Below are 288358 nucleotides of genomic sequence, written 5' to 3' on the forward strand. Positions count from 1 at the left end.
CACAGCCATTGTTGGTATTTGTTTCACTCTCTCATGTGTATTTGTTCCATGGATTTTGTTTTTCTTTTTAATTGGGAAGGGAAGGAAGAGACAGCATAGTGATAAAGATATTGAAGTATCTTTAATGTATAAAAGAGAACAAGAGGAAAAGGAAAAAAAACCAGATGGAACAGTTCTGAAAGTTACAAATTGAATTATTTTATACTTAAAGGAAAAATAAGCTATAGATAATTAAGTTCACAGCTTCATGTACAATCCTTTTTCTCTGTTCTACTTTATAAATAGAAGTTATCATTTTATTTTGATGTTAAGTTGAGAAAAAATTAAGAATGTAAGCTTCTTGAGGGAAAGTGAGGTATTTTTTTTTCTTTTCCTATACCCAGGAAGGGTTTAATAAATCTGTCTGTCCTTGGATGATTGACCAAGATGAGCTCACTCCAGGACTCATCCCCAAAAAGGCTGACCACCAGGTGATGGGATTTGGTTTGGTTTTTTAACATGGAAACTCAAGTCATGGAAGTGAGCGCATCAGTGTTGGGAGCACTCTCACTCATAATGTGGAATGTGTGTAGAGATGAATACTGTTTCACATGGGTGGGGAGGCAGCTGGGAACAGTGGGAAGATCCTTGGAGTCTAAGATGGCGATGGCTGTTCATTTTAATTGTGTCCAACCCTGTAAGACACCATTTGGGGTTTTCTTGGTAAAGATATTGGAAACGGGGGCAGCAAGGTGGTACAGTGGATAGAACACCAGCCCTGAAGTCAGGAGGACCTGAATTCAGATCTGGTCTCAGACACTTTCTGGCTGTGTGACCCTGGGCAAGTCACTTAACCCCACTTGCCTCAGGGGGAAAAGATATTGGAAAGGTTTGTCATTTCCTTCTCCACCTCATTTTGCAAATGGAGAAACTGAGGCAGACAGCATAAAGTGACTTGCCCAAAGTCAAACAGATAGAAAATCTCTGAAGCTGCATTTGAACTCAGGTCTTCCTGTCTTTGGGCCCAGAAATCTATCCACTGAGTTGCCTAACTGTCCTCGGATTCAGCCATCCTGTGATCTTGGACATGTAACCTCTTGGGACCCCAGAGAACTCTGTAAACCTGAAGCTGAGGAGATCCACCTCCAGTTAGAGAGATGATGCACAGAAGGAAACAGTTGGCTGAGGGCTGTCTACACACATTTGTGGGTTGGTTTTTTAATAGCTTTTTATTTTACCAAATACAGGCAAAGATAGTTTTCAGTATTCACCTTTGCAAAACCTTGTGTTCCAAATTTTTTCTCCCTCTCTTCCCCCATTCCCTCTCTTAGACAGCAAGCAATCCAATATAGATTAAACATGTGTCTACACCATATTTGTAATGGTTTTCAATGTCATTGCTTTTCTTGCTTTTTCAATGGATAGAGAAGGAGAAAGGCGGGGAAGAAGGAGAGAATAGGGAGCTAAAATAACAGAAATTTTTTTTAATTTACTTGTATTCATTCATTTATTGGGAAAGTGAAATATTATGAAAGATGGCTCTGTCCATCACAAGTCTGTTGGAATTAGCCTGAATCATCTCATTGTTGAAAAGAGCCAAGTCCATCACAGTTGAACATCATATATTTTTTAAATAATAGCTATTTTATTTTTCAAACTACACCCCAATATAATTTTCAACATTCACCCTTGCCAAACCTTGCATGCCATATTTTTCTCCCTCCCTTCCTCCTCCCCTCCCCTAAACAGCAAGTAATTCAATATAGATTAAACATGTGCAATTCTTCTAAACATATTTCCACATTTATGCTGCACAAGAAAAATCAGATCAAAAAGGGAAAAAAATGAGAGAAAAAACAAGCAAGCAAACAACTACTACAATAACAACAAAACAACATAATCTTGTTTTTGCTGTGTACTGTGTTCTCTTGGTTCTATTTACTTTGCTTAGCATCAGTTCTCTCCAGTCTCTCCAGGGCCAGAAAGTGGTGTTTTTGTTTGTTTGTTTGTTTTGGGGTTTTGTGTTTTTTTTCTTTTTAAAGAAAGACCAGAGCTTGAATAGCAGTTGTTGATCTCTATTGGTACAAAGAGTTTCCTCTCTGAGAGTCTCCCACACTGCTGAAATCAAATGTCTAGGCCAAAAACAAACAAACAAGCAAAAAACCAAAGCCCTTCTCATTTTTATCCTTCTACTTTTATAATGATTTTGATCTTTGTTTTAAAAATCATTCATGATTTTTTTGATTTAGAAATGGCTTCCATATTAGTAATTCGTCTTTTTCTATCTATTAAGATATTACCAATTTTTTTTGGGGGGGGGAGAAATAGGAGGAAGAGGTTATTCATCAGTCTCCATGTCCAGAGCTTTCCAGCTTTCTTAATGAATAAAGTGTTCATCACATATAGTCACAAAATTTCTGGATCTTCCCCAAGCCTTTATTTTCTTTCAGTTTTCTAAACCATAACCATCTTTTCAACAGATTTCCCCCATCCTTTCTGTTCCTCTGATTTTCTGGATCCAGAATTTCTTGGGACAGGCTGTCTCCCTTCTCGACACACCCTGCCCTTTCTCTGGAACCTGGGACATCTGGAATCTGCACACTGGGAATTGCTGGTTTCCCAGTATAATGGATGTTGTTCTTCCCTGCCTCCTTCCATCCCTGCTTTGGAGTGCTAAGTGGCCATTTCTAGTGACCCTTGGGTAGGGGCAGCTTCTGGACATGGATGATTCATGGATGAGCTAGCCACTCATGTGGCCACCATTCCTGGATGGTTCTTTGGCTCAGTGTCTTCAACTGTAAAATGGGGTAATAATGGACTCTATTTCCTGGGTCTACTGGGAAGATCAAATGAGGCAATATTTATAAAATGTTTATCATAATGCCTGGCACACAGTAAGGGCTTAATAAATGCTTGTTCCTTTCCCTGTTCCTTCCACACTAGAGAACCAAACTGATAACTATAGTGTGGGAGTCAGAACTGGGTTGGGCTGGTAGAGGGTCACGGTTCTTCCAACCTTCCGTCACTAAAGTTTGGGATTGCTTTGGGAAACCGGATGTCAGTGTCCTTGTGATTAATGCATTTTCCTGATTTCTTCCTCCATTTCTATTTTAAGTAAGGGGTCTTTTTTTTTTTAACTACTGCAATGTGAAGTCATATGACTATGGCAGCTGGTCATGGGAAAGAAATTGAGAGGGAATAAAAGTAGGAAGTATTAACTTGAGAAGGTGTGAATCCATGTCTGGCTTAATAAAAACAGCAACAACAATGACAAGTAACATACATAAGTCCAAAGTACATTGTACTTTGTATATATTTATTTAATCTATTTTTTCATATGCTTGTATGTATTTATTTAATTAGCTCCTCAGAACAAGAAGTAAAGTTCATACTGCATATATTATTATCCCATTATACAGGTAAATAAATTGAGGCTTAAGAGGTTAAATCACTTGTCTTGTCCAAGATGATACAGTTAGTAAGCAATTGAGATAAGATTTTGAACCCCATATTCATGATTCCAAATCCGACCTGGAATACAGGGATTTGTTATAGTCACAATTGCAGAGTGGATCAAGGATTAGACTTTAAGATATGGAGAACTGAATTCAAATGCAGCTTTAGGCACTTACTAGCAGAATGATTCTAGATGAGTCACTTTAACCTTACCTCAGTTTTCTTATCTACAAAATGGGAATAATAGCACATGTGAAAAGATCAAATGAGATGATTACATATACACATCTATCTATTTATCTATCTATGTATCCACACACACATATATTTCTTTCCAAATCTTAAAGAGCCAAACAGAAACTAGCCATTATTATTATGACAATGATTTTTTTTTTTACTGAATTCTACTTATTTTCAGTAGCTACTTGTACCTTTCCTCTATACTTATACTTACCCTTACTTAAATTAAACTCTCTCTCTAGATTGTAATCTCCTTGAGGACCCGGTCTGAGTTTTATTTCACCCTCATGTCCACAGTGCCTAGTAATGTGTTCATAGTGAAAGCATAAGAAATATGTATTAATGAAAAATATTATTAATATAATATATTTATACATATTAATAATATTCAAATCAAATTCAAGTCTTTTATCTGAGTATATTCTTGCTCCAGAAACATAACCAGGAATTCTCAAGCCAGAGTAACTTCATTTGGGAGACGGTGGGCTGTCAGAGAGACTCTATGGTACTTCTGCTTGCAAACAGAGAACTGAAGAACAGAGTGGAAATGTGGGAAGTGTGTTGTGTGTGTATGTATGTGTGTGTGTGTGTATGTGTGTGTATGTATGAGTGTGAATGTGTGTCAGTGAGTGTGTGTGTTGGGGAGGGAGGGAGGAGCGTTCCACTAGACCTGAACACAAAGGGAGCAACATCCAGCAGTGACCAATTCTGTTCTCCCAGAAGCCACTTGACTCCATTAACTCAATTGCCCAAGGTTGAGATTTCGTTAAGGTCTAACCCCCGGGGGAATCAGCATCAAAGATGGAGTCAGAAAGTGATAGATAGAGGAATACACGGAAAAAGGGCTGACATTACAAAAAATTTCAGGAGGAAAAAAACGCAAAGACTTTGAGCACTTACAGATAGAAAACGCCAAGATATTAATAAAGGAAGGGAATCTGGCCCCCAGATCACTTAAACACACCCAGACATCTTTGAATAAATATTGTACAGCAAAGGAAAATGAATCAACACTTGATGAGCCAGAGGCCCTATGGATTCCCAAGAGAAACACAGTAAGATGCTTCTGAAAGATTTAACAGAGAAATAACCGTGAAAGCAGAATTCATAGTCTGCATAAAAGATAATTAGTAGAATAGGAAAACTTGGCACATAATTCTCAAACCTATTTATCTATCTCTAACCTCGTCTCATATCTCCAAATGAACATCTTGAACCGTATGTCTCATTTTAAACTCACCATGGCCAAGTCCCCAAGCCTTCCCCTTGTCTGAACTTTCCTGTACCCATCAAAGGCCTCACCATCTTCCCAATCACTCTGGCTCACAATTTAGGAGTCATCCATAGGTCTCGTCTCTTCTCTCTCTCTCTCTCTCTCTCTCTCTCTCTCTCTCTCTTTCTCTTTCTCCCCCTATATCCACCAGATTCCAACTCCTGTCATGTCTAACATATCTCATCCACACTGTTTGCTTTCTCCTCCCCCTTGTACAGGCTCCTTGCACCTCACATCTGTATTACTGTCCTGAGGGCAGTCTCTCTACCTCAAGAGTCTATCATCAACTCAGTTATCCAACTAATCTGCCTTATGCAGAGATCTGACTCTCTCACCCTGACCCTACCTTCTTTTATAACTCCAGGAGCTCCCACCATCTCTAGGACCAAATATAAAATCCTCTGCTGGGCTTTTGAAGTCCCACAGAAGCTGGCCAACTGCCCAGGCTTTCTTATACCTTCCTCCTTTCCCTGCACTTTGAGATCCAATGACAATGACTGCTCTTTAGATTTCCTGACTCCAGGGATTTTTCATCGACTGTGCCCCCCATTTAGAATGCTCTCCCTCCCAGTTCCTAGCTCCTCTCTTTCCTGACTTCCTTCAGTTCTCAAAAAGCCTCACTTTTTGCAAGAAGTCTTTCCTGGTCTTCCTTGATCTTAATGTCTGCTGTATGAGAGTATCTCCAATTTCCATATATATGTGTGTGTATATGTTTATGTATATGTGTATGTATACACACATGTGTATATATGAGTGTGTATCTTATTTGTTCATTGCTGTTTCATGTCATGTCCCTTATTAGACTCCGAATTACTTAAAAGCAAAAATACTACTACTACTGATGATAATAATAATAATTATTATTAGCCTTTTTTGTATGCTCAGGACTTAGGACAGTTCCTGGCATATGGTAAATAATTAATAAATATTTTGCAGCTGATTAACTAATTGACTTTAATGCCATGAGGAATGTAGAGATGAAAAAAGGAATAAATGAGTAGCTGGAACAGAAAGAAAAAGGAAATAATGAGAATGATGGAAGGAAATCTTTTTTCTTTCTTTCTTTTTTTCCTTAGGAAAAAGGTACAAAAAAATAAAAATAGCAAACAAGTTGAAGGAAAGATGATGGGCAATTTTACTTTATTTAACCAAGAGGAGAGCTAAATGGTACAGTGGCTAGAGCACTGGGCCTGGAGTCAGGAAGACCTGAGGTCAATCAAACTTAGTTTCAGACACTTCCTAGCTGTGTGTTCTGGGACAAGTCATATTATATTACCCTCTCTGCCTCAGTCTCCTCATCTGTAAAATGAGCTGGAGAAGGAAATGGCAAACTGTTCTGATAACTCTGACAAGAAAATTCCAAATGGGGTCACAAAGAGTTAGGCACAACCCAAACCTGAAACTACCGAACAACAACAACTCTTAACTAAAAGAAAAAGAGTGAAATCATTAGCTAACAAGGTAAAAGGAAGAGAGAAAAAAGAATTTGTAAATGAAGCAAAATCCAAAAACTGGGAAAAGAAGTGACAAATGAGAAACAAGCTTGTGGGTGAGAAGAACAGAGCAACTGGGAACAGGGTTGCTTTAAAATGGATTAAGTTTATAACTTTACAGAGGAAGAAGGGGGGAAACAATAGTAGGGGCAATTGGAAGGAATGGCAGTTCAAGGCCAAGTAAGGGGCAGTTGTTCAAGCACTTTCCTATGTCAACTCCCTGAGGAAAAGATCCATTCATCCTGTCCTCCCTGTGTCCCTGTCCTCTCTGGTGTTTCCCTCAATTCAACATTCTTTGGTTTATAAAAATGGCAAATAAGAGAAGCGGAGGAGAAAGAGGAGAAGAACATGAACAAGAGTAAGAACAAGAGGAGAGGAAGGAAGGAAGAAAGGGGAGGGAAGGAGGGAAGGAAGGAAGAAAGAAAAAGAAAGAGAAAAAAGGGGAGGGAGGGAAGGAAGGAAGGAGGGGAGGGAGGAAATGAAGGAAAGGAAGGAAGGAAGGAAGGAAGGAAGAAGAAAAGATTACAATTTTTCAGCTAGTAAGAAAAAAGTTTCCAGGAAGGAAGGAAGGAAAGAGTACAGTTTTTCAGTTAATAATAGAAAAGTTTCCCTTAAATGGTTATGGTTTCCTCTTTGAAAGCATCCCCGAATATCTTAAACATTAGGAAGCAGGTTTGTCCTATTTTCCATGACTTTGATGTTTTGGTTTGAAATGTTTTCACTTGTGGGAATAAATTAATCTATCAAAACTGCAGTTTTAAAAAAAAACAAGCAGGCTTAATAAAAAATGAACTCTGTGATGTTGTCTGAATATTCTACATAGATTACTCAAGGGGGTCTAGGCCTCTTCATCATGGATCAGAGAGAGATTATTATCCTATGGTGTAATTTTCATGCTTTTAACATCAAATGCATCACTTCGCAACCACAGGGAAGTCATCCTCTTTAAATAATTCTGTCTATTCAACACAGTGTCATTGTAAAGTTGAAAAGGCCTGAACAATTTCTGACTCTGGACCAGTTGTATTTTATAAATTACTTTTCCTCAGTCCTGGATTTCATGTAAAGTTTTTTTTTTAATTAAAGTTTTATTGATTTCTGGCTTTTACACCATACTCATTCCCCAGTGGAATGCCTTCTCACCTTCCCTCTGCCCTTCGAGTCCTCAGCTTCTTCACATCTTGGCTCGATCTCTTTCTTCTTGAGGTCTTTCCAGGTTCTCCCACCAGGCTGAAGAGCCTTCCTTTGCAAAACTACTTTGCAATTATTCTGTATCTATTTTGATACCTTTAAGTTGTCTCCCTTGATAGAATGCTTTTTGAAGGCAGGGATTGCTTTATTTTTATATCCATCGACTCCTTCGTAAAATATTGAAACAAAATTGTTGACCAAATGACCACATTGAACATACAACATTCCTATGCAATATGATCTGACATGAATTTGTCACATGCCTACTATGCGCAGATCACATCGTTAGAGCTAGAGATTCAAAGACAAAATGAAAAACTATCCTTATGCTCGAAGAGCTACAGGAGGATCTGACGTGGAAACAGATGAGCAAATATAAGGTAATTTGAGGTAGGGGGACTAGAAAAATTTAGAAGGTTTCCCATCAGAGGTGTATATATATATATATATAGCAATAGTTGGGGGCTGTAGTCCCTTACCTTCTCAGTTGAGGGGACCCAGATCTCTCCTTGAGGACCACAGGATCCTAGAGGCCATCTTTGATACAAAAAAAGGAATAAGGCAGCCATTGCCTCAAGGAGCTCACAATCTAATGGGGGATTTCTTCCTGTTATTGAAAATAACCAGATTCATACAAGATGTATATAGAGGAGACAAGAGACAATGGGGAAGGGAGTTGGGGGAGGTATGGGGATGCTGGCTCCTGAACTGGATGGGATTTCAACTGAGGCTTGAAAGAAGTCAGCAAACTAAGGCAAGAGGGACAGCCAGGAGGAAGTCATAAAGTCTGGCTGGATTGTAGGCTATGTGAAAAGGAGTAACAGGTAAGAGCTCAGGAAAGGTAATAAGAGACCAGTATGTGAAGAGCTCTTGGAGGCACTAGGGAGCCTTTGGCTCTTACTGAGGAGGTGGGAATATGTGACTTGTGGTCAGCCTTAGGCTTTAGAAAATTCCGTTGGGCAGCCCATTAGAGAAGGGCATAGATGACGTGGAGGTTGTGACTCTGGGGACAAAGGAGGAAGGTGGTATCTTTGAGAGTAATAGAGAAGGTAAGGATAAGGGAGGGTTTGGCGGGGGGGGGGGGAAATAAGGAGTTCCATTTTGTACACATTGAGGTTGACTATGAGTCATCCAGTTTGGGGCTTCCAAAAGACAAATGACAATGTGACTTAGGCTAGGTATATGGATCTGGGAATCATGGATCTTCATGGAGATGTTCACTGCCTAAAAACCTTTTCTCATAATTGTCTTATTAAATGAAAAATAAAACAAAACATTGTTGAATTAAATTTGTAATTTCCCCATCTACTTTCTAAAACCTCCTGAAATTTATTCAAGGACCCAAAGTGACCCGTGGACCAAAGTACATAAAATAGGGCAAAAAGATAAAAGAACCCAAGATAAAAGTTTTGGGGGATATCTTAGGTTGGTGGACATGTTATGGAACAAAATCCAGCAAAGGAGAGTTCAAAGAAGAAACAGGAGAAAGTAGTATAATGAAAACCAGAAGAAAAATCATTCTACTCTGCCTTAACTGACTCTCTCCTCTCCACTGCTTCTTGTCTCTCCTCAAGATTCCCCCCAACTTCTCTGCTAAAGAGCATCTCACTCCATTGTTGTTGTTCGTCCTTCATTTCTGATATCACAGGTGATGACTTGCTTATGAGTTAGATTTAAGCAAAGCAAAGTTGTAGAGAAGTCAACCTCACTCTCACTTCCAAAGTCATTGAAACCCAGTGGCAAGAAGAAAGTCAGGATGGGATGCAGGGGATGACCAGGGTGTCTTTGGCCAAACTCCATGTGCTCCATAGTTCCTGTTTCATGACCATGGGAATAAATTGTTTTCACCTTCCCATTTTGCTGGGGAAAGTCTTCTGAGAAAAAAAAAGGAGCCATTTGCTGAGAACTTTCTCTCCTCCTTCTCTCCTCTCATCAGTCAGGTACCTTTCCCCACTCCCTTCTTTATTCCCATATCATGTGAAGAGGTGGCCCTTCTCACCAAGGCCAGCATGCACCCCCTACCCTTCCAACAGATTGTCCGGCTCATAGTAAAAACTTTATAACTGAATGAACAACTCTGAAAAATGTCAGCTATTATTATTATCTCATTTTTCTCATTTTTTTGATTTTGACTGGACCAATGGTCCTGGTGCTACTCTAATATAAATGTTTGATGCATATATGCTATGTATATACATGTATATATATATATATATATATATACATATATATAAAACATACATACATCCACATGTCAGTATATATATATATATATATACATACATGCAATGTTCCTGAGTCTGTTGCCCAGATGGATAAAATAATTGGTTGGTAATTGAATAAGTATTGGATAATCATATATAATATATATACATATATAAATACATTTGAGATTACTAAATAGCATGTTACATAAATATATAAATTACTAAATAGGAATTACATAAATAGCAGCTATCATTCATATGATATTTTTGAAATTGCAAAGCACTTTACAAATAATGTCTCATTTGATCTTGACAACAATCCTGGAAATCTGTGCTTATTATTATCCCCATTGACAGATAAGAGAACTGACAGCAATGATGTGACTTGTTCAGGACTACACGGCTAGTGTCTGAAGCCAGATTTTAAGACAAACCTCCTGACTCAAGATCTAGCCCTACATTCATTCATCACTTCTCCACTATTCCATGTCCAAATCTTAGCACAGGGCCTGATGTGTAGTAGGTGCTTCTCAAATGTTTGTTGACTTGACTTGCTTGTGCATGGAACGTTGCAACATCAGAAGAATCAGGACTCACACTCTTTTAAGATGAAGATACTTGAGGTGGGTAAGAAGGTCGCAGCCTATTACCAAAGATAATTTGGTATCAAAGACACCATCAGGTCCTCAGATGGTTGGATCATGAAGGGGGGGGGGGGTGATCATGTCCCAAGAGCAGGAGAAATAAGGTGAATAGCTTGGGTGCTTCATTCATACCCACAGAATATTTTGAAAGATGTCCAGAACAATGGCTAGATCCTCTACCCCAGGCTATGGAAGGAGATGGAAGTGGATTACCCAGAATGGGGAGGCAGGATTGGATTCTAGTTATACCCAATGGAAGGAGTGTCTACATTTTGAGATCCAGGATTGAGTGAAAGAAGGCAGCAGACACCTAGAGGAAGAACACTGGGAAAGGAGTGTGGACAACATAACATTTCCACTCTTTCTGTTACTGTTTGCTTGCATTTTTGTTTTTTCTTCTCAGGTTATTTTTATCTTCTTTCTAAATCCGATCTTTCCTGTGCAACAAGATAACTGTATATATATACACATATACTTTAACATATTTAACATGTATTGTCTACCTGCCATCTAGGGGAGGGGGTGGAGGGAAGGAGGGGAAAAGTTGGAACAGAAGTTTTTGCAAGGCTCAATGTTGAAAAATTACCCATGAGTATGTTTTGTATATAAAAAGCTATAATTAAAAAAAAGGAAAAGAAAGAAGGCAGCAGCCCATTTCCAACCTAAAAGCAAGTTGCTTTCTGAGGCAGATTGATGGACTCCTAGGGTCTAGAAGTGTTACACCTGCCTATAAATAATTCATAGTTAGGTCTTTCATAGCCAACTGTTTGCTGGTAAACTGAATGGGGTCAGGCTTTGTATACAGAGACATTCAGGGGCAATCTCTCGGGACCAAGGTCTTGTTTACTCTAGAAATACTTGTCCACCCCAGGAACCAGAAGCACGCTGTCTCAGGATTTCTCTACCAGAGCTTTGGAACAGCAGAATCATGGAATCATTGGATTTTAGAATTGGAACAAGCCTATTTCTCCACGAACATAAGGCAGAATTTGAACAAGATGACCTCAGAGATTGACTCTGACTCTGAGTCAGAGCACACATCCTTAAATAAACATGGCCACCAGGACGCTGGTTCATAGTGAAAAGCTGTCTCCTTGATAAATGTCCCATGGGGCCTGATGTGTGACATGGATTGTAGAATCAGGAAAAGATAGGGCTTCTCTCACCTGGGAAACCCACTGGCTGCAGAGCCCTGGGCCCACTCCTCCATTTCTCAATGTCCCCAACCCCTCTCCCAGAAATAAACTGTAGGTTCTGATCTGCCTTGGTAAAGGGACTTTTCTCACTGGGAGGTCTTGATAGCAATAAAATCCCAAGCCCCATCCCATATGTATTTATGTAAACACATATGTAAATGTGAATGTGGGTATATATGTGTGTAGAAGGGCATGTGGAGGCAGCTTGTTTAACTGCAAGTGTGAGCATTTATGTCTCAGAAATAGACAAACTATAAATCAGAGCTTGATTTACTTACTAAGAAAGTGATACGAAATATTAAAAATATAGAGAATATGAATAATTGATCACAGAGAAATATTAATAATGCTGAATGTTGGTTACACTTAAAAGTGTGTCTTGCATTCATAACTTTGGGGGAACAGGGGAGTCAGTTATCCAATATTTATCAGCATATCCTTGTTATGTATGTAGAGATATGCATATCTAAATGTGTGTAGATACATTATGCATTATATGAGCAGGAAGGGACCTTGGAGATCATGTAGTTTAATGCATTCACTTTATAGTTAAGGAAACTGAAGCTCAGAGAAATTAAGTCATGGTTTCATAGCTAACTAGAAGGATAGCTAAAATTAGCATTCAGTCTCCTGCCCCTCTCTCTCTCTTTTTTTAAATACTCATTAGGAAGAATCATTATGGTCTGCTACTTATTATTTTTTAAAAGAAATCTAAATATCATCAGGACTGCAGAGAGCTAGTCCAACCTTTCCTGAATCAGAAATTTCCCTCTCTCTAGCATTTATTATGGACCTACTATGTGCTAAGCACTTTCTGATGATCATCTCAATTGATCCTCCCAACAACCCTGAGAAGTAGATGCTGTTATGATCTCCATTTTATGGATGAGGAAACTGAGGTAAACAGGATTAAGTGACATGGTCACTTAGTTAGTAAACATTTGAGACTGGATTTGAACTCAAGTTTTCCTGACTCAATATCTAGCATTTTCTATATTCTACAAGCTGGCTGCCTTCAGAAAACTGTACATAGAATCAGAGGATCTAACCTGGCATCAGCTCCCAGGTTTGTCACTTATTCCTACTGATGTGGCTCTTTCAAGCCCCTTTTTTCCTCAGAGCCTCAGTTTCCTTATTTGACAGGAGATGATCTCCAAAGTTTCTTTCAACTTTGGATGCATATAATGCTCTCCTGACCAAGTATCTGATGCACTTCAAGTCATGATCTTTGTGCAGTCCAGCCATTACTGGCAGGTAGTATAGAGATCACAGCATGAAGGAGAGCACTGTGGGAAAAACTGGGATTCGTATGACCTGTGCCCTCTTGGCGTTTGCTAAATGTTATTCTAGGGTATTGTTCTGCATCAGTAGAGGAAGTTTCCACACTGGGAGGTTCCTACTTTGATGAAATCTCTGGGTCCTCACCCTGCCCCTCCATGCTCCACCTTTCAGGCTTATCAGGAGGGTAAAATCAGCAAAATTTTATTTTAAAAAATCAGTTTTTATAGTTCGCATTATCAATAAAGAAAGGGAAAATCTCTTTCTTATTTCCATTTTAAGAGGCAGAGTTGGTTCAAAGTTAAGATAAACAGAGAGCTTGTTATCTGATCCAGTTATAGAGTCACAGAGGCCATTGGACCCATCCCATCACCCTCTTGGGATCCAGCTCCAATTTGGGATCTCAACTTCTTTTTTCAAATTTATCTGTTTGATATAAGTATGATTTAAAATAAGAAGCAAATGAATCAAGCTTATGTAAAAAAACGAACAAAAAACAAAACAAAACAAAATCTCATTCCATTAAATAAAAAAAACAAAAATGAACTTTTGTTTGGATAGTCCCAAGGTTAGCCCTACTCAAAGGCTTGCCGCCTTAATTTATAACAAAAATAACTGCCCTGTCCTTCCAGTAGAGGTCAGCTATATTTGGTTCTCAGTATCCAAAAACAGCCTTTATTTGTGTTTCCAATCTGAGATAACAGAGTATTAGACCTAGAAGAGACCTTAGACATTATTCCGTTATAAGATCATAGAGTTAAAACTTGCTTTAGAGGTCATTTAATCCCACCTCCCACTTTACAAATGAGGAAATTGAGACCAAGTGGGTCATTGGCTCTCGGGATCATAGCTTTGAAACTGAAAGAGACCTCAGAATTCATCCAAGAATAGCCCCTAAAGGAATTCAAGGTCACTTAGGTGGTTAGTGGCAGAGCTGGGGCTTAATCTCAATTCTCTATAGTTTAGTTCAGACTTGGAGGGTCCATCCAGTGTGCCCCTGGTTGCTTTTTAAGGATCCCCTTATTCTTATTATGCCTAAAAGAAATGGAATCATTTAGAAAAAACACGAAGGCTGTTCCCAGAGACCCCAAGAAAACCAAAGGAGAACATTACACACAGACACATGAATAAATGCTCTAAATCATTAATAATAAGAGAAATGAAAATCAAAACAATCCTGAGGTTTCACTTCACTTCACTTCAATCCAGATATTACAGAATACAGGAATAATTAGTACACTAATACATTTATAGAACTAAGAATTGTTTCAACCATTTTGAAAAGCAATTTGGAATTATGCAAATAAAATGTCTAAAATGTTCATTCCCTTTGAACCAGAGATTCCGTCACTGAACTTATATCCTAAGGAAGTCATTAATAAGAAAATGTCCCTGTGATACCCCAAAATATTTATAATGGCATTTTTTGTTTTAGCCAAAAATTGAAAACAAAGCAGATGCCTATCGGGGAAAAGTTAAACAAATTGTGATACATAAATATCGGTTTGCTGTAAGAAATTATGTGTATCCCAGCAAAAGAACTATGGGAAATGAGTGTGGACCACAGCATAGCATTTCCTTATGTTATTGTCTGCTTGCATTTTTGTTTTCCATCTCAGGTTATTTTTTTACCTTCTTTCTAAATCTGATTTTTCTTGTGCAGCAAGATAACTGTATAAATATGAATACATATATTGTATTTAACATATACTTTAATATATTTAACATGTATTGGACTACCTGCTATCTAGGGAAGGGGGTAAGGGGAAGGAGGGGAAAAGTTGGAACAGAAGGTTTTGTAAGGGTCAGTGTCGAAAAATTATCCATGCATATGTCTTGTAAATAAAAAGCTATAATAAAAAAAAGTATGTGTATGATGAATACAGAAAAGCAAGGAAAGTTCTTTATTAACTGATGTAAAGTGAAATCAACAGAGTCAAGACATCAGCATATAGTAACTTATATTTAGGTATTCCAAATGAGCAGAATTACATACCAAAAAATAAAAATAATAAATGTCACAAAATTATAAAGTGGGACTCAAATGAAGAAATATGAGGAGACATCATTCCACTTACCCCTTCATGGGATGTCCATAAGGATTACACTTTGCACATAGTTTTGTACGTTTTCAATGTATTTGTCAGTTATTTCGATATTTTTTCTTAACTTAAAATATTATTTCTTTATGAAATGGTTATCTAGGAGGTCAAGATACATGGGTTCCAGATAACTGAAAGAGACAGAAAATATCAACAAAAACTTATTTGCAAAATGCTTAAAGTACTTCAGTTGGGGACAGCTAGGTGGCTCCAGCGGATAAAACACCAGCCCTGAAGTCAGTTCAAATCTGACCTCAGATACCTGATACTTCCTGGCTGTGTGACCCTGGGCAAGTCACTTAACCCTAATTGCCTCAGCAAAAAATAAATTTAAAAAAAGTACTTCACTTCCTAACACATCTGTATATGCTCTTTATTTAAAGCAATAATATTTCCATGTTTAGGAGCTGTTTATTCACAGCTCAAAGAATGAACAAGGCCTTTGACCAAGTCTTTCATGGGGAACTTGATCACAAGAGGAGATAGATACTAGACTATAGTACAACCACAACAATAATTATGTCATTGAACAGTAATTAAGAGTGATAATCCATATTAACTTATAGATATACTGGCAAGTTGAACACTTTAAGACCTTGTTCTTTTCTCTCTTCTATTGTATATTTTTATCTACAATTTGACTGAGGACTTATCGGAGGTTGACAAAGTCAAGAGGATGACAATATAGTAAATGGAAGAATCTGGGGCTGAAAACTACATCTTTGTCTAAAACAATATCTAAAATAATTCAACAATATAAGTTGAAATTGAATAGAGATAAATGTAAAATCCCATACTTGGGTCCAAAAAGTCAACCATGCTAGTGCTAGATGAAAGAAATATTGAATAGAAAACAATAAAAAGACTTTGGAATTTGAGTGGACCATAAGTTCACCAGCTGGTAGCACAACAGGAAAGCCAAAACAATTTTATCTTAGGGTGCAGGAACAGAGTCGTATTGAAATATAGTTGTACCCTTCCTTTATTTAGAGTTTTGTATCCAGCTCTGGATATCACATTTTAGGAAAATCCTTCACAAACTGGGGCCAGTTTAAGGCTGGAGGACCAGGATAATTAAAGGCCTTTAAATCATACTATTTCAGGACCGATTGAAGGAAATGGGATTGATTAATCAAGAAAAGAGAAAGATCTGGAAGGTAAGGGAGAGAGGGGAAGAGAAGGAAAATGGACAGGACACTGGTCTTTAAGACACATGAAAAATAGACTAGATCTATTTTGTTTGACCCCCAAGAACTAGGAACAATATGTAAAAGCTGTAGAGAGGCATATTTGGACTTAATATCAGGAAAACTATCTAAAAATAAGAGCGGCTTCAAAATAGGAAAGGCAGCTACTGGGAGGTAGAGAATTGCTTCTCCATGGGGTTCTTCAAGTTAAGGCTTGAAGGTCATTTGTTGGGGATGTTATAGAGGGGTTTTATGCTTCAGATCTAGAGTTTAGATGACCCAAAGCTTTTTTCTCAGTTTAGGGTGCTCGAATTCAGAGTGTAACCACCTTCTGGAAGCTCCCCTGAAAAACAAAAATTCAATATTGAATGGGACCTCAAAGGCTATATAGTCCATCCTATGACTGAACAGCAACTTCCACAATCATCAAGATTTTGCTTGATGATATTCAATGAGGAAAGAATGGCTTCCTCCCAAGGTTTTCCCTTCTACTTTGGGATAACTCTACTTCTTGGGAAGTTATTCCTTATACTAAGTTTCAACTCTTTGCAGCTTCCATATTGCTCTTAGCGTTTGAGACCAAGTAGAATGAATGTTCCAAATAACAAGACTTCAAATACTAAAACAATCATCATGTCCCTCCTGAGTCTTCCCTTCGGGTTAACATCCATCCACCAAGGAACAAGCAATTACTAAGTATACCTTACTGTGTTCCTGGCACTGTGTTAGGCACTTAGGGCACAAAACACATTCAATAGATGACAGATAAAAAGGTAGGTAGATAGATGATAAGGAGATAGATTCATAGATTGATAGATGGAAAAGATGGATGAATAGATGTTTCTCATGAAATCTAAGTTCCATGAGATCAAGGACCATTTCATTTTTGTCTTTGTATCTCCAGATAAATTCTCAGTGTTGAACAAATGGTAAGCACTTAATAAATGCTTGCTAGTTGGTTAATGATGATGATGAGAGTTAGCATTTACATTAGAACAGGAGAGCATTTTAAGATTTGAAGAATGTCTTATAATATCTTATTTCATCTTTAAGACAGCTCTAGGAGGTAGATGCTATTATGATCCCTATTTTACAGATGAAGAAACTGAGAGAATTTAAGTGACTCTCCCAGATCACACAGTCATTAAGTATCTGTATTTGAACTCAGGGCTTCCTGACTCCAGGCTTAGCACTCTCTGCACAATAGTGCCCCTAACCACCTAACAGCAAACATAGTTATTTTGAGGTCTGAAAAGCACTTTGCACACATTAGTTCATTTGAGCCTCAGAACCATCCACAACAGGGCAACTACAGTTATCATTATTTCCATTTTATCAGTGAGGAAACTGAGGCTCACAGAGAGCACTCCGCTAACAAGTCTTCAAAGAAGTGTTCAAAATCAAATTCAGTCCTTTGTCCATTATCCAGAATCTACTGTGAGTCCATATTATCACAAATGAAACTAAAATGTTATATATTATATTATGTATTATATATAGTATATAAGGTCATTATATTTAATGACTACATTCCTTCATTTTAGTGATCAGAAAAATCCCCTAGCTCAGTGAGAGATAATCACCTAGTAAATGATTCACCCGAGGTTCAGGAAGGAGCCATCAGGTGTATCCCAGGTTCGGCCTCATTAATTCTCTCAACCAGTCCTATGAGAGGGAAGGTGGGGATAGAAACAGAAAGGATACACTCTGAGCATCTCTGCATGGTCATGAAGTCATCAGCATTCTGGTCAATGATCCTTCCCACATGCAATCTCTTGTAAAGGACGCAGGGGAAGGAGGAGGAAGAGAGTAGTGGGAGGCTTCAGGTACTAGACACCTTCTATACTCTAGAGTAAACTCTGCTGTAAATATGATCTCTGATCTTAACCTAGTCCCAGGAAGGGACTCAGTTTTCTCATTAATTGAGACGTTTAAAAAGTTCAGGAGACATAGTTTGGGAGTAATTTAATGATTAATAAATTTATTAATAAAAAGAGGCCAGAGGCCAATGGCGATGCCCAAGACTCTTCAAAGTAGTGGGACTAGTTGACTTATCTTTGGAAGAATAGTTTTCCAGAGAGTAATAATCAACTCTGATTGGCTAACAAATAATGAGAGAATGAATATAACAATGAGGCTAGGCTATATTTCAATGAAGTACGTGACTTACATTACCCAAATCTTAGATAAAGAGACTTAGTAATTTCCATATCACCTTTTTAACAAAAGGGAAAATCGTCATTTTCCCAGACCTGTCTGAATAAACACAAAGATCAGGAATCATCCCAGTAGCCCAAACTTAGAATTTCTTTTACTGTCTTTGCTTAGATTTTAGCCTGGGTAAGTCTTTGAATAAGATTTCCCATATTAGTTGATTACTGGATAAGGAAACAGAAAAAGGGAAGAACTTTGCTCCCAAAGTAATTATTAAATCCAAGAGAGAAATAGTCATTTTTCTCACTGTCTAATGAAGAGATTGGACAAGATGGTCTAAGATCCTTCCCAGCTTGACATTGCATGGGATATCTATAACATTCTTAACCCCTTTTGTACAAATCAAGTCAACAAGTACTTCTTAAATCTTACTTTATGCCGGGCACTGTATTAATTGGAATTAAAGGGGTAAGGGAAAACTTACTGGAGAAGGTGGGATACTAGTTGAGAAAGGAAGTCAGAAAGTGGAGATGAGGAGAAAGAGAATTCCAGGCATGAGAGAGAGAGAAAATGATGATCCAAAGGAGATCCAAAGATGGAGGTCTTGGTCATAGATTGATAGACTGAGAAGATGAAGGCCACACAGATAAGGTGTTATATTAGAGAAAAATATAAATACATAACTTTTTGGTACAAATGACAAAAAGGAAGAGAAGTAGATACTTCTTCATGACAAAGGCTGTCTCTAAATGGACTGGACTCCCTTGAGTAGGAAATTCTCCCTCATTGGAATCACTAAGGGTCTTCAAGTAAAGACTCTTGCTTTTGACTTCCCTGTTGGGTAAAAAATAAAGAATGCTCTTATCCAACTCTAGGTTGGGTTAGATGCCCTAAAGTCCCTTCCAATGTAATCTCCCCTAACTAAGATGCAAAGGATACTTTCCACATTTTCCTTCACAAACTTGACTGACTCATTAAAAAAGTTGTGTTGATATCTTTTTTAAAAATTATGATCAATTCCAAATATCCTACCTCCTCTTTCATGCAATGACCCTTCTCTCCTAACAAAGAAACTGCTACTTTTCTGACATCTCATACAACATTCTGTTCCCATCATCCCTAAACTTCCAAAGGAAATGGTTGAGATGTCCTCCTCATTTCTTCTCCAGGGCCAAGATTGGCTACCATATATTTTAGCTGAACAAAAGGGGTCATGGAAAAGGTTACTAACATACCATTCTTCTTCCCAGCATCCTTCCCACCATCCGAGCTCAAGACCAAATAGCGCCACTCCTATGCCAGGACTCCTCAGTTGAAAGGAATCTTTTGCTCCTCAGAATCATAAAGTAGCATGTTTATACCTGGATTGTGTGTTGTGGGAGTCTTTTTGTGAGCATGTCATTTCTCCAATAAGTTTCTTGAAAACAAGGACCATTTTATTTATTTTTGTACAATCTCCTGTGACTAGCCCCAATACCTTGTAACAACAATCATAATAAGAGTGGGAGGTTTTTTGAATGAAGGAATAAATATGGGTCTTAAAGAGCATTAGGAGTAACTGGAAGAGGAGGCCAGCAGAATTGAATGATCTGAGGGCCAAGTATACTCTATTTCTCATAAATATCTGATCCCTGAAATTTCTACCTTCACATGTACATTTCTTTATGACTTTAGACCTTCCCCCTTGTAAGTAATCAGCATTTATTACTTCAGTTTGACTGGAATGTGGAGTGTGAAAGGATAATATATAACTAGACCAGAAAGATAGGCTGGAGCCGACTGATTGCTTGTGGATTGCTTCAAGAGCTACTTGTTAAAGTGCCAACCTTTGAAGTCATTAGCAGAGCCAAGATTTGATAATCTGTCAACATTTTCTGGGGATTAATTGATAACCAACTGAGAAGAGGGCCCTGATAGGAAGGAGAAGAAAGATTGGTAGATTGAAGTGAAGGAGCTCCTAGGACTGGGGAAAATATTGGTGAAAGGGATAGCTCAAAAGCCCAATTTGGTCTCCTTTCCCATTTTTCTTGGGTTAACTCTTGTGGATCATAAAATATGCTTTTTGACCCCAAATAAGATCATGTGCTCCTATATCTGCAAGCTCAGGCCAAGATTACAGCTGTAAGAAGCTGCAAGAAGCAATACTTGTTTAACTTTGAAATATTTAAGAACACACATTAACAAAATGATCACAAATTCCAGGGTACAGATGCTGAAGGATGCTGCCCACCTTCTAACACAGAGGTGATGAGTTCAGGGTGAGGAATGAGATAGAATTTTTTGGTCGTGATCAATATGGGAATTAGTTTTGTTTGATGATGCATATTTGTCACAAGAGGTTTTCTTTTTCTTGTTCTTTCCCAATGGAGGGAAGAGGAAGGGAGAAGAAAGAAGACAAAGCATTTGATAACTCGTTATATTGGGACCAACTTTTTTCCCTTTTTCTATTTTCTTATCCAGAAATAAATCAGTGAGGGAAATCTTGCTTACAGACATGCTCAGGTTGGGGTAGCTAGGTGGTGCAGTGGATAGAGCACTAGCTCTGAGGTCAGGAGGACCCGACTTCAAATCCAATCTCAGACATTTAACACTTCCTGTCTGTGTCACCCAGGGCAAGTCATTTAACCCCAATTGCCTCAGGAAAAAAAAAAGTCTCTTTCTGGGCTTATATCTCCAAGAGATCTTAAAGGAGGGATTTTGTTTTCTTTCCCAGTTTTTTCTTCTTGATCCGATTATTCCTGTGCAGCAAGAGAACTATAAAAATATGTATACATCTATTGGATTTAACATATATTTTAACATATTTAACATGTATTGGACTACCTGCCATCTGGGGAAGGGGGGGAAGGAGGGAAAAATTTGGAACAGAAGGCTTTGCAGGGGTCAATGTTGAAAAATTATCCATGCATTATGTTTTGTAAATAAAAAGCTTTAATAAAATTTTTTTTTTTAAAAAAAAGGCTTACCCAGGTGAAGGTCTAATCAAAGACAATAAAATAAATTCTAAGTTTGGGCTAGCAAGACGATTCCTGTTCATTGTGCTTACTCAGATAGGTCTGGAGAAATGTTTTTGTTCATTAGAAAGAAAAATGTATATATTTTAAAAAGAGTTTTTCTCCCCAAGGCAGTTAGGATTAAGTGACTTGCTTAGGAGCACACAGCAAGTAAATTTCAAACGTCTAAGGGCACATTTGAACTTAGGTCCCTCAATTCCAGGGCTGGTACTCAATTTACTGCGTTGCCTAGATGCCTCCAAAGAAAATATATTTTTAAAAAGGATTACAGCGGGAAGGCAGAGCCAAGATGGCAGAGTAAAGGCAGGAACTCCCCCAACTTTTCCCTCAAACTGCTTCAAATTCCATGAATTAATGACTCTAAATAAATTTTACAGGATCAGAACATCCCAAAAGACCCAGTAGAACATTTTCTAGCTGAAGGCAATTTAGAAGATCAGCAGAAAAGGCCTGTGATAAATAAAGTTTAGCTTCCATTGCTGATATTGGGCCTGACCCCAGCCCCAGCCCTAGCCCAGACCCCAGCATCAACAAGGCAGGACCTCTGAAACATCTGCAGTGCTGGAGGCTTCTGGACCTCTCAGACCAGGAACATCAGAGAGGACTCAGAAGGTCATTGGAGAGGGTCTGTGCCAATAGGATGGGAGTCCAGTGTACAGTTCCAGCGCAGGCTAGCCCAGTTCCTATCTCAACTCCATGGTCCCAGCATCATCAAAGCAAGACTGTTGCTTTAGCACACTACATCTTATAGTTACAGTAAGGCAGGGACACTCTTAACAGCTCCAGGACAGAAAAGAGTGCTTGGATCAGATTCTTAGAAGGATCTCTGAATACAGCTGCACAAACCCCTGAAGCTTGGGACAATGCACCCTCCACCCTGGAAACAGAGCCCTACCTTAACAAAGACTTAAAAGCCAAATAATGGGCTAGGAAAATGAGCAGACAACAGAAAAAGTTTCTGACCATTGAGAGTTATTATGGTGACAAGGAAGATCAAATCACACACTCAGAAGGAGATAACAAAGTCAAAACTCCTACATCCAAAGCCTCCAAGAAAAATAAGAATTGGCCTCAGGCCATGGAAGAGGATTTTTAAAATCACATTAGAGAGATAGAGGGAAATTTAGGAAAAGAATTGAGAATGGTGCAAAAGGAAATACAAAAAGCTAATGAAAAAAGAAATGCCTTAAAAAGCAAATTTGGCCAATTGGGAAAGGATGTATTAAAAAGCTCACTGAGGAAAATAATTCCTTAAAAAAATAGAATTGAGCAAATGGAAGCTCATGATTTTATGAGAAATCAAGGTACAATAAGACAAAACCAAATAAATGAAAACAATAAAAAAAGTGAAATATCTCATTGGAAAAACAACTGACCTGAAAAATCCAGGAGAGATAATTTTAAAATTATTGGACTACCTGAAAGTCATGATCAAAAAAAGAGTGTGAATATCATCTTTCAAGAAATTATCAAAGAAAATTGTCCTGATACACTAGCACCAGAGGATAAAATTGAAAGAATCCATCGATCACTTCCTGAAAGAAATCCCAAAATGAAAACTCCCAGGAATATTATAGCCACATTCTGGAACCCCCAGGTTAAGAAGAAAATATTGCAAGCATCCAGAAAAAAAACAATACAATTATAGTGAAGTCATAGCCAGGATAATATAAGATGAAGTAGCTACTACATTAAAAGACTACAGGGCTTGAAATTAGGAGGACTTGAGTTCAAATCTGGCCTCAGAACTTAATACTTACCAGCTGTGTGAACCTGGGCAAGTCATTTAATCCCAATCATCTCAGGAAAAAAAAGACCACAGGGCTTAGAATATGATATTCTGGAGAGCAATGGAGCTAGAATTACAACCAAGAATCACCTACTCAATTTAGGGGAGGGGGTGGGGGGGGGGAAGAGGGGAAAAATTGGAAAAAGAGGTTTGGCAATTGTTAATGCTGTAAAGTTACCCATGTATATATCCTGTAAATAAAAGGCTATTAAAAAAAAAAAAAAAAAAAAGAATCACCTACTCAGAAAAACTGAATATAATTCTTCAGCAGAAAAGGAGGCAACAAAAAGCTTTTATAGTGAAGGGGAAGAGAGGGAGGAAAGGGTAAGTGAATTCTCATCAGAATTTTCTCAAAGAGGAAATAACATATATGCTCAATATGGATATAGAAATCTATCTTACTCTGCAGGAAAATAGGAGGAGGATGGGATGTGAGAAGGAGGGAGAGTGATTTAAAGAGAAAGCATATTGGAGGGAGGGAGTAGTCAATAGCAAAACACTTTTGAGGAGGGGCAAGGTAAAAGAGAAAAGAATAAATTGGGGGGAATACAGTAAACAATAGTAACTGCAAAGAGAATTTTGAAGCAAGTTTCTTTGATAAGGCCTCATTTCTCAAACATAAAGAAAACTGAGTCAAACTAATAAAAATAAGAGCCATACCCCAATTGATAAATGATCAAAGCATATGATCTATACTCAAAAGGCTATAAATTTATGCATACCCTTTGACCTAAAATGCCATTACTAGACATGAATACTAAAAGAGATTCCAAAAAAAGTGTGTGTGTGTGTGGGGGGGGGGAAATGACCTATATATACAAAAAATATTCATAGCAATTCTCTTCTCAGGGGAAAAATGGAAATTGAAGGGATGCCCATTAATTGGGGAATGGCTTAATAAGTGTGGTATGTGTTTGTGATGGAATATTATTGTTCTATGGGAAATGAAGAGCAGAATGCTCTCAGAAAAAAAGAAAAACCTGGAAAACCCTCCATGAACTCAAGCAAAGTGACTTATACTGTGTATAAAATAATAGCGATGTTCTGAGATGACCAGCTGTGAATTACTTTGCTATTCCCAGTAGTGCCATCATTCAAATCCTATCTATACTCAGAGAAGGAACTGATTGTCTCTGAATACAGATTGAAGCATTCTCTCTCTGTCTCTGTCTCTCTCTCTCTCTCTGTCTCTTTCTCTCTCTGTCTCTGGCTCTCTCTCTCTGTGTCTCTCTCTTTTTCTCTCTGTGTGTGTGTCTCTCTCTCTGTCTTAATTTCTTAATTTTTGAGGATTTTTATTTTTATTGTGGTGGGAAATCTGTTTTCTTTCACACTCTGACTTTTATGGAAATGTTTTGCATAACTTCACATGTGGTTTCTTAATTGTGAGTGGGGATGAGGGAGAGAATGCAGAACTCAAAATTTTTTTTAAAATGTAAATTTTTGTTTGTTTTGAATGTAACCAGGAAGAAACCATTAAATAAATAAAGTTACAAACTAAAAGACAAAAAAGAATTACAGTTGCTCATGCCAGAAACTTAGGAGACTACAAGGTCAAAATGTTGTATATACAGTGAGATGTGGTCACTGAACCAGGTGTTTTAACTGTATTACTTTGTCACAAGAAGGGTTCAGGCTAAAGGAGAAAGGGATTTCCTCCCCCCAGAAATGACTGTTGTACTGGCAAAAGGCATCCATAAAACACATTTTTAAAACCAAAAAGTGAAAAAGAAAATAGTGGCTAAGGACCTTTGAATAATAGTGACAAATTCAAGCAGAAAATAGATTCACTAAAGCAATATAAGGCTCTCTGATCACCTTATATTGACTTAGAAAATACATACTAATATTATCTATGTTCTATTATATATTTTAAACTTTCGTTAAGTATTTGCCAATTACATTTTAATCTGGCTCTGGCTGCATTCAAGAGGTTGTGGGAGGCACAGACCCCGTGTTAGAAGCTTGGCTTTAGGGTATTGCTCACATTAGCCAGGAGCAGGGAACTGAGAGCTCAGACGTGCAGCTTCTTCCCCCAAAGTCCTCCTCCAGGATCACTCTAGCATGGGAGGTGAATGAACGTCTTAAAGACTGCATCATCAAAGCATCATCTCTCCCAGGTCTTACCTGGCTGGAAGGGAGAACCAGTTTGTTTCTCTTTTCATGGAACCAAACTAGCAATATTCAGAGAGCTTCACCTGCAGGCTGGCCAGCACAAGAAGCACTTTTTGTCCCAAATCACAAAGACCTTCTCTATAAGGTATGGGGAGGCAGCTAGGTGGCACAGTGGATAGAATATCTTTCTTATCTTCTTGAGTTCAACTCTGGCCTCTGACCCTTATTAGCTGTTTTACCCTGCACAAGTCTCTTAGTCCTGCTTGCCTCAGTTTCCTTATATGTCAAATGAGCTGGAGAAGGAAATGGCAAACCACTCACATATCTCTGCTGAGAAAATCCAAATGGGATTATAAAGAGTCAACATGACTAAAAATAACTGAACTCAACTAAGGCGTGTTCTTCCATGGAGGAGGGACCCAGTCCTAGAGCAGTAACCAGTGGCTTTTGTTCCCAGTGTAAGTGACACAAACATATTCCTGACTGCTACCCAGGAAAGGGTGGGTATTAAGCTAAATAATTTCTGTGCTACTTCAGAACTGCTAGGTAGCTGAATATTATGGAGGGTAGGATATCAAACCTGGAGGCAGGAATTTATGTAGTTGTTGTTGAATTGGTCTTTTTAGTCATGTCTAACTCTTCATAATCTCATTTGGGAGTCAAGGTCTTCCTTGACTATCTTATTTCAGATCTTGTCTCTCATACTAACTAGCTTGTGACACTGGGCAGCCTCAGTCTGCCTCATTTCCTTCATCTGTAAAATGGGAATGATTAAAGCACCTATCTTCCAGGGTTGATGTCAGAACAAAATGAGACATCTTTGTAAAGTGCTTTGCAATCTTCAGAGTATTATAGAAATATTAGCTATTGTTTTTTTTTAAATTTCCAATTTTTAATGTAACAATTGGGAGAAAACTCCCATCACTCTTTAGTTAACAGCTCTGCCCCATAGTGGCAATTCTTCAATCATAGTCAGGAAGATTTGAGTTTAAATCTTCCCTTAAATTCTTATCCTAGATAGGTCATATAACTTCTCTGAACCTCAATTTCCTCTTCTGTAAAAATGGGGATAATAACAGCATCTGCCTCATAGTGTAGCATATGAGATTAAGGTTCTTTTCTTACATTAAAATGCTATATGAATGTTATCAAATATTACTATCATCGAGGTAGCAAAATAAGCTATAATTCATGGAGCCAAAGATTTGTTTCTTTGGCTGACATTGTCATCAGCCCCAGGAAAATTGAGGTATCTTTTATATTGAATTTTTGGTTAATGACCATGGGAAATTCCTTGCCATCCACACTGGGTTTTGGCATCCACTCAGATCTCTCAGTATCTTTATAGACATCTAAGTCCCTGGGCATCAAAGAGCAGTGAAAACAGGGAGGGAAGAAGGTGAAATATTTCCAGTTTGACTGGGGGCTCCCTCTCAGGTTGTTGCAGTGAGATCTTAGGGGGTTTGATTTCCCTAAAGTCTTTTGTCTTTGCCTGAGTTTTATTTCAACAGTTTGTGGTTCCTGGAAGCCCGATTCCCTTCCCTCAGAACTAAATTCCCTGATCTGTGCTTTCGACATCTGTCGGCCTATTTCATGAAACTCTATTCATTCCCAAGGAAGGAAAGAGAAGGTGGTGGGAAGGGGTCAGGAAGATGGAGTGTGTGTGTATGTGTGTGTGTGTTTCTGTGTGTTGGGGAAGCCAGGGCTGGCACTGCCAAGCCTAGAACAGAAGGGATGACTGACATCCTTCTAGAGAAGTTAATTTTGAAGATAATTTAAGCAAGAAAAGGGATGCCTTTCCCCTCAGCTGGCTGCCTGCAATAAAAGGACCATTGTTCCAGAAGCAGCTTTCAATTATCCTCCTCTGATGGTATCTGCCAGAAAGAAAGAAAACATCAGCCAGGTGGACGGCTCTCTGGGGCGCTGCTGAACAGAACAGAGGCAGAGAACGAAGAAAAGATGGGCCAGACTAAGCCCTCCAGCGAGACAGGAAGCACCTGACTGCGGAGAGAGCAAACCGATTAAAAATTAAACAAGAGATGTCCTGCAATGTGGGCAGAGAGCACTGAACTTCCTCTGGTCTGTGACCCATGAGTAGCCCAGGCAGAAACAGGTGTGACAGAATAGACTGTTATAAGTAGGTGCTTAATAAATGCTCACTGATTAACTGAGTGCGTTTGAGAAAGCGCTCCATGCTGACCAGTAGGGGTAGAGTCTCCAAGGATGAGGAGCTTCCTATCATTTGTAATTAACAAGCATCTACTATGTGGCAGACACTGGGTTAGACCCTGAGGCTACAGAGACCGATGGGAAATAGTATTTGTTTTTCTAAAAGAGCTTATAGGCTACATTGTATTCTCTCTGTGTCTCTCTGTGTCTATGTCTGTATCTGTGTCTCTGTCTCTTTCTCTCTCTCTGTGTCTCTGTCTCTCTCTGTGTGTCTCTCTCTGTCTCTGTCTCTCTCTGTCTCCCTCCCTCTCTTTTTTATCTCTTATCTCTTTATCTCTCAAATGTTATATGTTATAGTGAATAGAACATGCCCAGTGAAGATTTGAGTCCACTTCTGCTTCTCCTTGTGTGACTTTGGACCAATTGCAGTTTCCTCATCTACACAATAAGATGCGTGGCCAACTCCAAGACCCCTTCCAGTCAGAATCGATGATCCTTTGTTTTGATCATGACTCTGCCTCCGGCTTCAGCTGAATTAGTCCCGACACTTCTTGTATTATTTTTACACAATGAATTACAATGTGGCCTCAAGTGCTTTCCGTGCTACTTGCCCAGTTGTAGGGTTGCTCCAAGCCCCAGAATCCTTGCTTATAGTTCTGCTCATCCCTCAGGATGGGATCCTTCCTCAGCCTTTAGGTGGTGCTATAGGGCATAAAGCACTGGCCCTAGAGTCAGGAACACTGGGGGCAGCTCTTATAATTAAGTTTAACAAATTAACATTAATAGACATTTAACACTTCCTAGCTGTGTGACCTGGACAAGTCACTTAACCCCAATTGCCTCAGGAAAAGAAGAAGAAAGAAGAAGAAGAACCAGCAGAAGAAGAAGAAGAAGAAGAAGAAGAAGAAGAAGAAGAAGAAGAAGAAGAAGAAGAAGAAGAAGAAGAAGAAGAAGAACCACCACCAGCAGCAGCAGCAGCAGCAGCAGCAGCAGCAGCAGAAGAAGAAGAAGAAGAAGACAGAAAGACCTTCAGCACCTTCCTGAGCAGACCCTCTAGGAAGGATTCCCAGGAATACTTGGAGAAGGATCCCACAACATAAAGATGTTAGAAAAAGTTAGGATGTAGTTGAGTAATAGATTTACCTGAATGAGTCCCTTTAATTTGGAGGGGTAGCTAAGTGGCACCGGAGTGCTAGGCCTGAAGCCCAATCTGGCCTTCGAGACTTACTAACCCTAGGCAAGTCACTTACCCCCGTTTGCCTCAGTTTCCTCATCTGTAAAATGAGCTCAAGAGGGAAATGGCCAACCCCTCCAGTATCTCTGCCAAGAAAACCCCAGGTGGGATCACGGAGAGTTGGACATGACAGAACACCTCAACAACATTTTTTTAAAAAACCTTTTCATTGTGTTATGTTAATTTCTATTCCTTCTTTTCACAAGCTTCTGTTCCAGCCATAGCCTTGATACTCCACCTCCTACATCCCGTTGGTACAGGTTGCTCCTTTAACACATGGCCTTCTCTATCTCTCAGAAAGTCATAGCTTCCTTTAAGCCTCGGGTACCACCCTTTGTTTGAAGCCTTCCCCAGTTGACCCAATTTTAGAGTTCTTTCTCCTTCAATTTTCACTTGAACTAAAGCTAGAAAGGACCTCATCGGCTGTAGAGTTTAATCTGGTCGTTTTACAGAAACATAAACCAAGGCTCAAGAAAGTTTTGACTCATCCAAGCTCACACAGGCAGTGGCTTAAGAAGAAGCAATATTGGAACCCAGATTCTCTAGCTGCAGAGCCTTTGTTCCTTACACAATACCATGATGGAGCACGAGATTTAGATTTCAAAAGGACCTCTTAGCTCACCTTATTCAAACCCCTCATTTTACAGCTTAGGAAACTGAGACTCTGGGAGCCTAAGTAACATCTTAACATCATCCATGTAACATCAGAGGCAAATCCATGCCAAGGACTATTTTCTGAAGGCAGAGCCAGGGTGCTTTCCACTCTGTGATAATTCCTTATAGAAACAATCTGAGAATCAGAAGGCACTTTAGTAGACATGTAGTCAACCCATTATATAAAAAGAAATTTCCCATGACAATATTACCAATGAGCAGTCATTTTCACTTCCATTCTATTCCAGAGCATAAACATTCATTAATCACTTTTTATGTGCCAGGTACTGTCCTAGGCTCTAGGATCACAAAGCCCCAAATGAAACATTTCTTGCCTTCAAGGAGTTTATGTTCTACAGGTAGGGGTGGATATAATATGTTCTTTTTTATTTATTTATTTTATTTAATAGCCTTTTATTTACAGGTTATATGCATGGGTAACTTTACAGCATTAACAATTGCCAAACCTCTTGTTCCAATTTTTCACCTCTTACCCCCCCACCCCCTCCCCTAGATGGCAGGATGACCAGTAGATGTTAAATATATTAAAATATAAATTAGATACACAATAAGTATACATGACCAAAACGTTATTTTGCTGTACAAAAAGAATCAGACTCTGAAATATTGTACAATTAGCTTGTGAAGGAAATCAAAAATGCAGGTGTGCATAAATATAGGGATTGGGAATTCAATGTAATGGTTTTTAGTCATCTCCCAGAGTTCTTTTTCTGGGTATAGCTAGTTCAGTTCATTACTGCTCCATTAGAAATGATTTGGTTGATCTCGTTGCTGAGGATGGCCTGGTCCATCAGAACTGGTCATCATATAGTATTGTTGTTGAAGTATATAATGATCTCCTGGTCCTGCTCATTTCACTCAGCATCAGTTCGTGTAAGTCTCTCCAGGCCTTTCTGAAATCATCCTGTTGGTCATTTCTTACAGAACAGTAATATTCCATAATTTTCATATACCACAATTTATTCAGCCATTCTCCAACTGATGGACATCCATTCAGTTTCCAGTTTCTAGCCACTACAAAAAGGGCTGCCACAAACATTCGTGCACATACAGGTCCCTTTCCCTTCTTTATAATCTCTTTGGGATATAATCCCAGTAGTAACACTGCTGGATCAAAGGGTATGCACAGTTTGATAACTTTTTGAGCATAGTTCCAAACTACTCTCCAAAATGGTTGGATTCGTTCACAACTCCACCAACAATGCATCAATGTCCCAGTTTTCCCGCATCCCCTCCAACAATCATCATTATTTTTTCCTGTCATCTTAGCCAATCTGACAGGTGTGTAGTGGTATCTTAGAGTTGTCTTAATTTGCATTTCTCTGATTAATAATGACTTGGAGCATCTTTTCATATGACTAGAAATAGTTTCAATTTCTTCATCTGAGAATTGTCTGTTCATATCCTTTGACCATTTTTCAATTGGAGAATGGCTTGATTTTTTATAAATTAGAGTTAATTCTCTATATATTTTGGAAATGAGGCCTTTATCAGAACCTTTGACTGTAAAAATATTTTCCCAGTTTATTGCTTCCCTTCTAATCTTGTCTGCATTAGTTTTGTTTGTACAAAAACTTTTCAGTTTGGTATAATCGAAATTTTCTATTTTGTGATCAGTAATGATCTCTAGTTCTTCTTTGGTCATAAAGTCCTTCCCCTTCCACAGGTCTGAGAGGTAAACTATCCTGTGTTCCTCTAATTTATTAATAATTTCATTCTTTATGCCTAGGTCATGAACCCATTTTGACCTTATCTTGGTGTACGGTGTTAAGTGTGGATCAATGCCTAGTTTCTGCCATATTAGTTTCTAATTTTCCCAGCAATTTTTATCAAACAGTAAGTTCTTATCCCAAAAGCTGGGGTCTTTGGGTTTGTCAAAGACTAGGTTGCTATATTTGTTGATTGTTTTATCCCTTGAACCTAACCTATTCCACTGACCAACTAATCTATTCCTTAGCCAATACCAAATGGTTTTGGTAACTGCTGCTCTATAATATAATTTTAGATCTGGTACAGCTAAGCCACCTTCATTTGATTTTTTTTTCATTAATTCCCTTGAAATTCCTGACCTTTTGTTTTTCCAATATAATATGTTCTTGAACAAATATACTTCCAGGAAAATTGAGAAGAGAAATAATAATAAGGAAGTGCCTGAAGTGAGATGGGAGATTACCAGCATTTACATCGAGATTTACATATATTATGTCATTTAGTTCTCCTAATGAAGGTGTCTGAAGCTGAATTTAAATTCAGTTCTTGCTGACTCCAAAGTTGTGACATTTAAAAAGTTCAAGAGACATCATTTAAGGGTAATTTAATCATTTTATTAATAAGACTAACAGGTTTACTAATAAAAAGAGCTCCAGCTGAATTTGTCCCGACAAATGACTCCTCATGGTGGTGGGCTTATAGTTTATATGGCCTTGAAAGAGTAGATGTTCCTGAGGGTAGCAATCAACTCTGATTGGTTAACAATTAATGAGAGATCCAATATTATAAGATGTAGGCTCCTTCTAGTGAAGGTTTTCGGGATACTTGGATCACCCAAGATTTGGTCAAAGAGACTTATCAATATATATATATATATATATATATATATATATATCAAAGAGGAGATCCACTTCTACCCCAGATCTCTCTGATGAACACAATGAACAGGAATTCACCAATTTTTTCATCTTTACCCAAGATTTCCCACACTGGTTGACTTCTGGATGAGGCAGGAGAAAAGGAGAAAAAAAAATCTTAGTCCTACTAATTAATTATTAAATATAAGAGAGAAATAATTATTTCTCTCAAAATTTAGCCCTCTATCCATTGGAAATGGCTAATAGTCCAATTTGACTGACCCAGAGTATAAAGAGGAACGGTATAAAACAAGACTAGAAAAGGTAGATGAGAATAAAATTGTGCAGAGCTGACAATGCTAAGCAGAGTTTGTGTCTGAGTATCTGGGAAATGGGGAGCCATTGAAGATTGTTTGAGCACATTCATACTCATAAGACAGGGAGAAAAAAATTTTTTCAGCTGTGGGGAAGATGTGTGTAGAAGGAAACAAGAAGGGCCAATTTGGAGGCTATGAGCTCTATCAAAACTGGAAGTGATGAGGGTCTGAATTAAGAGATAGAGAAAGGGATGCAAAAGATGCAAAGGGTAATTTACAACACTTGGTGATATTTCTGCATGATTCTTTCAATGCTAGCTGTTTCTTGTCCCAGAACATTCTCTGCCTAGTGAGAGGAGGTTCCATTCTCACTTAATTAAGTCTAAGTAAAAATGTCTTTTTGTCACCTATCCTTGGTTTCCAAGCTCTTATGGTCTGGTTTATGAAAAAGTCCTATGTTTATGAGTCCTAAAAACAATAGGGCATCTAAGCCCAGTTTTTTGTTTTGTAAGACCACCTTATGCCCACCAGATTTTTTTGTTTCTACCAAGAGTCCAATAATCTATCATAGCCACTGTAGATTTCCTGTCATCAAACAGGGTGATTCTGGGTTGACTCTACACTGATCTTGTCACTAAAATTATATTCTTCTGGACTGGAGTCAAATTCTAAAGACATAATTCATCAGAACTTTGTTTTGTTTTTTCCTCCTCTCCAATATCATGATTTATATTGTTTATTTCTGTGTTTGAACATAACTTATTAGTCTTCCAAAATATTTCTTTAAGAAAACTAAAAATATATCAGTTTGTCATAGGTCACTGAGAGGAAAGAGTATGAATCGACGGCCTGGAGACCAGGGTTATTTTAGGCATAGAGGTGAACTGGAATGGCATTAGAGAAGGGCTCTGAGCAATAAGTGAATCTGTACCCTAACCTCCTCAGTCAGCCAATAAACATTTCTTAAGCACCCATTATTACCAGCCACATTCTAGGTGTTGGGGATACAGAAGAAAAAATTAGCAAAGACAAGCCTTGCTTTTAAGGAGCTTAAGGGTTAATGGTGGGAGGAGGAGGAGAAGGAGAAAGGTACCTTCAATGGACACATAATGGAGAATGCAGCTGGGTGGGAAATGAGGAAATGGCTGATCTGGGCTCCTCTGGTTTAGAATCATGGAATACCAGAGCTGAAAGGACCTCAGAGACTAACTGGTCCACAGGTTGGCAGCCTTTGAGGGGAGAGGCAACATGGCAGAGTCACATGATTATACACAATTCCCTTAAGCCTCAGTATCTTCATTTGCAAAATATGGAAATAATATTTACACTTTCTTTCTCACAGGGCTGATACCTTAAAGAGTCACTACCATTTGAGTAACCTTGGGTGACTTTGGGCAACTCATCACTGAGACTCCTAATTTCCTTTTCTGTAAAATTATCTCTAAGGTCCCTTCCAAACTCTTGATCTCTAAAGTTTTTCTGGCTCAGAAGTGCTTTCCTTAGTGAGGTATCCACTTGGCCTTTGGGTGAACCATTCCAAGTCCATCAGTTATTTCCAATACTACTTTTGGGATTTTATGCAGAGGAGCTGCTGGAGAAGTAAGAAGCAGCCTGTTCTCTGGAGGCAAGTACATTGCTTGCTCCCTTCCTTCCCTTTTCCCTTCCTTCCTTCCTTTTTCTTTTTTTCTCCCTTCCTTTGTTCACTCCTTCTTTCTTTTTTATTTCTTTTTCTTCCTCCCTTCCCTTTTCCCTTCCTTCCTCCATTCTTGTCTTCCTTCCTTCTTTTGTTCCTCCCTTCTTTTCTTTATTCCTTCCTTCCTTCCTTTTCTTTATTCCTTCCTTCCTTTCTTTTTTCTTTTTCTCTTTCTGTCTTTCCTTCTTCCTTTCTTTTCCTCAATTACATATAAAAACTATTTTTACATTTTAAAATAATTTCTGAGTTCCAAATCTTTTCCCTTTTCTTCCTGCCCCTTGAATAGGCAAGAACTTTGATAATCATTCTTCATGATTCTCTGATTCTTTCTGTTTTGCATTTGAAGGCTTTCTCCTTGGTTTTTCACTTTTCTGTCTTTTATTCTCTGCAGACTTCCAGCTTTAGATGAATCTCAATTAGGCATCCCCTCTTACACATTAAAGGGGGGAATCACAAGTTCAGAGTAGGAAGAGAGCTTCGAGTTCACCTAGTCCAATCCCTTGATGTTGCAGATATGGAAATGAAAGCCCACAGAGTTGAAATGAATTACCCAAAGTCGAATAAACAGGAAATGGATTAGGTCCTCTTGATTCTGAAAGCAGCACCTTAGAAGAGACCAATTCCTTCGTTTCTACTTTGTTAGAGGCAGAATTACTTTGGGAGCAAGAAAATGAATTTTGTTCAGAATATGTTAAATTTGAGATATTAATAAGACATTAATGTAATGATGTTCAGTGGATAGTTGATAATGCGGAGCTAACCACTTAGGAAAAAGATTTAAGCCTGGGGTTGTAGACTTGGGAACTCCCCCATATAATGCTGCTAATAGAACTGATTGGGATTGGATGAAATTGGCAAAGACTAGAGAAAAAGAAGTTAAGAAAGGTTCATTGGGAAGTAAGACATCAAATTAGTTTCTTGTTATTCTAGAAGGCTAGAGGCAGTACTGGACAAAAGAAGTACAGGCCAAAAGAGAGAGAAGGGAGGAATAAGGAAGGATCAATGAGCCACCATTCATTAAAAACCCACTGGCTATCAGACACTGTGCTCAAGCTAGAAATACAGAAGCAAATATGAAATTATCACTGTTCAGTAGATCACGAACCTCCTTTGAGAGCAGGAATTGTCTTTATCTTTCTTTTTATTCCCAACCCTCACCACAGTGGCTGGCATATAGTAAGTGCTTAATAAATGCTTGTTATCATGGACTCATCCTGTGAAGAATCATCATTATTGATATAGCATTTTCAGGTTTGCAAAGTGCTTTACAGATATCTCATTTGATCCCCACAATCCTAGGAGATAAGTGCTATTATCATCTCCATTTTCAAATCGGGAAACTGAGGCCAAAAGACTATCAAGTGTCTGAGGCCAGATTTGAACTCTTTTTCTCCTGAATCCAGGGCTTGTGCTCTATCCATTGAGCCACCTGCCTGCCCTAAAGAACACATTTTTGGAAAAAGATCAGCGTGGAATATCATATGGACTGATGGATGGATGTATATTTATTATGAGGATTTTCTTTTTGTTATTCATTTAGGGATGAAGAAAAAATGGAAGGAACAGATAAACAAATCTTGTCAGAATATTAAATTAATGAATTTTAAAATTTTTAAAAGAGAAAGCACTGCATTGGGAGTCGGGAAACCTGTCTGGTCCTGAGACTGCCGCAGTCGGGAGGCAGCGCGAATTTTACAAGTCTATTCTCTTTTCTGAACCTTACCTTCCAAAAAAAAAAAAAAAAAAAAAAGATTCCCCCCCCCCCTCCAGCCAAGTAGATTTATTCAAAGCAAACACTGGAGAGTCTTTCAGCCATTGTGTATTGTACGTGCTCTGTTGACTCATTTCATTAAGTACACTTGAGAAATAAAGGATTGCTCACCTAGGAGAACCTGACTTGAACTCTCACATTCCCTCTTCCCCCACACTCCTCCACAAGTCTGAGCCCCAAGTGGAAGGCGGGCATCTGAGCCTCTTTTCCTCAGTCAATATCCCACCCCCTCAGCTTGTCAATATCCCACCCCCTCAGCTTGCTGCTACCAATGCTTTTCTAGGTGTCTACACCTTCCTCAACACTAACCCACTCCCAGCTACTACTCCCTTCCCTACAAAATTACCCCTTGAAAATGTACTTCTCAGTGTGTTATTTATTATTTTATTATACTTATTTTATATATATTTATGTAATTTATTACTATATTTATTAGAATAAATAATTTATGTTTCATTCTCTTTTTCCCCCTCTCTGATAGGAAATGATGGCATGTTATCTTCAGTCCTCTGGATTCATGGTTTGTCATTGCATTGAATAAAAGTTCTCAAAGTTGTTTTTCTTTATAATGTTGTGATTATGTAATGGTCTTTCTGGTTCTGCTCCCTTCCCTCTGTATCGGTTCACAGAAGTCTTCCCAGCTTCCTCTATATCAGTCCTTTTCATCAAAGTTCTTATGAAACAATAACATTCCCTCCCACTAATATTAGCACAATTTGTTTAGCCATCCCCTGATAAGTGGGCATCCTTTAGTTTCTAGTTTTGCGATATCGCCTTAAATGTTTTTGTTTTCATCTTTCTTTGACCTCTTTAAGGCTATAGCTTAAAAGGAGACATTCATGGCTCAAAAGATATGCATAATTTTGTGATGTTGGGAGCATCATCTGAACATTCTCTCCTACCTGAAGCTGCTCCATACCATGGAGTTTGCAAGTAATATGAAAAAAAAACCAGATAAGTAGGGGTACTAGTGATTAGGGTGCTAATTTGGAATTAGGGAGACCTTGAAAATAGGGAGACCATGAAAATTCTGCCTTGGATATTGAGTAAGGTATGACTTGAACTCTCTGTGTCTCAAGTAACTTCCAAATCTGAAGGGATCCATTTTCATCAGTGTTTAAATCACTAACTCCCTGTGAGATGCATCTCTTTATGAACAAGTTCTAGAATCTGATCCCGAATGGAAGTCAAGAATCCAGTCACTGACCTGGATAGTTTCAAGCTCCCCCCTTTCTTCTTGGAAATCTGTCTTAACATTTGTCCTTCCCCAAACCTGGGGAAGGTTCTGCAAGATCTTTCTTTTTTATTGAAGCTTTTTATTTTCAAAATATATGCAAGGATAATTTTTCCCCATTGACCCTTGCAAAACCTTATATTCCAATTTTCCTCTTCCCCTCATCCCCTCTCCCAGATGACAAGTAATCCAATATATGTTAAATATTGTTTAAAAATATGTAAATCCAATATAGAAATACATACTCATACAATTATCTTGCTGCACAAGGAGAATCAGATCAAAAAGGGAAAAATGAGAAAGAAAATAAAATTCAAGCAAACAACAGCAAAAGAAGTGAAAATGCTATATTGTGATCCACATTCAGTTCCTATAGTCCTTTCTCTAGGTGTAGATGGCCCTCATCATCACAGGATCATTGGAAATGCCCTGAATCACCTCATTGTTGAAGAGAGCCACGTCCATCAGAATTGATCATCATATTATCTTCTTGTTGCTATGTACAGTGATCTCCTCATTCTGCCCATTTCACTCAGCATCAATTCATATAATTCTCCCCAGGCCTCTCTAAAATCATCCTGCTGATTGTTTCTTACAGAACAATAGTATTCCATAACATTCATATACCATAACTTATTCACCCATTCTCTGATTGATGGACATTCATTCAGTTTTCAGTTCCTTGCCACTACCAAAGGGGCTGCCACAAACATTCTTGCACATACAGGTCCCTTTCCCTCCTTTAAGATCTCTTTGAGATATAATCTCAGTAAAACACTGCTGGGTCAAAGGGTATGCACAGTTTGGTAATTTTTTGAGCATAGTTGTATTCACAATGTGAATTGTTTCTAGTAGTCTCCTAATTCTAGTAGTTTGGCTTATTCTCCTAGGTTCTCTAAGTATGCCATCATATCATCTGCAAAGAGTGATAATTTGCTTTCCTCCTTATCCGCTCTAATTCCTTTCATCTCTTTTTCTTCTCTTATTGCCAAAGCTAGCATTTCTAATACAATATTGAATAGTAATGGTGATAGTGGGCCACCTTGTTTCACCCCTGATCTTATTGGGAATGGTTCTAGTTTGTTCCCATTCCATATGACACTTGCTGATGATTTTAAATAGATGCTACTGATCATTTTAAGGAAAAGTCCATTTATTCCAAAAGTTTTTTTTTTAATAGGAATGGGTGTTGGATTTTATCAAATTCTGCAAGATCTTTCAAGGATTTTTGACAGTGACTCAATTGGTGCTTTCAATACCCTGGAAAGCAATTTCTCTGGCCTTCCATGACTGTCTCCAGCTGTCATCTTCCAACTCCGATTGCGTTTGCTCCAGCTGCAGGGGAGATGTCTCACCCTGTTTACTCAGTTTGTTTCCGGCCCCTCCTGCAGCATTTCCTTCAATGCCTCTGTTCTCTGACATCCTTGCCGGTGTCCTCACATGTCCTTGGATGTTCTTAAGTCTTCTCTACGAAAAAGGGGGGGAATAGGCTTAAGTACCTTCCAGGTCACTTGCCAGGTTGGATGGCCTTTTTATTCCATTAAGAAAATACCCAAAGTCAGCCTGAGATTGGGGGAATTCTCTCTTATTTTTAATTTTCTTTCTTCTCACAAACTCCTTGTGCCTCTATCTCTGCATGTATCTATCTCTCTTTTGCTCTTTATTGCTACCTCTGTATGTATATGTTTATAGGTTCATAGATTAGAGCAAGAAGTGACTTTGGAAGACAAAGTCCCTTACATTCATCTTACAGAGGAGGAAACTGAGTCAGAGTGGAGTTGACTCGTCAGAAGGCCTACAAGTAGTATTAGACTGAGCCTGTCTTTGGATGCTAGAATCAATGCTCTTTCCATAACACCAGGTGTTCTTAACCTTTTTTTTTTTTTTTTTTTAGCATTTTAATCACTATCTTTCATTCTAATTGGTTTACTTTGTAATCCTTCTGAAAAGAAGTCCATGGGCTTCCTTCTCTAGGAGGACACAAGACACTAAATGGGATGAGGACCCAGGCTCCCATTGTCATTCTCTCCCACTCCCATTATTGACTCTGATCAAATCACCAACACAAACATTTGAAAAGACAAAAGGGGGCACTAGGTGGCGCCATAATGCATAAACACAGCCCCAGAGTCAGGAGGACCTGAATTCAAATGTAGCCTCAGGCACTTACTAGCTGTGTGACCCTGGGTAAGTCACTTCACCCATATTGCCTCACCTGTCCCCTTCCCCCCCCCTCAAAAAAAACACACATAAAAGCAAAGACTAAAAAAAGGATTGTAGATAAACTTGTTACACATACATTAGGATTTTTAAATAATAAATTTAAGAAAGTAGTAACAACATCACCCTGTTTATATCCTCTTATAATCTTTTTTCCTTCTATGTATTTTTAAAAATTCTTTTGGCAACCCAAAGCTTGGCCAGCCCAAGCAAGGAGTTTCTCAATAACCCTCCCAGAGTTCATGCGATTTCTTCAGTCAATAGCAGTGAGACTGGAGTTCTATTCCTTTAGTAAGGTATTAAAAGACCTTGTAGTGGGAGTTATTTCTCTCCAAATTTTTCTTTAAAAAAAGGAAGGAAGGAGAGGGGGAGTTCCAAATCTGCATCTTCTCCAAAGCATTAGGTGGGCCACATGAATCTCTAGGAGGCCTTATTAAAATCGGTTCAGAATAATTGGGTTTTCTCTCTCTCTCCTGGTTAGTGAACATTTAACCCACTAAAGAACAGACTTCTGACCACAGCAGGTCTGTTTGCCTCAGTGAGGAACTCTTCCTCTGTCTGCAGGCAAGCAGCTGAAAGCATTGGCTTAAAATGAATTATTTGGATATTTTCAAAAGCATGCAAGGCTTCCCACCTTTGGAGGCGTCCTTTGAGCTGGAAATTGTCTTCTAGCAGGGGAGCAGCTAATTGGAGCCAGCTGGAATTTCAAGTCGGTAGGCGAAGATGTGGGGAGCCCAGAAGGTGCTGCCATCCCCCTAGAGCTGGATGCTGAGGAGCTCGCAAGGGAGAGAGGGAGTGGCCATTTGGGAGCAGATAATCAGAGTCTCAACTTGGATGGGACCTCAAAGGTCATCTGATTCAATCTCTATCTGACCCAGGAACCCTTCTAAGACGGAACGTTATTCATCCAGCTTTTGTTTGAAGCCGTCCAATGGAAGGAAAACTATTACCTCCCTAGAAGTTTCCAAGCAGAGGCTGTATGACTCCTTGACAACCCATCAGTCAACAGACATTTGTTGTTAATCACCAAGCTTCCAAGGAAAGGCAAAAACAGCCTCTGTGCTCACGTTCTATTGAGAAAGAGAACATATTAACAACTATGTATTATAAGAGAGAGGCAGGGTAAATGGAAGAGTGGAAGGTAATCTCAAAGGGAAAACACTTGGAGAGTGGAAATTGAGGGGGGGAAACTAGAAAGTGCTCCCCACATACAGTAGGATTTAGCTGAGTCTTGAAGGAAACCAGGGGGCACTTTCCAGATGTGAGAGATAGGAAATGTAAAGGCATGGAGATGGGAGATGGTGTGCCCTTTTTTAGGAAAGGTAAGTGGGTCTGTGTTGTCAGATCTGAGTCAGATAGAAGGTGGAAAGGAAGGAAGGATCTGGATATCAAAAAATCACACGAGAACATGGATGTCAACCTGGGAAGGACCTCAGGTCGTGTAGTCCAACTCCTCTCATTTTACAGATGAACTTGAAAGTGAGGAAGATCAAGTCACTTGGCCAAATTCACACAAGCAGTAAGTAGCCAAAAAAAAAAAAATTGGCTTCAAATCCAGAGTTTTTGCCCTGCCCAATCCTGCCTCTCTCCTCATTTTCTATTTAGATATGGCTTTACAGAACCACAAATTCTTCAAGCTGGAAGGAATACCAGGTGACCATCAAGTCCCAACCAATCCTGAGTGAGAGTTCTTTTTACAATAGTCTAATAAGTGGTTGTCCAACCTATGCTTAAAGATCTCCAGGAAGGAAAGTCATATCCCACCTGGGGAGAGTTCTAAGGGTTAGACATTCCCTTTTACATCAGCCCCCCAACCTGGCTCTATGTGACTTATGCCTGAATAGAAATTCCCAGGATCCTCTGGACCCACCACTTTACTCCTCTGCCTTTGCTAAAGGGCACCTAGATAAAGATCCTAAGGGTAGGCAAATGGAGCTCAAACCCATTGGCCCTAGTCCACATATTCCTTTTATGATCCCAGTAAATAAAGTGGAGGAAGAAGAGAAAAAAGGAACAGACATTCTGAATTAATGAACCTTGGAAAGATTTTTTTGGGGGGATCCTTCACAGGAGAAGAGATGAGGAAAAATTTCATCCAATAAATTGGAAAGATTGAAAAGGCCATGAAAATAAGGGCATCCTCTTCCATGTCCCTGGATTCATTCATTTATTCAACAAGCATTTATTACACACCTACTATATGCCCAACACCGTGCGAGGCACTGGGAATAGAAAGACAAAACCCCCTTTCTGAGAGACGTATTCTCTCAGAGAGCTTTGATTCCATTAGGGGAACACAAAAAAGTTTAGAGATTTGTATAGAGTAAATGTACAATAAAGAACAAGTAAATAGCAAGTAATTTAGAAATGCATTAATTACTAGTTGGTGGTTGTCCTTTGTTCTCAAAGAGAACCAAAGTGACATCGCTTTGTTAAAGCTGATTTGCAGTGGGTTTGACTGTGACTGATGAAACTAATATGAGCTCAAAATGCTCTGCCACAGATTGGACACAAATAGTCCACATGTATTGGGCCGGACTCTCTAACTTTGAGCATCTCGAGTTTCCAAGTCTGTTTTGTTCATAGAACACAGCACCTTCTCTGAAGAGGGACTGCTGGGCGGTCCCTTGCCTGTGTCTCCCATATTATACAATCAATTCTGAAGTTCTTAAGCGAGACCATGAGGGTGTCTTTTTCTGACCACCTTGTGAATGCGTGGTATTCCTTATCAATGGAGTCACTCCAGAAAAGCACGTATGCAGTTGTGACTCATTTGTCAGCTTTGTTTTACTTAGGGCTGTTTTTTGGATGTAATGCCTACTCAGTTCTTTTGCAACAAGAGCTATTTGTCTTTTGGGTTTACTGAATTTTTTGTTGTCCACCAGTGTGTGTGTGTGCATTCCATGTACCAATAGTGAGCGGAATAATCTTTGCACAAGTTTTTATATATTGTTTTGTGTTTTGACTGCGAGGCAGGTGGTGAGCAAACCAGCGTTGAATGAAGCAGACAATTTTTAGGGCACCTTTTCTAGCCTCTTCCTCATGCCGGGAGGTAAGTAGTATGGTCCTTAAAAGGCTGCTCAGACACCCAAAGGGCTTCTTTTTTTAAATTAAAGCTTTTTATTTTCAAACCATATACAGAGATAATTTTCAATACTCACCCTTGCAAAACCTTGTATTCCAAATTTTCCTTTCCCCTAGATGGCAAGTAATCCAATACATGTTAAACGTGCAATTCTTCTATACATATTTCCATATTTATCATGCTGTACAAGAAAAATCAGATTAAAAAGGAAAAAAAGAGAAAGAAAAAATGTAAGTAAACAACAACAAAAAGAGTGAAAATGCTATGTTGTGATCCAAACTCAGTCCCCATGGGCCCTTTCTCTCCAGAATCCCATTCTGCTTCCAATGAGAAGATGACCCGTGGCCTGGACTGCCTGTGTTCAGAGTTGGGACTACAGCTCTCAGTACATCCACACCTGCTGCTTCATTACTTGCCTATCATGGGACTTTGAGGCAGGTTCAAATTGTAGAGTGGTATGGGTGATGGTTTTTTGATTCAAGCAAAAATTCAATTTAAATAAAGTAAAACTGGGGGGAGTTTTCAGCCTTATTCCCTCTTCCAGACTCTTCAGTGTCCAGTGGCAAGATCAAGTCAAGATGACTGGTGATGGCTCCAGATGCCTTGGATGACCTTGACGTTTCCCACATCTGACCAAGTTCAGAGTCCTCCACAGCAGCTGCTTCGGTCACCTCCATGGCCATTGAGACAAATTGTTCTCTTGAGCCCACTCTGCTAAGGGAAGTCTTCACATTCTTGGGATAGGCGCCCCCTACACTCACTGATGGGTTTGAGACCCCTTGGTTACCTTCAGTCCATCTGCAGAAACAGTTTACCAAGTTGCTATTTCACATTTCCCCATTATCCTGAAGGTCAAATACTTTTTTAAAAGAAATGATTGCTCTTTTGGATTTTTTTCAAGTAATTTTTAAGTTTATTTAGAAGAAAAACACAGACCCTGAAGTCAGAGGATCTACCTAAGCTCAGTTATGGCTGCTGGGCCTCCTATAGCTTCTTGGAGCCACAGGTGAGAGTTGGGTGAATCAGGTGGACATCAAAGGTATGGGCTGTCCTCCTACTGGAGGGGCTTGTCCTTCTTGAACACATCCTCCCCATCCTTCCTTAATAATTAGGAGAACCAGGGGAGGCTTGATGTGAACCTTGAAAGCAACAAAGCACTCTTAGAGGCAGAATGAGGGCATTCTAAGCATGAAGATTTCTAGGTTTTCCCTCTTGCTCATCTCCCAGCCTGGAATATCCTCCTACGGTTTTATCCATTCACATGAATTACATCCTTCCTTCAGGATTTGGGCCAAATCTTCTCTCATCATGAAATCATCTCTGTCTTTTTTTTTTCTTTGAATGAAGAAAGATTAGTAAAAATAAAAAGCATTTAAGCAACCATGTACAGAGGGCTGAATTTGAAATTGGAGGACACAGAGAAACAGAGGAAAAACAGGGACAGAGATACGGGGTCAAAGAGAGAAAGGGAGGTAGAGACTGAGAGGCCGGGAGAAGGGAGAGGGAAGGAGTGGGGAGAGAGAGGCAGGCAGACAGAGATGGAGAAAGACAGAGAGACCAAGAGGGAAGAAAACCAATGGAATAAATCAAGGGAGATACTACTAGTAATTTACTAAGACTCCTCACCCAGTTGGAGCTCATGGGCAGTGAAGTAGAAGCCAAGAAATTCTGCTTCAAATTCTCATTGCCCACATGCGTTTGAGTAAGTCTGTTACTATCTCTAGGTCTCAGTTTGTTCATCTGTAAAATGGGGATGAGGTGGGCCCCATTGTTTCTAAGATCTCTTTCAACTCTAAATCTATTATCCTCGATGCTTCTTGAATTGAGTTGTTTTACTTTGTGTTATAATAAATGTGAAGCTCTGGCTCTGGAGGCAGAAGATCCCGGTCTAGTTCTCAGTAGCCTTGGAAATGTCATTCAATTTGCTCGTTTTTCCTCTGAAAAAATGATCTTTATCTCACTTCCCATGAGCCCTAGCTGGGTGAGGAATCTTACTAATTACCAGGCGTGTTTCCCTCGACTTAATCCATTGGTTTTCTTTGCACTCTGGCTCTCAGTCTCTGTGTCCCCGTCTCTGGCTCTCTCTTCTTTCCTTCCCCATCTCTACCTCCTTTTCTCTCTTTCTTGTCCCTGTATCTCTCTACCTCTCTCTGTCTCTTTTTTAATTTCTTTCTCTTTCTCCCTTCCCTCAACTCTCTCCCTCCCCCCTTTTCATTTCCCCTCTCTCTCCCTGTGGCACCTTCCATATTCCTCCCCCCTTCCTCTCTCCCTCTCTCTTTCACTCCCTCTTCAGTTTTCCTCTCCCCTCTCTTCTTTGTCCTTGTCTCTCTCCTCTCAGTTCAGGGTCACTTTGGGAGAGCAGCCAGACCTCTTCAACCCATTTTATTGTTGGTGGGGGATTATTTCCCTCCTACTTGCTAGAGTTTCTTGCTAAAATGTGACCCCCCTGTGTGTGCACTCATTAGCATGGAACAAAACTAGGGAAGGGAAGGGAAGCCCTCAAAAGAGTCTGGTGAAAAATTAAGATCCCAGATCTCCAGCTGAAAGGGACCTCAAAGACCACTGAGTGCAAAATGCCTTCATTTTACAGATGAGGAAACTGAGGCCCAAGGATAACATGATTGACACAAGGCCACACAAGTAGTGACTGAGTTGGGGTTTAGATTTAGGTAGGTCTTCTGACTTCAGGGTCTGTATTTTTTCTTCTAAACAAAGTTTTTTAAAACTCAAAACTTGAAAAAAAATCCAAAAGAGCAATGTTTTCTTTTTAAAAGTATTTTACCTTTAGGATAATGGGGAAATGTGAAATAATAATATCTTATATCAATATATATCAAGAAGCATTGTAACATAGTGGATAAAACAGCCTTGAAGCCAGTCAGACCTGGGTTAGAGACTTGCCTGTAACACACCCTATGTGGCTGGGTGGCCATATCATCCAATCAGTGTTCAAAGTAACTCTGTAAGATATTAGTCACAGAGTCCCTGCCCCATTCCTTCAAATAATACAAATAGAAAGGACGCTGAATTTGGAGCCAAAGAACTTGAGTTCAGATCCTGGCTCGGAGAGAAAAGAAAAATCAATAACATAAAAAATAAACAGAGTGAAAATGACAAAACCAGAAAAAATTTAAAAAGTTAGCACTTGTCATGTACTAACAAAAAAGAGAACACAAAAAGAAATAGGACAAAAAAAAAAAAAAAAAAAAAAAAAAAAAAACCAAACTAATAGAACCCCAACTAGAGGATGCAAGTAACTCAATGTCAGAAAACAGAGTAGAACTAGATTTGGAGAAACCATCAAAAGAAAACTCCAGGTTCTGGTGGATTGGGTGGGAAATTCTATCAACTTTTAAAGACAATTCATACAAAGGTTACAGAAATTATTCTAAAAAATTAGGAAAGAGCATCCCAACAGACATCTTTGATGAGTCAAAGAGACCTAATACCCAAACCAGGGAAGGATAAAACACAGAAGGAGAACTATTGGGCATTATCATTAATGAATGTTGATTAAAATTGTAAATAAAATTGAGCCAAACAGAACACAGCAATTTATTGAAGATAACATGTGTTACACTAGATAACGTGATTTATATACTAGGAAGACAAGAATGGTTCAACATTTGGGAAACTAATCCTGCCTCTGCCACATACTGTATTATCCAGGGCAAATTGCTTAACCTCTCTGAGCTTGCTTAGTCAGCTGTATAATTGGGGGAGAGGTAGATTAGATGACCTCTGGCACTCCTGCAAATTCTCAGTCTGAGATCCTAAATCTACAGTGACCTCCTCATTTGCAGAACATTTTTATCTCATTAGTTCCTTAAAGTAACCCAATGAATTCTCTAGGCAAGGAACCTGAGCTGAGAGATTAGGACTTACTCATAGCATCAAATCTAGTAATTATCAGCCTGAAAACTGGAAGCTGGGAATTTTGACCTCAAGTTCAGTGAACTTTCAACGACCCATACCTAACAAAAAAAATAGCCTGTTATAACTCTGTGTCTCAGAGCCATCAGGAGAGACTATGGAGTAGAAGAAAGCGCTTGGAATTCTTGAGGTTGGAAAATCTGACTTAGAATTTTGGCTCTGACATAGATTAACTAGTGTGACCTGAGGAAAATAACAATAGTAGTACTATTACTATTAATAATAATAAACAAACCAGAACTGGCATTTATAAGACATTTTTATTCATCTTGAGCCTTGATTTCCTCATCTGAAGAATGGGAATAATAATGTGACCAATTCTACACAGGGTTGCTGCCAGTTTTAAATGCAACCATATATCTATGTTTTGTAAACTTTAAAGCTAATAATAGTAGACTTTTATGACAGGGTTTAGCAGAATGACCGGGAGGGCAACAAAGACATCTCTTGGAAGTCCATTGCTGCCAGAGGAAAGAGATTAAATAAGTTCCTTATATTGTTTCTAACAGGAGGGGCAGGAAATGATGGGGCTGACCAATGGGAGTGGGGGTGGGGCTGCCAATGAGAACCCAGACGATCTCTCTTTGTAGGCATACACCTGCCTCTCAGGCCAGAACAGAGAAACCAGCTAATTAGTGAGCTACAAGGAGTTACTATTGCTTAGTCTGGTGATTGGAAGTTTGGGGGTCCTCCTGTTAGCCTCTTTTCCCCCATTGGAGCCCTAGGGGTCACAGCTCCAGAGTCTATTTGATCTGATCTGATCTGATATTCTTTGACTTATGCCTCCTGTGCCCACTTTGTGCCTTATTATCTAAAATGGACTCTTGGTGCCTCTTACCCGTGTGACCTTAGAAAAGTCATTTCATTTTAATGGACCTGAATTCCTAATCTGTAAAAGAGACTAATCTAGATGGCCTCTAAAGTCGCTTCCCACTTCAAATCTATGATTCTTTGCCCCTTGACCCAATACCCATCAGACACCTGAGTTCGAATTCCAACTTTAAAGGCTGAATAAACAGCTGATAGCCCACTCTAAGATCCGCAAAGCGCTTCACAAACTGACTCATTGGCTCCTAACAACTCCTCCCATCCAACAAATAGGAGCCAGCATGTCTCCTTTACAGACGAAGAAACTGAGACTCAGCTAAGGGACAGTGACGGAACTGGCAGGTGGCTCTCTCTAGATTTCTTCCAGTCCCAGGACTCTTGGCCTTGTGGTCTTGTAATCCTAAATCGCTCCCCCTTATTGAGCCTCAGTTTCCCCTGATATAAGATGAAAAATGAATGTGCCTGTGCCTCTAAATTCTGTTATGAGTTCTAGTTCCGTCATAGTCCTTTTGTGTTGTTTCTGCCCGAGCCTTGGTTTCCCCAGATGTAAAAATAATCTCTAAATTCCCTTATAACTTTTATTATGACTTAGCAGATGCCGTGTGATATCATGGAAAGCGTCTCTGAAGTCAGAAGATCTGGGTTTAAATGCGACTTCTGTTACTTACCACAGGGGGAACAAGCAAACCCCCCTCACTTTCTATCTGTAAAATGGGGGGGGGAGGTTTTTAGTGACAATAAGAACAATCCTGAATCTCAGAGCGGCAGATCCTCCCAGCCCCAGATGGAAATGAGCGCAGGTAGCTTGAAGCCCCGAGAAAGTTTGGGGAGCCCTCGGGTGGGGGCCAGCCCCCCCGCGGCGTGCGGCCTGCCGCCGCGGGCGGTCCGTCCGTCGGTCGGTCCGTCCGTGCGTCCAGCTGCCGCAGGCTCCGCACCCTCCCCCACCGGGGCCTCCCCAGAACAGGTGACAGGCGGCGCCGGGCCGCCGCCGGTCCGGGGGGGCCGGGCGCCCTTCCCTCCCCGCCCTCCTCCCCGCCCCTTTAGCCGGGGGCTGGCGGCGGGGCCCCTCCCCGGGCCCCCTACCTCCCGGTGGGGCTCTGTTCCTCCTCCCCCCCCCTCCTCCCTCCTCCTCCTCCTCCTCCTCCTTCTTGCACTTCTGCCGCTGCCGCTGCCGCTGCCGCCCTTCCCCGCCGCAGCCACCTCCAGGCCCCCGGTGCCGGTCCCCGGGGCGCCGGGCCGCGCGCCCACCCTCCCGGTGCGCAGAGCGAGGGGGCGGCCGAGGCCAGGGCCGGGGGCGGCCGAGCGGCCGAAGATGGAGGAGCCGCAGCGCTCGCGCTCGCACACGGTCACCACCACCGCCAGCTCCTTCACCGAAAACTTCTCCACCAGCAGCAGCAGCTTCGCCTACGACAAGGAGTTCCTGCGCACCCTGCCCGGGATCCCTCGGGCCGGATGTGATGCTCTCCCGCGGGGGAGGGGCGGGGGCCGGGGAGGAAGCCCGGCCCCCGGGCGGAGAAAGGGCGGGCGAGCGCCTGCTTGCCGGGGGGAGGGGGGTCCCCGCGCATAAGTGTGTGTGTGGGGGGGAGGGGGGTCCCCGCGCATAAGTGTGTGTGTGGGGAGGGGGGTCCCCGCGCATAAGTGTGTGTGTGTGAGGGGAGGGGGTCCCCGCGCATAAGTGTGTGTGTGGGGAGGGGAGGGGGGTCCGCGCGCATAAGTGTGTGTGTGGGGGAGGGGGCCGCGCATAAGTGTGTGTGTGGGGGGGGGGGTCCCCGCGCATAAGTGTGTTTGTGGGGGGAGGGGGGTCCCCGCGCATAAGTGTGTGTGTATAAGGGGAGGGAGGGGGTCCCCGCGCATAAGTGTGTGTGTGGGGAGGGGAGGGGGGTCCGCGCGCATAAGTGTGTGTGGGGGAGGGGTCCCTGCGCATAAGTGTGTTTTGTGGGGAGGGGGTCCCGCGCATAAGTGTGGTGGGGGAGGGGGTCCCGCGCATAAGTGTGTTTGTGGGGGGAGGGGTCCCTGCATAAGTGTGTGTATAAGGGGAGGGAGGGGTCCCCGCGCAAGTGTGTGTGTGGGAGGGAGGGGGTCCGCGCATAAGTGTGTGTGTGTGGGGGAGGGAGGTCCCCGCGCATAAGTGTGTGTGTGTGAGGGGAGGGGGGTCCGCGCGCATAAGTGTGTGTGTGGGGGGAGGGGGGTCCCCGCGCATAAGTGCGTGTGGGGGGGAGGGGGGTCCCCGCGCATAAGTGTGTGTGTGTGGGGGTCCGCGCGTGGGGGGAGGAGGGCTTTCCAGGATCCTGCTCACCTTCTGTCCACCCCCTCCCCGAAAGAGGAGCGACTTGGGAGGTGTGAAGGGAGAGCTGCTCTGGAGCTTCGGCGCCCGCGCCGGGTGGGCTAAAGCCGGGGAGGAGCCCGGGATTCGGGTTCCAGGCTTGGCACCCGGGTGACCCCGGCCAGGTCCGGCGCCCTCTTGGGACCCGCTTTGTGGAGCTGGAATTGAGCCAGACGAGACGCCGGACGTGGAGCGTTCGGAGCCCTGAAGTCCCCAGGTGCAGGAACGTTCCCTGACGCGCCGTCTGACCGGCGGCTTCTCTGCCTGCGAGAGTGGGGGAGGGAGGGGAGGAGCCGCTCTCGGATTCGGGAGCACTTCCTACCCCAGAGCCGGCCAGGGAGCTGCCGCGGGGGTGACAGGGACCATCCTCGGACAAGTGGGCAGGAGCGACTCCCGGATCCCAGGGGAGGATGCCGTGATTGGGATTCATAAAAGGGCTCCCTGGGTACCTCGCCGACTTTATGCCAGAATCATGGAAATGGCACCGAGGAGGGGAGGAGGCCCTCTTTGCTTGGCCGGGGGGTTCATGGTGAGGGGGATTGAGCTTCTGTTCCAGTCCTGCTTCTTTAGGAGAAGTCACCTAGTCTCCCGGCCTCAGTTTCCTCATCTGAAAAACATCCGAGGATTGTCCTAGACGATTTCCAACGGCCCTTCCAGGTCTCCCCCCACGATTTTGACTTGAGTTTTGCTTTGTTTACTTAACAGACCTTATGGTGTCCAGAGTCGAGGGGTCTGGGAATCCGGATTTTTTTTTTTTTTTTTTTAAGGCAGGTGTTAAAAGTGTTGTCTGCTAGTCAAACCTCCTTAGGAGTCTGCTTTGTGTAGGGGATTGTGAGAGATGGCAGATGCCAAAGAAATTGGGAAAACTCACCCAGGGAGGGGCAGAAAAATAAACAGGAGCAAAACCACAGTGACTTAATTCATACAGAGTAATGTCAACAAGGGCAAATGGCTCACAGTGCATATACTGTATAGTATATGAAGGTGGTCAGAGCTGGGAAAAGCTAATCAGGAATGACTTTCTGGTGGAGCCTTCTTGTTTCGTCATAAATATGGTAGAAAGATAAGGAAATGTCAAACTTCCTCTTGGGAATTTTCTTGTATGGACTGAGTCATTAGTAAATATAGGATAATAAATAAAATGGCTGCCAACATTGGCCCTTAGCCTCTCCTCTGCTACTTCTTGGATGATGGCTATTAGCGTTAAAAATAAAACCTCTCCCAGTTCTCTTAGAGAGTCCAACTGCTTCTCCTCTGCTGGATCATAAGGTCCCGCAGTCAGTCAACAAGCCTCTATTAAACACCGTGAAGACAAAGCCTTCTGTATCTTGGTCCTTTCCCCAGTGTCCAGTGTGACTTTTAACAAGTCACCGGAGCTGCCTTTTCCTTATCTGTAAACTACCCATAGAACTAACTGCCTGGCTAACCTCCATATGGGGCCATTCGACAAACCTGCTCCATGTTCAACAAATATTATGTGTTGCTTAACGTATATTGGATTACTTGTTGTCTAGGGGAGGGGTGGGGGAAAGGGAGAGAGAAACTTGGAACATGAGGTTTTGCAAAGGTGGATGTTGAAAACTATCTTTGCATGTATTTTGAAAAAAAAGCTATTAAAAAAAAAACAAATATTATGCGCCATCTATGTACCAAGCGCTGACTGTATTAGGTAGGAAATAGGAATATAAAGTCAGACTTGGAGTACCCTCAAGGAGTTTACCCCCTGTTGGAGAGCTATAGCTTGTGCACAGGAAAGTACCTAATAAAAATAATTAAGAATAATATAATAATATAATAAAATAATAAGAATAATGAAGAATATATCTGCTGGCTCTGGTCTGGGCTTTTGTGGAAATTAGGACTTCTCTTGGGGTGGGAGGTTCAAAAGGGAGGGCTCCTAATAGACACAGAGCGCAGTGTCGTGAGAGTCTGTGATTGCATTTGTGTGTGACCATTCCCCTCACTCCAGTGATAATTCTTTAATCTAAGGAGATTCATAAGAGACAGAAAAACTTCTCTTCCTAAAGCCCCTGCTAAGGAGCTTCTCCTTGGTCCTTGGATGACAGACACTGGCCGTCTCTGTGTTGTCACTGAGCACATACTAGCTATTTTGCCAAGCAGATAAAACCTGCAAAAGTTTACAGTCCTTTGGGGCAAATCCTGAGAAACCTGTCATCATCTCCGTGTGGTGCTGGGGGTAGACTGCATAGGACTTTACAGATGATTTAGTGCAAGCATCTTACTTTTTGCAGAACAGGAAACTGAGACCAATTTGTGGTGATGATGATGATGATGATGAGACTTAGGATCCTAGATTTCTAACTAGCAGGACAATAGAATAAACATTTATATAGTACCTACTGCATACCAGGCACTAAACACTTTACAAATATTATCTCATTTGATCTTCACAACCTTGTGAGATAGGTGTGGTTATTATCCCTATTTTACAGTTGAGAAACCTGAGGCAGACAGAGATTACGTGACTTCTCCAAGGTGATTTAGCTAGTAAGTGTCTAAACACAAATATGTGTTCATATACAGGTTTTCCTGACTCTAGAGAAAGGTTTTAGAAACTGTCTAGTCTGATTCCCTCATTTTAGAGAAACTGAGACTGAATAAAGTAACAAGAGACATAGGATCAAGTTCTGAAGCCCAAGAAGCTTGGTACAGGACTTGAGAAAGCAGTGTGATGAGGTAAATGGACTCCTAGACCCTGGAGTGAGGAAGAGCTGGATTCAAATTTCACACTAACGCTTAGGAGCTGTGTGATCTTGGCCAAATCACAACTTCCCTGAGAATCGATTTCCTTCTCTTGGTGTCCCTTTATGGGGATGCTGACCACTCAAATTTGAAACCTCCCAGAGTGGTTTTTTTTGGCCCAAACAAGATGATATAAAGACTTTTGTGGGCCTTAAAGCACGATCTAAATGTTAATTGTTGTGGTTAATTCGACAAAATGCTTAAGAATCTTGCCAGTAATCGGCCAGGAACCTGTTCTCTGGGCTGGTGTGGGAGGGCACAGGCTGGCCGCCGAGGTGCTGTAATTCTAGAAGAGGCTCCTGCAGTCTTTGTATTCACAATAGCACTTGGGGCTTCGATGGTGCATGTCATTGGCTGAGAGGAAGCCCTGCCTCCCTTTCCCTCTTTTGTTCCTGGGATCTCGGCTGCCTCCCTGTTTGATCCTGGATCTCCTGCTTAGTAGGTGTGGGATCCTAAGCAAAGCAGCTGGGCTTTCTAAGCCATTCTGAAATGAATGTTTTAGAGTCAGTAACCCCCAACTTGAAATCTGTGATATTGTGATCTCTTTGGGTCTCAGTTTCTCATTCTGTGAAATGAAAGGGGAAGGGGGCTCTGTGGAGTGAAACTTAAATAAAAAATGGGGCCCTGAATCTTCTGACATCTTTCACCTGGATGGTTTCTTTCCACTCAGACCTATGCTCCTTCTCTGAACCGAAAATGAGACAATTGGATCAAGGCTCTTGTTTGGGTCCCACTCTCTGCTGCCCCATTTGGGGTTTTCTTGACAAAAATCCTGAAACAATTTGTCATTTCCTCCTCCAGCTCATTTTGCAGATGAGGAAACCAAGTCAAATTTGTTCAGGGTCACACCGCTAATAAGTGTCTATGGCCAGACTTGAACTCAGGTTTTCTTCCCTCAGGCCCAGAGCTCTATCCATTGTACCACTCAGCTGCTGGACTAGATCCTATCCTGCTCTAAATCTGTGACTCTCTCTCCTAAGATCTACCTCCTATGGTCAGGGCTTCCTTTATTCTTTATTTAAATGTGATTTCACCTACCTGTAAATGCTGGTGGTGAGAGGTCACAAGATTGACTCGCCACGAGCCCTGAATTGCTCTGTGCTGGTCCTGCCTATGTCAGTATATTCTTGGGGGATCTCCGGGATCACAAATGAGATTGGGTTGGCAGAGCTCACCCCAGGAACACAAGGTTCTGCTGTCTCATGCTGTTTACTTTCTGCCTCCCAGTGATGGAAGCAAGTATGGCCTTTAGTAGCTAAACATGGGTCTTTCAAGGAGGCACAGCAAAAGCATACTAATGATAACTTCTTGAGTGGGAGCAATTTCTTTACAGTAACTCCATGAGGTAAATAATTCAGGTATTGTTCCCATTTCACAGCTGAGGAAATTGGCTCAAGTGATTCTATCCTAGAAACTGATATGTTTTTAGTAGTAGAAATGGCATTAACAATGATGTATTTACCTGCTTTGCCCCTGCTCCCTAAGGACCATGGGACCTTGCATCTAATTTGCAACTCAGACCTTTCATAGAATGGGAACAAGAACGTTTTTTTTGTTTTTTTGCCTTTCTTTATATCCCCAGCAATTATTAGCACAGTGCCTGTGGATAGTTCATCACTTACTGGTGGGCACCCACCCTGCTCCCAGTTATTGGCTTCAAATCCTACCTTAGGCCTAGGTGGTCCTGAACAGGATGAGCGAACTTTCCTAGCTGGTCTCCTCATCGGTGAAATGGGGGTATTGATATCTGAAGCACTGTACCTGGCAGTGAGGATTAAATGAGATAACCTATGTAAAAAAATTTTGAAGAACTTAAAACTTTGCACAATCTCTCTTGGGATACATTGCTAGTAGATTACCCCCCCCCCCCAAAAAAAAAAAGTATTTGATTCAGGGGAATAAATTGAGCGTACAACAGATATGGCATTAACACTTGATTTACACCTCTGCTGGGACCATTGGGTTCTTTTTTTTCCCCTGAGGCAATTGGGGTTAAGTGACTTGCCCAGGGTCACACAGCTAGAAAGTATCTGAGGCCATATTTGAAGTTTGGTCCTCCTTCTGACTTCAGGGCTGGTGCTCTGTCCACTGTACTAATTAGTTGCCCTCACTGGGTTCTTTTTAAGAGATGGTAAGGATGACTGTTACTAAGACCACCTTGGTGGCTTGACTTCTCCACTTGCAGTCTCTTCCTCTGGGACAGTTCTTCTTTTACCTTGACCTCTTGGATCTGAGTTTCATGCAGGAGTCAAGACATCACCCCATGATGTTAGTGGTCCTCTTTGAAAAGAACAACCTTGACCTCTCCCATTCCATCCCCATCAGGGTTTTGTGGTTGTTTTCCGAGAGTGGTTTCCGTTATTCCTTTCTAGGAGAAGGAAATGATTTTAGGACTCCAGATCTGCACTAGCAAGAAATATAGGGATCCAGTGATGGTGCTCACAACCTGATAGAAAAATCTTCTGGATCCATACTCCCAGGCAGGGACTAGCAGGTCATGAATTTTCCACCAATAACTAGGACAGTGAAATTTAAAAATGACACATCAGTAACTTCCCAACAAACAACTCTTCATAATAATGCCTTCCTATAGAACTAGTTAAGCAAAGCCACAGGAAACAGGACTGATAGTACAAGCTAACTTACAAATTTGTAGTTTACCATTTGCTAACAGAAGGGAAGGACGTATGCTATATTTTTATTTTTTAAATATGTATTGCTATCTTTTATTTTTATGTCACATTTGTTTGTGCCAACTACATTCTCTCTTTCTCTCCTATTTGGGAAGCCATCTTTTAAAATAAAGAATTTAAAAAAGGGAAAAGAGAACATTGTGGCAAAATTAACATATTAGCAGAATCTGACAGTGTATGCGGGTTCCAAAATCCATAGTCTTCCATCTCTGCAAAAAAAAGAATGAATTGTAGTCAAGGTATTAATATCACTTACATGAATGTTATGGAATATTATTGTTCTATAAGGAATGATCAGGAGGATGATTTTAGAGAACCCTGGAGAGACTTGGAGGAACTGATGCTAAGTGAAATGAGCAGAATCAGGAGAGCATTGTACATGTCAACATCAATATTATACAACCATCAATTCTGATGAAGGTGACTCTTTCCAACAATGACATGACTGAGGCCATCTTTGGCCTTGTGATGAAGAGAGCCATCTACACCCAGAGAGAGGCCTGTGGAAACTGAGTGTGGACCACAACTTAGCATTTCCACTCTTTTTTATGCTGTTGGCTTGCATTTTGTTTTCTTATTCATTTACTTTCTTTTTTTGATCTGATTTCTCTTGTGCAACAAGAGAATTATATAAATATGTTTATACATATTGGATTTAACATATATTTTAATATGTTTAACATATATTGCATTGCTTGGCATCTAGGGGAAGGGGTGGGGGGAAGGAGGAGAAAATCTGAAGCACAAGGCTATGCAAGGGTCAGTGTCAAATTATTGGTGCACATGTTTTAAAAATAAAAAGCTTTATAAAAAAGATATTAATACCACTGAATATTTGATACAAAGATTTCCCCTATCCTTAACTTTGTTGTTATTCTATATACATTTCTCTATTTTGACTTTTATAACCTCTATCTCATGCTTGCTTATTTATTTTCTTCTATGGTTTTAAAAGATATAAATCTCTATTCTCCTGTATTTTGGAGGGAAGAGTTCTTTTTATGTTTTTATATTGAATGAATGAGTAATTGAATGAAAGAAAATGTATTTATTTTAGGTGTTTACTCTGTCAGGCGTGAAGAAGGTGGGGTTGTGTGGTAGGTCTGGGTTAGGCTAGATTTGGCAAATTCTCACCAATCAAAAGTCCAGGATGGAAACTGGGATATATTGGATTATACAATAAAAGAAGCCATCCTAAATCTCTGTTTTGACCAACTGCTTTCCAGTTTTCCTGGAAAGCCTTTTTTCTGAGTTTCCACCAAATTCTTTCCTGAATGTGGTGTAGCCACAAACACTCAGCCCCTTGAGAATTGAACCTGCTTCTCCAGTTGCAGCTTCTTCCTATGAGAGATTTCTTCCACCTTGACCTCTTGGGTTTGGATTTAGTTGAAGTAGCTTCAGGCAGGAATTGAGAGGCCATCCTGTGATGTCATTAGTCCTCTTTGAAAATGAAGGATAAAAAAAAGCCATCTTGACCTCTCCTATCCCATTTCCATCAGGATTCTGTTGTTGTTTTCTGTCTGAGAGCAGTTTCCATCATTCCTTTTTAGAAGAAAATTATTTTAGGATCCAGAGCCACACTAGCAAAAAATAAAAGCGGCCAACAAATGATAGTGCTCACAGTACCAAATATCATGATTGAAAAATCTTTTGGCGCTAAGAAATCTGTTAAATTAAGGTATAGAAGAATTGCAGTGATTCATGGTTCTGACTAGGATGGTTCTAGCTATAGGATAGACTATAGTGTCCTATTGTTCTGTCTTCAATGACCTGGGTTTTAGAAACACCTCTTTTGGACAGGTAAATACAATCAAAGCAAGCTTCTTGCACCACACTTGAAAGCATTTCTCCATTTTATAGCTTCTCAGCATAGAGACAATGGGACTGATCTGGATTTGGAGTCAAGAGTTGGAAGACATTTTTGAGGCTGTCTAGGACACAGTCTCTTCGTTTTACAGATGAGGACATTGGAGGTCAAGTGACTTCTGGGATCCTAGATATAGAGTTAGGAGTGACTGGAGAAGCTGTCTCAGGCAGACTCCTTGTGTTACAAATGAAATAACTGAGCACTAGGTTCGAATATTCTCATTTTGTAAATGGCTCATCATAAGTGCTTATTGAGGATTTATCAGTTTGTAATTTTCCTTCTCTGAACCTTAATTTCCTTATCTAAATTTATGGCCTTGTGGTTTATAAACAAGGGAGAAAAGTAGGTGCGGTGGTTAGAGTGCCAGACCTTAAATCCAGTCTCAGGCACTAATTCTGTGAACCTGGGCAAGTGACTTCACCTTGTCTGCCTCAGTCTCCTTATCTCTAAAATGAGCTGGAGAAGGAAATGGCCAACCGCTCCAGTATCTCTGCCTAATGGAGTCACAAAGAGCGGGACACAATTAAACAACAATGAAAAATTTTTCTTAAACAGTTAATATTTTATTATTTTAATGCTGAATTTTACAAGAAAAATAGTAATAATGATTAATAATTTTTTTACTTTTCATTTCCAAATATACATTGTCCAGGATGAAGGTAATAGAAACAGATTTTAAAATAGACCTTAGTAAAGTTATGGTTTTTTTTTTTTTTTATTATTATAGGCTATCTAGAGCTTAGAACAAGACTTTCACTATAAAAAAATTTAAGTCACTTTGAAATAATTTTCCAAAATCTGGTCAAACTATTTTACTACCAGCATGATGCAGTGGCCATAGCTTGGGGTTTGAAATCAAAGGAACAGGATTCAAATCCTAGTACTTATAGCAAATGATTTCCCCTTCTGGATCTATTTGCTCATCTGTAAAATGAAGTGTGTGTGTGTGTGTGTGTGTGTGTGTGTGTGTGTGTGTGTGTGAAGTTCCAGAATTATAAGTCTGTGTCCTTTTGTTTAAAGGAACAACTTTCCAAATTTGCTGCCATAGTTTCTGGAATAACAAAGACTCATGGTTCCATACTATTTTCAGATTTACAAAGCCCTCTTCCCCCAGTGGCCATTTGCCCTAGAGATTTCCTTGACTATAGCAGGTTACATATATATACACACACATATATATATATATGTATAAAATATATATAATTTGGTCGTAGTCAAGTCTTGACCATTGACAGTAGAAAGGAATATCAACTTGATTATAGCATGTAATAAGCACCAGAGCCTTGGCCTTGGTAGAGCCTTTCTCAGAGTTTCATGGCTGACCATTAAATTGCCCTGGCTCTTCAGAGGAAGACACGGGGGTTCCTAGCCTTGTATGTTATCTCTGGGAAGGATCTTAGGGAACACCTCATCTAAACCCCCTCCTTGTATGAAGAGAGATTAGGTCACTAGACCTAGGTCATGGGGTTCTAGTTTTTCAGAGGGGAGAGATCTCAGAGACAAATTTCTTGGAGGACAATACTGAGACCCTGAGAGGAAAAATGACTGACCCAAGGAAGGTCTCCTTCAACTAAAATTCTTCTTCCAAGTCATCCTGGAAGAATCCCTGCAGCAGCTCAGCCCCTCGGGGTTCTGTCTTACAGTTATAATTCTCTTGCCTCAGTTGCCCAGGGATTTACTTTGTTTCTGTCTCTCATATATATACATACACACACATTCCACATACAGATGTATACACATACATATACTTTCTTCTCTTACACGCTTAAACACACTCTTTCATGTAGAATTTTATTCCTGTACACACATTTTATTTTTCTCTCACACATGTACCCTTACACACAGTACTCTCTCACACATATCCATACATTTTCTCTCTTCTCTTTCACACACATGCTTTCTCCTGCATAAACATTTTCTCTCTTCTCTCTCTCCCACATAAATACACATGCATGCATATATTTACAAAGGAACACACCCTTCCTCTCTCACTGTCTCTGTCTCTGTCTTTCTCTGCCTCATTCTCTCTTGTCTCTGTCTGTGTCTGTGTGTCTGTGTCTGTCTCTCTCTGTCTCTGTGTGTCTGTCTCTCTGTTTCTCTATTTCTCTGTGAATGTCTCTCTTTCATTCTCACTCCACTGGCTCTTCCTAGATGTCCCCACCCCCTTTCTCACCCATGAGGAGCTGCCTGCCTGGGTAAACTCGTTGGGTAAGGAAGCCTCCTGGACTCCCTCCATGAATTCAGGTAACACTTCATTTGCATGAATGTGTAACATTTGAGGGCTCTTTAGCAAAAGCCCAGACTGGAGAGTGCGCTCTGTTCTCTCACTCACAAGGCACCTAAAAATGACCACCCTGAGCAGTGAGTGGAGCCTTTGGTGGTGAGGGCTCAGTTGATGGTGGGGATGAAAACTCCAGGTTTGGTTCTAGAGCTGTAGGTCTAGAACCTCCATTCTAAGCTGTGAAGAAGCATTCTGGTTACAGGACCATAGATTGATTGCTGGAGAGGGTCTCGGAGCTCATCTGGTCCATTTTAATTTTATAGAAAAAACTAACACCAGACAGCACAAGTCACTTGTCCAAGGGAATAATTCCACAGGGTTGAACCCAGGGCCTTTGACTTCCACCCCAGCATCCTTCCTGGAGTAGATCTGGACAGCTGGCTCACCCAGTCCAAAGAATGCCATGTGGAAGTAGTCCCTGGAGGAGGTGTCAAAAGAAATTATAGGCCTTGGTCTGGAGAATGGGGATAAGAACACGGGCTCTGCTGACCTCCCAGGGGTCAAGACAGCAACATGGAGGCTGAGATGGCTGGCCCATGTCCAAGTGTCATTCACCTTAAGTTGGTGTTATGGAAAACCAGTGAAATGACACGGGATGAGGAGTGTGAGATTTGTAGTAAGAAGACCTCCCTTCACATCCCTTCCTAAGCCCTTCTGACCTCTGGGCCAAATTTCCTCAGCTTGAAAACAAGGAAGTTGTCAAGATAGCCTCCAGTTCTCGCCTCAGTCTCTGCCCCGTGACCCAAACAGCCGAAGATATTAGCGGCCTATGAGCAGCTGTTGTGTGCTGGTCCCACCCTGGGATACTTGGGAAATCAAAGGGAGCTGAGAAGAGCATTGGGCTGAGTGCAGTGGAGCAAGGAGGACTCCAAGGAGGAGCAAGGGGTAAGCCTGTGAAGGGCCAGCCTCCATTTAGCAACGGACAGGCTTTGGGATCTTTTTCTGCATTCCCCAGTAAGCTCAGGCTCCACTGATGGGACAGGAGCCTTTCTTGCTCTTCCTTATCCTTCTATCTCTCCATTCTCTCTCCTTAATCCCCAGATCTGAGGCCGGTTTCATAAAAAAACAAAAACAAACAAACAACAAAGGCGTTTGTTATCTGAGCATATTTGAGTTTATCTGGGGGAGGGCCCTTTCAGGAGATAAAAGCTGGAATTTTACTGCTGGGAGATTGTTCTGAGTAGCTGGCCTTCTCTTGCCTAGGACCCTTGCCTTACCGGGGCAGCCCAGGTCACCTATTGGGATTCTACCCTCTGGTCTGGGTTCCCTTTCCTTTAGCCAGTGTAGAAGATCCATCTGCTATTTCTCTCCAAACTCCTATCCCAGCATGCCAGAGAGATGCCCTTCAGGATCGGGTGACCACCTCAAACTCCAGCAGAAACATTCTGGTTGTTTCAGAATCGATGATTAATAAATATTTGCCAGCTTGAATTGAATTTCCACACACCTCAGCCTCCGATTGTGGGTAGTTAAGGAGGGTGTGCCTTTACCTGCCACAGAACCTGTTATTGTCTCACCTTCCCAGTCCCAAACAGGGATAATTACTCCGAATCCTGATGCTCAAATGGATCATGCTCCCCTGCAAGTCAACAGGCCCAGTTTCCTGCCCATCCAGGGCAGCTCTCCTTTTTATCCTCCCATCAGCTCCTGCAAGAAGGCTTTCCTCAGTTTCTCCTGTTGTCACAAGGAGAGCAGTGGGTCTCTTACTTTGCCCACCTTCCCTCAGCCATGTCACATGACCTCCCCATATTGTCTTCCCTTCATACATTTCTCTTTTAGCATCCTTTGCTCTAAGTCTCCTTGGAAGTTTCTCACCCGTCACATATTGAGATGCCTCGCCCCATATCCCTCCACAGCTCACGGCGATCTCCATCCTCAGTTCTTCTGACTTGTCATAGGGCTTTGAGGCGCTTGCCTCTGTTTTGTGATTTGGGGCAGGTCACTTAAACTGGGCCTCAGTTTCCCTATTGGTCAAAGGAGGGGGTTGGACTAGAGGGACCGTACACCGTTCCAGAAATGTCCAGGGAACAGCTAGTTTGAGTGGAGGTGAGAATATGCGAGGGAGGGTAGGTGAAATCAGGAAGGAGAGGCTGGAGCCAGATTGGGAACAGCATTAACTACCCAATAGAAATGTGAATTTTATGTTTGAGGCAAGGGGGCCCAGTTCACCAGCCACGCTGCTGCTCTGTGTGAGGTCCCGGGACCAATACAAATTAACGCAATGATTTGTAGCAACTTTCCCTAGCTCAGTAAGGTTTACAAAGTATTTTCTTTATACTTGTACAAAGTGATACAATTAGCATATTGTTATACCCATTTCACAGGTGAGGAAACTATGACTTGTTCAGGATCACAAAGCTGCTGGAGTTTAGCCTCTGCCCTCCTGGAGCAGGAGATGATTTAGATCATCTAATGCTGTTATGTGTGATTTTGATAAGCAAGAGCTAGAGTCTTCCCATTAAGGCTTCCTGGGGAGATCTGGCCACTGAGTTGGACTCGAATAAGGAAGCCTGAGTTTGCCTTCTGAGGCGAGAAGCCTGGAGAGTTTTGCAGTATCTCCCAGGTGACTAATGCCTTCCTCGCAGGGTTAGTCATTTCTGTCATTCAGCACACCCGGGTGGCAGTGGGAGCTAGGGATGTCGGTATCATTCACCGAGCCTACAGTTGCTGTTTTAAAGCCTTCTCCAGTTCCTGCTGAAAAGGGAAGCCCCACAGTTTCTACCGGAGTCTTGTAAATCACAGCCTTAAGGAAGAGAGGATTAACTATTATATTCATTGTTTAAATGCCAAGGTGCTTAAAAATAATTGGCCGACCCAGGCTCCGAGCTCTGGGCTTATTTGGCAAACACTTTCACTGCTGTCCCTGCAGACTCTGCCCTGCTAGGTAGATGTTTAGTGTTAGGAACTTGGGTTTCCATTCTTATTAGTCTTGTTTCTGGAGTGCCTTCCTTCCCCCATTTTACAAAAGAAGGAAACTGAGACCCAGAGGTGTCAGGTGACTGGCCCGCATCCGTGCTGCTGCATCCGTTATTTAATGGACTCATAAATTTAGAGTTTGATGGAATCCTGGAGGTCTTTGGATTCAATTATCTCATTTAAGAAATGAAAATGGGGCCCAAAAAGGGAAGGGAAGAAGCATTTTTATATGTCTGCTGTGTGCCAAACCCTATCTTTTTTTTTTTTTTTTTTAACAATAATCTTATTTGATTCCCCCCAACAATTTTTTGAGGGAGATGCTGTTATTACCCCCATTTTACAGTTGAGAAAAATGAGGTAAATGGGTTAAGTGCTTTACCCAAGGTCACATGGACAGTATGTGACAGAGCTGGGATTTGAATCCAGATTGCTAACTCCAAATCCCATGGCCTTTCCATCCTACCATTCTGCCTCTCATATTCAAATGTTCTGAGGGTATTCCTTCCAACAAAGTAGATCTCGGCTCTTCCATGGCTTCCCATCCTGCGTTCTCCCTTACATTTGCCACAGAGAGTCTCCCCAAAGCTCTGGAAGCCTTCCTCCATTTCTCCTGACATTGTGATGGGGCCAAGGGAACACGTCAACTGCCCACCTCTCCTCCTTCAATTCTGACTCAATACAAGTTATGAATAGCAAAGTGGTGTCTCTTCAGAGTCAAATGAAAACATTAGCTATTTCTCCAGCAGTTTTTGGAGTTTAAAGCTCTAAAAAAACTAACCAGAGCACCTGCTCTCTGTTTCTATGGTGTTTTAGGTGGAAATTTAAAGACTTGATTATAGTGTGCCAAATGTCAAGGAACTCTTTAAAAAAAATATTTGTTTTTGCAGGCATTTATTATTCCTCTCTCCCACGGCCTCCCCCATTGAACAATTAAAAAACAAAAAATAAAGCCTTCCTTACAAATATTCATAGTCAAATTCTCACATTAGCCATGTCCCCAAAATATGTCTCATTTTGTTTGGGTTTTTTGCCCATTATTTTTCTAGCAGAAGATGGAGAGACTCTGACCAGAGTTTCAAAATTTTTCAGTGTTATTTTTCTTTCTTTCTTTTATTTTATTATTGTTTAAATTGTCCTGCTAGTCTGAGTCACCTATCAGGCCAGTGTGCCCTGAGACTCTTAATTCACCATTTATTCTAATACAATAAAATTCTATTATATTCTTATACCATAAGTTGTTTAACCTTTCTGTAATAGGTGGAAACCCCTTAGTCACAACTTGGGGTTACTAGGGAAAGAACAGCTATAAATATTTTTGTACCCATGGCTCCTTTCTTCTTTTTATTTCCTTTCAGTATAGATCCAGAGCAGTCCAGTTGAATCAAAGGGGTTGCATAGTCACTTACTTTCTGGGCATGGTTCCATGTTGCTCTTTAGAAGGGCTGGACCCATTCATAGCTTCACCAACTGGGCACTGGTATGCCAGTTTTTCCATAGCCCCACCAGCATTTCTTCTTTAAGGAAATTTAATATTTAAAGAAAATTTCAACTCAGTGATATGGTAGAATACCACACTGGGAATGAGGAAGACCTGAATTCAAAACCTGCCCTCTGACATTAATTAGTAGCTTTTTTTTCCTCACTATCAGTCACATTCCTTATCTGTACAATGGGGATGATAATAGTGCCTGCTTCCCAGAATTGTTCTGAGGATTAAATGAAATAATATTTGTAAAGGACTTTGTAAACCTTAAAGCACTGTATAAATGCTGGTTATTCTTGTTGTTGTGTTGTAGTAATAGCAGCAATGGTAGTGCTGGTAGTGGTAGTAGTAGTTACTAGTTGTAGTAGTAGCTACTAGTAGTAATAGTTGTGGATATCATGATCACACAGTGAAATCTATTCTGAGGTTGAACTCAGTAACCCACAGGGTTCTTTCTAGCACTCAATCTGTAATCCCTGCCCACCCATAAATCTGATTTGGCCAGTGGGTGATCCGCATGTGTGAATCTTATAACTAAAGTAAGGCATGTGTGTAACACAAGGCATGGTGATAGGGAAGTGAATGAATGAATAGAAATAGAATATCTCATGATAGAAATCCAACTTTTGGAGGTGCTCCTAGAGGAGTGTAGTGACCGAATGTGTGTAGGGACTATGCAAGTTTACTTGACAGGAAGTGAGATCTTCATACTAATTGATTAATTAATTGGTTGATCATGTTAGCCTAAATGGCTTCCTTAGACTTCATTTCTATTTCCTTTGTTTTTTCAAACTAAAATTATGGCAGAGATTTTGACACTATTGAATATTGTCTATAGGGTCCGAGTTCAAATGCTGCCTCTGATTAGGCTCTCAGGAGCACTAAAAATGAGTTCATATTTATAAATCATGCTACAAACCTTAAAGCACAATGCAAGTTCTAGTTATTGTTGATTATTATTACTATTGTCTATGGCCTTGAGCAAGGCTCTGGGAGCCTCAGTTTCCTCTCTTTAAAATGAGAAGATTGTACTAGATGAATTTTTTCATTCCAGATCTAGGAGTCTTTTTACCCTTGAGCCTAAAGAAGGTAACGGTTACATACATAAGCATCTCCCTTATATCTCTTCAACATTATTTTATCGTTCAGTTGTTTTTTCAATCAATTCTGCATGACTCCAGGTGGAATATTCTTGGCAAAGATACTGGAGTAGCTTCTTTAGCTCATTTTACAGATGAGGAAACTGAGGCAGAGATTAAGTGACTTGTTTAGGGTCTCATTTAAACTTAGGTCTCCCTGATTAAAGGCCCAATTCTCGGTATCCAGTGGTACCACCTAGTTTCTTAACAAATATGAAAGAGTGGGAGGTAGACTTGATCTGTGTCTCCTATAATTTGAAGGTGTGGAAGAGAGAGATTACACTTGTTCTACTTGATCCAGAAGGGGAGAACCAGGAACCATGGAGGAAGCTGTGAAGACATAAACTGAGGTTTGACATAAGGAAAAGCTTCCTAACTATTAGTTACTGCCTTGGAGGCAGGGGGCTCCCCCTCACTGGACAGCTTTAGATAGATTCTGGTTTGGATATGGATTGGACTAAATGGACAGAAATCCCTTCTGACTGAGAGTGGATGAATGGATGGATGGATGAATACATATAGATTTAGAAACTAGCCATAATATAGAAAGTGGGTGTATATATCCCATGTGACACCACAGGCTAGAACTAAGAGATGTCTGCCATGGAGCTCTTGAGGGCTTCCACCGTGGTGGAAAGAATGTTGGTTTTATAGACAGGAACTAGATTCAAACCCCCTCTCTGTTACTCACTATCTCTGTGTCCCTGGGCTCATTTCTCTGGACCTCAGTTTTTTTTTCAACTGTAAAATGAGGTAACTGGACTAGATAACTTCTCATTTAGAGCCAGGTTCTTCCAGTTCTAAATCTGTGATTCCATGATCTGTCTTCAGGAAATTAAAGAGAACCAATGGACCTTGAATCTAACCAGCAGAGGGCAGGAGCCACACTGCCATTGTCCACTCTGCTCTGAGTCCCGGGGAGAATAAATAAAATAATAGCCACTGGAACCTTTTTAGAGGGCATCCAGAGAAAGCCATTCCAGGGTTTTCCCTTAGATACTAACCCACCAAAGAGTCTTGGATTTCCCAGAAATGTGGGGTTCCCACATTGAAACTTCGGGCTAAGTTTGCCCATTTGGAGTTAGAGGATGGGCTGGGTCTTTGGGAGAATTACCAGCCTGTCCTTCTGTGGTTCTGAGAAGTGAGGTCCGGCTCTCTTCATCTTGTGCTGACATTGCTTATAATGGGCTTGAGCTGACTTTTCGAATTCTCTGGATGTTATTGCTTGTACTAATGCGAGGTGTCCTTTGCTCCTGGCAAAGGATGAAGTAGCCGCTCCTCTGAGATCCCAGGATTTATTCTCCCCATTTTTACTTCTGTGTGTCATGCTCCCTCCCTCCAGCCTTCCTTCTGTGCTTCACCATGCGGAGGAGCTGGCCCCGGCCTCATGAAAACACCAGAGGCATTAGGTAACTGGGCTGTTGGGTCTTGGGTACATCTTTCTCCCAGGGATGGGCCACAGCACTTAGTTTAGCATTTGTGGGTGATATTCCACAATAGTCACAAATAGCCACAAATGTCTTCCCTGGTTTAGCACACTGTGTGGCATATAGTAAGTGCTTAATAAATACCTGTTGACTTGACTTGACTTGACTTTGCATATTATCCACCTGCTGGACTAGAAGTTTCATGTGGGCCTGGCCATGACTCATCACCTCAGCACCAGACATACATAGGAGGATCATAAGATCATAAATTTAGAACAAGAGGGAATCTCAGAAACTATTAAGTCCAATCCCCTTATTTTATAGATGTAGAAACTGAAACACAGAGAAAGATTAAGTGACTTGCCTGGAGTCACACAATTAGTCAAGTCCCTGAATCAAGATTTGAACTCGAGTCTTGTGAGATTCCCTTACTCTTTCCATTGACCATCTCAATACCAAATCAACACTTCTTAAATGTATCTTAGATGAAGGTGGCATCCCTTTTGGAGCCAGAAAGATGGGATTTCTGACTCTTACTATGTGACCTGGGCATGTAATCTTTCTCAGCCTCAGTTTCCTTATTTGTAAAATGGAGGTAATAGCTGCATCTACCTCCCAGGGTTATTGTAAGAATTAAATGCCATAATATACAACGAACACCTTGGAGAGCTTTTTAAAGCATTACATGAACTATTATTACTGGTCACTTGGGCTAATAATAATAATGGGCATACATATGACTTTAAGTATCAGTTAAAGATTTTATTTTATTTGATCATCAAAAAAGCTTGGAAAGGAGAAGTCATTAGGATCCTCACTTTACAATCGAGAAAACTGAGGGACAGAGAAGTCAAAGCAGCTTTCCTGGAATCACAGTGAGTGTTAGAGGTGGGATCTGAACTTAGGTTTTCTTTTTTTTTTTTTTTTTTTTTTAATTCCTCATTGAATTTCTTTCTTTAAAAAAAAATAAATTCAGTAGTATCTTGTTTTTTCAATTACATGTAAAGATAGTTTTCCACATCCTCTTTTGTAAGATTTTGAGTTCCAATTCTTTTCTCCCTTTCTCCCTTACTGCCCACCCCCAAAATGGCAAGCAATCTCATAGGTTATATATGTACAATACTTTAAAACGTATTTCCATCTTTGTCATGTTGTGCAAGAAAAATCAGCCCCAAAGGGAAAAAACCATGAGAAAGAAAAAGCAAACAACAGCAACCAAAAAAAGTGAAAACAGTATGTTTCCATCCACATTCAATTTCCACAGTTCTCTCTCTGGATGCAGATGGCAGTTTCCATCCCAAGTGTATTGGAACCAGCTTGGATCAATACAGTGCTGAAAAGAACCAATTCTATCACAGCTGATCATTATATGATTTTATTGTTACTATGTACAATGTTCTCTTGGTTCTGCTCACTTCACTCAGCATCAGTTCATGTAAATTTTTCCAGGCTTTTCTGAAATCCTCCTGCTGGTTGTTTCTTACAGAACAATAATATCCCATAACATTCATATCCTATAACTTCTTCAGCCATTCCTCAGCTGATGGGCAGCCACTCAGTTTCCAGTTTTTCACCACTACAAAAAGAGCTGCTATAAACACTTGTGCACATGTGGCTCCTTTTCTCTCTCTTATGATCTCCTTGGGATATAAGCCTAGTAGAGACACTGCTGGATCAAAGGATATAAATAGTATTATAGCCCTCTGGACATGACTCCAAATTATTCTCTAGAAAAGTCCAGGTTTTCTTGACCCCAGTCCACCATTCAGTCCACTATACAGAGTTACTTCCAAAAGGAAAGGCTTCCAGGACAAGGACAAACTGACCAGCTTTTATTAAGTGCCTACTGTGTCCCAGTACTGGGGATTAAAAGAAAGACAAATTAAAAACCAGTCCCTTTCCTTAAGAAGCTCCCAGCCTAATGGGGAAGACAACACACAAACAAGACATTTATAGGCTAGACTGGGGGAAGTCTCAGAGGGAAGACACTAAGATTAAGGAGGACGGATGAAGGCTTCTTGCAGAAGGTCATACATTAGCTGAGCCATAAAGGAAGCCAGCAGGTGGAGGTAAGAGGGATGTGGGGGGGTGTCAGCATGGTAAGCTAGTTGGGAGAGGCTGGTCTGCAAAAGACTGGATTCCAGGTGAGGAGCTTTTTCAGCCACATCTGTGCACATAAAGCCTCCCTGGGGGGATGGAGGGGGGGGGGTCAGTTGGGCCCTGCCTCAACAAAGGCATCATTAACAAGATGAAAAATTGGCATCCTTGGCTGTTGGGCAGCATCTACCCCTGGGTATTGGGGGAATCTGTCAGGCAGCACTACACAATCTTAATAGTGTATCGCAAGGATTGAATTCAAAGCTGTGATGGCTCAAGATAACAATTTTCTCTATTGTTCCTTTTCCTTATCTGGGAGAGGGCTTAATTATAAGCTTACTGGCATTTAAGGGAAAGATGTTCTAAATCTTAGAAAAACTGGCAGTTCCCTGGAGTCCCTAAATTGGGAGGTGTGTGGGAAGCCTTCTGGCATGCGGTTCAGCTGGAATAGGAAGCTGGGTGGCAGATCCCTTCGGTAGCCGGGGAAGGCACTTTCTTGTCATCCCTTTGCAAAATAAATGGAGCTCTGAGGAAAGATCCCATCTGGGAAGATGGGAATGAGGCGGTCCGCTTCAGAGCCTTCACAGAGGACCCCTGTTGGCTGAGACTTGTGGTCACTGTGTTTAGAACCCCAGCAAAATCACCAAGTCTCCCACTGGAGAAGGTCTTTGATTCCAAATGTTGAGTCACTTCAGTCGTGTCCGATTGTTCATGACCCATTTGGGGTTTTCTTGGCAGAGGGACTGGAGTGGTTCACCATTTCCTTCTTCAGCTCATTTAACAGATGAGGAAACTGAGGCAAACAAAGTGAAGGGACTTGCCCAAACTTGCCCAGCTAATAAGCATCTGAGACTGCATTTTAACTTAAAGATGAGTCCTCCTGACTCCAGACCAGACATCCTAGCCACTGTGCCACCCTTTGATTTGTTAGCGCGTCTCAAATGTGAGTTTTATGAACATTTACAAGCTGTGCTTCCTGCTCTTTAAAAGGCATCAGCTTTCAGTATAAAAAAAGATTTTTTTAAAGCAGGGTTGGGGTCGGAAGCATGCGTTCCTATGGTTTTCTGCTCCCTCTTCCTCCTTCTCTTTCCCCTTTTTAAAAGAAGGGCATTCAGAAAGCTCCCATACTGCTTTGGAGCAGCAGCTAGGTAGTATAATGCATAGATCCCCGGGTCCTGGAGTCCAGAAGACCTGCCTTCAAATCTGACTTCAGGTACTTTCTAGCTGTGTGACCCTAAGCGAGTCACTTTACCCTCTTTGCCTCAGTTTGTAAAAAGAGCAGGAGAAGGACATGGCAGTCCACTTCTGGATCTTTGCCAAGAAAACCCCCAAAGACTAAAATGATTCAATGACTGAAAGAACAAATATTGCTTTGGGGAAGCTGAGAATGGAGTGCAGTTTCCAGACTATACCTTCTCTGTCCTGACAGGGCTAGACCACACACACACACAAACAAAAAAAAGTAACAGGTCCTTTCCCAAAAGAAGAGGGAGTGTAAAAATTTAAAAAGAGTATTTGTGCAGCTCAGATAATGAAAGCTACTGATGCTCATTGCCTTAAACTGTGTCATAACAGAGTTTTGAAAAATGTCGGCCTCAGCTTCCTTATCTATGAAAAGGTATGATAAGACTTGTTGAACCTACCTCATGGGGTTGTCGTAAAACTCAGTTCAGATAAGGTGTAAAGGACTTTGAAAACCTTAAAATGCCTGTCAACTATTACAAAACACCACATTGCCCCCCAGAATGGTGGCCCAATTTACAGGGCCCAAATGTCCGTATTGGTATGTGAGGCTTCTTAGGGAGTAGGAGAATCGGGGTGGGCTGATGAGCATTGAGTAGACATTTCTTTCTTTTTTAAGCTATCCCCATAATTCTTCTCTAAATCCTAGTCAAAGCTGCCATGTTCACAAGGCACAAAGGTCACTTTACCGTGGAGTCTGGTAGCTAATGTTATGTGCCTGAGGATTTATGTTCCTTTGAAGGAATTTCCAGGGCTCCCCAGAGCCAACGGCGCCAACTGCCTTGTTTCCACAGAGCCTTGATGTGGAAGCAGAGCTAAAAGGAAGGTTGTTCTCTCCATCTCAGCTGGGTCTTTGGATTTAGAGCTAAAGCAGATTCTTGATTACCTAGAGGATTTCCCTTTCCTGTCTTAGAAGGATGTGCAAGGCCCCCATGGTACTGGTAGCAGGACATTGGCAACTCCTGCATGGGAGGGGAAAGGGTGGGGGAGGGAAGAGAGAAGGGAGGAGGTAGGAAAGAGAAGGAGGAGAAGAGGGGGAAAAAGGGGGTGAGAATGAAGGGAGAGAGGAGAAGAATGAAGGGAGAGAGGGGAAGAATGAAGAGAGAGAGGGAGAGAATGAAGGGAGAGAGAATGAGGGGAGAGAGGGGAAGAATGAAAGGAGAGAGAGGGAGAGAATAAAGGGAGAGAGGGAATGAAGAGAGAGATGGGGGGGGAATTAAGGAAGAGAGAGAATGAGGGGAGACAGAAAAAGAATGAAGGGAAAGAGAGGGAGAGAATGAAGGGAGAGAGGCAGAGAATAGGGAGAGAGGGAGAGAATGAAGGGAGAGAGAATGAGGAGAGAGAGGGGAAGAATGAAAGGAGAGAGGAGAGAATAAAGGGAGAGAGGGAATGAAGGAAGAGAGAGAATGAGGGGAGACAGAAAAAGAATGAAGGGAAAGAGAGGGAGAGAATGAAGGGAGCAAGAAAGCATGTGTGTGTGTGTTGGGGCAAGGGGCTTGGTTGGTCAGTCGGTCTAGCTGGAAACTTTTCAGATCCAGGTGAATGAATATTCTCCTGATTAATTACTAGATGTTAAGGGGGCTCTTTGGCTGCTCCCCTTCAACATCAGGTATCTATGCACACTCCTGGGTGCGCAGATCCCCCAGTACAAAAGCAGCTTTGCTCACTCCCACCTCCTTGCCCAGACTCCCCGGCCAATATTTGTCTCATGTCAGAAGCATATGACACCTGAATACTTGTCCCGGGATTGTTAGGAAGTGCCTGGTAGTGGCTTGGTTAAGACATTGGTGAGAATACACACAAGACAAAGGAGAGAGAATTCTTCATGCTGGGTGACAAATTCCCGTTCCCGGCCTTCATCTCTGGTCTGGTCTCCAGTGCTGGGGCCCCCGGCCGGCTGGGCAAATACCTTCTCAGACACAGCCGGGCAGAATTGTGGGTTCTGTTGATTCTGGGAGAGAGACTCGGGCTTGTCAATAAAAGGACTGAGAAAACTGATGAGAAGAAATATTTCTGCTTGGATTTGAGAACTCCAGGGCTTGGAGTTTGTGTTACTGGTTGAGAAATGGATAAATTAAACGTGGCCTCGGTACCTTTCCACGAGATCATGGTTAATATAGACCATCTTGCCAATGTAATTAAAAACATTTTTCTAAGTGTGAGTGAACGGGGTAATGTTCCAAGTGGGAATTATGCTGGGAAATGGAAAGGAGAGAAACATGAAATGGATCTGTGATCTCAGAGATTTGGGATTACCCTCCAACAGTGCAGACGATAACAGCTGCCCACCATCCTCTATGAATCTTGTCCAAGGTCTCCTGTGTATTCACTACAAGGAGTCTGTCCAATGGACTTCAGGCTTTCCTCACTTTCTCCCAACAACTCAAAGGATCAAATGGAGGATTTGTAAAGTCCTTAACCCAGTGCTTGGCAAATAGTAGGCGCTTAATAAATTTTGGCCGACTAGTTGATGGACATTACAGTCCCCCATCCGGACATTGTTTTTCGGAATTGGGGAACTGGATTTGCTCTGAGATCTTAGGCAAGTTCCAGAGACCCAGTTTCTTCTTCTGTAAGACAGGAGCAACATTTATACTACCAACCTCCCTAGGCTGCCTTTGAGGGTCAAAGCAGATAACACATAGAAACATTTTGTGAGCCATCAGTCTTTGTCTCATTATTTATAAGGTAATGAAAGAGACACATTCATCCCAGAAGCTTGACCACACCCTAAAAGCAAAACTATTTTTGGTTCTGTAGGTTGTATAGGATTTGGTTCAGTGGAGCCTGAAATTTTGAAAGGGTTTTCTGTTTTTCAGATTTCACAGCCCATTCCAACCCTTGCATTGAGGGTGGTAAGAAAAGCTCCGAATCTTTGCAGGAGAAACTATTACTTGGGTTTTGATCTCAGTGTCCAAAGTGTTCCCCTAGTGTTTAGCTTAATTCTACTTGGCACCGATTTGATATTTTACTTCCTCCATGGGACTTCTGGGAAAAAGTAATGATTTATGTTAGTTGGCTATATTGCCGTATTTGTGGGCTATTCTTCATTTATAAGCTCCACGCAGCTGCCAAATTAATATTCCTAAAGCGCAGGTCTGACCATTCCCTGTCTGGGAACCCTCAATGGTTCTTTATTACCTTGAGGGTAAAAAACAGATTCTTTTGGGGGGTATTTGAAGATTTTCACACTCCAGCCTAGACCTCCCTACGCTTCCCGGCGTGTGCCATGTAATTCTCCTTTATACTCTCCATGACATCCTTGCCAGGGATCATCCCCCCACATCCGATATTCCGATCCTTCACCCCGGCTGTGGCCGTTCCTCCAGTGCTTTTTCTTTTGCCCTTCACCTCTTGGGGATGTCCCCTGGCTTTCTTCAAGCCCGAGTTTCCAAGCCATTTACTGATTCTCACAGTTGTTAGAATTCCCCTCCCCAGCACAAAACACAAGCACTACTCGCAGTACGTTTATTTATCTTAGTATAGACCATTCTCTCTGTACCCCCTTGGGAATGGAAGCTTTTTGAGGGCAGCTACCTGCTTTTAAGGGCAGAAAGGTGATGAGGTCGTGCAGAGTCTCAGGCCTGGAGTCGGGAAGACTCATCTTCCTCCTGAGTTCAAATCCAGCTTCAGACACTTATCCACTGCATGACCCTGAGAGAGTCACTTAATCTTGTTTGCTCAGTTTCCTCATCTGTAAAATGAGCTGGAGAAAGAACTGGAAAATCTTTCCAATATCTTTGCTAAGAAAATACCAAATGGATTCACAGCTGAAAAATGATTGAACAGCAGCTTTTAAAGATACTGATTTCATGCAAAACCCAGTTTTGATCCTTGGCTTTTCCTCTTTGATATTCCCTCCTTTTGGCTTGCGTGGCACACTGACTCCTGATTCTCCTCCTGCCTGCCTCAGTTTCCCTTTTCCACAGTTTCCCTGTTCCTCAGGGCTCTGATCTTGGCTCTCTTTGTCTAAACCTCTTCTCTCCAGGATCTCCTGGATTCACTTCTCACCTTTATGTAAGCGACTCCCCAATCTGTGCCCCTCATCCCCCTCCAGAGCTCACTGCCACATTACCCACTGTCTGCTGGCCTTCCTGGGCAGAGGGTGTAAGAAGGGCTGGAAAGGGAGCTTGGGCCAGGCTTCGCTAAGTCTTGAATGCCAAGATAATTCCTTGCTCGGAGATTAGAGTAATAGAAAAGTGACATGATCCTAACAGTGCATTAGCAAGAACCCATGGGCAGCTTTGGGAGGGGAGAGGGATGATTAGATAAATAGAGAGAACTGACATGTGTTAAGCCCTTGGCGTGTGGCCGGAAGGCTAAGCACTGGGGAAAGAAACCACACAAGCAAGCAAAGCGGTCCCTGTCTTTGCCTTCTAACGGGGGAAAGCTCCAGTGCCGGGGAGTTCCAAGGGGATGGACCACACACACAGCAGCTTGTGGGCATGACTAGGAAGGGGCGTGGAGTCAAAACTCCCTTATCAGAGGCTGGAGGCAGGGAGACCAATTAGGAGGCTATCCCAGAAGTCCTGGTAAGAGTGAAATTCTAATGACTAAGGAGATGACTCCCTGAGTGGAGTTAAAAGGATGGAGAAATCTATCAAACTTGGCAAATAATTGTATTTTGAGACTGAGGAAGAGAGAAAGAGAGAAAAGGAAGGGAACAAGCATTTATTAAGCACCTATTAAATGCAATGCACTATACTAAGTTTGATCTTTACATCAATCCTGTGAGGTAGGAGCTGTTGTGATTCCCATTTCACAGTTGAGAAAACTGAGGCAACCAGAGGTTAAGGGACTCCTAGGTTCACATAGCAAGTGTGGAAGGCTGGATTTGAATTCAGGCCTTCCTGACTTTAGACCCACTGAACCACCTAGTTGCTAATTAAGAGTCAAGGATGTCTCTGGGCTGACAAGTCTGACTGACTAGAAGCAGGGTGGCGGCTTAGAGGAATTGGGGCAATTGGAGAAGGAGGAGGTTGGGACAGGGCGGAGGGGAGGGCCAGGGAGGTGATATGGGTGCTCTCCTCCCCAGTTCTAGCGCACGTACTTCTCTGCCCTCCCACGCCGTCCCCGTCTCATCCATCTGTGCTCCTTTAGGTCAGAAGGCTTTTATGAGCCAAAGCTTGGTTTTTAGTGAGTCAGGAAGGTACGGTCTAGCTCAAGCCAACAACAGAGCAGGGTGGTTGTCTTCCCGCCAGCCTACCGAGTGTTCATGGGAACTCTGGTATCGGCCTGAGCAGCCACAATAGACACACTGACTTGGCTCAAACGTAGAATGTCACTTTGACCCTCCTGGAGAACAAAGAATAACAGCCGACGTCGGCCCATGAACGATCGGACATAGTCAGTGCCCCGTCCCTCGCCCTCACTCCTCTTTTTTGCTTCTCATGATATTCCCAAATAAAGTCACCCAGGTCCTGGGGGGCCTCTGAGTCTAAGGTTTGGGTTGGGTTGACTTCCTGGTAGAAAGAGGGACAGCGTCAAATGTCTCTAGCATGTGACAATTACCATCCACTGCAAATAGAATATCTCGCCATTGTGTCCAGAATATAGCCCTCTGAAGGCTGCTGAATCCTTTACGTATCTTTCAACTTATGCCCATTTTAGAGATTCAGAGCCTGAGTAACTTGCGTGGGAACACACAGTTTGTTTACGGCAATGGCAGGATCGGGATGTGGGTCTCCCAAGTAGCCCCTGGCCCAGGGCCTGCCATGTAGCAGGTGCTTCAATTTTTAAAATTGCCAAGTGACTGATTCTGTCCGTTGGGCCCCAGTGCCTCTCGTCCTTAATGGCCGCCATGCTGCCAGGAGTCGTTCCTGAGCTCACAGGCAGGAGCTTGTTCGTCGGTGTGGGCGGGAGCCGATTGTGGGGAATCATAATTCCAGAGGGTGTGTGTGTGCTGCCGCTGGATGAGAATTAACCCACCTGTCATGCCCTTCCAGAGAAGGATAGGCCCGTGAGTAATGATAGTAATTATCAGAACTGCCACTTAGTCCAGTCTTTAGGTATAATAAGTCCTTCAGATGCACTGCTTCAATTGAGCCTCCCCACAAACTCTGAAGCAGGAGGAATAATAGCAATAAAAACAGCTGCTGACGCCCAGGATCCCAAGTCAGGAGAGGACGGTGACCTCAGGGGACACCAAAGAGGAAACTGAGGTTCAGCTTAATTATGGCAAATCATAAACAGCAGAGCCAGGGTTTGAACCAAAGTGGAAAAAAAAAACAAACCAGACCTTGGAGACCTTCTGGCCCAACTTTCTCATTTTGCAGATGAGGAAACTGAGGCAGAAGTGGATGAGTGAGGGGATTGTGGGGGGTGAGCCAGCAGAAATGCATTTCCAAAGTGGTAGGAGAGGAGGGAGCCATGATCAGGGAGTGAGCACATGGACTGGGCTCTAGTGTCCCCTAGATGAGTCACTAAGTGATCAAGAGATGGTATGCTGACCGTGGCGACAAAAAAATCAGCTCCTGCCTCGGTTTCTTCAGCTATAAACTATTGCTAGTACCCTAGTGGCTGTCTCACAGGATTGTTGTGGAACAAAAATGACACGATGTACATAAAATACTTTGCAAACTCCACTGTTTTTTAGTTTCTATTTTTTTCTTTCTCTCCACTCCTCCTCACTCATTGAGAAGGCAAACTCTGAAGTGGCATATGAACATCGGTTATTACTACTATCCTAGGCAGAGAGTGGTTTAGAGCAGAAACGATTCAGAGGAGTTGCTGCTTCTGCATTAGAAGAGAAAGTTCCTCACCCGGAGTGCTTTATATTGATGAAATTATAGGTTGGGTTAAAAAAGAAAAGTCTTACCACTTATTATTTATTTCTTTGTATGTTCTCTTAACAAATAACCCGCTTTTGTGTTCCCTTTTCTGGTGTCCTGAGACTGTCATCTTTTGGTCACTTGGATGATGGAGTGATTCGCTTTCTTTCTGGGATTTTCTTATATCCGAACTCGCTTTGGTCTCTGGAAAAACAATGCTGATATCGGCTAAACGCAGCCCTTCTTTATTTATGTAACGCCACAGGAAGGTGGAAATCTAAAAATAACCACCCAAGTAAGGACTGTGTTTTCCCACTGGTGAAACAGCTGTACCAGCATTGTTTCCCAGGGAAACTCGGGCTCTGTTTAAACAAAGACAGGGACCTAAAGAAAGCTCGGGTCAGAAGTCAAACATCCATTGTGGAGAACACTTTGGAAAACGTACATAAACTCTGTCTCTGTCTCCGTCTGTCTCATAGATGGAGACGTGGCAGCTGCTGAGCATGGGAAACCGTGGCGACAACAGAGGGAATCTATAGACAGATGTTGGAGCTGGTGGGTGGGGCTTGTTTAGGATGCTGGAGCGAACCGGGCAGGGGAAAGGGAACTCCCTGGTACCTCTTGCCAGAGGAAAAAAAAAAGGAAGCAGGGAGCAAAGCCCCTTTTCCGGGCTGGCTACATTCTCAGTGACCCTTCACAACAAAAAAGGGAAGTGAGTAGGGTGGGGAAGTCCCTTATGCTATCCAGAGCTTCCCCATCTTTTTCTTGTGGTTCTGATCTGTGATGCCGATGGGTAGGGAGAACCCCTTGTGGAAATTCCCTCCAGCAAGGCAAATCATCCATTCATCTGCAACTTTGTGTTGCCTGTCTAAAGTAGGCCATGTAGTCCTCTGTCAGTCAATAAGCATTTATACATTCAGCATGGAATACAGAAGAAAGGTAAAAACCATTCTCACCTCAGAGGAGCTTACATTCTAAATGCAGGTAAACTGAGGATAATGAACAGAGGAAAGCCATTCACATTAGGGAGGACCAGCAAAGGCTTCTGGGAGAAGATGAGATTTTAGTTATGATTTGAAGGAAGCCAGGATGTCAGAAGAGAAAACTAAGACCACTGGAGTTCAATTGGATCACCCAATTTAAGAAAGTCTCTTAACTCATATAGATGAACTTATTTTTTTTCCTTTTGATCACCATGTTTCAAAATAACTGGTGTCCACTTTAAGCTCACATGTTTTGTTTTATACTGAGATCTCCGTTGGCTTTCAGAGGAATCTGTAACATATCTTCCTGAGTTGAATTGTGGCTTCAAGCCACTAATTGCGTGACCCCGGACAAGACATTGTTTGCTTCAGTGTCCTCATTTGTAAAATGAGCTGGAAAAGGAAATAGCAAAACTCTCTTTGCCAAGAAAAGCCCAAATGGAATCACAGAGAGTCAGACGTTACTGAAATGATTGAAAAACAAAGTTTGTGCCAGTCACTGTAGTAAGCACTTTAAAAAAATATTATCTCATTTGATCTTCACAACTGCTCTGAGAGGTAGTTATTATAATTCCCATTTTACAGTTGAGGAAACTGAGGTAGGCAGAAATTAAATGTCACACAGCTAGTAAGTGTCTACTAGCTGTGTGCCATTTAATTTCTGCCTACCTCAGTTTCTGAAGTGTCTGAAGGCAGATTTGAACTCTGGTCTTTCTGCCTCCAGTCTCAAGGCTCTATCCCTTGCAGCACCACCTAGGTGACAAGTGGTCTCCACTATCTGCTAGAAGACCTCTAGAAAGGATACTAGAGACATCCCATGGCTGCCCATTGTATTTTAGGATAACTCTAATTACTGGAAAGCTTTTTTTTTTTTTAAATAAGGAAATAAAAATCTGCTTCTCTCTGATCACTCCTAGCTCTGTCTTTAGGAACCCAGCAGAAAGTTGAAACCTCGTTTAATGCATCAGTCCTTCTCTAAGAATACAAAGTGTTAGAAGGCAGGAATTACACTATATCTTTATCTTTGTAATCCTGGTGCCAAGCACACAGTAGGTGCTTAATAAAGGTTTGCTGACTTGAATTAACTTGACTGCTCATCAGATGATATTCAATCACTACATCTGTCACCTAATGATTCTGTCTTATAAAACAGAAACATATTTCTATGTTTATATTTTTAAAATCAGAAACATATTAAGAGAGCTTCCTTTTGGCTGGTGCATGCCTTTGGAAAGCTGGAGGTCACCTCTACCCCTACTGGGAGACAACAGAGTAGGGCTCCAGTGGAGATGATCACAACTGTGAATCATAATTATGATGTCCTATTCTACCTGAATGGTAAGAATATGGTACATCTGTAAGCATCTGAATAATAGATGCAATACAAACTTATTTCACTTGGCTTTGGTAAAATTCTAACCTTTGTGGTTAATCTTGATATCTAGCACTTTTTTGTATTTAATAGGGTTTTGTAAATACACTTTCAATTTACAGTACTTTAAATTATTTTACTTTATCTTCAGTTATATTTGTAGTACTGGGGCATCCCCCTCCCCAGATTTCTTCTAATCTATATTCTAGTTCAAGGTGCTCTCAGAAAAATCTACTCTCTAAATAAATGTACTCAAGATCATATAACTCATGAGCCGCCATCAACATGTTAATTTAACTAAATGTCTCAGAAGATACAAACGTGTGGAATAGATCAAACTTATTGAGGGAGGCAGGGCCACAATTCATTCAAAGAAAAAAGCAGTTAATGAAATAGGATAGAAAGAAAAGTAGCAATAGAAGGTTTTCTCATAAACCTGGGGCATGTTTTCCCACCAAACTCCACATTACAGTGGGAAGAATGGACCTATCCAATAAGAGGCTCCCCATTGGAAAGAATCATCACGTCAGTGAGATCACAGGTCCACTGAAATATCTATTTTCCCTTGTGCATTTCCACATTATACCAGAAATTCCTCATGTTCAGAGATCTTCCTCCTCCTCCCTTGTGCCCTCCCATGCTACCCTGTGCCCACCACACGGCGGATGCCCAATAAACACCAGTTACTTGATAACCCACCATTATTGTAGCCCCCACTTCAGTACTTTTGAATGATTGGTGCATTAAGCTGACCTAATGACAGGTAATGTTCACAGGTGCCAGTCTTGTCTTGCTCTAGACAGACTTTGATATATGGGTGGAATTTAAACATAGCTAACGGCGGCATCTCATTCAAACTTTAATTAATGCGTGCAATTATGAGTCTTCCCCAAGGGTAGATCAATACTTGTCTGCCCAAGTCAGAGATAATCTGAAGTTCATTCTGAGGCAGGACATTTCAGAAAAACTGGAACAAAAACAGGTGTTTGGGAATTCTTAGTATTTGTTTTCCTAATGTAGTCTTTGAGGTGATTAATACTTCAGAATGGGGTCATGTGCTCCCTTTCTCGTTGGATATTTCCTTATGTTTTTTAGCATTGGGAAAGAAGGATGGATGAGATCACTGTTGTTTTTAAGAGCTTAGTGAAAAAGAAATAGTGATATAGAAGACCTGTGACAGATTTCCTCTCATTGCACCCAGGAAGTAAGTCTCATTGGGTGGCTGATCACACCATCTGAAGAAATGCCCAAAAGCCAGAGATCATAGTATTTTTAGAAGACCCTCCCCGCAAAGAGAAGAAGTATGATGCACTCAGGAGTGACAATATTAAGTTAACAAGGATAAATATTATCAAAGAGAAAGAAAGAAGTCATTTAAAGGAGGCTGTCACAATAAGCTAGCATGGTCAGCTATAATGGAGAGAATGTTGATACTGAAATCAGAGGACCTTGATTCAAATCCTGTCTCTGACATGAATTATTTATGAGGCTTGAGTAAGTTACTTATCTTAACTCTCAGCCTCAGTTTCTTCATCTGAAAACAGGGATGATGATCATCCCTGAGCTCATGGTGGTGAGGATCAAATGAGACATGTGAAGTACATATTTGTTTCACGAACCTTAAAGTGATTCACAGCTAGGAACCCAATACAATGAATAAACAATAAGTCTCCGGTCAAGTGTTGTCTGCATCTGAGTTTGCACTATTTGAAGTTATAATTGGGGAAAATAGGGTCATTGGTTCCAGCCCAGTAGAAATATGCCATGTGAATTTAAAGATTATGACTGTTTCATGGGATTCATAATGTGAATTAATCAGAACTCAGCTGTATAAGCACCTATTATTTATTATTATTATTATTATTATACTATTATATTATTTTCATTATTATTATTATCATAATCTCTATTATTATGAACAATCATCTCTGAAGATGAAAACTCTTTTCCAAATAGGCAAAGAAAGATCAATCTGAATTCTAATCTAGGTGGGTATACACACACACACACACACACACTCTCACACTCACATTGTCACACACACACTCACACTGTTACACACACACACACACACACACACACTCACTCTATACAGAGCTGTCTACCTGCAGTCCCTTCTGAGCCATGTAAAGTGAAAATCAATTGTATTCCTACTTAAGGGTTAGTTGTCAAGCTTTTCACAGATCACAGAGTCACAGGGTTTGGAAAGACCTTAGAGAACAGCCTTGATATTACAAATAAAGGAATTAAATCCCAGAGAAGTTAATGACTTATCCACACTTACTCACAGTCACACAGCTAGTTAGTGATGGGGCCAGGACAAAGACCTCCCTGTCTCCCAATCGAGTTCTGTCCATGAACCCACTTAGCCTCCAGACACAGGATTGTGGATTGTTTTAGGGCTCAGAGGGCAGTTACTCTAACCTGAAAAAAGTGAGATTTAGGAGTGAAGGACATGTCTGTGAACAGTAGGTATCCGCCCCAGAGACACAGCTTCCAGATTAATCTTCCTAAAAACACTTCCTGGCGCTTCTCAAAAATTTTCCAACTAACTGGATGAAGTCCAAATTCCTTAGGCTGGCTACTCCCTACATAAACTACCTCCCTTCTGGGCAAAGAAGTCTGCCAGCCCCTCTGCTCTCCAAATACTTACCTTCTTGCTTCCTCAGCTTTGTTCTCCTGCCTCCAAGGTCATCTGACTTTGAAGAAGTTACATTCTGTTAGGCAGAAATAACAGATAAATCAATAAAAATATATAACAAGTAAATATTCAAATCCAGCCTCAGTCACTTACTAGTAAATCACTGCATCTTATTTGCCTCAGTTTCCTCATTTGTAAAATGATGCTAGAGAAGGATATGATAAACCACTGCAATCTCTTTGCCAGGAAAACCCCAAATGGCATCAAGAAGAGTTGGACGTGACCAAATGACTCAACAGCAAAAAATAAGAAACATTTCAGGCAATACTAGTAACTGGCAATGAGGGAAGGGATTCAGGAAGATCTTATTTCAGTGGAAGTCCTTGGTTTGAGCTCTGAAAGAAGCTAGAGATGCTAAGGAAACAGATGAAAAGGAAGAGCATTCCAAAGATGAGGGTCAGCCTGTACACAGAGGGGAGGATGAGGACTCAGTTTATACTTATTATTAGAATCCATGTTGTGTCTCCCATACTATTCATCCATCAACCCTGACCATCTTATTCGCCATCTACCTACAACCATGTGTATACCTGTTCCAATTCCTCTCCTCCCACCCCTTGTTGCATTTCTTGTTCTTTGTCTGAGAACCATAATTAAATTAATATTACCATTGCTTTTAAAGCTTTTTCCTGTGACTTTCTGGGCCAAAACACCTTTTTCAGCCCTGATCTCCTCTGCATGTTTGGTTTCCCCCATTAGATTACAAATCCTGAGAGCAGCGACCATCTCCCTTTTGTCTTTGAGTCCCCACATTTGGCTTTGTGCTTGGTGCATGATGAGAACTCAAGGAATTCTTTCCAACCCTTACTTGTGTAAAGTAAGTTCACCAGGTAGAAAATACTATTAAATGGGGACAACAGATAAGGCTCCATGTAGGAGAAGGTCTCTGTACCCACCTTGGAAAGGGGCTGAATCCAAAAAATCATAGTTATTGCATTTTAAAGTGTCTTCAGAATGCAGGCTCGAGCCAAGTAATAATCTGCTGACTAAAGGAAGCTTTGTTTGGGGGGAGCTTTGAGAAAAATGAGCAAGTTCACATGTGTGCACCCAGAGCCAAGCTGACCTAGGGGGATGCTCACATCTCAGCCTCCATTAGTCTCTAACCTTCTCAGCAAAAGGTGCCGTGTGAGCTATTCCTCAACGGACAGTAGGTGTTCTATTCACGCAGTCAAAGCCAATGAGTGAAACTGGCTTGTGTATCTGCCTTCCAAGACCAGTTGGGTTGCCGGAGGTAGGGTATAAGAGATGCTATGGGGACCAGATCTCTGTACTGTTCTCAGTGGATCCCATGGAGCCCTCAACATTCAGAGCTGGCTGAGCCTGCTCTCACACATTGATCAATAGATCTCCCCTCTGTGCCCCCTGCTAAAGCTGTGTCCTCAGCGGGAGATGAGATTTGCCCTTCTCTTCGTGTTTCCAAGAATTCATCTCAAGGCAGGCAAGACATAGATGTGTTTCACCAAGAGCTTTTCCCACAAAGTTTTGTCATTTGTGGCCAAAGCAAGGCTGTCTATGAAATAATTTCTAGACTTCAAAAAGGATTGGCTCCCATGGTTTCAGGTTAGATTGGGTTATGAGTGCTGGAAATCCAGAACACTTATTTTACTTAATTTTTATTTTCCCTTATATCACTTTATTTTTACTTATAGAGGCCAGAGCTATTAAAGATTTGCCCAAATTACACAGACCTTGTAGACTCAGAATTTGAACCCAGGGTCATCTTATGTTCTATGTTCCCAAACAATATCCTCGGAGGAAAAAAACCTTTTTAATCTTACTTTGTAATGGTAATTTTATGAGGATCGTATATTGTCATAAATCATACTTATGAGTTAACGTCCTCCTATTAACCCCTCTTTTTGTAGTTTAATTTCATGCATGGACCTAATTAATTCAATTTTTTCCACAAAAATGTGTTTCTATTGCATTCACAGCACAAAATATAACAACAATAATAAATACAATACTAATAATAATTTCTATAGAATTTAAGATTTATAAAACATTTTCCATTCAAATAGTCTATGAGGTAGGCAGTTTTATTATTCTCCATTTTACAGATTATGAGACTGAGGTACAAAATGGTGAAATTAGTTGCTCATGGTAATATCCTCTTCATTCTCCTTATCTTCCCTTATTTGTTACCATCCCTAATTTCAAGAAATTGCTATTTTAGTTTCAAAGGAGCATAGATTTAGAGCTGGAAGAAGCACCCCCTCATGTTATAGATGCAAAATAATAATAACAGTTAATAATAAATAAGAATTTCTATAGGGTTTTAAGTTTTGCAGAGCACATTATATGTGTTAACTTTGAGGGAGGTGTTATTGTTATTCCCATCATATAGATGAGGAAACTGAGGTAAAGAGAGGTTATAAATGACTTGTCCAGGACCACAGCTAGTCAGTGCCTGAGACAGGATTTGAACTCGGGACTTACCGACTCTTAAATCCTGAGATCAGTAATTGCTCGAGGTCACATGGGCAGTAACTGTCACAAATAAAATTTGAAATGAGGTCCTTTGACTCCAGAGTTCTTTCCACTGTACTATGATGTCTTTTTTTGAGGATTCAATCAACAAACATTTATTAAATTATTATTGATAGCTACATGGAAAAGCCCATAGGCTTCCACTCTGATCCCTGTTTGGTGCTTTATTATTACTTGATGATTGATTGATTGCTTTTGTTACTTGACTCTGTGGTCAAGTCGCTTTAACTCTCTAGGTCTCAGTTTCCCCTCTGTAAAAATGAGAACGTTAGACTACTGGACATCTTTTAAGATGTCTTCCTGGTCAATCATTTGGGGATCCTCTTCTGGAAATAAAGCGAGCTGGAAAGGGCAGCCTTCTAAAATGAGGGGAAGCTTGTGGGAGTTGGGTCCTGAGCCAGGTGCTCGAGGATAGAGACAAGAATTGTTGGGTGAAGGAAGGTGGGAAGCGTTGGGAACAGCATGAGCAGAGATATGAGAAGTGAGAATGAATAAGGGATGGTAAGGAAATCCACCTGGTTGGAGGCGGGGGTGGGGAAAGACACTAGTAAAAGCTGATGATAATAACTTGTATTAAGAGAGCCTCCACTTCTTACCTTATGTCTGACAGAAGTCCAGATTCTATAGCCTAGAATTTTTCCCATCTAGCTCTAAACTTTTCCAGTGCTGTCATACTTCTAATTCCTTCCACTATATTCAGGGCTTCATTTTACAAAGCATTTTCCTCATAACTATGAGTTACCTAGGAGATGTGTTATCCCCATATTACAGATGAGGAAGCTAAGGCTCAAGCAGGTTTGTTGACTTGCCGGTGGTCACTCAAGTAGGATCAGAACCATGATATGAATCTAGAATTTCTGACTGCAAATCTAGTGATCTTGCTTTGACATCTCTGTGACTCGGAGTGAGAAGAGAAGGGAGGGGGGAAATGATTGGGAGGAAAGGAACTTATTGATGGGAGAGAGAGATTATGCTGGAACACTTGGGGAGCACTAATAACCACTGACTTTTTTAATCAATCCAATCCTATCAAGTGCCCTCTGTGTGCCAGGCATTGTTCTTCGGTACTTTGTAAGATCGATCTCCCGTCTCAGAGCTGTTTAGCTTTTCTAGAATAATTGCGGAAGGAGATTCTAAGTGAAGGGAATCTGGATAGACTTTAAAATGACATTGAATGTCCTCTCTCTGACTCTGTTCTATGACTCATCCCCACCTCCACCTCTTGACATCAGCTTGGAAAGAGGAAGTATGCTCAGATGTTTGGAACTTGGATCCTTCTCACTCATTCCCTCTACTTCCTACCTTATGCCTACTGACTGAATTCCAAGTTCTGTAGCCTAGAATTGGATGCCTTTTCCCATCTGGCTCTAAACTCTTTCCAGTGCCATGTCGTAATTCTAATCCCTTCCATATATTCAGTGCTTCAGTCAAACTGAACCATTCCTCCTCATATATAAAACAATGGATAGAGAGATGAACTTGAATCCAGAAGACCTAGGATCAAAATCTTTCTCAAACGCTTCTTAACTTGTGTGTGTTGGGCACTGTCTTTAGGCCTCAGGTTGGGAATAAAATAAGAGAATTAGACAAGATGAACTCAAAAGTTCCTCCCAGTTCTGAATCATCCAACTTATCTCCATTCTTTTGCATATGCTGTCTCCTCTACCTGTACTCCTTTCTCCACAATCTGTGTCTATTAAATTCCCAGTTCTCTTAAAATCCAGCTTAAATGATATTTCTTTCACAGAACATTCTTTAATCCTCCAGGATTCTTTTATATTCTTAGACTTCAATGCACATATAACATGGTTTCCCTTTCTAGCCCCAATCAACTTTTCCTGCATTATTCTCTAATTCCAGCCAAATTGCAATTCTTATCTATTTCTGCCTGTCTCTGCCACCTTTGCTTGGTGCAGGACATTGTCCATCATTAGAATGTCCCATATAAAAATCCTTGTCTTCCCTCAAGACCACTTTTTCATGATGTCTTCCTTGCTTTTCCCCTATTCCTGAAAAGTTATTTTGTCTTCCTCAAATTTCTAAGAGTACTATTTGGAACTTCTCTTTGGCATTTTTCACAATCTACCTTGTATCATACTTGTGCAGCTATGATATCTCCTTTGTTAGAATGTGAGCTCCTTGAGGGTAGGAATTGCCTCCTTTCATTGTATTATCTCCATGGTTTAGCATAGTACCTCACACATAGGAAGTCCTTGATGTTTGCAGTTTGTTCCTTTTCATATATTTCTTAAAGTCCATTTTATATTATAGTTATTGGTGAATGTGCCTTCTATCAAAACAATGTATAAACATCAGCCACAGCTCTATCAGATTGTAAGCATCTTGTAGGAAGGGAATTTGTCCTATAGCACTGTATCTCCTTCAGCACCGAGGACAGTGCCCTGCCTAACCCTTGATGAGCGCATTTCAGTATGTAGGCAATAACTGTTCATTGAACTGACTCAGACTCTCTACATTGTAGAGTCTCTATCCTATAGAGTCTACAGGATATATATTGCTGGAAGGAATCTTAAAGGTTATTGAGTCTAATCTCTTCATTTTACAGATGAGGAGACTGAAGTTAAATGACTCGCTCAGTCTCACATCAAGGTTATATCTGAGGTGGGATTGGACTTGTAGACTCTTGTCTGGTTCCCTGTCCTTTACACCACAATGCCTCAGAGTAATGCCATTTTTCTTTCCTTTACTTGCCTTTTTTTCTTTACTTTTCTTGCCTTTTTATTTACAAATCATATGCATGGGTAATTTTTCCAACATAACCCTAACCCTTTTGTTGCAAATTTCTCCCTCTTTCCCTCCATCCCTTCCCCTTCCCTAAGCTGGCTGGTAGTCCAATACATGTTAAAAATGTTGAAATACATGTTAGATCCAATATATATGTATATATATGTATATATACACATATTTATACAGTTATCCTGTTGCACAAGAAAAATCAGATCAAGAAGGAAGACAAAAAAACTGAAAAAGAAAACACAATACAAGCAAATAAGAGCGAGAGTGAGAATGCTATTCTGTGTTCCACACTCTGTTCCCATGGTTCTCTCTTTGGGTGTAGATGGCTCTTTTTGTCACTGAACAAGTGGGACTGGTTTGAATCATTTAATATTGAAGAGATCCATGTCTGTCAGAATTGATCTTCGTATAGTCTTCTTATTGCCATGCATGATGATCTCCTGGTTTTGCTCATTTCATTTAACATCAGTTCATGGAGGTCTCTCTAAAATCATCCCACTGGTCGTTTCTTACCGAACAATAGTATTCCATAGCATTTATATACCATAATTTATTCAGCCATTCTCCAATAATGGGCATCCACTCAGTTTCCAGTTCCTTGCCACTACAAAGAGGACTGCCACAAGTCCTCACACATACAAGTCCCTTTCCCTTCTTTAAGACTTCTTTGGGATACAAGCCCAGTAGTAACACTGCTGGATCAAAGGGTATGCACAGTTTGACAACTTTTTGAGCATAATTCCAGATTGCTCTCCAGAATGGCTGCATCCATTCACAGCTCCACCAACAATGTATCAGTGTCCCAGTTTTCCCACATCCCTTCCAATATTCATCATTATTGTTTCCTGTAATCTTAGCCAATCTGAGAGGTATGTAGTGGTATCTCAGAGTTGTCTTAATTTGCATTTCTCTGGTCAGTAGCGATTTGGAACACCTTTTCATGTGGCTACAAATAGTTTCAATTTCTTCATCTGAAAATTGCCTGTTCATATCCTTTGACCACTTATCAATTGGAGAATGACTTGAACTATTATAAATTTGAGTCAATTCTCTCTATATTTTAGAAATGAGGCCCTTTATCAGATTTTTTAGATGTAAAAATGTCTTCCCAGTTTATTGCTTCCCTAGAAAGCAAATTTAAAAAGACTATTGTTCTGAGTTTTTCTTTCCTCAAAGACAGTAATCAATTTATTGGATATACCTACTTTAATATCTAATTATGTTACTTAACTTGGTATGTAATAATGCAGTGACAGATAAGAAAGTAAGACAAGTTTCAAGAACCATTTTGCTATAGAAGGGGGTTATATATATATATATTTACATAGGAAGGAGATACTAGTTTGGAAAATGTGCCATAGTAGAAACATTACTGAACCTGGAGTCGGGAGACACTTGAGTTCTCTGATGCTAACAACATAAAATCATTTTGTTCCATCAAATAAGCATTTATTAAATGTCTACTTCCTGCAGTGTTCCAGGTTATACACTTAAGGATATAAAGACAAAACCAAAACCAGCCCAGCCTCCAAGGACTAATGTTCTATGGGGAAGAGGGGGGAGGAAAATAAAACATGCACATGAATGATGCTGTACATGATAGTCTGAGGATGGAAAAGGTACTAACAACTAAGGGGATCAGGAAAGACCCTATACAGGGAGTAACATTTGAGCTGAACTTTGAAGGAAGCTTGGGTTTCTAAGAGAATTAATATGAGGAGAAAGTATATTTCAGGGAGGCAGGAAACAGAATTCCTCAGTTTCCTCATTTGCAAAATGGAGATATCAGTACTTGCCCTATTGGTCTCATAATAATTTTGTTAGGAAAGCATGTTGTAACCCTCAAAGCTCCATTGAAATAACAGAAATTATAAGTATTTAAAATAGTAGAGCACTAATTATGAGCATTTCTCTGCCTTGTGACCTGGAAACGCAGGCTATGTAAACTGATTTTCCAATCAAGCAAGCTCTGACCTGGCTGCAGATAATAGCTGTTAGTTCCAAGGCCAGGGGTCAGACTGGCCCAATGCCTAGGGCACATGGCTGGATCTCAGATGTTGGTTGGTTGGACAGAAGGTAATGATTTACAGGGTCTCCCAATTTAGTATTTGAGACAAACAAAAAAAGACTGAAATAGAACTAAAATGAACATGCTAATTAAAAAGGCGACAGAGCATTCTGTGGGACTAGTTCTGCAGACTTTACTATTCAGACACAGGAGGTGAAATGCAAGATAAGAGATCAAAGCTTTCTGGATCAGACATTGGCTTTATTAGCTGCTATTGGAAGTCATAAATAGAGCAGAAATTCTGTGTGTGTTTGTTTGCGCGCGCGTGCGTGCATACCCTGAACCCCTTTGGAGGCAGCCTGATATAATCTAGGGATGAACCCCTTCTTGGAAAAATGTTTTTAAGTATATAATAGAGGATTACAAAGAAATCCAATTATATTATGTTACTATTTTTAAAATTCATGGTCAAAAAAAATTCATGGTCCCCAAGTTTAGACCCCTTATTTTAGAAGGTAGTGGAGCAGTGGATAATACTTGAGGAAGAAGAATTATAACCCAGAGCTGAAAGTGAAAGGTCCCTAAATTTTAGCCCTTTCTCCAACCCTATTCCTTGTTTCTGCTGGTGAGAGATCAGTGAACACAAGAGAAAGGCAGCCTTTCTGTATACCTAGGAGTCCCTTATTTGACAAATACTTATTAAAGAAAACACCCGCTAGGTACTGGATTTTGGGAGTGGGGGGAAGCTAATTCTTCAAACAAACAAGACAAAGTCCCTGGTAGGTTTTTCTAAGGAATAAGTAGAAGCTTCTTTGGTCTATTTCTTTTTTAAAGTCTGTTTTTGAGAATTTTTGTACTCCTTTATTTGCTAATTTAATGTCATTCTATCTCCCTGCATGTCACGGTAGAGTCACTGAGTTTGAGAGTTGGGAAAGACCTCGGCAGCCAAGCTAGTACAACCCATAGCCCAAAAAAATCCTCACTAGAATGTCCTCCACAAGTATTCATCCAGCCTCAGTGTGAATCTCCCCAAGGATGACAAACTCTCCTCTTCTTCCTAAGAAATCTATTTCTAGCAACTCTAAAACTCAAGAAGTTTTTCCCCAAATCAAATCTCAATCGAGCTTTACTTTCTGCTTCTTCATTGAGAGAAGTCTAAATTCTTTGCTCCTAATAATAGCTCTTAAACAGAATTATCACATTCCCTCTCATCTTTACTAGGGCAGGTCTCTAGCTCCTTCAGTAGATCTTCATTGTGACATGTTCTCGAGATCCTACACTATCCTAAATGCTTCTCCTCTGGACACCCTCCAGGGAAAGCACAATCCTGTTCTAATCAACTCTACTCTCCCCCAGGCTCATTCCAATCCAGCTCGTTTATCTTCTAACCTACCCCTCTGTGCTCCTAGAAATGTATACTCTCTTGCCAACACATTCTTTCACCTCCTCCAGTTTCTCAACCATCTTTCCTTCGACTTCCTCTTTATAATGGGAACCTGGCACTCCCCTTAAAATCCTGTTTACTGGAGGTCATTCCTCTCCCATGTCTGGAGGAGCTGCCGCCTCCTTATCAGCCTAAGGGGGTACTCTCCTCCATACTTCAAAGCCCAGATAATTTCCTTGATATAACTCCTTTTGAGACTAAATCATCCTCTTACCCAGCTTTGACACTCTTATTCAGCGAACTTCAGGTCATTCTTTTGACTATTAATGAATCGGCTCCTGGCTCTTGTCTCACTCCCTCACTCCAGCCTCTGTATTTAGCCTCCTCCCCTCAATTCCTTACTCCCCTCCCATCTCTGTTGTTCAGTTGTTTTTCAGTCAGGTCTGACTCTCCATGATTCCATTTGGGGTTTTCTTGGGAGAAATACTGGAATGGGTTTGCCATTTCCTTCTCTAACTCATTTTACAGATGAGAAATGGAAGCAAATAGGGTTAAAAGATGTGCCCATGGTCACAGAGCACTAAGTAGCTGAGATCAGATTTGAACTCGGGAAAGAATCTTCCTGATTCCAGGTCCAGCACTCAACGCATCATGGTGCCACCTAGCTGCTTCTTTTGCCATCCTCACTTCATCCAGCTGCATCTCCCCATGATCACGTGAAACCTCACCACCTGAAGATGTTTTCCCACCTCTAGAAGCTACTTCTTTTAAAATTTTACTCTTTTAACTGCATAAATATGTATACATATACTGGATTCAACATATATTTTAACATATTTAACACCCTGCCATCGAGGGGAGGAGTGGGGGTTAGGAGGGGAAAGTTTGGAACACAAGGTTTGGCAAGGGTCATTGTTGAACAATTACCCATGCATATGTTTTATAAATAAAGAGCTTTAATTAAAAAAAGAAAAAATCTAATTTTACTCTTGTTACCATCTTCTATTTTTCAAAATCTCCCCCTTTCAATCTACTGAAACCCTAGCAAAATATCTCTTTAAGTCTCAAATTTATTTTGATCTCTTAAGTCACACTTGGGTTCTTCAAAAGCATCTCCCCTACTCTGACTTTATGTGCCTCCATCCCCAGTCTCTATGCACATAGTCAGCCATTTACATGGGGGCCTTGATCCCCAACTCTCAGCAATATCTAACCCGGGAGTTCTCATTAGCAGCTAATTCCTCATTATCTAATTTCTCCCCTCCTACTCTAGGGTTGCTAAATGGCCTAGGGAGGAAAAAATCTAGAAATCAAACTGCTTTCAAAAGTAGGTTACAAGGGTATTATAAAATGTATTATTTTTAATTTAAAAATTATTATTATAAAAGTAGGTTATATAACATCAGCTCCTGACCCCTTTGCTGTTTGATAATCCTGTCACCTACTCTACCCTTATTCTACAGTGCTTGGCCCATAATGGGTGCTTAATAAATGCTTGTTGAGTGATTGTTGATTAACTCCTAATTCCATACTCCACAGCAAAGGTTTCCAAGCTATTCCTGTCTATTCCTTACACTTCTCAGAGGACATTCCAAGTAGGATACCTGCAGAATATCAAGATTATCTGGCCAGATCCTCTGCTCTGCCCCCTCCCTTCCTCACAGAGTATTGTCATTAGTAATAATAATAGTTCACATTTATATGAAATGACAAAGCCCTTTATTCAATCCTCTCCTTTGGTTCTCTCTACAGAACTATGACCTAGGTGCTATTATGCAAGCTGAGGTTAAGTAACTTGATCAGGATTACATAACTAGTTCTGTACCTGAGATGGGATTCACACTCACTTAAGTCCAGTCATCTATTCATATGTCACCTAGCTGCATGATCCATCTTAGCATTTTCACAAGCTTTCTCCTTCCCTCTACTTGTGGAAGCAGCATCCCTTTTTTTCACCAAGGCTAATCCTCTCTCATCAATTCCCTTCATCCTGTTTCTTTCAGTCCCTTTCATGACCCACCTTCAATATTCATCTTCTTTGGCTGGTAACTTTCAATCTCTTGAGCCGCCATCTTCTTCTACACTGTTTACTACTGTGCTTGTGTCTCCCTATTTTTATAAATGTCTTCTTCCCTTGGTGCTGTCATCCCTTCCAGCTATGATCCTATTCTTTCCTCCCCTCCACTGTTAAACTTATTTCAAAACTTCTATTCTATGTCTTCACTTCCTCATACTCCCCTTTCTCTTGAACCCCCTAACTGAACCTTGCTGTACCACTCTGTTGTAACTTCTCTATAAGATGTATTAATAACTCATTAATAAATAATAAAAGATCCAATGACCTTTTCCATTCTCTATCCCCCTTGAATTATCTTCCTCTTTTGGCTCTGTTGATAAATCCCAAATATTGGCTTCTCTTTTCTTGGTTTCAGAAGCACAACAGTCTCCTGGTTCTCCTCCTACCTCTCCAAAGGTCCCTTTTCTTGTCTCTTTGCTGGATTCTACCCATTCCTTAATGATGTCTGACACTGGCTCTCCCTTACTTTGAGCACCACTCTTTGTTTCTTTGACTTTGCAGGTGGTCTTGGAAACTTGTATCTCCAACCAACTCCAAGCTATATCTTCAACCAGGTGTTTCTCCCTGGATATTGCAGCTTGCTTAAAATGAAGCTCATGAGCTTCCCTCTTGAATCTTCTCTTTCTACTGACTACCCGACCATCACCTAAATTTTCCATATTTGTGACCCTGAAGTATCTCCTTCCCCGCATTGATCTCCAGTTCCTGTTGGTTCTACTTCACAGGAACTCTATCTCTCTTGTATTTTCCCGCTACTGCTATTCTAGTAGCCTTCTTTAAAGCATCATATCAGAGAGGGCATAATCCAATGGAAAGAGCATTGTATTTGGAGTCAGAACCTGAGTTCAAATTCTACCTTCATCCTTGACCACCTTGATGACTTTGGACAATCATTTCGTGTTCTGGGTCTCTTCAGTAAGAATGGGGGGGGTGGACAAAATGACCTCTCAGGTCCCCTCCAACTCTCAATCTGTGACCCAATATAATATGTTGAATTGCTCCCAGTCTGTCACTGAGTAAGAGAGGAACAGAAAGGGAAGGGCATCTGGCTTGCCATTTTCTCTTGTTCCTCATCATAGGAACCATGATTTAGACCTGAAATCTAGAGGCTCTCTAGTCCAACTTCACATGTAAGCTGAGGAAGTTAAGGCTCAGTGAGGGTGGAAGGTGGTGTCAAAGTAAGTAGACCGAGTCCCTCTGCTTCTACAGTAAATTTGACAAACCCACCATTCTTTCTGCCGTCCCATGATGCCTTTTTCTGGCTGACACTTCAGCCAAAGCCCAGAAGGGACCCTGACTTTGTGGATTGAGTTCCCTTGGACCACACCTGTCTGCTTAGTAATCCCCTGTCTCAGCACAGGGCCTCCGTCTCTGGTTGGACTTTTCCTGAGGCAGCGTCTGGTTCTGATTCACAGCCTCTTCGCAATGTGTGTTTATAAACCCCTGAAATAATCAGAACAGTTGGAAAGTAACCAGTTGCTTTCGGTGAATGGAACTGAGTTTAAAGGGGCTCCTAGAGTGGTGTTTGGGCACCCCCTTGTGGCTAAAGTGGTATGGTTGCCATGTTCCACTCTGCCCAAAACTTCATTTAAGTCCTACGGAAGAACTGGAAGAAGCCTTGGCTCCCACCATTTGGGGATCTAGGACTGTATGTAGAGAAACTTGAGGTCTAAGGATGACCTGATCCCAAGTCACATGGGTAGTAGGGAGCAGAACTCCCTAATTAAAAAAGTTTTATTTCTTAAAATAAGTAAATGTTAGTGATGGTGATATTGAAAGCGACAAAACTTCAAAGATTGGAAGGAAAAGTCGCCATGGAAAAATAGAAAGAGAAGATGAGCAATTCATAAAGAGAGTGAATAAAGGAAAAGGTAAAAGTTGGGTAGAAGGAATGGTCCAGCAATACCGTACGATGATCTTAGTTATTCTCAGCAATACAATAATCCGAGGCAGTTCCAAAGGACTCATGATGAAAAATACTATCCACCTCCCCAGAAAGAACTGATAAGAGTCTGAATACAGAATGAAGCATATTATTTTTAAAAATTTTGACATTTTCTTATGTTTTTCCCCTTTTGGGTCTGTATCTTCTTTTACAATATGACTAATATGGTAATATGTTTTACATGATTACACATGTATAATATAACCTTTAGCAAATTGCTTATGATCTCAGGGAGGAGGAAGTGGAAGAGGAGAGAGAATTTGGAATTCAAATTGTTTAAAAAATACATATCAAAAATTGTCTTTATGTGTAACTGGGGAAAAAACATTTTATTTAAAAGAAAAAAGACCTGTCAGCCTTCACTCTGGGTCTCTAGTACTTGAGAGAGGCCATTGATCCAATTTATTGGTTACTGCTAGCCTAACTAGTAAGTTGCTCATGCTCAGAAAAAAAGCAAACATCCACGAACCAGATTAAATAGTCAACAAAAATACAAATACGATAGAACATAGATAATGTTGCTCTGTGGTTCTCTAAGTCACTATGACCATAGCCTGGGATCCTGTAAGGTTTAGTAGCCTCCATTTCTATTTGAGTTTGACAGTTCTGCCCTAGATATTAAACTCTCTATGGTGAACCTGTGGGAGGACTTGGATAACAGTTTTACAGGACCACCAAGAGTGCATTACTGGAAGAACCAACGTTCAAATCTCTGAGATCACAAATCCATTTGAATTTTTGACTATTTACTTAAGAAAAATCCACCATTCTTCAGTGATGCCAGATAGAGGAAGCTACAAGTCAAATGTTGGCCCATTTATCTCTGCATATGGAGATGGTGCCTTTGTCTTTGTGTTTGAAGACTGTCATTTCTTCTTTCTAAAAATTTATAATTATGTTATAATTATATGTCATATGCTTTATATGTAATATAAATAAATAAATATGTAATATTTATATGTACTTTATTATATATTATGATTATAACAATATATCCATTACCATATTCTATTATATTATAATGATTTTTATTATATATCATGATTTATTATATATCAGTGATTTTATTCTATAATATATTATAATGATTATAACAATATAGTCATTACCATATTTTGTTACTATATCAACATTTCTTTATATATTCCTGCTTCCTAGAGAAACTTATCCTTTATAACAAAGAATTTAGAAGAGGAAAACAATTTAACAAAACTAACCAACATATTGGAAAAACTTAACTTTACATGCAGTATTCCGTAACCATAGTCCAAGGTATTTGTTCTTTGCTTTGTTTGATTGTACAGATTTGTTAGAAGAGCGGGTACTGTACTAGTTGGCTACTGGCAAGAAACACTATCACTTTGATGTAAGAAAAAAAAAGTATGAATAAAATGCTTCAGAACAATCTTAAAAATTAAATTATATTGCAACCAACTTTACTTACCTTTCAACTACACTCTGGAGCCAAATCAATCGCTTATTTAAAATGATTAATGATTGGAGGGCATTTTATGTCCAGAGTTAATATCTGGAGGATGTTATAAATCTATACTCATTTAGGGGCAGAACAGCCCAGTGGATAAGTACTTGACTCAAAGTCAAACAAATCTAGATTCAACTCCTGCTTTCAGTCTGAGTGTGTACTTGGTCAAGTCATATAATTTTGCCCATACTGTTTTTTCATTTGTGTAATAAGGGTGATAACATCAAGTGTTTAAAATCCTTTGCAAATCTTAGAGTGTTAAGTAAATGTCATCTATTGGTTAAATGTTAAAATAAGGGAAAATGGGTTTTCCATTGCAACTAGAGGAATGTAGATTAGACATAGACAAGAACTCCTTAGAGTGTATTAAATCTCAAATGTCGCTAAGGACATTTTAATCTGATTCCTTTGAACATTCATCCTTAGGTGTTTTCATTAGGAAAGATCTCGAGGAAAAAAACCCAGAGGTAGAGGAATAGACTAGATGGCCCAAGGATTACATTCTCTATGAGGATAATTAACCATTTTTTCCTTCTGTGGAGTGGGAAGCTTTTATCTTCTTATTTAGTTTACACTATGTGAGAACTCCAAAGAAAGGATGCTTAATGAAGATATATTTTTTTGGTTTCCAGCAGTGGCAATGCGATTTATCTGGTGTTAAGATGCACAAGCCCAATGTAATTCCTGGAAAACTCCAAGATTTACACTAATGGGATTTTTTTTTCATTTCGTATTCATCATAACTGACAGGCAATCTATAAAAGTGCGCTCGACATTCAGTTTGATCAGAGATATTGGACCTTGATGGGATTGGGCATGGCACTCCGTGGGGGGAAAAATGATACAGATTTCTTGATGAGGCTTGAAAAGGTCAGCTGTATTCTCAGTTGATGATTTGCGTAGGGAATCATAATGGGTGGCTGCCAAGGAAGCCCAGCTTACTTCTTCAATACTAGAGAAAGGAGAGTTTACTCCCTGAACTGGTGTCTGGCTAAGTCAATGAAGGGCACTTTCATTTGAAACAGAGACATAAACTCTAAAGTAAAAAAAAAATCTTCTTCCATTATTAAATATATTTAACTCAAGGAACCAAGTACTGGGTCCTCCTGTATTCAAATGTGACTTCAAATACTTTACTAGTTATGTTTGCCTCAGTTTCCTCATCTGTAAAATGAGCTAGAGAAGAAAATAGCAAAGCCCTCCAATATTTTGGCCAAGAAAACCCCAAATGGAGTCTTGAACAGTCAGAATGAATAGTGACAAAACTTAAGATCTTTAACAAACTGTTATTTATCAGTTAATCCCTCCCTTTAGAGCCTCTTGTTATATTTGTTCATTCATTCCTGGATTTTGCATCTATTTTGTGTATTTTGTAAGGGTCAAGGGGACAAGGTGATAGATAGAGGGCTGGTCTTTGAAGTAGAAAGACCTGGATTCAAGACTTCCTTCTCATATACATTGAAAGTATTACTGTGAGCAAACCACTTAACTTTTTAGCAGTTACCAGGTAACTTTTTAAGACCATAAATTATAGTTGATTTGCTCATCTGCATTGGTGAGAACAATTTCCACACTGGAAGTTCCCTAGACTGGTAAAATCGTAGTCTGCGCAAAGAATTATATTTTTTATATAGGTGCAATCTGAGTATATATGATTTCTGATTCTGCTTTCTTTGTCACACGATTGATTTCCTATCAATCTTTCCTGATTTATTAGTGTTCCTTATACTTGTTATTGTAGTTAGGCAGCAAGGTGGTGCATTGGATAGAGCAGTGATTCTGGAGTAAAGAAGACTTGTGTTCAAACCCAACTAGCTGTGTGGGCAAGTCACTGAACCTCTGTCTGCCTCAGTTTCTTCAACAGTAAAATGGAGATAATACTAGCACCTACCTCCTGAGGTGGTTGTGATAATCAAGTGAGATAAAATTTGTAAAGTACTTAGCCACATAGTAGATGCTATTTAAATGCTTATTTTTTTTTCCCTAGATTGTATGATAAATGTTCCCTTTCTTCAGCCTTTCCCCAACTCTTGAATATTTTGGTTGTTCCTAGTTTTTCCAGGCTCCACAGTGTTCTGTTAGTATCCTGGATTGGGGGAGGCGGCTGTAATTTTTTTTTTTCTTTTTGGTAATGACTTAGGGTATAGTTCCAATCCAGAGTCAAAAAGAATGGTTGTTTTATACAACTTTCCTGGCTATAGTGACCATTATGAGAAGAAGGGGAAGGGGCAAGTTTTGGTTTTAGCTTGTTTTTTTTTTTGTTTTTTTTTTTTGTCACAGCAAAGAAAATTAAAGCAGAAAAATTGAAGTCCACATCACTCACCAAGTCATATATTAAGTCCAAAGGAGACTGAGAACTAGTAATATCTTAGCTTTTCCTTTAATCTACAGTCTGTTGGGTCAGACGCTCAATTTGTCCCATGTGTCAGGGGAAAGGTCATTTGGCCATTTTCATGTTTGAATCCTCTTTGCTCTTGATTTTTGTTCACTTCTGGACATCCTAAGTGGGGCAACTTTGGACAGCTTTGAACTCATTTGGTCTCACGGACGGCGTTGGTCAAGAAAGAAGGTGTCGATATCGAGTCACAGTACTAGCTTTTTACAATAGCTCCATTCCCTGTATGTTGGCTGGTGACATCATGTTTGCTATGGTAGTCCAAAAGCATTGGACTTGACTCTGAAACCGCCATCCCCTCTTCCTGCATTGTTCCTCCTGTGTACCCCACATAATATGGTGTGTATGACAGACAGGGAGGAAGAGTTTCCATAGCTGCCCCTGATTATGGAGAACCTATCCGTCATCATTATCGGTTTCCATTCTCTTCTATCAGTGTTTACTCTTAATTTAACATCAACCCCAAATTAATGTCACTGACATTAAGGAGGCATTTCATAATCACAGTCATCCCCATCATCATTGTTGTTAATGTTATTGTTATTATGCTCATTTTTAGTTTAAGAGCTTTTTCACTTCTAATTCAGATCTCTTCTTCCCCCACTTAATAGTATTTTTTCCAATTACATGTAAAGATAATTTTCAACATTTACTTTTATAAGATTTTGAGTTCCTGTGCCCACAGAGCTATCAAACTGTGCATACCCTTTGATCCAGCAATGTCTATACTGGGCTTATATCCCAAAGAGACGATAAAGGAGGGAAAGGGACCCACAAGTGCAAAACTGTTTGTGGCAGCCCTTTTTGTAGTGGCAAGAAACTGGAGACTGAGTGGCTGCCCATCAGTGGGGAATGGCTGAATAAGTTGTGGTGTATGAATGTTATGGAATATTATTGTTCAGTAAGAAATGACCAGCAGGATGACTCATACCAATTCCAGTAGGCTTGTGATGGAGAGAGCCATCTGCCCCAGAAGGACTGTGGGGACTGGAGTGTTCACCTTTTTTGTTGTTTCTTGCATTTTGTTTTCTTTCTCATTTTTTCCCCTTTGATCTGATTTTTCTTGTGCAGCACAATAATTGTGGAAATATGTATAGAGGAATTGCATATGTTTAACATCTATTGGATTACTTGCCATCTAGGGGAGGGGGTAAGGTGAAGAAAAGGAAAAAAAATTGGAACACAAGATTTTGCAAGGGTGGATGGTAAAAAATATTTATGCATGTTTTGAAAATAAACAGCTTTAATAAAAAAAAAAAAGATTTTGAGCTCCTGATGCTGAATAAAGTGAGTAGAACCAAGAACATTGTATACTGCAGCAACAAGATTATGTGATGATCAATTCTGATGAATATGGCTCTTTTCAACAATGAGGTGATTCAGGCCAATTCTAATAGACTTGTGATGGAGAGAGCCATCTGCATCCAGAGAGAGGACAATGGGGACTGAATGTGGATCACAGCATAATATTTTCATTTTTTTGTTATTGTTTGCTTTTTTCTTTCTCATTTTTTTCCTTTTTGATCTGATTTTTCTTGTGCAACACGATAAATGCGGAAACACATAGAGAAGAATTGTATATATTTAACATATATTGGATTACTTGCTATCTAAGAGAAAATATGGGGGGAGAGATAAAAATTTGGAACATGAGATTTTGAAAGGGTGAAGGCTGAAAACTATCTTTGCATAGATTTTGAAAATAAACAGCTATTATTCAATTTTTATTTTATTTTATTTTTTGCTGAGGCAATTGGGGTTAAGTGACTTGCCCAGGATCACACAGCTAGGAAGTGTTAAGTGTCTGAGGCCAGATTTGAACTCAGGTCCTCCTGACTCTATCTACTGCACCACCTAGCTCCCCCTATTATTCAATTTTTTAAAAAAGATTTTGAGTTCCAGTTTTTTCTCCCTCTCTTTTTTCCCTTTTCCCTCCCCCAAGACAGCAAACAATCTGATCATTTATTCATGTCAAACATATTAGTCATATTCCTACAATAATCATTATGAAATAAAAATCATAACAAAAGGGAAAAAGCATAAAAAACAAAAAAAAAATTTTAAGTGAAGATAGTATGCTTCAATTGGCTTTCAGACTCCCTAGTTCTTTCTTTGGGTGTGGATAATATTTTTTATCACCAATATTTTCCCTCAATAATATTTTTTCCAATTACATGTAAAAATAGTTTTCAACAATTCATTTTTGTAAGATTTTGAGTTCCAAATTTTTCTCTCTCCCTCTCTCACTTACATCCCCCTCCCAAGAAAGCAATCTGATATGGATAAGACATGTACCATCAATTTAAACCTTTTTCCAAATTAGTCATGTAAAGAAAGAAGAATCAGAACAAAATGGGGGAAAAAAAACACAAAAAAGCAAAAAAAAAAAAAAAAAAAAAAAAAAAAAGTGAAATTAGTATGCTTCAATCTGCATCAATCTTTATAGTTTTTTCTCTGAATATGGATGCCATTTTCCATCACAAGTCTATTAGAATTGTCTTGAATCACTGTATTGCTCCGAAGGGTTAAGTCTATTATAGTTGATCATCACTCCGTCTTCTTGTTACCGTATATGATGTTCTCCTGGTTTTGCTCCTTTCACTGGGTATCAATTCATGCAAGTCTTTCCAGGTTTTTCTGAAATCTGCCTGTTCAACATTTCTTATAGAATAATAATATTCCATTACATTCCATAGCACAACTTGTTCAGTCATTCCCCGGCTGATGGATTCCCCTCAAGTTCCAACTCTTTGCTGCTACAAAAAGAGCTGTTGTAAATATTTCTGTACATGTGGAATCCTTTCTCATTTTTACGATCTCTTTGGGATACAGACTAGTAGTTGTTTTTTTTGGATCAAAGGATAGGTACCAAAAATGCTTGTGGCAGCCCTTTTTGTAGTGGCAAGAAACTGGAAACTGAGTGGCTGCCCATTAGTTGGGGAATGGCTGAATGAGTGATGGTCTATGAGTGTTATGGAATATTGTTCTGTAAGAAAGAATCAGCAGGATGATTTTAGAGAATCCTGGAGAGATTTACAGGAACTGATGCTGAGGGAAGTGAGCAGAACCAGATCATTGTACACAGCAACATCAATATTATACAGTGATCAGTTCTGATGGACGTGACTCTTTCCAACAATGAGATGATTGATACCAGCTCCAATGATCTTGTGATGAAGAGAGCCGTCTATACCCAGAGAGAGGCTGTGGGGACTGAGTGTGGACCACAACATAGCATTCTGACTCTTTTTGTTATTCTTTGCTTGCATTTTGTTTTCTTCATTTTTTTCTGGTTTGATTTGATTTTTCTTGTTCGGCAAGGTAATTGTACAAATATGTATACATGTATTGGATTTAACATGTATTTCTACCATGTTTAACATATATTGGCGCATTTGCCATCTAGGGGAGGGGGTGGAAGAAGAGGGGGAAAGCTGGAATACAAGGTTTTGCAAGGGCTAATGTTTCAGAATTATCCATGCATATACTTTGAAAAATAAAAAGCTTTAATTAAAAAAAATGGATGGGCATAGTTTGGCTGCCCTTTGGGCATAATTTTGGGGACTCTGGAATAATGATTTGCTTCCCCCTCCTCTTGTTCCCTTTCTCTCTTTTTCTCTCCTCTCTTCCCAACCCCTTTCCATTCCTCTCTTCCTACTTGTATTCTCTTCTTTCGCCTTTCTCCCTTCTTCTCTTCTTTGCTTTTCTCTCCTCTCTTCTCAATCCCTTTCCCTTCCTCTCCTCTTCTCTTCCCTTCCCCTCATCTACATCCCCTTTCCCCTCTCTCCCTCCTTTCTTGTTTTCCTCTTTTTCTTCCTGCCCATCCCCCTTTTCCATTCCACCGTCTCTAGGTTTTTGGTCTGCTGGTATGGACACTGATCGCTGGGACAGAGTATTTCCGGGTCCCTGCCTTTGGCTGGGTGATGTTCGTTGCAGTATTTTACTGGGTCCTGACGGTCTTCTTCTTAATCATCTACATGACCATGACCTACACCAGGATCCCCCAGGTGCCATGGACCACAGTGGTAAGAAAGCACATTCCTTCTTATTTTATTTTCTCACCGTTTCCCCTTTGCGCCCTGGCGCTGAAGCAGCTCCCATCTTTAGCTTGTTTGTTCAGAGTTGTTAGCGTGTTGTCTCCCTGTCAGACTGAGCTCCTCGAGGGCTAGGACAGTTATTGGCTGTTCTTCGTTACCCCCGCACTTGGTGCTGCGCCCTGCGTGTGGGAAGTGCTCATAAATGCTTCCTGACTCATTGAAGCTGAATCTCCATTCAGAGTCGGCCTCCCTAGTTCCCTGACACTAGGCTAACAAGAGGGGTGAGAGACAGACAGACAGAGACAGACAGACAGACACAAAGAGAGAGACACACACACAAAGGGAAAGAGAGACAGACAGACAAAGAGAGAGACACAGAGAGAGTAAGTGTGTGTGTGTGTGTGTGTGTGTGTGTATACACCCACCAGAAGCTTCCATTCCAAGGTCCTCCAAAGGCTCCCCCCCCCCCACCAGCTGCTGCTGCTCTTAGAACCTCGGCTATTGCAGGAGTCCCCCCATTTGAAGGGCCATGGAGATCACTGGGTCATACCTCCAGGCTGTGGAGGGGAGAGTCTGTCCCTCAGTGTGCAGACCTCATTGCTGCAGGGGATTAACAGGTAGGATTGGCACCTTCCCAGTAGAACAACCTTTGGGTCATAAGATACAAGCACTTCAATCTTGCCAGGGAACCATGAGGGTAAAGCCGGTTCCCCAGTGTTTGATGGCCCAGCCCCGCCTAACTGGCTAGATAACTTGCTGGAAAGCCCTCCCCCAGACCTCTCCTCTTCCATGACACTTTCTCCCCCTGATTAGGGGTTTTTATCCTGGGATCCATGAACCACCAAGGGGAGAGATGTCAGAAAGTTTGTGGATTTCAGTGGGAAAATTACCTCTTTATTTTACTGTAACTGGTTTCCTTTGCAATCCTATTTATTTTGTGCATTTAAAAACATTATCCTGAACAGTGATTCCTGATTCCTAAGTTTCGCCAGATTGCCAAGAAGCATGTAACATAAAATGGTTAGAAAGCCCTGTTCTAAGAGGATTTTCTTGCACAGTAGGACTTCCACAAGGACTCTGCCCCCATGCAAACTGTAAATATCATTTGCGACTGTTCTTTCCCCAGCAAAGCCTTGGTCTCACCCCAGGCAGCCCATAACGTTAAACTGGTATCCTAAATTGGAACCTTAAGCGCACTCGGGCGCAAGTGCTCTCTCTCTCTCTTTCTCCCTCTCTCTCTCTCGCTCTCTGTCTCTCTCTGTCTCTCCGTCTCTCTCTCTGTCTCTGTCTCTCTCACTCTCTCTCTTTCTCTCTCTCTGTCTCTCTCTCTCTCTTTGTCTCTCTGTCTCTCTCTCTCTGTCTCTGTCTCTCACTCTCTCTCACACACACACGTTGGATACATAGGAAAGTAGGTAGACAGACTAACAGTTGCTTTTTAGAAATGTTACTGGAGGGGCAGCTGGATGGTGCAGTGGATAGAGCACCAGTCCTGAAGTCAGGAGGACCTGAGTTCAAATCTGGCCTCAGACACTTAGCATGTCCTGACTGTGAGACCCTGGGCAAGTCACTTAACCCCAATTGGCTCTGGGGAAAAAATGGTTCCTAGAACTCCTCAATGGCCTCCACACTTGAAAGCCTTCCCTCCTGGCAAAGTGAAATGAAACCAGGTCACCTTGACCCTGTTAGATGTCACAGTACTGTCGTTAGAAGACTCGGGACATGGCTGACATTAGTGCCGAGGCCAGAGAAAGAACTGAAGTCAGTTCCCTTCCCAAAGAAGGGAGAGTACTCGTGTCTCTCTGCTGGTCCCTCAGGTGCCTGGTGACCTGGGCGTCCCTTTATCTCCAGCCATCCCCACACACAAAACACTGTCGAAGAAGAGAATTGGAGCTCATTGGAAATGACTTATTCCTCTCGTCCACTTCCCAGGCTAGAGAGGGTCAAGGTCACCCGCAGCAACAACTCTGACTTCACCGTCCCCTTTGAGGCTCTGGAGCGATTGGCTGCTCTATGCCATTCGAGGCCTGGTGGTGGGCACTATCCCATGATTACACAGGGAGTGAATGCTACAGTTGAGGTTGGAACCCTGGTCCTCCGACTGCCAAGTCCAAAGCACTTCCTGTTTTCCCAAGGTCCATGAGTCAGTCTTGTCCATTGGTGGTAGTCCGTGGCACAAATTAGTGGTTCCTTTTTAAATGAGGGAAGTGAGTGCCCCCAAAGTTCAGACGGTGCCCAACCTTACAGAGTCGGTAGAATATCTCTGACTAGACCTGGGTAAGATGCCCTAAAACCAGTCCCTCGTGTCACCCTTTGCGAAGGAAACTCGGCTGTTTCTCACTTATAGAACGCTTCATCTGTGGCTCAGGCTTGTGCCCCACTCTCATTCGGACTCCCAACCTCTCTGTGATAAATGCGCTACTCCAGACCCCCTCCAGCCACATTGTGTAGACAAAGCAATATCCACCCTCCTGGCCACTGAGCTCCTGGCTCCGTCCTGAGCAGGATGCTCTGCTGACAGACCCGCCATCTTGATGAGCCTCTTAGCTTGGCAAACCCAATGGCTTTGTGCTTGTTTCCCCGATCTCATTTGTTGTCAGCAGGCCCAGCCTCTTGTGAATCCAGGTGCTGCGTCTGCCCTCCCAGATGCCAACCAAAACGAGCCAGGGCTAGCAACTCTGCCTTCCCACAACATAGCACTGATTGGGGAGCATGTACCAGTTATGCAGACCAACCACAGGGGAAAATACTCTTCTGTTGTGAGTAACTGCCTGGACTCTACTCTAGTCAATAAATCCTTTTGAGTGACTTTTGCTCCCCGGACATGACAGCCCAACTCGGACTCGATCCGTTTGTAATGTAATGTATGCTCCGAGCCAGGAATGCCTTCCCCACCCTAACTTTTACTTCTTGGAATTCCTCATTTCCTTCAAGGTCCAGCCTTCCTTGAAATTACTTTGTATTAATTTGTATTTGCCTCCTCTCCCTCCGTAGGACCCCCAGAGTATAGCCACTTTTGTCCTTAGATCCTCAGCACCTAGGACAGTTCCTGGTGTGCAGGAAGTACACAATAAATATGGGATTGAATTGAACTGAAAAGTCAGCATGACTTCTCAGACTCTGGACTAGAGTTGGAAGGCCTCTCTCAGCACAGGAGGGTATTAAAAAGAACAATCCTTTAACCAAACATGGAAAGTCTATAAGCTGCTGACTGGGGAAATCATCCTATCTTTTCATCTTTCTACAGATACTTTTAGTTTTTATATTGCCTTGATTTCCATGTAGATTCCCACATTTTCCTTCCTGAGTCAGCCTTCCCATGAAACAAATGGCCATAAAGAATAGAGGGGGAAATGGTTCAGCAAAACCAATAATCCACATGTAGACTCTGCTAATGTCTGCACATTCCATATATATTGATCCCCTTCTGGGAACTCAGCTTTTTCCTGCACAGAACTGGAACTAGCTCTATTTCTAAGACACCTGGTTCTCCCCACCCCCTTCCATTTCCACTTTTCCTTTTTTGTTCATAATGCATTGCTTATCTGTGAAATAGGCAGGCCTTTTCTAAGCTCTCCAGGCCTCCAGCTCAGAAAATTGTGGGACCAACAATGGTGGTTCTTGCTCCAAAGGATTTTCCTCAGGCAGAGCTTCCTTTCAGCTCTAAAGCTGATTGAAGCTCCTAAGTACAGGAAAGTTGATTTCAGAAACAGATGGTAACTTAACAGGAGTCATTTGTCTGGTACAATACTACCTCAGGAAGCGAGTCCTCAGGAAGCTGGTGATTGCTTTGACTTTTCCCCATTATTTCATGTCCCTTATTAACTTCTCTCTGACACTCCTATTATGATTAAAGATTCTGCTTATTTTTTCCTAATCAATGCTTCTTCTGCCATTTGTAAATTAATTTTTTTTCAATTAACAAGAATTTGGTTTTTTTCCCCTTTCATCTCATCTTCTGGAGAGGGAGGGAGGGAGGGAAGAAAGAAGGGAAGGAGAGAATCTTTGTAACACATAAGCAAAGTCAAGCAAAACATTGGCTAAGTTCAAAAACTGTGGCTCATTTGGCATATTAGTCTGTGATCTCACCATCAGAAGTTGGTTAATAGCTTCTTCCTCAGCTGTCTTGTCTTTTTTCCAACATACTCATTTCCCATCATACCATTCGCCCCCCTCCAAAAAAATTGAATCATTCCTCAAAACAAAAATGTGAGCAAACAACTGTCTGACAATCTATGCAGCATTTTCCAACCATAATTCCTCATTTCCCTGCTGAAAAAAAATAGACATGGGTCTTCTTTTTGGGACCAAGATAGGTCACTGTCAATTATGAGTTTGGCAGCAGCCCAACATTGTGTCTACTGTTCTCCTGTTTCTCCTTTCCTGCTCAATCAGTCCATACAAGTCTTCCTGTCTGCTTAAAAATTGGGTGCCCTGGATGAAATGGAAGTCTCTACTGTTAATTCCTAAGGGAGGCTCACTGAAGGAGATGTTAGGAGCTGAGGTGGAAAGCACACTAAGCTTGCAGGTACAAGACCTAGGTTCATATTCCGCCTCTGTTGTTCTGACCGCTGCCTCACAAGAAAGACCGAATAGATGAAATTAATGAGGGTCTGGAGAATAGTAGGCAGTGATACAGGGGAAGGAATGTTGACTCTGGAGCCAGAGGATCTTGGTTCACTCTTGACTGTGGCAGCGGCTCATCCCCTGGGCCTCCGCTCTTCATCTGTGAAATAAAATTGTGGGGCCAGGCCCCACCCTCCAGGAGCTTACGTTCTGTCAGCGCTTTCTAAGTGTTCATCATGTTCACCTGAAGACCATATGCTCCTGATCCCTCCTCTGCTTTGTCTCACACAGGGCCTCTGCTTTAATGGAAGTGCCTTTGTTTTGTACCTTATTGCCGCCATCGTAGACGCTTCCTCGGTTACCAAAGAGAGGGACAGCCACAATTACAACAGCTGGGCCGCCTCCTCGGTAAGTAAGCTTTCTCCGTCTCTGACACTCGAAACAGTGCACAGAGCTTCTGTCCCCTCCCCACCCATTCCCTGTAGCCCTGCTCGTGAGGACCAAAGCCAGTCAAAAAGCATTTATTAATGTGTTTGGACAGACTTTGGGAGACAGTGGAGGATAACAGGGCTGTGGGTTATGGTCCATGGGGTCACAAAGAGACATGACTAAAAATGAACAGCAAAAAGCCAGAAACTGGGCTAAATGCTTGAGATACAAAAAGAGGCAAATAACAGGTCCTGCTCTTGAGGAACTTACAATCAAATAGGGAAGAGAGCATGCAAACAAATCTGTACAGGATAAAGAGCAAATAAGAGAAGGACAAAGCTAGAATTAAGAGGGCTTGGGAGAGGATTCCTTAAATGATGGGATTTTAGCTGGGACTTGAAAGAACCTGGGAAGGCAGGAGACAGATGAGGAGGAAAGTGATTCCAGACCCCTCTATATTTAAGCTACGGCTGTGGTCCTTGCCAGCAGACCTCTGGGAATCAACAGCAGTGTGTGGGAGCCACACTACAGATCAGAGATAGAGAAGACATCCCGAGACATATGAGAAAACTGACTGTAAAGTTTAAAATGTGGACTTTCTTCTTGTTAAACTTTGTCTCATATGAAGAAAGAGCTCTCCAGGAAATCTGTGATCCCCATTGGAGCCAAATTTTGCAAAACTCGGTTGATTACATTTGTTTTTGTAGGCAGCTGAAGTGCAGTGGAAAGAACACTGGGGGGGTTTGGAAACCGGGTTTCACATCCTGGATCTGCCACTTACTGTGTGACCTTGAGCAATCAATAAACATTTATTCAGGGCCTATGAGTCATTTTATTCTGTTTCCTCACCTGAAAGATGGGGATAAAAATGCCCACAGTATTTGATCTTGCCTTTACAAAGGGTTCATAAGCCTCAAGACAAGCCCTATGATGCAGTTTTATTATCCCCATTTTACAGATGAGGAAAGTGAAATAACATGATAGATAAAATTTATTTGTTCTTGAAGAGCATGACAACAGGGAGGTAATGCCGTGACATGAAAGTGAATTGGATTTAAGTGAGAGAAGGCAGTGCAAGGTCACATTTCCCTCGAGAGCCCTCTGGGTCCAGTGGCCAGACATAGATCAGGATGACCGGAAATGGCCCTGGATGCAATGGGAGACTTTGACTTTTTTAAGCTAAGCTTTTCCACAGGTCTCTTTGACCTCTCTGACTGGGGCAACACCCAATCAATGATGAAAGCTAGCTAAGAAATGAGGAAGAGAATGGCCTCTTTTACCTAGTCAAAAAAAATCAATCTGAGAGGGGGAGGGTTTTCTGGCCAAAATAGAAACAATTACTATTTATGTTCACTTTGAGTCAGTTGGGACCAAACAGTGACCAACTGAGGTTTGACTTGGGACCTATTGTTGGCCAATCAATGAGAGTCTGAGTGATTTGGATTCAAGACCTAATCCTTAAGAAAGAAATCTAGCTGGTTTACCCCAAGATATCTCAGGAGATTGCCGCAATCAAAAAAAAAAATTTACATTTCTTTGAGCAGAGCACCTGCAGGTAGAGGTTTGTATGTGTCCTATGTGGACATAGAGAAGGGAAGGAAGGGAAAGAAGAAAAAGGAAAGAAATAACTGACCAGTTTTGTTGCCAGCACTGCAGCTCCTACTCCCACCCACAGAAATTGTTGTTTGTCCTTCGAGGGAGGGCTGGGCAAGGTCACCTGCCTCACTTTCCCCTCCAGGGCCATCTAGGTCCAATGGCCAGCTGTAGATCAGGAGATGGGCCCCACCTTCTCTGACCATTTGCTGCATAATTACCCATGGTCTCGCTCTTCCCAAAGCAAGACTGAAGCTGGCAGAAATAGACAGTGAAATCAGACTTGAATGGAGAAAGTCGTTTCTGATTAGATCATAGTGCTAATGTGCGAGTCCAGGAAGGGCAGATCCTTAAATTCATGAATTAGGATGTTCCATCACACCTCACTCTAATCTGTTTCCTCTCCCACAGTTCTTTGCCTTTGTGGTCACCATCTGCTATGCTGGGAACACGTATTTCAGCTTTCTGTCGTGGAGATCCCGGACCACACAGTGATCGCCATTTCGACGATGATTTTAATTGAAAGAACATTGCTGTAAAAGCCGCCACGAGTAGCATGTACATTTCCAGAGAACTGTGTTTTTGGCGTGTTTTTGTACACTTAATCCCATTGTGGTCGCTATGGTCAGTTGCAAGTAAACTGGATATTTGTTTACAAAACACTGTAAACCCTTAGGACAAAACCTTTTCAGTACATTGTTACAAACTTTGTAAATCCTATTTTTTCTTAGACGATAAGTAAGAATTGCTAATGTTAAGAACACATCCACTTTGTAAATCTAACCTTTAAAATGCCAGACTTTTTTTTTTTTTTTTTTTTGATTAAATGTTTGAAAATCATCCATAAACTTCAGTGTCTGAGTTTTGGGGATACATGGAAGAAAATCGAGTCTTTTCATTACAACCAAAGCATGTCGCTCCATGGGACGTTGAGTGCTTGCAAGATTATTTAGGAGAAAGCTACCTGGATTAGCAGAGCAAGTTTAGGGGATTAACTCATCACCTGTACACTTACAGTCACTGCCTTCAGGCTCCTGTGTTCTACAACAGAGATGTGAAAGGGCTGGCTAAATCAGATGAAATATTAATTCCAAAATGCTTCAGAAAATGCATTAAAATACAACAGAACACAGATAATATTAAAATTATGCTTTTCTAAGTCAGTATGTACTCCATAGGGGTCTTTATCTACAATTTAAGTTTGGCACCACTGTCCTATGTGTTTTGAAAATCTGTCAAAGGGAATTCATTCAATGGAATATAATTTAAAATGGCAAAACCAAGCCAAATGACAGGAAAATACGGGGTCTTCAGAGATCTGTCTTCTAGAACTGGTAAGCTTTTGGACCATCCCTGGAATAGGACCATAACTACAGTTGGGAGATCCAGGCTTGACGCCCCCCAGGTGAGGTGGGGGACCTCAGTTCCAGTCATGTGAACCCCCCATCCTTCTGACTCTGCCTCCAGTAGAAGGACTCACCAGCTTCAGAACATCCATCCTCTCTTTGGCATCAGCCTTCCCCCACCCAAGTAGCTCTCTCTCTTTGGCAGGAGGCAGGCCTTCAGCGACTTGAATATGTCCCAGGATGGGATCCTTCTCCCCCCACAGAATGCCCACTCCCTTCTCTCAACCCCAAATTGACTAATAACGACACTGCTGTGGACATAGAAGTAACCCCCATCCTCATTGGCCACAGCCGTCACTGAATGTTTCACAGCAAACCCACACAGGGGAAAGTTGCCAGCTCAACTTGGGCTTAAAAAACCATGATCCTTTGGGCTAATAACCAGGTTTATGGCTCCCAAATCGCTAGGAATCACACACATGTACACAGAATACAAAGGGAACTGTGCTCATCTGTTCTGTTGCCACCAGGGTCTCCGTCTTCAATCAGCAACACCCTCAAAGGCCCAGGAAATCACTCCACATCTGCAGGCTGATTCCAGTTGCCCACAGCACCTGGGCTCACCCTGTTTTATCCCCAGGACTGCAAAGGGAGCCAGAGTCCTTTCCAAAATCTGCTAATTTAGGACAAGCAGATCCAGGGTGTCTTTGAATACACTTGTTGAATAAGGATGAACTTGGTAAAATTTCTTTAGGGCTGTATCAATGTTATCTAGATCTCACAACCAACTCTGATGCAGGTATTAATATGATCTTGATTTTCCATTTAAGGAAATTGAGGCTGAAAGGTTAGGTAACTTTCCCAGAGTTTATACAACTGGGAAGAAACCAAGGCCAGATTTGAACTCATGTTTTCCTGACTTCAGGTCTAACACTCTCCTTATTATGTCACCTTGCTTCCTTTGTTTTACTAAATTATGTCAGAACATTAGCCAGGAGATCCAGGAAAAGGATGGGAAAAAATTCCTATAGTAATGTTTCTCCACATGTCAAGGTATCATCCTCATGATGTCATCGGTCCTCTTTGAAGGTGAAAGGTGAACAACAATCCTCGAACTCATTTCCCACCTTAATTTCCCTCCTGTGTATGGGCCCCTGCTTCTCACTGGCTCAGCATGGCTGGTTGGCTTATATTCTGTTATATTCTCCTGTTGTCCTATAGAAATGATAAAGTGCCATCAGGCAAGATCTAATTAGTCTCATTGCCAATATATTTTTAAAGCCCTCTTTAAAATAGGGCTGAATAGAGCTGGATGTTTTAAAGGAAATATAATCTCTGCCCTCAGAGTTTTCCATCTGAAATGGGAATTCAGGCAAGCCATCATGCAGTACTTTTAAAGCACCTACGATGTACCACTGGGGATACAAAAAAGGAAGGGCACCTACAGTAAGGAAAACTCAGTCTATGTTAAATAGCAGGGGATTGGAGCTGGTCAGTCATAAGGGCCTCCCGAGGGCCAAATGATGACTGCCTAAGTAATTACTACATCTACAGGGGATTTGACCATTGGAGTTCAGACTTGAACTCCAGTCAGGCCCCTTGCTGTGTGACTTCGGCTTAGCCTTAGCCCAGGTATCTATGAAATGACCATAATAATCCTTGTACTACCTAATGATAAAACTCATTAACTCAGTGCTCTAACATTCTCAAAGCACCTTACAAACATTATCTCACTGGATCCTCATAACAACCCTGTGAGGTTGGTGCTCTCATTATTATCCCCATTTTATAGCTAGAGACATAGTCTCTGAAGGTAAAGTCACAAAGCTAATAAGTATCTGAGAGGATCCAGACTTAGGGCTTCCTGAAACAAGTCCAGTGTTCTAGCCACTATCCCACACTGCCTCTTATGGGTTGTTGTGAAGATGAAATAAAGGTAACCTTTTGGGGGAGACAATTTAATCGTTTTATTATTAATTTAATATTAACAAGGCCAACATGTTATCAAAAAGAATGGTCATTTGGGTATCTCTTTTAGACCAAAGACAAACACTTTATCAAAGATTTCTTGGGACTTGAGAGGAGACAGTGTGAAAGGAGGAAATGGGAAAAATGGATGACAATACAGCTTGACAACAATCAAAGGGGGAAATCACCTTTCATAACATTGGCAAAATCAGAAAGAGAGATCCCCCTTGATAAGTAGACATTACAAATAAAATACGCGAAAGAAAAAGTAGATGTCTCTAAAGATAATCTTTTAAAAAGAATCGTCTATCGGAAGAAACAGAAGAATTGGGAAAGCAGGGATTTGTGTTCCTTTCACAGAATCCAACAAACCAGGAGGGTCTCAGGTCCACCCCAATGTCTTTTTAAGAATCAACCCATAGACAAAAACAAACAGTAGCTTTGTCTTTGACTTTAATGGCATGTTCTCCCTTTTAGTTTCAAGATATGGTTTGTTGTATTATGCTTAAGATTGTTTTTGTTTAATTACGAATAAAAATAATATCCGGCATGACTGAATGTAAGTGCAAAAATTAAATATAATTCCTCAGGTATTCCTATTACTGAAATCTGCCGGACATGTCTGGGGTGCCTTTGCTTGAGAAGCCTCCTCCCCACAGACCCTTCTGGCCTCCCCTCCCCACACACATTCACACACACACAAACTAAGGCTGTCTCTTCAAGTGGAACAACCACTAAACCAAAGTGAATGAGTAGCCAAGGGGGGTGAGAACTTTGTCTCCAGGACCCGGGCTGCTCGGCCTCCTGTAGAGTCATCATGCTTGAGGTCCGAGGCCAGGGAGTCAAATGTGATATATTTCCAGGAATTTGTATAAGGCTAGTCGGTGCCTCTGGGCCTCCGTTTGCCTCAGAAAAAGTGAGAGAATTGGCTAAGCTTGGGGGGTTTAACCCGGGATCTGTGGATAGTTAAGAGTCTGAGAACTTGCATGGGAAAAACAAACAAGATCTTCATTTTCACTAAGTGTCAGCTGAAAGCATTTATTTACAAACACTCTGAGAAGAAGTCCAGCTAGTCCCACACCAAAGGGCTCCAAGACATTGAAAAAGTTAACGGTCCCTGACCTAGATAATCTCCATGGTCCCTTAGCACTCCAAAGTTCAAGTCAATTCAACACTTATTAAGCAAAGTGCAGGGTTACAAGGACAAGGCAACTACGAGTGAGGGAAATAAGTATTATAAGTTCCTACTATGTAGCGGTCCCTGTGCTAAATGCTTTTTACCAATATTAATTCATTTAATACTTGCAACCCCCCTGCAAAGTAGGTGTTTTATAATTTCCATTTTACAGTCATGGAAACCAAAGCCAACACACTGCTAGTAAGTGTCTCAGGATGGATTTGAATTCAGGTCTTCCTGATCCTTTGTGCACCTCTCTATCCACTGCTCCATCTGGTTGCCTCCACCAAGCACTCTTTGCCCTTGAATTTACATTCTACTAGGGGACAGTAAAGGCATGTAGAAAAAGAGTATATATTTATTTTATTTTATTTTATTTTATTTTTTGCTGAGGCAATTGGGGGAAGTGACTTGCCCAGGGTCACACAGCTAGGAAGTGTTAAGTGTCTGAGACCAGATTTGAACTCAGGTCCTCCTGACTTCAGGACTGGTGCTCTATCCACTGCACCAACTAGCTGCCCCCAAAAGAATATTTTTAAGGGAAGAAAACATTAACAATAGGCTACATCAGCAAGGGCTTCGTGGAGCAGATGGCAGCTAAACTAGAAGAAAGGGTGAGATTTTCTTAGGTGAACACAAGGAGAAGAAGCACGTTCCAGACATGTGGAGATGGGATGTCCTAGATTGCAGATAACTAGCAAATCAGTGTGACCTGAATAGAACTGAGGAATACAAAATCAGCCTGGGAAGGTAGGCAGGAGCCAGATCATGGAGGAACTAAATGCCCTGTGATTCTGTGATACTGTTATCAGCAAAATTAAGAGAAGGGGCAACAAAACCCCCTGATACTGACTTGGGGGAAGTGATTTTGTGGGGTCAGTGCCCTCAGTGGGAATGTGTCAGAGTGCCCCCCATTTTCCCCATTTCTTTAAGAACACGGGAATATCATCGGCTCTGATGGAACAGCAAAACTTAAACCAGGGTTCTGGGCAAAGTTGATCCTTCCTGTTAGTTAACGTGTCTCTACAAGATCCTAGTCATGTTCCCTTTATTCCCTGTGAGAGACAAATTGTACCCTGCTGCCACATGCACTCCCACAGGTCTCCATGGGAAAGCATTAGGTTCTAGTGGGCCGGGTCAAAGGAGGAACAAGTGCTGAGGCTGCTGAATGTTGGTCCCCCCCTCTTTGGACACGCCTGACTGAAGGGCATTTTAGGACAAGCTGTGTTGGAAGTGGTGTGGTACAGTGACCTGGGAGTCAGAGAGCTGGATTTGGCCTGGCTCTGCCCCGGACTAGGGGTGGGGTGTTGGAGGAGCTGCTTCCCTCCTCAGCTCCCTGACTGGAAGATGACTAGGGGATTTATCTGTCGGATCACAGCATAGTAGCTTATGAGTGGGAAGGAGTCTCAGGATAGATCTTGTCTATTTTACAGACAAGTAAACTGAGGCCTAGAGAGGTGAAGAAAAAAGAGATGCAAATCTGGTTGTAAATCTTGGAAATTCCCAATTACTGCCCTTTCTACGGTCCTTGACCCGTCTCTAAGGATTTTTCTGGTTCTGAGACCCTATGATCCCCATAACTGCTGAATCTTTCTTTTTCTCCTTCCTGTTCCAGGCACTTCTCCTTTTTTTGCAAGAGGAAACAGCCCACCAAAGCCAATGGACCCCAAAATTTGGCAAACCACTCAAACCCTCAGCTTGGACCTGTGGGCCTTTGTGGGGCTGCACACTGAGCTGTCCTAGACAGAAGCTGTGTCTCACTTTCCTGGAGTGGGTCTGGGTGCAGTGGGCACACACGTGCTTGGAGGGACGCTTGAGGAAACGTTGGCCAGTGACACAGTAACCCCCAGTGGGGATTGTCCTGTGCACAGCCCAGCTTCTAGATCTGTCTGGGAACGATCCATGCCCCAGAAGACCGTAGGCTTAGTTTTGAAAGTGATGGCTGACTCTATGCTTCGGTCTATCTCTGCGGGCTCTCGCTTTGTGCACTACAAAGCCACACAGGGAAATAGGCACTTATTTTTAACTGAAAGGAAATCAGAATTTCCTCTTTTGAATGCTGAGAGGCAAGGTTCATGAATACTTTTCAGCAGTGTGGGCATTTAGGTGACTAAAGCATTTATCTTGTGATTCTCCAATAACTTTTTCCATTCTTCAAAGGGGGCTGTGAATTACTTCTGGTTTGAGTTTGGAAGGAAAGCAACTTTGTCTTTGTGACAATAAGAACCCCAGAATAAAACCCCAACCCATTTCATACCAGGATCGATTGAAGATTTGAAAATAAAGGCAGCTAGATGGTGCAGTAGATAGAGCACTAGCCCTGAAACCAGGAGGACCTGAGTTCAAATTTGGCAAGACTTTAACACATCCTAGCTGTGTGATCCTGGGCAATTCATTTAATCTCCAACTGCCTCCGCAAAAAATAAACAAACAAATAAATAAATGAAGAGTGAGTAAGTAAATAAATAAATAAATAAGGAAATAAATAAATAAATAATGAGGAAAAAAAGATTTGAAGATACCTGACTCAGAGATTACTCAGGCAGTGGGAAGTCGGAAGACTTGCAAAAATTTTTTTCTTGAGAATTCAGAATGTCAATTTTGTGTGCAAGACCACAAGGGAATCAAACAATCGGTGGGTGTGCCCCTCAATAGCTCTTGGGTATTGAGTAACTTGGGTAACTGACTTCCTCTCCTTGGCTCTCAGTTTTTTCATCTGTAAAATGAAGATATTGAACTAAATAATTGTTCCCATCTCTTCCAACTTAAAAAAAAGAATCGATTCTCAGATACTATTAATAATGCACCACGTGCTTTAACTGTTTGCCGTCTGTACTTGCCATCTGTATTCGTTTCATGATCCTTCCAAACTTTTAGATTTTTGTTGGTAGAGTTGGATTGTTTTAATCTGATATGCTTACCTTTTCCCTGCAGATCGATAAAGTCCTTTAAGCAATTAAATCCTCTGCAATAGATATTTCTGATTTATACCCTACAAAAGAATGATCTGGCCAATGAACAGGTGATAAAAATGTAAAAATAGATATGCTCCAGGAATTTTATTCATTTCAGCATTTCATTTGAGTTTTCAATTGCATCCATAAGCAGATGTCCCCTCTAGGCAAAGGTACAAAGAAATCAGGGGGAACTGAAGCAAGATCTTGAACATCGATATCTATTTTAACTGAAGCAAGATCAGGAACACTGATATCAGTTTTAACCCTGTTGATACTGTTGAGGTCAGGAACCAAATGTCGAGGTGTAGACCACATGCTGAGGTCTACATTTGGGGTACCTAAATGAAAGTAGGATTTAGTTAAGGTCTAGTGGCAGGTTTGGGGTACAGGGAGTCAGAGTTCCCCTGCAACCCCCTTAGATTCGGCGCAAGGATACGGCGGTATATGAGGTCTAGTAGCGGCTCGGAATTCCCAATAAAAGTATTTATTGGCCCAGAGAGCTAGATTAATAAAAGAGGTTTATTACTGAGTTTAGAAGTAGGAGATAGGTGAAGGTAGAGATAAGGAGGGCACTGGACAGAGGGTCCAGTGGACAGAGGGTCCTCACATGGCTGCCATGTTTGGAATCTCTGCAAAGAGGGGTTCCCGGGGTCTAGCCCCAAAGTTGGCTCAGATCAGGGTGGGGCTGGGACAGGTCCGGATCTTCTATTGGAATTCAAAGGGACCAGGATTTGTGAGTCAAAGGGTAATTTACATTAGCTGGGGGGGGGGGGGGGAGTGGTTGGGAATCAAAGATTGGAATCTTTCCCCGCGTCAATATCACCATATTCACAGAAGTACAGGGAAATGCAAAATAGAGAATAGATCCAATTTGATTTGGCTGAAAAGAAATTCTCTTTAGTGGCCAGCTGCTCTGCTATTAAGCTAGAATAAACCTCATACAAGAGATGGGTTGCCCAACCCAAGACCCATATCTCAAGTCTCCTTAGCTGTATAATGTCTGAGACTTTAGTAGAGAGACCACAAGTGCCAGGTGACTAAAAACAGCAAAAGGAGGAAGCCAGAAAGTTTCAAGTGTTGATTCTGTACAGAGTGGTATTGGCTAGGGGGAGTCTAGGGTAGGTGGGAGTGAGGAGAAATGGGGTGAAGAGAATGCAGATGAAACAAAAAGCATGGTCCCTACTCCCCCCACCCCAGCTCATCCCCAGCACCTCAGAATAGGCAAGATTTGACCAAAGACACCTCTAATATGGACTATTTTACTGACAGGCTGTCAGATGGAGAAGAACTATCACATTAAAAATTTGACAATAATAGCATTTTATTTTTCAAAATCCACGCAAAGATAGTTTTCAACATTCACTCTTGCAAAACCTTGTGTTCCAAGTTTTCCTCCCTCCCTCTCCACTCCTTTTCCCTAGACAGTAAGTAATCCAATATAGGTTAAAAGTGCAATTCTTCTAAACATATTTCCACATTTATCATGCTTGTTGCATAAAAAAAATTAGATCAAAAGGGAGAGAAAATGAGAAAGAGAAAAACAAGCAAACAAACAACAACAAAAAAGGTGAAAATACTATGTTGTGATCAACATTCAGTCCCCATAGTCAAGAGACTACCATATTACAGGAGGTGCTATGGATTTTGAAGGTCTTTAAGTCAAAGAATACTTGTCTTCTATTTTTATGCTTTGGAGATTGTGCTGTCCCGTGACTCATAGTCACACAGTAACCCCCTAGTGGAACACTGATGTTAAAAAGATCACAACAATAACGTTATACAGCAACCCAGTCTAGTAGTCTCTCAGTCAATGGGTAGCCATAAAGGTTCATTGTAGGCACACTCTATGCTATAGCCATCCTGCCTCACTTCTAATGCAGATTAGGGAGGAAGATTCCAATCCCATCCATTGCCTGAAAGTCTTGCCCACTCTTATTAAAACAATTACGAGGGATGCTGGGAAAAATCACAATGGCTATCCACTTCTCATGTGTTCACCATAATTGCTATTTACATAACAAGGACACAACAAGAAAGGAAGGAAGGAAGGAGGGAGGGACGGAGGTTCATCATAATTGCTATTTACATAGCAAGGACACAACAAGGAAGGAAGGAAGGAAGGAAGGAAGGAAGGAAGGAAGGAAGGAAGGAAGAAAGGAAGGAAGGAAGGAAGGAAGGAAGGAAGGAAGGAAGGAAAGAAGGAAGGAAGGAAGGAAGGAAGGAAGGAAGGAAGGAAGGAAAGAAGGAAGGAAGGAAGGAAGGGAGAGAAGGAAGGAAGGAAGGGCTGTGTTATCCAACTGACTAGTTCAGTTGGTCCCCAATAGGACAGTTCTCATAGAAGTTGTTTGTCGTTTTCTCAAAGAGGACCATGATGTCAGGGAGAGGATGCTATGACATGCAAGTGAGTTGGATTTGGGTTAGTGCAAAGTCACCAGACTCACTTTTTCTCCAGAGCCATCTAGGCCCAATGGCAACATGTAGATCAGGATTGGATTTGTGTGTGTGTGTGAGTGTGTGTGTGTGTGTGTGAAACTAGGTTAAACAGGTCCTTCTTTGCCTCAGTTTTTACCTATCCTTAGTCCTTTACTGGATGTTAGCCCAGTCAAATTGAGACCTGCTTAAAAAGCCCCAGGCATCCTCCCTGCATGCAGGGCTATCTCCTGTCATCCTGATCTATATCCTGTTACTGAACCAAGAGGGGCCTGAAGAAAATGAGGCCGGTGGCCTTGCACAGCCCTCCAACTCCCTTGCATGTCAAAGTATCACTTTCCTGAGTTAGGATCTTCTTCAAGGACAAAGGACAAACCACAACTACTAAACAACAAGTTTTGCCATAATTACTGCTGGCTCTATATTGTGGTATAATAAATAGAAGGCAAAGCTTTGAGTCAAGAAGACTTGCCTCTGCCCCCTACCACTGGTGTGACCTTCAAATCATTAACAACTCAGCATCCAGACAACTTTCTGAAACTATCACAGGAGGAGAGACAATATAGTTTAGTTTGGCGTTTACCAAACTGTGCTTTTAGAAAACCCTGAAATTAAAACCTCCAATTAAAAAAAAAATTCAATAGCATTTTATTTTTCCTTTTACATGTAACACCTAGTTTTCGACATTCATTTTTGTAAGATCTCCTCCAGCTCCAAATCCTCATCTTTAGCTTCCACTGAAGTTTGTCCAGCCTTTCTCCCCCTGCCCCCATTGCTGGGTACCAGCTTAGATGTCAGTTCTCTGTCCCCCAAAGCTGCCGCTACAAACACTGTGGAAGGGTCGGGCACCTCCCTGCGGGCCATATTGATCAATTAACCAAGGAAAGAGTTTTGGGGGCTGTAATTTCTATTTTCCCTGAGACTCGGGAGCCCATGAAATCCCTCTGGAGACAACCGAAAGGGAGGGGCCACGGGGAGCCTCCTCTCCCCTTCTCTACTCCCCAGCTACTTACTTTTTAAAATGGCTTCATCTGAGGCCCAATAAGTACAAATATCCGGCGGACAAATACCCCCAGAGCGGAGTAAATTGCGGGGAGGCGGGACCCAATGTGTCCCAGAGGGCGGGGGTCTCGCGCCCCGCAGAATTCGGAGACCGCCTGGGGGCTGCACCCTTTGGGCCCTTCCCACCTCCAGTTTCCTGGGCCCCGAGGCCGGGTCCTGGGCTAGCCCTTGGGGGATCCCAGATGACCTAAAGTCTCCGTGCGCGGCTGACACGTCGGGACCTCTGCTCTCCCATCCGATCCTCCCAAGGATTCCAGGGGCTCGGACTTTGGGAGTCGCTCTGGGATAGGACGGGCGGCCGCCCCCCTCCCCTCCCCTCCCCTCCCTTCTCTCCCAGCTGCTCTCAGCTGTTTTTCCCGCCCCCTACCCCCTCCTAGTCCACATCTGGATCCTGTTCCGCCCTAACCAGCTCGGGTTCTTCCTCCTATAACCCCGCCCCCTCCTAGGCTTAGGAGCTGAAGAGTCGGCCCTCTGGGGGGCTGGAGACCCTGGGTCGGGTCGGGGTTAAGGTCAGGGTCAGGGCCAAGACCTTCTCCGGCCCAGCCAGAGGCAGGCTGCCCTCACAAAGTCCCAGGCCCCCCGGGAACTTGTCCGTGGGACCGCCCCGCCCCCGCTCCTCCTTGGGGCGGGCAGCCCAGGTCCCTGCCCCTCCTTCAGGCGTCTCTTCGGGTCCGGGAGCCCCAAACCGGCGGGCAGGCTGGCCGGCAAGCAGGCTGGGGCCGGTGCTGCAGCCGCGCCTGGCAGATGGACCCACGGACCCCCAGACCCGGCGCCATGTCTCACGGCCCGGGGGTCATTCGCACCACGTGTAGCAGCAGTGGTATCGCCGGAGTGGACGCGCCCCCGTCGGGCCCGGGCCCTTCCGAGGGGCTGCTGGCCCGGGGTTACCCCGCCACGTACCCCGCCTTGCTCAAGGTGGCGCAGATGGTAAGGAGGGGCTGGGAAGCACCCTGGGTGAAGTGAGAGGGAGCAGAGACCTGTGGGGCGCCTCGAAGCATCCGCGGGCCGCTGCCCCCCCCTCGGGGCACCCCGCACAACCGCGGCCACCCACCCAGCTGGAATCGCGCATGCTTCCCTCTTTGCCCATTCCCCTGCTACTTTCCGCGAAGGGAACTCTCGTCCCTCGGTCCTACTTCTTTCTTTCCCTAGTCCAACCCCTTTTTTCTTCCCAGCTCCACTCTTTTGAATCCTTGGGACAACGACCCAGTCTGTCCCACTTCTCCCCCCAGCCTGCCCAATCCATCGGCCAGCTGGTCCCCCCTCCCAACTCTGAGTCTTCCCCCTCCCCCATTTCCTCCTGGCGCGTGTTACGGCGCCTCCACCCTCTCTGAGGAAAAGCAATAGTTCACCTGGAGGGACTTGAAAGGAAAGGGCCTCTCCCTTTTGTCCGAAGTCTTCCCCATTCCCTCCAAACGGGAGAGTACTAGGTTGGCTACTAAGTTTTCCAGTCTCAATCATTCGGTCATGGCAAACTTGCTGCCTTGGGGGACCCACAGGCCTTAAAATCTCGTTTCCTCAAGGGAGCTAATTTGGGGGATTCTTATTCTTGTAGCCTCCATTCTTGCTGGACCTTGAGCCAATACCTGGGTACGGTGAGAGCTGAATGGCTCGTTTTGGGGGGTCCTGGGAACCAGGGAGTGTGTCAGGTTTGGGGGGAGCAGTAGAGCGGAACGGAGAACTCTGTGCAGAACAAAGCACTTCGTGGAGGTGATGGGATCCTGATTAGGACCGGGCAATTGTGAAAGCCTGAGGCGTTTCAAGTTTCAGAGTCGAAGTCAGTAGGTCGAATCTGCTGTTAAAACCACAAGGGACGGAATGGGGAAAGCTGAGTTAGGTTCAAAGAGGCTGCAACTCCTGGAGGGTTTTGTTGTTCAGCTGTTTCAGTCTTCGTCACCCCAGTTGGAATTTCCTTAGCAAAAATACTGGAGTGGTTTGTTTTCTTCCTTAGGGCATTTTACAGATGAGGAAACTGAGGCGAACAGAATCAAGAGACTTGCCCAGAGTCACCCAGTTAATAAGCTCCTCAGGCTGTCCAAACCTCTCATTTCTTTCTAGTTCCCCTGCTTTCTCTTTTTTCCCCCTCTTCTCCTTCAGGTCCATCTATTTGAGCTCGGTCCAATCTTGCCTTGGAAAGTACATTTTGTCCTTAAGCTGGGTTTTTTTTTTTTCCCCCATTGGAATGGTGGGAACGAATGACTAAGTAGGATGGGATGGGAAGGGATTGGAGGTGGTGAGAGGCAGGTTCTGAATAGCTTCATTCAAGTTGTGACTAAATATAAAATATTTGAGTAGCCCTGGTCAAGAGAGAGGGGAGGAGAAGTTCTGAATGGGGACAAAAACAAAAGATATCAATAAAATTCTTTTTTAAAAATTGTTTTAAAGAAAGCTAATTAGAAATCATGTCTACAGCCTCATTGTAAAAAATATTTTAAATTAAATATAATACATATTTTTGTTTTGAATAGCTCAAATTAAAAAAAAGATTTATATACAAGGCAACATAACTTTCTTTAGAACCTTTTTCTTTTAAACCGTTATTGAATACAATAAGTATCTGATACAAGGGAAAATGCACCAGAAATTACCTTGAGCAAATAACTCTCTGGGCCTCAGTTTCCCCCATCTGTGAAGTGAAGGGTTTGTATTAGTTCTCTAAATTTCTTTTTAGCCCTTAATCTGTGTTCAAAAATTTTGGGAATGAGGATGAATATGTTTCTTGATAAGGACTCTGTAACTTTAGGCTCTGGGATGAATTAGTGGAGTATGGAGAAGCATCTTCCTCCCCCTCTTTCTCCCCTCCAAAATAATGGCCTCAGTGAATCAAAGAAGCACTACTCTACCCATAAGCTCTCTAGCAAAGCTTCTTAAACTGTAGATCATGACTCCATATGGGGTCTTATAACTAAAAGTGGGAGTCATGGAATTTTGATTCATTATGGGTAATGATTTGATTTGTATACTTTTTTATATGCCTATGTATCCAGGGCTGCTTAAAAATTTCTGGGGGAAGTAGAGGTTGGTAGTGGAAAACGTTTAAGAAGCCATAGAACAACATGGAGATTGATTGAGCTAGTGGAAAATGCTCCCTCCTTCCCCCCTACCCCCAATCCAGACTATCTCATGCTTAATTGCTCTCTGTGACCGTTTGCAGGTGGCAAAGAAAAGCCTCCTTGTTCAGAAGACAGAGAATAGAACTTTCTAAGACTCAAGGAGTAGTTTTCACTTGGATCTTTTCTGGGTTTCCTTCTTCAGACCACTTCAGTCCACTCACAGGATTCCCCATAGCTGTATGTTTGGGCAGAAGTCATGAATGAAGTTCACTGACTTGGAGAAACAGGATTTTTACTGTCAAGTTTCAGTGATTTAAGTACTGCTTAAGCAAGACATTGTGATAACGAGGTCAACTCCGTTGATAGGGAGTCGTGATTGTTTCATTCTTTGGATTTCTATCGTTTCCACCTCAAATACAAAACAGGAAGTCAGTAGGTGCTGTATAAATGCTGATTGATTATTTAGAACTCTGGTTAGAAGTTTTGTGGGAGAGAAAGAAAAGAATGGCTCCCCTGAAGTCCTTAGAAATGGTTCTCATTCACACAATCAATTTCACTCCCAGCATCCCTTTCCATAGCTAGAACTTCAAATTTGCTGGAGGCTAGGATTTCTGTCATTAATGCGAGGTATGAGTGTCAGCTATTACTATTCATGCAGTGAGCTTTTATTAAGCATCTATGCTGTCTCTACTTTGTGCTAAGCAACGGGTACAAAAATTAGAATAAGTTGCCCATCTTCAAGAGGAACAAGGTAGACAATATGTACATAGAAAATTAATATGAAATAAAGTAATTTCCGAGAAAGACACTAGCAACTAGAAGGATTATAATAGACTTTTTGTAGGATATGTTACTTCACTTTGAACTTTGAAAGGAGCTAAGAGTACTATGCCTTGGATCTGAGGAGGAAATGCATCCAAGGCAGAGGGGATGGCCTATTCAGCAGCATGTCAATGGGAAATGGAATATAATATAGGAGGAATAGGAAGCAGGCCAACCAAATCATTGTTGTAATTCTCACAGTGCCTAAAAAAAGTTGCCCTTAAGCCTAATGTTCCTATAATAGTAGGGAAGCCCTAAGATTCATAGCTCCCTGAGAATTTTCTTTCCTGCCCCTTTTCCCTCATTTAACACATTTATTAGTGAGTAACAAAATCGTGCCCAAATGCTTCTTCTTTTCATAGTCTGTCAAAATCAAACTTAAATCCAGTAGAAGGGAAGCTCCCTGAGGGCAGAGAACATATGTTTTTATCTTTATTCTCCCTAGCCCATGTTTGTTTGGCACATAATAGATACTTAATAGTAAGCAACTAATACACACTCACAGATTGTTCAACAAAACTTGTCCAACAAAATTTTAGGAAAAACCCCAAATCTTCCAAAGTATCATAAGAAGTTAGAGGATTGGATCAGGCCATCACTTCAGGATTTTCCAGCTTCAAGAGTTGACATTGAGCAGCAGGTGATACCCTATTTACTCTTCCTATCAGAAGGAAAGCTCCATGACGGAAGTGGATTCCTCTCACGTGTTTTGTGTCCCCCATCATGGCACAAAGTGAAAACAAAATAATCTTTTGACCCCCATTCCTCCAGCTCTTTGTTATCCATACGTAGGTAGTCAGTTAACTTTGCCATACCCGAGTTTCCTCCTATGTAAAGGGGTGAGACTAGCAGACTTCTGAGATTCTCTCTTACTCAGTCTTTAAATTTCTGAAATCCATTCACCAAAGCCAGTAGCAATGATCCAGTCTCTTTGCTAGCTGTGTCCCCACTTTTCCAATCAGGCACCGACCCAAAGTAAAAAGTTGATTTCCCGCTTGAGCTTTTCCAAAAGAGGGAAGTAAGTCTTCTTTCCAGGAGGCCCTTAGAGTCGAGTTCCTCTTATCTGAGCCAGAGATGGAGAGCCTTTGTCAGTTTCCCAAGAAGCAGCTACCAGACTTTCTATCCCCAAGGAGGCTTCTGTATGTGGGTCAGTGTGTCCATCTAAACTAATCTCCTAGAGTTCCTCCTTACCCACCCCCAATCTCTCAGTGATAGATCTTCCCAGGCACCTACCAGCTCTCCTTCCATCTGTTTTCCTTTTTTCTGCCATCTGCTAGGCTTGTCCTGGCTCAGTGCTGAGGGATGGAGACTCTGTTTGACCCACTGCCTGCCAAGTACCAGCTCTCCCTTTTCCTCTTCCTCTTTCTCTCCTCCAGAAGGCCTTTCTGTCTTTACTGTTTTTTTCTGTCCCTCTCCTCTTATCCCTCTCTCTCCCCTCCTACTCCATCTATCTCTATCTGTGTCTGTCTTTCTGTCTTTTTTTTCCTCCACTTCCCTCCCTTTCTCTCCTCCCTCCTCTTCCCCCTCCTCCTATCCTATCTGGCTCTGGCTCTGTCTGTCTCCATGTGTGTCTGTCTCTGTTTGTCTTTCTTTCTCGGCCTCTCTCTCCTTCCTCCCCATCTGTCTTTCTCTCTCTTTCCATATTAGCCTAGTGGCTTTAACTCTCTCCTTACTCACTCTCTGGCAACTTTCCCTCAGGCTCTATGCAAGTCTGACTCTCATCCAGCAGCTGGGCTTGCCCCATTTGGACTCCACACAGCTCTGGTTTCTAGATCCTGGGTATTCCCCTCTGGCTTGCTAAGTGCTTCTGGCAGACACTACCCTGAGCCAGAGTGTCCCTGTAAGAGAAGCTTGATTAGCACAGATTTTCTCCAATGACAAAATATTTAGCTTGCTTTGAATTTGAATAATCCAGAGTCCCTTCATGGCTCTCCTATTTCTGAGGACAACTTCACAATTTTCCCTATCGAGTTGACTTTATTAAGACTCCACTCCGTGCAAGGCTCAGAGGTTTTAGTTGTAGAGATCAGAGGACCATGGATTTCAAACTGGAAGGAACATTAGACACCATTCACCCCAAGTTTATGAATGAAGAAGTTGAATTTTAAAGAGGTTAAAAAGCTTTAGTAAAATCACAGGCTAGTGAGATTTGAACTCAGGTCTTTCTTATTTCAAATATAGTAGATATTCACTCTAGTACCAGTCTACCTCTTGACAACAGTTTGCCATCAGGAAGCTTATGTTCTAATAGGGAGATACAGGGTTTCAACAGAGAAATAGAATATGATTTGTGGAAACACAAATCAGCCCAATTTGCCTGGAATGGAGAATGTGCGAAGGAGAGTCCCCATTTCTGGAAAGCTCTCCCTTCTACTCACTTCCTGGCTTCCTTCAAGTTCCAGCTAAAATCCCATTTTATACCAAAAGCCTTTCCTGTTTCCTCTGAATTCTCTTGCTTTGCTTTGGATATATTGGTTCACATATTATCTCCTCTGTTAAATTATAATCCTTTTGAGGGCAGGGACTGTTATTTGCCACTTTTTGTACCCCTAGAACCTAGCACAATTCCTGGCACGTGGTAATATAGATCCTATTAAAAGAAAATCTTTAGCATTTGCCATTAATCATGAAACAAACTCAGAAAGAGACAATTTAAAAGAATTTATTGTAGCATCTAAGGCAAAAGCACATTAAACGGAGCCTGCCGCCAAGTTCAAACCAAGTACTATTTTTAAAGACTAGTTTCTCGGTAAGAGAAGACAATCCTCATAGGTGCATATTTCAAAAAGCAAACGGACTGGTGTTATCTGGGACACCCCTTTCTAATCTAGGGAGACACCAATTTCTAAAAAGAAGGTTAAAGTGCATTTGCCCTTTTTTGCACTCTGGTTGGTACCTACTGTGATTGCTCTACCTTCAGATTGGCACATATTTGGGTCGCTCCTTATGGGACTGGCAAAAAGGGGGAGTAGGAAATCATGAATTCACTTAGCTTAACGGTAGTAACTAAATTCAACCCAATAATGGCCCCATTTGGTGCTAACCATACTTATGATACAGCACCAGAATCAGACTTATGTGGTTCCTTTATCCTAATCTTGGTAGCTATAATTTAGGAATTGGTTTGGGAATCAAGGAAGGCACAGATAGTACACAGTCCCTCTGAGAAGCTTCAAGAGAACCTACATATACAACAGATACTTTAGCCCCAAAAGATCTGGGAGCCAAGAAGTTAGCCACTCCTATGGGGACCAGGGCTCCATTCCAGGCATTCCAAGGCCATCTGGGTGTGGACATCACCAAAGTTGTCCAGATGCTGCATTCTTGAACGATAAGAGCACACTCCTCCTTTCTCTGCCAGGAGGAAATCCAAAAACTAACCTATTCTGGAAAGCTACAGCTCTAAGAGCATGGACTTTAGGCTTTAGGTATTTCACTGTATCTATGGTCTCATTAACCAATACTTGCAAAATTTTGTTCAGACCAGATCATCACAGTTTCTTTCAGTGAAAAATTAGACTCTTGACAAGAAAGGCAACTAGGGATTGCACAGAGGACCCTGCATAAACACCATGCGCAAATCATGACTTGACAAACATGCAGTGCAAGGACCTTGATTCCTACAATGGCATCAGTGCAAGCAGAAACAAAAAAAAAAAAAAACAGTTAACAAAGTAGGTGACAAGTCCATAATATACCTGTGGCTGATATAAGCAAACTTATAACATGTGAATAAAGAAACCCAATACAGCGGTGTACTTTAAGGGTATTAAGTCATTTTGCACCATCCATAATGATCAGGGATCCAGCAAACACTTCCTGTGCATCTCCCAAATTATTGCACATGGATTGGGGCAGGCCTGTGAAGGTATTTCCTTAACCATCTCCAGGTTTTTGATCACTTGCTAAGATTTTCTAGTTAATTTAATTTATGCAAAGTCTTATTACTAATAGAACTACTAATCTTCTAGTAGATCTTTTCTGATCTATGTCATTTCCAAGGGTGTCTCTTTACTGCCAAAAAATCAATAATAGGACTACTAAGTCCTATTAGCAATAAGACTTTGCATAATTTAGTAAATTATGTTCAAAACTAGTCATATTGTAATTGGTTCATATAGTAAAACCCAATTCAGATCTTAAGGATCTAATTCTGTTCTTGAAAGGAACCCACTAGATCCTGAAATTGGAGAATGAGCAGTTTTGTCTGAATATTATCACACCGATATCTCAAAATAGGAGGTGGAAGAGACATGATTTTAAAATTTGTTACAATTATTAATACAATTTTACATATGAAAGCTTAACCAAATATTTTGAGAGCTAATTTCTAAACACATTCAAAACCAATGTCTCATTTTAAAACATTTTAAAAGCCTATATATATATATATATATAGTGTGTGTATCTATCAGTCTGTAGATTAAAGACAGCTTAATCTTGTTGCTTTCTCAAAGTTTATTCTTCCAAGTTTTTTAAACACTTTTGTATCTTTATCTTATCCCTTTTTTTGAAGATACAGCTATGGAATTGACCACAAATCCAGATTAAAGAAGTAAGATCTTTCATTCTTACATCCTATAATAGTAACTCGGATGTTTTAATATTGATGTGCAAGTCAATAGATCTTGTATTGCAATGATAAAACTGTCACTGTTCGCCTGCTCTGATAATGGAAATTTGCCATAAAAGGAAAAAAAAAAAAGGGACCTAGTTATGACAAGACTATTCCTTCTAAGGCACAGGCTGATGTAAGCCGTAACAGGGAAAATCTTCCCTTAGCTCTGTTTAATTCCAGGCATGAGAAATGTTTAATAGCTCATTGTGTCTCCAAGTTCCATATTATCCACAGGGTATCATAGCCAGACTTAGAATTAACCAGATAGGAAAATTTCCTGATAAGAAAAGAAAAAATACAGTGGGAAATTGAGTCGTCTACACGAGATCATCCATCTGTACCAGTTTTCAGGCCAAACTACTTTTGAGCATCTCATTGCATTCCCCGTGAATGGTGGATTTATTGGCTTAAGAGCAATTCAGATGATCATACCTGAAATCAAACTCAGGTTAATATCAAACTACATTTCCACATGATTTTTACTCAAATAGCAAATTTACACTAATCATGGCTTGGGCTCAGGATATTCTCATTTTTTTCCCTCTCATGTTGCAAGAACAGCTAACCATGAGCCCATATAAGGACATCTCATTTATTCTTCATTTATAATATAAGAATAACTACATTCTGAAGTTCCACACACACAATGAGTACATGATAGTTGATGACAAACCTCAGAAAACTGCTGACCGCAGCAAGGCCCACTCTTGTACTGCTTGCTAACCCAAAGCAAAAGGAAGTCTTTGATTATAGGATCTATTTTTGTCAGTTGGCTCAAAGATATAACTTTGGGATTTGAGAATTTTACAACATGTGGAGATCTTATGACTCCACCCAAATAGAAGGTTCCAAGGATCTTCACAGAAAAGGATTAATTTAGAAAGATAACCTTTGCTACTCCCCCCCCCCCAAGAATAATTTCAGTATTATCCATTTTTAAAGTAAAATATATTCAATTACGTTTTAACAATATTCAGACATTTTGACCCCATTATTTTAATAGCTCAATTCATACTCTAACAGCTTCCAAAAATAAGTTTCTCTTGTAACAGCATTTCTGATACAATGGTTTTCCAGGTTTCACAATATAAGAAACGTTTTAGAAACACAATATCATGTATTTAAAACTTGAAACAAAAAACCTGTTACCATTCAGATGACATCAATTCAGTTGAATGCATTTTCTAATTATCTTATATAGAAAATGTAATTGGTCTTCTATGCTAATCACATCTAAAAACTCAGGATAGAGTAATACAATATGGAATAATGCCGTTCAATTAGAGACAATAATAGTAATTAACACTTATATTTTAGTGATTTAACATGTGCCACGTACTGTGTTAAGTCTATATCATGTGATCCTCACAGCATCCCTGGGAGATATGTGCCAACATTATCCCATTTTACATTTGAAGCCCTGAAGGCAACCAGGTGAAATGACTTGAAGATCACACAATTAAATTTCTGAGATTAGCTTTTAACTCAGATTTTCTAATTTATGTAATTTCCAAGGGTGTCTCTTTACTGCCAAAAAATCAAATGTATTTTGCATTAAATTCTAATTAAACACAAACATCCTAATAGGGTAACACATTTTACTGTTTTAAAAAAAATCATATAATTTAATTTCAAGACAAAAACTTCAAGTCAAATTTGGGTTTGCAATCTCAAAAGATAAATTTTTTAGAAGCTCAGTTTTCCTTTAAAAGCTAAAAGCTACCTGCATCTAAAATTTCAGAATCCACGGCTTTTAGTTAGTAAAAGTTATAACTTGACAGACCAGTGGCCATCTGAAATTGCTAAAAGCATTTCTTTCAAAGTTTTCTCAAAGCCTTCTTATCTCAATGGAGCCAAACCTTCCCTAACTTGTCTTCAAACTCCCTTATCCTCAAACCTTCAGTCACACAGGCAGTACAAAACTGACTTCAGCTCTCTTTAGCTTTCTACCTATTTCCTCTTATCCCTACTTGCTTAAACTTTCTCTCTTTCTTTCTTGTTATACTCCTCCAATGGATTTAGATGAAAACCTTTTCATTTACCTAACCAATTTAATTCTGCTGAACCATTGCCAATTGATTCCCACAAAACAGGAGGAAAAATATTTCCTTCCTTTTTGGGATCTATCTTTATCTTTGCCTTCTCCAACCTGGTTGTTAAGACAGAAAGAAACAATCTCACAGGTTTCCTCATCTCCTACTGAGTATTTGGTTAGTGGTCAGTGGGAATAAATAGTTCTATTTCTAAATTTTATTACTCTTCTCCCAGTCCCCACCCTTCTAAGTTTCCTGACCATATTATTATATAGGTGACTGTATTCTACTTCAGCCTTCCCAAAAGATACTGCTAGTTTCCACTCATCTCTGTGCTTTCAATATTGTGAATGTCTATCGCCTTGGATTTGGCTGGAGTTTCCTCACAAGTCCCTTTTTGGATTTCTAAATCTTCCTTTCCATTCTTTAATCCCTTTTCCAAAGTCTTTTCCTTGTATTCTGGCCTTTGTCGTATGATAATAAGGGCAACTTCTGTGCCAAAGTCCCCTCAGTAGTGCTAAAAACAAAAACAAATCATTTTTGCTAGGCTATTTAAGTCTTATTTTTAATATCCACATTCCTGACTAATTTCCCCCCTAATTTTTCCAGTCTGTACTGAACCTCTTTGTTCCATCATGGACATAATTGGCAGAATCTTTCCTATCCCAAGTTTTTGGTGTTTTTTATGTTTTGTTTTGGTTTTTTGTTTGTTTTTCGCTCTTTTTTTTTTTTTAAACTTCTTGGCTACCTGGAAATCTACTGGAGGCTTGCCTTTGCCCCTCCTCCCTTTGCAATACTTGCACTTCCGTGCCTACAATTCCTTACCAGCCTCTTCTCTTCTAAATGTACAAATGAGAAAAAAACCAAAATTTGGATTTGGGGGAAATCCTGAAATAAATCAGTCTATGAGTTGAGGAGAGAAGCATCTTTAATTGAGATAACAGGGTAGAAATACTCCCACCCTGGAGGAAGTCCAGTCGATTTTTCATGCAATATCTTTTTAAAAATACCTTTAGATATTAAAGAGTATAGGAGGATGCAATATGAGGTTGCAAGCCTTGGGCCCCAGTGGCCCTTGGCAATCCCGGCAAGGGAAATTGCTTTATTTTGACTGTTTTGCCCTTCATGCCATAAATCCCATTGGAAGGGGGTAAGGAACTAGAAGTTCCTTGGAGATCCAGTTTGATCAGGACTCTCCAAGGCAACATCCCTGGGTGCAAGGACCTAGGTGTGGTTCAGCTCAATGTAATCAAGAGTAAATATCTTAAGAATAGGAATATAAGGACATTATGGAAATTCTCACCTTATGAGGAGCATTGAAGGGGAGGGGCAGTCCACATTACATTTGGTATTAACAATTTCTGTAATCATGTGAACAACTTTCTATCTGGACCGACCCATTTCTTCTTTACTTCCCTGACCTTGGGGAGTTAAATTCTCCAAAGTCTTCATGTCTGAGTGAATGCTGGGGAAGTGCCCTCCTGCCAGCCATTGGGTAAAAAAAACCCAAACCCAAAACATGGTGCAGGCTGTGAATTGGAATAAGATTCCCCAGTGATTGCCCCCGGCAAAGTGATGCTCCTGGCTGAGCTTGTCAGAAATTGTTAAAAGAAAATCTTTGTTCAGGCCTTGTTCTCAATAATGGAGCAAGCCCAGAAAGAGAAAAGTTTAAAGGAGTTTATTGTAACTTCCAAGGCTCATTAAATGTGAATGGGCACCAAGTTCAAACTGAGCCCAGTTTTTAAAGATGAGTTTCATAACAAGAAAAGACAATCCTGATAGGTGCACATTTCTAAAAGAGGGATTTCAATTGTGTCCAATTCTTTGTGGTACCATTTGGAATTTTCTGGACAAAATATTGGAATTGGGGCAGCTAGGTAGGTGGGGCAGTAGATAGAGTACCAGCCCTGAAGTCAGGAGCACCTGAATTCAAATCTGGTCTCACACACTTAACACTTCTTAGCTGTGTGACCCTGGGCAAGTCACGTAACCCCCAATTGCCTCAGTGTAAAAAAAAAAAAAAAAAAAAAAAAAAAAAAAAAAAGACAAAATATTGGAGTGGTTTGCCATTTTCTTCTCCAGTTCATTTTTTTTTTTGATGAGAGAACTGAGGCAATCAGGGTGAAATGACTAGGCCATAGTGACACAACAAGTAAGTCCCTGAGGCCAGATTTGAACCCAGGAAAATGAGTCTTCTTGACTTCAGGCCTAGTGCTCTATTGGCTGCCCCACCTAGCTGCTCTTAAAAGGGGGAAAGATTAATGGGAGCTCATGGATTCACTCGAATTAACTTGGCTACAATGGCTAAATTCTACACATTACTCCCTTACTCAGTAACTCAAGTGGCTCTCTATCATCTCCAAGAACAGATACAAAATGCTCTCTAAAACCCTTCAAAAGCTAAATTCGCCCTACTTTTCAAGTCTTTTTATACCTTATTCCCCATTATCTCTCTACTCTTTGATCCAGTAATAGTGGCCTCCTGGCTCCTCCAGGATCCCAGTTCTGGGATGTCCTCCCCCTATTGTTCCGTTGGACTTCAAGAAGACCGCCCAAAACTTGGGGTTCCAGGCTGGCGCTGCGAGGTGTCTCAAAAGAATTCAGACCTATCTCCAATTCAAGGGGCAAAGTTTATTATAATTGTAACGCCAGTTAAAGGGGGCTAAGTTCTAAAAGAATTAGCAAAGAACTAGGAACGAGAAGATACATTTATAGGAAAAAGAGAGAGATCAGGTACTTCATGTCACTGCTCTATTCATTTTATGGACTTGAGGAGTGGTCTTTTTTTTTTTTTTTAATAGCCTTTTATTTACAGGATATATGCATGGGTAACTTTACAGCATTAACAATTGCCAAACCTCTTGTTCCAATTTTTCACCTCTTACCCCCCACCCCCTCCCCTAGATGGCAGGATGACCAGTAGATGTTAAATATATTAAAATATAAATTAGATACACAATAAGTATACATGACCAAAACGTTATTTTGCTGTAGAAAAAGAATCAGACTCTGAAATATTGTACAATTAGCTTGTGAAGGAAATCAAAAATGCAGGTGGGCATAAATATAGGGATTGGGCATTCAATGTAATGGTTTTTAGTCATCTCCCAGAGTTCTTTCTCTGGGCATAGCTGGTTCGGTTCATTACTGCTCCATTGGAAATGATTCGGTTGATCTCGTTGCTGAGGATGGCCTGGTCCATCAGAACTGGTCATCATACAGTATTGTTGTTGAAGTATATAATGATCTCCTGGTCCTGCTCATTTCACTCAGCATCAGTTCGTGTAAGTCTCTCCAGGCCTTTCTGAAATCATCCTGTTGGTCATTTCTTACAGAACAGTAATATTCCATAATTTTCATATACCACAATTTATTCAGCCATTCTCCAACTGATGGACATCCATTCAGTTTCCAGTTTCTAGCCACTACCAAAAGGGCTGCCACAAACATTCGTGCACATACAGGTCCCTTTCCCTTCTTTATAATCTCTTTGGGATATAATCCCAGTAGTAACACTGCTGGATCAAAGGGTATGCACAGTTTGATAACTTTTTGAGCATAGTTCCAAACTACTCTCCAAAATGGTTGGATTCGTTCACAACTCCACCAACAATGCATCAATGTCCCAGTTTTCCCACATCCCCTCCAACAATCATCATTATTTTTTCCTGTCATCTTAGCCAATCTGACAGGTGTGTAGTGGTATCTTAGAGTTGTCTTAATTTGCATTTCTCTGATTAATAATGACTTGGAGCATCTTTTCATATGACTAGAAATAGTTTCAATTTCTTCATCTAAGAATTGTCTGTTCATATCCTTTGACCATTTTTCAATTGGAGAATGGATTGGTTTTTTATAAATTAGAGTTAATTCTCTATATATTTTGGAAATGAGGCCTTTATCAGAACCTTTGACTGTAAAAATATTTGAGGAGTGGTCTTTGTATTGAATTCTGTGGCTCAGAGGTCGAGTTGAGGAGTGGTCTGGTATGCACCTGGTATGCACCATTGTCTCAGAAATTTTATTACTGACCAACAGATTGTTATCTGACAGCCAGCATTGTGTTTGGAACTACACGGCCCTCCCAAGACCAGGTGGCCTTGGGTTAAGACCTGGTGACATTAGGATTATTGCCACATCCTCCTCAGGAGTTACAGTACCATATCGATTCCAACTGGTGACCTCATTGGAAGAAATGACTACAAACAAAAGAACCAACACTCCATTGACTCACTTTGAATGTCGGAAAGAATTATTTGACATTTTTGCAAGAATGATATATATTCATTCTGTAGAATGGGAACACACCCACAGAGGCCTGAGCAAGCCTTTTTATGGGGTTTAGTTAGTTCTACTTCTTCCTTCAGGATCCTTATTGGTCAGGACCCTTTGCAGGTTACCATTCTCCTTCATAAGATATGTACTATGCCCAGTTTGAAGCAAAATATGACCAGAGCAGTTCTTCCTTTGGCTCTTGGAGCTCCTGCTACTGGTCACATCTCCACTCTTCCATCCCTTCCTTGTCCAAGAGAAAAATTGCTCGTCCTTATCACATAGCCAGTCCACATTCTTACATTCTTTGGGGGGAAGGCAATCCTAGTCGGGGAAGGATCAATTCCAGAAGGTTCCTGTTCATATCTCAAACCACTGCTGATTATTCTCTGATGTCCTTGTGGATTTCAGTTTTCTAATTTAAGTTTCATTCCTCCAATTTAATTTTCATATCTGTGGAAAGTAAATGCCCATCCATTTCTCACACTCACTAACATCCCAACTTTACTGCAAGTCTTCCCTAACCTCTTCTAGTTAATTACAGTTTATCCTATATATAGTTTGATTTGTGTATGTTTGTAGGCTTTATTTCCCATCCCACTTACAACCATGAGCTCCTCTGGAATAGGGACCGTCTTTGGCATCTTTTTTTATCCTTATCATCTAAGCCTAGCAACATAGTAGGCACTTAATAAGTGTTTGTTGATTGATGTGGGAATGATTTTTCTGTTAAATTGTAACTACTCTCTCCCTTGGTGGCTTTGGAAAATCCAATCTTTGGTTTTTGCTTTAAAGTCTCCCCTTTTTAATGGTTTATTTAAAACAAGAGCCATTTCTTACTTTTCTGAACTTTTCTGGCTTTGGCTTGCTGAGAGAAAATTCAGATCTGGAGGCTAGTATAACTTGAGAAAGAAAAAAGCCTTTGGAGAGAAGCTCTTCGTTTGCAAAGCAAAGACAAAAGATGGAGCAGGGCCTCGCAATTAAGCTTACCTCCAGATTGTTGCAGATTGAGTAGAAACAGCCCCTGACCTCTGAAGCTTTAGTATCAGATTCCAGCCTGGCTGGACCTGCTGTAGCCCATAGTCAAGGACCAGGTGGCAAACTTGCCATCTGGGTCAGGAGATTCATTTTGCCAGGGGCGCTCGCTGGGGAATCTTACTCCAATTCAAAGCAGGGACCATGTTTTGGAGTTTGGTGGGGTTTTTTGTTCTAGTAGGAATGCTCTTTCCGAGCAGACAGCTGGAAATGATGAAGTGATTGGCGATTGCCCACTTTAATAAAGTGCCTTTTATTTTAAAAAGTGTTTGCTGGTAACAGTAAGTACTTTCAGATTTACTCATGCTGGAAAATCTGTTTGGAAATCACACCTTCCTTTGTTTTATTCCTTCATGGTCCTGGGCTGCCTTTATACCAGGGCAGCAGCCTCAATAGGTAGATAGGATTTGGGGGCATGGCCACTTAGAAATAATGGAGCAGCTGAGAGCTGGAAGGCTTCGTACCTCCAAGAACTGGGTTGGCCAGACCTGCTGGAAAGGTTTCTTCACAATGAAGCAATATCAATACTAAACATATGCACCAAGTGGTATAGTATCTAACTTCCTAAAGGAGAAGTTAAGAAAGTTGCAAGAAAAAATAGACCACAAAGCTGTAATAGTGGGAGATCTCAATCTTGTACTCTCAGAATTAGATAAATCAAACCACAAAACAAATAAGAAAGAAATTAGAGGAAAGGTTTCGTCATTTAAACTGATGATACTTAAAAGTTTTTTATAGTGATGGATGATTACGCCAGATGATGATGATAGGCATCGACAGTTAGGGTTCAGTCGTGTGGAGAATTCACAATGGTCTTTCTATTTGGCAAGAGATAGATTTATTTAGAGGAATAGATTATAGACAAAGCGAATCTATAAATATGAAATAGGTGAGGGAGAGCATATAAAAGATAAGCTCCTCAGTGGAACTTACAATTGTAAGTTAGCTGGCAGACTAAATCCTGAAAGGGACTTAGCACCCTAAAAGAGTAGGAGAAGTGGGGTCAAGAAACATAGTAGAGTTAGGGGAGATACCACTTGGCAAAGGAGGTGATAAGGAGAAAGATACCATGAGGCAGAGTGCTGTGGCAGTGACCCAAAGGAAGGCAGCAGCCATGGGATGGCCATCAATAGATTTTACAGGGCAGATTTAACCTCAAGGACAAGACTGTGATTTCAGATAGGGCATGGCAAGGTGAGACTTCTCGAGACCTCTACAGAGGGTGGGTCTCGGGGATTTGACATACTTTGGATTGCTGACTATATGACCTTCCCAGGTGAGTTACACTGATCTCAATCTGTGCCTTCTCCCTGCTTGCCTCAGGGATCAATTCTTTAGTTTCTCTCTGCCCAACACACCATTTATGTGTGGATCACATGACTCAACACATCAATGGATATCATGTAAAGAAGAAAGGGAAAACTGGGTCTGCTTGAATGAAGTATATATGGGCTTGTTTAAGCTTTTTCTTCATTGAATGTCAAGCTTTCTAAGAGTCATACATACATTAGTTATCTGTCATAGCCTAGATAATAGGCATTTTTCATCCATTTGGTTTTTACCGTGTAGATAGTAATAGTGTTGATAATAGTGATACCCTTTGATACTAGAATGATGGAGAAAGTTCAAGGAGCATATCAGGTGAAAAATGAAGAGTATTCATGGTGGTAGATCACAAATCTGGGTTTGGGGGGACTTTAAAGGTTATCTAACCAACTTTCTCATTTTAGAAATGAGGAACTGAGGCCACACCCCTTGAGTAAATATCTTCATTTGAGTGCTTGGTTATATTCAATAGTGCCTCTTTTTAGATCTGAGAGGCCACTTAGAGCACTAGATAGAACACTAGATTTGGAGTCCGGAGGGACTTATATATCTATGATATCATAGAAGTCCAAAAAATGTCAGAGCTGGGAGGGATCTTGGGATCTTTGGCAAGCTTGAGGCTTCAGAATGGAAAGGGACTTTTCTTATGTCACAGAGAATTACTGGCAGAGCCAGGGCTGGCACCCAAGCTTCTTGAGGTCTGCCCTAACTTGGGAGGGAAAGCAAGGTGATTTTTCCTACTGACTCCATCAGTGTGTGGTTCATGGGGGGCAGGAGAACGATGGCTTCATTAAACATTCATTCAGGGCGTATTCTCCCAGAATGCATGGTGTCGGTTTCCACCATTTGGCTTCTCACTGTCTGAATCTTTTGAGAAAATTAATGAGGCAGAGCCTGGGAGGCACCTAATGGCTCTTTCCAGAGTATCTGATGAAGGCATCAGATGAATTCCAAAGAAATTGATGAGAGACGTGTCAGACAAAGCTGTGTCATTGAGCAAGTTGGTTTTTCTTATCACTATAATATAGGATTATAGTCATTAGAACTGATGACTCCAATAACTCTCGTTTTCCAATTTTGCAAAATGAAATAAGAACTCACCATTGAGTCTTGATGTTCAGAGTATTTTAAATTTTAATTTCAGGAGCCAAGAGAATAATAACTTTGTTGTAAATGTTGCCTGTGGCCAGATTTCAAAAAGCAACTGTATGTTCCATTTGCTAATTGGATTGGGGCCAGCATACTTTTCATTGCTGTATGTGTTACAAACTAGTCTTCATAAAGTCCTCTTAAGGTTTCACTTGGTAGAGTTCCATGGATTGAGCGTGTGTGTGTGTGTGTGTGTGTGTGTGTGTGTGTGTGTAACCATAGATGCTCTAAGACCTGCTTAGCTCTGACATTCTCTGTTCTCAGGGTTTTCTTGACCCTTGGTGGTCAGGTGACCTTATTCTGCACTCAATATATTTAACTTTTCCTTCATTTTCCACCTCATTATCTTTGGAAGAGATAAAGGACAGATTAAAAGTATAATAAATGGACAGATGCACACCATTTGCCTCAACCCAGATGTCCATTCTGGGTAATGATAAATCCAATTTCCTTTGGGGCTCAGATGTAGATGTAAATAATGCTTGAGCATCATGGGGGACACTCCCTTCACTGGATGGCTAGGTATTGGAGTTAACACAAAACATCATTTCTGAAACTTTTTCTGGGACACCTAAAGTTTCAGCTTTTGGCCCTAGGCACAGATGGATGGGTAGATGGATAAATAGATGGATGAATAAAGCATTTATCAGGAACTTAATGTGGTGTAAACCACTATGCTAAATGCTAGAGATATTAAAAGGAATATTAGACAGTCCTTGTTTGCTGAGAGCTCACATTCTAATGGGGGATACTTTTTATATCTAATTGACTGTATACATTATTCCCTCTTTGAGCCATTTCCAATCAGAGTAAGATCTACTCACTACCCTGTACCTTCCTCATATTCCCCTCCACTATAAAACTTTTCTCTTTTCTGTGAGATAATTTATCTCAATCTTCCTTTTCCCTTCTCTCAGTATATTCCTCTCACCCTTAATTTTATTTTTTTTAGATATCCCTTTATATTCTATTCATACCCATGCCCTCTATGTATATGCACTGCTAACTACTCTAATAATGAGAAAGTTCTTATGAGTTATAAGTATCATCTTTTTTTTTGGCTGAGGCAATTAGGGTTAAGTGACTTACCCAGGGTCACAAAGCTAGGAAATATTATGTGTCTGAGGCCAGATTTGAACTTAGGTCCTCCAGAATTCAGGGTTGGTGCTCTATCCACTGCATCATCCAATTGCCCCTCCACGTCTCATTTTTCCATGTAGGTTAAACTGTAAAATTACAGTTTAACCTTATTAAGTCCCTTATGATTACTCCTTCCCGTTTACCTTTTTATGCTTTCTTGAATTTTGTATTTGAAAGTCAAATTTTCTTTTCATCAGGAGTGCTTGAAAGTCCTCTATTTCATTGAATGTCCATTTTCCCCCTGAAGGATTATACTCAGTTTTCTGGGTAGGTGATTCTTTCTTGTGAATCCTAGCCCCTTCACCCTCCAGAACATCATATTCCAAGCTTTCCACTCCTTTAATGTAGAAGCTGTTAAATCATGTATTATCCTGACTGTGGTTCCACAATACTTGAATTGTTTCTTTCTGGCTGCTTCTAGTATTTTCTCCTTGACCTGAGAGTTCTGGAATTTGACTATAATATTCCTGAGAGTTTTTATTTTGGGATCTCTTTCAGGAGGTAATTGGTGGATTCTTTCAATTTCTATTTTACCCTCTGGTTCTAGACTAGCAGGACAGTTTTTGATTATTTCTTGAAAGATAATGTCTAGGCTCTTTTTTTAAATCATAGCTTTCAGGTAATCCATTAATTTTTAAATGATCTCTCCTTGGACCTGTTTTCCAGGTCACTTATTTTTCCAATGAGATATTTCACATTGTTTTCTATTAAGTCATTCTTTTGGTTTTGTTTTATTGTTTCTTGGTTTCTCATAATCATTAACTTCCATTGCCTCAATTCTAATTTTAAGGAATAATTCTCTTCAGTGAACTTTTGTATTTCCTTTTCCATTTGGAAAATTTATTTTTAAAGTTTGTTTTTAATTCAGTGAATTTCTGTGCCTTTTTCTTCATTTGGCCACTTCTGCTTTTTGATGCCTTTTTTTCCTCGTTGGTTTTTGTACCTCTTTTACTATTTGGCTTAGTCTGTTTTTTAAGGTGTTAGGCTTTCAAAGTTCACTGGGTCCCTTACAAAGTTGCTGTAAGTAAAAGTTTGTCTTTTTGCTTTTGGTTTTTGAAATTGAGTTTTCCTATTTTGCCCAGGCTGAGAAAACTCAGGGCCTACACCTGTGCTAATCAGCACAGAAGTTCTGATCTGCCCTCTTTTTCCAGCCCTTTTTAGGCATGACTGTGTATGACTGAGGGTTCATCCCTCTGGGTACAGATCTCAGCCCAGATACCTGACTAGCAGCTTCAATTCAACCCCATTGTGGTTTAGAGCTCCCATAGGCAAGGACTTGGCATCCCCTGTGACAATAGGGATTATAGGCTCATGTCACCATGCCCAGTGATGGTTTAAATGTGCTCAAGAACTTGGCATCTTGAACAGCTCGAAATAAGCTCAAGGCTGACTTTGGAGATGAGCTCCTGGTCTACTGACCTGAGGAGGTCATTTCAACTCTTTGGAGCCATGGGGGGATTAAGTTTTCTTATTTGCAGAATGAGAGAGTTGGACTGGACAAAGATTAAGCTCCTTCCAGTTCTAAATCCTACAAATAACAAGGGTCTTCATAAAACCTTCTGTAAACAATCACTCCTCCCTACCTCCCAAATTAATTTGTTTCATTAATGCAGAGTTTCACATATTGAGTTTGCCCAAAGTGGGGCAGATGTCTATGGGATTTAAACCGATGGCTCAGTTGGAAGTGTGAGGGAAAGAGATGGATGTGAGCCCTTGGAGGCAGGTTGCTGATCACAAATGAGGGGGTGGAAAGTAGCCTGGGTATTCAGGCCTCAGAACTTGGTGCCCTTTTGGATAAAGGAGAAAAGAAGGTTAATTCATGGTCTCTGGACAGTCAATTCTTCCCACAGTCTCCCTTGTGATCACTTCTTCAGGAAGTTAGGCAAGAGGAGGGAAAATGCCTCTCTAGAATCCTCCAGCATCCCCATCCTTCTCTCCCTTTCTCCACAATGGAATCTAATTTCTCTGTTCCTCACATGAGGTCCTCCCTCTAAACCTTCATCCTAGTCAACCCTAAGCTTAGAAGGCCCTCACTCCCTATCTCCCCTCATTACCTCCCCTTCTCTGATCAAGATCTAACTCGAGAACTACCTTTTATATCACACCTTCCCTGGTCCTCCAACTTTGAGGGACCTCCCCCCCAAACTACTTTGTATTTATTCCAAATGTGTATATTCTTTATAACATATCTATAACAGAATATTACCATTATGTTATAATATTGTACGTATAGTGATGTTAAACGCAGATAGAAATAGATCTCTTAGGCCACATGTTGACTTAGAAAGCCACAAATTAACATCATGTTCTATCATATTTTTATTTATCTTGTTAAATATCTCCCAATGGCATTTTAATCTGTTTCAGGTTACACATGGAATTTTGCAGGCCTTAAGCGAAGTTTGATATATTTAGTATGATATATAAATATGCTTTATATATGCTTATTTTCAGTCATCTCTAATTCTTTGTGACCTTACTTGAGGTGGTGGTGGTGGTTGTTGTTGTTGTTTTTGGCAAAGACACTGGAATGGTTTGTCATTTCCTTTTTCAGCTCATTATACAGATAAGGAAACTGAGGCAAACAGGGTCATCTATCCGAGTCTGGATTTGAACTTAAGAAGATGAGTCTTCTTGATTCCAAATCCAATGAGCTATCCACTGCAGCGCCACCTAGCTGCTCCATGATTATGCTATAAATATTATATATAATTATGTATTGCAGTATGTGACATTGTAGTATAAAATAATTAATATACTTATAAGTCCAAGTTAGTTTATTATTTTGAATATAGTTTAACATGAGAGCATATTATAGAATTAGATAATATTATTATTAGGATTGTATAATATAGCATGCAATATAAACTATACCAAATATGATATCTGTTTATTGTATGCAATATAATATTATACAGCATATAATATTATAGTATAATAAGGCTTCTTATCTCTCCTGATAGAAGGTAAGTGCCTGGAGGGCCAAGGTTGTCTCCTTCCCTGTTTTTCTATCTGCTATTTCTGTCTAGCTCAGTGCCTGGCACATAGTTGGTGCTTAATAAATATTTGATTGATTGTGAAATTCAGGTCAAAATTGCTAGTAGGCCAGTCATTTTTTGGCACCTACTATGGTGATTTCCATGGGGGAAAGCACTTAATAAATGCTTGTGAAATTAAATGAAATGAGCAATTCTTATAAGGGCTTTTTGGGAAGAAGGGTGAAACCAAGCACATTGAGCTTATCCTGAGTTTATTTATCCACAATTTATGGGATTTAGGCTTGGGGAAAAACCCTAGATGAAGAAACTGAGGCCTGGAAGAAGCTTCATATGAGGAAACTGAGGCCCATAGAGAAGAAGATCAAGACTATAGAGTCTGAATCAAATCTAGACCTTCTGACTCCAAACTCTTACAGAGAGTTAGCATTTACCTGGCACTTTAAAAAGTTTACAAAGCTTCTTGCAGGCATAGGATAATAGGACCAGGGATTTAGTTTTGGAAGAAACTTGAGACTTCATCTAGGTCAGTCATGTCCTCTGGATGATGGGGAAACTGAGGGCCAGAAAGATTCCAAGGTCACCCAGGAAGTAAGTTGTAAGTGGACCTGAACTCTGAATCCTGGCCTTCTGGTGCTTGAGTCTTGCCCAATACCATACTTTGGGGAAACTTGTATTGATCTTTTAGTTTTTTTAATGGTATTTCCCCCCAGATACATGTACAGCTAGTTTTCAATATCCACCCTTGCAAAACCATGCATGTTTTCTCCTCTTTCACCATCCTTCGTATCAAGAAAACAAGAAATTTGATATAGGTTAAACATGTGCTATTCTTCTAAAGATACTCCCCATATTTGTCATGCTGAGCAAAAATAGCACATTAAAAGGGGAAAAAAAGCAATCAAGAAAAAAACAAACAAACAAATGACAAAAAAAAAAGATAAAAATACTATGCTTTGTTTGATACACATTCAGTCTCCATAGTTCTCTCTCTGGATGTGGATGGCACTTTCCATACTGGTCTTTTATTTATAATAATAATAACTGATATTTATTAAAGTGTTTTTAAATATGTATACCTTGTAATAATTAAGACAGAAGTCAAATCTAGTACATTGGATTTGGTGTTCTTATAGACAAGTGATATTTCTATAACCTTTTTTTTAAGGTTTGCACTTATGAGATGGTGGTCAGAGAGTTTAAGACAATTTGCCCATCGTCACACAGCTAGGAAATGTCAGAAGTTAAATTCTAACCCAAGCCTCAATTGATGGTTAAGTTCAGCTTTCCTTTTCTTGGTCTTGTCCCCGGCCGGGTTAGCCCACAGAGCTGAGAGCTGACTTTATTAATCACCTAGCTTTACTGTTCATGGGCCTTTCAAAGCCTCTCCTTTTCCAATGACTGGTTGGGGCCTTTGCTTCAGAGGTGGCTGAAAGGCTCCTTTGTCTATGGGTCGAGTATCATGTTTGGACTGTGGCCAAGAGGTGGGGACGTGACTTGGCAGAAGCAGCAGCGGTGAGTCCGAGGCTCCAGAAAATAGGTGATTTTGAATAAGCCTAAAATGAGAGAGTAGAGGGACCTCTGAAGAAAGAGAGCTTTAGCCTTGAGGGTGGGACTGGGCTGTAGGAAGGGACAGAGAAGGATGAAGAGCAGGGCACTGCCTATCACAGGGGTCCTCCCCACTAAGCCCAGGTCTCCTCTGGTCAGCAGTGGCTTTTGTTAAATGCTTGGACTGGGAACCACTAGTCCCCCCCGGCCCTAAACCCCACTGCCCCAATCCCTAGTGCAAACCTCCATGGTAGTGACTTTTGATATGGGGAGAAAAGTAGGCAAAAGAAGAGGGATTTTTGTGTGTTCCATAAGCCACCTCCCGAAAACCCGCTGCTGAAAATTTAATTGACTTCCTCCCTGGGGATAACAGGGTGGAAGACAGTGGGGAGAGCAAGAAGGGCTTTCTGCTCCAGCAAGGCCCCCTTAGGGAGCCAAACAAATGGTCTCATTAGCGGAGAAGCAGCAAACATATTAGAGTGCTGATCTGGCAGCAGATGGCCTATGGCCTTGGTTCAGATCTCACCAACCAGAACCCTGGGAAGAGAAGAAGCTTCTTTGTAAACTTACTTCCCTCCCTCCTTTCTAAAATGAGGGCATTAACTGGATAATCTCTGAGTCCTTCCCAACTCTTTATCCATGATCTTTGGGGCTTTATCCCTGGGGAGCGGCACTTAAGAGAAAAGAAGATGGTGAGACTGTTTTCCCCAAAATTAAATCAGAATTCTAAATAGAGAACTAGCAAATAATCCACAGATAGAGAGGATGTGGTAAGACCTGGAAACTTTTTACACCCACATGCCCTCTACCCCATCAAAAAAAAAAAAAAAACAAACCCAACTCCCCCTTCCCCAACAAACCACAAACAACCCAGGAAAAATTCCAGGGAAGAATTACTTAAGTAGAATATAAACTCCTTGAGGGCAGGGACTATCATTTTAAAATCTGGATTCCCCAGTAGCTAGAATAGGCAGCTGGATGGTGCAGCAAATGGAATATTGGGCTTGGAGTCAGAAATACCTGAGTTTAAATCCAATCTCAGACACTAGCTATGTGATCTTGGGTTAGCCATTTCACTTCTGTCTGCCTCAGTTTCTTCAACTGTAAAATGGAGATAATAATAGCACCTACCTCTCAGGATTGTTGTGAGGATCATATAAAATAAATATTTATGAAGCCCTTTCCAAACCTAAGCACCTATTAAGTGCCATGTACTGATAATACAAAACAAATATGAAACAGTCTTTGTCCTCAAAGAATTAATGTTCTATTGGGATACAGAGAAACAATGAATACATATATAAGTATGTATAAGACACACAGAAATCTATAATCAAGAAAAGAGATTTGAGCTCTAGAGCCTTAAAGTCCATCTAATTCAAACCTTTCATTTTATAAATAAGGAAATTGAGACTTAGCAATGATAAATGGCTTATCCAAAGTCTCACCTGCAGTAAGTTCAGGGTGACTCCAATTCATGTTCTCTCCACTACCCCCAAGTGTATTCTGATGAAAGACTATTCCATCCCAGTAACAATCACTTCAGGATATTTCTGTTCTCGTCCCAGGGGTTGGACGTGTGAGTCTCTCCCACAAAAGCATCAGCACGGTTTTAATGAGTGGCACAGACTTTGTTCTGGTCTGGTTTTACATTCTTTCCCACCCTCAGGTTCTCCAATTTGTCAGGTGTTTTCTCTTCTGCTTGGTGAACCTTTGCTTCCTGACCCTCTCTTCAGTCTGGTGCCCATGGCTCACCTAAAACCTGCTTTTCTAGAAGTGTGGCCAAAACCTCAAGCTACTGCTGATGGTGAAATGGGAGCTTCAGCTGTATCAAGAGCTCCTTGAACATCCCTCCCTAAACAGGAATGTAGTGAGTAGAAACTGTTATATCGAAGGAAACGTTAGCCGATAAAAACCAGTGCCGTTTGACTAAGCTCAAAAGGCAAATTTATCTCATTTCCTTTTTTATTTGGTTGCTTTTTCTTGAATCACTAATTTATTAATTTTTTAATAAAGCTTCTTTGATGCCTTTTATTCTCGCCTCACAGTCACTTTTGGACATCTTATTCTCTCCTACCCCTCAATTGGACCTCTATTTTATGATAAAGAACAAAAGTTTATTTAATTTTAAAAAATGAGGTATAACCTTCATCTGACCCCCTGTATATACCATTCTACTATAGTGTCTCTCACCTCTCTACTGGAGGATAGAGAATATTTATCAAGTGTTTACTCTGTAACTAGCATTGTGCTAAGCTGGGAATAGAAATACATATATGTATGTGTGTGTGTGCAGTTTTTATTGATAATTGTTAATCATTATTCTTTTAAAAAAAAAAAACAACAATGGCTTTTTATTTTTCAAAATACATGCAAAGATAGTTTTCAACATTCACCTCGCAAAACCTTATGTTCTAAAATTTTCTTCCTCCTTCCCTACCTCTTTCCTCCCCTGGATTGCAAGTAATCCAATATAGGTCAAACATATTTAATTCTTCTAAACATATTTTCACATTTCTGATGCTGCACAAAGAAAAGAACAAGCAAACAACACAAAAGGTGAAAATGCTGTGTTGTGATCCACTTTCAGTCTTCACAGTCTTCTCTCTGAATAACAAGACTATTGGAATTGCCTTGAATCCTTGTGCTTATTTTAAGTCATTTTTCAACTATATTCTATTCTTTCTGACCTTTTGGGGGGTTTTCTTGGCAGAGTTCCTAGAGTGGTTTGTCATTTTCTTCTTCACCTTATTTTACAGGTAAGGAAATTAAAGCAAATGTGATTAAGTGACTTGCTCAGGGTCATAACGGCTAGTAAGTGGCTGAAGCTTGATTTGAACTCATGAGGGCAATAAAAACATTAAGACATAAGATAGTCCTTCTGTCAAAGAGTTTACATTCTAATGGGGGAGACAGCACTGAGACTGAGTTCTGGAAAAGGGACATGGAGCACTGATTCTCAGCAAAACGTGGCTTATCTGTCAGAGTCTTGGGAGCTGGGGTGGAAGATTCATTCCATGATTGCTCTTTTAGGAACATTTCACCTACTCAATAGGAAGCTGGACTCAGAGTCCAGCTTGACTTTTAGTCATCTTTTCATTCACATTTTGTGTATATTCTTTTATTCTCTTGATTTGATTGTGGCTTAGTTCTTACAAATTCTTCCCATGGGCCTCTGAACCTTCTATTTATTATTTCTCATTAGAAAGTAATATCGTATTATATCTACAAACTATAATATGTTCAACTATTTCCTACTTCGTTGACAGTTTTTTGCTATTAGAAAAAGTGCTACAACGACGATTTTGACCTTTTATTTCTTTGATTCATTTGAAGTCAAGTAGTGAGCAGGCTGGCTCAAGGGTATGAATAGCTTAGCCAATTTTCTTGAATAAATTCCAAATTAATGTCTAGAATGATTGGCCTGATGTACAACTCCACTAACAATATATTAGTGTGTGCCTTCAAAATTGATGGTTCTCAGTTTTTTTTTTTTTTTTTTTGCTAATTTGCAGGCTGTGACATGAAACCTCGGAGTTTTCTTAATTTGCATTTCTCTTCCTAGTCATTTAAAGCTTGTTTTCATGTGGTCTTACCTATTTCACAATCATTTCTTTTGAATCCTTTTGTTTTTTTACAAAGGTTACTAGTTGGTTAGCAGAGGGCAATTCTCTAGTCATCGGTGTTTTCATTTCAGCTAGCCCCCTGACAGATTTTCTCATGCTAAGCTTTAGAAGGCTTCCATGTTCTCTTCCAACTATGATTTGTATGCTTAATCTTTTGGACAAGATGGAGAATGTCAATTGCATGATTCCTGATTGAGGCAGATTCATAGTTAGCTGAACTCGCATGGAGGTTGATTAACAGGTTGAGGTCCCTCTGAAGGGAGAATTCTACTGGTTTGAGTAGGACTGTTTTTGACCCTGTTATAGCCATAATTTTTGTGGTTGAAGTAATCGAAGTTATGTTTTTAAATTTGCCGATGACGCAAAATTCTGGTGGAAAACCAATATAATGGATAATAGACATGCAATTCAGAGAAGATTGAAAGAAACCAGAATGATCTGAGCTGAAACCAATGACGTGAAAATTGAATGGGATAAAATGTTTTAAAAAATTAAGTTGCACAATTGTAAAGATCTGGCTTGACAGGGGCTCATATGAAAAAAAATCTGGAGGCAATAATTATAACCATATCCTCAATATGATCCAGCAGTGTTGTGTGCCTGCTAAAACAAACAAAAAAAGCCAATGTGAGATATTTCTTTGGATCATATGCGATTTCATTGATATGGTGAATTCCAAATGAAGAAACTCCCCCAACTAATATACCTTTAACATCTTCACTTTAATTCAGCTTTGAAGGGACATTGGAAAGTTAAATGACTTGCCCAGGATCACACAACCTGTTTGTATTCTGGGTTTGGTATATAGAGTCACTTAATAAATGTTTTCTTATTGACTGAGAAAGTAGGGCTTGAATTTAGGTCTTTTTAGCCCTGAAGCCAACTTTGTATCAATTCTGTAGTACTTCCTTTCAATGAACTTAGGCTGTATTGAATAGACTTTCCAGATCAAGGAAAGAAATAGTCCCACTGTTTCCTGTCCTTCTCCATCTATATGGGAAGTATTGTGTCTACATTTACAGTTTAAGACTGAAATTAACTGCTGTAAAATCAAGTAAATCCAGAGGATTTGGTGGCTATTTTTAGATTTTTGAAAAGTGAAAGAGGGAGCAGAGTTATCTCCCGTTATTCCTGGGAACAGAGCTAGGAGCAATGGAAGAAGTTATGAGGACACACATTTCTATTTTGTGTAGGGAAGAATTTTCTCCCAGGGATAATAATCGCCCTTCAGAGGGACAAGATCCTCATATCATGGGAGATTATCCATCAGTGGTACAGGCTGAGGCTGGATGGTGATGTGTAAAGATTAAGGGCTTGGTGTCCACTTAAATGACTAGACTGAAGACCTTCTGAATTAAACTCAACAAATATGCACTGAGGACTCACTGTGCAGGACCTTTTGCTTGGTTTTGAAGGGACTAAAAGAAAATAGCTTCTGCCCGGTAGGAGCTTATTTTTGACTGTTGACATCCAACATATGCACGTTTAAGTAAATATAATTTGAGGAGGATTAGAGCACAAACAACTTGGTGGGCAGCAATCTGGGAAGGCCATGTGGAGAAGTTGGCATCTTGGCTGACTTTGAAGGGAGAGAGCTGAGAAGCATAGGCAAAGAGAAAATACGATTCAGGGCACAGATAGACGTGGGGATCTAGGATAGTGATTGGGAAGGAGGACAGATAATAGCTCACTGTGGCTAGAATAAAGGGAGAATGAAGGGGAGCAATGAGTAAAAAGCCTGCATAATTCTGGCAAGATGGCAAAGTGAGAGGTTGAGAATAACAAAGGCTGAACAGCAGTCAGAGGTTAGATAATAATAGTTCGACAAGAAGGGGAAGACAAGAAAAGAAGGGAAACAATCAAAGAAAAGAAGGGAAACAATCAAAGAACGTCAAATGAAAACATTCTCTTAGATAAAGCCAAGAAAAGAACAAGTGCATACACACACACACACACACACACACACACACACACACATCTAGAATTGAAAAGTCCTGGATTAAAAGATCCCAAAAGAAAATTTCTAGAGAAAAAAGAAATAGCTAAATGACTTTGATAACAGATAATAGAGCCAGAAGAGATCAGATTGGATAATAAAGAATTAAAAGGAAATGAAGAAGGGTCTGGCTGTAGGTAAAGAAATACCTGGCATCTGTAATGAGAGTTCTGTCATCAGTAAAGATAGAACATCATCAATTGATAGAAGCTAACACTGGAGAGAGTGTGAGAGAGCAGTGCGAAATGTGAACAGAGGCCTAGAAGCAAAAATAAACTAAGTCCCAAGGTCTGTCAACAAATATGGAAACAGCAAAACAAGCTCCAAAGACCACTTACCTGGAACAAGAAGTGCACATGTTTCAAGCAAAGGTGATGAAGCTCAGAAACAAAGAGAAAAAGAATTGGTGTTCTCAGAGTGCGCTCGCTTTCTCTCTCTCTCTCTCTCTCTTTTTCTCTTTCTCTCTCTCTTTCTCTGTCTCTTTCTCTCTCTCTGTCTCTGTGTCTCTCTATGCGTGTCTCTCTCTCTGTCTCTCATTCACTCACACACATACACACAAGCTAATAATAATTTTTTCAGGAAATAACAACATTTCTCAGAAGTAAGAAGATCAAAGCAGATCAGCAGAATTCCCAGGACATCATCAGAAGCAAACCTCAAATCCAACTCTTACAGATACATTATTATGAAACTGAGAATCACATAATTTCAGGGCTGGAAGGGATATGAAGCGATCTACTCCAGCCAATGTCTAAACTCTCCTCCCTTATTCTTGAAACAAGGTTAGGGAGGGGAAATATCCAGTGTTGCTTTAAAAATAACTTTTGGATAGTTTATTGGGACTTCCTGTTCCTCTGTCTCTCACTGCCTAAGCTTATATTCTTCCTCTTTACCATGACCTCCAGACCCTTACATCCTGTTCTCCTAATTCATTACCCTTGCTCACCCCCATTTTCCTCCTTTCGCAACCTTGACCTTGTGATCTACTATTTCTTTGATACTTTCTCACCTCCACTTTCAGAATCCCTGGTGTTCTTTAAGACTGCTCAGATGTCACCTTCTCCATGAAGCTTTTTTCTGATTCACTCTCTCCTCCCAGCAGCTCCCCCCAGACTTCCCTCCCCAAACTATGTCATATTCATTTTGCATACATATTCCCTATATGCTTCATTCATGTTGTCTCTTCCACTACAATGTAAGCTCTTTAAGGACAGAGATTCTCACTTTTGCCTATGTGTCCAAAGCACTTGGTGCAGTGCAGACATATAGTAAGTGCATAATAAATGCTTGTTGAGCTGGGAATTCTAAGAGGCAATGAGAAGGAAGGGCATTCAGGGCAGGGAGCATAGGTAGTGAAAAGGCATAGGGACTAGAGAGGAATAGTCTGGAAGTTGGAGGGGGCTCCTATAAATGGGACATAAACAGTGTAAAAGAAAGGAATAAGCCTGGGAAGGGAAACAGGGACCAGACTGAGAAGGATTTTAATTGCCAAACAAATGCATTTGTATTTATCTCAATAGTGATCCAGAGCCAGAAGTTTATGGTGAATTGCACACTCATCAGGAAGAGCTAGAACTAGAGTTTAAATTCTGCTTTAGATACCAATTTCCCGAGTGACCCATTTGAGTCTCAATTTCCTCATCTGCAAAATGGGAATAATATCCATTGAGCCTACTTGTTTAGGTTTAGATTATATAATATATGTAAAAACTCTGTGAATCTAAAAGCACTAAATAAATGTCAGTCATTCTTATTTTAAAGAATTTAGGATCTCTCTCCCACTCCCAGTCAATCTATTATTTCTTTGTAGAAAATAAAACAAATAGATAGGGGGAAAGACTCGAATTCCTTCTCTTTGTCAATAGACAGGGTGTCCACATTATAGATGAGAAAGTGAGTTTGAGATATGAAATAATTTGATCTTTCTCACGTAGTTGGTAAGTATCTTAGGTGAAACTGTAGCATTTTTTAAAGAGTTAAGAAAAAGTGATGCCCCAAACAAAGTGTCCCCAGTCCCAGATTCTGGAGTGAGATATGAGAGAGCCGCTGTGGCTGAGGCGTGATGGGAACGGATGATCAGTCTGCACATGGACAATGCAGAAGAGGAGAAGGATTGATGAGGAGACCTGCTCTTACGGGATGAAAAGGTGTGGACAGAGCAGTCAATGGAGAGAGCAGAAAATCACAAGGCATTTGAAAGGTCACAAGCTCTTGGGCAAGATGGCACAGGGAATAGAGAGCCATGGTCCTGGAGTCAGGAATACCTCAGTTCATTCAAATCCAGTCTCAGACACTTAACTAGCCATGTGACCCTAAGCAAGTCTTGTTGCCTTGTTGACTGAGTTTTCTGATTTGTACTATGGGGTTAGTCACATGCTTTGGATTCTCTCTAAAGTGAGAATCAAACAAATCTTTTCTCAAAGAGTATAGTGGAATGTGATTATCAATTGGGGACTTGTTGAGTCTAGAGCCAACCCACAGTGGAGGGTCCGTGCACGTCCACACGTGGCATCCCTAATGTATAGAGCACTAGCCCTGGAGACAAGAGGACCTGAATTCATATCATTTAACTGTGCCTCAGTTTCCCCCACCCCACGCTACTTTTTAGCGCCAGTTCGTGAGTTAGTAGTCTTTTCCCATTAGAGAGTAACAACTGGGAGAGCAAGCACTGGTAGTAAAAGGAGGGCACTGCAAAGTCACCATGAGCCATCCTGCCTCCTTCCTGGTTGTTCATTTGACCTTGTACCCTTTTCTCAGAGTCAGGCAGGTACTTTTCTCTCTTTTAACACCACGATGTGTGTAAGTGGTTATTAACTACATTAAAAAATGACATGCACACAGGAAATGACACCAAAGACATCATCAAGGAGGATATATGATAGAAAAGGAAGTGGGCCAGACATGTAGCAAGAGCTATGGAGATAACATGGACAGCCCCAGAGCTGTGAGAGAGCTCCTCCTCCACTGCCTTGAACACACACAGGGTCCGTGGATAGAGAAAACGTTGCGTGTGTAAAATTGTTTTCAATGTCTTCATCAAGTTTACCAAATTTTTTCTCTTCTTGTTTCTTTTTCTCTTTTTTTCTTTCTTTCTCTCCTTCCTTCCTTTCTAAATATTCTTTATTATAAGATATGGATACTCTCTGGGAAGAGGAGAAAAAAAATATACAGAGAGAAGTCAAAGATAACAAAAGTTATTCAAAAAATTGGGGGGGTTTTGTTTTATTTTTTAAAAAAAATAGTTCTAGTGTGCTGTACTGGTACCCACAAAATGTTAAAAAATCAAAAGTTCTCTAGATTATTTGACAAGAATTACACAAAAAGAAAAGAGGAATGAATAGTCTGTAGTATGAAATAGTGAAAGGAACACCAACAGAGAGGAGGAAGATGATGGTGGTGGTCAGGATGGTGATGATAGCGATGATGGTGATGGTGGGAACTTAACATTTATAGCCACAACAGAGGGATGAACCTCTTCGGTTCTCTGTGACTTAGTTACCTAGAATAAAAGTTCCTAGATTATGGTTTGCAACTCCATACAGGGGCACATAAGTGAATGTGGGGGTCATGAAATGATCATTTATTACCAGTAAATGTTTGATTTGTATACCTATTATACATACATACCTACACACTTGGGGTCACGTAAAAATTTCTCAGGCAAGAAGGGGCCTTTAAGAATCGCTCGCCTAGAAGATTAAGAAGTAAAAGGACTCATCCATTCACAGATCCTCTATGTATTGGAAGTGAGACTTGAACCCAGATGTTTCTGATTGCTTCTCTATTCACTATACTACACTGTTTCCTTTAACTCTCACATCAAATGATTCTCTGATGTTTTCAAAGTACTTTATATATATTATTTCATTTGATCCTCACAACAACCCTAAAAGGTAAGTATCATTATTATCCCCATTTTAATTTTATTTATCCCCAGATAGATGAGGAAACTGAGGCAGAGTGAATTGACTTGCCCAGAGTCATGCTGAAGGGAAGTGTCTGTGGAAGGACTTGAGTTTTTCTGATCTCAAGGTCTGATCTCAAGGTCAAGGTCAATGAACTACCAAGCTGAGAATCAAGGTTTTATGACATCAATATGACAAAATTTGTGACATCAATAAATATTGATTATATATGGAAAATTTTTTTTAAAAAGAGATACTTTCTGGCATCATATATTTGCTCTGTCCAAATTGATTGCCATAATGACTGAATCTGCCATTTCTTTTAGGGTGGTTTTGTTTATCCTTCTTAGGACTTAATTGTTTTCTGAGATGATTCAGATAATCCAGATCTCTTTTTTTAAAAAGAAGAAGATACATTCAAACTCGCTTTTGGTGACTAGGTGGTACAGTAGGTAGAGGGCCAGAGCTTAGAGTCAGGAATACCCGACTCAAAATTCAACCTCAATTGTATGACTCGAAGCATGTCACTTAACCTGTCTGCCTCAGTTTCCTCATCTGTAAAATAGGAATAATAATAGCATCCATCTCCCAGGGTTGCTGTGAGAATCAAACAATATAATATTTGTAAAAAGCATTTTATTAACTTTTATTATTTAATTCTAGAAATGAAAGGGACCTTAGATACCACATAATCCAACTACCTTATTTGATAAAAGGAAGAAACTGAGTCTCAGGGAGATGATCAATTCGGGACCTCTGCCTCCAGCTCAGGTTCTGCTCCACCCTGATGAACAGCATAGCTCATTGGGCTAGGGATAGTTCTCACTCTTTCCTAACTCAACCCTCCCCCCTCACAGTGAGGTTCCTGTTAATCAGACCTTGGGGCCACTATAGCTTCTAAAATACTAAGAAAGGGGAGGTCCCCAGGATGTGGGCTCCCCAATCCACAAGATCTCAAGTTGAGGCCCTGCTCTCCCTATTTTTTACACTATTGAACTGGGGTGTCTTGGTTACTTTTGCTAAACTATCTTCCCCCTGTTTTTTTTTTTAATTCTTTATTCAAAAGATTGATTTTCTGAGCAGCAGAACAAGAGGCATATAATAGAAAGTGAAGAAAGTGTAAAAATGAAAGATATTAGCAGTGAGAAGGACCTGGATTTAAATCCTGCCGCTGACATTTAGTCCCTGTGTGAACCTCAGTTTTCTCGACTGTAAAATGAAAATATTGGAGTAGATAGCTTCTTGGGGTCCTTTCACTTTGACCCCTATGTTCTGACCATAATCTGATTTTTAAAATAGTGTTTAAAGATGGCCATGAGTGTCTGGCGCATGTCCCTGAGGCCTTAGAATTATATTTTCTAGAGGGCTGGGTAGGATCCCGCTGGGTTTCGAGAGCAGAGCACTCGTGAGTGCTTAACGAATGTCCAGCTACAACCAGGACAGGGACTTGGCTTGGGATTCCATTTTCCTTGCGGCTTCCTTGCCTGCTGACCCCACTGGGGAGGGCACTGTCCATCTGTGTGCTCATTTTAGTGACTTGGCAAAATAAAGAGAAGCAAGAATTCAGAGGAGCAGCTCAGGATGTGGGGCCCGGTGCCCAAATTAGCTCTTTGTTTAAGCCTTGGACATCTGTGGCTTTTAAAGTGTTTGAGAACGGTGTCACCGATACCCATTAACAGGCTCTGCTGAGAAACAATCTACAGACATATACACCGTCTCTGCCTGACCTATAAACAACCTGTCTTGAGAAATGGCCTTCCCTTGATTCCCTCACTCCGCAACAGTTCCCAGCCACTCCTCTGGCTGCCACACTCGCCACTGGATCTGTAGCAGTCCTTGGGGCTTTTAGAAAATCTACGGCTTAGAAATAAGGGAAGGGACAAGTGATGAAGACAGAACAACTTAGCAAAGTCAACTCACTTTCTCTCTCCTTTCCTCTTTCCTACTAAAAACCTCACTTCCTATTTGAGTGAGAAAATCAAGAGCTTCCCTCTTCTCCCAAAGCCTTTCATCATCCCACTTTTTCTCACCCTGTACGCCAACCTCTGTGAAAAGGTAAGCCTTTCTCCTTAGCAAAGCCAAGCCCTCTATATGTGTTCTGCCTCCTCTCCCCTCCCAGCTTCTCCAGCAAATTGCCACCATTAACCATTACCCTCCCTCCCCCAGTCTTGTTATTTCCTTTCTCATGATTCCTTCCCCGATCCCTATAAAGTACAAGCATCTCTAGGACTTAAGACAGAAAATGGAAAGGAAATTGGAGACTGGGAAGAAAAATGGCAGATGGAGGGAAGTAAAAGGCGATGGATGTCATTTAGGGAGAAACTAAGGAGTTGTCTGAATTTAAACTCCATGTTTGCTTCGAAAAAAGAAATGAAAAGTTACATCAAGGGCAAGTTGCCTCCTGCTTTAATCTGCTCAAGGAGCAGCGCCTCTTGAGGCTGGGCCCTTTTCCTCTTGTAATATCATGGCTCCCCTCCCCAGTGATGTTTCTGGGGAGTGAGGAGAAGGGAGAGGTTGGAAAAGCTGTCCAAGTGTGAGTGTTGGGGCAGAGGAAAGAGTAGGAATCACGCCTGGAGTCTAGGTTCTAGGACTGAGAGCTGGACGGGACCATGGAGATTATCATCCAATCACCTAGTTTTTTAAAAAATAACATTTTATTGTCTATATTTATGTCACCTTTATTTCTGAATACATCCTTCCCTCCTCTCCTACCCAGGACTATCCCTGGGAACAAAATTTTTAAAAAGAGGGGGGAAAAAAGCAGTTGAATCAAGTCATCACCATGTAGTTGTCCTTACCCATAATCCCCCACCATATATGGTCCAATCCTTTCACTTTACAGAGGAGGAAACTGAGGATCACCCCAGGAGACTAAATCAGGTCGCACAGGCAGTTAGCATCAGAGACAGGTTTTGACTTGAGTCCTCTGGTGCCTTTCTTACTAGAAAACCTAGAACTAGAACAAGAAGGGAGTTCAAAGGTCATCATTGTCCACAAACATTTACTAAGCACCTACTATGTGCCAGGCACTGTGCTAAGGCCCGGAGATACAAAGTTAAAAAAAAAAAAAAAAAATCAGTTCCTGGGCTCAAGATGCTCACCGTGTATTAGAGACAAGCTGCAAATAACTCAGCAGGGAAGATGGGAAGTATTGCAGAGGAAATTGCTACAGTCGCAATGGAGAGGCCTCTTGCAGAAGAAGGTAGGGATGGAGCCCACGAGTCCAAATTTCTCCTTGGTAGGAGGAGGAGTCTCAAACTAGCAGGACTCGGGCTTCTCGCCCAGAGTGGCCCATGTGCCTGAGACTGAATTCAAACACATCTTCCACTCTTTGCTGGAACACATTGTTGCTACGTGACCTGCCTTCTGTTTAGAGTTTGTATTTTTGTGGGGTTTGGACTTTGTTATTCTATGTATTTGTATGTTTACGTATCTTATAAATAGTTTGGATGCTGTGGTTTTAATTAGGAGATGTCCCCTCATTTTATATTTATTTGATCAGTCGTTTGTTGAGTTGGATTTTGAATTAATAACTTTGTTTCACAATGGATACGAAGCCTGTATGACTCTGACAGGTGAAGATTGGCCTTCAAATCTAACTGTAAATAGTTGTATTTTTTTATCACTTTTTTTTTTTTTTTAAAGATGAACTATTCTAACTACAAAGGGAACGTGATCAGGGGAAGAGGCCTGGAAGTGAAGAAACCTGGGTCCTAATTCTGGCCCTAAAACTAGCTTTGTGACCTTAGGGTTGTCTTGGTTTCCTCATGTATGAAAAACAAAGGTGTTGAATTAGATTAAACCCTCAGATTCTTGTTGCTCTTAAAGTGCGTGATTTCCTGTTTCTTCCCCTCTCTCCTCCTGAAAGCTTGTCCAGAGCTCCTAAAAGCCTTAGTGTCAAAGTGTCTAGAGTTCACCTGAGCAGACTTAATCTAGCTTCTCTGTCTCACAGATAGGCACACACGTTACCTCTCCCCTCACCCCCATATCAAAAGTCATTGAGTCCAACCCCCTTATTTTATTTTATTTTTTATTGTAGTAAGTTTATTTTTAACACACATTGCTTTATGAATCATGTTGGGAGAAGAAAATCGGCAAAAGGGAAAAACCATGGGAGAGGGGGAAAAAGACCCAGAAAAAAGAAGTGAACGTAGCATGAGTTGATTTACATTCAGTCTCCTTAGTTTTTTTTTTTTTTTTTCCCTCTGTTCAAATTCTGTTGAAACCCCCTCATTTTATAAAGGAAAAACCTCACTTGCCCTCTGAGGCAATATGACTTATTAGCTACTTTTTACAGGCAAGGAAACTGAGGCAGATAGTGGTTAAATGATTTTGCCGGTGATTACATAGCTAGCAAGTGCCTGAGGCAGGATTTGAATTTGGGTTTTCCTGACTATGGGTCCAGGGCTCTATCCCCATTCCACCTCAGTGCCCTCAATGACAGATCTGTGGAAGGATGCATTGGCTGCACTTGTTTGCATTACTGATACCCTACCAATATGGCGCCCTCGATAGGTATAGAATCTGAGCTGGAAGAAACCATGTAGGCCCACCGGTACCCCAAACCCAAAAGGAATCCTTGCTGGAACATACTCAACGAATGGTCCTCCAAGGTCTTCTTGAAGACCTCTAAGTAGGAGGAAGCAGCCCCATCTCTTGAGGGAACCAATCCCTTTTTTGGACCACTTTCCTGTAGGGAAGGAAATAAGAGTTTATGTAGCACCAGCCATGTGCCAGACACTGTCCCAAGTGCTTTAATAAACATTATTTTCTTTTTTTATTCATAACAACTCTAGGAGGGAGCTGCTATTATTATCCCCATGTTACAGTTGAGGAAACAGATTAACAGAGATTAGTGACTTGCCCAACCAAGGTCACACGCCCAGTGTTCAAACTCGGCTCTTCCTGATTCCAGGACCAGCTTTCTGGCCAATGTGCCGCCAGCCACATTTTTTCTTGACATCCAGCCTACGTTGGCTTGCTTTGTTTGCCCTCTGAAGCCAAATAGATCCAGTCTAAGGCAGTCTGGGGAGGGAGGCTCCTAGCAGGAGTTAATGTCTGATTTGGAGGGGACATAGAGGACAGGGGAGTAGGGATTTACCATTTCCTCCGAGCCTGCCCATTTTACAGATGAGGCCCAGAGAGGGAAGGATGTAGTTTGCCTAAGAACCCACACATTTGAATAAGCAAACGTGCAGCGGGACTGTGGGAGGAATTAGTAACTTCAGTACTGATTCTTGATCTGGAATGGACTTGAAGTTTCCCCAAGTCTTTTCGAAAGCATCGGAAAGTTTCCCAGATGACAACTTCCACTCACTAGAGCACTGATCTCACAACAGCCAGGTCGGGGTTTATTATCCCCATTTGACAGATGAGGTGGTACACTTGTGTTAAAGGTCACATAGTTAGTCAGCATCTAAACTGAGATTCAAATCCAGCTCCGACTCTCGAGGACACTCCCCATGACCCCCAGTGTCATTCTATTGGCTAAAATGGGGATCTTAAGAAAATTATAACAATAGGAGCTGTTAGATGGTATGGGAGATAAAGCACTGACTTAAATTCAAATCCAACCTCAGACACTTAATACTTACTAGCTGTGTGACCTTAGCCAAGTCGCTTAATCCCAATTGCCTCACCAAAAAAAAAAAAAAAAAAAAGACAGAATCACTGACATTTATCAAGTAACCATAAAGTTTGCAAAGTGCTTTCTGTACGTGAACTTTATAACAATCTGGTGAGGTTGATGCTTTTATTATTCCCATTGAACAGATGGAGAAACTGAGGTTTGGAATAGGGAAGGGACTTGCTCCTGATCACAAAGGTTGTAAGAATCAGAAGTGGGATTTAAGCTCGGGACTTTCTGACTCCAGGGGAAATTATGTCCTTGAGAAGACTGCCTGATACAGATTGGGGCAGAAGGGAAAAGATTGGCTCTAAAATCAATTCAGTACTTTCAGTCATTTTCTATTTTTGGGGGGGAGGGGGTTTCTTGGCAGAGATGCTACAGTGGTTTGCCATTTGCTTCTTCAGCTTGTTTTCCAGATGGGTCAACTGAGGCAAATAGTAAAGTGATCACAAGGCTAGGAAGTGTCTGAGGTCAAATTAGAACTCAGATCTCCTGACTCCAGAACTGGTATTATATGTTCTACAGCACTCCCTAGTAGCCCCAAAATCAGAAGATGGGGAAAATTCCTATTGTCTCATTTATTCATATTTTTTCTAATTTATTCTTATTATTTATCACTTCTGTCACCTTAAACAAGTCAGTTTACTTCTTTGTCCCTCATTTGCCTCATCTGTAAATGAGGGGGAAGAATGAGGTGGTTCCTGCAGTCACTTCAAGCTTTAATCCCTTTCATTTTCCTTCCTATAACATGAAGGGCTTGGATTATGGGGCCCCTGAATCCCTTCCAACTGAAATCTAGGGCACTATAAGTTTGAGTCTGTTTTCTTGTCTATAAAATGGGAATGTTGGACTAGATGGCCCAACATCTAAGATCCTGCAATCCCACATCCCTGGAGATGGGGGCAGTTTTCTAGAGAGCCTCAGTTTCCTTGTCTGTAAAATGAGGATGTTGGACTAGATGGCCCAACGTCTAAGATCCTGGAATCCCACATCCCAGGAGATGGGGGCAGTTTTCTCACAGCCCGTTGTAGACCAGCTAACTTTGAGACCATGCCAGGCTATTCCTCCCCCAACAAACCTGCCCACGTTCCCTCATTGACCTCAATAAGTTTACAGATGCCCCTGCCTGGCTTTCCCTGGCCTCCTAGGCTAACAAGAGAGCCTTGTTCTCTCCTCCCTGCGCTCTCCTAGAAAGCCTGGTAAGGTTTCATCTGAGCCCCCTGCCCTCCTCCCTCAGTTCCACCCAGCTGCCTCTCCCACAGAAACTCTATCCCGTGGCCAGGAAGCGGAGAGGGAGCAGTATTGAGTAACTCCATTGTTGTTCTTTGCTTCCTGAACCAAAGGCATCTGGTGCCATCGTCAGCTAGAAAGAAGCAAACTGGGCACGTTTGGTTGTCGGCAGAGGCTGTAAAAAAGCCGGACTTGGGGGCAAACCATCAACCCTGATTTTTTTGGCCACCTATGCTGGAGTCAGCCGGAGAAACAGCATCTCTGTACATCACAGAACTATACAAATGCTGATGTCTCTTCCTTATGGTTTTCAGGAAATTGCTCAACTTAAAATCCATATTTTAGGCTAGGTGTAGAGCTGGAAGTGATCCTGGAGGTCATTTAGTTCAACTTTCTTATTTCACAGATAGGGAAACTGAGGACTCTTCCCAGCACCAGATATGGAAAGTGATGGCCAAGCATGAGAAGTTGCGTGATGGGTCGGGGTCCCATTTAGAGACAGATCATAGCATGAGGACATGTGAATGACCAGACCCTAAACCCTGTCATTGTTCTCTCTATGGCTTCATGACCCAAACCTGACTAGATCTCGGCCCGTTCAAAATAGATTTGTTCTTTACAGATGGGAGTGTGGGACAGTCACGGCCACGAGCCTGCTGGAGCCAGGTCGTGGACCCAGACTTACAGGGCCCAGGAGCTGAAATCGTGGCTTAGCCACCTTCTTCTGAATTTCACCCCGGTTGAGGGTCCCAGGGGAGAATCTTCTCTGAAGCGCTCTTAGAAAATTCTGCCTCTTGTGAGAGTGAGACTGTTTACCTTGCACTGAAATAGGCTGTTCTTTCCGCCGGCCCTGTCACCGTCCCTTGTCCCCTGCAGGAAGGGGAAAAGGACATTAGGTTCTAGGAAGGAAGCCCGAAAGGAGGGGCAATTGTCCAAGGCAAGACTAAAGGGAAAGTGTTGGGTTTGGAGCAGGGTTTTGTTTTAAAGTTACTTAGACCACGGGGTACCTGTGATTTCATCAGTATAAGGAGTTTTCCCACCTTCTCTTCCAGGACAGTTACCTAAGGCACTGGTTAAGTGATTTCTCCAGAGTCACACTACTAAAGGCAGGAATTGAAGCCATGACTTCCTGCCGCTTGCACCATACTCTATGGGCATTGTATTCCCCTTGGCATTAAGTAGAGCTTCATCCCGGTCTGTACCTACTCTGGAGTTTTGGGGGTCTCTTTCTGGACCCCCTCAGCACAGTTTTCACTGTTCAACTCATCCTGACAAGTCTATGAGATTGGGAGATGCTGGAGCATTGTGGAAAAGCATTAGATTTGGGTCAGGGGTTCTGAGTTGGAACCTTGGCTCTGACCCATCCCAGCTGGGTGACTCTGGACAAATCATTTAACCTTTCTTATCTATCAAGTACCATTTGTGTTACCTGCTCTACGGGGCCTTGAGAATGGTGCTTTATGGGCTTCTGAAGTTGCTATTTAGTGTGCGCTTGTGGGCTGGCAGGACCCTAGGCCTTGTCCTCAGCCTGGACCCCCACAGGCTGCTTCCCACATGATCTTTCAGTCTTGTTCTATCTTCTTCCCCTTCATCCCACCTCTCTTCCAGTCCACCTGGCCTGTTGTTCCATCCCCTCCCTTTGTGCCCACCCAACTGTCACCCTGTTTAGAACCTTTTAGAACCTTCAAGGTTCAGCAGCCATCCCTTACACAGGGCCTTTCCCTATTGCCACTCTGTCCCCTTGCCTTCTTTAGCACGTTCTCCCTCATCAACTGATTTTGCAGTACTTTGTTACTGAGTTGTAGATCTTGTTTTGTGAGTAAGAATCACACCAAACACATATCCACTGTACAATGTTGGCAGAATAGTTTTCCATTTCTGCCTCAGAGTCTAGAAACCTTGGGCTATGGTCCTCCCTCTGACATTTCCAGGCTGTGTGATCCTGGATAAGTCACCTCCTGATCTTTCAGAGCTCCCAGACACTCTCTGAGACTGATTTGTCAAGATCTGTCCAATCTGCACGGTGGAGGCCATTTTCCAGTGAGGATCCCCTGCACCAATGAAATCACAGGCATAGCCCCTCTCATTCACCCCCAAAATGCAGTTATGCACAGTGGGGGTAGGACTAAAGCAGTTAATTCACACTAAGGACACACCCTGAAGCTGAAGCTTAATTATTTTGGCCATATCGTGAGAAGACGGCATATATTAGGAATGACCCTGATGTTGGGAAAGAGTGAAGGCAAAGGGAGAAGGGAATGGAGAAGGATGAGATGGACGGATAATGTTATAGAAGCAAAGAACAAAAGCCTAGACAGAGTCCCAGAGACAGAGGGGGAGAGAAGGGGGCTGGTGTGCCCTGGAGAATTAGCAGGATATGACACACTCTCACGCAATAAAATCACATACAATTTTTGACATACATATTTTGGGGTTTGTACATCTTGTGTATTTTCTGTCCCCTTAGTCCAGAGTATGTGCACGTGTATCATGGACACCCCCTTTGGATGTCTGGGATCCCCTTCTCAGACTCAGATTTTTAAATCATTGAAGGAAAAGCTAAATTTCAATTACAGGTTAATGAAAATAAAGATTCAGCTTTTTTCTCATTTAAGTTCAAGGATACCCTTGAAATCTAATAAATTAATTCATGGACTCCAAGTTCAGGACCCCTATCTTAGTAAAATGTTAACTCCTTGAGGGCAAAGGCCATCTCCTTTTGTATATTCAGTGCCTAGAACAAAGGCCTGACCTATAGTATGCCCTTTATTGAATTGATTTACCCCCATTTTTCAGATATCAAAACTGAGGCTAAGAGGTTGACTTACCCAGAATAATACAACTAGTTAGTTTCAGGAGGGAACAAGCTAGGAGCTCTTCCCTGCATGTAGCAGATGCCCAATTAATGTTGTGTGGTACATATAAGAATACCTGCCTTATCCCCCAATCACTGCAACTATATGGATTTACATGGGCTTTGCACAGCATTATGGGTAGTAGAGGTCCCGCCTGATTACTGGGACTTACTGTGAGCCCCCTTTTAGTCTGAAGGTTAGTAACCCCAGTTACTGGACTCCTTTGAGATCCAATGGCTGTACTGGTCTGTCTTGGCCCTGGGGGAGAGAGGTATTGGAAGATCTTTCCTCCCAGCAGTAGAAATGTGGGGGACTATGGGTGCAGAACCACTTGTGCTGGTAGAAAAAGGCAAGATTGGCTTGGCTGTGCTGTCTATATAGATTCAGCTCCGCTGGACGGGAGAGAAGAGAAAGATCTGCAAATGAACCACAAATGAGATGAAAATTTAAAAAAGAAAAGACATCCATAGAACTGATTTTGTGAAACTCTCCAATAGCAGGTGCAAGGGCATTGCGGGAGACAGTTAACTCAACAAACTCAGGAGACCATGACACGCTTGCCATCTTGTGAAACGGCACAGATCGGGGCATTCCTGCCATCGAGTACAATGTGTTATTCCAAGAAAAACCCTCTTCAACAAGAAGGGTGCTTTCTGGTTCACTGGCAGGCACACTGGGCTGGGAGCCAGAAGACCAGTTTGGAAATCCTGGCTCGGCTGCTGATTAGCTGTGAAACGTCTGGCCAAAACCCATCGTCTCTATGGGTCTTACTTCATCTGTAAAATGGGGGGCTCTGAGACAAGGCTTTTTCATCGGTCACATCCTAGGTCCCTGGAGGCAATCTATGAACTTCTCCTACATTTTAAGTGCATAAAATAAAATACAGGGAAATCAATTACAATGAAATATAATAATTATTTTTTTAATTCATGGACTCCCAGGCTGAGAGCTCTGCTTTTAAGGTCCCTTCTAGGTCCAAATCATATCCCGTGGTTTATTCATAGTGAAACTCCAGAGGTTTACTTCCATGGGGAAAAAGAAATGAAAAATAAGCATTTATTGAGCACTTATTGTTTGTGAGGAACACAGTAAAAAAAAAAAAAAAAAGTCCTCACTATGACAGAGAAAGGCATTTCATAGGGACCATAGGACTTTGTAGAGTTAAAAAGAATGACCTTACAAGACTCCTAATTATTCAGGATGCAATAGGGAACCATTGAAAGTGTTTGAGCAAAGGAGTACCATGTCTGGAGCTGTACACAATTCCTTCACTCAAATGTTTTCACTATTCACTACTGCACCCTGATTAAATTATGAACACCGGATTAAATTGCAGACCCCTTTCTGGCCTTCAGTTCTTTTCCCCAAGCTGGGGGCCACTCTCCGGCCTTAGCTCCTGCTACTCCCAGTCAGAGGGACGACCTCAAAGGCCATGTCTCTAATGGAACCCATATTAGAATAAGAATACTGTCTAGACCAACCCCGGCATGTGCTCAGCCAGCTAGCCCTTGCCTCTCTGGAATGGCTCAGAATTGTGGGGCTCTTCCTTCACATCCGGTCCCAATCTCCCTGAGCCAGCTTGGGAAGGTTCCTGTGATTGTTTGGGGACATCTGGGATCTTTGGAGCTCTTAGAAAGCTGGTGGGTCTCCTTCCAACCCGGACAGAAATCCCTTCAGCTTCCAGGACCGAGCCAGCAGACTTTGAGGGGCACACCCTTGATGCAGGCCACAGAGCCCAGCCGCACCTTGCGCTCTGTGGCCATCCCTGGCAGTTTTGGGGATGGGCGTGTGGCTAGAATCCAGAGCTGGCTTTGCTGCCAAGGAGCCAAACACTGGGTTCCGGGGTTTAGAAAAGTCATCACTTCTGATTCTGGTTGGTTAACTGGAGAGGAACCGAGAGGAGGCTCCGTGGCTTCCGTGCACAGAGCAAAAGGGGGCCAAGCAAATACTGAGGTGCAGCGGGCTCAGAATCGACATTGTTTTGTTTTGACATTTAAGTGCTCTCTAATCCCACAGTAAAACAGCATGTGCACAGCCCTTAGGCTTGGGAAAGGGCTCTGAGCCTGCTGGGGAGCTCAGGTTAGCTTGTTCCTCCCAAAGAGAGGCTCTGGAAGATGCCCTTCACCAATGGGCATCTGCTGCACAACTGAGTTCCTTGAGTAAATTGGGCTTTACTGAATAATGGCTCTTTCTGCTGAGGCGGGGCTGGGGAGAATGAACTTCATCTTGGAGGAGCTGTCCCACTTAGCAGGATTAATAAAGGCCCTCATTACTGAGACTGACTCCTTCAGTCAGCCTCCGCCATCACCAAGAACCGGGCATTTCTCCCCGTGTTCCATAAAATTACACTGGAGGCCCCCCTCCCTTATCAGTGTGTACACGTAATTAATCTTAATCATCTACTAATGGAATGTATCAGTCAGTGAACATTTATTAAGCACCTACTGTGTACCAGGCAACATGCTAAGTGTTGAAATGATGCAGAGATTGTAAGCTCTTTGAGGGCAGATACAGGATTTGTCTTTCTTTGGATCCCCAAAATTTAGTGCTATGTCTGGCACATATTAAGAGCTTTATTAAATGCATGTTGACTTGTCTAATATTCCTGTCCAAAAGTCATGGGTTCAAATCCTCTTATCTGACACTAGTTGTGTGATTATGGCCAAGTGATTTCTCAGCCTTAGTTTCCTCAACTACAAAATTGTGAGGGTTGGAGTCAATGACCTCTAAAGTTTTTTCTGTCTCTATATCATTCTTTGTCTCACATGTGCTATGCCTGACACATACTAAGCTTTATTAAATGCATGTTGACTTGTCTAGTCTTCCCGTCCAAAAGTTATGGGTTCAAATCCTATTTCTGACACTAGTTGTATGATTATGGCCAAGTGATTTCTCAGCCTTAGTTTCCTCAACTACAAAATTGTGGGGGTTGGAGTCAGTGACCTCTAAAGTTTTCTCTGGCTCTACCTCATTCTTTGTTTCTCATGGTCTCTGTTAGTTGTCTAGGGAAGCCTGGGGACCCCATCTCAGAATATCGTTCTTAAAGAATTGAAGGAAATCCTTGATCCAGTTAGAGATCGGGAAAAACATACTTGCCCTTTTTTTCCATCTAAATTCACAGTCACTGAAATCTGTGGGGGAGGAGGGTGGTCTGTGCCCCCAGCTAATTAAGATTAAGACCTGATTAAGGTCCCCTGATTAAGACCCTGTGTTCTCCATCTCTGAATCAAGGACTAAGCTACTTAACCTTGCTAAGGTCAATAGAATGTAGGCTCCCAGAGGGCAGGTAACTGCCCAGAGGACACCCTTGTCTGGTGTGTGTGTGTGTGTGGGGGGGGGGGGCTACTTAGTCCAGCAGACATCTCACACCACCATGGAGATTGAAGAGACTGGGAGAGGGGGTCATTTGCCCATGAGGCCCCCCCAGGTGCCGAGTATCAGGCACAGGCTGGAGCTCAGCACTCCTTCCTAGTCAGAGGCCAGAGTTTTCTCCGCTGCACCAGGAGGAAGCTCGGTTCAGTGAAGCTCCCTTTGGGAGAACGCTCTCCAGTCTCCATTTCTCTTCCTGCAGGTATGTCTTCTTATTGCTTTTCTCTGCGTGAAGAACTCCATGTGGACCGACTATAGCGCCTACAGCTACTTTGAAGTGGTCACCATGTGTGATCTGCTGATGATTCTCATCTTCTACCTGGTCCATCTTTTCTACCTCTACAGGATGCTCACCTGTATCAGCTGGCCCTTGGCGGTAAGCGGGCTGGCAGCATTGGGGCGGAGGGGGGGTGGGAGCTGCACAGCCTGGAGCTCTGCTTGGTAACTGGAAGGGAGGGAGGGAAGCCATCCTCTCATCTTTCCAGGTGGTCCAGGTTAATCCTTTAATTTGGCACCCACTGGCCTAATTATCGGTTGTCAGTGATTACCTCTTACTGATTAAGGAAAGCTCTGGTAGGCTGCTCTCCTGATTTCCACCCCTTAGAGCTTCAAAACAGAGAGGATTTGGGAGGGAGGACAAAGCTCCAGAAGCCCATTTCTATCACTTTCCTAATGACTGGAATTGTTACTCAATAAACTTTTTTAAAGTACCTACTTTGTGCCTCACACTGTGCTAAGCTAAATGTAACACATTTTAGCTATAAAATAACCGGTAGAGATAAACAGCAGTTGCTAACCTTTTATTTATTTATTTTTAATAGACTTAAAATTATGTTTGGGGGGGAAAAAAAAAGGAAACATTTAAATGAGAAAAAAAAACAGCAATGTCTGGTTAGTCAGCCTTCCTCCTCCTTCTTCCTCCCTCCCTCCTCTCTTTCTTTCTCTGTCTCTCCCTCCCTCCCTCTCCCCTTCTCTCTCCCTTTCCCCCTTTCTCTTTCCCTCCTCTTTCCCTCTCTCCCTCTCCTTTCCCTCTTTCTCACTCTCTCTCTCCTCTATTTCTTGCTTCTCTCCTCCCCTCTCTCCCCTTTCTTTCTCCCTTCCCCTCCCTCTCCCACCTTTCTCCCCCTCTTTCTACACCTCTCTTTCCCACTCTCCCCTTTTCTCCCCTTCTTTTTTCCCTTCCTCTCCCTCTCTCTTTTTTCCCTCTCTCCCCCTCTCAAAGTTTGAAATTGATCACTGAAACTGATCATGATAATTGATCAAAAAGCGCATGCCTCTTAACTGGGAGAAAATGTTGGTGATCCATCCTTGCTATTGCACAGTGGCTGCCTCCTAACAGGTGCTTCCTGATCAACTGCTCTCTGCTAGCTTGGGAATCTGAAAGTGCAGTGAGCTCCCGAAGCTCCTGACCACCATTTCTGGTTTGTTTGCAGCACCAAGCTCCTTCTGTCCTCTCGGTTTTCTGTCTGCTGCATCTGCAGAAGGGCAGTGTGCAGAAGAATGGGGGTAAGGGGCAAAGCAGGGATGTCAGCAGACAGTCGCATGCTCTGCCCCTTCGGGCCTTCTTTAGCTTCTTGCCTCCCCTAAATTTATGCTGAATCCCAGAAATGAAAAGCTCAGGGACATGTCTTTGAAGGGCTCCTGTCCGGTTTCCCTTTTTGCTTTCTCTTGCCTCCTTTTCTCCTTTCCCCTCCTTTGCCTTTGAGGTTCTGCCCCACACTGCCAGTCCCTGTTTCCCACCACTCTCCAGTCTATCCAGCGTGAACGTTTGGTTACAAGGAAGCGGGAGGAAGAGGAAAGACTGAGCAATGTTTCTAATAATAGTGAAATACATTTCTGACACAGTGTGTGGAGTTCCAGCCCAGGACGCATGAAAAGGGATGTGTGTTTGGAAATGGAAACTCCTGTAGACTAAGACAGAGCCTTAAAGAGGAAACGTGATCTTTTAGTGGGCTCAACAAAGACAAGGTCTCCTTGATGACACATAGAAGCTAAATGAATATGAAAGAAAGCCATTCATGGAAAATCAAGGCTGATTCTGGGCCCGAATTTAGAAAGAGTATTCCTACTTTGGTGGGTCTCCAAGAGAAATATAAACAATATAGTAAAGGACCTACAAGTCATAAGATAGAATAGTAATAACCATCAAAACTCCCATGAGTCTCTAACATTGTAGGGCTTTATCTTTATTTCATTTGCTCCTCCCATTTGTCCCATGTGATACCTACGGCTCTTATTCCCATTTTAGAGATGAGGAAACTGAAGCTCAAATGTAGTTTGGTGTCCCGTTACCAGTCTTTATTGAGATGGGATTAAGGGCTTGTGCTTCCAGATTCCTGAGTCTAGCACCACCCACTGAGCCATGTTTGGCATTCTAGGTGAAGGAATTGGAGACTTTAAATTGGAAAAGAGAAATCTTGCAGAGCTGAGGCTGTGAAAGAGCAGCACGATGGCCATGTTTCAATTCAGATATTTGGAGAGTGGTTACAAGGATGAGGGACTTATCTTACTCTTGACTTACTCTACTTGACCCACCAGAAGATGCAGAAGTTCCACGACAAATTTAAGTAAAGTTCCTAACAATTGGAGCTGTTTGCAAATGCCTGGGAGGTTTCAGAGCAAAGCCCCACCTTTGTGGGTCTGCTATAGTGCAAGCTCTTGTTCAGGTCAAGATTGGATGCGAGGTCCCTGAGGTCCTTTCCATTTCTGGGATTCAGCACAGACTCAGGGGAGGCAAGATGAGGAGCACCCTAGGTGAACCTAGGAGGGAGAAAACCCTCTTTGGTCCATGTGGATGCTTCCCAGCTCCCTTCCAAGTTCTGTCTGAGGTTCAATAATTATTTCCTTTGGCTCTCACAGTAACTGTGAGGTAGCTGCTGCCCTCAGATCCATTTTACAGATGAAGAAGGAACTGGGGGTTTTAATCTGGAGAGCCAGCCCCGTGTGGTAAAGAACCTCAAACTTCATCCTGTCAGCTGTTGACGGACTCACAGACTCTCTGTGGTCAGTGACGATAAGTAGGGGCATGGAACTTTTGCACAAGGTAGAGAAGACCCAAAGCTGCTTTGCCTGGGACCTTTGCCCCTGGGAATGAAGCCAGTGGCTTCCTTGAATTTTTTAGCTGCCTGGTGGCAGGGAAGGGAGAAAGGATCATTTGTCATTCTCTGACAGCCAGAATCGTCTTCCAAAAGAAGCAAGCAGTTGTTGGCGGCTCTCTTGGCAAGCTGAGTTTTTATTCTGTCCCCTTTTCTTTTCTCCCTTTTTTTCCCCTCTTTTTTCTTCTTTTTCTCTCTCTTTTTTTCTTTTCTCCCTTTTTTCTTCTTTCTCTCTCTCTCTTTTTTTTTCTTTTTTCCCTTTGCTCCTGGCTTGCTTTCTCTCCCTCTTGGTTTGTCTCATGCCGGATCTGAAGAGAGCTGCCCGGAGTCAAGGGATGACTCCCTTTCTTGGTTTTCATTCTCTCTGGTATCACAGCTACTCCACCCAACACCCCACAGCAATACTCTAGGGACAGACCCTCCCAGGCCAGACTATCCCCCGCCCAACACCCCATGAGCAATACTCTCATCACTCCCAGGCCAGACTCCCCACTTTCCGCATCTTTCTCTCCTCCAGGAATTCCTCCATTACTTAATTGGTACAATCCTCCTGCTGATTGCATCCATCGTGGCAGCGTCCAAGAGTTACGGCATAGATGGGCTCGTGGCCGGAGCGGTGAGGAGCGTTCCCTTGACCAAGCACCCCAAAACTCAGCCACTTCCTTGATCTGGCACATGGATAACGGGAGCTTAGCTATAGAACTGAAAGGGACCTTAGAGGGCATCTAATCCAAGCCCATCCAAGAGATGCTCTAATCTAACTGTCTCAATTTATAGAGGAGGAAACTGAGTCAGAGAATTTAAGTGACTTCATCAGGGTCACAGCTCATCAGTATCACAGTATCAGTATCAGTATCACAGCTCATCATCAGTAAATTATAAACATTTACTAAGCACCTACTATGTGCCGGGCACTGTGCTAATGGCTGGGTCTACAAAAAGAGTCAGATTCAAGTCAGCCCTCAAGGAGCTTACAACCTAATGAGGAAGAAAGGCTGGAGGCCACAGGAAAAATTATGAACTAGGATAAATGGATAGTAAATGAGAGGGAGAAAGCACTGGAGCTCAGAGGGGCTGGGAAAGGGTCCAAAACAACAGCAAGAGCTACTACTGATAAAGGTGCTTAGAGTGCTCTAAGTCTGTTATCTCATTTAAGTTTCCCAAGAATTCTGGGCAATTGTTGCTGGTTTTAATCCCCTTCTCACAGAGGCAGAAATCAAAGCTCAGGAAGGTCAAGTGACTTTCTCAGGACAATGTCCCATTCTTCCCGATTTAAGCCCAGTGTCCTCTCCGATGACATCGAGCTGGATTTTACCACACACTTACTTTGAGGTTTACCTAAGTAATTTCACTTGGGACTTATCCATTATTCCCATTATACAGATAAGGAAGTTGAGGTCACATGACAGGTAGATTTTGGATGGAAATCTTCCTGACTTTATCGGGCAGCCTAAGCCACTCACCTGCCTTTTACTCTGACCAAGTAAATGAAGCCTCAGGACACAAACCACATTCAGGCTCTTAGGGCTGCCTTTGGGCAGAGGCCATGTAAGACACAAGGCATTCAGGGGACACAGTTGTGGAGGTAGGAAGACCTGAGTTCAAATCTTGGCTCATTTAAATAGCCATTAAATATGGCTCATTAAATAGCTAAGTATGCCCGGGCAAGCCACCAAAACTCTTCTAACCTGTGTTCCCTTCATATAAGTCATTCTAGTACGGCCTTTACAGGGTGGCTGGGAGTGCAGTTAGGTAACAGATGCAAAGTACTTCACAAAACTTAGAGGGCCGGATAAGCGTCACCATCACATCGCCTGCTTGGGAGGCCTCCTGTCTTAGCCGGGGCAGACTAGACCCCGGGACAATTAGCTGAACGAGATGATGGAGCGAGGGAAACAACTGGAGCAGAATCTAGCTGACAGAGGCTCATTCTGCAGACAATTGCCCGAGAGAAGCCTTCACAATGATGCACTTGTCAGTCAGTCAGTACCAATGGAATCCAGGAAGGAGCTGCTGCTGGCGGTGGCAGCTGGTGGAAGGCTCCCGGCAGCTCGGGGGTGGGCTCCGCCTTGGGCCGCAGAGGGACCAGACAGGGCCTGCTGCCCTAGGCCACCCTCGCCCAGCCAGAGGTGCCAATCACGGACACTTCAAAAGCGCTTTCAGACTTGGGCACTACTTTCTGTTATCCCACTTGGCCTGTGTGACCAGAGCACTTCATTTCATGGGCCTCAGTTGCCTCATCTGTAAAAAGCAGGGTGAGGGGGGACCAGGAGATCACCAGTTCTGACATTCGTTGCCCCTCTCAACTGCAATTGCAGCCACTAGTGGTCCTGATGTTGGCGCTCTCCCTGCCTCACAGAGGGTGAGTTCTGCTCAAACCCGATTTCGGGGCAAGAGGCAACAAAACCAGCCAGGAGACTGAAGTGCTAAGCGTCCACCCCACCTCCTTCCCTCCACCCCAGCCTGAGTCTGTTGGCGTCTTGTGTGCCCCTCCTCCTTCCTCCCTTGCAGTTGATCAAAGGGCTCAGGCAATTTGGGAATGGGAGAGGCAGCCTTCCTTTCATTCATTTACTCACCTCCCAAATTACCAAGGGGGAGAGCTGGAAGGGACCCTGAGGCCCAACCCCTCCACTGGAGAATTGGGAAAAGATAAATGACAGCCAGGATCACTCTACCCAGCTAGGAAGAGTCCAAGCCAGGCCTCAAACCCCAAGGGTCCAATCTCTAATAGACTTTGCTCAAGTTAAGCTACTTAACAAACAGAGGAGCTACTGTGTGCTAACACAGGAGATCTCTACTATCATAGGAAAAAACTTCCTTCTCTGAGAATGAACTCGGGGGTCCCAGTCCTAGAGGGTTCCTGAAGAGGGAAGGCAAGGGACTAAGCATTTCTTATTCTAAGCATTTTTTACAAATATCTCATTTGATCTTCAAAACAACCCTCCAAGGTAAGGTCCTTTTTCACCTCCATTTTACAAATGCGGAAACTGAGGCAAGCAGACATTAAGCGACTTGGCCAAGATCACACTGCTAATGAGTATCTTAAGCTGGATTTGAACTTAGGTCCTCTAGATTACACATCCAGCGCACTAACCCCTGAACCACCCTGAAGATCTTCCATTCTTTAAGAAGGATTATGGGAAAATCTACATGTCACAGTATATCAAGAAATCCAGAAGACGCAGGTCAAGCTTGACATATGTTGGGTTGTATGGCTGGGCAAGTGACTCATCTTTCCAGCATCCCAGGGAGCTCTAACACAAAATTTCTAAAGCTTTCTTGGATCTCTGGGCAGCCCAGAGGAGCCTCCGGAACCCTTCTCAGAATCATTTTTAAGTGCATAAAATAAAACACACAGGACTGATTACAAAGGAAGCCAGTGATGCCGCAATAATTATTTTTTTAAAATTTAATTCACAGAACCTGCTCTGATCTTTATTTGCATCAGGGATAGAGGAAGCTTTTCATTGGGATTCTCTTCCATCCATGAAATCCAAGAACTGATTACACATACACACACATATACATGCATAATACACACAAACACGTACACATACACCCATATACACTCAGAAGTTCTATATTTAGAGCATAAAGGAACCTAATAAGCTCCTAGTCCAGGATTCCCATTTAACAGTTAAGGAAACTGAGGCTGGCAGGTTCAAGTTAGCACACACTAAGGGATAGAGCCAGGATCTGTTCCAGTTCCTCTCGACTGTCCCCACCCAGCTAAGATCCAGAAGAGAGGGGATGTCCATGGGAGATAAAGCAGCCCATGGTGGGGCCTGGGAAGCCCGGGACCCATTATGAGGCTTGTTAGCCTCAGAGCTGGGGATAAAGGCCCTTCCCTCTCCCTTTCTTCTCGGCTGCAGGTCTTTGGCTTCCTGGCTACTGTGCTGTGCATGGTGAGCATCTGGTCGTCCTACAAGATCTCGTGTATAACCCAGGCCACAGGTGAGTGACCGCCCAACTCTGCACAAAACAGTTTGCTGAAAATGGGAGTGTCTCTGCACCGGGGAGAGCTCGCCCCTCCTGGGAGGAATGGTCAGCGAGAATTAGGCTGCAGGAGGAGACGCCAGCCCCCAGGCCCGGCTCTAAAGCAGTTTGGGTTGTGGATGGGGGAAAGGAAGGGCTGGAGCACTCTGTTCCCTCCCGCTTGTCCTCCTTCCTTCCCAAGAGGCTTTATGGTTGAGCATTAGCTTCAGGCTGGGGAGGGGTGTTGGGAAGCTACTTCCAAAAAGTGAATTTAAGAAAACTTTAAAAATTTTGTCATTTTTTTGTTTTTCTTTCTAAATGTTCATTGTTTTTATGTCACGCTCATTTCCAGGGATATCATTTCCCTCTCCCTTCCATGTTAAGCTATTCCTTCTCAGAATAAAAGAAAAAAAAAAAAACTAATCAACACATTAATAGTATATACAATACTCTCTACCCATAATCCCTCTCCTCTGCAGAGAAGAGAATTTTTAATGACTTAAAATGCTCACTGTGCTGACACCTTTTATCTTCCTACTGTCCATCATCTTGAGGGCTTGAGGATTAGGGGTTAGAGAGCAGGGATCAGTATTAAGATTGATAACAATTGAGACCCACAGCACTTTCTAAATTACAAAAAAGCACTTTTCTGAAAATGTTTTGTGAGGTAGAGAACTTAGGCATCATTATCCCCATTTCACAGAAGAGTAAACTAAGGTTCTGAGAGATTTAATGACTTGCCCACAGCTAGTTAGTCTTAGAGTTGGGACTTTTAAAAATTCTTTGTCTTTTGATTGCAAGCCCAGAATCCTTTTCACCCTATTACATTGCCTCTCTTTGTATGATAATAATAATCACTCTCTGATATTTCATGGAGCTGGACTGTACTGGTGCAGGCCGCCCTTCCGCTGATGCAGATTGGGGAGGGGTACCACCAGTGAATGGCCGTCTGACCCGACCCTCCCTCTTCTTTCCAGCTGCAGCTGTGTGATGGCGTCACCCATAATGCCTCGTACCCCCTGGTAGGAAGAGCCCCCGTGGGGCAGAAGGGGACATACGGTCGGCCAGAAGGACCACCTGTTGTGGGTGGGAGCAAGAAGGGCTTTGGAAGCAAAGTCTTTGGTGCCAAAGTACCGCCCAGAAGGATGGCGAGCCTTCCTGAGGGCCCCCCATGCCCTTCCTGGAGTTCTGTCCAGGAGATGGGCTTCCCCAGACTCCTCTTCCAGCTTTCTTAGCCACAGCCCTGCCTCTTCTTGGGAAGGCGATGACGTGGACTGGACTAGACGGGCGGGGAAGGGAAGCCGCGTCTCAAGCAGCCTCTGCCTCCTGCTGTCTGGCAAACCTCTTCAGGTCTCCCATTTCATAGGAGTGCAAGACCGAGCCCTCTCTAATGCTGTCTTCACTTCATTCTGGGGGGAAGGGGCGCCAACTCGCAAACATTATGTGAATCCTTTTGTAAAACCCCCTCTTCCCCGTCCCTAATTTATCTGCTTTTGTAAATCCAACATTGATGTTCAGCTTGCTTAAAGTGAGACGGCCCCGATAAACCCCATATAACAGCAGTCGCCTGTGTCTCATTTCATCATCCTTGCCATAAACGAAGGAAGTAAAACCCAAAGTGGCTCATTGAGGGAGGGCCTGCTGGAGGCACAAAGCAGCCTCTTGTGGGGAGGTCGCTAGCTGTTCTGGGCTTGGGGCCAGCCGCACACTTGATTCCCTTATATTTTCACTAACGTCTCCATGATCCTGAGCACTTTACTCACTTGGCCCCAAACAGCCTCGTGAGGATGATGTCATCCTTACAGAAGGAGAGACAGCAGTGACTTGCCCAGGCTCACGTGGCTGTGTCCGAGGTAGGATTTGAACTCGTCTCTTCCCGATTTCCCCTTCAGCGTTTCATCTGAAGTCTTTGAAGTCTTCAGGTAAAGGTTGGAGACCATTTGTCACATGGTGATGGCGGGAGTTTCTCCAGATGTTTGACTGCTGAGCTCCCTCCTTTTTCACCCTGGGATTCCGTGAGCTCCACAATGAGGTGGAGCCAGTGCCTACAACAAAATACCTATGGGTGCTAAGATGCAGTTGGTTATGCTGGGGAAAGCACCAGAGTAACATATTGAAGCTCTGGGTTCAAATCCCAGCAACTATCATATTCCCTTCTTCCCTCCTTTTTTCCCCAAGGATCTTTCTCTCTCTCCCTTCTTATCTCCTTCCCGTCTTTCTTTCTCCCCTCTCTTCTTTCCTTGCTCCTTCCTTTCCTCCCTCTCTCTCTCTTGCTCCCTTACTTTCTTCTTCTCTATCTTTTCCTCTTCTTCCCTCCTCCCTTCTTTCCCTCCCTCTCTCTCTTCCTTTCCCATCTCTCCTTTTCTCTTTCCTTCCTTTCTTCTCTCAGTTTTGCTCCCTTACTTTCTTCTTCTCTACCTTTTTCCCCTTTCTCCCTCCTCCTTCTCTCCCTTTCTTCCTTCTTTCTTCCCTCTTTTCCTCTCTCCCTCCCCGTTTTCTTCTTTCCTTCCTCTTTCTCTTGTACTCTTTCTCCCTTGTTTCTCCCTTTTTTTCTCCTCCCTCCTTCCTCCTCCCTCCCTACTTCCCTCTCTCATGTCCATTTGTGGGACGCCTGCCATCCTTCCAGGACTAGCTCCACGAGGTTAGCCAGCAGCCATTTCCCACCTCTGAACTTGAGGACCTGACTCGATACCCTTGTCTTCCTTCTTACCCTTCTCAGCCATTTGAGGACTGAGCTTCATCTTAGCTCCTGGCCCGGTGCCTATCCCCTAGTTTATTGAATGAGTAAATGAGGGGAAAGATGGATGGGAGGCTCCTCAAGCACATCGCCCTTCTCACCCTCTGACTGCCTGTGAGTCCCTAGTGACCGACCCTACAAAGGACGCTTCACGGAGCCTTCTCCAGGCATGGCCATGGGAATAGAAATCTGAAAACCTCTGGGAGAGACTGAGGCACACTGGCTTAGAAAGCAGCCAATCTCCTTTCCCTCACCCATTAAACCACTACCCTCAAGCCCCAACACCCTACTGCAAGATGATCCCTCACTTCCCACTCTCTCCCATGTTGCCTTCTTTCTTCCCCCCTCCCCTGTCTCCACACCTTGGTCTGGGCCTCCCTTTATAACTATTTGTATCCATATGCTTCCTCCAATAGAATGGAAGTTAATGGAGGACAGGGGCTGCTTTTTAGCTCTTATCTTTGTATTTTCAGTAGCTAGCACTGGGTATATAGTAAGTGCTTAATAAATGCTTGTTGATTGATTGATTTCTCCCCACCTCCATGCTATAAATGAACCTTCCCCATCCCAACCCCTGCATCCATCTCCTAGAGTCCCTTTTTTCTAGTCCCAATTCAATTCAACAAACATTAAGTGCCTACTGTATAGAAGGCCTCTAATCAGAGGAGACAACTTCAAATATCCCCGCCACTTACTTCTTACTTCCTCAAATAAAGAAATCAGACTTCCTTATCTCTAAGATTCCTTACCAGTTGATAACTTTCCCAGGTCTCAGTTTCCTCCTTTGTAAAAGGGGGGATAATGAGCTCAAAGAACCCTCCCAACTCTGGGAGCTCCAGGGAGCAGCCTCCAGTAGAGGCAGAGGCAGAGGCAGATCACCAGAACAGCCACATAGTGATCCATGGTCCAGCTACATCTGCTCCTAAGTCCACTGACTTAGAAAGGTGGGGGTCTCTGGGCAGAGTGAGAGCTCCCATGGAGACAAAGTTCAGGTGTCTGGCACCCTCTCAGGTGTGCATACAAAGATGAACGACCCCTTTCCCTCAAACAGCTTACACGCAAGGAAATGGAATAAGCATTAATTAGTCATGTGTCACATTGTGCCATCATTGGTCCTCTTTGAAAACGAAGGATGAACAACAACTGTGCCAAGTGCTAAGCACCTGGCAAATATTGCTGATTGGATCCTCACAACAACCTTGGGAGGGAGGTGCTATTATCATCATCTCCATTTTAGTTTTGAGGAAACTGAGGCAAATAGGTTAAGTAACAATCGGGAAGAATCTGGTGCTGGATTTGAACTCAGTTCTTCCCTATCTAGGCAAAGCAGCTTATTCATTGACCACCCGGCTGCCTCCAGTGGATCAGAATGAAAGCCCATGTGTGTTCCTAAGTAAGATGATACAAACACTTGTCCCTGGAAGCCTTGATCCCTTCTAGTGAAGGGAGTACTTGGGCCTTTCCTTCACTATCCCTTGTCTTCTCGTCATTTGCCTGCTCCACCCCCACCCACCCCCACTTAACTCCTTCAGAGCAAAACTGATCACCGATCATTTTCTTTTTGACCTTCAGCCACTAGCTCAGGGCCATGCAATTAACCTTGAGCATTTGCTCATTTACTGTGTTCCAGACTAGGGGGCGCCATAGTGCACAGAGCACTGGGCCTGAAGTCAGGCAGACTCCTCTTTGTGAGTTCAAATCAGGCCTTAGACACTTCCTTGCTGTGTGACCCTGGCCAAGTCACTTCCCCCTGTCTACCTCAATTATCTCATCCGCAAAATGAGCCGGGGAAGGAAGCGACAAACCACTCCGGCATCTTTGCCAAAGAATTGGACGTGACTGAGATGGTGAACAACAACATTCTGTCAGGCTCAGATTCTTCTCTGCCTCTTAGGTCCAGGAATATTTGTATCTCTGCTTAGAGTGGCTGACACATTGCATATATGTTGCATATTGCATACGCAGACATTGTCTACACATATATACGTGGTATACACATTGACACATTGCATATTGACATGTTGCATATACATCCACACGTGTACACATTGTCACATTGCGTAGACATTGACACCAGGTTGCAGATACATATTGACACATTGTACATAATACACACTGCATACACATTGATACATTGTATACACATTTGACACCCTGTATGCACATGAACACATTGTAGATACATTGTATGCACACTGATATACTGACACATACATACTGATACATTGTATACATCAATACTATAGCGACACATTGTACAAACTGATACATTGTATACACATCGATATACTGACATGATATACATACCGATACATTGTATACACATCGATACACTGACACATTGTACATATTGATACATTGTGTACACATCGATACTATACTGACACATTATACAAACGGATACATTGTATACACATTGACATATTGTATACACTTGACACCGACCCTACCCTATCACAGCCCCTCATATGAATGCTCCCATTTCACTCCATCCATGCCCTGCCTCTCTGGTCCAGCCACAGAAGCCTTCTTCCTGCTGCACCTCCCAGTTCTAGGACTTGGCGCCCACTGCCTGATGCTTGTGCCTGGCGGCACCCCCGCCCCAATTCCCCTCTGCTTCTTAGATTTGTTGGCTTCCTTGGAGACTCATTTCAAATGCTACCTGTCTGCAGAGCCTTCCTGGTCTCGGCAGCTGCTGGGGCCTTCCCTCTGAGCTTAACTCCTAGGCCTCTGCCTGGATCTCGGCCATGTCTCTGCACTTATCTTCATGAGATCCTTGCCCGGGTCCCGCAGCTAGGAAGTCTTTGAGGCTGGATTTAAACTCGGGACGATGAATCTTTCTGACTCCAGCCTGGAATTCTGACCACGGTACCAGCACTACCCACAAAATACTTCATTTGCTCTGACAAGGATCTCAAGTGCATTTGATTCTAGAATCCTAGGTCAATGTTATTTGAATTGGTTTGCTTGGTCAGATACTTAGGTTTACCCAGACCTCTCATTATGAGAGGGAGTGACGATGCGTGACCAGACCTGAAGAAAGAAGGCCCTCCACTCCATTTTTGATTCATGAGTGAACTTTTTTTTTTTTTTTGCACATAATACCTTAAAACAATCTCTGTGCTCTTCATGTCCCCATAAGGCTGCTGGTGTCCTTGACAGCTTGAGGCCTCGTGTCCTTTTTGTCCACAGTATTTGGTTCCTTCTCCTCTCCCCTTAATCAAAAATCTTCAGAGGTTGTTTTCAAATGTGTAGATGAGAAGCGAGATCCCTCCTCTCTGAACTTGAAACTCCTGCGAGTCGACCGTCCCAGATTATGGGATAGTCCTGCTTACTATTTTCAAGCTGACAGTCATCTTAAAATTTCTGAGTGTGTGTTGAACTCATTGCCTGAGCATCAACTCATTGCCCAAGTCCCGTCTGTCCTGGCGTGGGGGTGAGCTCCTGCCCGATGTCCCAACTGGTCCCTAGCTACCTTCCACCCTGCCTTGGGATTCCCCATGTCAAGCAAGGCCAATCAGTGAGCCTTGAGGTGAGCCTCTCCCCCACTTGGGAAAGGCCCTAAATCGCTCATTTAAAAGCCAAGATACTCAAATGGGGTGGAGCCTTTTGAAGCAACACAAGTTCATTTAGATCCATCCAGGTTGCTTCTGGGATTCTCTGTGTCTCCCGATCAAGTAATTCCAAGGATTGAAATGGAGACTATTCCTACACAAAATAATACATCACTTTAAAAATCAATCCCTGCCAGCCACGGCTCGCGCCCCACACTTGCTGAAATACCATCTACATTATGCACTGCCTAAAAAATCCCAGAAATCGATATTTAATAGAACAAGGAGTATTATTTAAAATGCTAAACCACCGGACTCCTTTGCCAGACCCCCGAACAAGTTTTTTTTTTCTAAAATACGGGCATGGCTAGGATTTTATCCAGGGTTACAATCCATCTGATCTCTCTGAGACATTAAAACACAGGGAGCAATCCCATCAGCCTCAGCACCCCAGATGGTGCAGGGACCTTTACTCACGTACACCCGGGAAAGGTCTGGAGAAATTGAGAGGGATTGCCTTCCACAGGGGTGAGATTCTTAGGATTAATCTGGGTAGCTTTTGCTTCCCTTCTGTAAGAGGTAGGTCTGGGCTCCCCATTCTCTCGGGAACTCCATCCCCTACGAGGCTGTGCATGAGTTCATAAAACAAGGAAGTCCTGAGCACAGAAGGGTTTGGAAAGCACTGGAAGAAATCTTGGGAATGATAAGATACAGAGATAGCAGGTGCTTCATTGGGAAAAGATGAGAAGAGAATATTAATTGTGCCTTTACTCGGGCATCGGATCTGGCCTTAAAAGACCATGAGACCTAAGGGGTTTCCTATTATTGTCTAGTTTTTGTACCCAAGTAGCACAGAAATCCTATGCCTGCAGGGCAAGGTAGGAAGGGGAAAGGAAGGGAGTAAGTACATCCAGAACTCTTACCATGTGCCAAGCCCTAAGCTTTATTTGCTTTACAAATATTATCTACTTGATCCCTACCACAACCCTACAATAGAGGTGCTGTTCTCCCCATTCTACCTTTGAAGATAAGTATGGTACCCAGCCCTAGTTTTTTTCATTAGATGTTTTTACTTTGAACTCATGAACTTGTTTGGTGCAAGAAACAATTTTGGGAGGGGGGCAGCTAGATGGTACAGTGGATAGCGCACTGGTCCTGGAGTCAAGAAAACCTGAGTTCAAATCTGGCTTCAGACACTTCCTAGCTATGTGACCCTGGGCAAGTTTTGTAGTCCCAGTTGCCTCACAAAAGAAAAAAAAGGATGTGGGGTTCATGAGCTCTGGAATAGATATGACTCATAAGCAAGCAGTGCACTATGGCCCTGATATTGCTGCAGAGATCACATTGAGGAATTTCAGGTGCTTTGTGTTCATTGAGGAATAATTTTCTTTGTTTATTCATTCATTTATTTATTGGAAGCATTTATTGGGATTAAGTGACTTGCCCAGGGTCACACAACTAGTAAGTGTCAGAGACCCATTTTGAACTCAGTTCTTCCTAAGTCCAGGGCCAGTGCTCTGTCTGCTGTCACTCAGCCACCCCCAATTTTCAAGTTAACATTTCAACTCTAGGATTTTTGTTTCATTCTTTTTTTTTTTTTTCACTTTTGGAAGGGTGCAATTTATGATAAGAGAAGAAACACTATGTTTAGAGGAAAGGGGGGGCTTGATTTTTTTGCTTCTTGGCTCTGCCACTAGGCTAGCTAAGTACATGTGAGTTTGGGTTTCCTTCAGTTTCCTTGTGTTTTCAAAGAGAAAGCTGAACTAAATCATACTAAAGTCCACTAATTAGATTAACAGAACTTGTCCTGCTTGACCCCAAAGGTTGGATCTGGGCACACGGTGTCTACAAATGCAGAAAGGCAAATTTAGACTTAATATAAGGTTTAAAAAAAAAAAAAAAAAAAAAAAAAAAAAGCCTAGTACTTGAACTAAACAGAAAGTAGGTTTTTTTTTCCCTCTCTGAGTCTGTGAGCTCCTTGACAAAAGGGCTGTCTTTTGGCTTCCTTTGTTATTTCCTGTGGTTACAGGTACATTTGTGGCATAGACTGGGTGCTTTATAAATGGTGATTGACTGACTCTCTGACCTCAAGGAGAGATGGTGATCTTCAAGCCAAGGTTGGGTGACCTCTTATCAGAGGGGAGTCTTGGTCAGGTAAGGGGTTAGACTAGATCCAGTTCAACTCTGACTCTCCTACCTTCAGTCTCCAGTCTCAGTTCCACTACCCCTATCCAATTCTAATCACAAGACTCTACCAGGGGTCCTTAAGCTTTTTAAATAGGGGCCCAGTTCACTGTCCCTCAGACTGTCGGAGGGCCGGACTATAGTAAAATCAAAAACTTTGTTTTGTGGGCCTTTAAATAAACTTCCTAGCCCTGGGGGAGGGGGATAAACGTCCTCAGCCACTGCATCTGGCCCGTGGGCCGTAGTTTGAGGACCCCTGTGTCTACACTATGCCTCTTGCTCGTCCATGTCATTCTCCCTAACTTTCATTAGCTCCTTAGTACCTACTGAATAAAGACCCATCTCCCTAGCTCAGTATTCAAACTCCTCTGTTGGCGGATGCAGCTTCCTGAGTAGATCTATCTCAGGTTAATCTCGGCGGCTCATAATTCTGGGTTCCCCATTTTTCTCAGAGTTCCCCTCACTTTTCCCTGCCTTAATCTCATTGCACTGTCCTCATTTTTGTATTTTATTGTTGCCGCATCTTCTTTTTTCCTGATTAGATTCGAAGCTCTTTGAGGGCCACCAGCTCTGTCTTTCCCTTAGACTGAAGAATACTATCCCGTAGCCATTAGGTGCTTGATAACTGCTTATTGAGCTCGAAATTGGGGGCAGAAGATGGATGGTTCCATAGAGATTGGGCTGGAGGCCCACGGAGGGCCTTCCAAACTTTATGATTTGAGTATTCTCCAATCCAGCCTTTGTCACTTCAGAGACCGACACCAATACACTGCAGTGACTTTCTCTGGAGGAAATGGGCCTTCATTGGCACAGCCGGGATTCTAAGTCACTTCCTCACGTTGGGTTTGGTCCTGCTCGCCTCAGAGCATCATGTGGCCCTCTCCACCGCTCAGTTCCTCAACTCAGCTTTCAGTCTAGGTCACGTTCTGGGTCCTGGCCCAGAATCCTGTGCGGTGAATCCAGCTCAGGCAAGAAGAAGGCAGTGTCGGGCTCTTAGTGATATTGGGCAAGCATGGGTGGGCTGGGTGGGTGGGGAGGGGATTCCCCGATGGCGTCTCAAAATTCCGAGAGCCAGATTACCTCATCACGAGTCCCGGTACTGATTCTCCCCTCGGCTACCTCCAGTCAGCTGGGCTGTGGGTGGGTGTGTCTGGCTGGGGTGGGGGTGGGGAGCGTCCTTGGGGGAGGAGGGCGAGCCCTCAGCAGGTGTTTGTCTTACCAGCCTTGCTTCTGGCAGGAAGCTGTTTGGTGGAGTCCTTATGATATTTTTTTTTCTTTTTTCTGTTCTCCAAAGACTTTATTTATAACCACCAACCTAGTCAACAATTCAGACCGTACATACAGAGGTCACCCCCAGCCTTTGGCAAAAGCAGAGATCGAGGCTCAGCAGAAGAGGGGCTGGGGAGAAAATGAGGATGGTAAAGTTAATTTTAATGGTATGAGGATGTGAGGGTCATAGTGGACCGCAAGGGAAAGGCCCTCAGGGCCACCTAGACCAACCTCATCATTTCACAGATGAAGGAAGCATCAGAGGTGAGATCTGAGCAAAGTGACTGCTCTGGAATGAAGAAATGAGTTCAAATATACTTTGACCCTGCTTCTAACTGGAAGATAAGGGGACTTTGGGAAACAGGGTATTTTCCCAGGACCAGCATGATCTCATTCCCATCCTACCATGCAAACTTTCCCCCTGGAGTCATAGGTTTTAGTTTCTGGGAAACAGCCCTCGAAGGTCATCTAGTCCTATAATAAATAAATTTCCCCTATTATAAAAATATCCAATTCATTCCTCCAGTCATCCTACATGCATTAATTAAGCTCTTACAATATGCCAGGGGAGGATCTGAACACAATTTATCCTGAATCCAATACCTTATAGTACCAGCGTTTATTAAGTGCCTACTAAGTGTCCCCCTCTCAAATGGGGCTGAATGTACTTGTAGGGAGCCATCTTCACTACCACAGCAAAAGCTGATTTGCCCTTCTTGATCCTTAATACCATAACCCAAACTCCATGTCCCTGCCACCTCCATGAATAAGAAGGAAGGCACCCAGAGGCTCAGAAGCTGTGGTGATGTGGCTGCCTAGGAGGCTCTCTAAAGTTAGATTTTCCTCTTTTTTTTTTTTTTAAAAAAGGCTTTTTTATTTCTATTAAATAATTTTATTTTTCTCCAATTACATGTAAAAAGCAATTTTTATTCCTTTTTTGTTCATTGTTTTGTTTTTCTGGTTAGACGTTGCATATTAATTTTTAAAATACACATTTCTTAATGAATCATGTTGGGAGAGAAAAATCAGAATTAAAGGGGAAAACCACGAGAGGAAAAAAAAAACAGAAAAAAGTGAACATATCAATCAATCTCCATAGTTCTTTTTCTGGATGCAGATGGTGTTTTTTATCTAAGGTTTATCGGGATTGCTTTGGCTCACTGAACCACTGAGAAAAACCGAGTCTGTCATCGTTGATCATGGCACAATCTTGCTCTTACTGTGTACAATGTATTCCTGGTTCTGCTTGTTTCTCTCAGCATCGGTTCATGTTGATCTTTCCAGGCTTTTCTAAAATTGTGTTCATTATTTTTATAGATAATAATATTCCATCATTTTCATAAACCATAATTTATTGAGCCATTTCCCACCTGATGAGCATCTACTCATTTTCCAATTCTTTGCAACCACAAAAAGAGCTGGAGAGCTAGATTTTTCTTAAGCACTGCCAGGCTCCTGGCTGAATGACACAACCCAAAAACCCCCTAGGATCTCATGGTTTTTAAAAGTGCTGGGTGCAATGGATAGAGCACCAGGCCTGAAGTCAGGAGGACCTGAGTTCAAATCTGGCCTTGGACACTTAACACTTCCTAGCTGTGTGACCCTGGGTAAATCACTTAATCCCAATGGCTTCCACAAAAAAAAAAAAGGCATAGTGCCAACTGGATGACACAATGGATAGATTGATGGCTTTGGTATTGGGAAGATCTGAGTTCAAATCTTTCATATACTTACTACCTGTATCACCCTGAACAAATGACTTAAAATTTCTCAGTCTCGAGTTTCCTCATCTGTAAACTAGATTTAATCATAAAAAGCATCTATCTCCCAGGATTATGGTGAGGATAGACTGAGATAAATGTACAGTGCTTTCCAAACAAATCCTAGAGCACTGCCTCTAACTATTGGCTGTTGATATTGGGCCCTTGTTCCAGGGACTGAAGCTGGAAAGACCCTCCAGGCCATTTCACCCAAATGGACGCTCAGAAACGTGTCACCTGCTAAATGTGACGGAGGCAAAGTTCAGACTTCTCTGGCTCCCCGCTGCTTCCTCCCTGAGTTCATCCTCTACCTTGCAGCGGAGGCAGCCTCTGTGGGAGAAGCAGGGCGCCATTAGTAGGGTGAGCCCAACATCAGTTGGGGGAGAGGGATTTGTGGCCGGCTCTCTCTGCAGCAGCTGCTCTGTCTGGCTCTGAGTAATCCCTCTGGTCACTGAGCGCTCCGAGCTTTCTTTTTTCTTACAAAAATGAAACCTCCAAAGAGTCAGATGTTGAGCATCACTAAAATTCTGAGGCTGGACCAAAAGCCAGCTCCTGCACTATTTGAGCAGTGGGAGTTGCTCTCCCTCTTGTGGCCAAAGGGCCTCACTGCAGCTTGCCGCCAGGTGCTATTAACTAGTTATCAATTACATAACCAAAATTTGCAGAGCTCTCTCACTGTATGAAAATGACATCATCAGAGCCTCCCGGAGCCCTGGATGTTATTGTCCACGTTCTATCTTTTCCTTTTTTATGTACAAGATATATGCATGGGTAATTTTACAGCATTGACAATTGCCAAACCTTTTGTAACAATTTTTCCCCTCCTTTCCCCCACCCCTCCCTCAGATGGCAGGTTGACCATACATGTTAAATGTGTTGAAGTATAAGTGAAATACAATATACATGTCCATACAGTTATTTTGCTGTACAAAAAGAATCGGACTTTGAAATAGTGTGCAATTAACCTGTGAAGGAAATCTAAAATGCAGGCGGACAAAATATAGGGATTGGGAATTCTATGTTCATAGTCATCTCCCAGAGTTCTTTCTCTGGGCGTAGCTGGTTCAGTTCATTCCTGCTCCATTAGAACTGATTTGGTTCATCTTCATTGTTGAAGAGAACCACGTCCATCAGAATTGATCCTCATATAGTCTTGTTGTTGAAGCATATAATGATCTCCTGGTCCTGCTCATTTCACTCATTGTACATATTTTAAAGCACTTGATAAGGTACTGGTCCAGGATCAATGCAGCTATTTGGGGATGAGGGGCTATTTGGGGGAAGGGCTCATAGCCTTGGGAAAGTTACCAGATTCTGAGTCAGAAATGCAGATTCAAATCTGACCTTCCTTCACACACATCAGACTGGTAAAGCTGACAGAGAGAATGGCTGAACAAATTATGATGTACAAATATACTGGAATACGATTATGCTATATGAGAAATGATAAAGGGGACGGTTTCAGAGAAACCTGAGAAGATTTTTATGAACTGATGCAGAGTGAATTTTGAAAGACTTAAGACCTTCCATCATTCAAGTGACTCCACGATGATTCAAAAAGGGTCAAGTTGAAACATGATACCTGCCTCTTAACAGGTAATGAACTTAATGGTAAATGGATTATGAACCTGGATAATGAGAACAGACTGAGACCAAGGCAATTGGGGTTGACTTGCCCAGGGTCATGTGTCTGAGGCCACATTTGAACTCAGGTCCTCCTGACTCCAGGGCTGGTGCTCTATCCACTGTATCATCTAGCTGCCCCTGACATATGGTTATTATTTTTTTAAATTTGGACATGACTAACGTGAGATTTTTTTTACTTGACTATGCATATTTGGTTATAAGGGCTTGTTTCCCCCCTTTTTGATAAGAGGGTGGTAGATTTGAGAGAAAAGGAAATAGATTTGTGAATTGAAAAGTCTTAAATTAGAACCCCCAAATCCTTCAGCAAATTATTTAATTTCTCTGAGACTCAGTTTCCCTTTCTGAAAATAGAGAGGACTGAGCTAGATGGCCTTTTTGGTGCTTTCTAGGCCTTAATCTATGATCCTATGATTTTCCCAAACCCAAGTCATATGAACCTAATGGAAGTGGGACCCCAAAACCAGGTCTTCTGGGCTTCAAGAGCTGGCCTCTATCCTTGAGGCAAAGAGTTGTTGGGGGGCAACAATTCTTTCCCTCTCTCTAGCCCTTCCCCCTTCATAGAGAAGGCGAACAGTATGATGTCCATTATACATGTAAAGTCAGGCAAAACATATTTCCATGGTATAATAGGCAGTTCTGACCCCTTTTGTGTCATGACCTCTTTGGCAGTTTGGGAAAGTCTAATACTACTGTGTGTCACATATGAAAGAAAATGCTCAATTTTGATTTGAGGTTGGTGAAAATATTTAGTTTTCCTTTAAGTTCACAGATATTCCTGAAATCTACCCACAGATTCCTTAAAAATCCATGGATCCAATGGTTAAAAAAACCCGCATACTAACCAAGCTGCTGCTGCTTCTTCTGAACATCCTCAAAAAGCTAAGCTGGTTAGTGAGCTACCTGTGGCCACAAACTGATCTTGTTAGCAGCTCCCCTTTTCCCTCTTCATTGGAATTATGTCTTTGTGTCCTCAGAAATTCTGTTTCAAGAGTTTATCCCTCCCGGGCTGACTTCCCATTTTAGTCCATGATATTTTAAATATGCTTCCTCTAAACCTTTCAAATCTGCTCTTCTAAAATTAGGCTACATGGCAAATTATTCCTGGCTCTCCTCTCTCGCATCACCTACTCAGGAATAGAATGGCCACTTTCCTCCTCAGTCCCCATCATTTCTACCCCAGCAATAAGTCACCGAGAATCAAGTCCACACTGAAATACTGATTGATTTCTCCACATTTTGAAAGATTTGATTGCCAGGATAAGAATGTATTAGCTGCTCTGCTTTTGACAGAAAGAATATCCTCGTCTGGCCAGTCTTAATTTTGTTTCTGTCTGAGAAAGTCTCAGAATTAATTACAAAGATAACCAATTTCATTGGAATACTTATTAAATTCTATTTTTAAATCCGTTAGAAAAACTTGGACTTACATGAATGATGCTGAGTGATCAGAACCGGAACATTGAATATAGTAACAATAACATTGTGCATTGATCAACTATGATTAACTTAGTCTTCTCAGCAAAGGGATGATTCAAGACAATTCCATAATGGAAAAAGCTATACACATTTAGAGAAAGAACTAATGGAGGCTGAATGTAGATCAAAGCACATCATTTTCACTTTGGGTTTTTTTCCCCATTTGTTCTGTTTGTTCTTTCACAGTATAACTAATATGGAAACATGTTTTGCATTATTGCACATGAATAACCTAAACCTATATCAGATTGCTTGCTGTCTTGGAGACAGGGTGGGAAGGAAAGGATGGAGGAAATTTTGGAACTTAAAATCTTCCAACAAATGAATGTTGAATTTGAAACTCTGCCCAAAGATCATGTACCCTTTGATCCAGCAGTGTATCTCTGCTGGGTCTGTAGCCCAAAGAGATCATTAAAAAGGGAAAAGGACCTAAATGTGCAAAAATGTTGGTGGCAGCCCTTTTTGTGGTGGGAAGGAACTGGAAATTGAAGGGATGTCCATCAGTTGGAGAATGGCTGAATAAATTATGGTATATGAATGTTATGGAATATTATTGTTCGGTAAGAAATGATCAGCAAGATGATTTTAGAGAAACCTGGAGAGACTTAAACTGATGCTAAGAGAAGTAAGTAAAACCAAAAGAACATTGTACACAGCAACAAGAAGATTATGTGATAATTAGCTGTGATAGACTTGACTCTTTTCAACAGTGAGGTGGTTCAGGTTATTTCCAATGGACTTGTGATGGAAAAATGTCATCTGCATTCAGAGAGAGGACTTATGGAGACTGAATGTGGATCACAACAGTATTTTCACCTTCTTTGCTGTTGTTTGATTGCTTGTTTTTTTTTCTTTCTCATTTTTCCCTTTTGATCTGATTTTTCTTGTGCCTCATAATAAATGTGGAAATATATTTAGAAGAATTGCATATGTTTAACCTCTATTGGATTTCTTGCTCTTTAGGGGAGGGAGGAGGGATAGAGGGAGAAAGAAAAATTTGGAACACAAGATTTTGCAAGGGTGAATGTTGAAAAATACCTTTGCATGAAATATCTGTATGGACATGTATACATATATTGTATTTAACATGTACTTTAACATATTTAACAGGTATTGCTCAACCTGGCATCTGGGGGAGGGGGTGGGGGGAAGGAGGGGAAAAATTGGAACAAAAGGTTTTACAATTGTCCATGCTGAAAAATTACCCATGCATATGTCTTGTAAATAAAAAGCTATAATAATAATAATAATAATAAAGAAAAATATCTTTGCATGTAATTTGAAAAGTAAAAAAGCGATTATAAAACAAAGAAAGAAAAAAATGAATATTGAAAATTGTCTTTACATGTAATTAGAAAAAATAGAATTAAATTAAAAAACAATTCAACAACAATCCCAGACCCAAAAATTAAGCACTCCTGGGATAGTTGAAATCAACAGAACAAAGGTCTCCTTATCCCTATGACATTCTGATGCTTTCTGAAAATTTCCGGTTTAGCCACTGATCTCTCATCTTTTAAAAATATATGTATAGAAATTGGAAGCAAAAACTAGATCAGAAGAAGAATCCCAAAGGATGGTCCTATTGGAAAAGTGTCCATTTGCTAAAGCTCGGAAATAGGTGAGGCAAGCAGGAAAAAAAAGTTTGTTGCTTTTTGGGGAGTGGAAAGAACAAAGCAGGGCACTGCTCAGGGTGGAGGGGACAGAGATCACTTAGGAGAGAGGGAAGATCAAATTTTGGTTTGCTCCTGATTTCAATGAAGAACAGATTGTTCTCTGGACCAACAAGAATGGGAGTAATAGGGTTAATAGAGTAGTAGCCAAGCTAAGTAAGGCAATAGTGGGAGTGCAAGAGCTCTCTTTGGTGAATCCAAATGGCTGAGCCCACCTTCCTGAAAGGACTGACATGTGGTGGCTGAGCTACTCTCTCAGGAACCCTTGAAAGATCCCAGAACCCAGAAGTCACTACAGAACTGAAGAAGGACAAATGCTTTTATTTTATTTTTAAGAGAAAGAACACATCTGGCAAATTTTGTATCAGCGTCCTTGACTATGGTTTCTGGAAAACTTCTAGTATTATTAAATGGGTTGTTTTAGTGGCCATCTAGAAAAGGAAACCACAGTCACAAAGAGCCAACATGGCTTCATCTAGAACAGTTTGCACTAGATTTGATGTTTCCTTTTTTGACAAAGTTGTAAAATTCATAGAGTGGAGGCTGTGGATGGGGTTAAACTCAATTTTGGTAAAACCTTCAGTAAACATATCTGAAAAGAAATGATAGAAGACAAACCCTTCCTGGGGGACTTTGGACTGATAGAATGAATGGGCCCCAAAATGAGTCATGAATAAGTCAAGGTCAACTCGAAAAGGGGGGAATTTAGCAAAGAGTGCACCAGGAACAGGGACTTGATTCTGGTCTGTGTCTCATTTTCACTGGTGTCTTAGATAAAGGCAGGAATACAGAGATGTCATGTTTATCAGACTTTCAGATGATACGATGCTGAATAGTCTGGAATCTGTATCGCATCAGATAAAATAAATCAGAGTTCTGAAAGACAAGCTAGAACGGGAGATTTAATAGGATAAGTGTCAATTCTCATGCTTCCTATTTCCAGATCTCTTGACAAGCATTAAATGGAGGATCATGTCTCCTACTTTCACAGGGTTCAAATGAGATACTTATAAAATGCTAGATAAATGTCAATTATTATCATTGTGAATGTCTCAGCGATAAGAGTGAAAGAAAACTTCTCTTCCTGATTTCAAATTTGGCCTCAGACACTTACTAGCTGTGTGACCCTGGCCAAGTCACCTCACCTATAAAATGAGCTGGAGAAAGAAATAGCAAACCACTACAATTCTTTGCCAAGAAAGCCCCAAATGGGGTTGCAAAGAATAGGACGGGACTGAAACAACTGAATGTTAATTATACTCGTTTGATCTTCACAACAACCCTGTAAAGTTAGCATTCCCTCCAAGTCAACAACAAGCATTTATTAAATACTCATAAGCGTCAGGTATTGTACTTTGCATCGGGAAATGTAAAACCCAATCAAACACTAAACCCTGCCCTCAAAAAGCTTACATTCTTTTTTTTTTTTTGGGGGGGGGGAGAGAATAGTTTATTTTATTTTAAAATTATGGATTAAAATGAGCATTTCTAACAGTATAATTTTAAAAATTGCACATGAAACTGCAAACCTATTATGCACAATTTGCATTCTAATGGGGGAGGCCAATATATAGATGCTGAAAAGGTGGCAAGTGGGGAGGTACCCAACTTGGCACATGGTAGCAAGGCCCAGAAAATCAGTAGCAGAGACAGAAGGATGGCCAATGGAAGTTCCAGGAGGAACAGTCTTCAGAGCCCTTAGTGAGGACTAAATTACAAAGTGGGTCCTCTATCTTAACTTTAAAAACACACACAAGGTATTGTATTTATTCTCAATCCTCCCAAACTAGAAACTGTCACTGTGGGGATGAGGAAGGGAAAATGAGTGAGCTTATCGAAGTCTGCCAGGCAATTAAAAAGGCCCATTTGAACCCAAGCGTTATCATCTCATATCCTGAGCATTTTCCACACCGTGACTAAATCTGCCTGGAAGCCACGGCTCTGGCGGACACAGAATCCCTATCATTCTTCAGCCAGGCAGAAAAACTATTGCCCCAGTCACTTTCCATCTCCTTTCCTGTGGATGGGTCTTTGCATCTCCATTTTGGCTGAAAATCAACCATTGTTTGAATTCAGACCAAGTTATTTTGAAAATAAATCAGCTCTGAAATGGCTTAAAGATATAGCAGACATTCCGGATCCCTCTCAGGGGTCATGGGTCCAGAACATGGTCCCTTGTCCCCTATAATAAAACTCCCATCCCACCAAGGATAGAAAAGATAGTCTTTAGAAATATTTTCCTGAGTTCAAATCTAGTTTCAGATACTTATTAGTTGCATGACTCTGGATAAGTCACTTCATTCTGTCCGTTTCCTCATCTGTAAAATGAGCTGTAGAAGGAAATGACAAACCACTCCAAAATCTTTGCCAAGAAATCCCAATCGAGTCAATTTGTGCCAGTTCTTATTATTGTTCTGTAAGAAATGACCAGCAGGATGGATACAGAGCCTTGGAGAGACTTACATGAACTGATGCTGAGGGAAATGAGCAGGACCAGGAGATCATTATACATGGCAACAGCAATACTATATGATAATCAATTCTGATGGACGTGGCCTTCTTCAGCAATGAGATGAAGTAAATCAGTTCCAAAGGAGCAGCAATGAACTGAACCAGCTACACCCAGAGAAGGAACACTGGGAAATGAGTGTGGACTGCTTGCATTTTTGTTTTTCTTCTCAGGTGATTTTTACCTTCTGAATCCAATTTTTCTTGTGCAACAAGAGAACTGTATAAATATGTACACATATACTGTATTTAAGATATACTTTAACATGTCTATCATGTATGAGACTGTCTGCCATCTCGGGGAAGGGGTGGAGGGAGGGAAGGGAAAAGTTGGAACAGATGTGATTGCAAGGGACAATGCTGAAAAATTACCCATGCATATGTTCTGTCAATTAAAAGCTGTAATAAAAAAAATAAAAATGTGCAATTTCTTCTATACATATTTCCACAATTATTGTGCTGCACAAGAAAAATCAGATCAAAAAGGAAAAAATAAGAAAGAAAAAAAGGCAAACAACAGCAAAAAAGTGAAAATGCTCTGTTGTGATCCACACTCAGCCCCACAGTCCTCCCTCTGGGAGCAGATGGCTCTCTCCACCATAAGATCATTGGAACTGGCCTGAATCATCTCCTTGCTGAGATTGGTCACATTTTCTTTTTGTTGTTTAGATGCTACATTGTCTCAGACTTCAAAGAGTTAGCAATTCCCAGTGTAAAAGGACCTTTATTGGTCACATTAGTCTTTCCTCCGTTATCCATGTCTTTCCCCTTCCCATACTTAGCCCACAGCACATCCTCTGTGTTTGTGGAATGAATTCCAGACTGTGATGTTAGGGAAGTAACATTTATCACAAAAACGATATGACACCCACTGAATATTATTTTTTGTCACAAGATACTTGGCCCTCAACTAGCCCCATGCTTTCTCCCATAAATGAAATTTTCTAAATATTTAATAATATAAATAAATCAATTCACTTAACAGGCAAGAGGTGACCTACAAAAAGTAGTTTGGTTTTGTGTCTCTCACTATAATTGTTGCATTCATGTACCCCCTACGCCCTCTCATCTCTTGTCTTTTTATCCTTGGGAGATACTCAGGGGTTCTAATGTAGAACTAGATCAGGGCATCAGAAACCATCAGGTCCAACTCTTTCATTGTTCTGTGAAATTGTGACTTTCCTCACAAAGGAAATTAACCCTCCAGAGCAGGGACTGAAGATTTCCTTTCTTTGTATTCTCCATACTTAGCCCAAGTCCTGACATACAGCAGGTCCTTAACAAATGCTGGTGATTATGACTTATTACTTTCCTCTTCATGAGAAATCCTTTGTGTGTGTGTGTGTGTGTGTGTGTGTGTGTGTATTTTTGTCTCGGGAATCTACTCCACAGCAAACTTTAAAGTCTGAAGCATTTGTGGTACTGATTTTACAAAGGCACAATTTAAGACACCCTGATAGTTTCGGTATAACTAAACATATACTCACACACATGTATTTATGTATCTAGACACAATTACCGTGGCTTTCCCTCAACTTGTACAATCTTGGGGCAACACTCTGTGTATCACACCAAGAACACAGGGCCAACGGCAAGAATCGGTTGACAGGGAAGGAAGAAGTCAAAATAATTTTTAAAAATAATTTCTTTCTGATGTTGAAAAGAAAATTATCAACTGATCTGTCTTATGTCGATAGCCAGCTGATGAGCCTTTTCCAAAGCAGAGGGGTTCATCTCCACATACAGCAGCACCCTTACTTTTATTGCAGTTTTTAAAAAAATGACAAACACAAACTCCGAAGAATGTCAGTGTCGTAGAGAATTCTGGCCACTCACACAGGCTCTGTTGTCTTCTGGCAACTGGAGGAAAGAATTTTACAGTGCGTGGAGAGAAATGCTGGCTGCTGTGCCAAAGCCACCCAGATACGGATGCTTCCGATCATAGATTAAAGCTGGAAGACACTTTAGTCTCACTTCTTCCTTCTCCCGGAGAACTTGAGAGCTCCCCAAGTGATGCTACTGAGCCCCTAGAATTTGGCTCTGAGCAATGTGATTGATGGGAGCCTGGACTTCTGGAACCTTATCTCCTGAGCATGATAACTTCACTCAAATGCTATTATTTATCTGTTTTTCCAAGTGACTTCTTAAACTTGCTCATTTGTCTTATGTCTTTGCCGGGAGCGGGACAAAGGAGGCCCTCGTCATTCTCCCATGGTGTTCACACAGTGCTCTGATTCCAACCAGACACCCTGAATGAATCTGCATTTAACCTTAGGTAGCTATGAAAAAAGGAGGCACTGAATGTTTGGGACAATTTTAGTAAAATGAATTTATTCAAAAAAGAGAACTACAAAATTTTTATTTTGCAAAAAGCACCACAAAAAACCAGGCAGATAAAAAAAGGCCACAGGTTTAAAAATTAACATATATACAAAAGACTAGCTACAAATAACATTAAATATACATACCCAAGTACAAACATATATAATTTAACTAGTAAGCCTTTCATATTTAAAAAAAAGAACCAGTAAAAATTAAACAGAAAGCAAAAAGGAAAGGGAATTACATCTCTAAAGTTGAAAACTCAACAACGTAAAGAAGTCTTTTAAAAGATTTTTCATTAAAGGACATTAATATCCAAATTTCTAATTCTGTTTTGAATTTTAAGATGGAATAGTGGGATCTTTTTGTGTGTGTTTTTACCCCATTAACTCTTTCTTCAATCTGTGGCGATATACACTCTGAATGTTAGAAATTTACAACGAAGGGTCCGATTAGTGAATTAAAAAGAAAAAAATCTGACCACTCAAGTCAGTGAAGATCAAAAGTAAGTTGATTTCATTTATGTATTTCCCAAACAGAGTCTAGGTTGACATAGGGACCCTTAACCTCATCATGGACCCAAAACCTAATGGTCAAACACAGCCATCCCAAAGTACATAAAGTCACTCAAAGGCTTGGGAAATGGACAACTTGGGAAGTAGTGGTTTGAGCTTCAAAGTGCACAGAGAGATTAGATTTCCTGACAGCCCCACTTCCCCACACCCTCCTGAAAGAGATTATAAATTAAGTTACTGAACAAACCACAACTAGACCCTCCAAAAGAATTGTAAAGTTTCAAAAACAAGCATTTTGCAAAGAAGAGTTTTGCTAAGACCGTGACCCAGAACATGGAGTCCAAAATCCAGTTACATAAGTTGCCTCGGAAGAAATTAAGTATCGGCATAAAGAGTTTGGTTTCTCAGAGACAATATATTTATGTGCACTCACTCTGTACTATTTCAAGCACACTTGGAAGTTTTGGTTTAAGCTTCTAATTTGGTCCTGAAACCACACACACACACACACACACACATACACACACACACCCCCGTCTATTCCCACACATCCCGAAGGGAGCTTCCAAACTGGTTTGACAGGTCACATTTATTAATTCCCCTAAGAGAGATTCATGCTGCTCTTCACCTAATGGACAAACACCGTACAGCCTGATGGGACCCAAGACTCATGTTGTGACACAAACTAACATGATGCACATAGAAGAAATAAAGGTTGATGGTTTTGATGCTAATGGGCTGTCTGTGAGAACTGGGATGATAAAGCAGGCTTCTGAGGAGAAGGCAGCACTGGGCCCAAGGTCTTTAGTAAAGGCCAAGGAAAAACCCAGCCAGTGGGTGACAGGGTGCCAGGGATGGAGAATGTGACTGGGTGGGGCACATGCATGAACAGGCAAAAACATTCTATGTCCCTTCCTTAAAGAGCAAAGACCAACTCCCGAGGCAACAGTGAAGAGCTGAGTCACCAGCAGTACAAGTTTAGACTCGTTCTAGTATTGATAACAGAAGCCAAATTAATCTACGGGAATTAATATGAAAAATCTATTTTTATATTCAAGCTTTACATGTTAATGGAAAGACATCACAACGAGCACTATTATACAGAAAACAAAGGAGATTCTGGGACATTTCATAATGACACATTTCTCTCTCTCGCTCTGGCTCTCACTCTCGCTCTCGCTCTCACAGCATAGAACAATCTTCCAGTGAAAGTGAATCTGTGACTTAAGGGAGGAAGAGAATACCTCAGTAGAGGGGGGATCTAACGTCCATGTTCTCAGTGAGGAAAGCTATCCCAGACTCACTTGGGGAGAAAACAAGCCCCAACCTGCCAATTCCAGATTGCCCTGGTCCCTGAGCAAGGTCACAACTAGATGGAAATCACTGCAACACAAGTATAAACCTGGCAGCCCTCCCTCCATCTGGAGTCTTCTCTCTATCTCTCTCCCTTCTCTTCCTCTTCTCCTCCCTCCCTCCTTCTTCCTCTCTTTCTTCTCTCTCTCCCCCATTCCTACCTTGCCTTTAGGCACCGGATAGGCTATCACGTCCAGACAAACACAAACAGCACTTATTCTAAACAAAGCTTAAATTACAGCGGGAGCCCTCTTCGGAAGGCTTAGAACCGACATTAATGGAAACAGTATTTGTCCCCCAAGTGGCAGCCAGAGCCTAGTGCCAGAAAGCTGGCCTCTGACACACACACACACACACACACACACACAAGTGGGAGGTGTGAGGCTCCAGCTAAACTGAATCCATGCTCTCAGCAGCTCTAGGCCCAGAAGCAGGTCTGCACCTGCTTTGTGGAAGGAGTTTCCTTAGCTGGGATTTCCCTGGAAAGATGATATCTGAAACTCCTCGTTCCAGTTTGTCCAAACACACGCTCCTGCACTCTAACAGCTCTCCATATAAACCATTTCACTAGGCGGGCACTCAAAGAGGGAGAAAACAATGGCCACGTGGCAGCCTTCTGCCTTTGTGGTAGAGAAGGTACAAAGGCAGCCAGGACCACCTCTGAACCGTAAAAGGCCAGATGTTATGATATCAACTTTCCAGATACTGGAGGGATAGAGGAGGTGGTAAAGGTGACAAGTGCTCCTTCCCCTCCTGCCTTGTGCCCAGGTTTTCACCTCACAAGCTCACAGAGGAACGAACAATCTGCCGGTTAGTTTCCTACTTGCTATGCCATTAAGACAGCCGAACTTTATGGACTAGAGGCCGTCCCTGTTGCTTAAAGCCGGATGTACAGACTCAGCCTCCCTCAGAAAATCATGTACGATGGCCTGGGCAAAGACCCTCCCGGCGAGGATGGATATGTGAGAAGAATGGTTGTTCGCATTCATGGCTGAGCTCCGATCCCCCCCAGATACGATGACATTCAATGAGAAAGGTGAGACTCCTGTATCTGAAAAGTTGAACATGTTTTCCCCTTTTAAAGGTTAAATAATATTATTCAATAAGATATAATTAAGTCACTCCACATTTAGATTATTTTCATTTTTTAAATCTCTCCCTAGATTCCAAATCAGCAAATTAATTGAACGAGAGCAGGGGCCAGTAAGATGAACATTTCATACCATTTATGAGGACACAATGCCATCCGGAAGCCGGCACGGTCCGAGGCCTCGGCACGGCGTCACAGAAAGATTCGGCACTTGATGGACAATGGGTTTTGAAGAAAAAAACAGCACAAAGAAATTTCATTAAGGCATACACTTTAGCAGTAGTTGGAAAAAAGGCAACATGGACAGACCCTTGATGAAGCTCTGGCTTAACAGAGTGTTTCCTCATCCTCTCCTCCTAAACTCCCAGAAGTGAGGAAACCGAGAGAGCTGGTGGAAACAGAATGGAACCCCAAACTTTATAAGCACTTCCCCTCGGTCTCTTCCTCCTCCGGTCCTTGCCTTCTCTTTCCTTTTTCTAAGTACTTGCATTCAGTGGCTGAGTAAGAGTTGTTTGAGGGACTTCAGGTTTCCTGGACTGAGATTTCCGCAATATTTCAACTATCATTAAACCAAAATCAATTATGAATATAATGCTTGCCAAAAATCCAAACACCTAGAAAGTAAAAAGAGAAAGTTAATTCAAATCCACCCACAGGCATCAATGATAGTTTTGAGAATGACAATCGAACAACAGTAATACCATTTACGTGATACTTCACAAATATTATCTCATGTAAGGGAAGATGGGTTAGCATTAATATTCTCCTCTTCCAGGTGAAGAACCTGAGGGTAAGAAGCTAAGAGACCTCCCAAGGGCCAAAGAGCTGGGAAAATCCAAGTTTCCTGGACTCCACCTTGGGCATCGTGGCCTGCCGCACTAGCCTAGCGAGCTGCCTAAAAGGCCACAACTGCCAATCAGTTTGTCTTTCTTTATTTCTGCAAATCAAATACCAAATGGTTTTCATTCCTGTTGAAAATCATCCAGGTACTAGCAGGGGCACAGGGACAGTGCTCCTGACGGGACATGGAGCTGAACAGCAAACAGGACCTGAGGAGGGAATCTTTGAGTTCCAATAGGTTCTAATCTTCTAGTGCTGGAAAGAATGTCACCTTTAAGCCAATCTTCACCCTTTAAGGCTCCCGAGCCCCTTTGGCAGCAGGGTGAAGTTGATGGGCACATCTTAAAAGACCGTTTTTAAATACGTGAAGGAAATGCTAAATTCCAGTCAGAAGTTAATAAAAATGAAGCTATAAATACTGCCCTTTTCCCCAGCTCATATCCACAGGCCTCCATCAGGGGAAGAACCCTGCATTTAGAGTGAATTCTCACTCCAAGATGACTGTGACATACAGACCCTATTTGGGGCTGCTGGGACAATTTCTTGAGGTTTTCAATTCTCCCAAATTGGTTATTCATAAGTTTATCATATTCAGATTTCCCTATTCTTATATTTTTCATTTATTGACTAGATGAGAGGGAATTAAAAAAAAAAAAAGAATTGAGAGATAGTAGAGAATAGAATCTATTTTTTCTAAGAGAAATGACAGAAATCAAAATGACAAAAATCTTGGGAAAATGTGAGCAAAACCCAGGTCACACTATAAAGAATAAAGAAAGAAAATTTCTTCCATAAAAACCTTATAAAGGAATTCTCTTGACTTTTTAAGTGAGAAAACCAACAATTTGATTTTAGTTCTTTGTCCAATACTCCAAGTAATAAGAAAAATCCAGAGAGGACAAAATTCAAGGAAAATTTGACACAGAATAGAGGGTTTGATGGAAACAGGAAAACGGTCCTCGGGTACAGTGCTGGAAAAGATCCAGGTAGCCAAATACTTGTGGTCAATGAAGAGATGACCTGCACTTTCAAGATTATCGACCTGGCCTTGTTATTAAAGTCAAATAATGATTCTCTGCCATGACTCTGTTTAAAACTGTCTCTACAAATAGATAAAATAAAATGACTCCCCTCTTCCCTCCCCATTGCCATATCCCTTCTGTACCCAGTTACATCAGTCAAGCACTACCATAGCTTTCAATTATTAAAAAATACTTGCTATGCTGAGAAAAAGATGGAACCAGACCTATAAACTCTAATGTAAGAGAGGGAAAGCCATCTCAAGTAAAAGGAGAGAAGGGGTTCTAAGAAGTTCTGAGGGGAAGGACAGTTGAGAACATTCTTGTCAAGTGAGCCAGAAGGTAGAGTTTTTTGCTAAGGAGAATAGGAGAATCTGCAAATCTGAAGAGGGAGAATGTAAGTGTGACCCTGGACAATAAGGCAGCAAGTCACTAAGAGGGGAGGAAATGACGGGCAACCAAAGAGGGAAGGCCCGCTGGGGGCAAGGACCCTGCCAGCAATGCCGCAGAATAGAGGCGGAGAAGGTAAAGGGGGGGGGGGGGGGGAACGCGGCGGTGGAGGATATCCTTAGGGTTTGGGGGAGCCAGGCAGCAACAATGGGACAATAAAAATTCAGGGGGACAAAAGCGAAATGGCCCGACCTCTGACACACTGCCTAGGTCTTTATGGACAACACCTCAAGAAGTCGTCCGCGTTGCTCTAGTGCTCAACCACATCTCCCCAGACTCTATGGGGCAGATGAGCACATAGTCCGGGAGAGGAAGGCAAAGTCTCACTGCTCTGCCAGCCTTTTGCTGGACTGTTTAAAGAGCTGCCTGGAGGATTCCTATTAGAGAAAAATTGTAAATAAATTCATTAGGAAAAGAACGGGAAGGAGAAAACACATCTACTTACAATCGCAACAGTTTCGGGTGTAGTCTGGTCGCTGGTGCAAGCAAAGACTATTGATGCTATCAAAAACAGCACGCCAATTATGGAAGTGAATATGATGTCCTGGGACCACAAGCAAAGGGAAAGAAACCAAGATGAGCATTTGGAAAAGTCAAGCTCAGTTTTTTGTTTTGTTTTGTTTTGTTTTTAAACAAAAAACAAACTCCACAAAGTGACGCGCAAATAAATATTCTCCCCTTGGGGAGGATGATCCGATCTTCAGCCTTTTCATAGCTTTACTTGACTTTTAAGCTGCGTTCATTCTACAGAGACTAGTGCTCTCAGCAGGCTTCTCACTGGATATTCAGCTGAAACAGCTCAACCCTGCTGAGCTACAGGAAAAGGGGGCCCGTCACCTCACTGGGGGGCCCAGCACTTTATGCTGAACCTTCTTTGCAAGGTCAGGGATTTCTCTTTTAAAGAACTAGTTTTATTCAAGATTTAATAAACACCAACCACATGGGCATTTCTATAGATGAAGCAGAACTGAAAAAGGTGACATGGGAATCCATGACTCTACTACACCCCCAGAACGTAATAACCCACTAGTTAACTTTCAAAGCTTCAGGAGGCTTACACTTCCAGGGCCATCTGAGACAGCTTGATAGGCCGTCCACCTTTTGAGTTACTTAAAAATAATTTGTTTTGGTATTTTCATGAGCTCTTAATTCCTTCCTGCTACAATAAAATGATGTGTTGGGCTGGTTCAACTCTAGCCTCCTCTCTACCATAAAATGTCTTTGAAAGGAAAAAAAAACTTCTATGTATATGTAATTGTGTATGGAAGGGAAGGTGGGGCATGGCTGAAAAATAATATACTGGAATTGAAGTTCAAGGATTGGAGTTCTAATCCTGAACTTAATTAGAATTATAACCACCGTGATCTGGGGCAGCAATTTCATTTTGTGGTCTTCAGTTTCCTTTTCTATAAAATGAGAGGGTAACAAGATTCCTTTTCCTACCAAACCTAATGATGTGATTTAATGAATTAAGAAGGGGGAAAGCTTTTCTTTCCATTTAAAAGCTCCTTACTTCTCATTTTTATCCTAAAATCTTACTCTTTGTTTCTGTTATCTTACTGGGGAAAAAAATTGTTAATTATGTTGAGTTTGTTTTTTTTAATTTCAAGTCAGAATAGGTAGGGAAGTACCACCTTTATCCCAATAATGTAATCAGCTGCCTTTCATATACTCTAAAATGGAAATGTTAGAGCTCATCTGCCTACCCAGCTAGAGAATGTTTTAAAATATACTTCTCAATCTCATTATATAAGAAAAGCTCCCTTTTCTTTTGAAGAATGCTTTATCATTTTTTCAAAGTAATTCTTTAAGGGCGTAATATTTGACCTATGCAAGAGGAAATTTAATCCTCTTGTTCAATGTTCAATCTTCCTTCAGAGAAACCAATTTGGGGATACAGCCTTAATAGGTACGAGACTGGAACCTCTACTCTGTGACCAGTATGGATGCAGCTGCAGCCTACAAAAAAGGCTTGGCCTCCGTTGGAGGCCCCTATAAAGCTGAATCCCTAATCCATCAACCATGGCTTTTCTCCCTGGCGGTAACTTCCGGCATCTTCTAAGATGCAGAATTCCTCATTCAAACATACTGAGAGAGCTGGGATGTCTTATCAGAGAAACGGAAAACGGAAGTACGTCCAAGAAGTTTTCTTCCTGAAGTCTTTATCTTTTCCACAATAGTACCATGTTCTAGGCTGATACTTTGAACATTTCTCCTTTCAAAAATACTTAGCCCCTGCCCTCAAAAAGGGCAAAAGATCCCAAAGGATCAAGATCCTGAAAACCACACTATTTAGACAATTTAAGACATCCCAACTGATTGACCTCTCCCAGAGGTGAAATTTCAGGACGATGCATTTAAAGACTTTTTTAAGGAACTGTCCTTAAAATGGCAGCCATATATAGAAGAGAGCCAGAATGCCACAGGACTCACAAGCCCCCATAAAAGTACTGAAGGCAACAATTCTAATTTTTCTCTGAATTTAACGCATGTAAATATCAGAATATTAATAAATACACTTGTCTTACATAGTATATTTCTTTTTTCTCCTCAATTTAAACCCTACATTGCCCTCACGGCATATGTTCTTCTAGCATTCCACATGGCAGAGGGAATAAATATTTAGAAAAAACTCTCCAACTGCCTGGCTCTCTGCTAAAAGCCCATTACTAATCAGCCACTCAAGACCCGCCCTTCAGGACATAGCAGGAGCTCTCACCAAAGTCTTCACTTTGTCTTTGTCCACTTTCTCGTACAACTTGGTGCTGTAGACGATCACCACCAGCAGGCTCAGGAGGAAGGCGCTGCAGCTGACGAACTCGAAGAAGTACAGGCCTGCGCACCGTGTGCACAGGGACACCACCTCTTCACAGATAAAGGCCAGCAGAGAAAAGCCCTGCAAAAGGGTGAAACACTGACAGTGAAAAGACCAGAATCACAGAGAAAACCAGGGCTCGGAGGCCCAAAGGGCGCAGCGCCCTCAGTTACCCCAACAGACAGACTGACCAGGGTCTCATGAGACAAAAGAGCGTCAGAAAAACCCGGCCCGAGAGCCAGGGCTGTCCCCCGAAGCTGGCACAGGCCGCATCTGCCCACTGCCTGAAAAGGGGCGACTGCCTTCTCAAAAACTTCCCCCGCTCCTATTAGTAAGTGGGAATGGACAAGCCTGGACAAAACAAAAGAATGCATTATGGGGGGGAACCCCAAAGCCCGCGGTTCTAAGGAGCCTGGCAAGGTGAGTGAGCAAGCACCAATCAAGTGGCTACCATGTGCCAGGCACACTGCCCCACAGTGATGACATAAAGGCTCACGCTACTCAACTTCTCCCATCTAATGGACATAATATGGTGGCACAAAACCACAGCACAGGCGGTTGTGAAAACCCCGGAAAACAAAAAGCCATTTGGGGTGCTCTGGAGGGTGTTCTCCCTCTTTTTAAACATTTATGGAGGCTTCTTTCCATTTTTCCCCACTTCCCCATAATGCCACTGGGTCCCCCAGCCTGTTCCACAGAAGGCCCAGTGTCTGGGCCACACCCTGGGTTCGTCAGAGAGCACCCACCCACTCCTCCCGCCAACCCTCTTCCTGCTTCCCCATCAGTCCCAGCTGCAGTTCTGTCAGTGTGCTTCCTCACGCTCCAGTGACTGGCTCTGACACGATAAGACACTCAGTACCCGGCACTCCGGATTCCTCCTAGCTAGAAGTTTCTCTTCTCTATTTCACTGTAAACTGAAAGAACACTTCCACTATGATCATTATTCTGTTTCTGTGAAAGTCGAACCATACTTTTTCCCTTCCTGCTCAGTCACTGGGTCTTTATCAGAGAAAACCCTTTCTGTCTTACATCACACTCATTATGAATGGCACAGTTCAAAAGAAAAATATTGTCTGTGTTCCTGTTCAAATGTAGATCAAACATTTCAGTGCCAACTACGTGGATGGCAAAACCAAAACCAAAAAATAAAATAGAAAACTCTGTTCTTACTGTTATGGCTACTCTTGGAAGGGTCCAGAAGATCGTGACAGACGTATGGACAAGTGGGGACCACTAACAACCGGGGAAGCTTAGAAAAGGCAACAAAACTTGCCCTGAAGGGGATGAGAGATGCTTTAAGGTGGAATAGAGAAATCATGGCCAGCAGAGAGGTCCCAGGGGCTGGAGAAGGAATATGGCAAGACCCAGCAGAGGTCGGTCAGTTTAGTAACTAGAAAAACAGCTTGGGAGAGAAAACTTAATCACTGGACTACCTGAAAACCATGATTTGGAGGAAAAAAAAAAAAAAAGTTTGGTCACTAGATTTCCAGAAATGATATATGAAAAGTGTCAAGGGACAAGTGAAGAGAGAAAGACTCTTGACTGCCCCAAAAAGAAACCTCAAAAGGCAGGCTCAAGAACATCAGAGTCAAATCCAGGGTTTCAAGCCAAAAGAAAAACTACTGAAATCACCCAGAAAGAAATAGCTCAAGCACCTAAGATGATGTAAGACAAGGTAGTTTCTACTCCAAATGAGACATGGGGTGGAGGGATTCAACATTGCAAAAGACAAGGCACAAGCTACAGTCAAGAATAACTTATCCCACAGGGGAGCAAATGAATTTGAATGGTCTTTCAAGGATTCAAGTGTCTTCAAGCCAAGAGTCTTTGGCACTCTAGCTATTGGGCTACCATGCTTCCAGAATTCTGGGTAACTGATGAGCTATGAGAGCTTCTTAAAACTTTTCCCACTCACAACCCCTTTTCCCCCAATAAATTTTTGTGACCCTAGACATATATAGAAAAAAGGTATACAAATCAAACATTTACTGAAAACAAATCAGAATTTCATGACCCATATATTCGGTAACAAGGCTCATAACCCACAATTTAAGGGAGCTGAGTATTAGAAGAGGGTGTAGAGAGTCAAGAAGTATTCTGAGGTTTGAGCTTGGATGGATGGATGGATGGAAGCAAATTAGCACCTTCAACATGAAAAAGAAAGCAGAAAGAGGACTGTGGGAACTGAGGGTGCACCACAACATAGCCTTTTCACACTTTTTGCTGTTTGCTTGCATTTTGCTTTCTCATTTTTTCCTTTCTGATCTAATTTTTCTTGTGCAACAAGATGTAGACATATATATATATATATATATATATATATATATACACACACATACACACACACACATTGGATTTAACATATATTTAACATGTTTAATATATATTGGCTTACTTGCCATCTAGGGGAGGGGGTGGGGAAGAAGAAATTTGGAACACAAGGATTTGCCAGAGTCAAGGTTGAAAAATTATTCAGGCATGTTTTGAAAATAAAAAGCTTTAATAAAAAATTTTGAAAAATAAAATAAGAAGCAAAATGTGAAACTACAAAAAAAAAAAAACATAAAAAGGGAAGTCTGGAAGATGAATCAATGCTTTGGATATACTGAGTTTGGGACAGGGTCTACAAAGCAGTTGGTAATAGGACTGAAACTCAGGATTCAAGCATTTTCTGATCCTCCAGTTACTAGTGGCTCCCCACCAATTACCTGGTATAAATATATTAGTATACAACTTATCTCCTACTCTCCCAAATAGAATTAAGTCCCTTGAGAACACTGGCTGTTTAATTTTTAATTTAATAAATGCTTGATTGATATGTAAATTTGAGGGTCATCTGCATAGGGAACACCAAGCAACAGGTGAGAACCTAGCAACAAGAGAGAAGAGGCCCAGCCAGAGCTGCAGCAAGGGCCAAAGACCCAGATGCCCTTGATGGCCAAAGTGGGGAACTTGGAACACGGCTCCCAATCTGTAAGCTGGTACACTTTGGGCTTGTTCCCAGCTCCACAGAACCAACATCTCGTGGCCACGAGGTTTTCGGCCTGCCCCACTAATGTTCCCAGACTGCTCTACATCTTTATCCTTCCTTCTACCATACCCCTTTACAACTCAGAATCTTTACCACCTTCCCTAGAAGCACACAAATGGAGGTACTTAGAAAATAGCTGGGCTTGCAAGAAAAGGGAGGCCAGCCATTAGGAGCTAAATGAAAGCAGTTAAAATGTTTGAAAGGAAATAAATGGGAATCGGCAAAGAACGAGTGCTGAACATGATCTAAACAAAAGGTGGAAGGGAAAGATCCAAACTCAGCCAACCCCAAGTCTAAGGGAAGGTTCTAACAAGGAACTTATACCATCCTTGGGCCAGAAACCGGCAGGGCTGATGAGGACTTCCAATAAAAGGCCCCAGGAAAGTGGCACCGGGACAGGAGAGCTGGGATTATGGAGAAAAACCAGAGAACCCAGCAGAATGTTCATGTTAGGCAACTTCAGCTTAGCCTCAAGGTAACAGAATATGAACAAGCAGATTTTTGGGAAAAGATCTAGTTTGGGAAGTGGGATCCAGACTTGATCAACTAGAGAATTCTGCATCAGCAGAATCAGCATGCTGGTTGGAACAGGGGATGTAAAATGCGACCTGATCACTGTCCGTGCCCAGCCACAACTTAGCTGGGCAGGCAAAATCAACTCAGAAGAAAGAGGCTAACACCCAAGGCGTGCAATGGGCTGACCACTACATGGAATACAACACAATAATAACAAAGAGGCGTCATGGAAGGCTCAAGGAGGAGGAGTCTGTACCAAACCTCACTCATCCTGTAACCCATTCGACTATCAAGGGCTATCACTTGTCATTATATCTGCCATAACTAGCTCTGTGACCTGCATGTGTGTCAAAGATTTGTGACTCTGTCCTCATAAAAGCTCTCATTCTGCACAGACTCGAACCCTTAGCTGATGGGCTTTCAGAGGATGCTACTGAGAAAAATCCTCTCCCTCAATTTGGCTGAGCTTTTTTTTTTTTTTAATTAGATCCAAAGGTACACCAGGTCACTCCCCTGTTCCAGAGCATAACTGAGTTAAAAGCTCAGGCCCTTTCATACCTCAACCCAAGGGTCATTTCTTTTTCTTTCTTTTTTTCTTTTTGCTGAGATAATTGGGGTTAAGTGACTTGCCCAGGGTCACACAGCCAGGAAATATCTGAAGCCAGATTTGAACTCGGGTCCTCTTGACTTCAGGGCTGGCACTCTATCCACTGCACCACCTAGCTGCCCTGGGTCATTTCTTTTGAAACCTTTTCCAACTCCTGTAGAGTTCTAGACAAATTTTAGGAAGATACTTAAGAGTACCCAGCACAGGCTGAATAGGCTGGGGAAGAGCCTTGACAACAGGCAGGCGAGAATGCAAAAGGCAAACAGGAAGTGGACTGGAGGGGACAAATAAGAACACTGGGGCAAAGCAGTAACTTCCAAATGAGATGTCAAAGGTCGGAACTGAGTGCTGGTGGGCAAAGCCGCAGGGAGCAAGGGAACCCCGAGCCATTTTGGAAAGAATAAGTAACAGGACTTGGGGAAAGGTTTACATGTACCATCAGAATCCAAGATACCACCAAGCCTTCTTGCCTGGAAAGCAATTACAAATGGAGGTTTCACAGGCAAAAATAAAAACAGGAAGGAAGAAGACATTTGGTTTGGGCAGTGGAAGTTAAAGCGGCAGTGTCCTCCAGCACAAAAAGGCACTAAAGAAATACTTGTGGAGAAAAGAAGAAATCCAAGCAGAAATAGTCTGCAGGAACTATAAATATAGATCTAAAAGGAAGCTTGGAGATTCAGCAAGAGAGCTAGATTGCAGAGTCTGGCATCAGTGGCCACAGGAAGTCATCAGAAGCAATAATAGAAGGTGAAGGATGTGGATGGAGCATGAAGGAATCACCTAGAGAACAAAGGCCTTGAGAGAAACCCCAGTTAATTCAGGAAAGGGAAGCTAAGGGTCAGAGAAGGAAAAGTCAAAGAGAGAAAAGCTTCTAGAATTAAAAATGCAGTGATTCCAAGAAGGCTGAGTCGTCAATAGCTTCAGATGTCACAGAAACCTGATGCAATGTGGCAAAAATAGCCATACCCTTTGACCCAGAGGTCGCCCAGCTAGGTCATGTCTACATCAATAGATTTAAAACACAACTGTAAGAGGCCGGGGAGAGCCTGCCAAGAACTGGAAACAAAATCAGTGTCCAGAGACTGAGAAAACAGCTAAACAAAATGTGATGTATACAACATCGTGTAATAATATGAGGCTGCAAGAATACCGAGGACTGTGGGAAGACACAAACTGGTATGAACCAAAAAGAACTATACACAATGACTTTCCAATATAAATGGAAACAAAACAACTGAAAGCTAGGGGAAGTCCAAGTTTGGCTCCAAAGGAGGGAGAGGAAACACCCCCACACACCCTCTTTCTGGAGGGAGTGGAGCCTGGAGGAGACCATCACATGACGGGCCCTACACTTTGCAGAGGCTCCTTGGTTTCGCAAAGGCTTTCTTTTGCTTCCTCTTTATAAAGGTTGCTTGTCTGAGAGGGAGGGGAGGGACAAAAAGTACCAACAAGAAAAAAGAGAAGTTGGGAGAGATCAAAAAGGACTCAGAGGAAAGGCCACTGTGCTTACCAGGAAAGGAGGTCACGGCTAACCTTCAAGAAAACCGCCAAAAATACGGGCTGGCCAGCCTTCTGCTCAAAGCACCAGGAGCTAGTGTTTATTAGATGCCAGGACAATTATCTGGCATCTCCACGACTTCTGTAATCGCCTGGGAATACCATGAAATAATGAGAGAAAATGCCCAATCTTCGAGCCCTCCTCCCCTCCAGCACACACCCACAGCCAGTCTCCTGAGAAGGCTCCAAGAAGGGAGAGAAGGACTGAAAAGATCCACACCCCTGCCCCCTTCACTGTGGAAGGAGAGAAATAATGAGCTGGGAATAGTGCTTACAACGCACACCTAGACTAGGGCCCAGTTGGCTTGGCTCAACTGCTTTCCTACTTTTTAAAAATATTGTTACAAAGGATGGTTTCCCAGGGAAAGGAATGGGAATGAGAGACATAAAAACAAAGTTGCAATTCCTCATCAATTTGACTGATACTTGGGAATATTTTAAAAGAGGGTAACACATGTTCCAAATCACTGAATAAATCCTAAGGATGGGACAGTGGACTAAGGGTCGGGATGACGAGCTGGGTTCTTACTAGTTGGCTGATGTGAGCATCAAATGACATAGTATATAGAACTGTAAGTTCTCATCTTTTACCTTTATTTGTAAGACCCTAGTTCTAAAATTCTAGGAATAAGTTAACTGGATAAATTTGGTTTTTGACAGGAATCTCAGAAATTCTCCTTTAGTCTCCATTTTACAAATGAGGAAACTGAGGTCAAGAAAGGTAAAGAGACTTTGCCCAAAGTTCCCCAATCTGATTAAAACTCCTACTAGCATCAGGAAGATCTGAATTCAAATCAGACCCCAGCCACTTATTAGCTGTATGACCGTGGGCCAGTTCATTTAACCTCTGCCTTAATTCACTGGAAAAGGAAAGCTAAGGAAAGCACTCTCATATCTTTGCCAAGAAAACCCCAGCGACAGCCCTGACATGCTATGGCTCACAGGGTTTCAAAGAGTCAGCTACAGAAGCAGGAGAGCCCAAACTAACTAAAAGCCAGAGTTCCTCATCACCTGGCTTCCCCACCGATGTGTTAACTCTTTAAATATAGTCAACAATAAATCTTTATTGCAGGCCTACAGTTACCAGAGACTGATGCTAGATATGACACAGCCTCTGCTTGTCCAATGGTGGAACAGGACGGTGCCCAAGTGACCCAGATCCAAGGCACGGGCGAGGCTGGGCTGCGATCCAATGGTGGAAGGAGAGACAGAAAAGAAACTGGGCCTTGAAGCAGTCTTAACAGATGGGCCCAGGGGCCTTCCCTAAGCACAAGGGAAAGGAACTGGGCCCCCAGACCAGCACCTGTTATCTGGAGCTCGGTGTCAGGCATGGTGCTGAGCCCTGGGAAGGTGAAGAAAGGTAATGTCGCTGGGAGATGTCTGGAATAGATGGCAGATGATCCCCAAGCAGGGAAGAAGGGCCCTTGAAGAGGAGGTGCGAGGAGGCAAGTCTTGAAGCAAACAAGGAAAAGGAAGAGGTGACCATGAAGGCTAACAGAGCTATCTCAGCCTGGCGGCACAAATCGGAAAGGCAGGGGTAGGTTTTGAGGAATAAAAAATAGGCCCAAAAAGCTGGCTTCTAGGATTTGTGGAAAGGCAAGAAGAAGCCAGGTTCAGAAGAGTTCTAAAAGGACTCCCCATTTGCTCCTGGGGTTAGCAGAGGCCCCTGGACCTCAATGAGCAGCGGGGGGAGAAGCCTGACCACAGCCCTGCCAATGAGGGGCCTTGACAGACACAGGAAGGTCGTGCTTTTGCCCTCTTGCGTGTGATACATCCCAGACTATCCAGTCTGAGATGAGGGTGTCATCTGCACAGAAATAAATGAAGTCCTGATGCCAAAAAGGTGGTGCAAGAAGTCAACAGTCCAGTTTGTTGGAGCCTAGAAAACCTAAGGGAAGCAGCTGGCAACCAGATTCTAGTGGGCACTGAATTCCGGGATCTAGAGCGTGGATCCTATTCAATCAGTAACTGGAAGGCCTAAAGACTGAGTAAAGGAAGGACAATCACAGCCCAAGCTTTGGAAAACTGCCCAGAGCAGCAGTCTGAAGGGTGGATCAATCAGAGCAATAGCAAGGAGGTGACTGATTACAAATCTAAATGAGGAGAGAAGAGGACCAGAGGTAGTTATAGGGACTGAGCAAAGGATGGAAGAGCTTCGTGAACAAAGGACAAGGCAAATGCAGGAGGGAAAGGAAGGCTGATGAGCCTCTTCTAGCTCTTATATTTCTATGATTCTATGACATAAAAGACAAAATGGGTATTTGTCAGCAAGAAGAGCAGTACCACATAATATGGTCTCCCTACCCAAAAGCCAAGGATCATGCTAACCAGCTCCTCAAAAATCATTGGCCCCAGTGACTAATGTGGGGCAGTCCCACTGACACAGCACTTCACATCAGTGTGAGCCTTCTCCAGTTGAAATGGTGGCAGTAAGACAGCAGCTACTTAATATTAAGCTGTGGTTAAAAAAGAATAAATTTACTTGTTTCTTAGCCTTAAAGAACAGCAGCGTTGCTTCTGAGTTAATAAAGTGATATCACTGGGAAACCCTAAAGCAAGCGCTTTAGGACGGCGACCACAATGACGGCACTGTGCAAACACTAGAACACTCAACTGGTAGGTACCAGAATCACAATGTAGGGTCTGTTGACAAGTGTATTAGAACTATCTTGAGCTCACTCATTTGTTAGCTTATATACAAACCAAAATGCAAACCTGATTACAAGGACCCTCCCCTCTCAAACAAAAGAAAAGAAAAACAAACACAAAACTCTTTTTGAAAAAAATTCCTTATCCTTAAGTACAACATTTCCGGGACAGATCAGTTGATTATTTGATCTACCCGGAGAAAGCCAGCCCTTGTCCTTGCCTACATTTGGATACTCAACCTCATGAGGAAGGAGAAGCTGGATCCTTTTCATTTAGTTGTTTTTCAGCTGTGTCTGATTCTTTGTGACTCTATTTGGGGTTTTCTTGGCACAGACAGTGGAGTGGTTTGCCATTTCCTTTTCCCAGTCCATTTTACAAATGAGGAAACTGAGGCACACAGCCAGTAAGTATCTGAGAATGATTTGAACTCGGGTCTTCCTAAGTCCAGGCACAGCATTCTATCCAATGCATCCCTCCCGGCTGCATATGATACACCATTTAGTGGAAAGGGCTAGAGACCAAGAGTCAGAGAACAAGGCCACAAATCTGGTCACACCTGCCACTTTCTAGCCAGCTTTACAATCCCCACATACTCCAAACTCTTCTCTCTTACCGAGTAGCTTTCAAACCTTCAGCTATCTGTAATTAAACTGACAGTAATAAAAACAGCTAAATTTACATAGCTCTTTAAAATTTGCAGATCACTTTACAAATATCTCATTTAATTCACCCCATCCAGTGCTGGAGGGGTTATTATTATCCCCATTTTACAGATGGGCCAGACAAAAATTAAGGGCCTGGCCCAGGGTCATCAGTGTTAAGTGTCTAAGGGTGGATTTGAACTCGGAGCTTTCTGACTTTGACATTAACACCATATCTCTGCCCTAGTGTACAGAGGAGGACCATAGATTTAAAGCTAGTGAGCTCAAACCTAGCAGGTGAAGGAGAAGGGCCCTTAAATGTGCAGGGGCTTTCTCTTTGCAGAGGTAGGTACAGAACTTTGGGGTGGTTGTAGACTGTATTATAAAGGTTATTCTGATAGGATCAGACAGAGGCAACCTGTGGGTAAATTTTTGCTAGGCTTTTTTCTTCCTTCTTCTAAAACTCTTTGTTTTAAGAGAGGGCTCAATGGGTAGAGAAAGAATATTTGTAAATTAAGTCAACAGATATCCAGGATATCAGTTTTTCAAAATAACAGATAGAGCCTCAAGATGAAAAGTCAGAGTCCTTGCGCTGATTTAAATTCCAAATGAACTTGAACTATCCCTGCCCTAATCCAAGCTGAGAAGCCCTTTCTCCTGAGCTCTGCACTTGTAGATTTTTCAATATTACACAACTGAGACTTTTGTTGATCTCTGACAATATACATAGGACTAAGCTAACGATACAATGTTATAAAAACACCAAGGTCAAAGCTAAACCGAGCACAAAAATTGTGGGAAAAATGAAAGTGAAACAAATGAGATCATGCCAGCATCCAGAGCAACCATGTTTCTTCCTTAAAAGAGCACTTGGAAAATTCCAGCCTAGTCCTCTTCTGAACCAATTTTTTCTTAAAGAATGAAGCCACGTAGAGCCAAAAAATGACTATTAAAAACTCCCGATTGTGTTCAATTTGTAAGGAAGATGAAGGAAGTGCCATAAAAATTAACTCCATTTGCATTTCTGAAGAGATCAGAAAGGGGGAAAGGTAATTGTTAAAGGGCCATAAGGCAAGAAAGTAAAAGTAGTTATAAATCTAGAGGATTTTCCAACCCACCTCACCCACCGAGCCCCACCTCAATTGCAAATAAGATAATTAATTGGTCTCTTCCTCTATTCTTGCTCCAGCTCCAGCGCTTCTAATGGCTTCCCGTTGGTTTAGGATAAAATTCCAACTATGGGGCATTTTAAGCTATTAACCATCATCGGGTTCCTGTCCACCTACCCAGAATTAATTCAGAGTAATTTCTTCTTATCCGTTCCCTCTAAACAAACCGCCCTTCTCCCTGTTCTTTCAGTGCCCATTCACAGGCCCGGGCTCCCAAAAGGCCTTTCCTGATCTATCCCCCTTCATCCCTAACCCTTCCCCAGAAGAACACATCTGGACACAGGCCGTTTCTTAGGATGAAACCGAGAATTGAGAATCTCGAGAATACTCCACTTTGTGTCTTGATATTTCCAGTCCCTGCGTTAGTTCTCAAGGCTCTGAAGTGGAATTTGCACTCAGATCTTCCCAATTCCAACTGAGGGACAAAGTAGCTGTGCTCCCATGGGCAGATACCTGACTCTGAGCGTTATTTTCCCACTAAACGGGGAATCGATCAATGAGAGGCGGCTTCACAGGTGGTTTGAGAAACTCCGAGACTGACAGAGGAGGTGAAAGGTAAGCTAGAGAGCTTTCTCTAAAACGTCAATTATCACTACGAAGTTTTCCGGAGTTTAGAAGCTGGAATCTGGGACGCGGCCCGCTAACATTTGCAACGGAGACCCCCACAAAGCACCTCGGCTGGTAGAGGGGCTTGGGGCTCGTAACGGCGGAGGCTGTTCCCCCCCCCCCCCAGTCCTGAACGTGCCCAACCGGGCTGTTGAGGGACAGTCCAACCGGACTGTCCAGTCGAGCGCGGGTGCCCTCCCACGGGAATGAATGCTCAGCATCCAAGCCCCGCCGGGGGCCGGGGAGAAGGGCGAGACTAGCCCGGGTCCCCGAAACCAGGCCTGGGGAACTGCCCGTGGGAAGGCGGCCGACCCCCCCTCCCCGGGCCGGGCCGGCTCCGACTCGGAGCCGGTGGCTTCGGACCCCTCGGGGTCACTACGGTCCTCCGGGGCTGCCTCCTTCTTAAATGCGGGGCTCGCTCCCGGCCTAACCCACCTCTCCCCCCGAAACTTCCCCTTGGGGCGCGGCCCGGCGGGGGAAGTGGGGGCTTCCCGGGGAGACTGCCTCACCAGCTCGGCCAGTTTGAGGGAGGCCCGGATCGGGTCGAGCCGGGTGAAGGGGAAGCGGCGGGAGCCGCGCCCGGGGCCGCTAGTGGAAGGGACGTTCTCCGTGGTGGAGCTGTACACCTCCCCGTTTTCCATGGCCGGCGGAGGGGACGGGACGGAGCGGCGAGGAGGAGGCGGGCGAGGGGCCCCGAGCCGGAGCCGGAACGGAAGCGGGAACCTCTCGGCAGAGGAGAACTGGAAGAGTCCGGAGACCTGTGGCTCCACACTCCGACCCGGCTCGCGCCTCACGTCACGTCCGGAGCCGAGGAACGGGTCCTACTCCCAGTCCAGGAAACCCCACCCCCTCTCAGCCCCACTCCGCCCTCTGTCCAAGAGCGTGCTCCCCCCCCACCCCAAAATCTGGAAGCTCCGCCCCTTGAGTTTCCTCTCCCTCTCTTCTCAAGTTCGGAACCCCGTTTGCTCATGACGTCATTCTGAAGAACCGCCCCAGGCTCCGCCCATTATTCCCATCCCTCGCCGTCCTCGGGAAAGCCACGCCCCCTCTCTGTAGTTCTTAACTCCCACTTTCCAGTCCGGGGGTCCCGCTCCCTTCGTCCCATCTAATTCAAAGGCGTCCCCTCTTCCCCCTTGTCTCAACCGCTGCTCTGCCCAGTCCGGAAGCTCCGCCCCCCCTCCTCCCCCCGGACCGCTTCCCTCCCACCAAGCTCCTCCCATAGCTCCTCTTGTCAGGTCACCGGCAATCACTGCCTGGAAACTCCTCCCCTTCCATAACCGATCTCACGCCGTATCCCAGAGGCCCCGCCCCCAAAGTCTCTCCGCACCTATGGGTCATAGGCCCTCTACCCTTTGCCCGAAGGTCCCGCCCCTTAACTTCTTCCTCCCCGCTCCCAACCTTTGAGGGGCCTGGGATGCCCTGGACTGTCGAGTGAGAGACATCCCAGAGTGCGTTATGGGAAGCAGTCTGATGTAAATCCTGCAAGGGCAGCCACTTCTGCCCATCTGCTGCTCTCCCCTAACCCATCCTTGTCGAAGGCTAGAAGGAACCTTGGAGAAAAAGTAGCTCAAAGGTCCCATTTTACGGATGGACGGACAATCTGAGACGGGACGGATCCCTCCCCTTTCTCCCTTCTCTCAATTCGATCCAGTTCCATCCAATAGTCACGTATTAAGTGGCTCCAATCCGGGAAGAACCGCACGTAGACCCCGGGGGTACAAGAACTGACAAAACGCAGATCTTGGTCCTTGGGAGTTTGCAAAGATCTAAAGAAGCTCTTCGAACTCTCATTCATTCGTTCACTCCAGTCTCTGAGGAAAGAGACATTTCTCCTTCACGAAGACAAACCCTCTGCTGGACTTCATCTCTTCAGAAGCTCACCTCCCCATGATTCACTCTCTCACCTCCACTCCTTCCTTCTTCGCTGCCTCCTAACAGCGTTGTGTCCACTCCAGCTCCCTTCATTTTCATTCAACTCTGCCATTCTCTCAAGCCATTGTGGCCTTTCCTCTTCCATGAACACATCTAGAAAGCAGAGTCCCATCTGGCTACTACTATTTCTTGTTCCCACCCTGTCTCCAAGGATATCGGTCTCCTCTTATCTGTTGTCAATATCATGTGTTTTTCTCAGTCTTCATCCTCCTCAGCATCTGTTGGCTTCTATGATTGCTCCCTCCTGGTTTCTCTTTCTACCCATGCAACTGATCCTTCTCCGCCTCATCATGTGCTTTCCACCTCTCAGAGTTCTTAAACGGGCCAAGTTCAGAGTTCTCTGGACAGACTACATGAATATAAGTGAAGAACCGAAATCTGACAGTGTAACAGGGAGACTGGCTGAGTGTAACATACCCAATGCACGGATTGTAACTTTGTAACGAGCATTCCCGGCGGATAGATTCCCCAAGTGGAAGGGGGAGGGAGTCTGGCTCCAGGAGAAAATACCGGAGGTGATTTTAGAGACAGGGGAGCGATGCATATATTCTGTAGCTAGGACCATATATGGAACAGTATGAACTTTTATTACAGTCCCACCCAGGTGGGAATCAGTGGTAGAATTCTTAGCTGAATTCTTTGCATTGACACAATCATAACTACAGTTACTGTATCCAACCAGAAAGCCAAGATATGAGGTCAACCCCCTGGTTATATTTCACCTCTAAAAAACCTACTCTGCTGTAATTCCCTTGCTAACTCTCTAACCCCTTTTGGAGTTAGCTCACCATTAATTTCCCTCCCCTGCTAACTCTTTTTTTAAGGGGAATTCAAAGACAAAAGTGACAGTACTTGATTTTGAGGAGTTTATATTTTACAGGGGAGAGAGACTAGGTAATATAGAGCACATGCAAAATAAATAATCATGGGATGGAGAGGGGCTCATCTACTAGCAACTGGGAAAATCAGGCAAAATCTCTCAAAAGCCACCGATGAACTCTGATGTAGAGTCCTGACATATGAATGTAATGGCATATCATTGTCATGTGCCGAGTGAACTGAGAATCAAGAGAACATTGTACACAGCAACAAGATTATGTGATCAACTGTAATGGACTTGCTTTTTTTGAACAATGAGGTCATTCAAGCCAGTTCCAATGGTTGTGATGGAAAAGAGAGCCATCTGCACCCACAGAGAGGATTGTGGGGAGTGAATGTGGATCACAACTTAGTATTTTCATTTTTTGTTGTTGTTGTTTGCTTTTTTCTTTCTCATTTTCCTTCCTTTTGATCTGATTTTTCTTGTGCAGCATGACAAATGTGGAAATAGGTTTAGAAGAACTGCACATGTTTAATCTATATTGGATTACTTGCTGTCTAGGGGAGAAGGGAGAGGGAAGGAGGGAGAAAAAATGTGGAACAACGTTTGGCAAGGGTGAATGTTGAAAATTATCTTTGCATGTATTTGAAAAAATAAAAAGCTATTAGTATGTATATATATATATATGTATATATTAAAGAAACTAATGGAGAAAATGTTGATGCAGGTTAAACTTAACTATAGATCCTAACTACATTTCCTCTTAGCCAGAGGTTAAATATTTACCAATAATCCTCAGTCTATAAATGATCTTTGAACTCAGAAGGAATTGAATCATATCCTAGAATTCTATGAGGGGTGTGGTGGAGTGGGAGTGGGAAAAGACAGAAGGAAAGGAAGTGGTAGTTGGGTAGCTAGAGCAGCAAGGGGGTTATCCCCTATGACTCTGTATAGGACTTAATTAGCTAGCTGGGGTGAAAGGAAATAGGAGGCATAAAAAATTGGAATGGAGTGAAGAAGAGACTGTTCAGGGAGGACCCTGGCCCACATTACATCTCTGAGCAGGAGATTCAGGCTGAAAGCACCAGTTTTACTCATTCCTTCTTGGACTGAGGAAAGTTTCAAGAAAAGATCTGGTTTTTTTGCCAGCATTCCTTCCTGATCCTTGTCAGCAGACATTGCAACATACTTTGAATGCTCCTTTCCTTGGTAACATGAATTTTGCCTCAATGTTAGGCTGGGGGATAGCTAGACATGACATCTACTTAAAGCAAAAAGCAAAATGCCTGTCTAAATGTTAGGAATGTTCCTTACTTGCGGGGCTCTGAATGATGGTGATTTTGCTGCTAACTTTTTAAATCCATAAATTTTAAAATTTATTTTAATTTTTAAAATAATTTTTTAATTTAATTTTTAAATCCATAAAACTGCAGGGAAGGCCTTGGGATGTGCAGGGACACAGACTTGAGGGGCTATTGCACAGCTCCTAGGCTAAAGATGAACTAATTGTTGTAGCAGAGTGCGGCTGATTAAATCTCTAGGGACCTGAAGGGAGTAAAGGATTTGACCATCCAGATCAGCAGTTGCTGAGGACACAGCTATTCATTGACCTCCAACTGGAAAAAACAAAAACAAAAACAAAAACAAAAACACTTTTCAAACCAAACAGATCTAAGCAATGATAATAGCTTATGTTAGGAATAATGCTCAAACGATTCTTTAAGTACTTAGTCCCAGTAATCCATAACTTTAGATCCTCATTTACTCACTAATTTAGAAACATGAAAAAGTGCAGAACACTATGTTTAGGATACATCTAATACTGAGAAAAAAGGCATGAAAGCAAAAACGTGAGATATAAAGAACTATGGTTTGACTGGAGCTAGAAGAGTACTAATAAAGATTGGTAAATTTGGTGGTAAATGAAAGGGAGCTTTGAATGCCAAAAGAAATCTAATCAGTAGACAATAGAAAAATGATGTAAGAATGATGAGTCTTGCAGGGTAGGAAAGATGGATAAAGGGAGCTAAGATGCAGGACTGAATTTAGATAAGAACATGTTCTTGATTGCTTTCAAGAACACAAAAATCAATCAAATATTTATGAAGTGCCTACTGTGGTAGGTGCTGGGAATGCAAATACAAAGATGTTAGCCGTCTCCTCGCCATTAACATCTTTTCTGGTCATCAGCCTCATCTTCTTAGTTTTTGGAACCTTAGCTTCCTCTCTGAGTCTCCTAGCTTTAATAAGACTTTCATTTTACCATTTTCTAATCAACTTCACACCACGCCATTGCCGGGTTGTTTTCCTCACTTAGAATGTAAGTTTCTTGAAGGCAAGGGCTGTCCTATCTACAGAAGGCATCACTGCTTAGCACAGTGCCTGACACACATAATGTAATAAATATTCTCTTTCTGCCTCCCTCTCTTTTTTTCATACATGTTCTATCTCTATTAAGACACTGGTCTCAAAATAGATTTTTGTTGTCCCCAAGGTGGGCTTTCTGCTACAGCGTCTTTTAAAAAATTAAAAAATATATATACAATCTATCTTATTATGGCAGCTAAGTGGCTTAATGGATGGAGTGCAGAGCCTGAAATCCGGAAGACTCATCTTCCCGAGTTCAAATCCAGACTCAGATACTTCTGTGTGACCCCAGACATATCACATCACCCTGTTTGTCCTAGTTTTCTCATTTGTAAAATGAGTTGGAGAAGAAAATGGCAAACCCCTCCGGTATCTTTGCCAAGAAAATCCCAAATAGGGTCAAGAAGAATGGGACTCCACTAAAATGACTCAATAACAATAACAAATGAGTTTTTCTTTCTTCAAGATAAAAAATTAAGTAGAAGACAAAAAAATAAAACAAGCATAGTGATTTTTGACAACCAAATTAAATTTAGTGGTTTGGACAGACAGTAAGTTATACTGCACTGGTTCATACAAACCAGTTAACAGTTGAACAAATCAAACTACAAACCAGTGTGACTGTGTGTGTGTGTAGGTAGGTGGGTTATGCTTTGATTCCACCTTTCCAACTGCTGGGCCAAACTTAGCCACACTTTCAAATAGCATTCATTTAAGGATTAAACTAGAAAGACAAAGAAAAATGCAAAAGAGATGTTGAGATATCTATAATGCCCTTGTTTCTTAAGACAGTGGAGCCACATCTGGACTCAACAACATGATCCCTTTAAAAAAAAAAAAGATGCTTAAAAAACAAAAATCTCAGCAATACATAACAGAACACTCTTAAACAAAAAAATAGTTAAAAGCAAAATTAACAAATACACTGGTCAAGTCTAGTAGCATATGCATTAGAAGCAGAAACATCACTAAGAAAAGCAGGCAGGAAATACCACACTAGAGAGAAAGGAAGGTTCTTCCAGAGGAGGTACACTTAGGAGAGTACTGACAGATCAATTATTAGGATAATGATTATAAACTAAATGTTTTTTGGGGAAAATTGATTGTTTTTTTAATGGGAAACAGACATAACCATTACAATTACCCTTATGTTCCTACATTTCCATTTCTACATCTTTGTAAAAAGAATCTACATGCATGTTAAGGGCATCCTTGGTAGTTAGAGAAGAAAACAAAGTTGTCACAGTTATTCTATAATAGGTCACATCTTTATAGTCATACACATTCCCACTGTCTTTGTTTATACTTAAAAAACAAACAACCATTTGATTTCCAAAAGGACAATGCTGATTTCACATGCAGGAAATTGTTTCTCATAGTAATAGGGACTGAATCAGATTTCATTGGTACAAGGAATTTCCAGATAAGGAAACTTCCTTTCCCAGTGCATCAGCACCTTTTCTTCAACTTTTAGGGAATTATCGGGAGTAAAGAGATTAAGGGGACTTGCCCAGACTCAAAAAATCATCAAGTGTCAGAGCAGGATTTAAATCAATGTCCTTCTGATCCTGACTCCTAAATTCCAAGGCCAGTTCTTAATTCATTATACCAAGTTACCTTAAATATGCACACTTATCTTACATGTGTAAAATTGCCTAAGATTCTTTAAAGCATACAATAATTAATTTCACTTGATAATTCTCTGAATATAAAATAAAGTGAAGAATTTCTACTGTTCAGATTATAATATTTAACTGGATGGAGAGGGAGAGAGCCTCCAAAAAACTGGAATAAAAGAAGTTAGGCCTCAGATTGAACTGGAGCGAGGTGGGCTGGATTGGCTTTAGGACAAAATCTTTTTTTTTTTTAATATCAATATTCATGAGATGATTTTGTATGGTTGAAAAATTAAATTTGTGGATCACCCAAAGAGTACCAGCATAAGGTGAGCTTGAGGACATTGTAGCATATCATCAATGAAGAATTCTGCAGTGAACAAAAATAATGTAGTTAGAAAAAAATGATAAAATGGACGATTTCTGAGAAACCTGAGAAAATATATAAGAATTGATGCAGAGAGAAGTAAAACTGAGTTAGAAGAACAATTTATAGAATAACAAACTTATAAAGACAAACGACTTTAAAAGACTTCAGAGCTATGATAAAGAATATTTTTAAATAGTCTTAATTGGCTAATATTAACCAATGCTAACCATCTCTTGACAAAGGGGACAGACTTGATGCAGACATATTTTTCTGATGTGGTCAATGGGGGAACTGCTTTTACTAAGCTATTCATGTTACAGACATTCAACCCTCTTCCACTGGGAGAAAAGAAAGGGAAAAAAACCTGCTAAATTAAAGTTTAAAATGATTATGAAGAATTCATATGAACTTATATTTTTAAAAAATGTAAAGGAAAATACTGAACTAAAAACTGCTTAAAGCCATGACCAAATGACTTCAGAAGACCATGAAAAAACACTTTTATCCTCTTACCAGACAGATAGCAGAAAATAGACATGTAATGAGGCATAAATTGTCAGACATGGACAATGTGTTTATAAACACAGGCATCAATGAAGGGAAAATAAGTAACAAATCCTGTGTTTTACTACAATCCATATAATGTCAAGGGCTCCAGAAGAAAGTCTCCAAAGATTTGAATGAAACACTTAAGGAAGATTTAAGAGAATAGTTAAGCTACTCATCCCATAAGGAGAAGACACAAATGGGTTATGATATTCATCCTTAGAGGAAGTATCTATTAGTGAGATCAAATTTTCATTAATTGAAGTATCAAGGAAGTATAGCAGTTTATTATTTAATATGTTCATTTTTGAAATAATTGACTAAATGCCTTTTCAACATCAACTTTAGCTCACTTTTTACACAAGTGATAATGTCTTTCCACTTGCCAGTTCTCCTTGTTCAGTAGTATCAACTACTTATTACATTAACTTCAGAATAAGGGAGTTGGAGAGCAAGATTATTATCCCCCAAAGAGAGGTGGAGGGTGGGGGAAAAAACATAAGCTTTTAAAATTTCCTCCAATATTTATTTTTCCAGGGCTGGAATGACATTTCAAAATATTTTTAATTTGTTAATATTAATTTTGGATCAGATCATTGTTTAGGATTTTTTAAAATACAAAGGTAAGTTACTAACTAAAATGAATTTAATGGCCTCTTTTTTTTTTTCAGAAATTTCAACAAAAATATTACCACTTTATATTACAAAAAACCTATTGGTACTCGATTATTTAGACATCTGCAAGAATTGATAGTAGTGAGTGTATTTTAGGTAAATAATTTTTTTGAAAAATTACAAGTCATCATTGTTAACACTCATTTGCAATGATTAGTATCATACTTCCATTCTAACTTTCAAAATATCTTCTTTTAAATTGTAAAAAACAGTTGGATAGAATTGGCTGTGACCCATATCATTGTTGGAGGTACCTCTATTTTCAAGAGCATGCATATTAGCAAAATGGATCTGTCTTTCCTACTCCTATTTTGTCATATTATTTGCACTCCCAGATAGAGAGTGGCCTTGGGGGTGGGAGGAGGGTACAAACCATTGATTTTGCTATTTGGTTTAAAATTTGGCAAATCAAACATTTGCAAATGTGGATGAGGGACTCACTATAATTTAATTTGTCTTCCAATAAAATACTTATGATATTGGGACATTTTTGGTGCCAAAAGGGTCACTAAGCAAAGGGTTTAAATAGTCTTAAGGCAAGGTTCTCATCTGTATTTTAACACATTCCACTAAATGTACTGATTGTATCTATTTTACATATTTCTTTATATTAAGGTGATTAGAGAAGTTTTCAATTAAAGAATGAATAATTCTTTGGTAGAGGACTAACTATCTAAAAATAGTCATTAAAAATTCATTGAAAAAGGCAAAATAATTTAATATGGCATAAACATCTTAAAGGAGATGACAGCTGGATGGAGGGATTCAGGGCATTTTGTGATTTCAACAGTTTGAAAAGGAAAGAAATTCTTTGTAAAAGTTAAAACAAGAAAAAACAAACACGTAATGGACATTTAACATATGCGTCATTTGTCCAGTCTCACAAAGGGCCTCAAAACTTGATATCTGAACAGACAGATGAGACGTTGAAAAACAAATTGCCTTCCTTGAAAACATTTAATCAATACAAAAATAGTTATAGCACCAGACATGCTAAAGTTAAGGAGCTGGGATTAGTTATACCTGAACCTTCGAGAACACATAGTAATAAATTCAATTAAAAATAGGGCCATTAAACTTCTAATATAAGGCTTTTTGCAGGCTACATATTTAGAAAATCACATGTTAACATTATCTATGTTCTACTCTATTTTTGTTTCATTAAATACGTTCCAATTACATTTTAATCTAGTTCAGGACAGCATCTGACCCCTCTGCTCTGAGTAAACAGCATGACAACAGATAACACATACATAAATGAATTCACCTCTGGGGCTTTCTGATACATCTTCATGCCCTATAAGAAACAACCCATTAATCTGTGCATGCAACTTAATAGATATTCGAGGTATTAAGAGATACAGATAGGAGCATCAATTTTATTGGTCTTCCCAGTTATTCCATGGTGTTCTGTATTAGTATAAAGTACTAATTTAGAAAAATTGGTGTCATGACAATATATTTGCACAACTTGAGATGAATATTTATTCTTTTGTCAATGGTATGTTTTACTTAGCTCATGCATATCTTAAGAAAATAAAAGTTTTCTCAAATAGGCTACTTTTCAGGGTAAAAGAACATCCTTTTCTTCCCAAATATTCTCTTATGGAGGAATCTATAAAGCTTCTTCTCTGCTCACACACCGTCAGTATGTATGTTCAATTATGGAGGAACAGGAAGCCAACATGCTTTTCCTATGACTAAATTGATTTTGAAAGACCTCCTGAAAGATGATTTTTCTTTAATTCTTCAGGGATTTCTCAAGAATATCTTTGGAATATAGAGCATATTTTTAAAGTTTAAAAAATTGAAGTGTCACTTAAAGAAAAGCACACAATTAAAAAATTTACCTCATTGGCTTAAGTTGGTCTAACATGACTGTGATCATCAAACTATCAATGAAAATATTCTCTTACTAATGGTATTATAGGTTAGGTTCTAATAGTGCAGCTACTGAAAATCTTGGGAAATGATAAGTGTTGGAAGGGAATAGTTTACCAGGAGCATATTGACTGAGGGCTAAGAAGCAGCCTCTCATAAAATAATCTGTGAGGCTGAACGCTATACAAAGTTCTGGGATGTGAAAATTTTCCGTCCTTAGGGAAGCAAGGTTACCAAAGGCAAGCAAACCATCCACTGTACCTGATATTTCCTTGATATACAAAATCAAAGAGGTTGATAAATTTCACCACTTTTGTCTTAGGAACATTTGGATGAAGAGATGGGAATTATCAGTATGCTTAATAACCTCACTGAGTCAAACATAAAAATACTAGCAGATCTTATTTTCTGTTAACTAGTAAATAGAAATTTAAACATAAAAGAAAGCAATGAATTATTTAAATCTGAATGCAGAGAATAAATACTTTATTAACTGATTACAGTTTAAAAGACTGATCATTAAAACCATCACGGTAGTATGGAAAACATAAAGGGGAGTATTAAGGCTGGGCCATAAAGAAACAAATATGTAGATTGTTTTTCTTTTCATTTTGAAAACCTCTGCATTTTTCTTTATGTAGGCAGTAGGCCGTCGTATTCTGCTAGTTAATTAAATCAAACTTGGTCAACATTTCTCTATGCCATCTACTTGGAAGATGACACTGCCCCACAACTTTTAATAGACCTAGTGGCTCAGATGTGATCCAGTAGCTTGGGGAGCACACTCTACACATGGCAGTAAAAAGAATTTGAATTCATTCATGTTGGTACACACAAGAGAGAACAAATGATCACCATCTTCCAAGAAAACTAACAGGTTAATTCATTTACCATCTTAACAGCCCTAAAGCTAAAACAGACAGGGATTTCCAAATCAGTCCAGTGTCCGTGTTGCATATTGCTTACCACCCATCCCCAAACCCTCCCATTAAAAAAAAAAATGGTGTTTAGAATAAGGTCAATGGAAAGATTGCAATTTTAGAAATTGTTCTGAGTGTTCAAAATCTCAAAATTACTTCCTTATGCAAAGTGGCAATGCAAATAGAAGTCCAACATAGTGTAATTTAATTTTCCATTTGTACAGTTCCCTTTTGGTAAGATTGGGCAACAAAAAAGACATCAAAATTTTATCCTTCTGAAAAAAAATGTTTCGGCTCCCTAATTCCACTTTTGAAGGAAAAGGCAGAGGCAAGTTTACATTATCTCAGAAAACTGAATAAATGGCTTTATTTGGTATCTTCAAGATGCTTCACCTTCTGTAGGAGACGGTGTTGTAGGAGAAACCATATCAGGTTTTCGTGAAATTCTGTCCAATTCTGCTTGAACATCTGTCAAGACAGGTTTCTGGCCTACAGAAAAATGAATAAATACAAAGGTAAGTTTACAAGAAAAAGTACTTCATTTACATTAATACTTCTAACAAAAATCTAATCAATTAAACTTAAAATTATGTCTTGTCCAATAAGTTACGCAAAGTAGACAATAAAAAAGATCTTATTTACCTACCAAATGGATGTCAAACTTTAAAGTGACCGCATGGAAGCAATCCTTATAATACTCAAATTTTTAGTATTCATTATTTTACATGATTTGTCAGTAGCAACTAGAACAAATTCAATATAGCAGTATCCCAAAGTTATATTACTAATTTTTAAGCAATACCAAATAATTTATGAATAGATCCTCTACAGAGGAGATTAATCATACAAAATTTGAATCCATTGTTATCTAAGGGTCATCTAAATCGGCTCTGTAGAGTAGCAAAGAAAAACCTTTAGAAACTAGCATATAGCTCTCCTGAAATTGGAGATAATGAATCTAACTTCTCCCTTTCACCCCCCCCCCCAATCAATTCATCGATGATTTGATATTTCATCAATGTTTTACATTTCATTCAGCAAATGAATAGAGCAACCATAGAGTTACCTGAGAGTCACACAGCAGGTAAATGACAAAGGCCATATTTAACATTTGGTGTTCCTGAGCTCACATTATCCCCTAACTTCTCATTGAGTACAATCAATTTTGATCGAGTATACTCAATGTAAGAAATTTTGAAGATGAAAAACTGAAATGTTTTACAAAAACATGTTTCCAGTTCCCTTTCCATATGTCCAAAGATTGTGACTATCTTAATTTACAACCTAAGGTTAAACACCATGAGGATGCTGCTGCTTCTGTTAAAGAGATAGCCCTTAATGAAATTTCCTCAATGAAATATCAAGAAATAATGTCTTTAGTACTAGTAATAAGATGGCAGCATGGCACTACTTAAAGATGTTCACTGATCACTATGGCCTGGTCTCTATTCAATTATTCAACCATGAGTTATAAAGGCCCACAATGTATTAGGTATCTGGGATAGAAAGATACTACCCTCAAAAAGCCTATATTGTAGTAGGAAAAATATTATTGTTTAGTCATAGTTTTTAAGATTCAGATTCAATACTTGGCTTTTCAGTGAACAGTCTGAATTAATTTAAGTATTAATTGATTTGATCTCCTTCAGTCCAAGGAACTCTCAAAAGTCTTCTTTAACACCACAATTAGAAAGTGTCAATTCTGTGGTACTACTCAACATCCCTTATAAGTTCAATTCTTGTAGCTCTACATTGCTATTTAAAAAAACCTTATCTTTGATCATACAGACCTTTGGTAGCAAGGTCTCTGCCTTTTAGGATGATGTATAGAATTACTGAAGCTTTCCTTTCAAAGAACAATTATCTTTTAATTTCATGACTTTTGATCACCATCTACAGTGCATGAGAATACAAAAATTCGACACTGCTTCCATTTCTTCTTCTTGCCCCAAAGTGGTGGAATCAATTGTTTTGTTTTTTTGATGTTAAACTTCAAATCAGCTTTTATACTCTCCTCTTCACCCTCATCGAGAGACTTCTTAATTCTTTACTTTTTTGCCATCAGAGTGGAATCATCTGCATATCTGAAACTGCTAGCAACCCTAATTCTGGCTTTTGATTTGTCCAGCACATGAGGCTACATGAAAGTTAATAAATAAGGTGGCAATATACAACACTGTCACACTCCTTTTCCAAACTTAAACCATCAATTATTTGGATAGAACTATTGCTTCTTGGCTCATAGATAGGTTCCTCAGGAGACTAGTAGGATGATCTGTTACTTCCATTTCTTTGAGAATTTCCCATATTTTGTTGTGACGCATCTAATCAAAGTCTTTAGTGAAGTCAATGAAGCAGAAGTAGATGTTTTTCCAGAACTCCCTTGCTTTTTCTATAATCCAATGAATTTTGACAATTTGGTTTCTATTCCCTCTGCCTCTTTGAAAACCAGTTTGTTACCAATTGACAAATGATCAAAGAATGTGACACACAGTTTTTAGATGAAGGAATCTATATTCATATGAAAAAATGCTCTAAATCACTACTCATGAAAGAAATGCAAATTAAAACAATTCTGAGGTACCACCTCATACCTTCCTGATTGGTTAAAATGACAGAAAAGGAAAATGATAAATGTTGAAGAAGGTAAGAAAATTGGGACACTAATGCTTTGTTGATAGAGTTACAAACTGATCCAACCATTCTGGAGAACAATTTGGAACTATCAAACTGTGCATATCCTTTGATCCAGCAATACCAGTACTAGGTCTATATTAACAAGATCATTAAAAAAGGGAAAAGGACCCACATGTACAAAAATATTTACAGCAGCTCTTTTTGTGCTGGCTCAAAGAATTGGAAATTGAGAGGATGCTCATCAATTGGGGAATGGTTGAAAAAGTTGTGGTATATAAATTTAATGGAATACGACTGTGCTATAAGAAATGATCAGCTGGCGGATTTCAGAAAAACCTTCAAAGACTTACAAGAACTGATGTGGAGTAAAATGAGCTGAAACAGGAGAAAGCTGCATACAATTACAAATACTGTAGCATTTGTGCTAAATTCCAAAAAACTCATGATGGAAAATGCTATTCATATCCAGAAAAAGAACTGACAAGAATCTGAAGGCAGATGGAATCATGCTATTTTCCCTTTTTAAAATGTAAGCTTTTTTTTCCTTTTGTTTCTTCTCTCACAACAAAACTAATAAAGAATTGTTTTATATGACTGCATATTAACCTGCATCAGGTTGCTTGCCATTGTGGGAATGGGAAAGGGAAGGAGGGAAAAACTAACTAAACTAAAACAATTAAAATTTTTAAAAAATGTTGAAAATTGTCTTTCATGTAATCGGAAAAAAAAATACCATTACAATTAAAAATAAATAAATAAAAATTTAAAAAACAGCCTGCTTTTCTGATAACTTTCAGTTCACATATTGCTAACGCCTAGCTTCCAGAATCTTAAATATAACCTTGTTGGTGTGTTAAATGAGCACAACTCTGCAGTAACTTAAAGATCCGTAGGCACTGCCCTTCTTTAGGATTGGGATATAAATTGATCTTTTCTAATCCAATATCTATATTGTTGTTTGTTATAACTAGTAAGTTTATCTTTAGAAAACTGTCGAAAACTATCTCTGTCCTACTTAATTTTGTACTTTAAGGTCAAACTTGCTTATTATTCCAATCATCTTTTGATTTTCTACTTTAGCATTCCAATTCCCTATGATGAATGGGATGGGTTTTTTTTGGATATTATTTCTAGATAATAACGTGAGTCTTCATGGAACTAATCAACTTTGGCCTCTTTGACATCCATGATTGGAGCACAGACTTGTATTATCAGTTTTACTGTTAAAAGGTTTCCCCTTGGAATCAAACAGATATCATTTGATCATTTTTGAAATTATGCCCTAATACTGCTTTTTTTACCATTTAAAAAATTATTTCTTACCAATTCATTAATTAAGAAACTCATGTAAGGGATTCTTGCCTACAGAGGTATAGTATAATGATTGTCTGAATTAAATTCACCCATTTTCATCAATTTAAGTCCACTGACTCCCAAGATGTGAACTTTTCCATCTCCTGTTTGACCACACAATCAGATTACCTTGGTTCACAAAGCTTATATTCCAGGTTCCAATGAAATATTGATCTTTGTAGCATCAGACACATCCATAGCTGAGTTTCTTTTTAGCTTTGGCCTGGCCACTTCACTCTTTCTAGAGCTACTTATTATAGTTGTCCCTCTGCTCTTCTCCAGGACTCATTTTCCAGTGTTACATCTTTTATCAATTTAATACTGTCCATGCATTTTTTGGGGGTAAAGATACTAAAGTGGTTTGCCCATTTTCTCCTTTAATGGATAACCTTTTGTCACAACTCTCCACTATGACCTGACCATCTTAGGTATCCCCACACAGCACAGCTCACAGTTTCACTGAACTACGCAAGCCCCTCTGCCATGATAAGGCAGGATACATAAATACAAATATTTAAAATTTCAGGAACTATTAGCAAGATCAAAAGCTGTTGATCTCCATTTTTTAAATAAAGTCAGCTACTAATTAGCATTTTTATGATACAACCTCTGGGATGCATGTATAAAATATGACAGACAAATACCAAATACTACTAAAAAAATTATTACAGGTCAAAAAGACAATCTGAATAACTACTCAAAATCTAGGCCCACATTTTAGTCATGTAAACAAAAATGTTATTTCTAGAACCTAACAATAGGTAGCTCCAGGGACTTTCACTCCATTACTTTAAAGATCTTACCTCATTATTACCTTACCCCATCCTGAGATTGAGAAAGTGATAAGTAACAGAATTATATGAAAAAATTAGCATTTTCTAAATTCCCATGCCTCTCTATTTCCACGAACTGATTACGGTCTAATTTAAGCTTGGAGGAAAGTGTGCTTCTAGGTTACAAAGGAACCAAGTTGATTTAAATTTGCCCAATATGATTTAGACCTTCCACATGTTTGCCTGTATTTGGTACTCTGAAGCTAAAAACTTGGGGTTTAGGGCAGTACAGGCTGTAAGAACAAAGGGCTTTTTGTCTGAATTGCTGCTTACCAGACTCACTGGTACCTGAGTCTGACCTGACCTCTTTAATGTCTTTTGGCCAGGGGATGACCTAAAGGACCTAAAGATCTCTCAGATAGAGGATGAATTCCAGAATTAACCACAAATCACACCAGTTCTGGAGATACTGAGGTAGGGCGGCAGGAAATGATTTTTTGGTTCTTTTTCTCTTCTATGTTCCAAGATCCAAGTTTCCCAGTGGAGTGTAATTCACTAGGAATTACCACAAGAGGGCAGTAGATTTTGCCAAAAAGATATTTATGGTCTTTCAAACTGTACATTTTATTTAACCTAGTATTGATTATCTTTTCTTCCATAGCTTTCCACATAGGGCTTATTTTCCAATATAAGTATGAAAAATTTTTTATGGAACTCCTTCAGTTGCTTCATGTAACCTCCAAGTATATAGTATTTCAAAAATACTATTTCAAAAGTTTGGGTAGCCTGAAGACTGAGGATCAGAACATCTGCTTGGTACTTGGGAAAGTCAAATGAGACCACCCTCCCATCTCCCTATTCTCCTCTCCCCTCCATCCCCCAATAAAATTTACTATCTGTGAAGGTATAAAAAGTATGGAATTTTTTATAGGACAGCAATCTTGGATTTTGATCCTAGCTTTCTCATTTAATCATAAACTCACTATGCTTCAGCTTCTCACCTAGCAAAAGTGTTTTTGATGGGGGGAGGGGGAGACTCACAAAAAAATTAAAAGTTAATTATTTTCCAGAGTCTACCATACCTGACTTTTTTGCTGATGGTGGTAAATTGCTCCCACCACCGCCACCGCCACCTCCAGGGCTGCTGCTACCAACACCAGGGCCTCCAGGGGAGCCTGTTTTTTTACTCAGCAAACTATTGAAGAAATTAGCAAGGACACCTTCACTAGTAGCTCCGGCTGTAGGAAAATAAATATTTTTATTAATACAACATCTCCATCACCTTCCTAAATGGGAAACAATATTAGATAAACTCAGACTATTTTTTTTTTTAAACCAAGTATGAGGGGTCTTCTCTGGACCAAGTACTGCTGTGCATCTCAAGAAGAAAAACAACTGAGATCTTGTAAAGTCCTTGCCTTTGGGGGCTAGGGTCTAGAATGGCACTTGCCCATGTCAGACAACTTCAGGGAGAAGCTACAAATTCTTAACCAAACTCAGTCCCAATGCGAGTCTGAGCACAAGAACTTTCATCTTAGGCTAATCCTATGTAAATAATATGTCTACCGTAGCAACAGTATAATAAATAATCAAATAAAGCAGTGTGATATATGTAATTGCTAAGAAGGAGCCCCAAATCCCTCAAACTTATTCTCTTAGAAATATACCTTTCATATTTGGATCAATTTTTTTAGACCCAGCAGGGATGGGCGACACGCTGGCCACATTGGATGATACGGATCTATTCGGTGTTCGAGGGGAACCCCCAGGAACTCGTGGAGTGGAATCCTGGGCCAAGACAGTAACAAGAAGATTGGTGAAGTTTACCTACACCTATTGAAGCTCTTAATATCAAAGAGATGTTTTGCATGAACTCATCACTGGCTCTTATCACATCATCCACTTCAATGACACATCAACCATTTTGCCCTGGGGGAGCATATTTCAGACTATCTAAAGCACAGATCCCTCCATGACATCATGTCATGCAAACTATTTTTAAAAGTAACAACATAAAGAAGAAAAGTGATGGGCATCTTCAAAAAATACATATGCCAACCTTATTGAAGATAAAAAAAAAATTCCATCTGAATTAGTGAAAAGACTAATATAGATAGGACCCTGGAACTTCAGATCTGGACTGGACCCAAGGTCACCAAAATGGAAAACTGCATCAGAGGCAAATTTCAAACTAGACTTCAGATAATGACTCTAAGAGCTGTGGCTAATCACTTAGCCTTCTGGGCCTCAGCTTCCTCACTGAGACCTTGGACTCGGTGATTGAAGACCTTTTCCAGCTCTAAATTAATGATCTTATAAGACCCATTTGCACCTTCAAACAATCACAAGCAAGATTACTGAGTTTTGGCAATAAGAATAGTTAAGAATGTTTTAATAACTAGATAACAATAGTGTATAACGAATACTTAATTGTATGTTAAAGGATGCCTCAAAAAAAATAAAAATTTGCTTTATTGGACTATTTTCTTCTATTACATTTTAGCTAGATTTTTCTAAGTTTCATACATACTTTTTTTCAGTTTAATATATAAACTTCAATTTTTTTAAAGGAAGTTTTATTTTAGCAAACTTTCTTTGGTTAAAAACTTACTACAGAGGGATCTGGTTTTTAATGCCTTATCTATCAAAAGTGAAAGAAAACATGCCCTAGAAAGAAAAGAAACACTACCTGACTCCTCACCTTGAAGGTGAATCAAAATCAATCAATATATTTAAGTACATATTGGGGTAACCCTGTGATGGTGCTAGAACAAATACCAACTGGCTCCCACTCTCAAGAGACCCAACAAAGAGAGGTAAATAAAACACAGTTATTAATTAGGAAACAAAAAGCAAAATGAGGCTAAAGAATAAAATTCTCTTTCAGTGTCATCTCCTTCAGGCCCTAGGCCATGAAGCCCCCTAACCTCAGCTTGCAGGAATTCTGAATAGTAGGGAGGAAAACGTTCTCTCAAGCTGTAGCTCCTATCTAAATGCTGTCACACATGAATGTTAGGCTGCTCTAGCATCCTTAGCATCATACATGAGTACACTTGGATTTTTTCTTTATAACAGGAGCTCTTGGCAGGGACACTTCCTCAACAGATAAAAGTCTGCACCTTCTCTGCAAGTTTGGAGAGTTGCTTGGGATACTGAGAAGTTAAGTGACCTGCCTGGGATCACACAATATCAGGGACCAGATTTTATCCAGAGCTTCCTAATTCTCCATGCACTAGACTACATTTTCTTTTCGATTATATTATGGATCATATATAGGTATTTTTCTGAGCCAGCCCAGAAACCTAAGCACTACTGTTTCTATATTCTAAATAACCAGTTTAAATGATGTTTGAACTATGTGAAGATTGCCTATAAATGCTTTCATTAAAAGCTGTTTGAAACAAAAAACCCAAAGTTTTCAGTTCTGTCTTTACAATGCATGTCTCTCTCACACACAAACACGCACACGAAAAAAATACAAAAATACTATACATTCCTGCATTTTCTTAACTTTGTAATACTAACCACTGGCCTTCCAGCTGTTGTTGGTGGTTGTTTTGCTAACTGGGACTGAAAAATAAAAACATTTACTTTAGATATATATAATTACAAGTAAGATTTTTACTTCAATTTTTTCAAATACTGTTAGAGAATGGATTTATGTATTAAATTCTAAATCTGCTTTTAAATGAAATGTACTGACCTGTTGCTTCATGAGAAATACTTGGTCATCTTCTGCTACAATTTCCTTCTCATGAACAACCTGAAACAAGAAATGTTTAACTGAGTTCAAGATGTCACTCTAAAGATATGAAAAAATCAGAAATTGTACTGGGTTATGAATGTTATCTCTCCAATAGTCAATTGTATTCTTTGCACTGAATAGATACTGATATAGATTCGACTTTCCAATCTGGTTATCTCATTTTGGGGAAGTCAAGCTGGGGGCTATGATAAAATAGGAAACACCCTGAGTTGTTGTTAAAGTGACAAGCAGTTAATTAAAAAACATAAGAAATCAACAAGAACTGTCTGGCAAATTGCAGGTTCCATATTATAAAAAAGGCCTCACAGCAAACAAGTTCTAGCTGCTTGGCTCTTTCCAGTCCTCCTTTCCTCCCAGAAGCCCCACACCTCTGGACCTGGCCTTCTATAATAGAAGTATGCTAAGTGCTTCTTTAATGAATTGTATACACCTCCAAACACTTGTAGGTGGCTTTGTGATTTTAAGCAGATGTATCAAACGTGGCCCATTAACCTCAAATGTTGTAGCAAGAACATAATTAAAATGTAACTAGGAAATATTTAACAAAACGCACAAATAAACAATACATATAGTGTTATTATGTGGTTTTCTGAGTCTGTAGGGATAATTACACACAATTTAGTGGTCCTTGTTTTTAGCTGACATGACTGATTTTAAGCAATTTTCATTTATCATGTATGCTGCTTATTGTATATGAACACAGATAACTCTTTCTCCCTGGAAAATAATCTTTATTTACTTTTCTTATATTCTCCCCAACTTTCTAAACTACTTACTATATTATGTGGGAGTTTAATAAATATTTGTTTGTCTAAGACATATTCAGGTGCCTGAAGTATCAATTATTATTATTTTAATTATTTTAAAACCTTTTTCAGTTCCTATGGTTAGGGTTACAAAGATTTAAAAATGACCCTCAAACCAAAAAATAAAAACCAAAAGCCAAAACCAACTCCTTTCATTCCCCCAAAAAATAATCATATGGAAATAGTGTCTGCTCTCAAAGTTTTTACAATCTACTGGAGGAAGCTCAGCTCATTGCCAGGTATTAAAGCAGACTGGGTGCAGTCCCTTAGGCCTTTGAACAACAGTCACATTTTGTTTGTTTAGTTCTGTTTTAACAAACCACAGAATCCCAGAGCCACAAGGATTAGGAAAAAGTCATCTAGTCTGAATCCATGATGGCTTCATGCACCTTTTAATTTCTTTCAGTTTTCCATACTTTAAGGCTGATTCAGATAAAATACAGGCAGTTCTTGGTTGGGTAGGCCTGCCATCACACAGAGCCACCTTTGCTATTTATTATTGCAGAGAGGCTACAAAATAGTGCACGGTCCCCCCACCCTTTTCCCAACCCAAAACTGTAATCTTCCTTAATAGAATTTGGTCAACTATAGTTGAAGAGTAACAAATAAGCCCAGCAAGCCTACCTGGTACTAATTAAACACTTTAGAACCATCCATGAACAAATTTCAAAGATCCTGAGAATTTCTTATCATAGGTATGTGAATCATTGTGGCCTATCTAATTATTGAAATGCTGATAAAATCTATGTGGGTTCAGTGGGGGGTGGGGGGCGAAGCTTGATTTGGACGATCTGGATTCAAATCCTGACTCTTGTAATTTACTGTTTCATCCTAAGTAGAAGCCTTAACCTTTCCAGTTTTCATTTCCTTCTTTTGTAAACTAGAAGGATGGGGTTAAGGCCATTTTTAGGGTATCTTTGAGCTTCAGGTCTTTGATCTTATCCTTTAAATGCACAACTAACTTCTTCAATGTGGGAAAGGACAGATGAAGGCCCAATTGGTTTCTCTGGGCAGGAAAATATTGAGAAGTTTAAGAAACCCTCCATTTTCAATGGTGTGAAATAAACCCCAAAAGACTCTCCACTACTATAAGGATATGACTGACTCTCCACTACTATAAGGATATGACTATGTGCTTAACTTGCTAGCCAACACAGGCTAAAAGCAAACCCCTACAAAACTGAATAATCCAAGAGCTCAATTTTAGCTACATTTGCCCTTGTCACCATTACAATTAAACAAATAGAAAAAGTCCTTCTTTATAAGCAAGCAAGCAAGCAAACTCTTGTAGTAAATTCCATTTCTTAATGTAAAACACTAACATTCATTTTGAGGTTGTTACCACTAAAAACAGATAATAAAATCAAATTACCTTTCGGACAGGTGGTTTGGTTATAATATCTTCAAAACTATCTTCCGCTTTTAATGTTTGAAAATTTTCATGTAAAATTCCTATTTTCTTGTCATTATCCCATCCTGCTGGACTAGAAATAAAGATTATACAGACATCAGTTATTAACCACTTATGTAGATATACATTCTCTTCTCCAACCCAATGTCACAACATGAAGGAAGCCGTTCACTTCCATAATCTAGATGATTCAATTTTAGATTCCTTTTAATGGTCACAATCTTTGATACAGGGAACACGTAAAGTGACTATAGATTTTCTTGATGGAATATTATCTTCATAAAAAATGGTGATTATTAGTGATAACCTGAATGCAGCTCAGATGCTAGGAAACCATTTCAACCCAAGAAAGTTTTGTTTTGTTTTCCCTTGAATGGATAAACTCAAAGTCACTTCTTCTGAAACATCCAATTATCCTGTCACATTTATAAGCATGTATCAGGGTCCATGACCACTAGGTGGCTCCAGAGTGCATCGAGCAGGCTTTCAGAGTTCTAATCTAATCCAGGCTCAGGTACTTTCCAGCTGTGTGACTGGCCCATCCCGTGTGATCCCGTGAAGGAAATGGCAAACTCTACAGTATCTTTGCCAAGAAAAAAACAAATGGGGTCATGAAGAAAGGGGCATGACTGCGACAACATTAGAACAGCAGCTCACAGACCCCCCCCCCTCCTCCCCCCCCAGTAAATGGGGAAGCAGGGGGGTGTGGCAAAGGAAGGCCCCTGGAAGGCCAGCCCACTTCCCTTCACTGGATCTAAGCAACACTCCCAGATTCTAAGTGGCAGGAAACGTGTTGACCACCCTTGGGAGAAAGAAACTTACCCAGGGGGTCTCAATATCAATGACATGCCAAGGCCAGTCCCTATCTTTGATACAAACAATATTCACATACATTGTATGTAAATAAATTGAATTTTTTTGATGTTGTGGGATAATTAGATGGCAGAGAAACAGCTAAAGTCAAGAAACAAATTACTTGGGCAGCTGTAGGGAATGGAAATTCTCTTCTTATACAAGAAATGTTTTTAAATACATACAAGAAAATCCTTATTGATTCCCACCTCCCCTCCAGTCCCTGCCCCTGCCCCTGCCCTTGAGTTTCACCTCTGAAACAAGAGCACCTTCGACCTATGAGATACTTACATAAATACTGCATCTTTTTCCACAACAACAGCAGGGATCTTAAAAGGGAATCCATATAATTTCTGAACAATGTATTTATATACTAAATCTATATTTTTATTTTCCTTTACTGAAGTGTAAATAAGTGCTGCACCATCTAAATAAATGTGTTAAAGAAATTTCTGAGCAGATTGTTAACTTACCAGATGTGTTTTAATCACAATAACTGGCACATTAGCACCCATAGTTACTAACTTCCAAAGCAATGTCCCTAGGTTTTCTTTTTGTTGTTGTTTTTTTTTTTTAATAAGATTTTAAATATAAAAGGCATATGAAAGACATGTATCATATATACTACTTAAAATGCTTTATTTTTCCTCAAACCTTAAAGCAATAGTAAAATTGGTAAAAACAACATTACTAGACCAAAAACTAAAGGAAAATAAAATTTACAAAAACCTGGGAGCAGGGAGGAAGCTAGAAGTGAGAACTGAAAGCATATTTTAAAATAAATTTCTTCCCCATTAAGGACAATCTTTTCACATAGGGTTGTCCTCATTCACTTTCAAATCTCACACTTCTAACCTTCCAACACTACTTATTTAATTCGATTCAGACACTTATAAGTTATTAGCAACAAGGTGAAGTAAATGAGAAACAAGACTAATTTTTTTTTTTTTTACAGCTGCCCATATTTTGTGTTTTTCAGGTATAGTATATGTAGTTGTGGGTTGGGTTTTCGGGATGAAGGGACAGGAGGAACATTAGATCTTAAATTGGCAGGCCTACAGATAACTTTCAGAGAACAAAAGACTTATTGAACACCAACCTGACCTTTTCTGATTCACCATTATTTACATACACACAAAAAGTGTCTTTTGTTGAGTTAGTGTCTTTTAATTAACTCCATTTTCAAAAACTCAATCTGTGGCATTTTTTGCTACAGGGCTGGGAGACAAATTGATAGTTACAAGGAATGGAATAGGATAGAAAACAGGGAAAAGGGAATACTATCAGCATTTTATTTTGACATAGAATTTCAATTACTTCCTCCCTCCCTATCTCTCTTACTTTTTTTCAGGGTCCTTTCTCCTTGGGTTCAAACCCTATGGCTCAAGGGATCTTCTCATACAGAGGCAGCCCTGCCAAGAACTCCTGAGCTACAATTAACAAGTTTCTGGCAACCAAGTACAAAAAGTGAATAGTACAATGCTTGAGATTCTCCTTTCAACTTCTTCTGGACACAGCTCATCCAGCTCATTCATCCTGAACAAGTCACAGAAATTTTGAAAATAAAACATTAGAACAAAACTCTATTCTGTCATCTCCTTTAGATTTTTTTCAATACAACACCTAATTTACTAAAAGTACTTTCAGAATTAATACTGCTAATTTGTTGTAACATACAGACCATTGAGGTCATGAGGATAAATGGAATTTGCTTTGACTGGCATCATTTATTTGGTACTTAGCATAAGCTACATTTAAGTGTGAATGTTTTGTATGCCAAGCAGACTGTAAGTTCTGTGAAGGCGATGCTTTCAACTTTAAGCAATACAGGTCTTTAATCAGTATAAAAATGACCAGTTTGAAATATTCTCTCATCCAGAAAATCAATAAACCATCATATGGCAAAAGATGGCAATGCAAAGAGAAATAATAGTAATAGATGTTCTATTGATTAGATAATTAGGCCCTAATACAACTACTAAGTGGAGTCTTTTTCCCCCTAATACAACTACTAATGGAGTCTTTTTCTCCCTCAAAGTTTATAATGCTGGGAAATTTGATCAACTCTATAATGAAAACACAAATATTAATGTACATGTACAATCATTATGCAATCTCAGATTTTAAAAGGATACACTGTAAACAAAACTTCCGGATATGTGACTGAATAAAGTCAAAGTGTTCATCTCTGTAATCATGTTCTTTTTCCAACACACTAATGGCATCACACTGTTGAGTTAAAATAATTATAAAATTGCTGAAAAGATGGTATTAAATAACAATACAAAAACAGTAAATGAAAATATGACCAAAAAAAAAAAAAAAAAAGATTTAAAAGATTAAAAAATTCACTTAAAATAACATGTAAACCTTATTTAATGAAATGTATTCCTGGAAAGATGTCAAAATAAATGTTTGCATAAAAAATAATTTGAATGACAAGAATCCTCTACTTTAATGTCTGATCGGTCATCAAGGCCTGGGTTCCTAAAGGCAAGTTGTGGTACTGAGCAGGAAAGTCTTTAATTATGGGTCCAAAGACAGATTATAGATCTGCTAACCAGCCTAGCTACCTTTGGAGAGCCTTATCACTAAAAAGCTGGCCAAAAAGTAATGAAATTTTGGCCACAGAAAGTAAAGACAGTCTAGTAAGGCAGAGAGGGGTAATTAAGGTTGGAGGAATGTCTGTATATTCCGATGAAGGGAAAAAAAAAAACCATTTTCCTCACGATTTTCCATCGTGGTTTCCCAAATGTCTGTTTAGCCCCAAATGTCCCATGATTGGTCCTTGATGGGTGCTTATAAGCTTAATAATTTATGAAGTATCAAGACTACTATTATCATTAAAAGATGGATTTTACAGGGATCACTGAATGCAAGGTATATTGAGTAAGGTCTCATCACCTGGATCTGTCATCCTACAAATGGGGACACACCAGTAGGCATCTATGGTTGACCTGAGCCCAGCACTTCTTGTTTCTGTGCTGGAATTGATTCTGTCCTTTTATGCTGGATGTCAGGAAAATCTGCCACCTCTAACTTATTTAGGTCTTTAATGTACTGTGGAAATACCTACTGCATGTAAGAGTTTTTGAGCTATTCATTGAGAAGAAAGAGAAAAATGGAGGTTTTGAAATCAAAAGCCTTGTGTTTAAATGAAGGCTCTTAGCGTGTGATCCTCTTCAAGCCATTTAACCTCAAGGATCTTCAGTCTTGTCCTCTGTAAAATGGAGAGGTCTGAGATGTGCTCTAGAACTGTGACTCTAAGCTATGACCCTCTGTTTTAGTTCTTTATCTTATGAACTGTTGGTCCAATTCTAAGCACCAGGGACAAGTGTGATAAAAAATAAATCGTGGGGGAAAACACTTCAAGAGAAGTTTTCATCTGTTAAAGATTCTGTAAGGATTAAGATAGAAAAAATACTGAAGTAAAATTGGTTAGCTCAACTATTTGTTCTCCACAAGAAGTTATCTAGAATCTAAAATTCACTCAAGATCTATCTAAATATATAAGCAAAGCCTCACCTTTCATGCCCTTCAAAACTGGCCAATCTCTTCATGACTTTAATTATTGACCTCAATGCTTCAGTTTTCTGCACCTTTACTCAATTAATCAAGGGTTTACCAAAGCATAGGCATGACAACTAATGGCCAAAAAGAAACAACAGGTTACTTCTGAAAATCATGGCTCTAAGAACGCTGGAATGATTTGGAAGGCCTCTATTTGCTAAATAAAAATTTATGAAGACAAAAATTAAACCAAACTCCCTTTTCAGTTTTATAAAAGAAACAGTGAGCCACCCAAATTTTCCCAAAAATGATAGGCAAGATTATTAAATGCTTAATGTTTTTATGACAGCCTATTTGTTTTAGATACATTTAAACTGATTATAGAACCATGGAATCAATGTGTATTGCTACATACTTTATACACATTCTATTCATTCTAAAAGGATTTCAAGAATACCATCACAATTTGAAATTATGAAAGACACGTTGTTCATTTTGCTCTGACTAGAACTGGAAGTGTGATATAATGGAAAGAACACTGGCCTGGAAGTCACGGGGTCTGAGTTCAAGAGGCAGCTCTGCCACTAGTTAGTCACACTATCCTTTGGTCTCCATTTTCTGATCTGTGCAATAAGGAGGTTGAGCTAGATGATCTAAAAGGCCTCCCCTCCAAATCTAAAAACTTGAGTCTCTGATTCAACTTCAGGCTTGTATGGCCGGCCTGTAATATTCCCCCCAATTATAACACTGATCCTATGGGAAAATAAGATCCACTGACACTTTCCAGGAATGCATCATGATGAAAATAGGAGCTACCTAGAAATGCTTGCATACTAAGATTAACAAAAACAAAATGGAGAAAAAAATGGATTCATTTTTAAAACACTAAATAGAAAAAATGCATTAATTAAAAAAATGACCAAGGAACTTCAAGGAGAGAAAAACAATTTTTAAGTTAAATGAGTTTGAAATTGTTTATTCCTTTTGGTTCTGATAGTTCAGTATTTTGTCACCTTTCCTCATAATGTATTTAAGAATGAAATTTTAAAAGGCTAAAATAAAAATAAAATGACAAATAAAAAACTAAATTTCCTGAGACCAAAGCTATTTGCAAATCACTGATTTGAAATTCTTAAGCATATTATTATTGAGATGCAATAAAAGTTCATAAATCTAGACTGGAGGAGAGAGGGAAATTTCAAATAGATAAGTTTTCAAAAAATAATTGCAGCTTTATTGCTTCCATGCAGGACATGATAAGTGTCCACCAGACACCTTTTAGTGAATCACCATTTAACAGATCATCTTTGTACACAATAAATGCTGCCAAAAATACTTTTAAAATTGTTCTCTAACCTAGGCGGATCGGTGTTTCATGCCCTGAAAGCCTTTATCAAATTCTTGTCTCAAAATAAGTGCAAAAACAAAGTCTGATCCAATTATTTTGGATTCTGCATTAACTGTGAAAAATTTGGTTCTAAATTTATGAGCTTTTAAACTTTTGCTGATTTTTACTTAGCAAAAATAAAAGCAGGCTAAAAACAAACAAATAAATAAAAGCAGGTCTAGTTTTATGACGGCCACTAGGGGGCACCATAGGGCACAGAGCACCAGGCCTGGAGTCAGGAAGCCTCATCTTCCTAAATTCAAATCCAGCTTGCCACTTACAAGCTGTGTCACCTGGCCAACTCGCTTAATCCTATTAACCTCAGATTCCTCTGTAAAATGAGCCAGAGGAAGAAACTACTTCAGTATCTTTGCCAAGGAAAATAGAGTTAGATATGACTGAAATATCAACACAAATAATTTTACTAACACTTATCCACTCTGGGATAGGATGATGGTACTGGCTACAAAAATAAGTAAAGGCACAAATGACTTCCTATGACAATATGAAATGATATTCCCTTTAAAAGCCTAATTAGGATTAAGGTTTTAATCAAAATTGAAAATTCTTCCTTCCATTAGGCTACAATGATTGTCATGGACAAACAAGTTCTCCCAGGAAAAACACATCCTTCAAAGCAAAAGACTCCTGGCCCTGACATGGACACCAACCTTGGTACAAACTACGAGCACCGGAACACCTAAGTTATACGTCAGCGTGTCCGCGCCCAGTGGTAACATGATGCTGTCATCCCGGTCTTCCTGTAACGTGCTTCTTCTCTGTGGAGATCCTGGGAAATCTTCTCCAGGCTCTACATATTCTTGGAAATCTCTAATCACTGAAAAGCAAATGATAACAGTTCATGATGGTTTCATTTTTATATTCCTAATAATATAATGTTTATTCAGACATGAGAACTAAGTGTGTTTGTCAATATTTATCACTTTTTTGAAATGAATGAACAAAAATAATGTGTCATTAATCCTTGGAAGGATAAGTGTAACATTTGACTGGAAAGTGAGAAGAGGACCTGGGTATTGGTACTCATTTTGTCTCGGCAATTAGAGCAGGAAAGACAACAGGCTCTGTAGAAAACCCTCAGGGAAGAATTAGTGAACTCTACCAATGCAGACTGACACTTTCTCTACAATTTATGATCTTAGAATGTGGCCTGGGGCTAATGGCATAATGGACAAAATGGTAGACTCATCATCAATATCAGTCACTGGTTTATGCACTATGCCAGACTGTTTTTATAATGGCAAAAATAATAAATAACTGTGGGCAAGTCACTTAACTTGTATCTTTTCTAAATTCTACTTTCATAAGATAATAAAAGATAAACATAAAAATAAATGCCAAAAAATAGCACTTTTAGAGAAAGAAACATATCAATTTTAATAACAAAATTTTTAAAATTCATTTTATGATTACTAACACTACCTTTACACATGCACGCATGTATAGAAACTGGCTTTTTTTTTAAATGGGCCAGCAAAATCTGCCAGTTATATTAGCCATTAACCTGTAAATAATTAAAAGGTCCATTTTAAAAATAACACTCCTTAGAATTATATCCCATCCTAGAATATATTTCTTCCTTATAAAGGACACAAGATGGAGAAGCTGAAGACATTTATTCAAGTCTTGGCTTTCCCTTTTACCAGCTGTGTGATGAGGAACAAAGGCCCTAACCATTCTGATTCTATTTTCTCTTACTCATTCTTACAAATACCATGACTCACAAAATGAGTGAGGAAAGTGTCTCTGTAAACACTACAGCTCTGAATGAATTTGAGCTGTTTTTCCCCCCTAAGGAAAGTAAAAGATGCCTCATGATTATAAAGTGAAGAAAATTCCAGAAGAAAGGCACATATTTGACAAGGGAGAATATATATTTATTTTACTTCTTCTAAAGAGTTTTTCATTCATGTATTCTTTTTTTTTCCCATTCACATATTCTTAATAGGAAAGATTACAGTGAAATAAAACCTAAAATTATTTTCCATTTAAAAACAGAAGGCTTACCACCATTAAGCTGTCTTAATTAAGTCTAGCTCCTAGCTATCCCTGATTGCATCATTTCCTACAGAAAAGACATATTCTAGAAAAGTCTATCATCTCAATAAGGAAAGGGAGAAAGGATGAAGGAGAAAGAGTTCACTACTTTCCTCCTTTCCCTATCTCCTTCTGGATTAATTTTGGGTAGGGCAGCCTATGGACTAAGCTAAAGAAGATTCAGGAAAGACACAACCAAGGTTTACAGTCATACAAATATTTTAATAATTTAATAAATAATAATAATTTTAATTCAATTCTAATATATTAATGAAGTCATGAACAGTGAGCAACAGTGATTTTTACTGCTAAATAACCTGCAGCTCAATGTGGCCGATATACAGACTTGTTTTGCTTCATTATACTTACTTTTGTTTATTTAAAATTTTTTTATTGTGCTTTTAACAAGTATCAAAAAAAAAAAAAAACATTTTTATGTGCAAAGCAGAGTCAAGAAAAAAAGGATTTTATGGATGCTATGGATCTTCTACAACTTTGTTAACAGAGGCCAAGACCAATGGAAATGACAGTGATGGGAAAGAAAGAAGGGCATTAAGAAAATATTTTTTCCTAAAAGCAAACTCAAGCTTCTCCTAGAGTCCCGGGGAAAGCAGAAGAGGTGTGTCTTGTCCTCCTTCTCCCATTCCATGCTTGCTCCCCTGCCTGCCTCTCCAATCCCCTAAGACCCAGAGGGGTCAGTGCTGAGAGTCTGAGATAGTATCCTGGTTGCTCTTTGGTTTTCTCAAGAGAAGAATGTAAACAAGTTCTAAGTGCCATTTCCTGCCCTAGCACCTTGTTCTTGGAATGACTCTGTCAGATAAATGAATTCCTAGATTTATTATAGTGTGGCAGAGTTCGATATTGATCTGATTCAAAATTGTTCATAATAAATCACAAATTACACAAATTCCTTCTCTCAGGAAATCTTTACATTTCTAACAATGACTTTCAGGGGGCCCCTCAACACTTTGTTATCCCAAATGGACCTTTAAGGAATCTTGGTATTTATAAAGAGATATTCAGTAAGAGGCACTTCCCACCCAACGCAATGTAAATGTTCCTTTCATATTATGGGCTACCACTTCTCTCTTGTCTTGTCTTGAGGAAGCTGAGCTCACTCTGTTGCACCAATTTAGTCAAGGAGCCAAAAACACAAAATTAGCATTGTAGTGGCAACCATGCAGTAACCTGTTGCTCACCTTGGCAGCCCACAAGACTAAGCAAACCTGCCGTCCTTGAGAGAAAAAGCACTCACACAGAAATCACTGAGCCACTCAAAAGCAAGAATGAAAAGGGAGACTGTCACTTACAATGTCTGGGATATCATTTAATAATCTAACAGGTTACAGAAGTGAGTTTATGAAACGAAATCACTAGTTAGTTAGCTGAACTATTCTAGTACCCATCTGAACGAATAGCACCAGGCATGCCTGGCCTGGCCTGGCTAGTTGACATCACTTCTGCAGGCCTCAGATTCCTTACCTCTAAAATGAGGGGATTAGACCAAGCGATCACTAAAGGTTTATTCTATGATTATGAATCTATGATTAAATACAATTTTAAACTATAACAGAACAATAAAATTCAATACTTATGGAATTCTGGGTAATTCTAGAGAAATCTACAAATTCACATGCTAAGCTTTAAACGTAAGATTTTTACTTAAATTTGATATAGTTTTTAATCTTAGCACATGAAACTGCATGGCCAAATTCTAATCTTTTACCTTGAAACCTGGGAGCTGAAGCTCATTTTCCTAGTATACTGAACAAAGTCCTTGTCTAAATAATTATTGAAAGAAATAGGATTTTTTTTAAAAGTGCAGTATGAATTAGATAACCATTTCCCAAATATCACTCATTAAAATCTAAATGCCAGCACATACATACATAAAATTTTAAAAATCACCTTTAATTGTTCTAGAATACTCACATTTCTGTTCCATTTCTTTCATTTCCTCAGGAGGGATTTTTAACTTATCAATATGTTCTCTCACCACACTTGCCCATTTCTGTAAAGAATCCAAAGCCGTCCAAGGCTTTGACATATCAACAACCAGAATAACTAAAGTGTCTCTCAGAGAGTCAGCTTCCATTGCAAATTTTAGGAGCCCTTTGTGATAGAGGTCCCCATCCAAGATCCACACATTACATCTTGTTTGATCTGTAGCAAAATTAAACATAAATTTTGGTAATATTTTATAAATTGTTCTTTAAAAAATTAGCAAATACATAAAATGTTATGAAATTACCTTACCAAAATAAAAACATTATTTTTAAATATTCCTTGTATTCTCCACAAGAAGAAATGTAAAAATAAAAAGAATTTTTAAAGTAACCATCTATTCATTAAGCAATGGGCTTCTCTGAAACACACCAGATACTAGAGGCCCAGGTTCTGCATTTTCCAATCACTATTGATCAATGGTGCACACATCTGTACACACTTCTCTACCATTTACACATAGACACATCTACAAGAGATGATGAGCAAAGTACATATTTAGCAAATTCACTAAAGTCATGAGTCAATTTTTGTTTTAAGTCAGGTACTGGTATTATAGACTACACAAGTGAACAGAGAAAGTCTGGAAAACATTCTCCTGAAGTGTCTCACAGTAAAAGACAGACTCCAATGTGAATCTTAGTTAATTTAAATAAGCATGTTACTGGTATAAATCAGCAGTCACCACTCACCATCTCTGTCCTCATCGTGAATGCTCAAGTACAAATACTCAGCCCCTCTCCCCTTCTTGCACTCTTCAGCTCTTCCTTGGATTCTCCCAATCAAGCTTGTTTTTCCGGCTCCATCTTCACCTAGACACAAATTTGTAAAAGTTGTTTTAGGTGAGAATATAAATTGGAATTTTAAAGTATTCATACTAAACATTTTAAATTTTTTTTTTTGTATTTTAAAAACTAATTCCCTGTATCATATCCCCTTTCTCTAATACTTCATAACCTGGCCATTCTTCAACTGCTTGCTATTATAAAGTAGTTATATTTTGTAGTCTTGTTTTCTTTTTGTTTTACACTTAAAGTACTAACAATGGATTCAAACAGTTTCTTAATCTGTCAAATGGAGATAATAATAGCATGTATATGACAAGTCTGTTTTGAGAATCAAGGGAATATGTGTGTACACATAAACATATATTTATATAAACACTTGTGAGCTTTAAAGCTCCCTCAGGGTGAGCCCCAATGGACATCACTAACCTTCCTGAACTCCTCTGTCATAACCTCACACACCTCTACCCTTCACACCTTTCCCTGCCATCCACCAGTAATTTTGAATCTCCCCAGTCATCATTCCTCCTTGCTCCTCATTCATACCCTATCACCCATAATGCATCCCTTCCATATTCATGAACTCTGAAATTCCTTTATCTGACCACAGTATGTTGTCTTTCCACCTCTCCCTCTGCAACCTTAAAGCTTATTTTTCTTTCTCCCCATGACTCAAAATCCCTTGATTTCTCAGTTCTCTCCCAGGCTATCACTTCTGCACTGACTATACTCCCTTCCCTAGCCTGACGCTTGGTAAAGCAGTTCATTTCTAAATTGTCTTCTTTTGAATATCTTGCCTCCTTATACCATTTTGCCCTGTAAAGCCTCAATCCTGGAATATTCTCAATCCCTATATACATTTTAATGTATGAAACTAGGGGGAGGGGAAAGAAGGAAGACCATACAGACTGTAGTGACAAAACCACTACAAATGTTACATAATCTCAACTTTTAAATATCTAATTAACTCATTTTTCCACTCACTAAATGTTTTTATCCACTCTTTTTATCCCTTTTATATCTTCTATTACTACCTTTGTCCCTACTCTCTTAGCTGAGAACCTGGCTTCATATTTTATTGAAAAAGTTGAGGTCTATCACTAAGAGCTCTCTCTTCTCTCCTCATCCCCTACCATTACCTAAGATGATTTCTATTACCTGCCTCACTTGAAGGAATGGTCCTTCTTGTAAAAGGAATCCTGTTACATCCTGTCTTCTCCATTAGATTGTTCTTAATTATACTATCTTCAATCTCTCCCTGTCTATTGGTTGCTTCTCTACTGCTTACAAACATGTCCATGTCTCCCCCATCCTCAAAAATTCTTACCTGATCCATTCACCCCTGCTTGCTACTGTCCTTTTATCTCTTCTCTTTTTTGTCTGAACTCCCAAAGAAGACTGTCTCTAGTTGATACCTGTATTTCCTCTCCTCTCCCTCTACATCACCAATTATCATCTTGTCCCTAATGCTCTCTTCTTGTTCCGGTCCTACCTTTCTGACCAATCCTTCTCAGTCTCTTTTCTTGGATCTTCATCTAGATCCCCCGTTAACCATGGCTGTTTCCCAAAGCTCTGTCCCAGGCCCCTTCTCCTAAACTATTTCACTTAATCTCAACTCCCATGATTTCACCTAAAACTTTTCCAAGATAATTCTCCTATTTATTTATCTATCTAGCCCTAACCTCTCTCCTAATTTCCAGTGTTTTATCTTAGACATTTAGACTAGATGCCTCAGAGACAGTTTAAACCGAACATCTTCAAAACATATCATCTTTTCCAAACCTTCTACTAGTGTCCAAGGTACCATCATTCTCCCAATCGCCCAGGTTTTCGACCTAGATGTCAATTCATGTTTCTTCATTCTCTCTCATCTCTCATATCCAATCAGTTGACAAATCCTATTAATTTTACCTTATAACACTGCCAGCAACCTGGGAAAGACGCTTATCACCTCACATATGGACTAATGCAGTAGTTGTCTCCCTGTCTCAAGTCTCTCCCCACCTCCATTCATTTGACAAAGCGATGCCCCTCTCAAGCACTACTCAATAAGCTATAGGATCAAATATAAAATCCTTTTTGGCTTTCAAAGTCCTTCATACTCTAGCCTTTCCTACCTTTTCATTCTTCTTATTTCTCATATCAATCCCCTCCTAAGCACTCTGATACAGTAACACTGGCTTCCTGGCTGTTCCCTCAATGAAACATTTCATTTCTCAACTTCACACATATTCACTGGAACTCTTTCATGCCTGGAACTCTCTGTCTTCTCATCTCTGCCTCTTGGATTCCCTGGCTTCCTTCAAGTATCAGCTAAAATCCCATCTTCTACAAGAAACTTTTCCCAACCCTTTAATTCTTTCCTTCTGTTAATTATCTTCATCCTGTATAGAGCTTATACGTACTTAACTGTTTAGATGTCTTCTCTCATTAGATGTGAGCTCTTTGAGGGCAGGGATTGTCTTTTACCTTTCTTTGTTTTCCCAGTTTAGCACAAAGTCTGGCATGTAAAAGGAACTTAATAAACACTTTTTTCACCAGCTGGTGCTATAGAAATGTTAATTATCATCATCATCATCATGACTGTCATTACATTAACTAATTTGATCTTTTCAACAAAGTCTTCAAGCAAAATCTGGATGACTATTTGTTAGAAAAGTATGCAAGTAAGTGCTCTTAGTATAAGCTGGTCCTTCAGGGGCTAATGAGAGGTCCCACGATTCAGTTCTTTTATTTTTTGATGTTGCAAGTGTTAGCTCCATTAAAAAGACAAGAAAATGAAGGTTCAGAGAAGCAAGGTGACTTGCTCAGGATCACACAATTAGTAAGTTTAAAATGTGAGATCCAAACGCAGTCATCACCTGACTATAAGCTCTACTATGTTTCTACTACATTGTGTTGCTTCGCAAGAAACGACAGAATCTTGCTTGCTTAATCAGTCTAGGAAGCTAGAGTTTGGAAAACAATGTGTTAGGCTTTTGTTTGTGAAGCAAGCAATTAACTTCTATTCTGGGTTAATAAAATGATGCTACTTTTTTTTTTCCCTCCTACTGGAGTTAGAACTAGTTTTAAAGGACACTGGCTAGAAAACACCTGATACTTGCTAAAGTTCTATTCTCTATGGATTCCAGATGACTAAATGCTATTGACTGTGGACTGTGATTTCCCCCCCATTATTATAGTTTCCATATGAAAAAACTACTCAATCTCACTTTAAGTTACTAAAGCTTCTAATTATATCAGAGATTTTTCTTTCCTTTCTAATTTCTTCCAAATTAACAATTTCTATTTGTGCCTCCCAAAGCAGCTCTGACTCTGACTTAAACTGAATATGAGAACACTTGTTTGAAAGGCCATCAACAATTCATTCTTACACTAGGATCTATTTTCAATAACTCCAAAAAAAAAAAAAAAAAAAAAGTTGAATTTGTGTGTGTGTGTGTGTGTGTACATGCACACACACATAATAAAGATAAAATAAGGAATAATTGTTTACTTACAAAAAGATTTGGAAAGTGAACAACTGGTTAACGGGATTTAGAGATTTAGATTACTAAATCACAGCTTAAAATATAGAAATGACATACTGAGCCTGAGATGGATAAACAAACTTATAACATGGACTAATAAGAATGTATCTGCATATCTTACCAAAAGGATTTTAAATGGAAAAGGATCATAGTCAGTAGCCAGAACATAAGGAAAAGTATAAGTAGTGATACCTAGAAATTAATAGGAAACAAAATTTTAAAAGGAATCAGCTTTAATAAAAACTGATAGCTCTAAATCTCTACATAGAAGCACACAAAGGTGAAGATGCTTATGGAAAGAAGGCAAAGATGATTTTACAGGTATCACTGAGATGTGGCAAGATGAGTCACCTGACTAAAATATGGCTTGGAAAAATAACTCTTATGCAAAAAAAAAAAAAAAAAAAAAGGACAGGAGAAGTGAAAAAAGGGGAGAGGAAGTATTGTGACATTGTATACTAAATGAATATACTCCTGAGGAAAAGTAGGAAAGAGAAGGGAGGAGTATGGTTATAGATGTGGCATAAAAATCAATGTTGGTAGAAGCAGAACCAATGTGTTCTCATTGGTGACAGAATTGAAATTAGCTTGGTTGGACTCTCTTCCTTCTGAAGGATGAGATTATCATCAAAATAAATCAAGAAATTATAACCTGCTCTAAAAGAGAAAAAGATCTAGCAAACTACCAGATCATTAATGTATATCCCAATGCTACTGTATCAGGTTTCTGTGTCAGGCTTGTAATGTTTTCCACAATGCTTCTGGTTACAAAAGGAGAAATGATGGGAACCTTGGGATAAGGAAAAAGAGAAGTACCAACTCATTGGAATCTGTGGTTTTGAAGGAGGAGAAAGCTGAACCGAGTCTGCCATCTACCCTAACTTTTAGGAGAATAGATTTCAAAAGGTTCAGACAAAGGAAGGTATGATCTCGTAGTCTAAAATTTCATCGAGAAAGATAGACAAGTGGGATTGGAAACTCTCAAGAAACCTTTAGATGTAAAGAGAATTCTGTTGCTGAGAAAAAGTGAAGCATTGGTGAGGTGAGAATGACAGTGAACTACCCATTCTGCTGCAGATGACTGCCTACCCATGTCACCCCTGGGCTTCCCAAGCCCAAGGATCTTTCCCTATTCTCCTTTCTGCTCACTCTCCTTCCTACCAGTCAATTACAGTCCACCAAGCCCATTCTAAAGCTACCCACTCTTCCTACTGGATTCCAGAAAATCTCCTCCATTGGTAACAAAATACAATCTTTTCCTTTCTTGCATTCTTTGAAATGTGGGTCCTTCTTCATGACACAATTCCTCTTGCCACACTTTCTAGCATTGGTTGCCTTTTACTTATACTTTCTAATGCTCTCACTGGTCATGGCAGGAGATGGAAAATGCCTCATTCTTCACTGCCATTTCCAGACTCTCTCTCCCTCTAACATGTTCCTCAATAATCTTTTCTCATAACATGGGACTTCAACATATATAAATCGCCCCACTAAACACAGTTTCTCAATTTTATTTCCCAAGACCTGTTCCTCTATCCCACCACAGATACACATAGAGATGAATTTTGAAATTCCCTTATGTGATCACAATCTGTTGTCATTTCACCTCTCCCTCTGACTTGCATTCCTCCTCTCCTCCCAAGAGGTAGTCTTTTATAGTGCTTAAAGTTTGCAAAGAGCTCTAGAAATATTATCATTTTGTCCTCACAACAATCCTGGGGTGGCAAATGCTATTATCATTCCCATTTCATAGATGAGAAAACCAAAGGAGAAAGTGGTGAAGTAATTTGCCCAGGAACAGAGAGCCAGCAGAAAATTTGAAACTAAAAGTGAAATTCTGGGGTTCCTGATTCCCAGTCAATGTTTCATGCAATGAGTCAACTATTTGGCTCTAATCTTGTTCTGTGTCCTCAACTTCGAGTTCAAGTTGCTATACTGTTCAGGCTCATCCCCACACTCTCCTTCCTTCTTTATTTTGATCCCTTGGTGAATCAGTTCAACTCTATATGGTTGTCTTGTTTCAAGTCTCTTGTCCCACCAAGCATCCATCTTGGATTACTACCACCATACTCTGCCTTATACACATTCTATAGAATGAAACTAGGAAAAAAAAAAAAAAAAATCACAAAGTTGCTGACTGGGTCCTTTACAAATTCTGTTACCTAATCTCAGCTGGACCTTCACTATAACACAGCAATTTTTTTACACCTCCCTAACTGACTCATTTTCCCAATTCAACAGTGACTTTTTTAGACTAGCTTATGCTTCCTCAAACTGTCCATGGCTCCCTTTTCCCCCTATCCTCTCAGCTAAGAACCTTATCTCACATTTCATTGAAAAAAATTGAGATTATTCCCTGAGAGTTCACTTTTCCCCCTCCTCCTCACATCACTCTGAAAGCTTCCTCTATTCTCTTCCCTTCTACTCTTCCACATAAGGTAGTTTTTCTTACCAAGGCAAAAAATCCCTTCTAACATGTACAAGTGATCCCATTACATCTGCCTTTTCCAGCAGACTCCTCTACCATTCCCTCTCTGAATACTCCTCAATCTAACCCTGTCTACTAGCTGCTTCTCTACAGCCCACAAACATACCCATGTCTCCCCTAATCTCAAAAAACTCAAATTTTATCTATGCTATTATTATCCCCATTTTACAGGATATTTCATAACTCATCCTCTCCTTACCTTTCTATCTTCTTATTCCTTATTCCCCTCGACACACTCTACAGCCCAATGACACTAAACTTGTCATCTCCACCTTTTGGCTTTTTTCAAGTACCAGTTAAAATGCCACTTTGTACAAGAAACCTTTTCTAATCTCTTAATGCTACAACATTTCCTCTGTTAATTAGCTTCAATTTACCCTTTCTGTAACTTATTTGTGCATAGATATTTTCATGTTGTCTCCAACTAGACTATAAGTTCCTTGAGGGCAGGGGTTGTCTTTTGCTTCCATTAGTAAGCAAAACATAGTATCCATAGTACTTAGCACAGTGCCCAATGCAAGGGAGATTCTTAATATTTATTGTTATACTGAAATGGTATTATAACTCTATTTTTTAATTAAATTTTATTTTCAGATGAGCACTGTTTCCCTCACACCCCCTCCCTAATTAAGAAAGCAAAAAACCCCAAAACTCATATTGCAAGCAAAAAGAAGTTTTTGTTTTGTTTTTATACCTTTGCGCCACATTAACTATGGCCAAAAAAAAAAAAAAAAAGATCTCAACCGGCACTCTGAGTCTATCAGTTCTCTATGTGGAGGTGAGTAGAATCTTGAGTCCTCTAGAATCATGGTTGGTTATTTTGTTAATGAGAATTCCCAAGTCTTCCAAAATTGTGTCCTTATGATACTATTAATTATTACATTAAATTGTTCTCTGGGTTCTGTACATTTCACTCTGAATCAGTACATACAAATTTTTACATATTGCTCAGAAACCCTTTGATCATTTCTTAAGGCACAATATTATAGAACCTATATCTCCTGATTTCCTTTTCTATAAGCATTTTTCTTCATAGTGTTTAAAACAGTTACACATACCTTATTTTAACAACTTTAGAAATGCCACACCAGGTTCATGCAGATCCAGTATTCTGTCTCTGATAGTGGTCCTACAGGAGATGTCATAAAAGGGTACAATTGTCTTCCACACCCAAAGATTAAGGATGTACCCCAAATATCCTGTTTCCTTTAATAATCTTATGGATCTATTATCCACAAACTTATTTAAACCATTCTTAAAATTCTATTTTCAATTTACCTCCCTCCATGTGCAACAGATAAAATAAGTAAAAGTAATGCTATCAGGCATTTGCTGGCATTCCTATGCTTCTCAATAACTGATATTCCTTATTTCCCTAAAGTACTGATAAGATCTTTAAGTACTTTAATCTGGCTAATCAAATTCACCATAATTTCAGAGGCACAAAATGAACCTACTAATATTTTATATTTTAACATCAGTTTATTGATTATTTTCTCCTCTATTATACTTCCCCCAAAAATTTAAGTTCCTTGAAGGCAGAGCTTATTTTTGATTTTGTCTTTCTAGATCCAGCACTGAGCACAGTACTTCACAACAATAGGTTCTCAATAAATGCTTGTTGAATGAATCAAGCAATAATACCTGACATTTATGCATTTCTCTATAATCTATAAAGCAATTTGTGGTCATCATCTCATGTGATTGCCATCAAATCCCACATACAGATAATGAAGTTATCATGCCATTATTATAAATTAGGAAAATGAGATTCAAGGCTATAGGGCATACCCTTTGAGATCACAACTGGAAGTACAAAGACAAATCCATTTTAAAATCATCATTTTAAAAAGGCAGGTTCAATTATATTGCAATGTAGTTATGACCTCATCAATACAGGTACTCCCTCCCTACACTGGTTCCCTAAGCCCTGTTTGGATTATTTCCTTAAATGCATTAGTCTACAAAGAGAATGAAGAGATCTCCTTGCTTATCCCTTTGGCCTAGTTTTATATGAGAAAGATTAGTGTCATCTGCTAACTTAAAGTGAGATCACTTCTTAAAACTGCTCACTTCCTTCAGTCAGCTCACGTCACTTTCCATATATAATTTTTCCCCATGCTCTTCCCCCAACAAACTACTTTATACTTATGCATACATACATATATATTTGCATGTTACATATATTTGTGTATCTATATAGACATACATATTCAGAGGCATATATACATGTATATGTTTACCCATACGTAATGTAAACTTCTTGAAAACAGGATTTTCATTTTTGTCTTTAGCACCTGACACATAGTAGGTACTTAATAAAAGTCTGGTGACTTGTTTGCTTCCTATTTCTGTTCACTTACAAAAATGTTGACTTGCTATGGGCCTAGCCCTGATCTCCAACATTATCCCTCAGTCAGTTTATAGTTTTCTCTGGAGAAATGCCCATTTGTTGCTTACTATTTTCTTACTTCTAAGTGAGTTCCCTATTCTTGAAATTTAACTACAAATTTCTACTTTAAAGATTCATACTCTGATTCAAAAATTACCATTTCATTGTTTCTCGTCTACTTAATGCTCTGCTATAACCACATACAATGCGTATAAAGGCAGCTCAGTGGGACCAGCATAACAGAATGCTGCATCTGGAATCCCGGGAAGTTAAATTCAAATTTGACCCCGATACTTACTAGACATGTAATCTTAAGCAAGTCACTTAACCTCTTTGCCTCAGTTCACTCAACTATAAAATGAGGCTAAAAATAATACTTACCTTTTAGGTTTATTGTGAAGATCAAAAGAAATAATATTTGTACAGTGCTTAGCATAGTGCCAGGCACATTAAGTTGGCACTATCTAAATGCTAGCTGCTATTATTCAAATAATAAATAAAACTATATAATCATATAAGAAGCATTTTTTGGTGGTCCCACCTTTCCTAGTAAGGAAAAAATTGTCTTTGGCAAAAAGGATATCCAGACTGCCTCCTGAGTTCTTTCTCTTTTTCTCCCAGGTGTAGGGGCTCTCCCCAGATACCAGACCTGGGATAATGCAGGACGTACTCCCTCCCACCCCTCACCTTTTAAAATGAGAGTTAGGATTGAACAGTAAATGGAATTCTATCCAAAATAATTACAAAAATGTATAAAGTATCTGACCTTTAATCTACCAAAAATATACAAGATTTATGGAAATACAATTAAGGTCACTCTTCAAAGCAAGAAAGACAGACAAATAATTGGAAACCTATTCATAGATCATGGTTAGGCCATATCAATATAATAAAAATGATAACATCTAAATCAATGTAGAGATTTAGGGATAAATGAATCAAAATAATATTCATTTGAAAGATAAAAATCTCGTAGAAAATTAGAAAAACTCTAAAGGGAATATGGCATTATCAATCAATAAGCACTTACTTTATGCCAGGTACTGTACTAAATGTTGGGGATACAAATACGGGCAAATCTCAAATTACATTATATAGCAACAGTCAACAAAACTATGTGGTAACTATTTAAAAAACATAAGAATAGGTCAGTAGATACAGACTAGATGAGCAAGAAACAGCAGTCAAAACCAGTAGCTCAGAGTATGATGAAATCTAAAACATGATTACTATTCTAGGATAAGGACTCTGGCAAGAACAGCTGAGAAAACCAGAAAGCAAAAATGAAGCTTAGACCAACATGTTACACAGCATAACATTCATACAAAATGAATATCCAAACTGAATAGAAAAAGAGACAGCATAAAAAAAAATTAGAAATGACTAAGAGGAAGTGCTTTTCATAATAGGGCCAGGGTAAAATTTTTAAAAAATTTAAATCATTCTTAAAAGAGTGCTCAGTACCTGTATTTGTCCTAATTTGCTCTATATTTTGTTTTCTAAATATATTCCTTCTCCCTTCCTGAGGGCCATCTTTTGAAGCAACTAACCAACCCCTCAACAGAATCAGACAGCATATGCAATGCTCTTATTGGTCTCCCAGGCTTAAGGGTTTCCCCATCAAAATCCACCTTGCACATGACTATCAAAGTACTTTTTTCCTTAAGTACAGATCTGACACCAAGTCACATTTCCTACTCAATGGACTGCAGAGGTTTTCTTTTATGTCTGGGATCAAATTCAAACTTCTTGATTTAGCCTTTAAAGTCACATAAAACCAATTTTCTGAGCCTCACTGTCAGTTATTGTCACCTTTATCACTCTGTGATTCAGTCCAAGTGGCCTTTTCTCAGTTCCTCACAAATGGACACTCCAGTTCTACTCTGATGGCTCTGCACTCTTCCTAGGATGCATTCCCTCAGAGAATGCATCTTCCTTCCTTAAGCTGCAGTTTAGGGGCCATGTTTTCTGTGAGGAGCCTCTGCTGATTTCCCTTTTCCAAACAACCTTACATTTAACTACTTTGTGAACATTTCTATTTATTCATTTTACATCATATATATTTTTGTACTTTGTACAAGTAAGTACTATGTACTTTCTTATCTTCCCCAAAATCACTGCAAGCAATGATTGTTTCCTTTGTACTTGTATCCCTAGCTCATACCTGATACACAGTTAAGTGCTTACTAATCATCTGATAGATTGATTCTTCAGCCTTGGTTCCCAACCCCTGCAAGAATGGAAGAGAGGACCACATCTGACCATTATAATTACATAGCTGCCTGAATATAATAGAATACAAGTGTCCCGCACAGTTTCTGAGAAACCTGGAAAGCTTTCTATAACTGAAACAGAGTGAAATCAGCAAAATCAGGAGAACAATTTATACAAAAATAACACTGTAAGGACAAACATCTCTGAAAAATTCAATACAATAACTATAACAACTATAATAACAATACAATACTAAGATCTCTGAGGTCCAGTACCAAGGAGACAAGCGCCCCAGAGCCTGGCAAAAGAGGCAGAGGACATCTTTGGATGTGGACAAGGTGATGGCTGGTTTGGCTTCAATGTGCATGTTTCCTAAGAAAGTTTTGTTTTTCTTTTTTCTGCAGTGGGAATGGGGGAAAGAAGATGGGATGGGGATGGGGATGGAAAGTGGGAAGAAGAGAAAATAGAATGCTGGCCACAGCCCAAGTCATTGTGTGCACTGCCTTCTTGGTTCTGTTTATGTTGCTCTCCCTTGGTGAGATTCTGCCTTCCAGACTTCTCTGAACTCTGCACATGCATTATTTAGTGCAGGACATTAATAAGCCATTTTAGATCACATAGTTTAGCCATTTCCATCTACTTGATTCCCGTTCCTTGCCACTACAAAAAGTTCTGCTAGGGGCAGCTAGGTGGTGCAGTGAGTAGAATACCAGCCCTGAAGTCAGGAGGACAGAAGTTCAAATCTGACCTCAGACATTTAATGCTTCCTAGCTATGTGACCCTGGACATGTAGCTTAAACCCAATTGCCTCAGGAAAAAAAAAGTTCTGCTAGAATTATTCTGGTGTAGCCTGAGGCCTTTCTGTTTCTGGTCTCCTTAGGACATATGTCTCCCAGCAGAATCTCCAGGACAATAGGGCAGCACATCCCAATCACTGTCTTCTCAAAATCCTTTGCTGCTTTCCTAAATGGTTGGAATAATTCACAGCTCCACCAACAGTGACTGCTCCTAGCCTCAGTCGTTTTTTGCCAATTTATTGTGTGTGAACTGCAACCTCATTTTGTTCTAATTTATATATGCTTTGCACTGGGCTGTTAACAATTTTAAGCAATCTTTTGTTTGGCTGTTTACAGCTGCAATTCATCTATTGAGAACTGTCAATTGATAGAAAACTATAGATGATAATTTCAAAATATGCTCCTAATCACTTAAAGTAACAGGAATGAAAATTAAGGCAACTTTGAGGTTTCACCTCATCCCCTGCAAATAGGCAAAAACACCAAAAAAAAAAAAAAAACCAACAACCACCACCAAAAAACCCAAAACAATAATGGAGAAGCTAAGGGAAACTGGCTGACAACCATACTGACTATGAACACTGATAAAATTATTCCAGATATCAACGTGGAAATATTCAAGAAAAGTGACTAAAATGTCCATATCCTTCTGACCCAAAGAACCCCAGTACAGGACATAGAGCTCCAGAGAGCAATATGAAATCAAAGGATTGTTATATACCAACACATTCACAGCAGCACTTTTTTTTTTTTGAGGCAATTGGAGTTAAGTGACTTGCCCAGGGTCACACAGCCAGGAAGCACTAAGTTTATGAGGCCATATTTGAACTCAGGTCCTCCTGACTTCAGGGCTGGTGCTCTATCTACTGCACCACCTATCCACTGCTCCTGACAGCAATACTCTTGCATAGTAAAGACCTGAAGAACAATATGGATAGATATCTACTATGAAATGCTGAAAAAAATCATGACTAATGCAATGAAACTTCCTATGAAAGAAGAAAGCATCTGCACAATTTAGAGAAATGTGAAAGCTATGTGTATGAACTGATGAAGAGTGAAAAACGTAGAACCAAAAAACCTAATTCAAACACAATGAAAGGAGAATGAAAAGATCACAGAAAGGAAGGTTCCTTTAAGTAAAAGGCAAACAAGGGAGGCAGAAACACAGTCCCTTTCAATCAGGGGGTTGACACTGGTTGACTGTTTTGATTATGTCTCCAGCACTTAGCACTGTACAAGGTCAGCACCCTTCCAGATCACCCCACACATCTGGTAAAGGCTTTGCCACCTACTCTGGCATCTAATCATGTTTTTTTCTCATTTCTTCCCTGGCTGCCCTCCTTTGGGACTTCTCTAACTTCTTCTACAGGCCTCAGAAGTTCCTTCTAGGGATAACCTCATCTGAGATCACAAGATCTCATCAGCCCAGGGACTCCTCCCTATCAGTCAAGTCCCAGGTCTCTTTAATCAGAAGGTGGAGCCTTAAAGGACAAAACTTCTACAAAAGGAGGAACAGTTCTTTTCCCCGGGGCTGTGTAGTCTTAATGAGGCTTCTCTAGTTGTCCCACCTAGATGGACACCTGTAAGCTTCTTGAGGATGGGGATTATCTTTCTTTTTTATCCAAACCCGTAGCATAGAGCCTGGCACATAGGAGGAGCTTAATAAAAGTTTACTAACAAATAACCTGCTTAATAAATGGAGGCTGGTTTTCCTAATTCAATATTTTGGGAATATTTTGGGATTCAATATCAATGAAAGGAGGTTCATTATGATGTAAGAACAAAAGGAGAGGCAGCTTGATGGTGCAGTAGAGAGCACACCGGCCCTGAAGTCTGAAGGATTTGAGTTCAAATTCAGCTTCAGACACTTAAGACTTACTAGCTATGTGGCCCTGGGCAAGTCACTTAACCCCAATTGCCTTGCCAGAGAGAGAGAGAGAGAGAGAGAGAGAGAGAGAGAGAGAGAGAGAGAGAAGAGGATGTAAACCCCACTTGTGCCTTTAAAAGTCAGTAAACAGGCTAGGATATTTTCAGAAGGAATTCTGATAAAAACATTAAAATGAATAACATTTACACAACATAGTTTTCTGAATCAAAAAGATACAGCATGAGCAATGGAGCAAGTACCTAACCAGGATTAGGCAGAGCTGACTTCAAATGCCACTTCAGACACTAACTTGAAGAGCAGGGGCAAAAACTCCTTCACTTTTCTCAGCTTCGGCTTCCTCAATCTGTAAACCCAAACCAATGAAGTAGGAGAATTCCTCTCTGAGGGTGGTTGTTAAGATCAAAGACAAAAACCCTTATGGGAAGCACTTTGAAAATCTAAAGGGCTATCTATACGTCTATCATCCTCTCCTAATTGGAAAGCAGGCTTGAGATTATCAACACTGTCAGTATGGCTAGAATCTCCAACTCCTTAAGGACCCTACTAAACTAATCTGATCTAAGGATCCCCCACATTCACTCTCTGGACCCAGGACACATGGCAACTTTTAGTCTGCAGGTATCCTGGGTTTTCTCAAGTACTGCTCTAGTTCTTGGATCTTTATTTAAAAAAAAAAAAGTTGACTCCAAAGACTCCAGCTTCTGGGATAAGAACTCAATATTTGACAAAAATTTCTGGAAAAATGGAAAATAGTATGGTAAAAACCAGGCACTGACTAACATCTAACATCCTAAAACAAGATAAGGTCAAAATGGGTCTATGATTTAGACAAAAGGTTGATACTATGAGCAAATGAGAATAGTCTACCTCTCAGATCTGTGGAGAAGAGAGGAATTTATGAACAAAGAAGAATTGGAAAACATTATGAAAAACAAAATGGATAATTTTGATTACATTAAATTAAAAATGTATTGGATGAGCAAAAGCAATGCATACAAGATTAGAAGGGAAGCAAAAAGTTCAGAAAAAAATTTATATTCAGTGTTTCTGATAATGGCCTCGTTTCTAAAATATATAGAGACTATAGATAAATTTTGATTACATTAAAATAAAATGTTTTTGTACAAACAAAGCCAAAGCAGCTAAGAGTAGAAGGGGAAACCATTTATACAGTCAGTGTTTCTGATAAAAGCATCATTTCTAAAACATATAGAGAACTGACTAAAATGTATAAGAATACAAGTCATTCCCCATTGATAAATGGTCAAAGGATATGGACAATTTTCAGATGAAGAAATTAAAGCTATTTCTAATATAAAAAAATGCTCTAAATCACTATTGTTAAGAGAAATACTCATTAAGACAAATCTGAGATATCCCTTCACACCTCTCAGATTGGCTAAGATGACAGAAAAGATGATAAATTTTGGAGGGGATGTGGGAAAACTGGAACAATAATGAATTGTTGGTGGAATTGTGAACTGATCCAACCATTCTGGAAAGCAATTTGGAGCTATGTCCCAAAGAGCTATAAAACTGTGCATATCCTTTGATCCAGCAGGAGAGATACTACACCCCCAAAGAGATCATGAGGAAAAGGACCCACATGTGCAAAAATGTTTGTAGTAACCCTTTTGTGGGTAGGAAAGAATTAGAAACTGAATGGAAGCCCATCAGTTGGGGAATGGCTGAATAAGTTATGTGATATGAATGTAATGGAGTATTATTCTCTAAGAAATGAGGAGCAGGCTGATTTCAGAAAAGCCTGGAAAGACTTATGTGAAGTTATGCTAAGTGAAGTGAGTAGAACCAAGAGAACATTATACACAGCAACAACAAGATCATATGATAATTAACAGTGATGGACTTGTTCCTTTTCAACAATGAGGTGATTTGAGGCATTCAGAGAGGGAACTATGGAGACTAATATGGATCAAAGCATAACATTTTCACCTGTTGCTGTTGTTTTCTTATTTTTCCTTGTGTTTTTTTTTTCTTTTTTCCCTTTTGATCTGATTTTTCTTGTGCAGGATGATAAATATAGAAATATGTTTAAAAGAACTGCCCAGATTTACCTATTTTGGATTGCTTGCTGTCTATGGAAAAGAGGGTGGAGCAGTGAAGGAAAAATAATTTGGAACAAAAGGTTTTGCAAAGGTGAATGTTAAAAACTATCTTTGCATGTATTAGGAAAAATAAAAAGCTATTAAAAAAAAAAAAAAGATGAGAAAAAATTAGGAAAGACATTTTCTTCTCTAAGACTTCAATCTATCCCACTGACCTTATAAGCCTCCTCCTAAGAAGTTTTATAGTCCCTGGCCTAAGTACCACCATTAAGGGAAGGGGGAAAAAAAAGCTCCGCATACACAGAGAACACCACCAGTGGTACACCATCTCCTGAGAGGGGAAGACTGGTTTCATCATCACTCACAAGACAGACTTGTTCTATATGAACCAGAAGGCTGAACTAGACCCAAGGAGTAAACGTTGTCACCCTCCCCCCCCCCCAAAAAAAAAAAAGGCAAACCATGATTTAAGGTAGGACTTTCTAGTTTTTCTCACTTCAGGTCTTTAAGCAAGAAGTGGATAAACACTTGTCCTTGTGATGCTTCTAGCTCTGGCAGGAGCCGGCCAAGATGGTCCCTTTCAACTATGAAACAAGAAGTAGTCATTCCTCTGCCAGACTGGTCACTGCACTTCATCTGAGTTCCATTCACTGCTGTTGTTTACATCTTTCTACTATGATCATGCAGCATACTGTCATTATGATTTTTTCACATCAAGGCCTTTTAGCTATAATCACTTTAGTTTCTCTCATCTATATTATTTAGAGATAGGCTGTAATCCAGAAAGAGTTACATTCTAAACTGATGCTCATCTAAGCCCGGGAACCCCAATGGTTTCTGGCTAATGAAGAAAGCAAAACATTTTGTGTTTCAAATGGTTGGACTAAATGAATGACCTCTTTAAGGTGACTCTCAGCTGATCCTCTAAAACGCATTTTTCCTTCTGGGACGCCCAGTGAATTGCTTTCTTTTTCCAAGAGACTCTAACTCTTGGTTCATTTGTTTCAAAGATAAAAAATTATATGACTTGATCAACTAATAAGCCTTTCATTAAAATGCTTCCTATGTGCCAGGAGCAACTATTTCAGGTTAGCAAATCTCCCTGTTTTCATATGCAGCCTGGGAGGAGTATAACTTTCTCTCATAGCTTCTTACTTACAATATTGAAGTGCATGCCACCTTAAAATATATTTTTTAGAAATCCAACATAAGGGGCAGCTAGGTGGCACAGTAGATAGAGCACCAGCCCTGAACTCAGGAGGACCTGAGTTCAAATCTGACCTCAGACACTTAACTCTTGTGACTATGTGACCCTAGACAAATCACTTAACTCCAATTGCCTTAGCAAAAAAAAAAAAAAAAAAAAAAAAAAAATCTAAGATAAGGTCATTCAAAAGAAAGGGAGCATGTTATCATGTCACCTACAAAGAATACATATAACCTGGATGTCTGAGAAAATCTTGTCTTTGAAAATATCTTTGATTTAGTCTTTCTTCATTAAATAGCCGATTCCTTTCTTCACTTCAAAGGTTTGATTTCCAAAATAAAGTCATCATAATAAAGGTGTCTGACCTCCACTATTTTTTATGGAAGCAATGTGATAAAGACTGTATAAATAATTCAGAATTATTAAACTATATATTTTTTCAAATGACAATGAAACCTTATTAATTCAGAGTTTATAATCCAAAATGTACAAAATAACACACAATGTTATTAGAAGATTGCAGACTTAGAACTTGAAGCGCAAATCTTCCAATCAAAGTCCTTCATTTTATGGATGAGGAACTGAGAGCTAAAGAGTTAGTTGTTTAGGCACAAGGATTTTAAGAGGTAGACCCAAGAATCAAACTGAGGTCTTCTGACACCTAATCTAGTATCCTTCCTACTGTCTTACTGAATGCTTTGAAATTACAATAACCAAGGGAGCTCCCAAAGAAGAAGCATATGAAAGCTCCTCCCCAATTCTGCACTTAGTAGAGGGGAGTGTCTAGGGATAAGGAACATGTAGAGAATGTAAGATTTTTTCAGGGTGTATATTAGCTTTGCTGAACTGCTTTTCCTCCCTCCCCCTTTTAATTCCTTGTTATTTCTCTCTGGGAAGGAGAAGATAATATACTGTGAAATACAGTTAATGTTTTTAAAAGTATGAAAGTGATCAACATTAAAAGGGAATTTAAGAAACATCCTATTCTAATCATGACAGTAAAATGGATAGGAAAAGGCTGAGCCCTGTGATCTGTGTAGGAAATTCCCATGGGGGAGAAGGAAAGAGGTTTGGGGACAGCACCTCCCCAGGGTCATGTGGCCAGCAGGTGAAAGGTTGAGCCAGATGAAACACAGGTCTTTATGACCCTGAAGCCCAATTTCTAGTCAAGCCTCCTCTCAGAGAAGGGCCATTACAGAAAATCTGCTGCACTATTTATAAATGAGCAACACATACAGTTCACCATCTGCCAGAAGAGAAGCCAGCACAAGGTACAGAATACCTTTAGTATTCAATAAAGCAGGACAAGCATAATGAACTCCTTAATTTCTGATAAATAAGTAGGAGCCCCAAAAGATGTTTCCTTGGCAGTAGGCCACAATCCTAATCCTTGCATTCATTGGTCTCCAAGCAGCAGCTCCTACCTTATTAACCTGCTCCTGTGCCCAGATGGTTCTGCAGATTAACTCCATGTTGGCTGAGTGTTTCCTCCCTTTGTGTCTTTATGGAACAGTACCTTAGTGGGGGCCAGTTAGAACTGAGCTTGTTTTTCTACATGACTCAAATCAATGTGCCTTGATGCTTAAACCAAAGACTTTTCATTCTAGTATACAAGGTCTCCCTCATATAACTGAGTATCCTTGAACAAACTACAATCTTCGCTGAGGCTCCTCTGAGACTCAGTTTCCTCATCTGTAAAATGGAGATAAAATACAATAGATAAAACAGAGGATTACAAAGGAAACTAATTAATTCATCAAAATATTCTAACAAGTTTATAGCTATCATGTAAAGAAGTCCAGCTCTAAGATTGATAGATTATAGAGCTGTGGATCTACCCTAGGGAAGAACCAAGTTCCTTACCAAGAGCTCTGTACATGGATGAAATTTCTATCCGATACCCCCATCACCTTCAATGAGCTGCTGACTATCCACTTAATACAGATGTAGAGCTGTGCGAATCACTGGAGATCAAGTACTCTTACTTCCTCTTGTTACAGATGGGCAGGCAGGCCCAGAGACGTCCCACAGGTAAGAAGCAGTGGAACCAAGAGTCTGATCGAGTCCTCCTCACTTCAAGCGTAGCACTCTGCTTTCCACTGAGTTCCTCTGAAGCTCTCAGAGAAATCTGGATTGTGTGTGTGTGTGTGCGTGTGTGTTTTCAATTAAACATCTGTGGGGTTAGCATAAGAATCCATCATTACAAGAAACTATTCTAGTTCTCTCTTTAAACCCAAAAGGGTTTGGATGAAAATCTCAAATACTAAAAGAAAAATGTAAAAATTTATGAGCAGAGTAATTTATACCAATCTATACCAAGAAAAGAACAAACTGACTGTTGGACAGCTATCCTATTAGCACTCCAATAACCTCTTAGCCAACAAATTTCTCCCTCCTTGCAATCTCCCATTTCAGTTAAAGGCATTAGCATCCTCCCAGGCAACCAGATTTATCTCAAAGCCATCCTAGAACTTCCACATCCTTTTATCTCCCATATTCAGTCAATTGTCAAGTCTTGTCCATCAATCAATACAAATGTAATGAGTGCCTAAAGATGGGACAGGCACTGGGACACAAAGAGAAAAGTGAAAATGGAGCAGCTGAGTACTTCACCAAGAGCTTCATACACTCATGAAATCCCTAGTCTGAGTTCCTCTTCAAAAATTTTCATCTCCCTTAAAACTTCCTATGGTTTCAGGTGGGAACTAACAAAATTGAGGCTGTTTGCTCTTCTCCCCTCCTCCTCCTCACTTCCCATTACCAGACACCTTCTGTCCCAGCTCCTCTTTCCCTCCTGTCTCACCTGATCGGCTGGCTCTTCTCTTAGCCAAGGCCAATCACTGGGCATGCACAACTGATTCAATTTCATCCCATCTTCCCCAGCTGATTGTCTCTTCTAACACTCTCACTCTCTCACTAACTTTCAATCTCTCCCTGTCTACTGGCTGCTTTGCTAATGCCAATTTATATGCCTGTATCTTTGGCCTTTTATTAATCCTCATGCTTCTGGACCTCTCTATAGCCTTTGATTCTGCTATCAATCACTCTCTTCTGCTTGAAGCTACTTTCTTCTATCTAGGTGTTCTCTCCTAGTTCTATTTCCCTCAATGATTTTACCAGCTCCAATGAATTCAACGATCACCTTTAAACTCATGATTGCTGAAATCTATTATCCAACCCTAACCTCTCTCCTGACCTCCAGTGCTGCATCTCCAATGACTTACTGATGCCTAGAATTGGATATCTTAAAGACAAAAATTCCATTTGAGCAAAATGGAACTTGTCACCTTTCTCTCAAACCCTCTTCTCTTCCAAAATTCTCTATTACGGTCAAGGACAACATCACCCTCCCAGTGCCTCAGGTGCCTAACCTAGGTGTCCATTCTCAACTCACTTTGCAACATCTCTCCAAAATGTACCCTTTTCTCCTCTGACAGTCACCACTCTTGTACCATCATCACCTCATGCCTAGATCATCCCAATGGGCTATTGGATTTCCTTCGATTCTCTTCTACTCCAGTCTATCCTTTACTCATCTATCACAGTTTTCGCCCCAAAGCATTGGGCTGACCATTTCACCAATGAACCCCCACTCAATAACCAACCTCCTGATTGCCTCCAAAATCAAATATAAAAATCTGGTTGGCTTTCAAAATCCTGACCCTTCCCTTTTCAATCTTCTTACCATCACCACCACTATATACTCTGCAATCTGGTGACACTGGTCTCCATTCCATCTCCTAATTCTGGCCTTTTTCACCGACTCTCCTCCATGGCTGGAATGCTTTTCCTCCTCATCTCCACACTCTGGCTTCCTTCAAGTATAAGCTAAAATCTCATCTTCTACAAAAAGCCTTTCCAGATCTCTCTTAATTCTTACCATCTTCCCTCTGCTGATCATTTCCAATTCATCTGTATATAACTTGTCTGTACACAGCTATTTACAAGTTATCTCCTAACTGACCAAGAGCTCTTTGAAGGTACTTTATCTTTGCCAACTTTATATCCCCAGTGCTTAGCATTAGGCTTAATGCCTAGTACTTTAAAAATGTTTGCTGATTGACTCCCAAGGAGTTTACAATCTTATCAAGATATATATGTAAAACTCATACAAGATAAACTGGGGGGAAAGACCACTTATTTAAGGTGGTATTAGAGATGAACCTTAAGGAAAACTAGGAATTATGAAGAAGAAATAATACATTTCCTACTCATATCTTTCTCCCTTCCTTAGCCACTATTCTGGCTATTCTAGTTCAGCCCTTTATAACCTCTCCCTCTACTGGACATTCAAACACCATAATTAGGAGGTCTGCATAATTAGGAGGTTTCTCCCCCTCTTTAAACCATCTGCCACCAGCTGCCAAAATAATCATCCTAGTCTTCATACAAGCAGGTACAGATTCCTATCCTATCCCTATATCTATCCTACGAACCCTCACTTGACCTTATCATGCCCTTAAACTATCATCTTATCTCTTTCATTCCTTTCACAACAGATCACCTAATAAGAAGCCCACTAGCCTCCATTTCCTCATCCTTGCCATCTGGCTTTAAATACATCACTAAACTTAAATTCCTTTCTCCAAAATTACCATGGCTCTTTAATCTAATCCTTACCTTTCTGGAGGCCCCTGTGACACTACTGAGAACACTTCCTTGCTGGGGTTCTGTGCCACTGCTAGCTCTTGGTCCTTCTTCTTCCTATGTAGCTGCTTGTTAAGATTCCACTACTGCATTTCTGTTCAATGTCATCATCAAAATCCCCTAACTAAGTTTTACCCCAAGGCTCTGGCCTAGGCCCCTCTTCATTTCTCTGAATGACACTCTCCTTCCTCATGACCTCAACTTCCATGAGTTCCATTATCATTTACATTCTGATGATTCCAGATCTAGAGAACCAGTCTTACTTTTGAGCTCCAATCTCACATTAACTGCCTAATGGACATTTTGATCTAGATGTCCCCATAGCATCTGATTCTGTCAAGAACACAACTCGGTATCTTTTCCCAAAATGCCACCCCTCTTCCAAATTTCCCCATTCCCAACAAAGGCATGTTTATCCTTCCATCCCTTCAAATCCTTGCTCTTTCTTCACCCTGAATTTCTAAGCATTTACTAAATCTCATCAATTCAGCCTCCATTCCTCCCCTCTGCACTCAGCCAAAACCAGAGTAAAGCCCCTGATCTCTCAACCGGACTATTTTAACAGCCTCCTATCTCAAAGTTCTCCCCTTTCCACTCACCCCTCCACATAGCTGCCAAAATAAGGTCATTAATGCAAAATCCAACCATGTCACTCCCATGGTCAACGAACTACAATGACTCCTACAATCAAATATAAATTCTTGTTTGTCACAAAGTCATTCACAATCTGGATTCAATCTACTTTTTCAATGCTTTCAGACATTACTGTTCAGCTAAGCTGGCCTTTTCACCCAGAGTATGTCATGTTTCTTCTTTACGCTGTCTTCCATGGCTTGAACACCCTCCTTTCTTACCTCCTCCTCTCAGAACCCCCAATTCAAACCCTACTCCTCCTACAGGAAGGCTTTTCCGATTCCCACATACAGGAGCTGCCACTGGGCCATCAAAGTTACACTGTGTTTATTTTGTATGAGCACATGTGGTCTCACTCCCTGAGGCAGACTAGGACTATATCATGTATCCCTTTGTATACCCGGCATTTCAAATGAATGCTGACAAATTGTAGACACTTAATAAATGTTTGTTTCTTTGCTTCCTAAATGTGTCTGAAAATGACATATTTCCACTCAGTAACTCCTAACTGCCTCTAGGATAAACTACAAACTTCTTAAACCAGCATGTAAAGTCCTCTCCTCTCTATTCCTTATTTTTCCTATACCAATTTCACATTATTCTCCTTCAATAATCCTATGTTCCAAGTCAGGTTTATAAGATATTTCCAGAACTCAACACACCAACTTCAATCTGTATCTGTGCCCAGGCTGTTTGTGAGTATGCCCTCAAAGTCCTCCCCTTCTATCTCTTAGAATGCATAGCTTCTTTTAAGACATGGCTGGGGTAACAGCCCTCCCAGGTGTCTCCCTGTCTCTCTCCTCTGCTTTGTCTGCATTCATCTTTCTCCAACTGTCTAGTCCTCAATTCTCAGAAAAATGTCTCCCAGTCTCTCTCCTCTGCTTTTTCTGCATTCATCTTTCTCAAACTGTCTAGTCCTCAATTCTCAGAAAACCTGTTCTATTTCTTCAGTGCAATGGAAGTCTCTTGGAGATACCGGCAGTTTCACACTGCCACATTGTGGTCCAGCCATATTCTCAGGACCATTCACAAAATAGCTATTTAATAAACATGTTGGAATGAACTGACCAGTCTGAGCTCTCCAAGTAAATGAGAGCCTTATGGACTGGAAAAGCAGTAAAAGCTCTTGAGGACCAGAACAACTACCACCTGTGTGACATAACTCTGTAGAATGGAGGGCTGGGAAGGATGGCCCTTAAGGTTCCTTCATAGACTCCATGATAGACAATGAAAGGGCATCCACTGAAGGGGAAAGCTTAGAGTCTCTGCTGAGTCAAAAATACCATGAAGTGTCAGAAGAACTATCAGCCGTGGCTCATCATGAAGAGCCTATACAGTTAGCCCAGTACGTGCTGGGGAAATGGACAAAATTTTTAAAATTTCATCATTACAGAATCAAATCCCATAACATCAGATCTAGAAGGCATCTATTGTCAAGTGACTGAAGGGATTGGGTTCTGGGGGTTCCCCCCCCAACCTCTGATTTTGTGTATTTATAAGAGAATTCCCCCAGCACTCAGAGATTTAAAAACCTGTGCATGTCACAGGACACGCTTTGTCTTGGATGATAAAAGTGAACACAAGCAGCCATTCTCACTCTATCTCTACCACTCTTCCTCCCAACATTAAGAGGCAGAGCCATCCATATAACAACTCTAACAGTACTTTCCATTACCCTGCTTCCGCAACAATGAAATCCAAAAAACCCCCCAAACACCAGTCTTCTTTACCATATAAATTAAATTAATTAAAAGTCATTTCTGTTCCTGCCAAGCTGCTGTAAGGTCATTTTAAAAGATAAACACAAAACACTGGCTTGAGTATTAAGTGCAATGAAAGAGGCTTTGCAAACACTCTCTAGATGGTTTCCATTAAAATCCTGATCTTAAAATTACCCAAGACATGTCATACTCATATGGAACAAATTCAGTAAAAGATTATTTTTAAAAAACACGGTCCTGACAAATCACAAGAAAAAAGTTCACTTAAGGCAAATAAAATCACTACTAACAAGTCCTGCTATTCCAGACACCTTGCAGGGACCTCACAAGCACAAGAATGAGACGTTCCAGATTAACAACATGTCGCGGGTTTTCCTGATACCAAAAAGTTCATATTAAATGTCAGCATCTAATCAACAATTAACTTATTTCTATGATTTATAAAATCTCAAGTCTCCTTTTAGGCTTTCTAGCACAACAGGAAAAAAACCCATATCGTTTTATTATTTTCCGTTCATTTTAATCTAACCGAGAAATTCCACATCTAAGTATGGCAAACGTGAAAGAGAATCTTAGAAAGATGCACCTAAATGACTCTGGGGCTCCCTACAAAGAGGGTGACAAAACTCAGTCTTTTACCACAGAGGCTCAGAACCGGCACATATGTAGAACGGTTAATGACTCCTAAATGGACTATGGTCCTTCCAGATCAAAACCTTTTGGCTGGGGGAAGGGAAGCCAAAGTCCCTTCCAACTACCAAAGCGGCGGACTTCCTTCCCAGAGGCAAGAGCCCGGTAAGCCGAACACTCCGCGAGAAACCAGCTGCCGGCGAGGAGGACTCTCCAGGGCCTCCCTTCCAGCCTCCCCATCTTTTGTACCAGTCATCCATGAAAAATTAACGCGTTACGCCGTTACACTTCAGACGGCCGTGACAGGGTGCCTCGGGTTGGAGGGTGCCCTGGATCCTAAGATGTCCCCTCCGGGCGACTGCTGCAGGGCACGGGCTTCCCTCGGTCAACACCCTGGCTCTGGGGGCCGGGAGCTCCGCCGGGGAACAACAGCAGGGCCCGGGGGCTGGCCCCGGCGTCCCCGCGCTCCCGGGCGCGGCGGCCAAGGTCCGCGGCCCGCCACCGGGCCAGCCCGGGAGGGGGAGGGGCCGGGCCGGCCCAGCACAAAGGAAGGGACGGCAGCCGGGACTCGGCGGGGACACGGCCGCCCACTCGGGGCGGGCACCGGCTCGGGAGGCCCGCCCAGTCTCGGGCAGCGTGGAGGCCCGGGAGGGGCCCCGCCCATTCTGCCGATGGGGACACTGAGGCCGGGACCGGGAGGAGCACCGCCCATTTTACCAAAGGGGACACTGAGGCCGGAGCCCCTCCCGGCCGGGCCGGCCCAGCCCCCCGAGGGCAGGGCGGGCACCACTTACCCAGCAGCAGGACGTTCTTGCCCGACGGGAGCTTGGAGCGGGAACGGGTGGAGACCTCGCTGAGGATGCAGGACCTGGCAGCGGTGGCGGGGAGAGAAAGGGGACCGCTAGAGAGGCTGCGGGGGTCAGGGAGGACCCCCAGCCTAGCCCGGAGCAGGAGCAGCAAGGGAAGGAGCCTGGCCCAGGGAGGGGGGAGCAAGGGAGGGACCCCCAAGCAGGCGGAGGGGAGCATGGGAGGGGGCGAAAGGGACCCCCACCCAAGAGAAGGGGCCCGCCCCCGGAGGAGGGAGGCAGGAGCAGACCCCAACTCAAAGAGGGGGAGCAAGGGAAGGGCGCCCCGGGCGGGGAGGGGACCCCGGCAGGGGGCTGGGGCGGGGCGGCGGCCCCTCCCCGCGCGGCTTCCCCTCCCCTCCCGGCCCCCGCCGCGGGCTCCGGTTACCAGAGGTTCTGCCCGTCGTCGTCCTCGGCCTTGTCGCCGCCGCCCGTGCAGGAGGCCGGGGCGAAGCCGTTGGCGGCGGCCAGGGCCGGCGGCGAAGAGCTGAAGGAGCCGGCTCGCCCCACGGCCGCCATCTTAGTCGGAACTCTGAGCTCCGGCGGAGCTGAATGAGCGAGGCCCGGGAGGCGGCGGCGGCGGCGGCGGGACCCGGATGTGAGGCGAACGCCCGGCGCCTGGCGAGCGGGAGGGGCGGGGCTCGCGTCTGGGGGCCGCCCTTGCCGCGGGGCTGCCCTGGGCGCGGTTGCGGTGACGTCACTGCATCGGGCGGGTCTGGCCCCGCCTCCTGCCTCAGAGGCTGCCGAGGGGATGGGGAGAGACTGCGGGTGCGGCCGGGGCAGCCCCTGAGCCGCAGCCCACGCCTCCTCGGCCCCCGCTGCGCCTCCCCGGCCCCCGCTGCGCCTCCTCGGCCTCGGTTTCCTCATCTGCAGGATCAGGTCGCGTTCGGCTCCCGGGAGCCCTCTGAGAATTTGTCATAGTTGAACCGGCTCTTTTTTACAGAAGAGGAGGTGGGAGGGCATAGAAACACAAGTCTTCAGAGGCGGAAGGCGTCTGTGAGATCCCGTCCCCTCGTTCCTTAGAGGAGGAAACGGGCCGGACAGCGGAGGTGCCCCAAGTCACCTTGCGAGTTAGCAGCGAGTTAGCTGGCTTCAAGCCAGGTCCCCTGACTCCGGATTCTGGGAGAGCTCCGGATCCCCAGGTGCTCCTGCGCCTTGACAGCTGCTGTTTATGCTCACAGCGGGTATTCCCTCCCCATTCACCTGGGAAGGGAAGGCAGAGACGCTGGAGTTACTATTTGTCCCTCATTCTGTCCCGACATTCAGCGACCTTAACATTAATGAACTTTCCCGAAAATCGGTCCCCAAGCAGCAAGCGCGTTGTCGTTGTAGCGACTCTTCATGCTCTATTTGGAGTTTTCTTGGCAAAGAGTTTGCCATTTCCTTCTCTAGCTCTTTTTACTGATGGGGAAACTGAGGGAAAGTGACTTGCCCAGGATCACACAGCTAATATCTGAGAATATTTGTGAATTTAGGTCTTCCTGACTGCAGGCTTGATACTCTGTGGACTGCACCATCTGGCTGCCCCATAGGATTATTATTAACTCCTTTTTCTTACCAATAGCAGGTTTCAATAAAACAAATCTATCACACAAACCAACAACAGAAAGGAAAAAATACTTCTCCCCACAAACTGGAATGGTTTGGATGTTCCTGATAGTCATTTGTAAGAGGATACAGTATGGCACAACCTGTTTCCAGGCTTTTAAAATAACCTGTTAACTGCTCTCAAAAATAAACTTAAGAATAGTACCTTGTTTGAAGAAAATATTGCTATCCCCTATGATAAATCTGGTTATTAGATATCCACCCTGGGGTGGGAGGGGAGAAGGGGAAGGAATCATATTGAGATGCTGTTCTGTTTTCACTTTACCTTTTCTTCTTTAAAACACACACACACACACACACACACACATGCACCAAGTAATAAATACAAATAAATAAATAAATGAGTGGGCTGACCTGAATATTTTCCATGTGTTTTTACCTTGGGCAAATGTAGAAAAGCAAGAAAGAGACTAAACTCGTTCTAATTTCATTTATAAATTGCTTTTAAATACATCTCTTTAAACATTTATTTTACTAAATGAAGTTTGTCTTTTGAGATTTCTTCCACATATAGACAATAAACATAAGCCTTTTTTTTTACTTTCTCTTGTTTCATCAGAAAAAAAAAAAAGAAAATGAAATAAAAAGAAAAAATGTAAAAAAAGATGAAATGTGACGCATGAAACTGAAAAACAAGATTTTTAATTTCAAAAGAAGTGATAATAATATATGTGTGTGTATATATTTCTAATTTAAATGAATTTGATCTAAAGTCATCCCTATGACCCTGTATCATGGTCAATGTAGCATGGTAATCAATTTGTTTTTTATGATGAATGTCTGTGATTCCATGTTGTTAATTTTTATCATACGAGAGAAGGCCCCAGTTCCACACATATCTAATTATATCACTATGGTCAAGAAGTAACTGACCTTATACTGAAGTTTGAAGGTTTCAAATTTCTTAACTGCAAGAATTAGGTCCAGTTGAGTATTTCTGCATAGATTTTTGAAAGTATCCCATTAGGCAGAACAGCCATGTCAATTAATACCACTCCTTCATTAACTTTACCCAACACTTGGATATCAATTGGTCAATTAATTGTTCAGGCACATTTTTTCAGTCACATCAGACTCTTCATGACCCCATTTGCGATTCTCTTGGCAAAGATACTGAGGTGATATGTCATTTCCTTCTGTTCATTTGACAAATAAGGAAACTGAGGCAAATAGGGTTCAGTGACTTGCCCAGGGTCATATAGCTAGTAGATGTCTATGGCCAGATTTGAAGTTTTAAAGATGAATGTTCCTGACTCTGACCTGTTTCTGTATCCACTTCATATCTATCCATCAGCAAATGTTTATTAAGCACTGATTCAGGATTGTTTCTTCTACCTTGGACAGCTTCTACAATTACAGACAAGATGTAATAATAAAATCACAACACCGTTTTCCTTTGAATGAATGATAAGGATCTTTTATAGACATAAAGAAGAGTCAGCTTGATGAGATGACGCCACCAAGATCAGGGGCAGATTTTCATCTTAATCAGAAAGTACAATGTCTTCCATAAACAATAAGACTTTTGCTTTGGGCAAAAGGAATCAGGGCAGAGTTTCCTGTACTTGTTAAAGGCATTAAAATTGCAATGCATAAAACTTTCTAATAATAACACCTGTTATTTCTAGGAATTAGGCCTTCTATAAAATGAATTTTTCCAGATTACTGAAACTTACTACTTGAATCGTTAAAATTTATTTCATTCATTTTAGATGAAAAATTCTCTAAAAGATATTAACACACATCCCAACCTCACTTTCAACAGATGTGAAGTCTCATTTAATTTATTATTGATAAGTCAGGGTTATCCATTTGAATAGAAGCTTTTGTTCTGAATGAAGCTAGGAATGATGCCCTTAGGGACTATTCCCAGGGGAGACATTTGCTTTAAATGGCACTCAGACTACTGCTTTTCCTATCTCCTCTCTCAGGGTCAGGCTGTCTGAAGTTGCTTCTTTTATTATTATTATTATAGCATTTTATTGACAAAGCATATGCATGGTAATTTTTCAACACTGACCCTTGCAAAAACTTCTGTTCCAACTTTTCCCTTCCTTCCCTCCACCCCCTCCCCTAGATGGCAGGTAATCCAATACATGTTAAATGTTAAAATATATGTTAAATACAATATCTATATACATATTTATACAGTTATCTTGCTGCACAAAGAAAAAAATCAGATTTAGAAAGAAGGCAAAAATAACTTGAGAAGAAAAACAAAAATGCAAGCAAACAATAACAGAAAGAGTGGAAATGCTATGTTCTGGTCCACACTCATTTCCCAGAGTTCTTTCGCTGGGTATAGCTGGTTCTACTCATCACTGACCAATTGGAATTGGTTTGGATCCTCTCATTGTTGAAGAGAGCCGCATCCATCAGAACTGATCATCATACAGTATGGTTGCTGAAGTGTATAATGATCTCCTGGTTCTGCTCATTTCACGCAGCATCAGTTCATGTAAGTCTCTTCAGGCTTTTCTGAAATCATCCTGTTGGTCATTTCTTACAGAACAATAATATTCCATAACATTCATATACCACAATTTATTCAGCCATTCTCCAAGTGATGGGCAGCCACTCAGCTTCTAGTCTGAAGTCACTTCTTAACACTGTCAGTAAAGTCTACCTGGAATGGCTCTCAGTCACCTTCTCTAATTTGCTGCTTCTAATAATTTCTAGGCTTGGAAGCAAGAAAAGGTTTCCCTTGTTCATTCCATAGTCATTCATTAGGTGGTTCCAATGTGGGAAAGAATGTAAATGTTCCATAGGGAACAGAGCTGGGCTTGGCATTAGAAAGTCTCTTCCAAATACTATCTTTGACACTGTGAACATTTTCTCTGAGACTCAATTTCCTCATCTATAAAATGGGAATAATAATTAATCTTGTGGTACCATTTCACAGACTAATGATGAAGATCAAAAAAAAAAAAAAAGCAACTAATGGTTTGAAGAGGTTCTGTTAGATTCTGTTATTACTAGGAAACAAGAGAGATACAAAGGGAAGACTGAGCAAATAAATTGTTACAGTTATTGTTTGTCTTGTGTCAAACTACAACTGTGGGGGGTTTAACTTTGTGGTACTCACTCTTGCTGTTCACTTAGTGCACTGGATTCACATAAGTGGTTAATTAAGTTTCTAAGATACAATTTGACAACTCGAGGCTACTTTTTTCTTGTTTTCTGGTTTGGAGCTGTGTCGTGGTTAGTTGAGATTGCCTAACAGGTGACTTTTCTGTGGTGTCTTCTAGTTATCATCTTCCTTCCTACTCTATCTGAAGTCCTGGCTAATGCAGTGTTTTAACTGGAGCAAATGCTGCCTGGAAAGCCAAAGTGAATAATAATCTGGTACAAAGACTTGAACTCACAACACCTGGTTCCAAATTCCAACTCTACCACTTTGACCTCTGCGACTCCGGACCTCACTATCACCAAGGATAAAGTGTGGGGATTGGACTACATCATTTCTAGTGTTCTTTCCAGGGCTAAATCTCTGATCCTATGCTGTGATTTTTGTGCAGGTTCTGCCTAGGATGCACAGACATGCTGTCTTTTAAAGGATCCCTTCTTTGGCAAGATTTGGAGAAACAGCTCTTTGGGACCACTAAAGAAACCCTCTTCATGGGACATTGTATTCCTTCTACTTTCATATGGAGCTGCCTGCCAACGTCTAAAGGGAAGTAGCCAGCCTAGAGGCTGCTTCCTCTTATGACCACACTCGGTCAGCATCAAGTACTCAAAGCTTTTCAAATTCTCTTCTGGGTTCTTCAAATTTAGTAGAAAGTTGGTAGGTATAAGACCACAAGGCTGCTGCTTTCTGACTCACCACACAAGAGAAATCCTATGAAGAGAACAATGGGGAAACTAGTAAAAAAAAAAAAACCCATGAATAAATCATTTATCTTTTTGTCTGGACTTGTGTTTTCTATTGGTAGGAGGAAGATGTCTCTATTACTTCTTTCTGAATCTTTCAGTTTCCAATTTTATAACTTCAACAGAGCTATCAAGGATATTTAGAAGTAATGTGTCTAGGGGCAGCTAAGTGGCTCAGTGGATAGATCACCAGCCCTGAATTCAGGAGGACCTGAGTTCAAATGTGATCTCAGATACTTAACACTTTGGAGCTATGTGACTGTAGGCAAGTCATTTAATCCCAATTGCCTCGGGGGGAAAAAAGAAGTAATATGATTTGTTCACAGTCACACAATAATTAAGGGCTAGCTCCATGGGGGCATATGCTTGTAACTTTTGTAGTATTGCCAGCTATAGGAACTAAATACCAAGAAAATTGCAACTTTTGGTTTCAGATTCTCATTTTCCCCTCATGTATTATGCTTGGGAGGCTTTTGTCTGCTTCAAAGCCCTTTTTAAAAATTTATATTTTCCTCATTTATTTGTAAAACCATTTTTTAACATTTCCCCCAAAATTTTGAGTTCCAAATCCTCTTCAATCCTCTCTCTGCCCTCCCCACTGAGAAGACTACCAATTCAACATAGCTTATACATGTGTCATCATGCAAAACACATTTCCATGTAAGTCATGCTGTGAAAGAAAACTCAGACCAAAAAAATAGAGAAAGTAAAGAAAAAACATTTTTAATCTGTATTCAGGTTTCACCAATTTTTCCTCTGGAGATGGACGCCACCTTTCATCACAAGTCATTCAGAATTGTTTTGGATCATTGTATTGCTTAGAATAACTAAGTTATTTATAGTAGATCATCATACCATATTTTATTTTATATTTATTTTCCATTAATAGCATTTTTTCCAATTACATGAAAAGGTAGTTTTCAACATTCACAATGTTCAACAAAATCTTCTGATTTTGAGTTCTAATTTTTTTTCTTTCTCATTCCATCCCTTCCTTCTCCCTTCCCCAAGACAGCAAACAATGTGATATAGGTTATATGTGTACAATCATATTAAACATGATAATCATATAATATTGCTGTTACTGTGCAATTTTTTTTCTGATTCTACTCATTTCACTTTGTATCAATTCATGTAAGTCTTTCTAGGTTTTTCCCGAGAACATCCTGCTCATCATTTCTTATTGCACAATACTATTCTATCACACTCATACATAACAATTTGTTCAGTCATTCCCCAATTGATGAACATTATCTGATTAGCAATTCTTTGCTATCACTAAAAGAGCTGCTATAAATATTTTTGTACTTTTTTTTTTTTTTTTTTTTGCTCTTTGGATTACAGACCTAATAGTATTATTGTTGAGTCAAAGTTATACATCTCTTCTAAGAGGCCATATTGCAGAATATAAGCTCTGGCAGCCTACCAAACTAGAAAGTTATAAGTAAATACCATGAAAGATTGCATGTGACATATCTGGGGATTCACCGAGCTACATTTAGACAAGCCTATTTCAAGATTGGCCTACAGGTGATGAATTTTCTGGTCACAATAATACTCCAGCTAAGAATTGAAAAGGAAACAACTCCCTAAGAAAAAATCCCCAGGACCAGATGGATTTACATGTGAATTTTACCAAACATTTAAAGAACAATTGGCCCCAATGCTATATAAATTATTTGATAAAATAGGGAATGAAGGAGTCCTACCAAATTCCTTTTATGCCACAGACATGGTACTGATACCTAAACCAGGTAGGCTGAAAACAGAGAAAGAAAATTATAGACCAATCTCCCTAATGAATATTGATGCTAAAATCTTAAATAAGATATTAGCAAAAGACTACAGAAAATCATCTCCAAGATAATACACTATGATCAAGTAGGATTTATACCAGGAATGCAGGGCTGGTTCAATATTAGGAAAACTATCAATATAATTGGCCATGTTAATAACCAAATTAACAAAAACCATATGATCATCTCAATAGATGCAGAAAAAGCATTTGATAAAATCCAACATCCATTCCTATTAAAACACTTGAGAGTATAGGAATAAATGGACTTTTCCTTAAAATAATCAGCAGCATCTATTTAAAACCATCAGTAAGCATCATATGTAATGGAGACAAACTGCAACCATTCCCAATAAGATCTGGAGTGAAACAAGGTTGCCCACTATCACTGTTACTATTTAATATTGTATTAGAAACGCTAGCTATAGCAATAAGAGCTGAGAAAGAGATTAAAGGAATAAGAATAGGCAATGAGGAAGCCAAATTATCACTCTTTGCCGATGACATGATGGTATACTTAGAGAACCCCAGAGATTCTGCTAAAAAGTTATTAGAAATAATCCACAACTTTAGCAAAGTTGCTGGTTATAAAATAAACTCACATAAGTCATCAGCATTCTTATATATCACTAACAAAATCCAACAGTCAGAGTTACAAAGAGAAATTCCATTTAAAGTAACTACTGATAATATAAAATATTTAGGAATCTATCTGCCAAGGGAAAATCAGAAACTTTATGAGCAAAATTACAGACCACTTTTCACACAAATTAAGTCTGATCTAACCAATTGGAAAAATATTAAATGCTCTTGGATAGGGCGAGCAAATATAATAAAGATGACAATATTACCTAAACTAATCTATTTATTTAGCGCTATACCAATCAGACTCCCAAAAAACTATTTTAATGACCTAGAAAAATAACAACAAAGTTCATATGGAAAACAAAAGGTCAAGAATTTCAAGGGAATTAATGAAAAAAATCAAATGATGGTGGCTTAGCTGTACCAGATCTAAAATTATATTATAGAGCAGCAGTTACCAAAACTATTTGGTATTGGCTAAGGAATAGATTAGTTGATCAGTGGAATAGATTAGGTTCAAGGGATAAAACAGTCAACAAATATAGCAACCTAGTCTTTGACAAACCCAAAGATCCCAGCTTTTGGGATAAGAACTTACTGTTAGATAAAAATTGCTGGGAAAATTGGAAACTAATATGGCAGAAACTAGGCATTGATCCATACTTAACGCCGTACACCAAGATAAGGTCAAAATGGGTTCATGACCTAGGCATAAAGAATGAAATTATTAATAAATTAGAGGAACATAGGATAGTTTACCTCTCAGACCTGTGGAAGGGGAAGGTCTTTATGACCAAAGCAGAACTAGAGATCATTACTGATCACAAAATAGAAAATTTCGATTATACCAAACTGAAAAGTTTTGTACAAACAAAACTAATGCAGACAAGATTAGAAGGGAAGCAATAAACTGGGAAAATATTTTTACAGTCAAAGGTTCTGATAAAGGCCTCATTTCCAAAATATATAATTAACTCTAATTTATAAAAAATCAAGCCATTCTCCAATTGAAAAATGGTCAAAGGATATGAACAGACAATTCTCAGATGAAGAAATTGAAACTATTTCTAGTCATATGAAAAGATGCTCCAAGTCATTATTAATCAGAGAAATGCAAATTAAGACAACTCTAAGATACCACTACACACCTGTCAGATTGGCTAAGATGACAGGAAAAAATAATGATGATTGTTGGAGGGATGGGAAAACTGGGACATTGATGCATTGTTGGTGGAGTTGTGAACGAATCCAACCATTTTGGAGAGTAGTTTGGAACTATGCTCAAGGAGTTATCAAACTGTGCATACCCTTTGATCCAGCAGTGTTACTACTGGGATTATATATCCCAAAGAGATTATAAAGAAGGGAAAGGAACCTGTATGTGCACGAATGTTTGTGGCAGCCCTTTTTGTAGTGGCTAGAAACTGGAAACTGAATGGATGTCCATCAGTTGGAGAATGGCTGAATAAATTGTGGTATATGAAAATTATGGAATATTACTGTTCTGTAAGAAATGACCAACAGGATGATTTCAGAAAGGCCTGGAGAGACTTACACGAACTGATGCTGAGTGAAATGAGCAGGACCAGGAGATCATTATATACTTCAACAACAATACTAGATGATGACCATTTCTGATGGATCAGGCCATCCTCAGCAACGAGATCAACCAAATCATTTCTAATGGAGCAGTAATGAACTGAACTAGCTATACCCAGAAAAAGAACTCTTGCAGATGACTAAAAACCATTACATTGAATTCCCAATCCCTATATTTATGCCCACCTGCATTTCTGATTTCCTTCACAAGCTAATTGTACAATAATTCAGTCTGATTCTTTTTGTACAGCAAAATAATGTTTTGGTAATGTATACTTATTGTGTATCTAAGTTATATTTTAATATATTTAACATCTACTGGTCATCCTGCCATTTAGGGGAGGGGGTGGGGGGGGTAAGAGGTGAAAAATTGGAACAAGAGGTTTGACAATTGTTAATGCTGTAAAGTTACCCATGTATATATCCTGTAAATAAAAGGCTATTAAATTAAAAAAAAAAAAAAAAAAAAGAATTGAAAAGGATGATAAGAATGTGCTGGATTGCACTTGGGAAATAATGCTATGCTTTGAATAACTCTTTGTTTATCCTTAAACAAAAGCCCAATCCTTTTTAAATTGTATTTTTATTGAGCTCTTTTGTTTTAGCCTCACCCACTTTTTCTGATATATCCCTTGTCCCTTTCTCAGAAAACCATCCCTAATTACAAAGAATAAAAAAGAGAGGGGGAAAAAACAGCTGAGCAAAACCAACCAATATATCCAAGAAGTCTAACGTTATTACATGTAGGGTCTCATACCCACAATTCCCCTATGTCTTCATTGAAACAGGGATAGATTTTTTTTTCCATCTTGGGAGGCTCAATTTTTGTAATGTCAATATTTTCACATTGATTTTGTATGTCTATGAATTAGGAAAGAATTAAAACTTACCAACCAGGCAGGGGAGAGGAACATGATGAGCATGAATAGAGTTCAATGTATTACTAATGAAGAATTACACAGGTGAAACAATAAGTAAGGAAAGCATCAGAAAGATTTGTGATGGGAAGAAGAGGTAAGTCAGTCATCTAGACAGAGAATAAGTAAATAGATGACAACCCATACACATGTAAGAAATGCCAAGGGGATGAGAGCTTGAACACTGTATTGACTTTCTATGGCAGATTTGAGAGAAGACACTCAGATGGGATAAAAAAAATATGAATATGTTATGATCAGCACTGATGGAGAGAGTACCCCCTGGTATGGTGAGCAGAGTGCTGGCCTTGGTCCTAATCCTTCCTGAACATTCATTATTTGTGTGACCCTGGGGCAAGCTTTGGTTTCCTTATCTACAAAAATTGTATTAATAATAGCATCTTTCTCCCAGGGTTGTGGTGAGACCCAAACTAGATAATGTATGTAAGACTCTTTACAATCTTTAAGACACTTTAAATCCTTAAAGGAGATGATGAATGTGATGAGATCTAGATTTGAGGGTTCCCGTTCAGTCAGGCAACCAAAGGATGAGATTAGATTCAGGGAATGAAAATGATGATAACTCCCTGGTGGTCAGGGAGTTAAATGATGAGGTTAGTGGCAGGATCAGGGTTTAGGGAACCAAATGAAAAACTTTGGCTCCCCTAAATCCCCTTGGGATTCAGTGCATGGGTAGGGAGTTTTGGGACCCTCCTTCTGGTGGTACAAAGGTCCTTCATAAAGAAATTTATGAACCCAAAAAGCTAGACTGATAAAAAGAAGTTTATTATTGGCATTTGGAAGTCAGTCTTTGCTATGCATGAATAGAAAGGCTGAATTCCTTAGTGGCAAGGTCCCAACAGAGAAGTAAAGTTTCTAGTAGAGAGATCCTGACAGGGAGATATAAAGTCTTAGGTGAGGATAAAGAGAAGGTAACGCTGAAAGAGAATATCATTTCAGCAGGCAGGGGTTTCCTTGACATAGTATGGCATAGCATAGCATGGCATGACATGGCATGTTAGGTCCTCTGCAAGGAAAGAGTTTTAAATTGGCTCTTTTAATAATAGAAGCCTTGACTACAAGCCCAGGGCAGTTCCCCATGGAGGCTGGTAAGTGGAATTTGAGCTGGAATTGAATAGAATTGAATGAGTCTCTTTAATTCAATAGTGTTGGAATTCTCCAGCTTGACTCAACTAGCCTCACCTAGATAACAGAATGAAGCTGTTTATTTTGTTTCCCTCCAGCAGGGTCCCACAGATGCAGGATTCAAGGAGAATCCCTCCTTCAAGGAGTTTTAGAGAGTTTCGGGGCTCCCTTGTCAGATGGAGGTTTTGGCCTGGAGTCAGGAAATTCTTCTGTTATTTCAGTCATGGCTGACTCTTCATGACCCCATTTAGGGTTTTCTTTGCAAAGTTACCAGAGCATGGAGTGGTTTGCCATTTCCTTTTCTAGATTTTTTCATAAATGAGGAAACTGAGGCAAACAGATTAAGTGATCTGCCAAAGTCACTTAACCAGGAAGTGTCTGAGACCAGGTTTGAACTCTGGAAAATGAGTCTTCCTGACTGTGCACTATGGTGCCACCTAGCTGCCCTAATTATTGTATAATTATATAAATAGAGTGCTAGCTTTTAGCTCTCTAACTCTACTTTCTACCACAGCATCTATCCTAGCACCCCTTAGTTCCTGTCTTTTATCTGAATTTAAGGTTTCCCTAGGCTCATTTTTCTGGGCTTGCCTGACTCCTCCATAGAGAAACTAAGCTCCCAGTTCTGCAATTCCACTCCCACCTCAACTTCCTAAGGAATAATTCTGATTTTGACTCTAACCTAAGGATCTATCTTTAGTAAGAAGAAGTAAGTGGAAAAAGCTATCAATCAATTACAAGTAGACTGATTCCCTCCTGTTTTCTGTTTTTATAGGCAATTCTTTCCCTCTTGGCCAGTCTGCTTCTGTTATTGCTGCTCTCGTAGCTGAAACCCTGACATTCAGGTGTCCAGGAGGGAGAACAATCCTTTCAATATCTCAGAGGGCTCAATCCCAAAGGAAAAAAGCCAGAAGCAAGGGGCCATCCTATCCCAAGGAAGCAGGGATCTTAGAACTTGTGGCCCTGAGCAAGAAGAAGGAAGGAAAAGCCCCAACATCTCTCCAGAGTTCAAAGAGTCATCCTCACCCTTCATTAAGAAGAGAACTGAGGGATGAATATGGTCTCTTACATATATCCGTTGAGTTCTGGATCAACAGTCAATTAAGAGTCCTTGCCAATAGGAAGCAATTAGAACCTATCCACACTGGCTCTAAAGTGGGGATAGAGTAGAAGGGCTAATCCATTGCCCTTCCCCTAAGGGCCCAATTTTTTAAACTGTAGCTCTCAACTCCATGGAGGGTCTCATAACTGAATGTGGGGGGGGGACACAAAATTATGATTTATTATCAGTAACTATTTGATTTACATACCTATTTTGTATATCTATATATCCTGGGTCACCAAAAAAAATTTCTCAGGTGAAAAGGGGTTACAAGTAGAAAAAGTTTAAGAAGCCCTGCTCTAGGGGACTCCACTCTAAATTACAGAAAGGGGTCAGTCTTCAGTGTCAGAGAAACTCCTCCCTGAGGGCCTATAATATCAATGAAATCACAGATCTAGTATACCCCTTGCCAAATTATTATTATCAATGAGATTATTGATTTATTATGGTATTGAAACAACCTTCAGAGACCATACACTAAGTAAATGCTATGAGCATTCACCCCCAGGCAGGACATGGCAACTCCTTTTAAATATTGAGGCATGAAGGTACCAAATCATATTTATCTGTGCCATCTCACAGAATCTGAAGCCATCTTCATATATGAGGACTTGAATCTCATTAAATATCAAAAGATCTTTTAATCATCTTGTTCCAATTCTCATGCAGTCCTTAGTCATTGAATGGGCATTGACTCAGACAAACTAAGATCTTAATTAATTAATTTATTGACTGATTGAGTTTCATTTATTTATTTATTTTGTTGAGGCAATTGGGCTTAAGCGACTTGCTCAGTGTCACACAGCTAAGAAGTATTAAGTGTCTGAAACCAGATTTGTACTCAAGTCTTCCTGACTTCAGGGCCAATCCTCTATCCACTATGCCATCTAGTTGCTCCAAAGACCTAAATTTAGAAAGGCCAAAGCCATCCATTACATCCCAGGCCATGACCAGTTGTCTTGACTTTGGCCTTGCCACTGGACTTTATGACTCTGGAGAAGGGAGTGAGGTTGATGATTTTGCTCTGCCTTATTTAAATCCGATTCATACACAGGTCAAGATATCATCCTCTTGGGATCATCAATCATCTTCGAGAACAAAGGATCAACAACAGAAATAAGTGTCAAGTTAAGTCAAGTCAACAAGCATTTATTAAGCACTTTCTGTGTCAGGCACCAAGCTAGGTACCGGAGATATAAATACAAGCAAAAAGAAAGACAGTGTCTTACATTCTAATAGTGGAAGACAACACAAAAAAAAAGAGGAATCTTTAAAAAAAAAAAAAAAGAGCAAGAAGAGAAAGTCTAGAGTCTGGAAAGAAATGATGACTTCATTGGCCTGGGAATCTCCTTTAAAATAGAAGTTTGGGCAGAAACCAGCCTATTAGAGAGAGAAGCCAAAGGAGGGGAGTTCTGTGCAGTCAAGAAGGGTGGGTATTTAAGACACCAAACTCCCTCCATCCTCATGAGGCAGAAAGGGACTGAACAAGAATCCAGACACTGACTACTTTTCTCTTGTCTTCATGTGACTTCTATTTCCCACTGTATCCCTTCCCCTAGTCCCTTCTAACAATTGAGAAGAGGAAGAAAAAAATTTTCTGCAAAAGTAATCAACTTACCAAAAAAGTCTAATATTATCTCAGTATTCCATACTGATGGTCTCCTAACTCTGCAAAGAATTTGGGTTAATTGTCTTCTTCTATCTCTTCTTTGGGTCAATTTTTGGTTGTTATAATTTAATATCATTTAGTTCGGATTTTTTGGTTATTGTTGTTCTTTACATATAAATTGGTACACTCCTTGTTTTCCGGTTCTGATGTATTTACCTGGTATCAGTTCACATGTCTTTCTCCATGTTTATCTGCATTTATCACATTCATAATTTCTCCCCCCACCAACCGAGGCAATTGGGGTTAAGTGACTTGCCCAAGGTCACACAGCTAGGCACCGTTAAGTGTCTGAGACCAAATTTGAACTTGGGTCTTCCTGACTTCAGGGCTGGTACTCTATCCACTGCACTATCTAGCTATCACACATTCATAATTTCTTACAACAGAGTAATACTCTATTACATTTATGTCTCCCACAATTTGTTTAGCCCAGTCAATAGATAACTGGTAACCAGTTCTTTAACCCCCAAAACAGAATGCTTTCATTTGGCATATATAAAGCCTTTTTTTATTGTTATTGTCTTCTTGGGGTTATGTGTGTATCAGGGGAATCACTAGTTCAAATAGCATAGACATTTTATCTACTCTTATAATTCCAAATTGCTTTCTATAATGATTGGACCATTTTATAATTCTATCCACAAAACATTTGGGTCCCAATCTTTTCACAACTCCCAAAACTTTGGTTTATTTCTATCTTTTGTCATCTTTGACAATTTTCTGGGTAGAAAATGAAATTTCAAGTTTGTTTTGATTTGGATTTCTCTTATTACTAGTGGTTTGGAGCATTCTTTCGTAGACTTGTTAATAGTTTGCGATTATTCTGCAGACTGTTCATGTACTTTGATTCCATCTGTTAGGGGAATGGTCTTTGGCTTCATGTATTTCTGTTGTTATCTATCTGGGATAACAAGGAAAGATTTCCCTCTTTTCTTCAGTTGACAGCTGCCCTTTCTGATCACATTTACATTGGTTTTGTTCATGTAAAAGTCTTTAATTTCATGTAATTGAATGTGTCTGTTTTCTATCATTGGCTTTATCCTATAGTTGGATAAGAACTCATGCCCTCCCCAAAGCCGAGAAATGTATCTGATATACCAGGCTAATCTTAAGGAATAATCGATTCTGTCCTAAAGGAGTAGGAGAAGGAGAAACAGGTAAGGAACTGGGTCTCACAAAGGAAAAGCTGAAGAATTTGAGTCGGAAAATAAAGTCATCAAGAACCCAAAATATGATAAGTATAAAGGAGATTGAAGCAGGAAGAATAGAATGAGCAGGAAACTGGAATCCAAGTAGAAATCACCAGGGGTAATGCTGACAGAAACATTTATAACAGTCTCAATATGAGAGATCACCAATTTATTCTCTTTTTTCCTAAAATGGGACTATTTATTTTTTTCTTCCTCTTTAATCTGGGCAATCCATATTTTTGGTAAATATTCATCCATTTCACTTAGATTATCAGACTTATTAGCATACAGTTGGGCAAAATAGCTCCTAATTATTGCTCTAATTTCTTCTTCATTGGTGGAAAGTTCACCCTTTTCATTTTTGATACTAGCAATTTGATTTTCTTCTTTCCTTTTTCTAATCAAATTAATTAAAAATTTATCTATTTTGTTGGTTTTTCCACAAAACCAACTCTTAGTTTTGGTCATTAATTCAATAGTTTGCTTAATTTCAATTTTATTCATCTCCCCTTTTAGTTTCAGAATTTCAAACGGTATTTAATTGGGGTTTTTAATGTTCTTTTTCTAGCTAGTTGCATGCCCAATTCATTGATCTTTTTCTTTCTCTATTTTATTCACGTAAGCATCTAGAGATATAAAATTGCCCCTGAGAGCTGCTTTGGCTGAACCCCCATAAATTTAATCACAATTTATTCTCCTAGCATTAAAAACAACAACCAAATGCTATGTCTCTTCTTGAGCTAGCGCTGTCCACCAGCCCCTCTGTCACCTCCTGCACTTGCCAACTCCCTCCAGTGCTAACCTCCACATCTCCTGGTCTGTGCTGCTTATTGGACACAAGGTGTTAATTACTTCCTCAGCACTACATTCTCTAGTCTGTGCTTTCCCTGTTTTAATTATCTCTGCTCACCAGGAAGAGGCTTCTTTTGACTTCTGCCAGTGATGACCACACTTGGCTTAGGTTCCCAGAGTCTGTGTGAATTACCCTCGAAGCTCTCCGACTTTGAGGCCTGTCCTGCTCTTGTCTCAACTCTAACAAGATGCTGATCTCCTGCAAGAAGCTCATTCTTCAGCTTGGCATTTCATCACTCTCACTAATTTAATTGCCTGGCATTAAATTCCCTTATATTTATTCTGTACATGTCGTCTCCCCCAGTAGATTACAAATACTTTGAGAGTAGGAATCCAGGAGTCCAGCATATAGTAGATGCTTAATAAATCCTCATTGATTGATTGAAATTTACAGGACACACTGAGAAATTAAGACTTCCTGCCACACACTGGTATAATTAAGGTAAGTCGAGGCAACAAACTTTTATTGAGCACCTGCTATGTGGTAGGCACTGTGCTTACAATGTGAATATACACTAGGAGAGGTGTTGAATTGTGAGTTGGTTGCAGGCCTGTCTCTGACACAATAAATGAACCTGAGGCAAATCATGGAAGTAGTTTGCGCCCATCTCTGAGACTATAAATTGTGGGCAATTTGCCAGTCTTTTTTTTTTTTTAATAGCTTTTTATTTACAAGTTATATGCATGGGTAATTTTACAACATTGATAATTGCCAAACCTTTTGTTCCAATTTTTCCCCTCCTTCCCCCATCCCCTCCCCCAGATGGCAGGTTGACCAATATATGTTAAATATGTTAACGTATACAATTTGCTCATCTTAATGTATGCCCATCCTTAATTGGAAAGGACAGGCGAGGAGCAAAAGAGATGATAAATAAAATGCATAAATAACAAAAGAGGTTTTTTAAAATTTGTTAAAGAAATTCCTCCTTAAGTTTCAAAGTTACTGATCTTAGAAATGGCCTTACAAGAAGACTGTCACTATATGTGTGATAAGATTTCAAATATAATGAAAAGAGTGTTTGGCTTTCAAACATTTCACCCACCAGCCCCAGTGGAGGACTGCAGTAGGACAAAGTTCAATTAAATTTAAATAGAAGAATGATCTAGGAAAACCTTGACTATTTGTCATATTGGACTCTGGCAGTTCTATAGTTGAGTCCTGAGAACAAAGCACTCCAGATGAGGGCTTTGTATTAAGTTCCCATTGCCTCAACTGTTCTAGGCAGCAGATAGAACACTGCATTTAGAATTTGGAAGAGTTGAGTTCAAATTTTACTTCTGAGATTTACTAGATGTGTTGTTATTTACTTGTTTCAATTATGCCAGATTCTTCGTGACTCCATTTGGAGTTTTCTTGGCAAAAGATATTGAGGTGTTTAGACATTTCTTTCACCAGCTCATTTTACAGATGAGGAAACTAAGGCAAATAGGGTTAAGTGATTTGCCCAAGGTCACACAGCTAGGAAGTATCTGAGACTAGATAGATTTGAACTCAGAAAGATGAGTCTATGACACTATATCCACTGCAACACCCTACCTACCTGCTACTTGTGTGCTCCTGTACAAATTGTTTAACCTTTCTATGCCTCAGTTTTCCTGTCTTTAAAATTACTTGGTTACCAAGTCACTTTCTCCT

At 40.9% G+C, this 288358-nt stretch overlaps 4 protein-coding genes and 1 long non-coding RNA gene across 6 annotated transcripts; 2 read left to right on the forward strand and 3 right to left on the reverse strand.

Annotated features, from left to right (window-relative positions):
• Nucleotides 1–52323: 52323 nt before the first annotated feature.
• CMTM8 (CKLF like MARVEL transmembrane domain containing 8) lies at nucleotides 52324–111022 on the forward strand. The gene is made up of 4 exons (XM_031940258.1): nucleotides 52324–52407; nucleotides 101489–101662; nucleotides 106529–106645; nucleotides 108671–111022. The coding sequence occupies exons 1-4, from the start codon at nucleotides 52324–52326 to the stop codon at nucleotides 108752–108754; spliced, it is 459 nt and encodes a 152-aa protein (XP_031796118.1). The 3' UTR covers nucleotides 108755–111022.
• Nucleotides 111023–119610: 8588 nt separating this feature from the next.
• On the forward strand, nucleotides 119611–174430 carry CMTM7 (CKLF like MARVEL transmembrane domain containing 7). The gene is made up of 5 exons (XM_023505202.2): nucleotides 119611–120126; nucleotides 166001–166174; nucleotides 169411–169509; nucleotides 172766–172847; nucleotides 173846–174430. The coding sequence occupies exons 1-5, from the start codon at nucleotides 119944–119946 to the stop codon at nucleotides 173857–173859; spliced, it is 552 nt and encodes a 183-aa protein (XP_023360970.1). The 5' UTR covers nucleotides 119611–119943; the 3' UTR covers nucleotides 173860–174430.
• Nucleotides 156900–161653, reverse strand: LOC116419587. Its single transcript, XR_004229835.1, has 3 exons — nucleotides 161004–161653; nucleotides 160391–160444; nucleotides 156900–157405 (listed from the first exon to the last, which is right to left on the reverse strand). It is a non-coding gene; the product is annotated as an uncharacterized LOC116419587 (long non-coding RNA).
• A 21453-nt stretch (nucleotides 174431–195883) lies between the features above and the next one.
• Nucleotides 195884–213708, reverse strand: CMTM6 (CKLF like MARVEL transmembrane domain containing 6). Its single transcript, XM_031940433.1, has 4 exons — nucleotides 213366–213708; nucleotides 201985–202161; nucleotides 199711–199809; nucleotides 195884–197570 (listed from the first exon to the last, which is right to left on the reverse strand). The coding sequence occupies exons 1-4, from the start codon at nucleotides 213495–213497 to the stop codon at nucleotides 197433–197435; spliced, it is 546 nt and encodes a 181-aa protein (XP_031796293.1). The 5' UTR covers nucleotides 213498–213708; the 3' UTR covers nucleotides 195884–197432.
• Nucleotides 213709–222120: 8412 nt separating this feature from the next.
• DYNC1LI1 (dynein cytoplasmic 1 light intermediate chain 1) lies at nucleotides 222121–271021 on the reverse strand. 2 transcript variants are annotated; one of them, XM_031940434.1, is made up of 13 exons: nucleotides 270775–271021; nucleotides 270336–270409; nucleotides 245233–245352; nucleotides 244469–244699; nucleotides 241150–241316; nucleotides 237717–237810; nucleotides 235873–236008; nucleotides 234691–234802; nucleotides 232450–232509; nucleotides 232272–232316; nucleotides 230414–230534; nucleotides 229829–229984; nucleotides 222121–224472 (listed from the first exon to the last, which is right to left on the reverse strand). In XM_031940434.1, exons 1-13 carry the CDS (start codon nucleotides 270903–270905, stop codon nucleotides 224363–224365), a joined length of 1557 nt encoding a protein of 518 aa, XP_031796294.1. In that variant the 5' UTR covers nucleotides 270906–271021; the 3' UTR covers nucleotides 222121–224362. The 2 variants fall into 2 exon arrangements, with proteins under 2 accessions (XP_031796294.1, XP_023360980.1); XM_023505212.2 differs by lacking the exons at nucleotides 270336–270409; nucleotides 270775–271021 and adding an exon at nucleotides 269791–269814.
• Nucleotides 271022–288358: the final 17337 nt, after the last annotated feature.

Source organism: Sarcophilus harrisii, chromosome 5, assembly GCF_902635505.1.
Source record: "Sarcophilus harrisii chromosome 5, mSarHar1.11, whole genome shotgun sequence".
Classification (NCBI taxonomy): Eukaryota; Metazoa; Chordata; class Mammalia; order Dasyuromorphia; family Dasyuridae; genus Sarcophilus; species Sarcophilus harrisii.

Excerpts from the sequence above, each read along its gene's own strand:
- CMTM8 (XM_031940258.1), top strand. The coding sequence starts at position 52,324 with ATGCTTAAGAATCTTGCCAGTAATCGGCCAGGAACCTGTTCTCTGGGC. Across the intron at positions 101,663-106,528 it reads AGGTGCCATGGACCACAGTG|GGCCTCTGCTTTAATGGAAG; the intron begins GTAAGAAAGCAC and ends TGTCTCACACAG. Across the intron at positions 106,646-108,670 it reads ACAGCTGGGCCGCCTCCTCG|TTCTTTGCCTTTGTGGTCAC; the intron begins GTAAGTAAGCTT and ends CCTCTCCCACAG.
- CMTM7 (XM_023505202.2), top strand. The coding sequence starts at position 119,944 with ATGGACCCACGGACCCCCAGACCCGGCGCCATGTCTCACGGCCCGGGG. Across the intron at positions 166,175-169,410 it reads GTATCAGCTGGCCCTTGGCG|GAATTCCTCCATTACTTAAT; the intron begins GTAAGCGGGCTG and ends TCTCTCCTCCAG. Across the intron at positions 169,510-172,765 it reads ATGGGCTCGTGGCCGGAGCG|GTCTTTGGCTTCCTGGCTAC; the intron begins GTGAGGAGCGTT and ends TCTCGGCTGCAG.
- CMTM6 (XM_031940433.1), bottom strand. The coding sequence starts at position 213,497 with ATGGAAAACGGGGAGGTGTACAGCTCCACCACGGAGAACGTCCCTTCC. Across the intron at positions 202,162-213,365 it reads CCCTCAAACTGGCCGAGCTG|GGCTTTTCTCTGCTGGCCTT; the intron begins GTGAGGCAGTCT and ends ACCCTTTTGCAG. Across the intron at positions 199,810-201,984 it reads AAGACAAAGTGAAGACTTTG|GACATCATATTCACTTCCAT; the intron begins GTGAGAGCTCCT and ends TTGTGGTCCCAG.
- DYNC1LI1 (XM_031940434.1), bottom strand. The coding sequence starts at position 270,905 with ATGGCGGCCGTGGGGCGAGCCGGCTCCTTCAGCTCTTCGCCGCCGGCC. Across the intron at positions 241,317-244,468 it reads GAAAGAAATGGAACAGAAAT|TGATTAGAGATTTCCAAGAA; the intron begins GTGAGTATTCTA and ends TTTGCTTTTCAG. Across the intron at positions 230,535-232,271 it reads CAACAGCTGGAAGGCCAGTG|GATTCCACTCCACGAGTTCC; the intron begins GTTAGTATTACA and ends GTCTTGGCCCAG.